This window comes from Triturus cristatus, chromosome 6 (genome assembly GCF_964204655.1).
Source record: "Triturus cristatus chromosome 6, aTriCri1.1, whole genome shotgun sequence".
In the NCBI taxonomy this organism is placed as follows: Eukaryota; Metazoa; Chordata; class Amphibia; order Caudata; family Salamandridae; genus Triturus; species Triturus cristatus.
The window spans coordinates 415,265,657-415,554,014 of NC_140589.1; positions in this window are offsets into that span (position 1 = coordinate 415,265,657).

The window sequence follows — 288,358 nt, forward strand, 5'->3', positions numbered from 1 at the left end:
CATTACTTAAAAAGGTGTCTGCTGTTTAACTTCTGCGGCAGCCCCTAAAGCTGCCAGAAACAAAGTTGAGCTGATCAACTCCTTTTCCTAAATAGACGCACATCCTACCTGATATCAATAGAGTCTGCTCACATTACACCGAAATGCAACTGCATCACCTAATGCACAATGCCTCCAAAGCGCTACAAAAACGATGCATGAAGCGGAATGATGTTGGACAGAACCACGCTTCTACCGGGCCAACTGGAACTCTTGTGCAATGACTGCATCTGACTGACTGCTCTGATTTGTAGGAATAACTGACAGGTTCATTTGGGATGTGACCTCCTTCATAGTCTTCATTTAGGGGTCGTCATTGGTCATAGTTCTGACCCCTGGCTTGTTCCCTGCATCCTCTGGCACCGTCCTTGGGACCCCTGGGCTTAGGCTGCTAGGGGTAGCACCAGTAAAAGAGCAAACACGACATTTTCCTCTAAAAATAAAAGCAGCTTTTGGATTTAAACTGCAGTTGCCCAAGGCTCCTCTTTGGGGACAGGCCACAGCTTAAACAAGCAACTGCTTTAATTCCTCCCATCAGCCAGGGGTGTGGTAAGATGTATTAATACACCAGTAATGGCCCCCTAGGGACAAGACTCCATCAGAAAGGAACACACTTCACCTGGCAGGCTCACTGTTCCTTCGGGCTTGTGTATCCAGTGCTGCCAACAGTATTATAGACAGTCACAATAGTTACTTTCATTTTTTTCCATTTACAATTGCTAGATTTTGAGATTGCTAATGTGCCACATGTCCATGTTTTCCCTCATCCTTTTCTGTAATTTGTGGCAGCATTTTGCTTTCTGGGTCTTGCAGTTTTTCTTTTTATATGAGTTGTTGGATCAGAAACACTGAACTTGCTAGAAATATGACACTTTTAGCATATTTAACAAGGGTACTAACATTTAAGGCAAAATAGTGGTGGTGGGGGTTGTCATCTACGCACAAGCAAATGTAATAAAGCACATTTTAGCACCACGTATAATCAAAGTTTATAGGAGCTTCTCTGAGGGTAAATATGGGGTCAGAGGCACAAAACCTTTTTTGCAGTTGCAAAACCCGCCATTAACAATGTCACAGAGATTTGAGCTGCAAAATGCCTTTTTGTTATGTACTAAATCCATTTTACAATTCAATGGGTTTAGAAATGCATTACAAATTTCTGTTTGGAACTCTCATGGTTCGGGCACTACATCCAAATTATATGCAATTCGGAATGTAACTATCATCTTTTGTGACTGTAATCCTGTTACAAAATATTAAGAAGTTGTCGGCACCCAAGTTGGGGTAATAACTCATCAGCAGAATGGAAGGGAATCTGTGCCCTTTTGTGAATCTAAACAAAATAGTTTATACTGGAGTAGACAGTGGTCCCCGAAATTACTGACTACTCTTAAAAAACTTTTTGAAAAAATGAATTGCTGCCCTATTTTCTTTAAGGAAAATGGACACACTAAGTAATAAATTGAGTAAGTCTCAATTTGCAAATTCCCTCATGAAGAGAATTTATGTAAGTCAGATAGCAACCCACTCTGAATGGATATTTTGCAAACCGTCCTAGAAGTATATTAGGTCAGTAATCACCAGTGGCGGCAATGTAAATTTTGTATTTATTTATTTGTTTACTTAACTCCGTTGCGCCGTATGCTGGAGTTTACTATCCCCCACCCAGCTCCTGCCCCAGCCCACCGCCCCGCAGCACTCCCGCGGCGAGTCGCCACTGGTAACCACATTTAAACAGTACTGGCAAGTGATTGCGATGACAGTTGTAATAATCCTAGTACCGTATGTGCTGTAGAGGGGTTGAATCTGCAGTTTAACACCGTAAAGATACCTTACGTACATGCACAGATATAGATCAGTTAATGCAGTACATATAGAAAAGGACAAGGGGTAACATTACATGTGTTCATTTATTACAGCAGGGACCATTGTTGATAATGGTTGAGACCTCCACAAGGACAAGATATACACAGCTGAGAGAAACATATTTAATTAATTAGATGTATGTGAGGGAAAGTTTTATTAAAATGCGAAAACAATTTAGTTAAAAGTCACATGTGTAACGTTAATGTGCAATTTTAAAATGCAGTATGTAACTATATCTCCTAGCAATAGGCCTCACATTGTTTAAACAAGCTTCATTTTACAAGCAACTTATATGCCTATGAGGTTATAAGATGTTCCTACAATTTATGCTCTTAAGAGCATTGTCAAATTGATTTTTTTGTCCTGAGGAGACCCACTGAAATTACCTTGTGGGTTGAAATGTCGCCACTGCAGTAAGGAACATCTAATATAAAATAGTTTCTATTTCTGGATCAGCATGTATGCTGGACTGAAAATGGTAAATTACCACCATGTATATATTGTTACTCCATTGCACCTTTAAGCACAGCCTGCACTTTATTGATTAATTTCCTAGCACGTTGATGAAAGAATGATAAAATTGTGATTTTTGTAGAAGATCAGCATGCATTTTAACCTCATGGGTAATCTAGATTGAGACCCATTGTACCACTTGTTCTATGTTAGAGTATTTATGCAGCACACAAACAGTTATAAAGTTAAAACAAAACACACAAAAATCCCAAATTAAATTTGAAAAATAGAGTACCTTTTAATAAATAAAATGATATCAGAACAACAAAAATCGAATAATCAAATCAGTAGAACTGTAGATATTACATTTTAAAACATTTAGAGAAATATGTTCTTAAAAGCACAAAGTCACCACTAACATACATCTGGTAGCTTGATTCTCAGGAGGATGATAATATTCTAAGTGGTGATGGCGCTTCTCTTGTGGCGGTCAAAGTATTTTTCAAATTCTATTTGTGTTTGAATGGTTCTTAGGGAAGGAGTAATCATCCACCACCCCACTATGTAGATCCACAAAGGGATCTTATTCTCAGTACTACAACGCCCTAGCACACAAACATGTCCAAAATCCTACTACACATCTACAGTAGTGCATTAACTTAAAAAGTCATTGCGCGAAAGCAAGGCTGCGTACGCGCCTTGCTTACGCGCTGTTACACACAGCGCGCAATGACTTTTTAATACACTGACATAACACCAAAGCTTTGTGTATGTCAGATGAATAATACTAAACACGCGCACTAGGAAGAATTTTCTTATTTATACCTTGCATCCTGACCAGAATCAGGCAGGATTTCTTGAACAGAAAGGAAGAATTTGTTCTTAGCAAAGTGCAGAGATACAGCCCTGAGGAAGTCGCGGGTGTCATACTCATTGCGACGAAACACGTGTTGGCGGGAACCACTGGAATGAACAATAAAAGAACAACATTCATCAATACTGTGTTTTATGAAAGTTAATGCACTACTGTAGATGTGTAGTAGGATTTTGGACATGTTTGTGTGCTAGGGCATAGTAGTATACATCTGGTAGCGTTTGGCTGGGAAAAAGTCACAAATGCATGTGGACCGCAATGGAGAGTGGGTGAGATACAGGGATCAGGTTAGTCCCATGAAAGAGTTACCTTCTCAAGTTCAACGTGAAGTATTTCATTTGCATTGGAGAAGGCCACAAAGAGAGGGCTTTGGGCGCGAAAAGCAAGAACAGCATTGTGGATGGTTGTAGCTGTAGCGTGATCATCCAGTCATCACTGGATATTAACGTTGGTGGTTGGACCTGCTGTCATTGTTGTAGCGCGATGTTCAGGTCTCATGTTACTGGTTGTCAAGGACAGTTGCTGTGTGTGTGAAGAGCAGGTCTCATTGGAGCTTCTCATTGTCGTTCATCATGGGCAACAGTTTTTTCGGTGAAAACAGACCTGTTCGGGGTCGAGAGGAGCTCAAACCTCAGGATTCTCTCCCTTTCATCTTGCAGGAACATCCACTGAGGCCAGCTAAGTTTCCAGGACCTGGAGGATACTTCTTAGGGATAAAGACTCACTCCAGCAGAAGACAGTAGCAGGGCTCAGGCAGGTCCAGTTGAAGGTTTTCAGCTGGGCAGTTGCAGGGAGGTCTCTGAATCTTGTTGTGTACTTGTTGCTCTCACAGGAGGTCAGTCACTTGACCCTTGGAGTCTTTCTGGTTAGCCTACTAACAAGGCAGGCAGGCCCAATCTTCCTTCTTCAGACATCAAGGCAGTCCTACAAGCAGCAAGGCAGTCCTCTGGCAAAAGGGCAGTCCTTTATCTGAATATTCCACAGGTGCAGAAGTGTTCTGAGTTGTGGCTGTCAGGGCCCAATATTTCTACCACTGTGTGGTGATTCCCAGACCTGTCCCCAGTGTTGGATTACGAACATTCTAGCTTTTTCACTGTACAAAGTTTCAAATTGCCTATGGTGACAAAAGGCAGGGCAGGCCTTGTTTCTTTGTGTGTGCTGTAGGGTGTTAGAAATTGGGTTTCTGGTTGGCAGAGGTGTGCAGCCTTTCCAAGCAGGAAGCACAATCTTAGTCATGGTAAGTCACCACACACCCTAAATTAACCTGTGCTCACCCTCTTGCAGCCTGGCACAGCACAGTTAAACATAACTTAAGAGGCAATGTCTAAAGTATTTGTGCAACACTTCAAACAGTAACCAATAAGTATAACCGAAGTAAAGAACTTTTAAAGAATAAACTGAAATTTAGTGCTTGAAAGCATAAAGCACCAACCAGGCGATCTCCTCACGCTAGAACGGGCCAAATCTGAAAGTTCAGGCCAACCATCCGTGTTGGATACAGGGACCAGCTGTGGTCCGCTGAAAAAGTACCTTGGATGTGTTGATGGCAAGGATAATGCAGGAAGCAGGGAAGGCAATGAGTCATCATCACTCCTTACAATGGAAGCAATGCATTGGTCCCGAGCTGCGCAAAGTCAAGAATGCATCGGTAATAGAGGTGATGTGTCGATCAGCCAGCAAAGCGATGTACTCTATCCTAACATCTGCTGCGATGGGTTGTCGATGAAGATGCGTGGGTTCCGATCGGCACAATGGCATAAATGCATTAACTTATTCTGGAGTTCTGGAGTAGCCCTTTTTTACCCACTTCAAGGTCCCAGGGCTGGGTTGGCGCCACTTGGCAGCAAGCAAAGTCCAGGTGCTGGAGCACAGTGAGTTGAAGCCTTTGATGTCCCCGATATTTAGAACAGGGGCCAAGCCAGCATGTCCTTAGAGTCACTTTGGGTACAAGTGATGTGGGTCCAGTCCTTTTGAGTCAGGCCAGATCATAGTAAGCAGCAGGGCAGTATAGCAGAAAAGCAGTTCTTCCAGAGCAGCAGTCCAGCAGAGTGGCAGTCCTTTAGCTAGCAGTGCAGTAGTACATCCACCTGGTAGAGTCTTCACAGGTCCAGTAGTGTACTGAAGTGGTAGGGTCAGAAGTCCAATTCTTATACCCACTTGTACTTTTGAAGTGGGAGTGACTTCAAAGGATTGCATATAGGTTCTTTCTTCCTGCTCTGGTTCCAGACTCAATTCAGGGGGTATGCAGTCCTTTGTGTTGGGGCAAGACACAGCTTATTTGTGTGTTAGTGTCAGCTCCTCCCTCCCATCCTGCCCAAGATGACTCATCAGGATTTAGATGGGCCATCAGACACACTTAAGCTTCCTTTGTGTGTGGCACTCCAGAGGGAATGCACAACGTCCAGCTGTCACCCACCCCAGATATTTCTTGGAGACAGGCTGCAGACACACGGGGCTAAGAGCAGTAAAATGTAATCTTTCTAAAAGTGTAATTTTTAAAAGGGTAAAGTTAAATTTGACTTTACCAGTAAAGCATATTTATCATTACCCCTCCAGTGATCTGAAACATGACAGATCTTCTTCTCAATCAGAAATTACAGATTATAAAGTGTAATAAGGAATTGCCAATGTTAACCTGTGAGAGGGGTGGGCCTCAAAGTAGTGCAAAACGAAAAGGTTAAATGCTTGTGAAACCATACACAGGAAAATCAGCAATATGCTAGAAGATCAGCGCAGATGCTGTAGATTAGGAATATCCTCATACCCTTTTTATCTCCAGATGTCAAGGAAGGCTTATTGCGTATTTACAATAAATGGGGACTGGGCCTAGATCACATAATCATTTTGAGAAGGAGGAGTGATACTGTAGCAATACTACTTTACATATGCATAAATGGCTGTTCACAAAAGTACAGGTGTGATTCTATGCACCAGGAACTCCTCTCTCCCATGTGCCTCACACCATGTGTGCTGAGGTTTGTTCACATATCAACCTGCTATCTAGAAACAAATGTGTGTTTGGTAAAAACGTAGCATGTGTGCTGTAAATTATGAAGAGCAAGGGAAAAATCAAGTAGGGGTACCAGGAGGGTCATGCAAATGCAAAGAAAAAAACTATAAATGTCAGGTGCGGTTCATAAACGTAACACACACTCTTACAGACACATTCACTTAGAATACGGTGCCTTCTGCATGATTGACAGCAAGAGCAAAGACAGACAGCAAACAGTGGACACCAGAGGTCATGAGTCTCCTCATCTGCCCATGTCTAGTCATGGACTACTATGGGCCAAATAGGCTCAAATCCACGCCAGCCAAGCCATAAACCGAATCACATACCACATATGACTATTTACAGGAACTGCAGCAACATTTCACAGATACAAGTGCAGGCAGGAATAACACGATGAGGACCAATAAATAAAATTCACTAATTCTAGGTTGATATGTACATCAAGTAGTTTAAGTATGTGGTGCCCCACCTGCCTACAATAGAGGATGGGGACATTCACCACTCAAAATATAACTGTAAAGTTACCACTAGCAAAGTTATGGGCGCATGCTCGGTGGAACTCCTGATAGGCCTCATTATGACGTATTCCTAAAATTAAGAAAGCCAGCTTGATGAAACTAGGCTAAAAAATGACTTTGAGGAATTATGATAATTACAGTATCACTTTTTCCATGAAATCAAATGATTTTCATGGTAAAATTATACAAGACCTCGGTTGCAAACCCTGACCTGAATTAAAATAAAAAGAAAATGTTTCGAAGTTCCTAATAAATAAAAAAATCATAATAATTTTCAAAAAGAAAACACGGGAATCAGTGAAAAATAGGGCCTTCGTAGTCTCTGTAGCTTGGAACCTGAGAGGCACTGGAACAATGCATCAAAAGAAGAAGAGAAACAAAAATATTTTTAAAAGAGTGAAGGGTTTTTGTGCCATAGGTACAAAAATATATTAGTAGAGGAGAAGAGAAAGTCTTGTTCTCAATTGTGAGGAAGTAATCGTATACGGTAAAGGAAGGGGAATTGTATGGGAAAGGAGGGAGTAGAAAAAGGAAAAGAGAGGTATAGGTTCAATCAATCAACCAATCAGAATTTATAAAGCATGGGTAATCATCTGATGGGGAATCCAGGCGCATGCAGACCCCGGAGGCTTATTCGAACAGCCAGGTCTTGAGGGCCATTCGGATTTCTGGAATTGAGGTGATGGTGCGGAGGTGCATGGGGAACCTGTACCATGTCTTTGCTGCGATGATCTAAAGTTTGCAGCAGAAGAAGGGATTCCCACTTAAAAAAAGGTTTAAGGGGAAGGACAGAGAAAGAAAAGAAATATGTATGGGGGCACTCCTTGTATTGGCCAGGGATAAAAAAGATTGAGGTTGTTAAGAAGGAACACATTGAAAAATGTTAAGACTAGGAAATACCAATCGGAAAGAAATATTTTTTTCTTTAAAAAAAACAACACCCGGTTGGTTTCTTCAGCAAGGAGAAAGTCTTTGTAAGTGGAACATTTGGCAATACAAGTATTCAAAGACAATCATCAGACCTAGTATCTTTAGGTTGTTTTTTCACTAAATATAGATACAAATTTAAATCCACCAATTTTAGATCTGCATAGCATAGGTGGTCATTTCTGCCCATGCCTTTTAGAAATAATAGGCATAGAGGCATTACATGAGGAAATTAATAAACCGTTGACAAACATTAGAAATGTGACCACAAAAATAAAGCACACACCCTGGGCTCTAACTTCATCCCTGATGTTGAAAAATGTGTTGGTGTTTACACCAGCTACAGTTATGTTGTATGTCATGTGTGCGAATATTTGGGAATTGCAATGTGTTATGATGCTTCTTTGAATGTGTGTAGAGTAGTGTTAAAAGTAAGATGAGCCTTGTTTTTATATTACATTAGCAATTTAATTTTTTGTAAATCTTTATGTATGCATCTCTGTTATGTATGCTTTTTATAATGTGGATGATATATGCCTGCAATATAAACAATGAACCATTTCTACATTGCTTTTAATAATTTCATTTTATTTATTTAGTTTGTAAAAGTGTTTACATTTGTACACTCTGTTGTATATAGGTGTGTGCAATGTATAAAGTTATGTGAAATTTTTTATTCCTTTCATTAGAATTTTTCTAGGTAAAGTGCTTTTCTCCTGTCAGTATTATTCCATTCCTCCTCTGACGTCTATGTGCTTTCCTTGCAGAATTTGTGAGTGACCTTATTTTATAAGTGACTTATTTGCGGACATTGCTAGATAGATGTCAGCCTAGTTGCACTACTACTCTAGTACTACTGGAGTAGATGTGGAATTGCAACTGACTTACCCTCTAATAGGTGAATCACTTCCTGAACACGCTTAATTTTCCCATTTCTCCTCCGACTTTATAGTTAATATTTCTCATGTTCCAACAGCTTGCCATTGCTATTCTCTCATTTACCTCTAATCCATAGTACTTTATGTGCAGAGAGCTACACACTCTCAGCAGAGAACTCTGCGCATTAGAGATAGAGTCGGCGTAGGTGTGGATCTATGCATGTTTGTTTATAAATTGCATTTAAGATTATAAGAAGAGTACATGAAATAGTATTGCAGGATTTCTATCATATATTATTTTGTGAATTAGGCCCACATTATTACTCCTAAAATGTCCCAAACACACACACAAACACACACACTTACTACACAAACCGCATGCAGGCAAAACGATGGCACATTCACGCCAAAGAGATTAGTAAGTTTAAAGTCATAGCAGAAAAATTCACAGCCAAATCTATTGTCAATTATCTGCCCACACAACTTCACTCTCCATTTGTTGAGAACAGGTAAATACACCTACCATAAGTACATGTACTCCTACATGTCTTTCAGCCTGAGAACAATCTACTTCTACCCTGCTGCTGAGTTGCATTTTATAGCCCTTTAAATGATTGAGTAGTGAGAGAGCCCCAAACTTAGTAATGGAAAAACCGGAGATGATTGAAGATAGGGTCCTCCAAAAATATCCTCAGCTATTTGGCGCCAGAGCCAGCCAGTGTCCAATACTGAATGCCTGGTAATTTGGCTTGAGGAGTGCACTATAATGACATTCACCATACACAAATCCTGTGAATGCAGCAAGCAGTGAGAGGACCACAAGTGCTTAGTCCAGATAAAGGCCCAGAACATCTTGGTACATCTTAGTAAGTATTCTCGGGCGCAGTTCAAAAACTGCTGCCACAGCTCACTAAAGAGGATTACCATGGAGAAATGCCTGCCTGGACTTCCATGACCAGTTGGAGGACCATTAGTAGCAGCACATAGGTGAGATTTTGTACCATATCTCATTCATTATTGTGTTGTGGCACCAAGAGATAGTTTTGTCATGTGAATGTTGGTGTTAGTCCAGGGTGTAATGTATTACGTGGAAACATACCCAAATAGGTACTAAATGTAATGTGATGCCATATTTGTAAGTTGTTTGCAAGTTTGTGTAATAAACAATGCAATATGTGTATATTTTCAAAGAGGAGACTGTGTACAGCAGTAGAATGTCTTGCAGGAACTGTGTAACCCTTAGGACTGGGTAAAATTTCAATGATAAAAAAAAAAAGCAAAAACCAATGGAAATGATGGACGGAGTGTTGAACATTGCAAGCACTCACCCCCAGTCAAGTGATCTGGGTTTAATTCATCACCGTTCTTTAGCCCACTCTGCCACCCCAGTTCAGACATGGCCATATGCAAATCAGTCTGACCCTGTGCCTCATGGGAACAGTCCAGCCCGGACTGCCAAGCCATGTCTTCCCTGGACCGGAAGCAAGCTTCCTAGGACCGGTTTCTGGCATTTCAGCCGTCTTCAGCCAGGCTTGCTTGAATCCAGTGGCAAAGTGAGCAAGGGACTCACGTCTGAGCATACCCTGCCAACTTATGGCGAACAAAGCAAAAACCAAAGGAAATGATGGAAGGAGTGTTGAACATTGCAAGCACTCACCCCCAGTCAACTGATCTGGGTTTAATCCATCACCGTTCTTTAGCCCACTCTGCCACCCCAGTTCAGGCATGGCCATATGCAAATCAGTCTGACCCTGTGCCTCATGGGAACAGTCCAGCCCGAACTGCCAAGCCATGTCTTCCCTGGACCGGAAACAAGCTTCCTAGGACCGGTTTCTGGCATTTCAGCCGTCTTCAGCCAGGCTTGCTTGAATCCAGTGGCAAAGTGAGCAAGGGACTCCCGTCTGAGCAAACCCTGCCAACTTATGGCGAACAAAGCAAAAACCAAAGGAAATGATGGACGGAGTGTTGAACATTGCAAGCACTCACCCCCAGTCAACTGATCTGGGTTTAATCCATCACCGTTCTTTAGCCCACTCTGCCACCCCAGTTCAGACATGGCCATATGCAAATCAGTCTGACCCTGTGCCTCATGGGAACAGTCCAGCCCGAACTACCAAGCCATGTCTTCCCTGGACCGGAAACAAGCTTCCTAGGACCGGTTTCTGGCATTTCAGCCGTCTTCAGCCAGGCTTGCTTGAATCCAGTGGCAAAGTGAGCAAGGGACTCACGTCTGAGCAAACCCTGCCAACTTATGGCGAACAAAGCAAAAACCAAAGGAAATGATGGACGGAGTGTTGAACATTGCAAGCACTCACCCCCAGCCACCCCCTTTTGTACCGCTTTGTTCGCCATAAGTTGGCAGGGTATGCTCAGACGTGAGTCACTTGCTCACTTTGCCACTGGATTCAAGCAAGCCTGGCTGAAGACGGCTGAAATTCCAGAAACTGGTCCTAGGAAGCTTGTTTCCGGTCCAGGGAAGGCATGGCTTGGAAGTTCGGGCTGGACTGTTCCCTTGAGGCACAGGGTCAGACTGATTTGCATATGGCCATGTCTGAACTGGGGTGGCAGAGTGGGCTAAAGAACGGTGAAGGATCAAACCCACATCTGTTGACTGGGTGTGAGTGTTTGATTGGTTCTGATGCTCCGTCCATCACCACCCCCTTTTGTACCGCTTTGTTCACCATAAGTTGGCAGGGTATGCTCAGACGTGAGTCCCTTGCTTACTTTGCCACTGGATTCAAGGAAGCCTGGCTGAAGACGGCTGAAATGCCAGAAACCGGTCCTAGGAAGCTTGTTTCCGGTCCAGGGAAGGCATGGCTTGGCAGTTTGGGCTGGACTGTTCCCATGAGGCACAGGGATAGACTGATTTGCATATGGCCATGTCTGAACTGGGGTGGCAGAGTGGGCTAAAGAACGGTGATGGATCAAACCCAGATCTGTTGACTGGGTGTGAGTGTTTGATTGGTTCTGATGCTCCGTACATCACCACCCCCTTTTGTACCGCTTTGTTTGCCATAAGTTGGCAGGGTATGCTCAGACGTGAGTCCCTTGCTCACTTTGCCACTGGATTCAAGCAAGCCTGGCTGAAGACGGCTGAAATGCCAGAAACCGGTCCTAGGAAGCTTGTTTCCGGTCCAGGGAAGGCATGGCTTGGCAGTTCGGGCTGGACTGTTCCCATGAGGCACAGGGTCAGACTGATTTGCATATGGCCATGTCTGAACTGGGGTAGCAGAGTGGGCTAAAGAACGGTGATGGATCAAACCCAGATCTGTTGAGCTGGTGTGAGTGTTTGATTGGTTCTGATGCTCCGTCCATCACCACCCCCTTTTGTACCGCTTTGTTCGCCATAAGTTGGCAGGGTATGCTCAAACGTGAGTCCCTTGCTCACTTTGCCACTGGATTCAAGCAAGCCTGGCTGAAGACGGCTGAAATGCCAGAAACCGGTCCTAGGAAGCTTGTTTCCAGTCCAGGGAAGGCATGGCTTGGCAGTTCGGGCTGGACTGTTCCCATGAGGCACAGGGTCAGACTGATTTGCATATGGCCATGTGCCATGTCTGAACTGGGGTGGCAGAGTGGGCTAAAGAACGGTGATGGATCAAACCCAGATCTGTTGACTGGGTGTGAGTGTTTGATGGTTCAGATGCTCCGTCCATCACCACCCCCTTTTGTACCACTTTGTTCACCATAAGTTGGCAGGGTATGCTCAGACGTGAGTCCCTTGCTCACTTTGCCACTGGATTCAAGCAAGCCTGGGTGAAGATGGCTGAAATGCCAGAAACCGGTCTTAGGAAGGTTATTTCCGGTACAGGGAAGGCATGGCTTGGCAGTTCGGGCTGGACTGTTCCCATGAGGCACAAGGTCTGACTGATTTGCATACGGCCATGTCTGAACTGGGGTGGCAGAGTGGGCTAAAGAACGGTGATGGATCAAACCCAGATCTGTTGACTGGGTGTGAGTGTTTGATTGGTTCTGATGCTCCGTCCATCACCACTCCCTTTTGTACCGCTGTGTTCGCCATAAGTTGGCAGGGTATGCTCAGACGTGAGTCCCTTGCTCACTTTGCCACTGGAGTCAAGCAAGCCTGGCTGAAGACAGCTGAAACGCCAGAAACCGGTCCTAGGAAGCTTGTTTCCGGTCCAGGGAAGGCATGGCTTGGCAGTTTGGGCTGGACTGTTCCCATGAGGCACAGGGTCAGACTGATTTGCATATGGCCATGTCTGAACTGGGGTGGCAGAGTGGGCTAAAGAACGGTGAAGGATCAAACCCAAATCTTTGACTGGGTGTGAGTGTTTGATTGGTTACGATGCTCCGTCCATCACCACCCCCTTTTGTACCGCTTTGTTTGCCATAAGTTGGCAGGGTATGCTCAGACGTGAGTCCCTTGCTCACTTTGCCACTGGATTCAAGCAAGCCTGGCTGAAGACGGCTGAAATGCCAGAAACCGGTCCTAGGAAGCTTGTTTCCGGTCCAGGGAAGGCATGGCTTGGCAGTTCGGGCTGGACTGTTCCCATGAGGCACAGGGTCAGACTGATTTGCATATGGCCATGTCTGAACTGGGGTGGCAGAGTGGGCTAAAGAACGGTGATGGATCAAACCCAGATCTTTTGACTGGGTGTGAGTGTTTGATTGGTTCTGATGCTCCGTCCATCACCACCCCCTTTTGTACTGAAATTTCAATGATACCAGTGTAGTTGGTGGCATTTTAAGATGTCTTCTTTATGGTTGTCACATGAAACTTCTGAAATTACACCATTACTCGAAGTCATGTAAATTACATGCCGATAAGAGCAAAATTATGTGATAAACGCTCAGGAATAATGGAAATGTCCAGAATGTGAGGGGCTGTTGCTCATGTCTCTTGTGGTTTTCAGGCTAATGTTTTCAACCATGAAATGTATCTTCTGAGCACAAAAAATGGTGTGCTTTTTTGCAATAAATTATAGCGCAGGATAACATATTTGAATTTTTCATATTTCTACATAATGTTATAAAAATGTCATGAATTTTCACAAAATTACATGAAAATAATTTATGTGAATTCTGCATGCCTCTAGTCACTATGTCAACATTTAATTTCCTCCTTAAAATGATCCTTTGCCATGCAAATAGTTAGGCATACCACCTTCATTTGTTCCATCTTTTGGATCTGAGTTAGGCCTGTATTTAATTTTAGCATCATAATGCTATATCAGTTACATGACATGACTTGACATGGTTTGAGAAAAGGAGCAATATCATTTGTGAGCTCTGTACAACATCTGGGAATTAAGTATCTGGATGTGAGAGCCTTAATGTGCTACAGTACCACTTTGATGACTATAGTGACACCATAGATATTGGTGTATGTACACAAACACACCTTTTCACGAGGAAGGGATTAATTATGGAGTCTTTGGACGCCTACCTTACAGTCTAACACTTATTAATGACACAATTAACATTGATGGACGAGACAAAGAGACCAAAGAGAATCATTCTTTGCAGTGGACATCCATGAAGCAGGTGAGTAGCAACAGTATGCAGGGCAAAGGGCAAGGAGGGCCACAACTGTAGGGCTGGAACCTGAACTGATCATTTGAAGGAGGAAGAGAGTGACACCTCTAGAGAACGGGAGTGTTTGCCCATGCAGAGACACCTACACTTCCCAATAACAAGTCTCCAGGTAGAGGCCTCAGATACAGAGGAGATGGTAAAACTGAACACTTTATCCCAGGAAGAGAGAGTAAATGGCACTTTGGCTAGCTGGGACCAACCTGTGATGACAAGCAGACAGGCCTCTCCAACTTTGGGTCCTATGACCACCTTCAAATCCTTCAACAAGACACTACTAACATGGGGGCTGAGACGGCCTCTTCCATCACTCCTTTTTCAAAAGATATTGCCTACCCATTGGAAAAGCAGTGGCCTAGGGTGAGATTTGCCCAGAGACCTCAAAGTCAACTTGTTTTCCTGCTCCCCAATCCCCTAAGTATGCGTACTTTGAGACATTCCAAGAGAGGAACAAGGGGATGGAGGTATGGCATCAGGCCATCATGCAGGTCCTTCATTGGGGATTTGCAATGACAGAAAAGGAGAACAAGCATCTGTATTATGTCCAGGCTGCCCACCACAAATAGGTGATCTTAGTGTTATCCTCCTGGTCGGCTGCCAAGTCATCCACAATTAACCATTTTTGCCCTATATCTCACCCTTGCTGTTCAATCTCTCGGGGTGTCTGGTCCTCATTACTTTTGAACTTGCCATGTCTATGCAGGCACTCGTGTCACTCACTTTGGACAGTGGGGGAAAAACCACATCTGGAAAGGGGAGAGAAATTTATTTTGCATTGGACTCATTTCACTTTTGCTGTTCATGAGAATTCCACAATGGACCCTTGGACATTGGTTGGACATTTTCTCTAGACATTTGACTTTCTGTTATATTATTCCACATTAATAGTGTAAATAGTTTTTGTCCCCTTCACATTACCATGTACCTGTGATTGCCTTTAATGGAAATCATTTGCACATCCCACCAAGTTTCTTCCTTCCTTGTTGGTTATCCCCTTTAAACCGTCAATTCCATACACCTCTTTCTAATTCCAAGTTTTTCCTGTTAAGCCAATATTTCTGAAACATTTAATTTATACTTGAGTATTTTCCTTGGTTTTTCCCATGTGAGAATACCTGTGATGGATTTGTGAATCGGATATCACATGTCTGGTTCACACATTCCATGACTATTAGTCTATATTTTATATCTGAGTATTTATCATGAGATTAGCAGTTCCACAATAGTAATGGAGAACAGGGATGGTCACAAACATAGTTACATGTTTGAGTGGAGGAAACAAACATATTAAGTTGTGACATGTGATGATGAGTATGCAAGGAAGTCTGTGATCTGGGCATGGGAATGATGAATATTGCCCACATCCATATGGGATGGATAGTCTCTGGCTATACAATACATTGCCTTTGCTGGGGAAATTATGATGTTCTGTACTTTGGGCAGGGGAATGATGGGGCGCCTGAAAGTGCTTGCCACCACATAAAATGTCTGCAATGTAACTGAAAGAGTCCTGGAGAGAATGGTGGACGTGGCCAGGATCTGGTTGTATCTCTACATCACAAGAATTTGACCTTAAAGGAGTCTGTCGCCTGTGTGTCTGCCCAAGCTGCAGCTGCTGAGGAAGTTCAAGACCCTCCACCACCCTCAGGCTACCACCTTCGCCTCATCCCTGGTGGCCAGTGGTAGGCCGTAGGTAGGTTTGTTCTCACTGTATTGCCTGTACTGCCTTTTTCCGTCATTGTTTTGTCTGTAACTGCTGTTCTCTGTCCTCCCCCGCTGCCTGTATTTGCTCTGTGCCCGTTTTTCCCTCTGTTTCCCTCACTGCCCCCGTGTCTCTCTGCCCGGTTTTTCCCTCTGTTCCCCTCGCTGCCCCCGTGTCTCTCTGCCCATTTTGCTTTCTGTTCCATTCGCTGACCCCGTATTTCTGTAACCTTTTTGCCTTCTGTAACACTCGTTGCCCCTCTAATTTTGTGCCTTTCTGCCTTCTGTCACACTTGTTGCCCCTCTAATTTTGTGCCTTTTTACCTTTTGTGCCCTTCATCGCCCCCCTGATAATCCATTTGCTGCCCCCACCTCCCACCTCCCAGCTGCTCCTCCCTCCCATCCCCTCATATATGATGGCTGCTGCGTGGCCACGAAGCGGACGCGCCCAGCGGGTGCACCGCTGGCGAGCTGAAAGTGCGCCTAAGGCAAGCCCATCTGCGCCCGTCCGCGCCTGGTCCGTGCCCAGCGCCAGAACCCCTGGTCCCCGCACCCGCCACAAGGAACGCCGCCACTACTATGCCAGCACTCTGCACGCTCTCAACTCTGGACAGACCCACACCTGCTTCAAGGCTGCCCCGAAACGCACACACGGTCCCTTCACCTGCCAGGACTGCAGCTTCACCAGCCTCAGAGCCGATGAACCTCCCGCCAAAAAAGACCTCAACCACCTCCGATGCATACTACTGAACACCCTCTCTGCACGCAAACATGCCATCGAGCACTGGGACCTGCTCGACACAACATCCCCGGACGTCGGCTTCCTGACAGAGACGTGGATGAACGACTCCTTCGCACCCGACATCGCCATAGCCATCCCAGACGGCTACAAGTTCACCCGCAGAGACCGCACCAACGGAGTCAGAGGAGGAATCGCCATCATCCACAAGAACAGCATCAGGGTCTCGACTAGCACCGCTGACAATCTCAGCACCGTCGAACACATGCATTTCCAGATCCACACAGACCCTAACTCCACCCTCAGAGGCACCCTCGTCAACCGACCCCCCGGACCCTGCCCCCAGTTCAGCGACTCCATCGACAACTTCATCAGCATGCACACTCTGACCTCCACCGACTACATCCTCCTCGGAGACCTGAACTTTCACCTTGAGAACAACAACGACAGCAACACCACAACCCTGATTGATAACCTCGCCAAACTCGGACTGAGGCAACTCGTCACTACGCCCACCCACTCCGCCAGCCACACGCTTCTCCTCAAGCCCGCAAATCTCCTTCAACCACACCACCGAACTCCTCTGGACCGACCACCGCTGCATCCACTTCACCTTCCAGAAACCCACCACACACCACAGCACCAAACAGATCCCCGCCGCTGCTGGAGCAAAATCACCAAAGATCAACTAAATGCAAACCTCGCTCTCAGCCCACCCACCGTACCGTCCAACACCAACGACGCTGCCCACAGCCTCAGACGCTGGATCGAGGCTGCGCCAACACCCTTGCCCTGCTGAAGAAACTCCTCTACAGAGACACCAGCAAGAGGGCCAGCTGGTTCACCCCAGAACTGCTAGCCTCCAAGCAAGCTTGCTGGAAGCTAGTGAAGAAACGGCACAGTGAACAGACCCCAGACAGCCACGCAGCACACAAGGACGCCATCCGCAACCACCTCATCAGGGCTGCCAAGAGGACCTCCTTCAAAGACCACCTTGAAAACAACGCACACGACAGCAAGGAGCTCTTCAACATCGTGAAGGAACTCTCCAACCCCAGCTCCAACACCAACGACTTCCCGCCGTCGCAAGCCCTGAGCGACTCCCTCGCCACCTTCTTCCACCGCAAGATAGCAGACATCCATGACAGCTTCAACACCCAGACAGCCCCAACAGACAGCAACACAACAGACTCTCCTCACATCATCGACCACGACCCCCTGCTAGCCTGGGCCAGCGTGAGCATCAATGACACCATCAAGACTATCAGCATAATCCACCCTGGCTCTCCGTCAGACCCATTCCCGCACCACGTCTTCCACAAAGCAAGCAGCTCCATCGCACCCCACCTGCGCAATGCCATCAACCTCTCCCTCAAGACCGTGACCTTCCCAGAGAGCTGGAGACATGCCTAGATCAACGCCCTACTCAAAAAACCCAAGGCAGACCCAAGAGACCTCAAGAACCTCCGGCCCATCTCTCTGCTCCTGTTCCCGGCCAAGGTCATCGAGAAGATCGTCAACAGACAGCTAACCCGATACCTCGACGAAAACAGAATCCTGGACCCAGCCAAGTCAGGGTTCCGCAGCAACCACAGCACCGAGACCGCCCTCATCACCGCCACCGACGACATCATGACCCTGCTGTACAACGGTGAGACCGCTGCACTCATCCTCCTAGACCTCTCCACCGCCTTCGACACCGTCTGCCACTGCACACTATGCGCACACCTCCACGCCACAGGGATCCGAGACAAGGCTCTGGAATGGACCACATCCTTCCTCTCAGGCAGAACCCAGAGCGTCCGCCTCCCCCATTCTGATCCGAAGCCGCCGAGATCATCTGCGGCGTACCCCGGGGATCCTCCCTCAGCCCGACACTGTTCAACATCTACATGACTCCGCTTGCACATGTTGCCCGACAGCACGACCTCAACATAATCTCCTACGCCGACGACACTCAACTGATCCTCTCATCACCGCCAAAGACAACCTCCACGAAGGAATGAAGGCCGTCGCCAACTGGATGAAGATCAGCTGGAGGGCCTCATCCTCGGCTCCAACCCTTCAGCCTGGGATGACTTCTGGTGGCCAACGGCACTGGTGACAGCCCCGACACCGATTTGGGAAAAAGGGGGTGGTGATGGACAGAGTTTCTGAATGATGCAGAATGCTCTTACCAAGTCAAGAGATCATGGTTTTAATCCATCACCGTTTTTTAGCTCACTGCACCATCCCAGCTCAGAACCAGGCTACATGCAAATTAGTCTGTACCTGTCCCAGTGCATGATGGGAACAGGGCAAACCAAACTACCAAGCCAATTCTTATACTGGGAAGGAAACAAGCTTCCGGGGACCGGTTTCTGGCATCACAGCCTTCGTCGGCCCGGCTTGCCTGAATCCCGATGGTGCAATGAGCAAGGGACTCACGTCTGAGCATACCCTCCCACACTGAGTGTGGATAAAATCGATTTGGGAAAAAGGGGGTGGTGATGGACAGAGTTTCTGAATGATGCAGAATACTCTTACCAAGTCAAGAGATCATGGTTTTAATCCATCACCGTTTTTTAGCTCACTGCACCATCCCAGCTCAGAACCAGGCTACATGCAAATTAGTCTGTACCTGTCCCAGTGCATGATGGGAACAGGGCAAACCAAACTACCAAGCCAATTCTTATACTGGGAAGGAAACAAGCTTCCGGGGACCGGTTTCTGGCATCACAGCCTTCGTCGGCCCGGCTTGCCTGAATCCCGATGGTGCAATGAGCAAGGGACTCACGTCTGAGCATACCCTCCCACACTGAGTGTGGATAAAATCGATTTGGGAAAAAGGGGGTGGTGATGGACAGAGTTTCTGAATGATGCAGAATACTCTTACCAAGTCAAGAGATCATGGTTTTAATCCATCACCGTTTTTTCGCTCACTGCACCATCCCAGCTCAGAACCAGGCTACATGCAAATTAGTCTGTACCTGTCCCAGTGCATGATGGGAACAGGGCAAACCAAACTACCAAGCCAATTCTTATACTGGGAAGGAAACAAGCTTCCGGGGACCGGTTTCTGGCATCACAGCCTTCGTCGGCCCGGCTTGCCTGAATCCCGATGGTGCAATGAGCAAGGGACTCACGTCTGAGCATACCCTCCCACACTGAGTGTGGATAAAATCGATTTGGGAAAAAGGGGGTGGTGATGGACAGAGTTTCTGAATGATGCAGAATACTCTTACCAAGTCAAGAGATCATGGTTTTAATCCATCACCGTTTTTTAGCTCACTGCACCATCCCAGCTCAGAACCAGGCTACATGCAAATTAGTCTGTACCTGTCCCAGTGCATGATGGGAACAGGTCAAACCAAACTACCAAGCCAATTCTTATACTGGGAAGGAAACAAGCTTCCGGGGACCGGTTTCTGGCATCACAGCCTTCGTCGGCCCGGCTTGCCTGAATCCCGATGGTGCAATGAGCAAGGGACTCACGTCTGAGCATACCCTCCCACACTGAGTGTGGATAAAATCGATTTGGGAAAAAGGGGGTGGTGATGGACAGAGTTTCTGAATGATGCAGAATACTCTTACCAAGTCAAGAGATCATGGTTTTAATCCATCACCGTTTTTTAGCTCACTGCACCATCCCAGCTCAGAACCAGGCTACATGCAAATTAGTCTGTACCTGTCCCAGTGCATGATGGGAACAGGGCAAACCAAACTACCAAGCCAATTCTTATACTGGGAAGGAAACAAGCTTCCGGGGACCGGTTTCTGGCATCACAGCCTTCGTCGGCCCGGCTTGCCTGAATCCCGATGGTGCAATGAGCAAGGGACTCACGTCTGAGCATACCCTCCCACACTGAGTGTGGATAAAATCGATTTGGGAAAAAGGGGGTGGTGATGGACAGAGTTTCTGAATGATGCAGAATACTCTTACCAAGTCAAGAGATCATGGTTTTAATCCATCACCGTTTTTTAGCTCACTGCACCATCCCAGCTCAGAACCAGGCTACATGCAAATTAGTCTGTACCTGTCCCAGTGCATGATGGGAACAGGGCAAACCAAACTACCAAGCCAATTCTTATACTGGGAAGGAAACAAGCTTCCGGGGACCGGTTTCTGGCATCACAGCCTTCGTCGGCCCGGCTTGCCTGAATCCCGATGGTGCAATGAGCAAGGGACTCACGTCTGAGCATACCCTCCCACACTGAGTGTGGATAAAATCGATTTGGGAAAAAGGGGGTGGTGATGGACAGAGTTTCTGAATGATGCAGAATACTCTTACCAAGTCAAGAGATCATGGTTTTAATCCATCACCGTTTTTTAGCTCACTGCACCATCCCAGCTCAGAACCAGGCTACATGCAAATTAGTCTGTACCTGTCCCAGTGCATGATGGGAACAGGGCAAACCAAACTACCAGTTCGGGCTGGACTGTTCCCATGAGGCACAGGGTCAAGACTGATTTGCATATGGCCATGTCTAAACTGGGGTGGTGTAGTGGGCAAAAGAACGATGGATTTAACCCAGATCTCTTGACTGGGGGAGAATGTATGCATTGTCAGCATTCCGTCCATCATTTGTTTGTTGTAACGCTTTTCGCCCTAAGTGGGATGGGTATTCCCAGACGTGGGACCCGTGCTCACTACGCCACTGGAGTCAAGCTATCCTGGCTGATGATGGCTGATAGCCAGAAACTGGTCCTAGGATGCTTGATTCCGGTCCAGGAAAGACATGGCTTGGCAGTTCGGGCTGGACTGTTCCCATGAGGCACAGGGTCAAGACTGATTTGCATATGGCCATGTCTAAACTGGGGTGGTGTAGTGGGCAAAAGAACGATGGATTTAGCCCAGATCTCTTGACTGGGGGAGAATGTATGCATTGTCAGCATTCCGTCCATCATTTGTTTGTTGTAACGCTTTTCGCCCTAAGTGGGATGGGTATTCCCAGACGTGGGACCCGTGCTCACTACGCCACTGGAGTCAAGCTATCCTGGCTGATGATGGCTGATAGCCAGAAACCGGTCCTAGGATGCTTGATTCCGGTCCAGGAAAGACATGGCTTGGCAGTTCGGGCTGGACTGTTCCCATGAGGCACAGGGTCAAGACTGATTTGCATATGGCCATGTCTAAACTGGGGTGGTGTAGTGGGCAAAAGAACGATGGATTTAACCCAGATCTCTTGACTGGGGGAGAATGTATGCATTGTCAGCATTCCGTCCATCATTTGTTTGTTGTAACGCTTTTCGCCCTAAGTGGGATGGGTATTCCCAGACGTGGGACCCGTGCTCACTACGCCACTGGAGTCAAGCTATCCTGGCTGATGATGGCTGATAGCCAGAAACCGGTCCTAGGATGCTTGATTCCGGTCCAGGAAAGACATGGCTTGGCAGTTCGGGCTGGACTGTTCCCATGAGGCACAGGGTCAAGACTGATTTGCATATGGCCATGTCTAAACTGGGGTGGTGTAGTGGGCAAAAGAACGATGGATTTAACCCAGATCTCTTGACTGGGGGAGAATGTATGCATTGTCAGCATTCCGTCCATCATTTGTTTGTTGTGACAGCCCCGACACCCACAAACCATGCACGCAACATGGGAATCCTCCTCGACTCAACGCTCTCAATGACTAAGCAAGCCAACGCCGTCTCCTCCTCCTGCTTCAACACCCTCCGCATCTCCTCCTCCTGCTTCAACACCCTCCGCATGCTCCGCAAGGTCTACAAATGGATCCCAACAGATACAACAAAGACAGTCACCCAGGCCCTCATCAGCAGCAGACCACGGAAATGCCCTCTACGCGGGAGCCCCGTTCAAGCTCATCAAACGACTACAACACATCCAAAACGCCTCGGCACGACTGATCCTCGATGTACCATGCCACAGCCACATCACCCCCCACCTGAGAAAGCTGCACTGGCTCCCCGTCAACAAGAGGATATCCTTCAAGCTCCTTATACACGCACACAAGGCACTCCACAAGGCCGGCCCTGCCTACCTCAACAGACGTCTCTCCTTCTACTTCCCCAACCGCCAGCTACGCTCCACCAACCTCTCACTAGCCACCGTCCTGCGCATCCGAAGAACTACCACTGGCGGGAGATCCTTCTCCCACCTCGCCGCCAAAACATGGAACACCCTCCCACTGAGCCTACGACAGACCCAAGACCTGCTGACCTTCAGGAGAACACTCAAGACCTGGCTGTTCAATCAGTAGCCCCCCCAGCGCCTTGAGACCCTCGCGGGTATGTAGTGTGCTTTACAAAGACTGATTGATTGATTGATACCCCCTGGATGGTTATTGAGGAAGCTAATGGACTCCGCCATGTCTTAATTCTAGAGTCCATGTCGCATATAGTCCTGCTGTTTGGAAAGCTTTTCCTTCGAGGAAGCATGCCTTGCCCAAGCCAACCCCCTAATATACCTAGTCATTTCATTTGGCCGCCCATAATACAACTCAGGACTGGCTACTGGGACTTTGTAATATGCACCCTGCAATATGGGAAAGAACAATTGATCACATTGTGAAAGCAGTCATTGTGGTGATGGAGAATATAAAAGATTTGTATCTGGGTTGATTCAACTTGGGTGCCTCCAAGATGTAAACGGGGATCGATGAAGCCTGCGTAGCCACAAGAAACATCTATGGCCTTTGTCCCTGTGTAGGGGGCATGCAAATTAGATAAAGGTGATTGCTAGCCCAATTTGATGTGCCAGTCTTCATGGAGCCAATAGCCTACTCAATCTTCTCGGTGCGATGATGTGAGCCACTGAGGAGGAGACCTTCTGGAGCCTGGGCCTCTCCCTTGAAATTACAAAAATTAATTTGCTGGTGGATGGCATTCTTGTCAGCCAGCTAATGTAAAGGAGGGATGGACTCATGTTAGTATAATGACTTCAGTTAAGTTGATAATGCATACTGATTGTTGCATGGTAAGTACAAAAGACAAATTGGCAGAGACAAGTTATTACTAAGGGGGTAATTACAATGGAAGTAAATCGCCGGTGGTGGATTCACTGGCATCGCAAAGCACTTTTCTGCCCACCAGATAACAATGGTGGGCGGTGTGCATGGCGGACGGAAAGTCCGTCCGTCACCGAGTCTGAAACAGGCAATCGTTACGATTGCCTGGTGGACCCCCCCACCGCATCAACAAAATGGTGGCGGTGCCTAGCAGGCAACGTCTGCCATAATATGATGCGGCATCCCCGACAGCCTGTGTATGGCAGTTCAACTGCCATTCACAGACTGGCGGGGATGGAATTTGAGGGCCCGTTGCGGGCCCCCCTTGTGCCGGGGGACTGTCGTTTTGCACTAGGGGGCCACCTATGGTACCCCCCAACATTTCCAAGCACCAGGTGGCAGGCACTGCATGGTGCCTACCACGTAGTGCAGGGAAATGTAAACATGCATTTCGAACATTGTGGCGGGTGCTGCAGCCAGCAGCACTTGCCGCAATATTAGAGCTACACAATGCGACGGCCACAGTGGTGGTCGCATTGCGATCTCATTTGCAGGACCGCCACCTTACAGGTAGCCAGTCCCAAGCCCTGCATAGATGGCGGATGGACTGAAGTCCGGCCGCCATCGTAATGAGCCCCTAAGTACTGCATTTGAGTGTACAGGGAGCTTAGAATGGGCCGGTGACATGAGCAAGCAAAGTGCCTGTTGTATCCCCTTTCGCATTCTTGTTACCATATGGTCTAAAAGTATTAAAATCATTACAAAAACAACAAACCTCCATATACTCACAGCCTAATCTACAATGTCAAAGAAAGACACTGTTAACAAAGAAAAAGTGTCAACTAGCATCCCATCCTGCTTTGAGACTAAGAAGAGGTATTGTTCAACTTCTTCAGAATAGCATTTGAAATTTCAAACATCGTGATAAATGTTAAATGTTCTCCATATTCAAAGAATAATTAGGAGCTTCTTTACATTTACAAAATCTACTCTCAAAAAATCGAATTTAATAGATTATATATTTATTTCTGGATTTACTCCTGGACAACAGCAGTAAAGGTGGATCATATAGTCATCCTGGGGCAATACAGTGATTGTGTGAGTACGGGATACTGGCCCTCCTCCCTACGTGCTCCGTTTTGACAGTGCACTTATGTGGAGGTGCTTCCCCTCTCAGCTTTGTGCAATGGTCATTGACCTCATGGCTGCAAGATTTTACGGACACTGTGGGCCGAGGGCCATCAAGATTCTGAGACTCATCTTCTGGTGTTTTAATATAACCATGCGGCGGGGAACAGCCCCGGAGGTGTTCGCTGTTCACTGCTGCAAGGATCAATCAATCAATCAATCAGGAACATTTATAGAGTGCGCTACTCACCCACGAGGGTCTCAAGGCGCTGGGAGGGTGGTGCCGCTACTGCTCTAACAGCCAGGTCTTGAGGTGCTTCCTGAAGGAGAGATGGTCCTGGGTCAGTCGTAGGGGGGTGGGGAGTGTGTTCCACATCTTGGCTGCCAGGTAGGAGAAAGATCTTCCTCCGTTTGTGGTTCTGCGAATCCGTGGGACGGTGGCGAGGGTGAGGCTGGCGGAGCGGAGCTAGTGGGTAGGTGTGTAGAACGTGAGGCGGGTATTGAGGTATTCGGGGCCCATGTTGTGGAGAGCCTTGTGTGCATGGGTGAGGAGTCTGAAGGTGATCCTCTTGCTGACGGGGAGCCAGTGCAGGTCTCTCAGGTGTGCAGAGATGTGGCTGTGTCAGGGAATGTCCAGGATGAGTCGTGCAGATGCTTTCTGACTGCGGTTTTCTGTAGTTTGGCGGTGGTCCCAGCATAGAGGGCGTTCCCGTAGTCCAGTCGGCTGGTGACGAGGGCCTGGGTGACTGTCTTCCTGGTTCCAGTGGGGATCCACCGGAAGATCTTTTGGAGCATGCGGAGGGTGTTGAAGCAGGAAGATGTAACGGCATTAACTTGCTTGGTCATCGTGAGGGAGGAGTCGAGGATGAAACCCAGGTTTCGTGCGTGGTCCGAGGGTTTGGGGGCGGTGCCCAGAGCAGGGGGCCACCAGGAGTCATCCCAGGCAGAGGGGGATGGTCCAAGGATGAGGACTTCCGTCTTGTCTGAGTTCAGCTTCAGACGGCTGAGCTTCATCCATTCCGCGACGTCTTTCATTCCTTCCTGGAAGCTTCCTGGGAGAGGATCAGTTTAGTGTCGTCGGCGTAGGAGATGATGTTGAGGTTGTGTTTGCGTGCGATGGCTGCGAGGGGGCTCATGTAGACATTGAAGAGGGCAGGGCAGAGCGAGGATCCTTGGGGTACGCCACAGATGATCTTGGTGGCTGCTGCGCGGAAGGGCGGGAGAAGGACTCTCTGAGTTCTGTCAGAGAGGAAGGAGGTGATCCATTCCAGGGCCTTTCCTTGGATCCCGGCGTGGTGGAGTCGGGTTGTCAGGGTGCGGTGGCAGACAGTGTCGAATGCGGCCGTTGTCAAGCAAGGTCCTGATGTCATCGGTGGCTGCAATGAGGGTGGTCTCGGTGCTGTGGTTCACTCGGAATCCGGACTGCAATGGGTCGAGGGAGCTGTTCGTCTCGAGGAAGGTGGTCAGCTGCTTGTTGACGGTTTTCTCGATGACTTTTGCGGGGCAGGGCAGGAGCGAGATGGGACGGAAGTTCTTGAGGTCTGTGGGGTCCGCGGTGGGGTTCTTCAGGAGGGCTCTGATCTCTGTATGCTTCCAGCTCTCCGGGAATGTGGCGGATGCGAAGGATTTGTTAATGATGTCCCGGAGTTGGGGTGCGATGATGGAGTTGGCTTTGTTGAAGATGTGGTGTGGGCAGGGGTCAGCTGGGGAGCCGGAGTGGATGGAGTTCATCATGTGGGTGGTGTCTTCCGTGCTGATGGGGTTCCAGGTGCATAGGGTGGTGGTGGGGGGCGTTGGTTGGGTGGATGGGTACGTAGTCTGAGCGCTGAAGCTGTCGTGTATACCGGCGATCTTGCGGTGGAAGAACGTGGTGAGTGAGTCGCAGAGGTCTTGCGATGGCGTGATGTCGTTGTTGCTGGCGCCGGGGTTGGAGAGCTCTTTGACGATGCTGAAGAGTTCCTTGCTGTTGTGGGTGTTGTTGTCCAGTCGGTCTCTGAATGATGTCCTTTTGGTGGTGCGGATCAGCTGGTGGTGTTTGCGGATGGCGTTCTTGAGGGCTATCATGTTTTCTGTTGACTGGTCGAGGCGCCAGGCTTTTTGGCAGGATTTCTTGGAGTCTTTGAGATCGTCGGTGAACCATGAGGCTTTCTTGCTGTCGGGATTTCTTGGAGGGTTCTTCAGTGGTGCAAGGGCGTCAGCGCAGTTGGTGATCCACTGTGTGAGGTTGCGGGCTGTTTTGTTGGGGTCCATAGTGTTGGTGGGTTGGTTTTGGCTCAGGGAGATGGTGAGCTGGTCGGTGGTGATCTTGCTCCAGCATCTACGGGGGCCTTTGTTGCCGGTGGAGGTGAGTCGTGGTTTTCCTGAAGTTGAAGTGGATGCAGCTGTGATCGGTCCAGTGAAGTCCGGTGGAGTGGCTGAAGGAGATGTGGTTGCTGGAGGAGAAGATGGGGTCAAGTGTGTGGCCGGCGTATTGGGTGGAGGTGTTGACCAGTTGCTTGAGTTCGAGGTTGGCGAGGTTGTCTAGCAGGGTGGTGGTGTTGTTGTACTTGTTGTTCTCCAGGTGGAAGTTGACGTCCCCTAGGAGGATGTAGTCGGAGGAGGCGAGGGCGAGCGGACTGATGAAGTCTGCGATCGCTTCGCTGAATTGTGTGCGTGGTCCCGGGGGTCTGTAGATGACAGTACCTCTGTGGGTGGTCTTGGGGTCGGTGTGTATCTGGACGTGAAGGAGTTCAGCGGTGGTGAGGGTGTCGTCGGTGTTGGTCGTGATGTGGATGGTGTTTCTGTAGACAATGGCGATGCCACCTCTGGCTTGGTTGACGCGGTCCCTCCGGGTGATCTTATAGCCGTCCGGGATGGCTATGGCGATGTCGGGGGATGAGGAGGCGTTCATCCAGGTTTCCGTGAGGAAGGCGACGTCCGGTGCTGTTGTGTCGAGGAGGTCCCAGAGTTCGACGGCGTGCTTGTGGACGGAGCGGGTGTTGAGCAGGTTGCACTTGAGGTGGTTGTTGTTGGCGCCTGTTCTGGCGGGCTCGGTTCAGGTCAGGAGGCAGGTGAACTTGCAGACATGGCAGGTGAAGACTCCATGGGTGCGTTTCGGGGTGGCTCGGTAGCAGGCTGGCTGTCGGCCGGTGTTGAGTGCGTGGAGAGCGGCGTCGTCGTATCTCCATCGGGTGGGTTAGCTCCGGCGAGGGCCAGGGGTCCTGGCACTGGGCGCGGTCCAGGAGTGGACGGGCGCAGACAGGCCCTAAGACTGTTGGGGCCTCAAGCTTCAGACAGCAAACCTCAGTAGATGTAGGACAGAAAAAGGCAAGCTCTACCGAGACAAGGAGAAAGCATTTATGAGGTACCAGATAAAGTTGGCCCGGGGAGCAGACTCCACCATGACAGTGGCTGATTTTCAAAAAAAGCCAAACTGGGTGCCAGGACCAGCGTCAGCCGTCAAGTACAGAGTCCTGTCAATCATTCAATTGATTGCCAGGATCAATGCACAAGGTATCGACTGTCACTAACCAGAGCATTCCCGGTGTGCATGAAGAAATAGGCAGCGCAGATATTTTGGCAACTGTAGATGTGAGTAACATGGTACAAGCTTTCACGCCTCCTCCTGTGCAACCTCAAACAGAGGTTGAGACTGTCAATTCAACAGGCAATGGGAGGCCAAGCAGTCTCAAATGTATGATGTTACAAGCAGTGAATATATTATTAACTGGGGGGCCCCACCCCGGATGCAATGCAGGGAACGTTGACAGCCTAATGGTGGAAGCACAGAAGGGGCCCTCCAGGGAACAAACTCCTAGTCAGGCACCAGAGCATGAACTTTTTGTAAAGACCAGCGAGCGTAAGAAAAGGGCAAAAAGTAAAAGTAAATGCTCTTTGGTCAATACTGGGGCAGAAACTGACACTGTGGAACACTTCATCTCATTCACTGATCAGTCTGACTAAACTGGGGACAACTTGGATGAGGGGGCTCAGAAGGGGTTCAAGAGGCAGTGCCTCAAGTTGCTACAGTGAGCTTAGTGGAAGAAAGGAGACCCTCTCAGACGACCTGGGTGAAAAGGATCCCTGGGAAACCATTAAGAAAATAAACTCAGAAAAAGGAGACCCCAGGGCAAATGGTGGATGGGAATGGGAATACTTGGAAATGGCCAGATGGGCAGGCAGCTGGTTCAACCTGAGTCTGCAACGTTTGAGGCTATATATCAAGAAATCATGGCCCATCATAGGGAAACCCAAGCAGACATCTGTAGGGAACAAACTTGCTATGCGAAAGGTTGCAAAAGCATGCTCTGAGTTCTCTGACAAAACGTGAGGAACAGGGGGACCATCTTAGAGGTCGACATGCTCATAAACCAAAAAGTGGGGACAGAGTATGAAACACAATTGAGTAAAACACAGTGGAAACTTGAGGAATTTGAAAATAGACTGAGGCTCAATAACCTCTGGGTATTGCTTAAGGAGAATAATTAGTCCATAATCAGATGTTTATAGTTGGTCTATTCAAGAGCATAGTTACAGAGCTGCCAGATTAGAACTGAGATCTAGAGATCCAGCAAGCACATGGCCTCCCTTTTACATAAAACTAGTGCCATGTTCAAGATGGGAGAAACCAAGGGCTATCTGAGTATTTTTGGGAAACTTCCTACTTAGCAGGCCGTTTTCAAAAAAGCCCACCCAGACTCAAAGCAGACTGCTGAAGATTGCAAATTTTTTGGTGAATCTAAACTTCTGTCACACTACAGTTCAAAGGTGATGACGCAAGTTTAAAGTCATTATACATGACATAACACATTTATTTTTCTCAGAGATTAAAACAGAAGAGCTTCTTAAGAACCTGGAGTAGCTCAGAGCCTCCAAGTTTTAGTTTCCTAGATGTGATTCTGATGACTTGCTGGGGTTTGCTCTGCACTTGAGTACAGTCTGTATGGTGTGTAGGAAGCACACTCAAGTGTTTGTGTGCTGATGATGGTTGCTTATTGATATTGCAAAGTCCTTACTTTTTTTCTGTGCTATTCAAATGCTAACAGTCAGCCTTGAATCTCATAGGCGCACACTCCAAAATTCTAAGCCTTAGTTTTTCTCTAGAAACACACATGAGAGGAGGGCATACTTCCATCTACGAACCATGTTTGGTCCAATTCCAGTTTCATGGTGGTGAGGGGTGTCTCACCACCATGAAACTGGGAGTGAGAGTATATTGTGGGTGTAGGTTTATGGCATGGACGATTTTTACAGCAGGAAAAGTGGCAAAGACATGGCATTTCTGTAAGTTTCTTTTTCTGGAAACCTATGCCTTGGTGGAAAAATAGATTTTGAAGGTTATCTGTGGGAAGTTAAGAATGACAATGAAACTATGGTTATGCTGGATATCTGGGAACAGAATCAGATAACTGAATGTCTCAAAATAGTTTACGTATTATTACGCAATAAATGCATGTGGTCTGAACAATAGACTTAAAAGAGGTAGAATAGCACTGGGTCTTAGGGTGATGAAGACTGGCATCATTTGTATACCTCAGACACACATCCCTTGGGGGAGAAGGAAGTTGTTGGGAGGACTGGGGTATTTGCTTCTCTGCTGCAGGACACAGGAAATGGCATCCATGGAGGTAGCCATCATCTCTAAGAAAACTTCCTGCACAGTAATTCAGAGCCTGGCGATAATTTTGGGAGGTGAGTGATCTTGAAGCTTCGTGTGACCTTGGGAAGGCTCACCTTATGCTGGGTATATGTCTCCAACGTGGATAAGGCTGCATTTATTGATTTTATAAACCTGAAGTTCTCAGCCTTATTAGCCCCCCATCATCTTGTGTTAGGACTTTAATCAACATATGCTTGTGTGTGGGAATTCCAGGGGGTGTCATTCATACACTGGTAGGAAGCCACTGGCATTTGGAGCAGTCCAACAGCTAGTTAAAGACCATCGGCTGACCAATGTTTGGGATAAGTTAAAAGATCCAGACCCTGGAAAAAACAGGTGATTCTGGATAATTTTTTGGTGTCTACATCTCTAGGGTGCTATCGGATCACAACCCCCTATAGCCTGAATGTGCAATCACTGGCATAGTGAAGCCTTGGTGGACCTGGAAGTTTGACAGAAAACTCCTATTAGGTACCAAACATATAGATCACATTTGTAGGTGGTTAACAGATTTCCAAGCAATGAAAAGCAGTACTACTGCTAATAATATGGTCTGGGACACTCCTAAAGCAGGGGTCAGGGGTTAAACACTCAGCTATAGTCTTTGTAAGCAGAACAGAGACACAGCCAGACCCATGGGCTATATGGAGATCTTTTACTCCTTGAAGCAACACTGACTAGGTGCCTAATGGACGGGCAGAATTGTAGTGAAATTCAGCAGAATATTGTGGCACTTAAAGGTAGAATTAATCAACATTACTGTAAGGAGGGAGCCACCAAATTACAAAACTCCAAGTCAGAGTGCTATTAATATAGAGAAAACACTGGCAGGCTATTAGCATATCGCACAAGACAAAAATAAACAGAAAGATGGGCTGATGCTATTGTAGATAATCAGGGACATAGACCGAAATCCCTGCAGAAATTGATATCAGGGTTTAAAGAATTCTATGAAGATCTTGATTAGGAGGTTATATCCCCATGGTCAGACAGCTATATACATTTCTTAGTACAGTAAGTGGGAACATATTGAGTGACGAAGAGTGGGATTCTCTTGAATTAGCGATTTCTCCAGATGCAGTAGCTGAAGCTGTTGGCCTTGGGAAAAGCCACAGGACCAGACAGGATTCCTCTGGTATTCTATAGGACCTTTCTCTGGAAACTTGGGAAGTGTGAATAGCATCCTACAACCAGTTTCGGGCTAACAGCCCTCATCAGCCAGGCTAGCTTAAATCCAGTGGCAAAGTGATCAAGGGACCAACGTCTGGGAATAGCCTGCCAACTTAGGGCGAAGAAAGCAAACACGAGGAGATGATGGACGGAGCGCTGAAACTTTTCAGACACTCACCCCAGTAACAGATCTGGGTTGAATCTATCATCGTTCTTTAGCTCACTTAGCCACCCCAGTTCAGACACGGCTGTTTGCAACTCAGTCTTGGCCCTGTGCCTCATGGGAACAGTCCTGATCGAACTGACAAGCCATGTCTACCTTGGACAGGAAACAAGCATCCTGGGACTGGTTTCAGGCTAACAGCCCTCATCAGACAGGCTAGGTATGCCCAGACGTGGGTCCCTTGCTCACTTTGCTACTGGATTCAAGCTAGCCTGGCTGATGAAGGGTGTTAACCAGAAACCGGTCACAGGGCTGGACTGTTCCCATGAGGCACAGGGTCAAGACTGATTTGCAAATAGCTGGGTCTGAACAAAGGTGGCAAAGTGAGCTAAAGAAAGATAATGGATTCAACCCAGATCTGTGACTGGGGGTGAGTGTCTGAAAAGTTTCAGCTCTCCCTCCATCATCTCCTTGTGTTTGCTTTGTTCATCCTCAGTTGACAGGGTATGCCCAGATGTGGGTACCTTACTCACTTTGCCACTGGATTCAAGCTAACCTGGCTGATGAAGGGTGTTACCCATAAAGCAGTCCCAGGATGCTTGTTTCTGGTTCAGGAAAGACCTGGCTTGGCAGTTCAGGCTGGACTGTTACCATGAGGCACAGGATCAAGACTGATTTGCATATAGCTGGGTCTGAATTGAGGTGGCGAAGTGAGCTGAAGAATGATGATGGATTCAACCTAGATCTGTGACTGGGGGTGAGTGTCTGAAAAGTTTCATTGCTCCATCCAGCATCTCCTTGTGTTTGCTTTATAACCTCAATGAGGTCAAGACCAAGGTAGTTTGTACTAAAGGAACTAATCTGGGGGATCAACGGCTGGTGGAGGATGCAACCTATCTAGAAGTGAAGATAGCTTTTACCCTCAATAAGCTGGTGGACCAAATCTAACACTCCTGATCTCTAAGATCAGACAGAAGCTAGTCAGAATTAACAAATGGCATCTGTCATTGTTTGGGAGATGTAATGTCTTAAAAAGGCTTACCCTCCCAAATGTTTTATATATGTTTAGAGCCCAGTCAACTGGAGGGTAATAAGCACTGGCTTACCAAGCTAGCGAGTTTATGCTCCAGCTTTTTCTGGCGGTTTGAAAAGCCAAAAAGGAGATTAAGATTTTTGTTACTTCCTAGAGCAGATAGGCTGTACCCAGCTTTATTTTTTATTAATGGTACTGTATGCTACAGCATACATTGATTTTGCTAATGGGCAATAAGCATAATGTAAACCGTGCTGAGACACAAAATATATATGAGTTTACACTGGGGTCTGGTGCTTAGGGTTGCTTTCTAAGAAACTTGGAAAGAAGTGACCACAAAAAAACTGATTTAAGAAAGTTGAAGGGGTATTTAAGGTGTGGTGGCAATTAAAGAAGAATTGTTATCAGTAGGTTCAATCGCTATTCATGGCTATGGGTACCCCTCGCCTTACCGGCAATATTTCATGATAACATGGGCAGAAGACTTGAACTAAATGGTATCTCAAGACCTGGAGATATTTATGATGGCAACCAGATATGCTTGTTTAGCTAGTTATAAGAACGGTTTGGCTTGACAAAGGAGACATTAAATACTTGCAGATTAGAGATTTCATACATAAGTTGGAAAAGAAACAAGTCTTGTTTACAAAATTCCCCATGATCGATGCCATAGATCGTGGAGTCAGAATTGGTCATATTTGTAGCTTATTGACTCAGGCCCTGCTGGACAATCTAGAGTTCCAGAACTCTAAGTGGGAAGGAAGGTCAGGTCTGGAAGGGCCGCTACTCCAGTGCTCTCTGGATATCAGGGCAATACTTTTAACTGCAGGGCTAAAAAGCCACCACTTTAAACCAGTTTTTAATATATATAATACTCTGGCTAAGATAGGGCAGGAGACTCTAAATGTCATAGGTGCGGAAACAAACAAGCAGAAACTGTGCACATGTTTTATACATGTCCAAGTCTAACTGGTTATATTCAAGAAGTGGGGACTTTTAGTGGGATGATCCTTAAGAAGTAGATTAATATTACTGCCCAAGTGATGCTGCTAGGATTTAGTGAAGAGTGTAGGCTTTCCAAAGGTGAAACGTACCTGATCTTTGGGGCTATGACTGTAGTCAACATGTGGATAGCCTTGGAATGAATAAGTCCTGATCCTCCAACGTTCCCCGAATGGAGGGCATGAATTTTAACAATGTACAATAAGGCAAAAGGTTTATACTAATGTAGGGGTCTGACGGTACAAAAACGGGGAGATCATATCTGGTCCATTAACTGAATGGATTGAGAGTTTTGATTAGGGCATAGCGAACTTATAGCACTAAAGCACTTTATGGTATGCTTTAGGCTGTGAAAAGAACTATGCTGTGCTTTGGGTAGGTGCATTATATAATATATGGCTCTAATTCATTTTCTATATTCTGAGATATTGCACGTACACACTTTAACTTCTTGGATGCCCTATGTCAGCCTTAAGTCTGTAGTGTGTACCCATCCCAGGGATGATAAGAAGAGTCATCATACCTTTGAATCTTTACAGATGGAATTTTATTCCATCACTTTGTACTGTATCCTTTGATCACTCTGTCATTAAAATCAGGGAAATGGAGTAGCTGTATTATTGCAATTTATCAGGTGAAATTTTAGCTTGCCATTTTCTACAGGTTTTTAAGTATCCTGCTGTTATTATCATGTAGAATATGATCCCCTTTTGTATTTATAAAGCTCAACTACAAAGAAATGTGGAACATGAATTAATTACAATGTGTGCAACTAAATTATTTTGAGAATATTAAGAGAAGCATGTTCATAACCTTAAACTTGTAATCCTTATGTAGTAGTACTTTTAAGCACTGCTGCATGACTGAGGAATTATGAGAGTCACTAAGTAGATCAGCTTAACTGTCTTGCATGCATTTAATGTAATCAACAGCACATCCAGTAAGTGATAGAATAATTTTTATGGTGTACTTTAAAGTTCTTATTGAAGAGTTATTTCGCCAGTCTATTTTCAAGGTCAGGTCTCTAGTTGCCATTTATCCATGCCATAGGGCATGCTATCGTGGCAAGTTCAGAGTTGTGCTTTCTCATTACCATATGTACTTTATACATGATTATGGAACAAATTGAGGTTGTTAGTTCATCTTTGTCAAGTTGATGTTAGAAACACATTTGTTAGTCAGCTTAGGTGTTCATGACTGCCATGGAGAAAATGTTGAATGTGTGTGTTCTGTAAAATCCAATTTTAGAAAAAAAGGAGCGTTTAAAAGTCCATCCTTGATTTGTCTTGCCAAAATTCAAAGAATAATAATGTTCATTCCTTAATTATCATCAGTCCATTCATAAATGAATCACTTGGGAGTCTTGTGTTTTTTAATTCATCCAATATTTAGAGATGTGATCATGCATGAATAGGGGGTTATCAATATACAATTAAAATAAAAATAAAAACCTTTTTGATTTGTCACTAAAATGTTCTTGGACAGAATGACCACAGTAGAGTGTATATAAGCAGAGAGTCTTGTGGGGGGATTTTGTGCAATTGGTTGTATTAATGGGAATAATGTTGTATATTTGTAAATATTTAAATTATAAAGCCAACTTCATATGATTGATACATATGTTTTGAATTACAGCCCTGCTGATGTCCGTAGGGACGGAACGCATTGAAAACACAAGACTCCCAAGTGATTATATTTTGAATGTACTAATGATAATTAAGGAATGAACAGTATTATTCTTCACATTTTGACAAGACAAATCAAGGATGGACTTTTACACGCTCATTTTCTTCTAACATTGGATTTTGCATGAACGTGGCTCTGGGGCAGTGTGACCACTTAAAGTTGAGCGTGAGAATATGCTAATGAAATTGTCCTGATATTACACCAGTGCACCCTTGTTCTTTGCCCTCACTGCCAGTTGCAGAATTTTGAATTGTGTGTGTTCAGTGTTGAGCTAGCAAACAATTTATGGGACCGATTCACAGAACTAACTTAAGACAAAATCCTAAACTTACTACCAGTTTGGTATTCACAGAAGGCACTTACTAATTTTGGTATTCACAGAAGGCACTTACTCATTTCGGTATTCACAGAAGTAGGAGTCCTAACTTTAGGACTCCTAAATGCCTTCTGTGAATACCAAAAGTCTTAAAATTAGGATTTTTCTCAGTTTAGGAGTAGTAAAGTTAGGACTCCTATCTTTACTACTCCAAAACTGAGAAAAATCCTAACTTTACGGCTTTAGGTATTCACAGAAGGCATTTAGGAGTCCTAAAGTTAGGGGTCCTAACTTTACTACTACTAAATTGAGAAAAATCATTATTTTAAGACTTTCGGTATTCACAGAAGGCATTTAGGAGTCCTAAAGTTTGGAGTCCTAACTTTTCTACACCTAAACTGAGAAAAATCCTAATTTTAAGACTTTCGGTATTCACAGAAGGCATTTAGGAGTCCTAAAGTTAGGACTCCTAACTTCTGTGAATACCGAAATGAGTAAGTGCCTTCTGTGAATACCAAAATGAGTAAGTGCCTTCTGTGAATACCAAAATGTTAGTAAGTTTAGGATTTTGTCTTAAGTTAGTTCTGTGAATCGGGCCCAATGTGTTTACACAACTATCACAGGACTTGTGTATAATGTTTTTCATTGCCCTCTGTCTGATAAAGTGATAGTTTATTGAAGTTTTCTAAAGAGCATGGCATCATACATTGACATGTACTGGTTGAGAATGAGGGAGACTTACCAGGCTTGGTCATCTGTGCCTGTGAGTGGCCAGACCACATGACTATGCAAAAAGGGTAACAATAGTAGTGGTTGGGCAAGTTTATGTGGGGGCACAATACAAGTTCTACAATGGTGACAGTGACATGATGAGTATTTATGTTACTGTGGATATATCAATGACATATATGCTAGGTATATCTATATTGAATGGGTGGATAAGCTACATTGATATACTGGCAGTGGTTTCTTTGGGCAAATCCAGTTGCAGTTTACCCTGGGGTGTGTTCAGAACATAGATCACTAAAACACATACTTAGTTGGATGACGGGGATATGAAATTGTGCCGTTACTGTGCGTGGTAGCTGCAACTGCCGCTTGCATTAGTGCATACAAATAGGTTTAGAATCGGTGAAAAATAGATTTTATCATATCTAATTATTGCTTTGTTATGCATGTGAATTGCATAGGTATCTGATTTATCTCATGTTTTAAATGTCTGTCATGGACATTATGACATACGTAGTGTGTGTATTAGGTATATGGTGAGATGTGTGGATATCACTGGCCTGACTATAGGTTTACTGGAACAGTCAAGCCATACATCAGGCCAGCATGCTTAGTAAAGCGGATACACTAGGGTGGGGAGAGCCTACACATAAATCTGGGTCCTTTGTCAGGTCCTCTGTCAGACACTGTCTTGCCACCTCTGTCTTGGCATTCACATCCTACAAATGCATCCTCTCATCGTCACTTTTTTCTGATGTCCTTTACCATGCATAGGTCTATTCTCAATGAATTGGCCATTTTGGTGACATCATGCTGCAAGCTGCCATCTCTGTTTCACTGATGGTGTGAAGTGACTGACTGTAGTTCCCTTGTAATGGTCAACTACATATCTAAAGAAATTGTCTATTTTCTCTTTGTGAAGGTAATTTTCCACTTGAGTTGCATCATTAGCTGTGGCTCATGACATCCTGCTGCACAAGACAAAGAAATCAGATCTCAGGAATTGATGTATATATTTATGTGTTGCAAATTCAAATTATTCCCTATCATGTATGATTTTGCCTAGGTTTTGTCTTCTTCCCATATGTTCCAAGGGTAGAGCATGGGTGTTTCCAAGCACCCACCCATGGATTTTGGTGCATTCCCAGATTTACCATGAGTGGTAAACCTAGGAGCGCATCAAAATGCTACGCCTTCCCGGAGGAGGCATAAAGAGGAGAAATGTGTTAATTTCTCTTTGCTGTTTCCTCTTTCTATGTGTGCTGCTGGAAGAGGAATACGCCTCAGAGTATTGTTTTTATGCAGGAAGGTGTCGCTTCCTGCACAAAAACAATCCTGCCTTCAACGTAGGAACCCTTGCACCATGGTGCATGGGTGCCTGCATTGGCGGTAGGCAGCACATAGTGAGCCAGTGCATGTAGAGAACAGGAATGCACCATAGATTGTTAAATATGGTGCATCCCTACCTTCTCCCTGTCATGCAACACAGCGTAACAAGTTGTCTTGCTACGCTGTGTTGCAGGACATTTTGATAAATCTGCCCCTCCTTGTTTGCCATAAGTTCTCTCTACCTTTACAATTGCACCATTCTCCAAAACATTTTCCTCCACAGGGATGCCTTTTCTGCTTTTCTAATGCTTTTTCTGCTAAGGATCTTTATGTTTCTGGGAAGGTGTGTTACTAGCCACAATATTTTGCACTGTATATAGTTTCTTAATTATAGTCTTGAGGGCTGATTCACAGAGGCATTTCATTAGTATGTGAAGTAGTACTATTATAGTACTACTTCACAAACTCTTACATGTATTTTTGAATTAGCCACACAACATCTAAAGCAGGAATAAAATGGAAATATTCAGAGAACCATATTTGTGGAAAAAGGGGGTACCCCTGGAATGAGTTTCAGAGTGACAACATTATTTGAAAATAAACATGTAGGAAACGAATACAAGGTGGATCTATGCTAACAAAAATATGTAACCAGAAACCAATAATTATTCACAAATATATTATTTTATATATTTGTTTTTGGTATAAAAGAGATAATCTTAGAAACATATTTTCACTATCACTTAAAGAATCAGTGAAGTTTACTGAAATGTAATACAATCAACACAGTGCATTAGCCAACTGATGTCTCACTTGGCCAATTAAATTTGCTACATATCAAGAAATGTTAATTGTTGCAACCATCATTTGTACCTATTTATCTAATCATACACAGCTATATACTATATATAGTGTTATATCAGGATTAGATCAAACACAAAAAAAATCATAGGCTAAACAAGGACAGATACATTAAAATAGATCAATACAAGATTAGTAACAGACTACCATGCAATATGGTCATGGCTAACATGGTTTACAATCTACGCGCATTTCGGCGGGACGCCTTCATCAAGAAGCCATATATGTTTAAAAGAGGGGAAAAACACATGTTGCGAGAGCACACACACACACACACACACACACACACACATATATATATATATATATATTCACTGAAAAAACCATAGGTTTCACACATGTTATAGTTAGCTGGACATTTTACTGATAAAAAACCAATGAAATTCCCCCGTTCTAGTTAGTGCAGGCAACTATAACTCACGCGACCGCAATCTTCTGCTGATGCTAATACTGTATTTAGACACTTATTTGCCCATGTCTTCTTCCATTAAATTTTAGCTATACATATATTACAAATATTTTTTTTTCATAAAGACACATATGTCATCAGCAGAGGATTGCGGTCGCGTGAGTTATAGTTGCCTGCACTAACTAGAACGGGGGAATTTCATTGGTTTTTTATCAGTAAAATGTCCAGCTAACTATAACATGTGTGAAACCTATGGTTTTTTCAGTGAATTTGCAAGGTTTTTTAAATGCTATTTCCTAACTATAACGTGTGTGAAACCTATGGTTTTTTCAGTGAATTTGTACGGTTTTTTAAATGCTAAGTTACTTTACGCCGTTCGTGGCGTGCGCGCCCAGTTAACGCAGTTCCTTCCGTGCGTGCACGGTGCGCTTCGCGCACCGTGCGCGCACAGTGAGCACGCGGTGCGCTTCGCGCACCACGCGCCCACTTTATGCAGTTAGTGCCGTGCACGCACGGTGGTCACGCGGTGCGCTGTGCGCACCGCGTGCCCACGTTACGCGGGATGGGCCATGTACGCACGATGCGCTTCGCGCACCGTGCGCACATGGGGGACATATTATGCGCTTCGTTGTGAAAGGTTTTCTTTAGTCATTTCCTAAAAAGTTTTTTTCCATGCACAAATGGTGCCCTTCGGGCACCATTTGCACACGGGGTGGAGAGAGTGTGGATAATTGTTTATTTTTTCAAAAATTTTTACCGTACGCGTAAGGTAAGCGTAATCGGCGATTTTTCGAAAAAAAATAAAATAGTTTTTTTGGCCTTGGGGGTTGTTTGGGGACACCTATATCAATGCTGGGTGGTTAAGAACTGAATATACTGCCCCTTTAGATGTTTTTTGTCTTTGTTTATGCTGCCCCACTCAGAGTGCGAGAGAGAAAATGGCGGCCGCCGCTTCCTGGTTTCGACCGATTCAAATGTTTACTAAGATTTAACAGCCAATCCGAATCGCGCTCGCGCACGTCACCGTACGCGTACGGTAAGCGCAACGTAAGTGCACCGTAAGCTGGCTCAGATATATATATTGATTTAAAGGCTATTTTCTCAGAATCTACTGAACAGATTTACACCAAACCTACAAAAGGCACTTCCTTGACCTGTAGACTACCTCTCTGCCAAATTTCAAGGAACTCTGTTCAGCCGTTCGGGCTGTAGCTGTGTCTAAAGGTCCTATGAAAAAATGCATGGGAAAAACGCGTTATGGGACCCCCCTTTTATCTCAGCCCCCGCTTGACGAATCCCCCCGAGACTTTCAGGGTAGGAGCGGAGCATAGCGCCCCATTAGTTTTGAAAATTTCGCGAGGATTCGTCGACCGGCGCCAAAGTTATTCAAAATAAAATGTTGCGGTTTTCCTATGGAAACGTGGTCCTAACTATAACTACCTACTGGCGACCGCCAGTAGGTAATATATATATATATATATATATATATATATATTCACTGAAAAAACCATAGGTTTCAGGGGTGTTATAGTTAGCTGGATTTTTCACTCGTACAAAACCATTGAAATTCCCCCGTTATAGTTAGTTCAGCTAACTATAACTTGCGCGCCCTCAATGCACTGCTGATGACGTCACATATTACATCACTCATGACATGGTCAGTGACATCACTCATGACATCACTGATGACATCTCAAATGACATCACTGATGACATCACTGATGACATCATCCAGTGAATGTGTGTTTTTCTGAAAATTAAATATGTTTTATATATGTATATCTCAAGGTCGATGGAAGAATAAATGGGTATATAAGTGTCTAAATAGATGATTTGTTTTTGAAAAATTGATTGTGTAACTGACTGATTAAGTGTATCATAGTGAATACATGGCTTAGTGAGTAATGTTTAAATATGTAAATATCTGTATCAGTCTCTCACTTTGTGTATAAGTGGCTGCATGGGTTGGTGAGTAGCTACATGGGTGTCTATATAGGTTATTAGTTGGTTTTTTGAGTATCAGTCTGAGTGTCTGCTTGGTTCGGTGGGGGGTATTACGTAGTGCATAGGTGCATGAATGAGTGACTCACTGTTTGTATGTGTTGAACACAGCATGTGTGCAGGACTGTATGGTTGGATGAGTGTGTTTATGGGTGTGTTAGTGAGTGAATGACTGTCTCAATAGTGTCTTTATGAGTAACTACATATGTTTTAAACTAGTATATGTGACTATTGGTGTATATAAGTGAGTATATGTGAGAGTGAGAGATTGAAAGAGCTCCTGTATGAATAAGTATGTGTTTCTATAAGTGATTGTTTAAAAGACTAAGTATATGTAAGTTTCCGTAGAAGTAAGTGTGGTGGTGTGTGTATAACTGTATATGCAAGTAAATGTATGTTTGATTCTTTATTAGCATGAGTGACTATGTGTGTGAGTAACTCTATGGATGAGTGGCATTGTGTAACAGGATGTATAGGTGTATGAGTACATATGATGAGTGAGTACATGTATGAGTGACTGTATAGGACTGTTGGTGAATGAGTGGATGTGTATGTGGATCTTAGAATTACTGAAGAGGTTGTAACTGGTATTGGTATGTCCATTGTTTTGAAAATTTTAGTCTCTATTTTTGAATGTGTGTATAAAAGGTTATATTAGGGTGAGAGGAGGTCTGCCACTCTATCACAAGGATGATGTCATCAGTGATGTCATTTGAGATGTCATCAGTGAAGTCATGAGTGATGTCACTGACCATGTCATGAGTGATGTAATATGTGATGTCATCAGCAGTGCATTGCGGGCGCGCAAGTTATAGTTAGCTGAACTAACTATAACGGGGTAATTTCAATGGTTTTGTACGAGTGAAAAGTCCAGCTAACTATAACACCCCTGAAACCTATGGTTTTTTCAGTGAATTTCTGAGGTTTTTTAAATGCTAATTCCTAACTATAACGTGCCTGAAACCTATGTTTTTTTCTGTGAATTTCAAAGGTTTTTTAAATGCTAATTTCTAACTATGCCTACAGAGATAGGACATGTGAAGAAAGAAGAAAAAATGCACAGAAAGAAAAAAAAGAAGTGCAGAAAGAAGCAACAGAAGTCCTCAAAGACGAAGAAAAGTGCAGGAAGAAGGATAACGTGCAGAAAGAACAAAAAGAAGAGCAGAAAGAAGCCTTGTTGCAAAATCATCCTGTACCCTCAACTTTTTCAGATGGATACTGGTGGTAACTGAGTCTGACTAACCAGTCCTAGAGCCAGTACTATGTTAAAAGACACTTAGAATACAGTGAAAACACCTACATACACTAGGGATCATTATGCGTTGGGGTCCCCCTGTGATTAGCATGACCTCCTCTGTAAGCCCCTAGTATATAATAGGGCAGGGGGATTAAAACTACCTCTTAAAACAGGCCACAGGGCGTTTTTGCACACGTTAACTCAGGCCCCATCCCCTCCCTTCACCACTGTGTACACACGCCCTGTGTCCGTTTTTAGTTGGGAGATTAAGTTCATTTGAATCCTGAGGGTCCCTAGGGTCCAACTAGCCCACTAGGTACCTCCAGTAAGTGCCACAGAGCTGCGTTGCAGAGAGGTGTAAAAAGTGGCACGGCCTGGACCACCTCTCTGCAATGCAGCTCAGTGGCGCTTACTGGAAGCACTTGGTGGGCTAGTTAGCCCCCAGGGGCCCTCAGTATTGAAGGGAAATTATATCCCCAATTTAAAACGTGCCATAGTGCGTGTTTGCACACGTCACCTCAGGCCCCGTCCCCTCCCTTCACCACTGTGTAAACGCGCCCTGTGGCTGTTCTAAGTTGAGAGATTAAGTCCCCTTGAATCCTAAGGGTCCCTAGGGTCAAACTAGACCACTAGGTACCTCCAGTAAGCGGCACAGAGCTGCGTTGCAGAGAGGTGTAAAAAGGGGCTTGGCCTCAGAACACCTGTCTGCAACGCAGCTCCCTGGCGCATACTGGAGATGCCTGTTGGCCTAGTTGGCCCTCAGGTGCCCTCAGTATTGAAGAGGAATTAATTCCCCAACTTACAACTCGCCAGGGGGCGCGTTTGCAGAGTGCCAGTCTTTTATTTATTTTAATTTTTTAAGAAGGGGGGCCGTGTGGTTCCCCTTCTTATTCTAATTTATTGGCCCTGATGACCCCATCCCCCAGGGCCTGTCTCCTAATTATATTTTTTTGACCCCAATCCCCAGGGCCGGCCACTGTTTTTTATTATTTTTAAAAAATATATATTTATAGACACATCTAGGACATGCTGGACAAACCGTACGTACCTATCACCATGACGATTTGTGTGATATTCATTAAAAGGTGACTATGCATACAATGAATCCACGTGGAATGTATTTACACCACTAGTGAAGCTCTGACATGTCTGATGCCCTACCGTGCCTAATCCCGGTAGACACCCTTGTCGTTTATTTATACAAACATGGGTAGCTATTGACGGGCACATTTAATACACATGCACACCAAGCCATTCAAAGGGGATTCGACAAAAATTCGACCAAAACTTTGCAAGGAAGCCCCCTCACGGTTAATAAAACACACATCCACTGCCAGATGTGTAATACTTTTTATTTTACTCTCTGGAAAGGGGACGAACATCACTTGAGAGTCACAGCGCGCTCCTGCCAGAGCCTAATGCTGTGTTACACCCCCCATTGCCTGCAGAGTGCCACACACCTCTGTGTTGTATTCCACTAGCTAGTGCATATGCTATGACACTCTCTAGCCCATGTGCACTGTAACACCACCCCGTGAATATGTCATGCCACACTTGTCATTGCACGGGTTATATTGCCCCATCTAACGTGCCTTCTTCGATGCCTATGTTATAACGCACAGTGCTATGCCATACATATTACAACCTGGGATCTATATCTTTGTCACTGTGCATATGCAACGTTACACTCCCCAGCATATATTTTATATTACAACTTTAGAGACTAGTTAGGTTACACAACACTGCCCTGTGCATATTACACTCCAAGGCACATATCGCATAGCACGCGCTAGTGCCTGTGCTATTTCGCGCTCTCCAATGAATCTGTCATTGCGCACAATGTATTGCATATTATATTTCACGCCCGGTTCATCTTATATCACACTTTTTGGTGCATAGTTTATACCATACACTATATCTAGTTTTCATTTTCAATCGTGCTCTCAGGACTATGTTCTATATAACACTGTGTTCACCTACCCTTTTCACGGGCATTACATTTTGCGATAGGGGGTGGACGGTCAGGGGGTGTTTCTGCCAAGTGAGCCCGGAGTCACATTCACAAACGTCCTCTTCTTCCTGAATAAAAGTGAGATTATGCTGCATACTTGTTCATATTTTAAGTAGTTCGCACAGACACACGTTTTAAAAACAATAAAGTTCCTAATACCCGCCTTCTCTGAACAGTTAGCTTGCTGCCCCACCCCCCTCCTCCCTATCCTCTGTTGTGTGAATCCATGGACTAGCCTCCTCCCTCCTGCCATGCATGGTCTGATGTGCTGCCACTGCCCTCAATTTAGTATGATGTACCAGTCCACTCCTCCTGCCCTCCATTGCCCAATTCTATGCCCCATCATTGACCTCCTGCTTAAACTCTGTGCTTAGCTTGCTGCCCCTATTCTCCTTCCCCCTGCCCTCCGATGTCTTTGTGCATGCCCCTGCTCCATCCTTTTTGCCCACCATGTTCCATGGACCTGCCACTCCTATCTACTCTGAGTGTTCTGTTGAGCTGCCCCTCCCCTCCCACCTGCTTAGCATTGTCAGATGACTGTCACCTGTCCCTGCCACCTCCACCCTGCCTGTCCACATGCCATGCCCCTATCCTCTTCCTCCTGTCCTACATGGTCCATTGTACTGCCACACCCTTCTGCCCTCCCTGGTCTGTTGTGCTGCAACTGCTCCTCCTGCCTGCCCCGTGCGGTCTGTTGTGAGGCCCCTTCCCCTGAACGTTCTTGTCTGTGCACAGGTCCTGACCCTCCCTTCTATCCTCCATCGTCCTTTGTGCATGCCCTTGCACCCTCCTTCTTGCCCATCATAGCCATTGTGCTGCCACTAACCCTCCCACTTGCCATGCATGGTCTTCTGTGCTGCCATGGCCCCTCCCACCTTCCCTGTGTGGTCAGTTAGCTGCCCCTGACCCCCTCCCACCTTCCCTCCATGGTCTGTGTGTATGCCATCACAGTCTAACTGTTGCTCTTCATGGTGTGTCTTGCTTCTAGTGCCCATCCTGCCTGACCTCCATGGCTATCTTGCTGCTCCTGCCCTGCCCCCTTGCCCCCAGCCCTCTGTTTACATGTGCAGACCCCTACTTCCTCCCTCCTGGCTTGTCTGTTCCATTGTAAGGCCCCTGATCCATCCCTCCTGCCCTTTATGGTCTGTTATGCTGCAGCTTTCTCTCCTGTCTGTCCATTATGGTCAGCTAGCTACCATTGCCTCTTGCCCCTCAGTTCTCTGTTGTCCATGTGCATGGTCCTGTCCCCTCCCTCTTGCTTTCTATGGATTGTTGTGCTGCACTCCCGTCCTGCATGCCCTGTGTGGTGTATTGTGCTGCTGCAAACCCTGATGCCTGCCCTGCAGGGTCAGTTTGGTGCACCTCTCCATGTCCCTCCTGTCCTCTGTTATCCAAGTCCATGTCCCTACCCCATTTCCTTCCATGATCCAATGTACCATACTTGCGAACATTTTGAACTTGGTAAGAGGGAGATTTTGAAAAAAAACTGGGGTATTGATTTTCCCCTTTGAGTTACATTGAAAAAGAGGAGATTGTAGACAGGAGACAGATCAAATAAAGCCCATTTGAGCTTAAAAACATTGGACGTTTCCTGGCTGAATCGGGTCTGTTGGCATGTATGGTTGTACTACCATTGCCTCTTCCTTCTGCCCACAATGGTCTATTACATTGCCACAGCCTCTCTTGCAAGTCCTGTATTGTTTTATTTGTTGCCCCTGCCCCCTTTCCACTGCCCTCCATAGTCTGTTGTGCTTCCACCGCCCTTCCTGCCTGCTCAGTGTGGTTAAATTGTTGCCTTTGCACCATCCTACCTGCCTTCAATTTTCAGAGTCCGTGCCCCTGGCCTCTGCTCTCAACAGTATCCTAATGAACAACTAGATTGCTAACATTCTATATTTATTACAAAAGTGTGGAACGCCTCACGTCATCTTGATGTAATCAAAACTGTAATACCTAGAGCATTTCCTTTAGAAATTACATATATGAGAGGGTCTTATTGGCATCAAAATTATGGTTAGTGCTCTAAAAGACTAAAATAAGGACATATTTTCTGAGTTTTCAAATAGCGACAAAGCACTTTTAAATTATTTGTTATCTTTATGTTTTTTTATCCAGTTGACCACTTGATTAAATGTTGCACTTAGGGGAGAGGATGTGGTGTTACTTCCAGAACTGCAGACTTTGCAACTGGGGACCCAGGTTGGAGTTTCTGCTTCAGCTCGACATTCTGTGATTCTGGTCAAATCACTTAGTCTCCCCATGTCTACAACCAAAATGAATTTGTTCTTGTGTGATGTAACCAATGGTCATGTAAAGCACTCCAATACCTGACAAGTCTGCACTATATAACACTGCAAAAACACAAAATAATAAGTGTTTTGCACACTTTTGTCATTGGGCTATATTTGGGCTACATCTGGGTGATTTTGGCCTCCATTTGGGCTCTTTTGTCTCCGGTGGCCATCTTGGGAGATTTATTTGTTATGAAGTTTCCTAATTTCCTCATGTACTGCAATCTCCTCAGTAGGAAATGCTTTCAGTTTTTTACTTTGATTCCATCATGAAGGTATTCAGATATGTCACACATTTGTCATAAATTCTGAATGTTAGCACTCTAGTTGCTCATTAGATCACTGTAGTAAAACTACTGTTCACCATGGAAGTCTGCTCCTGGTATTAAAAGTGCATGTTTCAGTCTGCATGTCAGAACTTTTTAATGAAATAGAAGAGGATTTGAGAAGTCACTCAAAATGTGCCCTCATTTTCTTTCTTCAGCATTAATCATAATTTCTATGGCAAAATGAACCCCCTCATTGTGTTCCTTTTTAAATTAAATGTTTTAAGTGTTACCAGTTTATGCCAATCAAGATGGCTTCAGGTGTGCCATACTTTTGTCATAATGAAGACAGTAAGCGCTCTAGTTGTTTCTAAGAACACTCTGGGACATTCTGTCATTGGGCTATACTTGGGCTACATCTGGGTGATATTTGGGCTACATTTGGGCTCTTTTGTCTCTGGTGGCCATCTTGGGAGACTTATTTGTTATGAAGTTTCCTAATTTCCTCATTGACTGCAGTCTCCTCAGTAGGAAATACTTTCAGTTTTTTACTTTGATTCCATCAAGAAGGCATTCAGATGTGTCACACATTTGCCATAAATTCAGAATGTTAGCACTCTTTTTGCTCATTAGATCACTGTAGTAAAGCTACTGCTCACCAGGGAAAACTGCTGCTGGTATTGAAAGTGCATGTTTCAGTCTGCATGTCAGAATTGTTGAAATAGAAGAGGATTTGAGAAGTCACTCAAAATGTGCCCTAATTTTTCTTTCTGCAGCACTAATCATACTTTTTATGGAAAAATGAACCCCCTCATTTTGTTCCTTTTTAAATTAAATGTTTTAAGAGTTACCACTTTAATCCAAGCAAGATGGCTTCAGGTGTGCCATACGTTTATCATAAGTAGGACTAGTAGTTCTTTGGAACACTCTGGGAAGCTGCAGTAGAACACAAAGGAATCAACTGACAGTCTCTGCCCTTGTTGGATGTACATGTTTTACTGAGAATGTCAGACTTCTTTCTCACATGACTGAGAAAGATAATGTGAATTTACAGAAAATAAGCTCTCAGTTTAGCTTATAGATCACCTTCCAAACCTCTGTGGGAAAAGCATGAGAAAATATTTTTCTCTCAATCATGATATCCCAGCAGAAGGCTTTTTCCATGGTGAAATCACCTTAGAACATACCACAGTTCCTAAAATGAGTATGTTACCATCAACAAATGATTTATAATGTAACTAAAGTCTTAAAACCTTCTATTAACTGCAATGCTTTTTAATGAGGTGCTATCATGTATATTGGTCCCAAGATGGCTGCCAACACTTCTTGGATGAAGTGCTGACAGCCAATCAGATCTCAGGATGAGATGTGTGGTTAGGCTCCGCCCACATATATATATGATTTTACTTGTGATTTTCTCAGGAATTACTGAACAGATTGACACCAGACCTGCAAAAGGCACTTCCCTGACCTGAGGACTACCTCTTTGCCAAATTTCAAGTAATTCTGTTCAGCCGTTCGGGCTTTACCTTGGACTAAAGGTCCCTATGGAAAATTGCATGGGGAAAACGTGTTTTGGGACCCCCCATTTTTCTCAGCCCCCGCTTGACGAATCCCCCCGAGACTTTCAGGGTAGGAGCGGAGCGCCCCACCTATTTTGAAAATTTCGCGAGGATTCGTCAACCGGCGCCAAAGTTATTCCAAATAGCATGTTGCGGATTTCATATGGAAACACGGTCCTAACTATAACTATCTACTGGCGACCGCACACGGTGAAAAACCTTAAAAAATAAATAAATAAATAAATAATAAATACATAACTTAGCATTTAAAAAACCTTGCAAATTCACTTAAAAAACCATAGGTTTCACACATGTTATAGTTAGCTGGACATTTCCCTCGTAAAAAACCAATGAAATTCCCCCGTTATAGTTAGTAAAGGGAACTATAACTCACGCGACCGCAATCCACTGCTGATGACGTCAGATATTACATCACTGATGACATATGTGTCTTTATGTAAAATAAATATTTATTAAATATGTATAGCTAAAGGTTAAAGGAAAGAAAAATGGGTAAATAAGTGAATAAATACAGTGATGTAATATCTGACGTCATCAGCAGTGGATTGCGGTCGCGTGAGTTATAGTTCCCTTTACTAACTATAACGGGGGAATTTCATTGGTTTTTTATGAGGGAAATGTCCAGCTAACTATAACATGTGTGAAACCTATGGTTTTTTAAGTGAATTTTATATATATAATCTACTGGCGGCCGCCAGTACATAGTTATAGTTAGGACCTATTTTCCATAGGAAATCCGCAATATTCTATTGGGAATTTCATTGGCGCCGATTGACGAATCTTCTCGAAATTCTCCAAACTTTTGGCCAGCTCCGCTCCGCTCCTACCCTGAAAGTTTTGAGGTGATTTGTCAAGCGGGGGCCGAGAAAAAAGGGTGGTCCCAAAACGCGTTTTCCCCATGCAATTTCCCATAGGATCTGTTGTCGTAGCTACAGCCCGAGCCGCTGAACGGAATGACACCAAATTTGGCAAAGAGGTAGTCCTCAGTTCGGACTCGTGCCTTTTGCATATTTGGTGTGAATCTGTTCAGTAGTTCCTAAGTAAATTAGGGTAAAAAAGTTAGTGATATCTATGGCCGTGGAGGATCCGCGGACCCTACCCGCACCGTACGCGAACCCTCCCCGAACGGAGCGCGCACCCTCCCGATTGCGCGCTGAATGCTAATTGGCTGTCGAGCGTCTCTCTACATTCGAAACCAGGAATTGTTGGCGGCCATTTTCTGCCTCGGTAGAAGCGAGGCTGAAGACACAAGGGGAATAAGTGCGTAAAACATATAAAGGGGGCAGAGTGGAAATACTCTGACCCTCTAGAGGTGCTTAGGGGGTCCCAGAAGGACCCCCTGGGGCCCCCCTTTTTAAAAAAAAAAAAGCGGCGAAATGCGCGTGCGCTGTGCGCGCATCCTACCGCGTTGGATGCACGGATTCTCTCGCGGTGGGTGCGCGGATCCACGGCAACGTTTTTTGAAAAACAACAAGAAATCATTGGTTGTATAACAACTTTCTACACTGAAAGGTAGGGTGTATATTTTTGTTTTTTAAAGGTATTATTGTTATTGGTTAACAAAAACAGATTGTAAGGAACATTATAAATGATAAGCTGATATGTTGAAAAGTGAAGCACACTTCCTGTTTTGTGTAGGAACATTGTGTGCTGAACTTGTGACCTGTGAGCTCAGTGCAGTGTTCCATGACCTGTTTCTATGGTAACAGGCAGAAGGCAGATTGGGGGAAGGGTTGAAATGTATTTCAGTTGGAAAGGGTTGAAATGTTTAACCAATAGAAATGTGTGTTTGCTTTTGAGTTTATGTGCGAAGGATTGTGATTTGTGTATATGTGTCGAAAATGAAAGGGAAACTTTTTCATTCTTTGCTTTTGCTGAGAGGTGCACAGTGCAGAGATTCTGTACAAGAAAATATGGTGAGTGATTGATATACTTCTTAATCTACAAAAGAACTTGAAAGATGAGTTATTTAATTGTGAGGGGATGTATGTAGACTATTTTAATCAGACTAATGTATTTTTCCTGCTAAAGTGTAGGGAGTACTTTTTTTCTCTACAATGTGTGTGCATGTAGAAACCATTCTGTGATAGGCATTTGTGTTTTTTATGTGTTTGTAGACAGATAACTGTGCAGTTTTTATATTTTGGTAGAATTAGAAACCAGTCATTGTTTAGGAATTTGTGAAATGAGTTATGTTATATTTCTATACTAAAATGTAGTACTACTTCTAGATGAAGAAATGTATTTTGATATAGTGCAAGGGAAAGTGTTATTTGTCTAGAATCACACAGTGAGTCTGTGTGCATTTGGGAACCACTGTGAGTGAAGCATTTGGTAACATTGTGTATTTGCTGACAGATAACTGTTTTAAAACATGTTATGTTGTCAAGTTTTAGTAGCATTAGAAGACAGTTATGGCTTATGCTTCCATTAAATGAGTCAGGCTTTGACATAAAAGTGCAGTCCTGAAATATGTAGATTTTGTGCAGTTCCCTTACCACTTGCACTGTAGTGGATGAGTTTTGGTAAACTGATAGGGATAGTGGTGCTTGTCTAGAATCACACTGTGAGTTAGTGTGTATTTGGGATCAGTGTGAGAGAATCATTTGGTTAAATCATGTATTTGCTGACAGATACCTGTTTTAAAATCTGTCATGTTGTGAAGTTTTAGTAGCATTAGAATCCAGTCTTTGCTTATATGTTAATTAAATGAGTCATGCCTTGACACTGATGTGCTGTACTTAAATATGTAGATTGTGTGCAGTCCCCTTACCCCTTCCATAGTAGTGAATGATTTTTGGTAAAGTCCTAGGATAGTGTTGATTGTCTAAAATCACACTGTGAGTCTGTGTGCATTTGGGTAAGGATTGTGAGAGAAGCATTTGGTAACATCGTGTATTTACTGACATAGTAATGTGTTTTGGTAAACTCCTAGGGATAGTGTTGTTTGTCTAGAATCACACTGTGAGTCTGTGTGCATTTGGGAACCACTGTGAGAGAAGTGTTTGGTAAGATCGTGTATTTGCTGACAGATAAGGGTTATAAAACATGTCATGTTGTCAAGTTTTAGTAGCATTAGAAGACAGTTATGGCTTAAGCTTTCATTATATGAGTCAGGCATTGACAGTAAATTGCAGTTGTGAAATATGTAGATTGTGTGCAGTTCGCTTACCACTTGCATTGTAGTGAATGAGTTTTGGTAAACTCATAGGGATAGTGGTTCTTGTCTAGAATCACACTGTGAGTTAGTGTGTATTTGGGATCACTGTGAGAGAAGCATTTGGTAACATCATGTATTTGCAGACAGATAACTGTTTTAAAACCTGTCATGTTGTGAAGTTTTAGTAGGATTAGAATCCAGTCTTTGCTTATGCGTTGATTAAATGAGTCATGCTTTGACACTGATGTGGTGTACTTAAATATGTAGATTGTGTGCCGTACCATTAACTCTTCCAGAGAAGTGAATGAGTTTTGGTAAACTCCTAGGATAGTGTTGCTTGTCTAAAATCACACTGTGAGTCTGTGTGCATTTGGGTAAGGATTGTGAGAGAAGCATTTGGTAACATCGTGTATTTGCTGACATAACCTGTTTTAAAACCTGTCATGTTGTGAAGTTTTAGTAGGATTAGAATCCAGTCTTTGCTTATGCGTTGATTATATGAGTCATGCTTTGACACTGATGGGGTGTACTTAAATATGTAGATTGTGTGCAGTACCATTAACTCTTCCAGAGTAGTGAATGAGTTTTGGTAAACTCATAGGGATAGTGGTGCTTGTCTAGAATCACACTGTGAGTTTTTGTGCATTTGGGAATCACTGTGAGAGAATCATTTGGTAACATCATGTATTTGTTGACAGATAACTGTTTTAAAATCTGTCATGTTGTGACGTTTTAGTAGCATTAGAATCCACTCTTTGCTTATATATTGATTAAATGAGTCATGCCTTGACACTGATGTGCTGTACTTAAATATGTAGATTGTTTGCAGTCCCCTTACTCCTTCCACAGTAGTGAATGAGTTTTGGTAAAGTGCTAGGATAGTGTTGCTTGTCTAAAATAACACTGTGAGACTGTGTGCATTTGGGTAAGGATTGTGAGAGAAGCATTTGGTAACATTGTGTATTTGCTGACAGATAACAGTTTTAAAACCTGTATTGTTGTGAAGTTTTAGTAGCATTAGAAGCCAGTCTTTGCTTATGCGTTGATTAAATTAGTCAGGCATTGATATTAAAGTGTAGTCATGAAATATGTAGATTCTATGCAGTTCCTTTACCACCTGCACTGTAGTGAATGAGTTTTGGTAAACTCCTAGGGATAGTGTTGCTTGTCTAGAATCACACTGTGAGTTAGTGTGTATTTGGGATCAGTGTGAGAGAATCATTTGGTTAAATCATGTATTTGCTGACAGATACCTGTTTTAAAATCTGTCATGTTGTGAAGTTTTAGTAGCATTAGAATCCACTCTTTGCTTATATATTGATTAAATGAGTCATGCCTTGACACTGATGTGCTGTACTTAAATATGTAGATTGTTTGCAGTCCCCTTACTCCTTCCACAGTAGTGAATGAGTTTTGGTAAAGTGCTAGGATAGTGTTGCTTGTCTAAAATAACACTGTGAGACTGTGTGCATTTGGGTAAGGATTGTGAGAGAAGCATTTGGTAACATTGTGTATTTGCTGACAGATAACAGTTTTAAAACCTGTATTGTTGTGAAGTTTTAGTAGCATTAGAAGCCAGTCTTTGCTTATGCGTTGATTAAATTAGTCAGGCTTTGACATAAAAGTGCAGTCCTGAAATATGTAGATTTTGTGCAGTTCCCTTACCACTTGCACTGTAGTGGATGAGTTTTGGTAAACTGATAGGGATAGTGGTGCTTGTCTAGAATCACACTGTGAGTTAGTGTGTATTTGGGATCAGTGTGAGAGAATCATTTGGTTAAATCATGTATTTGCTGACAGATACCTGTTTTAAAATCTGTCATGTTGTGAAGTTTTAGTAGCATTAGAATCCAGTCTTTGCTTATATGTTAATTAAATGAGTCATGCCTTGACACTGATGTGCTGTACTTAAATATGTAGATTGTGTGCAGTCCCCTTACCCCTTCCATAGTAGTGAATGATTTTTGGTAAAGTCCTAGGATAGTGTTGATTGTCTAAAATCACACTGTGAGTCTGTGTGCATTTGGGTAAGGATTGTGAGAGAAGCATTTGGTAACATCGTGTATTTACTGACATAGTAATGTGTTTTGGTAAACTCCTAGGGATAGTGTTGTTTGTCTAGAATCACACTGTGAGTCTGTGTGCATTTGGGAACCACTGTGAGAGAAGTGTTTGGTAAGATCGTGTATTTGCTGACAGATAAGGGTTATAAAACATGTCATGTTGTCAAGTTTTAGTAGCATTAGAAGACAGTTATGGCTTAAGCTTTCATTATATGAGTCAGGCATTGACAGTAAATTGCAGTTGTGAAATATGTAGATTGTGTGCAGTTCGCTTACCACTTGCATTGTAGTGAATGAGTTTTGGTAAACTCATAGGGATAGTGGTTCTTGTCTAGAATCACACTGTGAGTTAGTGTGTATTTGGGATCACTGTGAGAGAAGCATTTGGTAACATCATGTATTTGCAGACAGATAACTGTTTTAAAACCTGTCATGTTGTGAAGTTTTAGTAGGATTAGAATCCAGTCTTTGCTTATGCGTTGATTAAATGAGTCATGCTTTGACACTGATGTGGTGTACTTAAATATGTAGATTGTGTGCCGTACCATTAACTCTTCCAGAGAAGTGAATGAGTTTTGGTAAACTCCTAGGATAGTGTTGCTTGTCTAAAATCACACTGTGAGTCTGTGTGCATTTGGGTAAGGATTGTGAGAGAAGCATTTGGTAACATCGTGTATTTGCTGACATAACCTGTTTTAAAACCTGTCATGTTGTGAAGTTTTAGTAGGATTAGAATCCAGTCTTTGCTTATGCGTTGATTATATGAGTCATGCTTTGACACTGATGGGGTGTACTTAAATATGTAGATTGTGTGCAGTACCATTAACTCTTCCAGAGTAGTGAATGAGTTTTGGTAAACTCATAGGGATAGTGGTGCTTGTCTAGAATCACACTGTGAGTTTTTGTGCATTTGGGAATCACTGTGAGAGAATCATTTGGTAACATCATGTATTTGTTGACAGATAACTGTTTTAAAATCTGTCATGTTGTGACGTTTTAGTAGCATTAGAATCCACTCTTTGCTTATATATTGATTAAATGAGTCATGCCTTGACACTGATGTGCTGTACTTAAATATGTAGATTGTTTGCAGTCCCCTTACTCCTTCCACAGTAGTGAATGAGTTTTGGTAAAGTGCTAGGATAGTGTTGCTTGTCTAAAATAACACTGTGAGACTGTGTGCATTTGGGTAAGGATTGTGAGAGAAGCATTTGGTAACATTGTGTATTTGCTGACAGATAACAGTTTTAAAACCTGTATTGTTGTGAAGTTTTAGTAGCATTAGAAGCCAGTCTTTGCTTATGCGTTGATTAAATTAGTCAGGCATTGATATTAAAGTGTAGTCATGAAATATGTAGATTCTATGCAGTTCCTTTACCACCTGCACTGTAGTGAATGAGTTTTGGTAAACTCCTAGGGATAGTGTTGCTTGTCTAGAATCACACTGTGAGTTAGTGTGTATTTGGGATCACTGTGAGAGAAGCATTTGGTAACATCATGTATTTGCTGACAGATAACTGTTTTAAAACCTGTCATGTTGTGAAGTTTTAGTAGGATTAGAATCCAGTCTTTGCTTATGCGTTGATTAAATGAGTCATGCTTTGACACTGATGTGGTGTACTTAAATATGTAGATTGTGTGCAGTACCATTAACTCTTCCAGAGTAGTGAATGAGTTTTGGTAAACTCCTAGGATAGTGTTGCTTGTCTAAAATCACACTGTGAGTCAGTTCATTCCACTGTAATCGATTAATTAAAATCATAAAAGTACACACAACATATACATTCATATACACATACAACATACAATAAATAACACTATTAAATTCATTATAAAACCAATCTTAAAATAATTCATTGCTCAGAAGCTAAAATGCATAAACAGTCATGGTCACATGAGGAATACCGTTCCGTAAATACATGCCATTTTCTAATCAAGCGGCGAGGTCCTACTGACTATCATCCTACCCCTCACTCTAACTGCGGCCACAAGAAAAGACGCTATACAAAAAGTTTCACAATTATTGGATAGCTTTTGTAAATATAATAGGGCGGGTTTGGCCTGAAGAAAACCCTTCTGTCTGAGTAAGGGAACCAAGAACTTCTTTCGGGCCCCCGAATAATGTTAACAAAATAATACAAAATGTAAGGTATCTTGGATGGAGTAGTTATCGCAGGAACATAAACCAGCATCCTCAGGTTTTGACCAAGTCGGGTAGTCCCCCAAAATAAAGTGTATTAAATTAAATTGCAGTCTAATCAGGAGCCAACGATGAAATGGTTTGGTGACTATAAGCAGGTAGGGTTCTATTAACAGAGTAGTTTTTAATAGGGAATGTGCCCTCACCAAAGGTTTTTGTATTTCATTCCCTTCCCTTTCCATGGTCATTAATTTTATAAAATTACTTTTTACCCATTTCAGATCATCCTTCCTGATGTTTTCCGGATGGTCATATAACTCCTGACGTCCCAGTTTGGCGAACATAGTTTTAACGTAGACCAACCAGTTGATCTTACCAGCTCTATCCAAATTAACACAATCCCCAAGTATCTCTTGGTTGAGACTCAAGTCTGAATTAAGCCAAACTCTGAGCCAGCAGAGTAACGGAGCCATGCTCAGGGTGTCAGATAAGTATCCCAAACCTAATTCCTGGTGCAGAGAGAAAATAGGGGCAAATTGTGGTAATGAAAGCAATTTCCGCAGAAAACTATTTTCAGCCACCTGAAGATCTGGTTGGGGTTTGTATCCCCAAATAGCGGAGCCGTAGCCCGCTATGGCCAGACACTTGGAGGAGTATATTTTTAAGATGGCCTCCATAGGTCTTGCCCCCAAACGTTTCGCAAAACCTAGAACATCAGAAGTTGATCTAATTACTGCGTTCTTTTTTAGTTTTTGTTGTGGGGCCCAAGTACTCCTTTCATCAAAAACTACCCCAAGGTAGGTAAAGGAGGGGACATACGACACTAGTCCTCCATTACAAAAGAAAGTTTTTGTTTTTTAGCTCTCCTGCCGATTGTCATGACATGTGATTTACCTATATTTACAATTAGATCCAAGGACGACATAAATTCACCAAAAGCATCTAGTAGGCGCTGTAGGCCTACCGGCGTCCTAGCCAGTAAGACAGCGTCATCCGCGTATAGGAGAACTGGAATTAAAGTGTCTCCTACACGCGGAATATCCAGACACGCTTTAACCAGGGTTTTGTCCAAGGCATTAATATAAAGGGTAAATAACAGAGGTGCCATAATGCACCCCTGTCTAACCCCTTTTCTAGATTTAAAAGGCTTGGAACAACTACCATCCTGAGATAACCTGATCGATGCAGTAAGATCACGATGAAGATCCACTAAAAAGTAGACCAAAGGTGGATCTAAACTCATCTCCAATAGAATTGTCCACAGCTTTGACCTGTTAACCAGGTCAAAAGCTGAGGACAAGTCCATAAAAGCAAGGTTCAACGTGCCCTCCTTAGCCATAGTGTATTTCCCCATTAGCATAAACAAGTTCAAACATTGATCTATAGTGCCACGACCTTTGCGAAAACCATATTGTAAATTAGTTATAATTTTGTTATCTTCTGCCCAAACTGTAATCTTTCCTAGAATCACTTTGTCGAGAATTTTGACAGCCGAATCAATCAGGGAAATGGGTCTGTAGCACCTTGGTTCACTCCGTTGACCCTTTTTGAAAACCGGGATAATTGTCGAATGACACCAAGATGGGGGAGGCCCAATCAAAGCCACAGCGTTAAAGACATTGGCCAAAATCTTTGCCCAGAATCTAGGATTATGTTTGTAAACATCCGCTGGGACATGATCAGGGCCTGGTGCTTTATTACTCGATGTATCCTTTATGGCCTTTTCTATCTCCTCAGTAACAAAAATAAGAGGTGACCGCCCTTGCTGCAAAAAATTATTAGACTCATAGTTATTGGGGTCATTAGAGCCATAGATCCCTTCAAAGTGATTTAACCATTGGGCTTCTGTAACATTAATTTCCTGGCAGCTGTTATCCAAACCTGAAAAAAGGGGGGTATTTACAATTGACCAGAACTTGGCACTATCTTTTAAGACATTTACAGATAGCAAGGCATCCCAAGTATCTGCTTTAATTTCAGATTTTGTCATTTTGGATCGCCAGTTTATATAGTTTCCTACAGGTCGCTATCAAAGACCTATCTTGCGGAGAGGTTTTCAATGCTGAGATTAGAGCACTATGTGCTTGCGAACAACTTTGGTCAAACCATTTTTCATGAAATTGGACACATCCCTTAGATTTAGTGGTCAGATCTGTAGCAATCTGCGAACAAATACCTACAAAAGCTTCCAAAGTAACGTCATCCGAAGTTAAGGGATCGTTACATAATAATATGAGATCCCTGGTGTTCGCACATAAATCAGTAAAGAATAGCGTTGGTATCACTTTAGTCCACTTAAGCCTCCTTTCTTGATCCCGGGTTACCAGGTTTTTAGGGCCAAGTGTTCTCCTACTCAATTCTAAAAACCCGCAATTTGAAGCTAATTCCAGCAGAACAGGGTTATGATCGCTAAAGGAAGATGATACGGCATTATAAAATATAACCTTTTCAAGAAGATTGTGAGTCAGAAAAATATAATCGATAATGGTCTCACCATTCTTAAATGTATGATAGCGATCAGAGGAGTTAGCAAAAGAGGGTTTGAAGAGCTCTGATTCAGACAAAAAACTCTCCAGGGCAGCACCTCGCGGAGAGTGCTCAAAGTGGGGGGTCTCTGAAATAGTGTAAACCAAATTGTCTACTATGTGGCAAGCATGATCACATAAGTGTAGGTTAAAATCCCCTAAAAGCAAAATAAAACAATTAGTGGGATGAACTCTCCTATATTCTAGTAGAAAATCATTCAGTTTTCCCAAATGCTGATTATGATCTATACGTTCGCTTGAATTATAGAAGTTAATCAATAACAAATTAAAATTATTAGGACGGCTTACTTCTAAAGCCAATATATTAGTTGAATCAACCTCTAATCTTAATAATGAACCTTTGAGGTTAAGGGACAAGAGGAACAACAGGCCACCCTTCGCTCTACCAGCCTTAAATGGACATGCCGGTAGGGAGAAAGATCTATATCCATCTAACCAAAAATCGTCCCCCTTATCCCATGTTTCCTGTAGGGCGATTATATCATATTGCGTTATGGTGTTCAGCCATATGGGATCGTGTTTCTTAGAATTAAGGCCAGCAATGTTCCATGTGATAATTTTACAATTTCGAGTGGGGTCTTCCGTGGTCTCAGCCAAATCTTGGACCGTAGGGATCAAATCGTCTCTGGACACCCCTATCCCTGGTGGTCAATCATTTTGATCCAGCTGAGAAAGGGGGAAAAAACTGTTAGAGGACAACAGCCCTTTATCCCTGGGAGTGGGTAATAGAGATGAATGTTGTGCTGATGGTAACACTGCCTTGCTCACTCTATCTTTGGATGGTCTAATGACTCCATCTTGAGAGACAAGCCTATCCACTTGAGAAGGAAAAAAAGGATCATGCAATCTCCTAGGAGGTGGATAGAAAAACCCCAGGGGCACAACTCTAATAACCCAACCGAGATGATCCGTTGCGTTCCATAGCAATCTTCCCGGTGTATTTTGGTTATTGAAATTAACTATGATGCAATCCCCAGTGACACGTTTGGGGCCATAACCCACCCAGCCAACTCGCCTTGCCATAATGATATTAGCAGAAATCCCCGCTGAACCTGAGGAATGACGCTCACACCAGTACTTAGTTTTTCTCAATAGGGCGGCTGTAGATTCAAGATCGCCAGCCGGTAGAGGAGGAACCCCAACTAAAACTACTACCAGAGGAGTAGCTTCTGGAGGTAGATTAATTATAGATGAGTTGGGAGAAAATGACTTCCCCATTTGCTCTACTTTCATGTTACATGCCTCTTTCTGACTACCAGCGACTTGAATCCCGCAATTCTTATCCCCAACCAAATGTAATTCAACACCAGATTTTCGTACATTAGAAGCCAAATGACTCGTTAGTGCCTCAGGATTTAAATTAACCGTAGATAAGGAGCAGTTCCTTTGTTGAGGACTTTCTACCGAATCAGCATTAGAGTGTGTTTTCAGACCTGGATTAGAACGCCCACTATTCAATAAAAGACGATTAGCGTCAGATTTAAATGAGTCAATCATAGCATTTAGTCGGTCACATTTGCACCGTAGGTCCGCCACACACTTCATAGTATCAATAACATCCTTGGCAACATTAGTCAGAATAGCCTCAAACCGTGATGAGAAAATCTCTTCCACCAGATTCCGCAATGCCATTTGTATATTATCGTCCAAACCGGGACTGGGTTTTACTATATTTGGTTTAGGCCCCCTTTGTTTTTTCCCGTTTTTTTTAAGTGAAGCACAAGGTCCCTGTGTCTTGGTAGCCTGATATTTGGACCCATTTGCCAAGTCAGTAGTGGGCACTTCCAAGATCCGGTCCCGCTCCCCCATTTCACTTCCAGCAATCTCCGAGGATGCAATGACTGTTCCAGGACCATTATTTACGATCACCTCGGGTTCCAGTGGTATAGATGGCGTTTTAATATGTAGTAAGTCCTCACCCTCTCTAGCTGTTAGACCCTACTCCCTTTCAACAACCTCAATTTCATTGTTCAACACACCCACCGCTGTAGTCAGGTAGGTAATAATAGAGGAGGATTTACGAGGGACTTTAGCATTTGAACCACCCTGTACCTGAGTTGCAGCCAGCTTCCTCTTGCCCATATTACTGTTGACAGGGACGTGGCCCAGCCCAGTCTCCTTCTGGCTCCGACGGGCGCGGACGGGCCCGCCCTTGGCCCGGGCAGCGCCCGGGCAGCGCCCGGGCACGCCCGCGCGCGTCCCGCGCTGCGGTATGCCCTCGGTGATTTTAAGGGCTCCTGGCAGCAATGACGTGGATGCAGGGCGCGATGGGGCGCCTGGGTAATGGAGTCCTCGTGGAGCCGGTAAGCCGTTAAGCCGTTTGCTTTACGGGTTAGCAGGGGCAAAAAGCAGTCCAGCCTCGGTGTCACCCACTATTAGGATTGTGCGCGCGTCCTGCGCTGCGGTATGCCCTCGGTGATTTTAAGGGCTCCTGGCAGCAATGACGTGGATGCAGGGCGCGATGGGGCGCCTGGGTAATGGAGTCCTCGTGGAGCCGGTAAGCCGTTAAGCCGTTTGCCCTTCGGGTCAGCAGGGGCAAAAAGCATTCCAGCCTCGGTGTCACCCACTATTAGGATTGTGCGCGCGTCCCCTGTGAGTCTGTGTGCATTTGGGTAAGGATTGTGAGAGAAGCATTTGGTAACATTGTGTATTTGCTGACATATACCTGTTTTAAAACTGGTCATGTTGTGAAGTTTTAGTAGAATTAGAAGCCAGTCTTTGCTTATGCTTTGATTATATGAGTCAGGCTTTGACATAAAAGTGCAGTCCTGAAATATGAAGATTGTGTGCAGTTCGCTTACCACTTCCACAGTAGTGAATGATTTTTGGTAAACTTCTAGGTATAGTGGTTGTTGTGTAGAATCACACTGTGAGTCTGTGTGCATATGAGAACCACTGTGAGAGAGGCATTTGGTAACATCGTGTATTTGCTGACAGATAACTAATTTAAAACCTGTTATGTTGTCAAGTTTTAGTAGCATTAGAAGCTAGTCTTTGCTTATGCATTGATAAAATGAGTCAGGGTTTGACACTAAGGTGTAGTACCATGTACTATTCTGTTCACTGTGGCAGAACTGAAAATTTAAAAGTTTTACCTAAGCACTGTCCTAGAAGTAGTCTGATTATTTAGTCAGAATCTAAGTACCAAATAGACTGCTTCAAATGTCTATGCAGTATGCATGTAGTGTTCTAACATACTATACACTTGTCTTTTACACCTTCAATTCCCTAGTCAGTATCCATACACTTCCAGGTAACATCCTGTCGCTTCCTTTGCAGTCCTCTAGAGACCCATTCAACAGCATGTACTAATCCATTCACTGTGCCAAAACCCAAACAATTATAAATTCACCCAGACACTCTCTTTCCAGTACTCTAATGATTCAGTTTTAGTAGGATTAGAATCCAGTCTTTGCTTATGCGGTGATTAAATGAGTCATGCTTTGACACTGATGTGGTGTACTTAAATATGTAGATTGTGTGCTGTACCATTAACTCTTCCAGAGTAGTGAATGAGTTGTGGGAAACTCCTAGGATAGTGTTGCTTGTCTAAAATCACACTGTGAGTGTGTGTGCATTTGGGTAAGGATTGTGAGAGAAGCATTTGGTAACATCGTGTATTTGCTGACATATACCTGTTTTAAAACCAGTCATGTTGTGAAGTTTTAGTAGAATTAGAAGCCAGTCTTTGCTTATGCTTTGATTATATGAGTCAGGCTTTGGCATAAAAGTGCAGTCCTGAAATATGAAGATTGTGTGCAGTTCGCTTACCACTTCCACGGTAGTGAATGATTTTTGGTAAACTTCTAGGTATAGTGGTTGTTGTGTAGAATCACACTGTGAGTCTGTGTGCATATGAGAACCACTGTGAGAGAGGCATTTGGTAACATTGTGTATTTGCTGACAGATAACTAATTTAAAACCTGTTATGTTCTCAAGTTTTAGTAGCATTAGAAGCTAGTCTTTGCTTATGCATTGATAAAATGAGTCAGGGTTTGACACTAAGGTGTAGTACCATGTACTATTCTGTTCACTGTGGCAGAACTAAAAATTTAAAAGTTTTACCTAAGCACTGTCCTAGAAGTAGTCTGATTATTTAGTTAGAATCTAAGTACCAAATAGACTGCTTCAAGTGTCTATGCAGTATGCATGTAGTGTTCTAACATTCTATACACTTGTCTTTTACACCTTCAATTCCCTAGTCAGTATCCATACACTTCCAGGAAACATCCTGTCACTTCCTTTGCAGTCCTCTAGAGACCCATTCAACAGCATGTACTAATCCATTCACTGTGCCAAAACCCAAACACTTATAAATTCACCCAGACACTCTCTTTCCAGTACTCTAATGATTCAGTCACTGCCTAAGTATTCATGCACAGAGCCAGGTCTTTGCATATGGACTTCTTCAAACCCCTATCCACTATGCATGCAGTCCTCTAAGCACCTACACACTTGTCTTTCACTCCTTCAATTCCCCAGTCAGTATCCGTTCACTTCCAGCAAACAACCTGTCACTCCATTTGCACTCCTCTAGTGACCCATTCAGCATAATGTACTAATCCATTCACTGCGCCAAACCCTAATAAATTCACCCAGGCACTCTCCTTGCAGAACTCTAATCATTCAGTCAGTACCCGAGTACTCATTCAGTGACCCAGGCCTTTGTATATGGACTGCTTCAAACCGTTATCCACTATACATGCAGTCCTCTAACCACCTACACAATTGTCTTTCTCACCTTCAATTCCCTAGTCAGTATCCATACACTTTCAGGAAATACCCTGTCACTTCCTTTGCAGTCCTCTACTGACCCATTCAGCATCATGTACTAATCCATTCACTGTGCTAAAACCCAAACACTTATAAATTCACCAAGATACTATCTTTGCAGTACTCTAATCATTCAGTCAGTGCCTAAGTATTCCCTAGTTAGTATTTATACTCTTCTAGCAAACACCCAGTCACTCACCCAGTGTGTCTCCTTATAGTACTGTAATCATTTAGTCAGTTAGCATGTAGTCTTTTAGTGAGGTAGGCTTTAGGGCATGAACTGCTTCAAACTAGTATGCACTATGCATGTAGTGTTTTAACGATCGTCACACTTGTGGTCCAGGGCTATAGTTTCTTAGTCAGTTTTTATATAAAATGTGTTTGTACAGTAATGGAATAGTATAAATTTGAAAGTTATTAATATACATTTATTTGTGATTCTTTTTTACAGATACAGAATAGGAGTGTTTCTCATCCGTTTGCACTCTTCTCGTGCAAGATTGTTTGGATGAAGGGTCCTTCGGTGTTTCATCATACTTGCCGTGCCGTACGAGTATTTCTTGTTAGGATCCCTTTGCAACAGAACTCTTTTGCAAATCTTGCACGTGACCAAGGTGGCATTGATGTTTGTTTGCCCCTTGGGAAAAGTAAAAAATTTCCACACCACTGAAGGAAAACGTTGTGTGCGTGGTGCCTTCTGCAAAAAAAATTCCTCAGATTCTGTAAATATTTTAAAGCGGCAACAATTACAGTTTTTGTAAGTTAAACTTATAAAATTGTGTTAGCTGTATACATTTTATATATCTGTGATTTGTTTCTTGTGGTATTTTGTTGAGAATACCATGTTGTTTTTTTTTTAAACATCTTTTTGATTTTGCAGGTTTGTCATCGACATCCGTGGTTCCCACAGGAGTGTTCCGCTTTGTTGTTTTGTATTATGGTTGTTACATTTTGTTTATTAGTTTATTGTTTATATTTCTGTTAATAAAAATATAAAGTTTGAAAATAGTTTAACGTTTATATATTTATTCTTATAAAAAATAAAGTTTGAAAAAAAATGTAATAATGTTTTTGGTTGTTTTCTTAAGTGCTGTGTGACTCTTTCTTGTTCTTATTACTGTTATTTGATGGAGTCCACCATGGTGTTAAACTTTGGGGCACTTATCGCTGGAATACTAGTGATATCTGCAGTTTGCACCAACATCTGAATAGTGTGTTAGATTTTTCTGAACTTTACTTCCATTAAAGTGCTGATAATGAAATAGAGAGTAGCCGTTCCCGTGCAAAAAGACAAGTGGTGCACGTTTGCGATTTATTCTAAATACTAAAATCCTGTATTGTATTGCACTGAGGTATTGGCTGCACTTACAGTGTATACACGAAATCTATTAAGAAATCTCATTGTATTTATATTGATTGGGAATAGTGCGTCAGGTGCTGGATCTTGACGAGATACACTGCTCAGTTCATATATTGTTCTGCACACGAAAAAAATCACATCACAACTTTCACAGCAATTGCAATGCGAAACAAATTCCGGCGATAAGACACGTTAGCACCAGGGATTTTACACCTGCTTTCTGCTGGTGTTAAGCAGGACAACTACCTGCACCATGAAAGGGAACACAGCCAAGAGCCACATCAGAACACCCACAGGTGCCATAGAGTCAATGAGCATGATTCAGGGATACCCATGAGGGCCAGAAGACTCATCGCAAGAACTCCAGGACATCCAATGCCCCCCAAACCCATATCTTAGTAAGTGTGTCCCTGTGGTCGTTGTCTTAGCATGATAGGCACGAGCCCTGCAACATCACAGTGTGCTGTCACCTTAGCGTTGGCAGTGAGCCTGGATGTGTCGCTACGTATGCATCCTCCTGCATGCACAACTGGTGTGTGCTGGTCTGGGGTTCACAGGTCAGTGCAGGGGTGTGCCTATCCGGCAAGGGGAACGGGGTGTCTCGGACATGTCCGTGTACAGGAAGTGCGGTAAGTGTGTCTCTGTGTTCTGGTGTGGCCTGTTGCAAGAGCTGCAGCAGTCGATGTTGTAAAGTGGCATGCACCACCTCCAAACGGCACTGTGATGTTGTAGATGGAATGTAGCAGGACCTGCGCAAATAGGCATTACAATGGCGTGCTGTACGAGTGCACGAGATACAACAGCTCACCGTACAAAAGTGTGGGGGCTCGTGGGAGGGAGGAGCAGCCATTTGGCAACATAACACACAGTGAACTCGACCATGTGCCACATGCTGGGCATCTCATCCATGATGACCACGGTCGCAGACATCCCACAACAGCAACGACTGGCCTTTGTACTCATCCTGTATAAATGCAGCGTGGTTTTCACTTCTCTGCTCGTTCAGTGGTGTGATGTTGGCGGGTTGTGTGACTTGTGCTCCTTGTTGGTGTGTTTCATTTTGGACATTGTTAGTCTATATGTGTGTTGTACTTAATTGTGCATGTGTGCCATTCTGCCCATCTCCCCCCTCCCCCCACTCCCTGCTTCTTCCTCTTCCTAGTGCTGTTGTGCCTATAATTTTGTTGCTGCACACATAAATACATGTAAACAATAAATTAGAATAGTTCCTTGATTCTTTTAGGTTTGAAAACTTCTCTATTGGTTTCTTTTTAATTTTCCATATGAACCGTTTTTTAAATATTCAACAACACATAGAAGTCAGAAGTGCAACGTATTCTATCAACACACTTTCTAGAACATTCTACAACACGTGCAGGTTAAAAGTTCATCAATTTTTTAAAACTTAACGATATTTTTTTGTAACATTTTCTTGAATATTTAACGACACGTGCAGGTTAAAAGTTGATGATTGTTTTAAGTTCCAACAGTGCCTTCCAAATGCAAGTAGCAGGTGTGGTTGATCTGAGCAAATCTTATCCTATGATATGTACTCCACGTTGAAACTGCTTTTTCTTAACCAATCACAAAGGTGCTTTTCCACAAAACTAATGTGCACCCTACTTTTAAAAAAGAATGCTTTTCATGATATCTTTAGAAATAAGTTATAGATAGGAAATAGCATTTTAAAAACCTTTGAAATTCACTGAAAAAACCATAGATTTCAGGGGCGTTATAGTTAGGAATTGGCATTTAAAAAGCCTTTGAAATTCACTGAAAAAACCATAGGTTTCAGGGGCGTTATAGTTAGGCATTGGCATTTAAAAAACCTTCGAAATTCACTGAAAAAACCATAGGTTTCAGGGGCATTATAGTTAGCTGGACATTTCCCTCGTACAAAACCCTAGAAATTCCCCTGTTATAGTTAGTTCAGCTAACTATAACTCGCGCCCCCGCAATGCACTGCTGATGACGTCACATATTACATCACTCATGACATGGTCAGTGACATCACTGATGACATCACTGATAACATCTCAAATGACATCACTGATGACATCACTCTCCTGTCCAAATAAAGAAAACATCATCTATATATCTAGACCATAGATTGACTGACTCACTGAAAGGGGCAATTTTGTTGTCAATGTATTTGAATTAAAAAAAGGACCATGTAGATGTTCGCTACTGTGGGGGCACAAGATGCCCCCATACTAACCCCCTTGGTTTGTTGGTAAAGGGACCCATTGAATTCAAAAGTATTTTCTTGATGTACCAGGGTGAGACATTCAAGGAAAAAGGCTCTGGGGCACACAATATCAACCATTTTACAGCATCGATGGCACCCACTTGCGGTATATTGCTGTATAGTGCTTCAATATCCATGGTAAAAATGGTATGGGCTGAAGCATTAAACTGAAGATGTTCTACTTTGGTTATGATATCTCCGGTGTCTTTCACATGGGACGGTATTTTGGAAACATGGGGTCTCAGCAGAGTGTCCACATATTTCGAAAGGGGCTCGGTTACTGAGAAAATTGTGTGGACAATAGGCCTGTAGGGAGGATCTTTACTATTCTTATAGATTTTTGGGACACCATAAATGGCTGCCATCTTGGGTTTGTCTATGCTTAAATACTCCCATTCTTTGTCACAAATGAAATTGTGTCTTAGTGCTCACGTGGTAATGTTGAGCACTAACGTTTGAACTCGTTTTGTGGGGTCAATTGTTATAGGAATGTAATGCTGTGTATCATGAAGCATTTCTTCCATTTTATTGATGTATTGTTGGGTGTCAATGAGGACTATACCTCCACCTTTATCACAACTTTTTACTATGTGGTAAGGAGTATTATTTGGAGCAGAGTAGATTACTGCAATGCCTAACTCCTAGGAGCTCCAGCTTCTTTGATAAAAAAAAACTGCAAAGGATACAGAGTATTGAAGCTAAGCTTGCGTTAAACAGACAACGCAGAGCTTCAGCCTCGCTTGCCCTAAAAGACCTTCATTGGCTGCCCATTGCACAAAGAGTCCAGTTTGAGGCACTCTGTATCGTTTATAGGGAAGCACATAAAATAGGGCCTAAGCTTTTACAGAGTAAATCTTTATGGTATTCTCCAGCTCGAAGCCTGCGTTCCTCCTCAGCCAGCCTGATATGCAGCCCCCATGTCAACAAAGTCCGACTGGGTGGCAAATCATTTAGTTTTGCAGCTTCCAGACTCTGGAATACACTACCAATTGAGCTTAGACAAATGAACACTCTGTCACGTTTCAGGAAGGAATTGAAAACTAGACTCTTTCTTAGAGATTAATCTGCAGCCCTGTTTTTTTCAGTTACTCACAGTGTTCTTGGTAATCGCAGCGCCAGGATACCTGTTGGGTGGCAGCCGCGCTATAGAAGTGTCCCTTACATTACATTACATTACTGTCAGGTTTTTATTCTGAACAAGCTTCCTAAGGGCACAATTCTCCTCCATAGTGATGTTAAGAGATGCTGCTGGAATGTATTTCATTCCTGTAGTTAGTTTTTTGTAAACTACGTGTTAAAAAATTGCAATTTCTTGGGCAACCTGTTCTAAGGAAGGTAGAAAGGTGGATATGGGTGCTAACCCAGATGTGTTAGGGTTGGGTGATGTATTAGTCTCCTGACTCTCAAAGAAGGAGTGAAGTCTAATTTTCTGAAAAAAAGTCATGAGATCCCGAAGGATTTCAAATTTATTAGCTTTAGTGTGCGGTACATAAAACAAACCTTTTGTAAGGAGCGATTCAGTGGGAAAATCCAAAATGTGTCCACTTAAGTTGAAAACTGGGATGTCGTTTAGTCTCGCCAATATTGGCTGTGTCTCGTCGCCAGATATTGATTTTTGTCCTGGTGAGAATATTGAGTCACTCCTGGTTGATTATGACTTGGAGGTACAGGGTATTGCTGATTCTGAGGTGGTGCATATTGCTGATTCTGTGGTGGTGGGTATTGTTGATTCTGAACTGGTGGTTGATTTCCCCTGAATCTCGGCTGATATCTTGTCCACCAGCGGATATGTTGATTCCCTCATCTGGCTAAAAAAGGACGTTCTCCTCTTGCTCTTCCTGACATGTTTCTGCCAGAACCGTGTTCTGGGTGGTAATGATAGCCCTCTCCATCTGAATCAGATGTGTTCTGAGAAGGTGGTTGTCTTTCTGGGGGGCCTATTGTAGGAGTTTTGATATTGTTCTTCGGTAGTTGCTTCCTGCTGATAGAAGTTCTCCGCAAGACAAGGATACACATTCTCTTGACTAAAAAATCTGATATCCTTCTTTGGTTTGTCAGTTTTTCTTTTCAATGTGTAGTAGTCATTTTAAGAACTCATGTCCTTCTCTACCTCTTCAAGTAATTTTGTGGCATCTTCTAGGGCCTGACTATTTTTGATCTTTGCCTCTAAGTTTTGGGCCTCCGCAAGTAATATTCAGAAAACGCTCATATACAATTAGTACAACTAGAGAGAATTGTCCCCTCTTTGCACTTTGACTAACAGTAATATGGAAATTTGGGGACGACTCCTAGAAGGAATGTATCACTACTTCTAGTAGTTCACCTGTGGTACTCCATCACTTCCTCATAAACACCTTTCTTAATTGGCCTCTGTGTGTGAATATTAGCCACATTTTGCTGCAGCCTGGCGCGTGAATTATTTTGGCAAGAGTTGATTGAACTTGGGAGGAAGCATCTGGTAAGGCCACTTGCAGGCTTTCTTTTTCATACAATTGAGAATATGGCAATCTAGAAATATTCAATGGGACTTCCAAGCAATGGATATATTGGATTACAAGCAGTAGCTGATCACTGACCGCTCGCGCTGTGTTTTCTAGATATTGATGATACTAAACATTTACCAACAGCATATGGTTCTTAAATAACAGGCATATCTGAGCTTGATTGTAATATTATTAAAACAATTCAGATCAGCTGCTTCAAATAGTTGTGATTTAAATAAACCTACGGATACTTTTGTTAGCAATAGATTACACCATTGGGCCCCATTTATGAAAAGTGGAGCATCTCTGCGCTGGCGCAGATATGCATCACAATTTCTTACGATGAGATGCTTCATTTTTTTGCAGTATGGATGAGTCAGATTTATGGTTTGGCACATCATGTCACAAGTGACGAATAAAGTTAAAAAAGAAATTATGTTGATGTGGCCGTCTTGACGTAACAAAACCTGTCACAACTGCTGAAAAAGTGTTGTAAGTGAGAATCGCGTATTGTGGCGCAAGACAAACTTGCCGTGCACCAGTTTTTTGTTGCGTCACGATTTGGAAACAGGCAAAAAACACGCAACCACCTCAAAAATCAATTTTGGAGGTAAATAAAGGATCCATGGAGCATGAAGAAGACAACAGCAGTTAAGAGAACCTCCCACACACTAGCCAGGATGTCCAGTCTGAAACCCAGGGTAAGAGGAAGAGGAAAGTAAATTTCAGTGTGGAGGAGAATGAAATACTAATCAATGAGGTGACAGACCACCAACACCAGCTGTTTGTCAACTCTAAGATGCCGTTATCCCAAAAAGATGCCATCTGGCAGTCCATATTTGCTAAGGTCAAATGTGTGGCTCACGCGAAGAGGAAAGTGCCCGATTTGAAGAAACGCTGACATGACATTAAGCACAGGACCAAAGAGAAAATGGCACAAAACCTGAATAGTAGCTGGATGCCCTGGAGGAGCGTGTAGCAGCAGTCATCCCAGAGGAGTTGGTGGCAGGACTTCCAGGACAGGACAGTGCAGAGCATGAGGAACTTCAAACCCACAGGGTAAGTTGTAACAAGGGGCAATGTGGCTAACAGGCTAATGTTGTGCAGTGCATTGTCTAAGGTACCAGTCCTCATTAGCAACATGTGTTGTGCAAAGGGAAGTCATGTATGTCAATAACAGTGAAGTGTCACATAAAAGCCATGTACCCTGCACCGTCAGATATTGCCCAGTTCATTTTAGATCCATCATGTAAATCACAATATATATTTCAGAAGTGCAGTACCAGGCCATTACCACCCCTGTGAATTGCCACGTGTAGGTGTATACACTACAGAAACCATTTGAACTACAAATCCAACAACACACTGCAACAGACATAAGAGGCCTCATTTATGAGGCAGTACTGGCACTATTGCCCTGCTGGGATGCCACTTTATTGACACTTTAGTGGCGAAAGTGACACTGGCATATTCATAAGGGCACGTAAAGCCACGTTATGTGGATTTTCATGGCCTTATAACTATGTGCATCTTTCACCCAGGAATCCAAGTCTTTTTGACACTGCCCCAGGTATACGAAAAATCGTAACTCTGAGGCAGCAACAAAAAATGTATGCCTCACCACGGAAGGTGTAAAGGAGGCAAAATGAGGAGTAATATCTTCATTTCACCATGCTGTTCCTCTTTTTTGGCATTCTGCAGCACACATAGAAAGATCAAAAAGTCCCTTGTGATTGTTTTTGTGCTGGTAGGTTTGCCTTCCTGCACAAAAATAATCATCTCCTGCAATGCAGGCACCCTTGCACCATGGGGCAAAGGTGCCTGCATTGGCGCATGTCAGCCCATTGTGTGCTGGTGCAGGTGAAAAGGACAATAATGCTCCTTATCTAATATATACAGTGCATCCCTGCTCTTTTGTCTTGCCGTATGGCATGGTAGAAGCAAGGCCTGTTGAGCTGCCCTATGGGAAAAATCCCATAAATGGTCTCACAGATTATCCCGTTGTAACACTGGAGTATCACATTTCATACATTTTAAAATTGGAACTCCAGAGGTGCAAGGTGCAGGTGAAAAAGCTTAATAGGGTGATATGAAGAAAAACACATCACCACGTGTGCGTCCCAGTCGTACTGGTGGCACAATGGTTCTGCACCCATTTTCAAGGTCATGCATAGTCAACCTGCATGTCTTCCTGAGTCCTTGTCATAATAGTTCCCTTTTAGCCAGTACAATGTGGGACTGTGTTGTATCATGGGTGTTGATGTTTGTGTTTCAACAAAACATCCAGGGTGTACTTTACACTTCAATCAATATTAAAACGTTATTTGGGACTGGGCACTGCTGCAATGAGTCGTGCAGCACTGCCCTGTGTCAAAATAAAAGCTGTGAAATGTGTTCAATCCTCAAGTTACACTGCATTCCCAACCTTGGGCCCTACATGGTACACATCGGTCTCCCATGTGCCAATGTATGCATTCTTGCACTGTTGCAAGGGTGGCTGTGAAGTGGGGCTGATTTAGTAAGTGCCAGAATGGAAGCCTACCTGCACCTAATCATTTGTAAATTGAAAATTACCTGACAGATGTGTACTGCAGAATGCAGCACACATGTAACATGGTAAAAAGACACAGCAAGAAACTAATTTGACTCCATAATGCCAATGCAGATATGTGGATAGTTTTGTTCCCCTTGCAAATATGTTGATGGTTCACCTTGTGGTAACATCAACAATGTTCTTTGATGCATTTAGGGATCATCAAAAACACCTTAGAGGGGCATTGCCGAAAAGTCAGTGCTGCATGTACCTCACTTCTTAACATATCAAAAAGTGATGCACCAGTGATGCAAGTTCCCATACTAGTCTTTAATGTCACCTACAATTGCACATGTAGGTCAACTTCCAAGCACCAAAGTAATCTGCTCCGCAAGGCAAACTTATTTGCAACATAGTGCAAGGGTGAATACTTTGCCACATGCCAAACCAATTTGTGCTGTTGTAGTGTAAAAGGACCATAATGTATTGTTCAACAAACATAATTGCACATTCATCAGCTTTTGTTTTGATGCTGGCAAGTACTGGAAGTTTTCTTGTGTTGCTTCCCGTGGCTAACACCTCATGAATGAGGCACACACTGTGTGCCCCAATACCTTTAGTATTTGTCAGGAATGTAGCTCTATTTTCACAACTTCAATCACTCCTGCAACTGAGTCAAACTTGCTACATGGCATATGGGTGCCTCCACTGGCATAAGGCTGCAGCCTGTTACATGCCTCTGGCTCAATAGTGCGGAATGTCCCATATCTTCACAGATGTCACATCCTTCTATGACACAAAGGCAGTGCAGTGTTATGGTTTGCTGTACTGCTGTGCATTACATGCATGGATCTGACGGGCCCAGTAAAACTCATAGCATAGACATAAGCTGTGTGAAACATACATCGCATCATATTTGTGTTATCAATGTTTATCAAAACGGCATGTGTAGCAATGCAAGTCAACCCTGTTTAGTTTCTCATGGCTAACTACTATTGTCCATAATACAAGCCTCTCATTGTCTCAAAGATGTGGTCTGTGTGTATTGCGTAGTGTGTCCCAAACATGAGCCATTGAGTCAGACGAAAAACAAGGGGGTTATGTACAAGGCACTTGCGCAGCATGTGTATCACCATCAAAATGGGAAGAAGTGATGTACCAGTGGTGCAAGGGGCTTGTAAATAAGCCCCCAAGTGCCTCTAGTTGTTGCTACATTTGCTGTGTGTAGTATTCCAAAGCTGACTATAGAAACACTCATAGTAAGGCTAAAGCTCCCCATCCTCAGAGAGTCCCTGGATTACATGTGTTGAAAAATGGAAACATGACAGATACTGAAGTATATTTAATTCTCAGAATCATTGTTTGAGAAAGATGGTGTCATCCTGGAATCCATAAACCTTTCCCCAACAACTAAAACAACATCACTCCAAGGTTCATGGATGCCTGCTCATGTCCATGGAATCCCTTTGTGATGCCAGTACAGGTGCAAACTGCTAAAATTGGAGCCCTCACCTACAATATGCATCATCATGAGGCTACATTTAAACAGAGGGCTGTACAGCTGGATCACCAGTGGAGCATGCCTGTGTCCAATACACATTGCTGAGTATGGATCTTCTCTTTAACATCTGTGTACTTGATGGGCAGGCATAGCACACACAACAGGCAGTGTGTGTGTATTTGTGGAGTTTTGCCTGTGGAGGGATTGATGAGGCATAACTTTCCAGCAAAGTTCACAATAATCGACATATCTACTGTTGTGTCTGACATTGTCTGCCCTGTGTGGAACATGGTAACCAATTACACATCCGATTACATTTGGTAATATATCATATATGTGATGTATTCCAGCCATAAAATGGAACATGTGTTAATAGGGAGCCTGTAGCCTCACTTCTACATTAACCATATGGCACAGTTGCACCTCAAGAAGCAAGGTTAAGGAAGGTACAGGACATCATATTGTGTCACCACTAATCCATTCTGGAAGGGATGATATGTAGCGTTAATATACTTGCTCATGATGTATATGTATATGCAGGCTAGGATAATTTTGACATTCTCACATCCCTCGCAAATAGGGGAGCTACTTTAACCACAGCCAACTAACATTGGTTGCCATGTAAGTCTCTGGTTATGTCCATTCATAATCTTGTTGTACCATCGAACATGTCAAGCTATAAAGGATATGGTTGTCAACAGTGTCTGTAGAGAAGTCCTGTACCTGGTCACATTTGTTAATTGACAGTTCACACAAGTTCATGTGAAAATGAGGGAGACATAGTAAATGAAAGTGGCTTCATCACAAAGCCCTTGTGCGGCTGATATGTCACTAATGTCCATGTCAACAGTGAAGTATCACTGGCACAAGGGCCAGACATGTAATGGTTCTCTGTCTTTTCAACACCCTGTGTCTCCACTGTCCTGCTGTAATGTCAAATCTGATGTATTCCAGTGTTGCATGTATTTCAATGGCATATTAACAAGTCTACGTACAGAGATATTGTGTACCTTTACATGTGCTTGTAAACATATGACATTTTCAATTACAAAATAGTATGATTAGCTTCTTCCATTGGTGTTGCTGTGTGTGACCACACAACAAAATCTTTGGTGGCCTTCTTCACAACCCCCTTGTGCCACCAGTGCATCAATAACAATATGTGTAAACGGGTTGTATTTGCGGCGCAAGGGGCTTGTAAATATGCACCTGAATATGTAGCATTACTACATTTCAAAAAGATCATGTAAACATGGGAATGGGTCACATCCTAACCCCACACCGGGGATAGCTTTGAGAGGTACTATGATACTGAAAGTTAACATTTCCTCATGTGCTGCTTTATGTTACACACATAGAAAGTGCATATTGCCAATTGGGCTTGCTACAGTGCTGGAAGGTGCCCTTACCTACCCATTAAAATTCATCCCATCAAGGCTTGCTCCCTTGCACCATGGTGCAAGGGTAAATGCGCTGCTCCAGGGCTGGCCTGTCTGGGCATGTGCTATGGTAGAGTAAACACATTTCCAAATCTACTTTCATATATTGCTATCATTAGTTGAAATTTACATTTGATGCTTTGCTGGATGAGCTTCTCTCTGTTGACCTACATCATAGTTACAAAGTGATGACAAAAACTTAAAAAATTGACTCTTGAGAACAGATAGCAAATATAAGCATCAACCTAAATTGTGTTCCATATCAGAGCATGCAACACCTCCTCCTGAGCAGCAACCTATCTTGGAAGAAGATCATGTGGAGGGTGACTGTGAGCCAAGCCTGGACCAAGACCTCACCCAGGAACTGTTCCAATCTATTCAAACAAGTCTCTCTGGTTCGCAAGAAGGTTAAGCTGCATTACCGGGTCTCCACATGACCTGTCAGGAACCCATAATACACCACCTCCCACAACATCTGAACCTCCACACTCACAGGGCATTCTAAATGTCTTTGAACAACGTGTCATTGAAGTGCAGAGTCAGTTGCTACAGAGGTGCAAAAAAGGATGGAGAGCATGGCAGCCACACTAGAGGGAGTCCTTCATTGTCTAAGCTCACATTGTGGCAGTTCCAGGCCCTGGATGACATATCTGTTGTCATGCGGCAGAGGCACGAGCAAATGCTCAGCACAAGTTGCACCATTGAGGTTACCAACAGGCTGGGGGCCATGCAGAAAATTCTTGAATCCATGGAGTGGCAACAGGATACATACCACACCACCTTGACTGCCTACCAACGTGATGTAGCAGCAGTGCTGCCTCACCAGCAAGTCCTGCTCAGTGCATTGCTGCCTTACCTGTTGGCACAGTGAAATGCTGCCTGAAATCTTCCTTCCATATCTTCAGCCCCTGATGTGTGTATGCCTCCTTTGTCTACGGGACCATTGAAAACACCATCAGCTGAGCAAACACATACATCAGAGGAAGAAGATGTGATGTTACTCTAGTAGTTAGGAAAAGTTCCTGTCAGCATTAACTGTTGCCACATGGCCCAAAATCTACAATGTCCTGCCCTTATTGTCATGCCAGTGTACCTCAAAACTGTAACTGTCCTTCTCATTATCACTGATTTATCTCACACATATCTGTGTCATCCTCGACTCAACGCTCTCCATGACCAAGCAAATCAACGGTGTCTCCTCCTCCTGCTTCAACACCCTCTGCATGCTCTGCAAGATCTACAGGTGGATCCCGAGAGACACAAGAAAAACAGTCACCCAGGCCCTCATCAGCAGCAGATTCAACTATGGAAACGCCCTCTACGCGGGAGCCCCGACCAAGCTCATCAAACGTCTGCAGCGCATCCAAAATGCCTCTGCACGATCCTCGATGTACCACGCCACAGCCACATCACTCCCCACCTGAGAAACCTGCACTGGCTCCCCGACAACAAGAGGATATCCTTCAAGCTCCTCATCCACGCACACAAGACCGGCCCAGCCAACCTCAACAGATGACTTTCCTTCTACATCCCCAACCGCCAGCTCCGCTCTGCTCACCTCACACTCGCCACCGTCCCTCCCATCCTGAGAACGACCATCAGCGGAAGATCCTTCTCCCACATCGCCGCCAAGACCTGCTGACTTTCAGAAGGCTACTCAAGAACTGGCTGTTTGACCAGTAGCGGCCCCCCGCCCCCACCTCACAGTGCCTTGAGACCCTCGCGGGTATGTAGTGAGCTCCACAAATGATTGAATGATTGATTGTGGACAGTCGCTGTGATGTAAATGTATGATGGCAATTGTCCATTCTTCCACACTAAAATCTTACTCTCACCTATATGTCCCAAGACATTTATTTAGCCTGGTGTATGCCTGGACATCCTCATCGTCACAATAAGTGCCTCTTGCTTTTTGACCTGCCATCATACCTTGCTTCTTGGTTACATGCCTCAATAAAATAACTTTTCATATTTAGCATGTATGGTGCTACTATCTCCATTAATTTAGTGACTAGTACAGTGTGGAAGGCGGAAATTGCAATACCAAAGATATCACATGCTGCCTCATGTTGGTGTGTCAACCAGTTTCAAAATTGATAAGAGTGTGTAAATGGTGCAAGCAAATCTGATTGCAATCTTCAACGTCCGGGTGGCATTCCTATGTGACTCTCTGCTAAGCTACAATCGTAGACATCCTAGTTGTATGTACATCAATGTTCCCTCTAATTCTTTTCCTTTATGTGCGGCAATAAAGGTGCTTTGTGCACTACAGTCAAGGCTCTGCACACTGAAGACAAGCAACAACTTAATATTCAAGTATGCACCACATGCAAGCTACCACAATCAGTGGCATAGCAAGGGTACCATAGTCCCTAATCTAATCCAGAAAAAAATTACCTCAGCTGAATTTTGGGTTGGTATTAAAAGATACCCATTACAGGGGGGCAGTGGGCTCCATGCACCTCACTGTCATCATGAATCTCTTATCTCCTTCTCACACCTTTTCTTTTCCCTGTCCACTTCCACTCTCTCTCTCTCTCTCTCTCTCCCCCTCTCTCTCTCTCTCTCTCTCTCTCTCACTTGTCCTTATCTTGTTCCTCCCTTTTTAACAGTTTTTGTCTTGTTTCCTTGTGTCTCTTTATCTTCTGCACGTTTCTTTCTCCCTTTACAGTCTCCTCGTTCCTCATCCTGCCTCCTCTCGTCACTCTACATTCTACCATTCTCTTTTCCCCAAACTCTCTCTAACATCCCTGTCCTCTCTCTCTCTCTCTCTCAGTCTACAGTTTCTCTATCAAACCTATATCTTGACTTTGCTTCTCTCCTACTCATCTCTTTTATTATCTCCACTGTGAGTCATGACGCACTGAGCTCGACACGAGCACAGCGGCGCCGCGGCCCCCCCCCCCGCACCGCAGGGAAGGGGTTAACTACTGTACTAATGAATTTTGTTCCCTAGATTAACCCAATGAGCTAGTGTGTCTGTTGTTGCCCTGACAGTATTCTAATTCTTCCTTTGAATCTTGTTCCCTCCCTCTTGCTACATATCACCTTTTGTTTGTTCTTATCGTCCTTCCTCCCTTTTTTCTTTCCTCTCTATGTTTCATACCACTTTCTTTCCTTGTTTTCCTTTCCATTTCTTGTTTATTTATGGCTTCCTTTTTACTGTCTCACTCCCTTAGTTCATCCTCTCCATTCATGCCCCCTTTTCTCTCTACACTCAAATCTCTCCTTTCCTTCGCCCTCTCCCCCAAATCTTCTCTCTCCATCTTCCTATTATTGCTGTCCTTCCTATTATTCATTGTTCTATCCCTCACCTTCTCTTTCTTTCCAGTCCCCGTTCTTATCCTTTCTCCTTTTCTCTACTCTCCCATCTTTACTTTCGTTCTGTCTTTCCTACATCCTTTGTCCATTTTCTAATGCTGTTACTCACCTGCCTTTATTCTCTCTACTTCATATCCCATTCTTACCTATGCTTCTATGTCCCTCCTTTATTTCCCTTCTCTATATCACTCCTCTATAGTTGCACACTCCTCCTCCCAACCTCTTTCTATCCAGATCTATTGCGTTCCAAACTTTTGATTTTCTTGATTTCCATTGCCTTTTCACCTCATCTATCAACTTCCACACTGTCTTCTTGTCCTCTTTTCTTTTTTACCTCATGACAAGATACTACACAAACCCAGTGAGTGAGTGTTTCTGATGACCTCCCCCAGTCTGAGAAGCCACTCTTACTTTGCATGGCCCAGACTCTTGCACCTCCTGACCCCAGGTTGCCTGCTTCCAACTATTATAGGTATATGGGGCCTAGGTTGCAAGTCGGCTCCTGTTGGCCACAATGCATCTGCGGGCGCCCTCAGCATGTGCCAGGCCTCGGAAGGTACCTCTACCTGAGTAAGCTTCACCTTCGGCATATGCATACCCTGCATTTCAAGAGATGGAATATGTGAAAGGCAGTGTGTAGAAAGGCAAATCAGCCTTCAGGGACCATGTGCTGAGTTTCACCTTTTCACAGAGGTGTAACTCTAACTGTGCTAATGTTCCTTCACTGAGCCCTCCAGAGCCCAGTGCTGATGTCCCCATTCACTCTGAGTTCTCCACAGTACTGACATGTTTCTTCTCTGCGATCCCTGCAACCCAATATATAAGTCCCTAATACCCCTGTCCCTGGGCTGACATGCCCCTCACTGAGCCTCACCTTCCAAACTCTACCTCAAGTGCTGACACCCGCCCGCTAGTGAGAGCAGACTAATTCTCGGAAGTCTATTTCACATGGGTATGCCTAGCTATTCAGACTCATGACATTAACAAAAGCTTATAGCTAAAAGTTGCACCTTGAGGAACTGTTACCAATTCATTTATGCTCAGTCTATCAACCTCAGAAGGATGAAAGGCTTGCCATACATCCCAAGCCCATAATTCTCCTTAATCCAGCTCACTATTCCAAGAATAGTGCTCTCCCCAACCTGCCCTCTCCGGGTCCGATGCGTCCACAAGGATCTGACACTCTTCCCAAGACCAGACACATGTGTCCTCTCCCTACCCCCTCTTTGATGCCCTTGAGTATGACGGACTCCAAGGAGTGGAAGGAAGGTAGTGCATGAGCAAGATGCTGCTGGCAGTGGGAGGAAGGGATAACAGAGTGAGGTGGGGGGCTGAGCCGAGGGCACCCTCAGGAGAGAGGCTGGGACCGCAGCCTCTGCAGTGGATCCCACATATTAGGGGTGCTCTAAGCTGGGCCTGCCTTATCAGACCTACTTAACTATTGCCTTGTGGCCTTAAATACTGCACAGCTCTCTTTATTCGCTCTTCAGTGATATCAGCTAAAAGCAGGACTAGCGCAGGTAACTGGAGTTCTTGACTAATATGGACTAGACTCCTGTTCCTCTGGCCGACTGCTTTGGGAAACATGATTTAGTTTCCAGACAAAACACACATTTTTCAACATTGACTGATCGCACCTCCTGGTCCCTTCCAAACAGAGGACACAGCACAAACAGTTATTGAAGCTGGGCTTTTCCAACCCTAGCTGCGGCTTCCGACAGAATTGCAGGGTATGACCTGGAACAATGCCAAGTACAGTGATAAATTTACATTAAGATAAAAACTATTATAACATTTTAAATACAAAAAAATATATATTTTGTTTGAAAAAAATCATATATTCAAAGAATTCACATATAAATTAAGGGGGCACTATTAAACCCTTTGCAAAGTGTTTAAGTACATTTTGTTCAAAACAAAATCCAACTGACTTAATTGGAATGAAACTAGGCAAATATTTAAAAAGCAGCACTATCAAACATTGAGCTCATGATATATATGGTATGTCTCTACAATGAGCAACACACTACTTTCATAGCGCCTGTGGTGGCACACATGCAACAATGTGTTTTAGCAAATCCCCAATGACCTCCTTCTCCATGGAATCCCACTACCACCCTCCAACAGTGTACTTCATCTCTCAAGTGCCCCTCTCTCACACACCATTAATTTGTTGTGTAGCACTACTCATACCAGTGTTGGGTGTCAGAGCACTTTACATCATATATGTACATTAAACAGAGACAACAAATCATATGTGTGTAAATCAGTCTATAGAAAATGTTACATAAGACATTGAGGATTAAAGGATATAGGAATCACATGCCAGGCAGTACATTTTAAGAGTGTTTAGTCTGGAGAAGCATAAACTCAGGATTTAAAATGTACCCCAGTGGTTGGAATTGGTCCCAGTGGTTAGGGTTAGCATTACTAATAAGACTCTATTTCCAGCCAAACACTTTTAGCAACATTAGGATATTGAAAGCCCGGGAAAAAAGCATAAAGTTCTACTCTATACCATGCAGTTTGCATGCAGCTCTTTGATAACAATTCATAGGTCACTGTGCTATATTAGGATTGTGACTTATGAATTGCAAGTAACAAAAGGATCTCTGTAACAAAAGCAGTAACCACTTGAGCTATCCACATAAATACAGTCCTGTGATTTGCATGGTACACGTTCTTTGCAGCAGGCGTATTAACCCTCTACATTACTTTATGAAAAGTAAAAACTGCCACTAGACAAAGATCCATCTCTCTCCAACAGGAGCATTAATAACCAGAGTCATTTTGACATTTTACTGTTTCCTGAAAACTGGTGAGCACACAGCACAACCCTAAAACCAGACTTGATCAACAGGCATCCTGATGTCATATATTTGAAGGAGCTCTCCTATGCAATAATGAATTAATTCACACTGCCCCGGGTTGGCCTCCTGAAATGTTCCATTCTTAGTGGAAGTCGGAGCCCCTTTGTTTTCAGTGCGTGTCCTGGGCCTCCTGCAGCTTAGCCTTCTGCACAAGAAGGAGTTTTCATGCCTGCCCAAAAGGGACAATAAAAGGACATTTCCTCAACTCAATGCAGCAGGTGGGAAATCACTTGCCGTGTGGCGATGGCAAAATGTCCTTCTATTGTCCCTCTTGCTCTTGGAAGTGGCCAGGGCGCTCCCAGAGACAGTCTGGGCACAGGAAGAGGAAATGCTGCATGCGCACTCAGGCGCGCTGCCTAAAGGGAACATAAATGGACATATGTGAATGATGTCCAGGTGGCTGACATCAAAGGCACATCATAATGTGAACTATATGGTTGTCATAGCAACTTGCTCATTTGTAAAGTGTATACGTGCTTCCCACCAGTGTGCCTGCAACCACATCCCACATTGCTCAAAAGGAGCCTCATGTATGAGTCCCTACCTGTACTTTTGTCACACTGGAATGTCACTTTCCCACATATTGAAAAAGATGGTGCAGCAGCACAATGGGATTATAATGGCCCACTTAGACATATCGGGCCCGATTCACAGAACTAACTTAAGACAAAATCCTAAATTTACTATCATTTTCATATTCACATTCGAATGCATGGACAAACTCTACGAGATGATCCTGAAGAGGAGGAAGTCGCTGAAACAGAAGAAGAAGCGGTAGCGACATGGGTGCTTAAAAGACCGGAGAGAACTGTGACATGAACAAACCCACCAGCCAACTCAATTTTGGGTCCTTCTTCCATATCCTTCTTTCTGTTGGACCTGCAGAAGTGGTGATTTGAGCATGGCAGGACTGAATGCATGCCTGGGGGTTTTACTGTAGACCTGTTATATTCCCTATATGAGTACTGTTACTGAAACCACACGTCAATGGAAGCTTCTCTCCATTGGACCATCCCCCATGGCCACTGAGAGAAAACAGTCTGTCCCCCAAATTGATGCTGTTTGTTCCCATTTAGTACTCTCTTTCTTTGTCTACTTCATTTGCTCCCATCCCCTCTCCCCTAAATCTCTCCCCTTGCATGTTACACCGCCTAGCCTCATGCCCTTTTGTGCCCTGTGACTAAGCACTCCTTCTCCCCTTGTTGGGGAAAGATCCAATATTTATACTCTGGAGTCTCAGCGAACCCGCTGAGAGAGTCCACAGCGCCAAGGGAGCCACTCACAGTTGAGGTATGGTATGGCACCCCTTGCCAAAGCACTCCCTCTCCCCTTTTTGGGGAAGGATCCAGTATGTAGGCCTTGGAGTCTCAGAGACCCCTCTGAGAGAGTCCACTGCGTATAGGGAACCTCTCGCAACAGAGATAGGGAAATTATATCACATCCCCTGGGATCACAGTTTAACGGACTTTGGACGCAGCTTTGACTCGTCTACCGGTTTGTGTCCCGTCACCCTCCCCTCCTCTTTCCATGCTGTGTCTCTCACCCTCCCCTTTCCCTCCTCCTTTCTCTGTCTACTTCCCCTGCTCCTACCCCCTCCCCTGAATCTCTCCCCTTGCCTGCTTTTTCCCTTACGTATATGTCCTTCTTATTTGTCTCGACCTTACATGTAACTATGTTACCATGCTCTAATAACTGTGTAACCCTTTGTAACGGTGTAACCTGCAACTATGGTCTGATACTCATGTAAAGCGCTCTGATACCTCCGGGTCTAGCCAGCGCTATATAAAACCTTTAAAAATAAATAAATAAAAATTCACAGAAGGCACTTACTCATTTTGGTATTCACCGAAGACACTTACTCATTTCGGTATTCACAGCAGTTAGTAGTTCTAACTTTAGGACTCCTAAATGCCTTCTGTGAATACCGAAAGTCTTCAAATTAGGATTTTTCTCAGTTTAGGAGTCCTAAACAAAAACAAGGCCTCACCAGGGTAAGACAATGTGGAGGCACTACATTGATAAATATCTCCTTTTCTCTACGTTTTGCTTTTTCCCACCTGTGCTACATTTGTCAGCACACATAGACAATAGTAATGTTTGTAGACATACATATCTTCCTCTTTGTGACACCCTTACCCCTCTCCTGGGGATGCACAAGTGTTTTGGGCCTGCCTCAGAGTTCAAATGTGTTGTGACTCAGGGGCAGTAACCAAAAGCTCTGTATGTTGCAGGTATTGCCACCAGAAACACCCTTTGCCCATTCCTGATTGGCTGAAATAGGCAATGACGTAAACAATATTGACAAGGCAGGACTTACACAACCAAAATTCCATAGTGATCAGTGTGAAATCTTGAGCTTGTTCCTGCGCAAATGGAATGTATCGTAAAATGAGACATCTGCAGCGCAAGTAGATAATGAATGAGCCCCCATGTAGTCTGTGGGTATCACCAGATTAATATCCAGTTGACCATGTCACAAGAGATCTGACTGTGCAGATCTGCATCCATCAGACACAGATGCACACACAGCTGTCAATTGCCAACGCAGGCCTGATTGTACAATGCTACAAGTGTGCATGTGTTCGTACATAGCAAAACCAAATGGGATGATGGACGGAGTGTTGATCAATGCAAGCACTCACCCCCAGTCAACTGATCTGGGTATCATCCATCATCCTTCTTTAGATCACTCCACCACCCCAGTTCAGACATGGCCATATGCAAACCAGTCTGACCCTGTGCTTCATGTGTCACAGTACAGCCCGAACTGCCAAGCGATGTCTTCGCTGGACAGGAAACAAGCATCCTGGGACTGGTTTCTGGCTAATCAGACGTCATCAGCCAGGCTAGCTTGAATCCAGTGGCAAAGTCAGTAATGGACCCACGTCTGGGCATACCCTGCCAACTTAGGGCGAACAAAGCAAAACCAAAGGGGATGATGGACGGAGTGTTGAACAATGCAAGCACTCACCCCCAGTCAACTCATCTGGGTTTAATCCATCATCATTCTTTAGCTCACTCTGCCACCCCAGTTCAGACATGGCCATATGCAAATCAGTCTGACCCTGTGCCTCATGGGAACAGTCCAGCCCGAACTGCCAAGCCATGTCTTCCCTGGACCAGAAACAAGCATCCTGGGACCGGTTTCTGGCTAATCAGCCGTCATCAGCCAGGCTAGCTTGAATCCAGTGGCAAAGTGAGCAAGGGACCCACGTCTAGGCAAACCCTGCCAACTTAGGGTGAACAAAGCAAAACCAAAGGGGATGATGGACAGAGTGTTGAACAATGCAAGCACTCACCGCCAGTCAACTGATCTGTGTTTAATCCTTCATCATTCTTTAGCTCACTCCGCCACCCCAGTTCAGACATGGCCATATGCAAATCAGTCTGACCCTGTGCCTCATTGGAACAGTCCAGCCCGAACTGCCAAGCCATGTCCTCCCTGGACTGGAAACAAGCATCCTGGGACCGGTTACTGGCTACTCAGCCGTCATCAGCCAGGCTAGCTTGAATCCAGTGGCAAAGTGAGCAAGGGACCCAAGTCTGGGCATACCCTGCCAACTTAGGGCGAACAAAGCAAAACCAAAGGGGAGGATGGACGAAGTGTTAAACAATGCAAGCACTCACCCCCAGTCAACTGATCAGGGTTTAATCCATCATCATTCTTTAGCTCACTCCGCCAACCCAGTTCAGACATGGCCATATGCGAATCAGTCTGACCCTGTGCCTCTTGGGAACATCCAGCCCGAACTGCCAAGCCATATCTTCCCGGGACCAGAAACAATCATCCTGGGACCGGTTTCTGGCTAATCAGCCGTCATCAGCCAGGCTAGCTTGAATCCAGTGGCAAAGTGAGCATGGGACCCACGTCTGGGCATTCCCTGCCAGCTTAGGGCCGAACAAAGCAAAACCAAAGGGGATGATGGAAGGAGTGTTGAACAATGCAAGCACTCACCCCAGTCAACTGATCGTGGTATAATCCATCATCATTCTTTAACTCACTCCGCCACCCCAGTTCAGACATGGCCATATGCAAATCAGTCTGACGCTGTGCCTCATGGGGAACAGTTCAGCCCGAACTGCCAAACCATGTCTTCCCTGGACCGGAAACAAGTTTCCTGGGACCGGTTTCTGGCTAAACAGCCGTCATCAGCCCGGTTAGCTTGAATCCGTGGCAAAGTGAGGAAAGGACCCCCGTCTGGGCATACCCTGCCAACTTAGGGCGAACAAAGCAAAACCAAAGGGATGATGGACAGAGTGTTGAACAATGCAAGCACTCACCCCCAGTCAACTGATCTGGGTTTAATCCATCATCATTCTTTAGATGACTCTGCCACCCTGATTCAGACATGGCCATATGCAAATCTGACTGACCCTGCGCCTCACAGGGAACAGTCTAGCCCGAACTGCCAAGCCATGTCTTCCCTGGACCGGAAACAAGCATCCTGGGACCGGTTTCTGGCTAATCAGCCGTCATCAGCCAGGCTAGCTTATATCCAGTGGCAAAGTGAGCAATGGACCTACGTCTGGGCATACCCTTCCAACTTAGGGCGATAAAAGCAAAACCAAAGGGATGATGGACGGAGTGTTGAACAAATGCAAGCACTCACCCCCAGTCAACTGATCTGGGTTTAATCCATCATCATTCTTTAGCTCACTCAGCCACCCCAGTTCAGACATAGCCATATGCAAATCAGTCGGTCCCTGTGCCTCATGGGTACAGTCCGGCCAGAACTGCCAAGCCATGTCTTCCCTGGACTGGAAACAAGCATCCTGGGACCAGTTTCTGGCTAATCAGCCATCATCAGCCAAGCTTGCTTGAAATCAGTGGCAAAGTGAGCAAGGGACCCACGTCTAGGCATCACCTGCCAAATTAGGGGTGAACAAAGCAAAACCAATGCGGAAAATGGACGGAGTGTTGAACAATGCAAGCACTCACCGCCAGTCAACTGATCTGTGTTTAATACTTCATCATTCTTTAGCTCACTCCGCCACCCCAGTTCAGACATGGCCATATGCAAATCAGTCTGACCCTGTGCCTCATTGGAACAGTCCAGCCCGAACTGCCAAGCCATGTCTTCCCTGGACTGGAAAGAAGCATCCTGGGACCGGTTTCTGGCTAATCAGCCGTCATGAGCCAGGCTAGGTTGAATCCAGTGGCAAAGTGAGCAAGGGACCCAAGTCTGGGCATACCCTGCCAACTTAGGGCGAACAAAGCAAAACCAAAGGGGAGGATGGACAAAGTGTTAAACAATGCAACCACTCACCCCCAGTCAACTGATCAGGGTTTAATCCATCATCATTCTTTAGCTCACTCCGTCAACCCAGTTCAGACATGGCCATATGCAAATCAGTCTGACCCTGTGCCTCTTGGGAACATCCAGCCCGAACTGCCAAGCCATGTCTTCCCGGGACCAGCAACAATCATCCTGGGACCGGTTTCTGGCTAATCAGCCGTCATCAGCCAGGCTACCTTGAATCCCGTGGCAAAGTGAGCATGGGGCCCACGTCTGGGCATTTCCTGCCAGCTTAGGGCCGAACAAAGCAAAACCAAAGGGGATGATGGAAAGAGTGTTGAACAATGCAAGCACTCACCCCCAGTCAACTGATCTGGGTTTAATCCATCATCATTCTTTAGCTCACTCCACCACCCCAGTTCAGACATAGCCATATGCAAATCAGTCTGTCCCTGTGCCTCATGGGTACAGTCCCGCCAGAACTGCCAAGCCATGTCTTCCCTGGACTGGAAACAAGCATCCTGGGACCAGTTTCTGGCTAATCAGCCATCATCAGCCAAGCTTGCTTGAACCCAGTGGCAAAGTGAGCAAGGGACAAATGTCTAGGCATCACCTGCCAAATTAGGGCGAACAAAGCAAAACCAAAGGGGATGATGGACGGACTGTTGAACAATGCAAGCACTCATCCCAGTCAACTGATCTGGGTTTAATCCATCATCATTCTTTAACTCACTCCGCCACCCCAGTTCAGACATGGCCATATGCAAATCAGTCTGACCCTGTGCCTCATGGGGAACAGTCCAGCCTGAACTGCCAAGCAATGTCTTCCCTGGACCGGAAACAAGCATCCTGGGACCGGTTTCTGTCTATTCAGCTGTCATCAGCCAGGCTAGCTTGAATCCAGTGGCAAAGTGAGCAAGGGACCAACGTCTGCGTATACCCTACCAACTTAGGGCGAACAAAGCAAAACCAAAGGGGATGATGGACGGAGTGTTGAACAATGCAAGCACTCACCCCCAGTCAACTCATCTGGGTTTAATCCATCATCATTCTTTAGCTCACTCTGCCACCCCAGTTCAGACATGGCCATATGCAAATCAGTCTGACCCTGTGCCTCATGGGAACAGTCCAGCCCGAACTGCCAAGCCATGTCTTCCCTGGACCAGAAACAAGCATCCTGGGACCGGTTTCTGGCTAATCAGTCGTCATCAGCCAGGCTAGCTTGAATCCAGTGGCAAAGTGAGCAAGGGACCCACGTCTAGGCAAACCCTGCCAACTTAGGGTGAACAAAGCAAAACCAAAGGGGATGATGGACGGAGTGTTGAACAATGCAAGCACTCACCGCCAGTCAACTGATCTTTGTTTAATCCATCATCAATCTTTAGCTCACTCTGCCACCCCAGTTCAGACATGGCCATATGCAAATCAGTCTGACGTCCCCAGACTCCGCAAGCGTGTGTATCCGAGTACGGAACACTCCCTAAGTTGACAGCGTATGCCCAGACATGGGTCCCTTCCTCACTTTGCCACTGGATTCAAGCTAGCCTGGCTGATGACAGCTGAATAGACAGAAACCGGTCCCAGGATGCTTGTTTCCGGTCCAGGGAAGACATGGCTTGGCAGTTCGGGCTGGACTGTTCCCCATGAGGCACAGGGTCAGACTGATTTGCATATGGCCATGTCTGAACTGGGGTAGCGGAGTGAGTTAAAGAATGATAATGGATTAAACCCAGATCAGTTGACTGGGGGTGAGTGTTGGCAGTGTTCAACACTCCGTCCATCATCCCGTTTGGTTTTGCTTTGTTTGCCCTTAGTTGGCAGGTTATGCCCAGACATGGGTCCCTTGCTCTCTTTGCCACTTGATTCAAGCTAGCCTGGCTGATGATGGCTGCTTAGCCAGAAACTGGTCCCAGGATGCTTGGTTCCGGTCCAGGGATGACCTGGCTTGGCAGTTCAGGCTGCATTGTTCCCATGAGACACAGGGTTAGACTGATTTGCATATGGCCATGTCTGAACTGGGGTGGCGAAGTGAGCTGAAGAATGATGATGGATTAAACCCATATCAGTTGACTGGGGGTGAGTGTTTGCAATGTTCAACACTCCGTCCATCATCCCCTTTGGTTTTGTTTTGTTCACCCTAAGTTGGCAGGTTATGCCCAGATGTGGGTCCCTTGCTTACTTTGCCACTGGATTCAAGCTAGCCTGGCTGATGATGGCTGCTTAGCCAGAAACCGGTCCCAGGATGCCCGTTTCCGGTCCAGGGAAGACATGGCTTGGCAGTTCGGGCTGGATTGTTTCCATGAGGCACAGGGTTAGACTGATTTACATATGGCCATGTCTGAACTGGGGTGGCAGAGTGAGCTAAAGAATGATGATGGATTTAACCCAGCTCATTTGACTGGGGGTGAGTGATTGCAATAGTCAACACTCAAAGTAAAAAAAAATACTTTATTCGGTTCATAACAAAAACCATAAACGTATAGTACATAGTACATCGAAGTCAAGACTGCTATTAAAATATAACAGAACAATTGTACGAATTTTTACAAACCATACAATACAATTACATATATATATAAAAGACATACATTATAAATATCATTAAAAGGAACGATACAAACACATTAAAAAAGAAGCAAAGCACTCGGTCATAATTCATAAATTTCCCACTATGTACACTATAGCCAATTAATCTTTTTCCTCAGTCTCATTGCTATTGCCAAACAATTTGCTATATTAAAGATCTCCCAGGTATTACACAACAGCTGGAGGTACACAAGAGCAGGTTTAACTTGTCTAAAGCCCTTATCTTTAATAAGAGGAAAAATGAACTTTGTTCGAATGGGGCACAAATGTTTACAAAAGAAAATAAAGTGCACAGTGTCTTTAATAGAGAATCTATCACAAGAACAAATCTCCAAATCCATCTCCTTCGTCCACCCTGGGCATTCAGTAAGCAGAAGGTGGAATTTTTTTAATCTAAACTTAGTCAATAAGTAACGATGATTCACATTGTTGACGATTCCCAAGTGGGGTTCTATGCCACTGGAGGTAATTAACAACTGGTGAGCCCTTACTGTTGGTTTACATAATTCCTTTTCTTCTCTTGCTAGATATACCAACTGCTTGTATGTATCTTTCACCCATTTCACATCCCCCTTTAGTAAATTATTTGGGTGATCAATCAATTCTGGACGACCCATTTCTATTGTTAGTTTTTTAACATAGTTCAACCAGGGGATGGTATTACCATACTCAAGGGCTAAACAATCCCTGAGAATCTCATGATTCAGCTCTAATTAAGGGTTTAACCATATTGAGATCCATTTCAATAGCGGGGCTAAGGCTATGCGGTCTACTAGATATTCTACCCCGCACTCTTGGTGAACAAGGTATCCAGGTGTTGACTGGGGAATGGATAAGATAGATTTCAAGAATTTTATCCTCTGCCACCTGCAATGCCTTTACATTTTTGAACCCCCACAGATCAGCTCCGTACATAGCTATTGAGGTGCATTTGGCGTCATACGTTTTCAACACAGCCTGTAAAGGCTTCACCCCTAATTTACGGGTGAAGTCCAGGACAGCCAGGATAGACCTAGCAAAGGCATTACGTTTGGCAACTAGTTGGGGCAACCAGGTGGACTTATCGTCAAAAATAACCCCCAGATATGGAAATCTTGTAACCCTAGATAAAACATTCCCTTCACAGTGCATAGTCTTAAATCTTTTGAGCTTGCTGCCCACGATCATTACATGAGATTTTGAAAAGTTCACACTTAAATCCAGTGCTTTCATAAAATTGACAAATAGGTTTAAAAGACATTGCAGCCCCACTGCTGTGAGTGCTATTAAAGCGGCATCGTCCGCATATAGTAATGCCGGAATGGAATACTTGCCAGCCCTTGGAATATCTTTGCACGCCTCAGTTAAAACAGCACCCAGGTCATTAATATAGAGGGTAAAAAGTAGGGGGGCTAAAATACACCCCTGCCTAACCCCGTTAGTGATCCCAATCTTGCCCGTACAGTTACCTAAGCGGTCATATCTAACTGTGGCTGTAAGGTCCTTATGTAAATCACTGAGAAAATACACAATGTTTTTATCAATGCCAAGCTTAAGGAGCAATCCCCAAAGTTTGGACCTATTCACTCGGTCGAAGGCCGAGGAAAGGTCCATAAAGGCTAAATATAGCGTACCCCTTTTGGCAATGGTGTATTTTCCAATTAATAGCTTAAGGTTGAGGCTTTGATCTATAGTGCCTCGTCCCTTCCTAAACCCATATTGCAGGCATGAAAGGGTATCTGTATCCTCCAACCAAGCTGTTATTTTGCCTAGGACCACTCGCCCTAGCACCTTCACCGCAGAATCAATGAGAGAGATAGGGCGATAACAACTGGGATCCCCTCTGTTGCCTTTCTTAAAAATGGGTACGATAACAGATTCAGACCAAGTGTCCGGAATACCTGCAGTACATACCCTGTTAAAAACATTTGTTAAAACTGTGGACCAGGTCTTGACATCTGATTTAAAGAGGTCTGCTGAAACGCCATCGGGACCCGGAGACTTATTGCTCATCATCTTCCTGATAGCGTCTGCCACCTCAATCTTAGTGACTGTTAAAGTATAGGGATCAAAAATAGGGGTAGGCATGTTCACCTCCCCACAGTTTTCCCCTTCAGTGACTGATTTAAAATGGGAGCACCTCAACTGTTCCTGAATACCACAATCTAATTGGTCATTACAAGGGTCATGGAAAAAGGGTTTGTTTACGACAGCCCAGAATTTGGCGCCGTTCCTGAGCACATCCACGGAGGTTAATTCTTCCCAGGCATCCTCCCGAATCTCCCGTCTTCTGGTTTCCAGAGCTTTATTATAATTCCTTAATAAGGCCACAGTAGCCCTATTCACTGGCTTACAATTCAGGGCGGCCTTCAGCTTTTTATTGGCTGACGAACAATTTCGGTCAAACCACCCCATCTCAGCAGGATCCTTAGCTTTCCCTGTACGTCTAAGGTCTGCTGAGACCTGGGTACAAATTATTGAATAAGCCTCTAAAACCTCCTCATTCCCTGCTTCCAAATTCAAACACGTGTCCAGCTCAGATCCTACCTTCCTTATTAAGTTGGTATGAAAGTCTCCCGGTATGACTCTACTCCATCTAATCCTACAGGCCTGATCGATTGGACGAATATCAGATTTGTCCGTTCTATTTTGAGCTATCACAGGCTTTATGATCAGGTCCGAAACACTGAGGGCCAATGGGTTATGGTCGCTGAAATGTGACCAAACCGGCGAATTTCCATGAATTCTATCCCCCAGTGCTAAGCTAATAAAGAATAATTGGCACATGCATCAAGCAAAAATCCAGTCGGTAAAATACTGAATCGCTAAAATCAGCCGTTTGCGAGTGGCAAAAACAGAATCCCAATGCATCAACACAAATCGGGATAAAATAAAGTATCGCTAAATAAATAACCGCAAAAATAAAGAATCGCTAAAAACCAACCCGGAAAAATAAAGAATCGCTAAAACCGAAATCGCAATCACCAAAATCACTAATAGCTCCCGGCAAGTGCCAATCGCTAATCACGAATCGCTACTCAATGCATCAATAATCGCAAATACCGAAAATCCCCAAAATCGCTATTTTGCATGAGCAGATTAAGGGGAATCAGAACCTGGAGGTAAAGTTACATTCACAAAAAAAAATTCACCAAAAAAAAGAGACATGTGCCACAGATGGTACCAATCAGTAAGCCATTCAAATTGACCCAGGAGACCCTGTTGGCTTGCACAAAATGGCAGCCCTCTATGTGCTTGCAAGGAGGATGCGAATCAATGCAGCAGGACAGCGCAGGAGAAGGGTCCAGGAGAGAGTCTTCAGAGTGCGCATCACATTGCTAGGACAGAATGAGGATGAGGTGTACGACAAGTATCGTCTGAATCGTGCCATGATCATGCACCTAATTGAAGACCTCGAACCACTACTGCAGCACCAGACACATCGGACCAATGCAATTCCTGCGCACGTCCAGGTCCTATGCAGCCTGCACCTACTGGCCTCTGGAAGTTTCCAGGGGGTCATCGCCGTAGCAGGAGGCGTATCTCAAAGCGCACTCTCACGCTTCTTCCACAAATTCATTGATGCCATGCTGACAATGATACACACCCACATCAGCTTCCCCACAACCCCACTGCAATTGGACCGCACCAAACAGGCATTCTACCAGGTGGCCCAATTCCCCCATGTCATAGGATGCATCGACTGCACGCATGTCCCCATCTGTCCGCCCTCAGCCAATGAGTACATTTTCCGTAACCGGAAGTCCTACCACTCTATAAACGTGCAGGTCGTGTGCGATGCCAAGCACATCATCACAGACCTAGTGGCACAATTTCCGGGGAGCACACACGACTCCTACATATTCAGACACAGTGGCATCCACAGGCGCCTACTCAACGGCGAATTTGGAGAGGGACTCCTGCTTGGTAAGTACACATTCCTCTTCCAAACATGAGCACCACACATGTATATTCATCACCGTTGCTAAGCCTTTGCTTCCATCTTGTAGGAGACAGTGCGTACGCCCTGCGGGAATATATACTCACCCCCTACATCAATCCAGCAACACCACAGGAGCAACGATACAACGCGGGGCACATAAGCACCAGAAATGTAATTGAGAGGACCTTTGGGATTCTGAAGAGTCGCTTTAGAATCTTACATAAGACTGGTGGTGCCTTGCAATACAAACCAGACACCTGCTGCAGGATTGTAGCTGTATGTGCCATGCTGCACAACATCGCAACCAGAAGGGGGATACCCATAGAGGTGGACAGGAATGACGACTACCGGGATGACCAACCGCCCGCACAACACCGACAGGCACACATCCCTACCACAGCTGAGGGCCATAGGAGGCGGACATACATCATGCAACATCATTTCTGATCCAGGTAAGAATGAACCATTACGATTTCAGTTGTGGTGCTACTGTTTAATGCACAGGAGCACTGATGTATGTGCGGGCACACATGAATGAAAATAAGAGCTCCCCAAAACAAGAGTAACTAAACATGCCCTTTGTAGTCACGGGTGTGCAAGTGTCAAATAGGAGAGGACCCTGGTTACCCCACCATGGTCATGGATGGCTTACAGTATGTCTAGTGGTGCTTGCCACGAACGCCCAGCCTCCTTTCACTTGTCTCCTCCACCTCACCACGGCCTGCCCCTGTGGCTGTGGAGCAGCACGAACTGCGCCTCCTGGTGCTGGCCTCCGCCACGGATACACTGCTGACACTTGAGGCAGCCTCACTGTCGTTCTTCCCTCCCAAGGCGCAGCCACTGAAAGTTCCGCTCTGTAAGTGTTCCACTGCAGTGGTCACCTGGCCTAGGGCCTTGGCAACGTCACCACAATAATGGCCCAGGTCCACCTGCAGTAACACCGAGCGGCGTGACAGAACAGCAGTGCTGTTGCACAGCCTAGTGATGGCCTTGGTTGAAGCAGCGGAACGGAGCAAGTTCTGCCTGTGCCTCTGTCTCTCGCTGTGATGCCCTGCTCTCATGGCACGGGTGAGTTCTTGGATGTCCTCGCTCAGTTTCCTGTTACCCTCTGCCACCACAGTGGTCATGTCCCACACTGCCGCAGTCAGGGTACACATTTCCTTTGCTAGGCGCGCCATGTGAACGCTGATGGTACCCATGTGTCTCCCCTACAGGCGCTGGACACACAGCATCTGTGCCTCGATGCCACATATGGGGAGCTTGCATGGTCGCCTACATCCGATGTACAGCACAAGGACCTGCGCCGCTGTGGGACTCGGACACGTGCTGGTGGTGCTGCAGGCGGTGGGACGAGTGTTGTACTTCGGGGCGATGGTGTTGCAGGACTCGGACAGGCATCCATCACCTGCATGGGGGGACTTGTGCCCTGCGTCTCCGCTGTTTTGTTGCAGTAGGCGCTGCAGCAGGTGATGGTGGTGGTGGTATGGTCGCTGGTGGAGGTGGTGATTGACCCTCCGCCGGAGTGTCGCCCTCAGAATCTGCTGGTGTCTCTGAGATGATTAGCCGGCCGCTGTCATCTGAATCGCCAGGAGATGCATCTGTGTGTGAAACAGTGCATGGTTAGTGGGATTGTTGCTATTACAGTTTGTAATATTTCATACATGTCCTTCTATAAATCACTGTATTTGAGTCTATGTCTCGCTTCTACTGCTGTTGAGAAAAATGTGTGCTTTTCTTACTGTACATGCACACCGGTCTGACATGACTACAACTCCCATGATGCACTACTGTTCTGAGTGAAGATGTGTGGTGCACTTCTGCCTGCACACTGTGATCGAGCTGGGGGGATGGGAATGGCTTTACGCAATGCAGAGTATGGGCACAGCCATGCATCTTACCTTGGGCAGTTGTGGCTGCGCCGGAGGTGTCCATCTGTGTGACTCCCACGACCGCCTCTGGCTCGATGGTCCCTTCTACTAGCTCCTCCAGGGCAGTGTTTGCAAGCACTGTTGATGGTCCCCCTCCTGTGCCAGCTGCCTCCCGGACCCTTTCAGCGATCCTCTCCTTGGCCCGCTTCCTGAGGTCGTACCACCTCTTTTTTAAATCGTCTATGCTGCGGGGCGTCACTCCCACCGCTTTGACCCTCTCTCTGATGCGCAGCCATATGCGTTGCTTTTCATTCTCTGGCACCTTGAGGGACAGCTTCCCGAACAGCCGATCATGTTTGCTGCTCACCCCCTCGATCAGGTGCTCAAGCTCCCGGTCGGAGAACTTGCGCTTTCACTTCCTAGCAGATTCTGCGCTGGCTGGTGCATCTTTGTCCATCCTGGTGAGGGTAGGGTGGAAGTCCTGTCAATGGTTAATCAGTGGGCTCAGGCTGTCTCCTGTTCCTCCTCCTGTGAGCTCCTCTGGCGAGTGAATGAGGGTGGGGCTGCTGTACTTCCTGGTAGTGGTCATAAGACCGTGCCCAGTGCGACCCGTTTTTAGCGGAATCGCAATTACCGAATTCGCTATTACCGATTTCGGTATTTGCGAAGTCGCTGATACCGATTTCGCTAATACCGTAATCTGTAATTGCTAATCGGTGTTTTCTCCACTCGCTAATGTGGATTCGGTAAATATTAGTGATTTTTAAGGAATCGCTCATATTTACCGAATCTGTTGATGCATTCCGATATGCGATTCCTTAATAACGATTCCTTATTTATCACTATTAAGGAATCGCTTTTCACAATGTTGATGCATGTGCACCATAGTCAATAACTGAGTGACTACCATTCCCTATTAAAGGTAGGTATCTCCTCATCCAGCGTGGATGGAAGCATCAGACCATTATCCGCCAAAATTCTTTCAAGAAGATCTCCATGTGCAGAATGTCCAAAATGAGTCTCCCCTTGCTCTGCTGGACCTAATAGATCTAATGACAAACATTTATCCGGACAGCCATGGATATTGAAGTCTACCATAACTATAATAAAAAATTGATTTTTATTGACCTCCTTGTAATCTGCCCAAAAAAGATTTAACATGGCCAGGTGATCAGTCGTGGTGACTCTGTCGTATGAATTATAAAAATTAATAATTAGGACATCTCCCACCCTACTCAGAGAAATTTGTACTGCTAGGCAGTTTCGTGATCCCGTATCTAGTTGGATATGGGTACCGGGAATGGTAGCTGCAATTAGAGTAACCAGGCCACCCTTCGCCCTCCCCATATTAGATGGAACCGCCGTAATAGAATAACTCGAGTAACCATACAAACTCAGGATATTCCCTGTATCCCAGGTTTCTTGTAGTCCTATAATATCACCCACACCAATAATATCTCTCCATACTGGGTCATCTATTTTATTTTTGAGACCAGCAACATTCCAAGTTACCAGCTTTATGGATGTACCCCTAGACCCTTGATCACGCCCATCTACAAGGGGGGCGTTTCTTACCAGTGTAGCTGCACTGGGAACTCTAACCGGGGTGACAGGGATAATAGTATCTTCTTGGATCCCTAGTCACTCGTTTTCTCCCAGATTAGAAAAGGTATCAAATCTATTGAAGACTGGAACAGTAAATTCAGAAGGACCTCTCCCTTTAAATAGATCACTACACACTGGCCTGATGTTATGTGGGGGATAAAAGAACCCCAAAGGGAGTATGTTTACATACTCATTTTGAATTCTGACTGACCCAGCCTGCCTCAATATGTCAACAACCAGCCTGGGGGATCTAAAGCTTATGACGACACAGTCGCCTTCTAAGCTTTTCTTGATCTTACCCACCCACGGCACCCTTCTAATCATCATGAAATTGTTATCCAAATGTTGTCCCAAAACTGTTTTGTTGGACAGGTAGTGGAGGGCCTTATTTTTTAGTGAGGTCCAATGTTCATTTTGGCCGCCCTCAATTTTGGGAACATTAGCAAGGATTATTGTATAAGGACATACCTCTACTGGTAGATGTAATGACAATTCTCTCTTGGGGGGGCTGTGTCGGGGGACTTAGTCTCCCCACTGGGCCCCAAGGACCCTGTTTCTCTCCCTGAGTGGCTCCAGTGACTTTTGGCACTAAAGATGGAATACTTAGCCCTAGGCCCTGGGAAGTCACTAGGGGTACCGGTTGTTGGAGTGGGGTGATTATAGAGTCCAACAAGTTATTAACTGAGGCTGTAACTACACTTAGTGAGTGAGCTGCCGATGTACTTGGCCCCGTCTTTGAACCCTTAGTGTTCAGATGCTTTTCAATTACATTAAGTCGGTCCTCTATTCGTTCCAACTTAGCCATTAAGGGCGAAGTAAATGACCTAAGACGTGCATCCAAAATCTTAACAAAATCTTACATAATTCCCCCACTGCTGTTCTCAGTATCTAAATCAATACAATCATTTCTTCCCTCCCCCCTGTCCTCATTGTCTAGGTTTCCATTTTGATCCAACCCAGATGCGGAGTTGCTATTTCTCAGCTGTTTTGCCTGTTGCCGACTACCATATGGGGTATTCTTAGCCTTCCTTTTCCTGGGACGGTTTTACTACGATTGGTTATCATGTCTGGTCTAGCCCTCAACTGCCTGGTGCATATAGCCACGGGGAAAGGGGCTACACTAGTTACAGGTAGGGGGGCGGGAGAAATCGTAAGACTATCTGCTGCTACTGACCCATTTGAAATCATGAAGGGGTGTGAGCAGTCCAATGGAGCATCAATGGGGGCAGGTTCCACTACAGGTAAGGATGGAGAAACTGTTAGCCTAATTGGATCCAAGGACAATCTGCGCTCAACTAATTCGATTTCCTTTGCAACTGCCGTTTCTACCTGTTTCAGATAACCATCAAGAGTCCACATACCCACCGCCCTCATACCTGTTTTGGTGTTCACTTTAGCCATACTAATGGGTTGATTGTTACTAGTTACACCTTCCCCCTCAGGGACAAAATCAGGTTTTGAATCACAAAATAAAATGTCCCTAACCACACTTACAGTTTGAGTGGCCGATATATATCCACAAGTTGGAAAGGGATTGTCCCAGCCCAGCCTCCTCAGGCCTCTGAGGGCCAAAGAGGGCCCGACCTTTGACCGGGCTTAGCCCGGCGCCGCTTGCGCGCGTCCCGCGACGTGGAGGAAGCCTGATTGTATTTAGTGCCTCCGGGCGCAGATGTGGCTGTGTGTGGGAGCGGGAAACAAGCCGGGGATTCTGGGTGTTGTAGTCCTGTTCCCCACACTCGATGACCGCTAGATGTTCTGACAGCGGTGGCGGGGGGAGCAGCAGCCCAGGCAACAAGCGCTCACAGCGCAGGTCCAAGCGGCAGCCTGACGGTCCCAAAACGAGTCCCAGGTAAGGGCAAGGCAGCTTCGAATTGACAGAAGACTCCTACACTCCTTCGATCATCACCTTTGGTTTTGTTGTGTTGGTACATGACAGACCATTGTCTGATGGTGTCTGTGGAAATGACAGTAATCCACTCAATGGTATGTTGCATTCATGCTCTTTTGTTATGACACAGGCAGAAACAGTACTTCTATTTGTGTAAATGCCAAGCTGCAAAGACAAACGACATAGCCAGTGCAGCAGATAACTCTGAGGGGAAATAGTTGGGCTATGTGAAGCATGAAATTTTGCACAAATGTCTTTTGTCATTTCAACTCTGGTGACACCAATTTACAATACCCAAAGTGAAGATCTTGCCAATGATATGGGGATTCCGAACTGAGACAAATAATCAGCAGACAATTAAAAGTGTTTTTCACAGAAAATTGCATTAGATGGTCACAATGCTAATGTCAGATGACAAGTGTAATGTCAACCATGCAACACTACTGCTATTGATGTGGCATCTATACACGGATATGTATTCTCACACAAGAGGGTCAAAGGAAGAACTATGCTACTAGATAGATACTTCTATCCTATATACCTTCCACAATATGATACTCACACTTAATATAGGGTAGCACTCATGTAAAAGCTATTTAAAAAGCAATGGGAACGGGCATAACAGCGTTATGGACGAAAACCCTCACTCACCCGAGGGTGACATGCTTCATCATTGGGTTCCTCCAGCAAACGGGGACCGCAAGGTCTCCCGTGTGGGCTACGACTTCACCAAGAGGGAAGGAGCGGGCGTGCAAAGCACAGGTTGGATCTACCAACTCTATATGGTGAGGAGGGGCAGAGTGCAAAACAAAATGTGTGAATTAAAAGACTCTCTGTATAGGGGCAACAACTTTATTCTTCTTGCCTATATAGTAGTCGATTAAAATGCAAGTGATTATAGGGTCAAAGAGTACCCTAACTTAGGATCAACATGTTTCTGCCCTCGTGACAAGATAGTTCGGGGCATTCATCAGGATCATAAGGAAGTCACTCTGCTATAAAGGAGCATAAATCATAATAAAATACTTAGGCCACCATATCTAGGCAGGAAGAATAAAGTTGTTGCCCCTATACAGAGAGTCTTTTAATTCACACATTTTGTTTTGCACTCTGCCCCTCCTCTCCATATAGAGTTGGTAGATCCAACCTGTGCTTTGCACTCCCGCTCCTTCCCTCTTGGTGAAGTCGTAGCCCACACGGGAGACCTTGCGGTCCCCGTTTGCTGGAGGAACCCAATGATGAAGCATGTCACCCTCGGGTGAGTGAGGGTTTTCGTCCATAACGCTGTTATGCCCGTTCCCATTGCTTTTTAAATAGCTTCTACATGAGTGCTACCCTATATTAAGTGTGAGTATCATCTATACACAAATGCCACTGACTATTGTGAGCATGAAGATGCACACATGCTAAGTGTAGTCAATTGTTGACCACATTTTGAAAAAGGTTTGGAGTACATAATTATGTCAGGATTGACATACAATAATTTGTGTGAATGACTTGAATGTGGGACATGCTGATAGTCTTTCAAGAAGATCCAAAGGGTAATAGGGTTCAAGCAAGGTATAATACTTCTTGGGGTTGAGATGTTGTATGTACTCAACGTGACAACACAGATCTCTCTGAGAGCTCTCAAGACCTGTCTTCGTCAGATAGGCAAATGCATGTCTATGGATAGATATCAGTCAAGTGTGACATGTCACAAAAGACGTGTTCATAACAATACATGTGTTTTGGACCACATTTGGTGTTCAGTAGGTAACTGCCTACATTATGTATTTGTGCTTCCACTATTTTCATGTCTCACTTTGACATTTATTATCCACAATATCTGTCACAGACAAGGTCTGCTCCATTTATGAGGTTCTGTGTGCTCCATTTATGAGGTTCTGAGGCTCAACAAGGAATCTTTCTGCACTGCCCTGCGGTAAGACATCATAAATGAGGTCCAGATTATGGTAGTCATGCATGTGCACATAGTACTGAGAACTCCTTTCGTCTTCCATGCACATGTGATGTGCAACCGTGCGCATTAGATGCTGATGCTTCTGGCATGTCTTAGAACAAAGTATGTATGTGGAGATATTGTAACCAAACAGACAAGAATAGAAATTAAATTACACTCACCAGTGGCATTGGGATCCCGAAAACTCGCCACCTCTTCCCGTGTGTACCACCTAAGAGACAAAAATTATGTCAAATATATTAGTGAATGATGTACAGTTCCATACTGGACATGTTGGGCATGAAAATTAGTGGCGTCTTCACATTGTAATTACAGTGACTCCCATATATGTCCCAGAAAATTACACTGTGGCCTGCCTAATTGCTTTACATATGAAGCACCCTCTTTCATGAAAGTTGTAACACACATGTGACCACATTTGCAGTGGTGATCCATTGAGATGGCAGACACAAAGACATGCACCCTTGCACCATGTTACAAGTGTGTCTGCATTGTCGTGATGATTGTGCAGGTAGGGACAGCCTTCTGACAATAATCAAATTAATCATCCAAAACCATCCAGGTATGCATGCTACAGAATGCAGCACACAAAGAGAAATTATGAAGTGAATGAAATTGAACACTTCTCGTAGTTGGACCTCTCTAACGCCACCCATGGTGTTGCATTTGATTTCTGAACCTTTCCAGATACACATGTCCTCTTAGATCTGGGAGTGTGTCTGCTTCAATGGTTGTTGCGTTGAGACAACAACCACAACACCCATGGAATGCCGCTATTACACAGTGTTCTGAGTGAAAGGTGCACATGTAGACAAGGCCAAGCAAAGTAACATGAAATGACTTTACATGGCCTTGTAATTGTGTGCCATTTTCACACGTGACACTGCGTGACAGGGGCATAACATGTGTGTTGCTGTGGGTGTTCCAACACAACAGCCATGGGAACTGACACACTGCCAGCTGTATGAGAAATCAGATATCTGGGTATGCATCCAACCCTAATGTTGCTCCCAGTGGGGCGTTATGGATACACAATGAGGTGAAATTGTCTTAAGTTTAGCATTCAGGAAGCCAATGTGTTCTGCATGCCACTGCACACATAATAAGTGAACAAAAGGTAATTTCAAAGTAATTTCATGAAAACGTGATCCTTCCTGCACACAATCAATCTTTACCTCAACGTAGACACCCTTTCTTTAAGCATGGATAAAGGGTGCGTGCATTGGCGAAAGGCATACCCATGTGCATTTGCGCTGGGTACAAGTGCCAGATACCACAATATGTACTGTAAATGAGCCCTTCCAACACTTTTGTTATGTTGTTGGGCAGCACTGCAGCGCTGCCCGATGTCAGGTTCTCAAGTATGATGTCTCTGGAAATGACTACTACAAATACAGGATGTCCAAGTGTTACAATGAGAGCAAAAGAAAAGTTTTCGCAACTCTGTCTGAAAATGTCATGCAACACTTTTCATGAATGAGGCCCTAAATTCCTCCTGTGCACATGGCCTCATGTATGATATATGTGCCACAACTGCACTGCATGACATTGTTAGTTTCTTTTTTTTTCTTTTTTTTTCTTTACCATACAATAAGAGCCAAATTTCTTTAAAACAAATATAATGATAAAAATTGTTAATATAATTCTTGATAAGTTAAAACCACACGATTATTATCAGTCCTATAACATCAGTTATCAGAATGAGAGCAGGGAAACAACTCTGTTGGCAACAATCAGGAAGACCCCAATTTAGATTATCGTTGTTTGTATATTCCCGGCCCTAATAATCCACATCCACCCGAGAAATTTAGCAACCGCTATAACCAGGGATTCCTGAGTGTTAGTTCTCAGAATGCTCAGTGCTGGAGAACCTACTTGTGTGCCTAAATTTCGGCAAATACATATCAGCCACTTGTTACTTGGGGCAATGTAGGCTGGACATAAAAAGAATATATAGGCAATAGATTCTTTTTGGCCCATGCACCATTTACAGACATCATCCTGCAGGCCGTTCCAAGATTTGGTGAAGGTTTTAATGGGAAGGCTACCAACCCTAAATTGGTGATACAATTTACGATCACAAGACCTAGTGATAATGTCCCAACAGTCCTCCATAAGGGGGACGATCTTGTGTTCGAAAAATAATCCAGTCAGGGTAGTAGCCTCAGTCTTCATTATATATTTGTGACACACTAGTGCCCAATATGTTTCTTTAAAGTCCTTTTTTGTGGGAAACTGGCTATTTACAGGATCTAACCACAGGTTACTCATCCCCATATCCACCAAAAGCGTTCTAACTTCCTTAAACCATGGGATGTTTCCTGAACCTACTACTGATCTAACATCCAGGATTGCCCTGGCAAATAGATCAAGTTCTGGGGTGATCCATATCCACCGCCAAAGAGCCAGCGGCCTGTAACGTGCCACATCCTCAATGGAATAACATCCCAAATCCATTAAGAGGGGCTTTAATGGAGTAGAACCAGGAAGACCTATCAAATTCCTCAGAAATTCGTTTTGAACCTTAACCAACATGGATAGGTCAGAGAAGCCCCATAGCTCTGCTCCATACAGGATCGCAGAGCTAATCCTAGAGTTGTAAATTTTAAGGGCAGGACTTATCCATTGTTAGTTTACATCATGTTTCTCTTGTGGCCTTGTATTGTGAAGTATACTCTTCATTGTGTTTGGATTTCTTCATGCTACATTCAAATGTTACACAACATGACACTTACTAATGATTAATGTTAACATCTAAGGGGCATACTTACAAAGCCCTTGTGCTTCTGTTGCATCATGTTGCATGACACACCAGTGGCGCAACATACTGCGTGATAATTGCAAGCACACATAAAGCTACCCTGCATGGCTTAATGCGTGCTTGTAAATATCCCCCCTTTTCACGCAACACTTTTCATGTTAGTGATGGGACATGGGCATTGATGTGGATGTTCCCACGCAACACCCATGTCCACTTATGCATTTCTAAGTTTAGAAGCAATGGTAAACCTGGAAATGCATCAGAATGCTCTGCCAGCCCAGGGATGGGTAGCTAGGTGCCACAAGGAGAAATGATTTCCTTTCTCCTCATTGTTTTACTCGTTCAATGTGTGCTGCATTCTTCAGCACGTATTGGACGAGTTAATCACCTCAATTGATTGTTTTTGTGCATGAAGGTGCCCCTTGCTGCACAAAACACAATATCTCCACAACGGTGCAGGGTAGTAGTTTGTGCGCCAGTGCAGGGAAAATTACAAAGATGCATCATTTAATTGTAAATATGTTGCATCCCTGTGCTTTGAAAGTAACGTTACATGGAGCAGAAAAATGACTTGACCACCATGCTTTGTTAGTTTCTCCTAAATGGGGCTCTAAGTTTGACAACATGAATAAATCAAAAGCATCATTGTGTCAGTCAACCTACCTACTATTCTGGAATCTTCCAGGCCCAGATGTTCCAGGAGAGCCTGCTCACGGTTGACAATGTCAGCCTACCGATATTTTTATTGGCGCAGGTTCCGATCCACACCAAAAAGGCGCTGACTTTGGAAATGCACCTTCTTCCCTCGTGGCTTTCTCCCCTGGGTTGGCTACCATCGGAGTACCCTGCCTCCGCTACCAGTCATATTGGGGAGATGGTTGACAATGAGCCACAGTAGGTCACCAAACTCCTGTTCAGTCACGTTCCTGGACCTGCCTGACATCTTTGCGACACAGCACAAGACACACTAACAACTGAAACAACTAACTCTAAGATATAACAACCCTTCCCCCTATAACTATAAACCAATACCCCTATAGAAAAACACCCCTTAAGAATCAACACAAATTTACAAAATACACAACTACACAACAGTTCTAACACAATATGGACACAATAGACAAGGAACACACAGACAAACAACTTTCAAACTAGACCAAACTCAGCAGCAATTCAAAAGACCCTCCTACACCAATCACAGACAAAAACACAGTGAAAGAGAAAGTGAAAGGAACTTGGAACTTCCTGGTTTGCAGCATGGCAGGCTCATGGCATCATATCCTGTTTGGATGCGACAAGTTTTTACCCGATGCATCGTTTTTCATGCTGTGCGTCACTTTTTTGTGACGCATCGATTATCTCAGATGTTTATGTTAAATTACACAAACTAAGAAGCAGTGTTTTGCACGCAGGACGCCAGATGCATGTTTTCTGGCTGACATAAAAGTGTCTCAACAGGAACATTCATTAGTCATCCGTAAATTTATGATGTGAATGATTGCAGGTGAGTCTGATTTTGGCAATCGGTTGGATGAAATCAATTTTTTCTTTCACATCGGTGTCCCCCTTGATGGTTTATCTTGGAGCACAATATTTGACGTTTCAGCTGTCAATGTCAATTTTGGCGGTTGAGTGGGTAATACATAGGTCTGTTTCTGACGTTAGATGCTCTAACGTCATTTTTGGGTGTGAGTCATATTTTGAGGTAGGCCAAATCTGACGTTACGGGCTGACACCACCAAATTCATTCCATGACATCATTTTGCAGTCCACTGCTGTCCCTGTGGACCATGCTACATACTTGTCACTTGAGCTCTTAAAATTATGTTTCATCTGGCAACGTCAATTTTGAGGGTTGAGTGGATAATGCATAGGTCTGATTCTGACGTTAAATGCTCTAACGTCATTTTTGGATGTGAGTCATATTTTGATGTAGGCCAAAACTGACGTTAGTTGCTGACACCACCAAATTCATTCCATGACATCATTTTACAGTCCACTACTGTCCAAGTGGATGTTTTTTAATGTTTATACTTGTTATAAACTTTGGATACATCCAATTTGACAACATGTTTTACCTATTTCTATTGTTCAAACTGTTGTGTGAAATTTCATTCAATGGTGTCAACTTCACATGTGTACTTTTTTCTTCTTCTATACAAAATAATTTTATGTGCACATTGGATTAATAACACTGGGGAATAGGCAGTACCAAGGGATTAATTTAATGGGTTTGGGATGTATGAAACCACTGCAAGGAATCTTTGTGCGCTGTCGTACATCAAGACAAAAGCTTGGCAATGCGCAGTATCTCTGTGAAACAATGCATTCATGCGCTTTTCACCTGTGCTTGCGCACTATGGTTTGCCATGCAACATCAGAGACACCTTTGCCCCATGGTGCAAGTGTGCCTGCGTTGCAGGCTGATTGATTTTGTGCATGAAGGTACACCATCATGAATTTATGCTATCAACTCTTTCTATGGGTATGTTGCTTGCACAGACATTGTAAATGGTAAGTACATTGAGATTTCTCAAGCTTTTCACTTTTTGCGTCTCCCAAACACAACCCCTATTGTTGCGGATGAGTTTTGACACATTTCAGCTATTTCGATATCTTTGAAATATAGAATTCTTACAAAATACACGTATGATGCATGGGGACACCCACAGCAACGCCCATGATATGCTCCTTTCACATGGTGTTTTGCACGACAGGCACACATATTGCCAATGACATTTAGAAACACATGATTTGCCTTTATGTGGCCATGTTTATATGCCTTTGTTTGATGGATATTTGATGTCTGGCATCAGACATGAGAGTTCATTTCTGCGGGATACTCCAAGTATAAGGTTTGCCTGCAAATTACAATGTTGATTTGACATGTGATACACACACAGACAAGTAGTAGTTTTAGACTTTTATTGTGTTTCTGTAAACGCAAATAAGGGTGCATGAGGATTAATAACACATTACTATTATGTGAAGAAATTTCAGACAATGTGGGCACGTCTGCGTATGCCTGCTGCTGTGTTTGTATTTGCTGGAGCCTGGCTATACTCCTCGTCATCCTCCTCCATATGCTCACTGCTTTCAAGCTTATCATCCCAGGGGACATTTGCCAGCACACAGATGTTGTGCAGTATTGCACACGCCAAAATCATTTTGCATATCGTTTGTGGTGAGTGCAGCAAATGACCACCAGAAATATCCAAGCATCTGTACCTGGCCTTATTGTCCTGCACAGAGCCTGGTTGTAGGTGATTTCCTGGGGTGACTGTGGGTTTCCATAAGGTGTCATGACCCACGGCTGTATCCCATATAAAGGTCAGGTGAAAAAAATGAAAAAAATACTATCACGTCTTTGACATAGTTCAGAGTACCAGCCAGGTCATATGGCTTGTGTGTTGTTCCCTTTTCTGACAGTGCAGTGACCAAAAAACATGAATGTTGGTGAGAACACCCCCAGCAACACCCATGCAACACCCCTTTCATGCAGATTTCTGCATGAAACAGGACACATATTTGTGAGAGCATGGAAAGTCACATTACGTGGCTTTACGTGGCCTTATATATATGCCAGTGACACATTGTGCCACCAGAACTTCACAAACAGAACATTCCAGCAGTGCAATAGTGCCAGTATGGCATCATGAACGATACATTAGGTGTTACTGTTTAGCTTACCTACAAGTAGGCCATTGCCATACTGGCCATTCCTGAAGCGGTCATTTATGATGCTGTGCTGGAATATGAATGCAAAAGGAACAAGTGGACGGAATTCTGAACAATGCAAACATTCACCCCCAGTCACAAAGATCTGAGTTAAATCCACTGTACTTTTGCTCACCACGCCACCCCACTTTGGACCCAGCCATATGCAAATATGTCTTCACCCTGTTCCTCATGGGAACAGTCCAGTCCAAACTGCCAAGCCAAGTCCTCCCTGGACCGAAAAGAATCATCTTTCGACTGGTTTCAGGGCATCAGCCCTCATCAGCTAGGCTAGCTTGAATCCAGTGGTGCAGTGAGCACAGGACCCACGTCTGTGCATACCCTTCCCATGTAGGCCGAAAAATGCAGCAGGAACAAATGACGGATGGAATGCTGAATAATGCAAACATTCACCCCCTGTCACAAAGATCTGAGTTTAATCCATTGTTGTTTTTCCCACCACGCCACCTCAGTTTAGACTCAGCCATCATCTGTGTTTTTTGCTTTCGCATGCCGGAATATGAAGGCATCATGTACACTGCCAGGGTATTTAGCCACCACGTTCGTGAAAAGTCCACAATGATCCACAACGGCCTGTACATTGATGGACTGGGTGTGTTTCTGGTTCCTATACAGATGTGAGCTTGCTGCATGAGGTACAAATTGCACATGTGTGTAATCCATGGCACCCAGCACATGTGGGAACCTTGCAATGTCATAGAATCCTTGCTTGATCTCCATCTGCTGTTCCGGGGTTTTGGGGAAATGGTGGTAGCAGGGTGTCAGCTGGATGATTGCGTCCAGGACAGTGGGAAGAAATGATGAGAAGGATGGCTGAGACATTTCTTCCAGTTTGGCAACTGCTGTTTCGAAGTAGCCCGACACTCGGAGATGTAACATGGTCAAGGGTTTTGCATGTGGAGGTATGTTTCTAGGCCTGTTGGTTGTGACTAGCCTTGGAGCAATTAGGTGTAGTAGGTGTACTATAGTCTGCTTCTTGAAGAAATGAAGAGTTGAGACCTCCTCCTCCCTGAGGTGACTCAGACTGCTCCTTTAGTGAAATAAGTGCTACTTTCTGCAACGTTGCCTTGGGGGGTGATGGAGAGTATTGGGAGGGTGGTTGTGGTGGGATGGATGGTGGTGGTCATCTCCATCTGGCTCCTAGTTGCAAAATTACTACCTCCATGATGTGGTTCCAGTTGCAGCACTATCCACTCCAGCTTCTACTAAATATATATGTATGGATGCCTCATTTCCTACACGTGTCTTTTGCAGGTGCAGCAATTTTAACGTAGTGCAAGGCTTCGCCACTTAAACGGCGATACATCACTTTTGTAAAAAGTCATAAATATCAATGTATTGCAGATGTATTTACGAAGGAACGCCTACCTTGCATAATTTAATCCTTACATGATGCAGTCCATTGAGACGCAGTCCCTTCTTCTCACAGTGGTGGGGAAAGTGACCCATCTTCGAAGATGTGTCACCCTATAAATATGGAGTAGGAATTGTGCCGCCAATGCATCAAAAATTTCCGAGTTCAGTGTCAGCCTTATAAATACATTTCCCTTAGCGTTGCTCACATACCATACTTAGAGCCTGACAACTACCTTTGACTTTTGAACATCTATTTCTGATAATGAGCTTTAGTAAATGATTGCATTAATGATGTACAAAATCTTTCCTTGATGGCCTCAACCTCTGTTTATTTACATGGCTGCCTGTACAATCTTTAAACATACTCTGATTTACATCTGCTGCAGCGCAGTATGATCAATGAGGCATTACATGATTTGAATTCTTGGAAATGGAGACTGATCTGGAGCATTAAGGTCATTGCACAGCCTGTCATTTATAAAATGATAATCTTCATATTTGAGCATTTAAGGTCATGCTTAAAAAACAGACCGGCTTATAAGAAGGATGTTTCTCCTGAAAGAGTTATAAGTATTGAAATATTTACTTATTACAAACTGTAAATACCAGAAAATAAATTCATGATCATCTACTCTTGTCAAAATATTTAGAGTTATAGAAAATGTTCAGTGACAATCATACATCATGTTATATTGGTAACAATCATTGTTGTTGCATTCTAGGTCATTCTTCACATATGTGCCTGTGAAGGCCATCAAGGAAACTGGAGTCACCATCTTTTGAGTCAAGTTTTAAAGTGATTTATGTTAGTTAGTTTGAAAGTAAAATTGGTTTGATTGATTGGCATTAATCAGCCTGCACAGAGAAGGCTCTGCCAACAACCTGGATAAGTTTGGATTTCTGCTGAATCATAAGGTTAGATTCCGATGAATGGAGATGGAGAGACGGAAGATAGCACTGAAGCACAGCTTGCAGGTACACTAGTCCAGTGTCATGGAAGTCATAATATAGATGATGCATATGGGTTTTAAAACACCCCTTTTTCATAAAGATAGTAAATGCAATTTGGCTAACGCTGTCGTGGCCAATGAGCAGCAAAGGAGTGAGATTGCCCGCCAAGCAGCATCTGTCTGTTTTGTATACAGATGTTTGATCAGGGAATCTGGGGTTCCTAAAAAATAGAGAGTTCCCCAGCTGGCTCAGGATGGTTACTTAAACACATCAGAGGTCACAGATGAGTGGAAAAGAGCAGAAGAAGTGTTCTTAAGATAGAAGAAGAAGCTAGCTCGTTAACATCCAATGAAGGAGGCTACAAATCACTGGGAATGGAGCAAGGATTCATTGTGTGGGAGCAGCAGAGAAGCTCAGTGTTTCCCCCATTGAACTATAATGCATTCTGAGACCACCAGACAGTAATCTTTCCCATTTACAGATGAAACTGATGAAAAGGGACAGGCAGTGAGTGATCTACAGCAATGATGAACTGAGTAGCATCTGCATAATTCATAAAGACGATCCCATATTCATGAATTAACTGTGTAAGGGGGTGGAGACACACAATAAAGAGGGTAGGACTTGAAGAGTTGCCCTTTGGCACTTCCTGATTAGGAGGCCAGAGCTTAAATTAAAATGGGGTAAGAGGAACAGCTTGTGCTAAGGGAAGACAAACACCATTTGAGCACTAGAAAACTTAAGCGATTTTCTCTAGTCTAGACATCAAGATCTTATGTGCGATGGTATCGAAGGCAGCCAACAAATAGAATAGTACAAGGGCAAAAAAAATTCCCATTGAGAAATGTATTTAGCCACTGCACTTTTGCCAAATAAACACATTAATGGTAAATAGGTCTAAGTAAGAAAGAGCTCCAAACATCTGGTCATCTCTAAGCATCAAACAAAAAGGTCTGAGAGCTTAAGAAGAAGATATTAATATAAATTGATGTGTTTGAAAGAGAAGAAATTTGAATTGAAGGATGAGACAGTGATTAAAAATTCACAAAATACATCTTATCCTTGGTGTGCCCTCTGAATATCAAACCATAATACCAATGGGTCACAATTTCGAGGACAGACTATCGAAAATAAAATATCGACAGGTAAGTAAATCTAGATTTTATATACCTAACTCCACATGTATGTGCTTATGCTGTACATACATCTTGAGGGAACGTAGATGTGTATTTAGGAATGGCAAATATACCCTTCCCGATATGAGCTTACCATTTTTTATTTTGTCTCTCGATATCTTGGCCTCCATATTCTTGTACCACAATATTGTTGGTGTCCATATTCTTTAGCACAATCTCTAGTCTTAGAAGCTGGAAAGAGAAGAAGGGGTTGTTTGAATGATACGCATAAAAATGAAGGAGAGGCATAACCTAATTATGATAGGGAATAGTGTGTGCGCTTATAATTATATTGTAGATACATTTTTATATGCTAGGTAATGTGTATATTATGTTTAGAGGAATTTATTACATAAGTAATAAAACTGCCTATTTTCTCATCTATAGTTTAATTTGTTTTCTTAATGGGCTTGACTGAGTGTTAAAGTTCAAGACTCTTCCTTCCTGCCCATTGCCCACCCTCAACTAAATAGATGATGGGGCATTGACATTTCATAACTTTGTTTCACACAAGATATCCGGGCCAAATTTGTGCTTTTTACCACAGATGTTGGGAACTCTAAAGATATTCAGTGTTTGTGGATTTTCCTGGATGCATCTTGGAAAATAGCATAATGTTTTTTTCTACTCTAAAAATGGCATCAACAAAAAGTTGGCTGTATTATGATAACCCATGTGCAGCTTCCAGGAACAGGTTTAAAAATAATCATTTTTCACCTTGGTGTTTGAGGTTTTACAATGCTAACAGACTCACATGGAGTGATAGCATTGCTTTAAAAGTCCCCTCGATAAATAAATAAAAATACTAATCAATATTACTTATTTTTTATGTTTCTATCCAGTTGAAGGTTGTGGTGGAAACAGGTCCGAAACTCTTGGGCAAAACCAGAACCCTGTTTATCCTGAAAAAGAGATAAAATCCTGTATTCTTCAAGGGGGCATTTGAGTAGACTGCTTATGTTTATTTTTCAAAGAAACTAATTGTTGAAATAAAGAATTAATTAAGTGAATAGAAAAAATTGAAATATGTGACAATTATTTCATCGTCTGATGTACATAAATAATACAACATTGCCCTCTGTTCGACTCTTTCAGTTCCAGCGATAGATAGTGTTTGTTCATTGTCCAAACACATGTGATACCGATAGCCATTAAATGAACTGCAGTTTATAATGATTGCCAAGTCAAAGTTTATTGATTTAGACCTCAAACGAGATCAACAATTATGAAAAATGTAAACCTTTCTATCAAAGACACACAATTTGAGGCAGATTCTAGAAGAAATTTTGAAAAAAACAAAAAACAACTTTAATACATACAAAAACATTCCCCAGGAACATTAGAAGCTTACTTAGTTCATCTGCACTCTATTTGTAAAATTAATACATTTTTTACTTCATATTTAAAGCTTTAAATGCAGTTTCAAGAAAGATTTAAAAAACTTGAAAGCTGTGCAACGGACAAGTTAATTTTGCAGAAATGTTAATAAATTTATCAGTTCATCAACTATTTATATATTAAATTTAGGATATAAACAAGTAGAATTAAATACAAGCAGGCTGTAAAAGTGGCCAAGCAGAATTGGGAATACGATAAATGGGAGGACATTAAAAGAGCTCTTATCAAAAAGGACATGAGAGAATTTTGGGCAATTGTTAGATCAGAATCTAAGGAAGGCCTTATAGCCGATGATCCTAATATCGCATAGAATCAATGGGTTGACCACTTTCAGAGTTTATATGCCCCCTTGGCCCCCACTACTGAGGCCTCATCCCTCCCTGATGCGAATAACGAAGCCACTGATAATATATCTCTCAGGGAGGTAGAAAAGGCTGTAAACAGACTGTTATGTTGTTATGTTATGTTATGCACTTTTGTATTGCGCACAGCTGCCCCAGCTAAGGGGCGTCCTGGCGCATGGCAGGCAATGTGCAACAGATAGCAGAAACACAACACAGATAAAAGATCTATTTAAAAAAGAAACGTTTTCAGAGCTTTGCGAAAGGCCAAGAGGTCAGTCAGTAGCCGCAAGTCCACTGGGAGGGAATTCCAGAGTTCAGCCGCCCTCACCCGAAAAGAGCGACCACCAGCCCGACACAACCTGTATCGGGGGACCACCGCGAGCGCCTGGCTACCCGATCTCAAAGCGCGGGAAGGAACATACCACGACAGGAGGTCAGCAAGAATTGGCGGACCTACTCCCCTCAAGATCTTAAACGCCAAGCACAACACCTTGAACTGGATGCGTGATTTAATGGGAAGCCAATGCAAGGATCTCGAGACACCTGAGACAGAGCTCCTTCGGGGTAAGCCTACAATGGCTCTAGCCGCGGCATTCTGCACTCGTTGAAGGCGGGTAGTCTCCGCCACGTTGGTCCCTACCAAAAGCGAGCTGGCATAGTCCAGGCGAGATAATACCGTGGCCTGGACTATCAGCTGCCTGCTACCACGGTCAAAGAACTTAAGAATGGGCCTCAGCGACCGCAAGATGCCAAAACAGCCGGCCGCGATTTTCTTCGAGTGGCCCTCGTAACTGAGAGCGGGATCCATCCACACTCCCAGATTCCTAAGTTCAGTGACCGGGAGAGGGACCGGCCCCAGTTCAATGGGCCACCACTTGTCCCCCCACAGTTCCGCCTTCCTGCCAACGATCATGATCTCGGTTTTCTTCGCGTTGAGCTGGAGACAGTTGTTCTTCATCCAGCTTGCCACCGCCCTAAGTCCACTCTGAAACCTGGGGGCATCCTGATCCGCATCCCCGCTGATAGTCACCGCTAGCTGAGTATCGTCAGCATACGAGACCATAGTCATGTCCCATTGCTTGACGATCTCAGCCAGCGGTCTCACATACAGATTGAAAAGCGTGGGACTCAGCGAGGAGCCTTGCGGGACCCCCTGTCTCAGAGGAAGGAATTGGGACTGGTACGGTGGCAGCGCAACGCTAAAGAAACGATCGTTCAGGAAAGAGCGAAACCACTGGAGGGCAGAGCCACCCAGCCCGACCTCCTCCAGGCGATGCAACAGGATAGGATGGGACACGGTGTCGAACGCGGCGCTCAAATCTAATAAAACGAGCGCCGCTGTCTGCCCCGCATCCATAGACTACCAGTAGGAAAGGCACCAGGCCTTGATAAAATCCCAGGGGACCTATACAAGCATAAACCCGAGGTGTGGACCCCTTATCTTTGCTTACTTTACAATGCCATTCTCCATGGTGCTCCCATTCCGAATACTTGGGCAGGTGCAGAGATAGTTCCGGTTTTCAAGAAGGGCTCCCCTCTCTTGCCCAGTAATTACCGTCCGATAAGCCTAATCGACGTCAGCCAGAAGCTCTTTGCACGGATCATTCTAGATCGAGTGCAAGCCTGGATGGACGAAAAACTAATACTAACTCCTTACCAGGCTGGCTTTAGAGAGAAGACATCCACGGTGGACCAACTTTTCCGATTACAACTCCTTTATTGGAAAACCGTGAGGGTAGAGGGTGGCAGCCTCTACCTTATCTTCGTCGATCTCAAAGCAGCTTTTGACCTAGTCCCCCGGCAAACCTTGTGGGCGGTCCTAGGTGAGATGGGGATGCCTGCCTGTCTACTGGGGATTATAAAACGGCTCCATACCGACAATTTTGCCCAAGTTAGGTGCGGCAAGTGGGGCAATTTGACCCCAAAGTTCCCCGTTAACCGTGGAGTTAGACAGGGATGTGTCCTGGCCCCAACCTTATTTTCCCTTTATACTAATGCACTAGTGTCCCACCTGAGGGGAGTTAAGGGCATCGACGCCCCCAAACTTAACAACGAGCAGGTGGTCGCACTAATGTTTGCTGACGACACCCTTCTGGTGTCAAAATCCCCCATGGGGATCCAGCGTGCCCTCGATAGTTTTTTCGAATTTTGTTCCCAGAGAGGGCTTGAGGTTAATTCCTCAAAAACAAAATTTATGATATGCAACCCGCCTAAAAAAAATGGCCCTAACCCTACTCTAAACGGTGCTACTCTGGATAGGGTTACAGTGTTTGAATATCTCGGTGTCACACTTTCGGATAGGATGGAATGGAGTCCCCAACTAGCAAAAGCTAAATTACGACTCACGCAGACTTGCGGTGGGATCCTTAAAATACATAGAGCATCCATCTCAAAACCGATAGCACCCACCATTGAGATATATAAAGCACAAGCACGGGCTGCAACTCTCTATGGGGTTGAACTATGGGGGCACTGTCCAACCGGAGACATCGGCAGATCTGAGAATCTGTTCCTAAGGTCGTTATTGTCCCTACCACCCAGCACCCCCCTTATACCACTCAGAATGGACCTGGGAGTTAGGTCCATCCAAGACGAGATTGCTCTAAGGCCATTATTGTATTGGCGCTGGCTGTGGGCAACACCAGAGTTAGTGAATTACCAAAACGATTTAAAATCATTACTGACCCCCTGTGGTATAGATAATATACCGTGGCTTCTTTACATTAAAAGGGAGGTTATTAGATTAGGGTTTCCTGCTCTATGGCATCATCCTGAAATAAACGCCCTTAAATTTTCTAGAGCTGAATTGGCAAATGCATTTTGGTTAAATAACAAAAATATGATGCTAACCAATAACAAAACAGGCTCATTGTCCATGGACTTTTTTAATATTAAAACGGACTTCAAAATAGAGCCAGTTTTAGACCTGATGGAGCCTAATGCCTCTAGAAAATTATATATGCAATTCAGGTATGGAACATTGCCCCTGAGAGCTTTCACAGGAAAGTGGTCGATAAATAATTCTTCCGACTGCCCAACCTGTGGAGCCACTAGTGAAACTGATTTACACGTTCTCTTCTTTTGCCCCACATATAAACCTATCAGAAAACGGTGGCTCCTTCAACTCTGTAGGAATTTGGGGACCACACATTGTAAAGTTGCCTACAGAATCTTGAAGACAGACACAGCATTACCTATAGTCTTCTCGGTATCACGTTTCTGGCATGCTGTGTTGCGAAGGAGATATTCCCTTTTATTGTCTAATTCCTTGACTTAATTTAACAGCTACTGATTTTATGTATCACTGTTTTTATAATATTTTAATCTTTTATTCTTTTATCTACTGTTTTAATGAATTAACTGGGAATTAATGTAATCTTTATTGTACATACTTTTTATGAACTGCAATATCTTTTTTTTGTACAAATGTATGTCTTTGTGGATTGATTATCTTTTATGGTCTACGACCGAAATAAAGATTACTTTGATTGATTGATATAAAATCAAACTAAAACAGTTAGGTGCTGGTGCTACAGCTGTACATTACATAGCATATGTCTGAAATCTTGTTTTCCACAGGGGCAGAGATTACAGTTACCAGCGTAACTTTTAGAAATGGACCAGTGACTTGTGTTTGTGTTTAAAGAAAGAGGACCCACCTTAAGTAGAATGATGTTAGACCTGGCACCATTGGTGTTTCTTTACCCTGTATTTTTGCCTTTGCCTTCTGTGTTTTTGCTGTGGGTTGGACCTCGTTTTTGCTGGTCTAGATGCTTTGGGCATTTTGCTACTGCTGTTTAGTGCCAAAGGGCAAGTGCTCCTTTAATAAAGTATTTTTATGGATTAGTGATTCCCTGTTTGGCATATTTGATTTACTAGTCAGTCCCTAGTACAGTGCACTGTGCGTGCCCAAGGTCTGTAAATCAAATCATGTTGGTGGGCCTGCAGCACTGATTGTGTCACCCACATAAGCAGCCTGTAAATGTTACTCAGGCCCGCCATTGTAGAGCCTGTGTGCAGTCTAGTACTGCCATGTCGACTTGCCAAGTGCACCCACTTGCCAGGCCCTAACCTTCCCTGTTCTTACATGTTAGTCACCCCTAAGGTAGGCCCAAGGTACTACTTGTGGGCAGGGTGCAGTGTATGTGAAAGGTAGGACATGCCCTGGTGTATGTGGCATGTCCTGATAGTAAAATACTGCCAATTCCGTTTTTCACTATTGCAAGGCTACCTGTTGTCATAGGATAGAATGGAGAGTTTGCTTATACCATCTAATAAACATAACTACCCTAGAAACAAGGTAGGAAAAGAAAGTTTAGAATGCCTGCATTCAAGAATGTTAAAATGCATCTTTTAGTGAAGATGATTTTTACATTCTTTGTTTGAAAATGCCACTTTTCGAAAGTAGGTATTTTCTTGCTTAGCCATCCAGTGTGCCTCTGCTAGGATGTGTATTCACTGTCTGGCTTTGGAGTGACAGGGGCAGTGGCGCCAGAGTGTCTGGATGAGTCAGGGTTGGGCTGAATAGACCTGGGCTGCATTTAGAGTAGGGGGAAGAGATTTACTTTCACCTGAATGGGCCTGGTCTGCCTGACACAATGCTGTCCCCACCTCCTACCAGGAAGCTATACCAGAGAAGACAGAACTGGTTTTGTCTGAGCCCATGGCTTCTCTGCCACCAGAGAACAAAGGGTTTGCTGTATAAAAAGAGGGGCCCAGACCTTAGACTTTTAGATCACTTCTGGGAAATCAAGAGGAACGTTTGCAAAGGAGAAGAGCTGGAGAAACTGGACAAGGAGTACTGACCCTTTGCTGTGTGCTGTCTGGGATTGGCATGCAGTGGCAGTTTCTTCCAAGGAAAGGAGAAGGACTTTGCTGTGTGATGTGTCCCCTGCTTGAGGAAGATCTCCAAGGGCTTGAAGTGGAGCTTGCCCCCCCGTTCATGAGGTCTCAGGAAGAGCAGAGACCTCACCATGCTTCTGGGCACCGCCTCTGCAACCGCTGGTTTCAGTTGCCACAGAAGAAAAGGGTAAATGACTCTGTCACGAGTCTGTCGCAGGATTCCGTGTCCTGAAGGCACCGTAGAGAGCACCGCCTCATTTCACAACGCAACTCTGGTCTCACCGACTCCGTCAACTAGCCGCTGTTTGCACCACACACTATGGGCATCGCACTCTGCAACGCTTTGCTACACGCTGCACTGATGTCATCGACTAAGTCACTGCCCAACTTGAACATCAACCGATTCCTCGCCTCACCGTGACCTGCCAGCACCGCATCGAGCACCATCTCACCCTGCAAAGCAAGTCTTTGTCTCACTGACTCCGTCAATGAGCCGCTGCCTGCACCGGGCTGTGAGGACACCGCACGGTGCAACGCTTCCATCTCACATTGCAACCGCGACGGTTGCCCCTGACTGGCTCGTACTTTCATGTCTCTGAGTCTGTAGCTGCTTTTGCTAACCCGTACCAATGCAGTTGGCTGGAATTGTTAGACTCTGTCGTGTTCAGGATCGTGGTAGCCCCCAAAACAGCTAGTGAGCCAGAGGATTTTTGTTTTCAAGTTATTTCTGAAATTTAAAGGTTATTTTGCACAGTAACTATTTTTACATTATTGAATGTTAGATTTGTGTTCTTTTTGGTCTTGTGTGGATTAGAGAAGGCTTTGCTTATTGTTCTAAACTGGTGTGGTGTCCATATGTTGTGTTCACTGTATTACTATGGATGCACAAATGGTTCACAAACTGCCACTGAGATAAACCTGTCTGCTCATGCCAAGCTGCCAAGGGGGTGAGCAGGGTTCATTTTAGAAGTATATCCCCCTTACCCTGACTAGGAAGAAGGGTCCCTACTTGGACAAAGGTAACTACCTTTGCCAACTAGAGATCTCCATTTCAAAAAAATGATCACTTTCCTAATGTTAGGGATAAGTACTTTTTGTGGTTGCTTATACTCTGTAATGTCCAGGAGAGATTTATATAATTTTAAAGTCCTACGATTGGAGTTGTTGTGAGAGAAGCTTAATCTAGGGACTGAGTTGTGCAGGGGTCCATGCTAGCAGACGTTGAGTCTTACACTCAAATACTCCTAGGGCAATTTTTAGGTTACTCATGAATATGTATATTCATTGACCAGCATTTCCTTTTTCAAGAGATCCCTGAGAGTGGCTTTTGTTGCATTAAGCAAGCTATAGGCCCAAAGAACTAAGGGCCTGATTTAGATCTTCGTGGATGGGTTACTCAATCACAACAGTGATGGATATCCCATCCTACGAAATATTAATCCTATTATATTCTATTTATATGTATATTTTGTCTGACAGGATATCCTTTCATCGTTGCGATGAAGTAACCCATTTGCCAAGATCTAATTCAGGCCCTATGTTTTCAATTGTAATAATATGGAACTGAGAGTGCAAATTCAAGCCTTAGTGCCTGCACAGGAATTGCTTCTTAAGATCTTCCATTTGTGTAGGTCATGGAATCCCCATTTGCAAGCAGGTGTGGGTTCAGTAAAATATATACGAATTGAAGGGATCTTTAGTCTATATTTTTGTAAGAGGTGTTTAAAGTGTCTCCTTTCTGAATATTTCTAAAATCTGTTTAAATAATTTGCATGGGCCAAAGCATGGTTCCTGAAGTGTGAGAAATGTTCATTTTTAGCAAGGCACTGGGAGAAAAAGCTTCTTAAATATGTGTAAGATTGTAGAGCTTCATGTGTTTTGCCACCTAGGATCCAGCAAATGGAACAAGAATGTTTTCTTCCCTTAAAGAGCAAACTTTTTGTTTTAGAGATGTTGATTTTTTTAAATATTTCTCTGCATAATCATGTGAAGCCTTTAATTGCATTGGAGGTCAACTGGAGTAAGGTCAAATATTACCACTTCACCTGCATACAATAATACATGCAAATAAAAAGAAGCCAATTCTTGACATTTGAAAGTTGGGCAAGTAGATCATATAAGAAAGGGGAAAAAAGTATTTGATTTAACAGACACCCCTGGTTTAAGCCATTCAAGGTGAAAATTATTAGTTTGTGCTGGTCTTCCTGCTGCTTGGGTAGAAATTCTACCCAAGCTGCAGCTCGTGCTCGCAAACTTACAGTTCGCAATCGCGAGAGGGGAAAAATTCTGCTGCACTACGCGAAGCAGAGTTTTCTGCACTCTGCGAGCTCTGCAGAGCACGGCGTGCAGAAAGCGCAGCAAACAAAGCAGAGTTCACCACCCAGGCCTAGTGTAGGGCCCTTATTTTCTCCTATCAGGACCATACACCATGAGGAGTAATGTAATACGATGATAAGATCAAGAAGTGTTGTGGGATTGCCCAACGTCTGCAATTTCTCCATAGGGTTGGTCTGTCCACCTTATCAAATGTTGTTAAGAAGTCTGTAAAAACAGTGAACAGAGTTTGCGATCTCATAATTACATTATTATTGATCAGGATCTGAACAATTGTGATATTATCTGTCACAGCATTTTGGGGTCTAAAACAAGTTTTTTCACAGGGGATTATTCCTTTTAAAAAGTCCAGCCCTGCAATTGCTTCAGGATACTAGAGGTAAAGGGCCTCAATAATGAAATGTGTCACATCACTGGGTGAAACCAGCGATGTGACACTTTTCAGTGCCCCCTCCGTGCAACACCTTGGATGTGCTGTATTTACTGTACCGCGCTCCATGTTGCAAGGAGTCAACAAATACATCAGTATTCCTGACGTATCTGTTGGCAGAGAAATGGTGCATTGCTAGAATGTGTCGCAAAACAGATGCAACTCCTGCAATGTGTTCTTTCACATGGGAAAGCCCCCTGTGAAAGGGCCTGCATCAGTCTTATGCCTGCAGTGAGGCAGGTGTAAGGATTCAATGCAATGGTGTCCTAGAAGAGGCATAGTGACATCTGAATGCTCTCCCTGCTTACATTATACCTGACGTAGGTGTAAAGTAGCACGCCTTTGCTTAAATGACTCATTTTGTAAATATGTGTAAATAGTGCATCATCACATTCCCCCAAAAACTCCTCCCAAGAATGGTGAGACAGCTTCCTACTGCCCCTGAATTTCAACCTATACTCCTCTTCTTGGGAAGCAGGTACCAGACTGGGTGAACTGGGAATGGGACTCTCTGTACTGCACTCTATATCGCTGCCACCACTGGACCTCACCCTCACTGGGGAATCCAGAAAACTACCACTGTGCTCAGGGGACAGGGAAAGGGATGAGGCGCTATCTCCTACGCTGGACCCAGCAAGGGACTCCCTACCTACGGGGTCCTCACTCTCTACTGGCGTCCAGGTACTGTCATCTTCTTCTGAATCTTCAGGGCTCCCCACAGACCAACCACCCTCCAGGTGTGAGGCCCAGGCCCTTTCTTCCTCACTGCGCTCACGTTCCCATTCACCTGCTTGCCATCCAATCATGTGGTTCCTCAGTTCGTACACAGTGTCTGACTCTCTCACCCCTATGTTTCTCTCTCTACAGAACCTTTCCAACTCCTGAATACTGTAATAAACTAGATCACTGGGATCAAAAGCAGGCTCCATTCTGGCAGACGTTCTAGAGAAAAGATCACACAGGGAACCTAGGGGTCTGAGTTTAACACAGGAGTACACAATTCACAAAGGATTCAGCAAGCTCTCTATCCCAGAGAACTCACACTCACTTGCCTAGTGCCACACACCATTCATCCACACACAACCCTCCCCTCGGACTGGTAAGGCAGTTTCTACCACCCCTGATTCCTCAACCTGACCACCACGTGACACAGGTACCATCTCTGGGCGCAGGGCGGGGGACAAATGTACTGGACACTATTATGCTGCCACCACTGGATCCCACCCTCTGGTGAATCCAGAAAACACAATGCACTTAGGGGGATGATCTACCCTCCTGAGCTATGGACACCTAACTCACAGTGCACAAAAACACATTTCCAAAGAAATGACAATTAAAAACAAACTTAGAACAATAATCCCTATACCATGTGATTTATCTAAATGCAGAGTTTTGTAGTGCAGCCAGTTGCTGCTGCGGTACAGCGCAAACGCAGGTCCAAATTCCACCGCTAATCACCAATGTTAGAAATGGGATTTCTGGTTGGCTAGGGCTTGCGCCAAAGCCAGGCAGAAACCACCACTCTAGCCAGGGCTGGGGAGTTACACGCCAAAGATAACCCCTGCTCACCCCCTTGGTAGCTTGGCACGAGCAGTCAGGCTTATCCCGGAGGCGATGTGTAAAGCGTTTGCGCGCGCACCCAGCAACAACACCCAAGGCCCACCACAAAAGAAACTCCACACAAGGTATTATATAAAAATAACCTTTGTATTATACCAAACACATTAGATAAAAACACACACTTTACAATGTGCCAACAGGCATGGGCAGAATTTACAAGGGATTATATATACAGGGGACAGGGCCACATGGACCACTGTCAGGAATTAGCACTTTGTAGAAATAGCACTTAGAACGTAGGAATAATACTTTAGAACATAGCACACACAATCACTGTAGCACTAAATAGAAAATGTAGCACACAACCAGTAACTACTGGTCACAGGTAAGTACCACCTACGCAACCCTAACCACCTTAGGAAAATGTCATGCAGGGAAACATGAACACACTAGCATAACCACTACTAGTAAAACAATCTTCAATGCATAAACACAGTTTAGGAAGACAAATATCATGAAGACATTGCGCAGGCGCAAAAGTACATATCTGAAAATCACCAGGTACCCTAGGGGAGGGCACAACACAGCAGAACTGTCCCCAGGCCAACTGGCCTCTCAGGGGTGCAGAAATGGCCAATATCCAACTGTCAGGGCGCGAATGCGCAGGCTGCGTAAGCCAGGCGCACAATGCACCTGGGCACAACCTAAACGATGCAGCTGCCCACTAAGTGCTGGGCAGCTGGAGAAAATGAACGTGGGCACCACTGTGCCTTTGGAGCCCTCTAGGGTCACGACAATGGGGGCGCCTCGTGGGCTCAAAACAACAAATGAACTGCCCCCTAGAGCCTTTCAGGGCTCTATTAAAATATGGCCCCCGACGTTGGAGCGCACCAGTGCTCTAAAATACACAAGGCCCACCAGCGTGGGAGCCTTCCTGGGCTTTTTAGAAAACAATGTGGGCCTCGTGGGAGCCTCTCGGGACTCGGTAACACCCCCTTCGGTGGAGTCCCACTCGGGGGACTCTTTAACAACACGGATGGCCCCCTGAGCCTTGCAGGCTCGGAAACAGCTGTGGGGCGCGTTAGAGCCTCGCGGGCTCTTAGAATAGGGTGGACCCGTAGTTGGAGCGGCCCGCTGCCTTCCGGGGCCGCTCTCAATGTGACAGAGATGCCCCCGTATGTTGGAGCCTCACCGGGCCCGTGAAACAATGCCCCCTTGGACGTTGGAGTCCAGCTCGGGACTCAGCAGGATAAACGAAGGCCCCTGAGCCTTGCTGGCTCTAAAACAACTGGGGGGGGGGGCGCGTTGCAGGCTCGTCACTGAGTGTGAGCCCCGTTGGAGCGCACCAGCGCTCAGATACAAGTAGGCTGTCCCGTGCACCCTCCCGCACTCACCGGGTAGACGAGGCTGGCTCCGGTCGCGGTGGGAGGCTCTCTGTTCCCCTTCGGCGGCGCTGCTCCCTTCCGCTTCTCTTTTAGTACGAGGGCAAGGGCACCGGCGCACAGGGTCGGCTTCTGCCCGCTCCAGGGCCCACAAGCAGACGCGAGTCTCTGGAAGGAGGCGGGGTAGGCTCCCGCCCTCCTAGTTCCGATTCCGGTTGTCCCGGAGGCCCGCCCCCGGCTCGCCTGACTTCCTGGTCGGGAGCCGGAGGGCGAGGAGTTTTTTAAAGCTCGGTGATAAGAGGGGTAGGCTCCCTCGAAATGCAATATACGGCGGGGTGGGCACCCGCCGTGTAATTAAGACAAATAAGCGGGGTGGGCACCCGCCAACGACCACGGCAATGTCCCTGGCAGGGTGGGCACCTGCCAGGGGACTTCAGGACCAGTCCTAGAACGGGGCAAATGCCGGGTGGGCACCGGCTTCCAGAAATAAAGCGCTCCTAGCGCTAGGGACAAAAAGTGAAAGCGCTCTCAGCGCCAAAGGCCAACAAAAGCTCCCAGGCGCTTTAGGGACACAAACAAAGCGCTCCCAGCGCTTAGAGGAGAACAAGTACAAAGTCCAGCAAAGTCTCTAGGAAGGTAGGCAGGGGGCAAGGCTGGGCCAGGGGCCAGCTCACTGGGCCCTCCAGGGCAGGAAGGCAGTCCCAAGTGGCGGTTCCTCCTGGCCTCCAGCAGCAGCAGCAGCCCCCCTCAGCTAGGATCCTGGAAGAGAACAGTTTCTGTGGGGACACAGCCCCATTTTTATACAGTAAAACCCTTTGTTCTTGGTTCAGGGTGAGGGGGAAAACCAGTCGCAGCTGGTTGGGGAGCACCCTTGATGTGCTCAGCCCCTCACTCTATTCACTGGCAGGGCTAGGGTCGTCAGTCGCACCACAGGGGGCGGAGCCGCATTGTGTGGGGAAAGCCCTGCCCTATTCAGGTCCAAGGTGCACTCCTCCCTAGCCATCAGCATGCTAATCTCACACTCACCACTGGGGCAGACCCAACCAGACTCCTGGAGCCAGGCTCACCAGCCAGCTCCAGCCAATCATACGCCAGACACACTGCACACAGAAGTGCCCACTTCTAGAAGTGGCACTTCCACACTAGGTACATGCACGCCGCACACATCATCGCACAGCATTCAATCACACGAGTCCGCACATACCAAACTCGAGCCTGCACACCCAACGCATCAGGAACTACCAGGGATACATACATTCCCCATGCATTCCTATGGGAGGGCAGGCCTATCTCACCACATGCACTCAGAGTGCGCACGCACTTTACCCTGGGACACAGGGAAAGTGCGCAGAAACCAAAAACCACTATCACCAAGTCACCAATAAAAGCAAAAAAAGTTCAGGGGTGAACCTGCCAGAAGGGCCAAGTCCAACAGCCCCTAAGATTGTTTGCAAAGCATTGAGGAGTGTGATCTGTCGATAGTTGATCATAAAGGAATGAGAACTTTTTTTATGAAGGGGGATTATAATACTCTCTTTCCTAGAACCTAGAATTCTGACGGTTTGAAAGCAATAATCGAAGAGAGGGATTAACAATTGTCCCAATGCGGTTGGATTAGTCAGTCAGTCAGTCAGTAAAAATTCCTTCATTTCGCAACATTTCTATCACATATAAGTGCATAGAATGTAAACAACTTCCACTCACGTAAATTACATTATAAAAAAAGGTCAAGCTTCCATCTTAAAATACATTTGAATGACACACCAATTAATTAAAAATGACTATGCACGATAAAATAGTAAAAAAGTTAAGTTTGACTACAATCAATAGGACCGGTATTAAATTAGATTCTCCTAGTCCTCAAAGCTGACCACAGAAATAAGGCCAGGAAATAACACATACACGAATCATCAAGCAGTTGGATAAAATACAGAGCTACCCGGCATTGCCCGATATTATATTTCCTTACAAGAGGAAATCTCTTTCTTGGCTCGTTATTAAATATACAGAAGAAAATGATGGGTAAATTTGATTGTGAAGATAAACCTTCACACGGGCATAGGGATAGATCTGGTGAGAGCTATTACTTGGATAGTCCAGCATCTGTGGAATATAGTTTAGGTGAAATCACACTAGAATAAAGCAGTGCTGTGGATTCGAGAGATTGGCTAAGTATGAATGGAAATCCTGCTGTATAAAAGGGGAAAATGGATAGGGCTTAACTGAGGATTTCATGAGATTTCCGTCCCTTCTCTCTCTTGCAGCTTTTAGAAGGAAGGTTTCCATCAATTTGGCTGTAGAAATCAAACTGCATCGAGATGGATTCTCATAAGGTTTTGACAAACCCATCGCTCTTAGTGTAACCATCTAATTTTATCAGCATGATCCAATATTAAGCAATCACTCAGAATAATCCAATTTATTTTACAGTGTCCCATCTCCGAATAGAATGGCATAGCATGAGTGGTGCTAGGCGAACTGTATCCAACATAAAAGGGGCCCCAATTCCATTGTGACAATTATAATTTGTGCAAGTTAGAGGGAGGGAAGGCAAGCTTTTATAAAAACCATCCTTGATTCGCTGCAAGGTGTCTATAGTTCCCCAGACCCCTGCCCCGTAAGTAGCAACTGATATTGCTTTGGCATTATAAACCTTCTTGGTCTCTGGCATTGGTTTGGACCTGTTTTTTTTTTTAATGAAGCTGAAGATGGGCATTATATTTTTTCAAAGAGCAACCCTCTATTTGCTACCATATTATTCGACATAAGCTTTTCATCAAAAAAGAATCCCCTGATAGGAGAATGTGTGTGCCACCTCCAGCCTACGTGTTTCCTTATGGAATGTAGGTAATTTCCTCTGCAGATCCACTGCGACGACAATGTATGCTTTTGCCACATTAACTCTAAGATCCATTTTTTCATAAACTGAACATCATCCTCGATTAAGGTCTGCAGAGCCTTCTCAGTTCTGGTGATTAACTTTGCATTGTCTGCGTATGATAGAATTGGGAGGGGGGTCATATTAATATTGGGGATATCTTAGGTCGATCCTATCAATGCGGCCTTCACTCCGTTGTTGTAAAGGGAGAATAAAAAGGGGCGAAGATGCACCCCTGTCTAACGCCCCTCTGGATCTTAAACTGCCTCATGCATTCACACTCCCTGCCATACCAAACACATGCAGATGCATGCAAGTGCATCTGGCGAAAGCAGCTGAAAGGTCCATGAAGGCATATAGATATGTCCTTCTTAGCCACTGTGTTTTTAGCCATTATAAAACTTAGATTTAGGCAATGATCAATGGTTTCTCTCCCTCTTTTAAAACTGCACTGTACTGGAATCAGAAGGTTATGGCCCTCCACTAAGTCCTTTTGCCTATTTAACAGTAGGATCAATTTTAGAAGTCCCATCTAACAATGAGATTGGTCTGTAATTAAAGAGCGATGCCTTGTCACCCTTTTTATACATAGCTATGAGTATGTTCTCTCTCCAAGATTCTGAGGGTCCCAATTTACCTATAATATTGAAGGCAGTTGTTAAAAACGGTGCTCACAGATCTTGGTGCCCTGAAAATAGATCTATTGGCACCAAGTCCGACCCTGAGGCTTTTGCTGAGGTGCACTGCGCCAGCCCAAGCCTGATCTCTTCCATGTCAAAAAACAATGACTCCCTAGTTTGTGCCTGATGGACATGGCCAGGCAGGGTTGCTCCTTCTTCTGGTAATTCAAATATTTTACTAAAGTGAGCCACCCAAGCTTCCTCTCCTACGTAAAGGACTAGGGTACGCTCGTTTCCATTTATGAGACAGGGAGCATTTATCTCTTTCCAGAAATCCTGACTATCATTCATCATTGCTACTCGGAGGACCTCCCAGGCTACCTCTCTGAGGGGCCCATGCATCAATGTAGTCTTTTGTGATTCCTTAATTGCGATTATTAAGGAATCGCAATTAAGGAATTGCAAAAGCCTATGCATGTGGGAATCGCTATAAAATTAGCGATTACCAAACATTCCTTAATTGCGACTCGCAAATTGCGGAATGCCTTCCCATTCATTCCTATGGGCGTACAGGCCCAAAGGAATGAATTGGAGATTGCATGCGCAATTTGCGAGTACCAATAGGTACTCGCAAATGTGCATACAATTTCAAGGGTGCAAGGGAGTCAGAAGGACACCCTGTTGCACCCCTGAAATTGAACTGTGCACACATATTGCGTACACACATGCCCCAAGGGATGTGTGTGTGCAACATACAACTTTGAAAAATGCACTTTAGTGCATTATGAAAGTTGTTGCAAATTACCATCAAGTTCAAATTGATAGTAATTTGCTCCCCCTATTAGCAAAATCGCTATTTGCGATTTCATCATGCATTTCATTTAAGGAATTGTAATTTGCGATTCCTTAAATGCAATCGCAATTTAAGAAATCGCAATAAATTGTAATTTCTTAGATTGTGAGAGCCTTTCAGTTTCATGCATCGCAGAGGCCTTGTTTGTGGGTGCAAACGGCAGTTTTTTGTGAATCGCACTGTTTGCGCTCTCAAAAAAGGTAGATGCATGTGCCTGTTAGTCTTACTAGTCTGGCACTAAATTCCTCCTTATAATGTTTATGCAAGATCTGTAGTAAGCTTGTATTTCTTGGGGACATCCTAAGGACAGCTTGTAGGTTTTTTTAAGGATCAAATACAGGCAGTATAGAACCAGCGTGAAGCTTTTACCTGATTGGAGCACACAGGGCACATCATTTTTGGTTTCATGAAGTCCAATAAGCCCTCAAAAGCCCTCATCAGTCGAATTGCGTCAGGATCATGGTCTAGACTGATAAGTACTTCAATTTACATCTTGGCTAAAACCAAGGGAAAGAGTTTCTCTCTATTAATCTTCTCCCACTTAAAGGTATAGCCATTCCTCTTTGTTAGTACTGGTTTAGGTGCCTTTACCCTTGGGTGGTTAGGCGCCTCATCCAATTTAAGGATGCATGTAAGGGTGGCATGGTCACTCAAGTTTAGCTGATTGGCTTCTATTTACGTATTCTGATCACAAAATCTCTCTGAAGTCAATATGTAATCTAGAGTCAAGATATTTTCTTGATTCCCAAAAGTCTTTTACAATTGGTTTGTATAGGGGTCCTTCTTATTTAATTTTACTAGGTTCCTGATTATTAATAGTCTATTGAGCTAATTTCTATGTTCCATATGAGAAAAATGGGTAAGTTCTTCCCCCTCCGATCATCTATACCGCACACCACCCTATACATTTAATGGCAGGAGTGGGCACTTAGATCACCTACCCATAAAATGTACAGTCATCAAAACCCTTACACAGCAATATATGATAATAATTAGAAGTGTATTAGTAACCAGAGTTAGAATGGCTCCACTTGCTCTTACTGCCTTAGAGGGCCTGGTCGGAGTTTGGAAAAATCGGTAACCATTTAAGAAAATAAAGACTGTTGACCAAGTTTTCCTGGAGGCAGATTGTCTTTTGGTTATCCTGTAGGTCCAACCAGTCTGTGTTCCCCAACAGTTGCCTGAATCCCGCATTGTTCCATAAAATGAGCTTAAATATGGAGGTATCAGATGTTTTTGACCCTATCAGCCTCTGTCTCTTTGGATCAGTTTATTTCTGTACCCTCACATCAGGCAATTTGCCACCCAGTCAGTCACACTCTTCCAGACCTTCCAAAGGGGCAAATCAGTATTGCGATCTTGGGTGGTTTTGATATAGCCCAAGGGGATCAAGGTAGCGTTTGCCATTCGGTTGAACGGTGGCTAAGCGACCCCGCCCCGTCTCCAAGGCCATAAATCTTCTAGGTCTATAGCAAAAGCCAAGGGAGATTGCAATGATCTGTCTGTTGGGATATGCTGTGTTGGGGAGCCTTCTCAGTAGATCCCCTGCTATTATGTTGTTCACTCTCCTTGCCATAAGAATGTGGTTGCTAAGATTGTAGCATGTCCTCCCGTGTTTGTTGGCCCAGTGTAGTACCTTAGCCATGAGCTGCTCTGTGGTCCTAATTTGGGCCCCACCCAATTCAGGTACATTTGCCAGGATTATGACATATGGGCATGTTGCTGGAGATAGATCTAATTTCTTCCTCCACTTACCCACCAGGGGCTGTTGGGCACTAATGATCTCCCTTGGACCCTGCTCTATCAAGCCTACATTTCTGCCAGGAGGCAGATTAAAGTGTCACTATCTCCCCAGCTTCTGAAGTACACTGGGACGGGGGGAGTTAGGTCATAGGTGTGGCCTTACTAAACCCATTTGGGTAGTAGAGTCTTGATATTGTTATGTGTTAACCCCAACCCTCATCTCCTTATTTGGCAGTGCTGTTGGCCTTGGCTGCTACTCTAAAGATGGTTCTGCTGGCCCCCAATTTCACCCACAGACCTTGCGGTGCCACTTACTATTGTTGGATTAGCCACAGTATGGGCAATGTTACATTGCCTATTACCTTTAATCAGAGATTTTAAGCATTCTTCTATTTTAGATAATCTGCATAATATCATCTGTAGCGTGAGTGTAAGGATATCTTCCAATCTTTGGCACAGGTCATCATTGATGTTAGGTGTATTATTAATTGCCTCATCCCTTATTCGTGTCTCTGTACTGTTGACTTTATTTTCCATATGAACTTTCTTATTCTTTTCCGCCCTCAGTTTCTTCTTCACTGGGGATTTTGTTGGGAAAGTTTGATCAGCATCATGATGGAGAGTGTACTGATTGTTTTGACTGGCATATGTTCTAATTATAGAGCCCTCCCCTCCTGATGACCCCACAGTGTCCATACTATTCGCTACCTGGGAGGTCAAGATCTCATCAGAGCATTTTCTTACCTCTTCTAATGAGTGGTGGTGTTCTGTCAGTTCAATGTCTTTCAGCAGGACACTGCGGCCCCAGTCATGAAGGAATCTAGGGTATTAATTGTGTTGCCACCACTATCAAGTTGCTTACCCTTCCTTTTTACCATTATCTTTCCGGACTTTTCCAGGTACAGAAACCCAGAAGGTGGAGAAGGAGCCCAGCCAAATCTTACGGGTGCTGATGGGTGACTGGACGGACCCGGGTGCACCCACGTATTCATCCTGCACAGCAGGTCAGTGTCACACATATGAGCATGTGAGGTTGTCCCAGAGGGTGATGTGGATTTCAGTCCTTCCCCCAGCAGTGCGTTCAAAACATGCTGGCACGGCTTTCATTGTCAGCGAAATGCGGTTGTGGCGGCTACACTGCCATGGGTTGGCGTTGCGCTTATGAGCACGTTCGGTTGTCCCAGGGGGAGATGGGGATTGAAGTTCTTCCCTCAGCGGTGTGGTCAAATCAGGCTGGCACGGCTTCCCCATTGGAGAAATGCATGCTTTTAGATCTTTTTTTAGTACTGTGATAGGTATCCGGTCAAGATCCACTATTGCAGATGATCCTGCAGTTTTCATGTCCGTTTTAATTTGGCTACAAGAAGGAGATGGAATTTCCTCAGAAGTATATATATTTTTTTAACTTATTTTTATTGGCATTTTGTATGTATCTTTACAATCCACAAACATCAAACACATATTTGCAACAATAGTTAGTATAACATTATGAGTTGTTACACAAGTACATTTTGGGCTATAATCAGCCGTCAACAACTGTATCACCATATTGCAAACCGGAAATTGCTTTAATGTAGCAGACCAATTCACTACGTTCTATTATACATTTTGTTACATATTCTACTGTTTACTTGGATTTTCCGTTTCCTTTTTTGTTTATTTTTATATATGTGCGGCTATCAGCCTCACTGTAGGGAGTAACAGTGTTGTCCAGAATTAAAGGGTTTACTTTTTATAAACAACAAAACCTCAAACATAAGCTTAAACTGGTGCAGAGGAGTGGTAATATAGTATTGTATAGCTGTTCGTTTCTGATGTAGTAATACCTAGAGGGTCGCACAGGGGTGTGGACAGAGAGGGGGAGAAATTCTCCCCTCTCAACAGTCTCCTTCATTAGACTAGTCTTGACTGACTTTCCTCAGAAGTATTTTCACAAGACCCAAGTGCTGATGAAGGCCATATTTTCAAGCCTAACTCTGCATTTTACCCATATAAATTTTAGATATATTTAATCCCTGGCGTTCCAGGTTTTGATACGATGGAAGTAGCTTTTCTCATTCCACTATGTACAGGGATTAGATTCCAAAATAACCTTGACTTCTTATTTTGTGTAGCCTACTGAAAGGCATTCCAGTTCTGGTATGCTCCCTCTTTCTTGAAAGATAAGTGGATCTTTTGCCTTATTTGTGGAGTGTTTATTACTGAGAAGAAACAAAACAATGAATTGGAAGGAAGTGAGCCTGTTTATTTCCGGCGAGATGGTGTTATCTAGAACATTTTTTGTGAGCTCATCTTGTTTTTAGTTGACATACTGTTTTTTTGGGGTTCATTGGTACGTTTTGTTATAACATCCTTGAAAAGAGTGATGGAGTTGCCCTCCTTGTTTTCCTTGACATTAAAAAGATTTAGCATGTATTTATTGGTGTCTTCCAAATGATTGGCTTTCCAATATCTCTTTCCCGGTTTCGACTCAATCAGTGCTTAGCCATTACCAGCTTCCAGACACCACTTTTCATTTTGCAGGGCCTATAAATCACGTACATTATCTTGAACAACCTTTCAGTGAAATTCAAGGAGCAGCTTTCCTCTAATACTCGCTTTGTGACTTAATGGAAAAGTAGAGGCAGGGATGATCCATGTGTCTTCCAGTTCTTTATTGCTATTTGTACTTAACGTAGCATTTAACAGTTTGTTATTCAGATCCCCCTTCAGGAAAATATCAAAATGATTCCTGCTCTCTGAATTGATTTCAATATATTTAAATATCTCATTTAATAACTGACTGGTTTGCTGGCCTGTGGGAACATGTGCTTTAAAGAGTAAATAGAGAGTAATTTGTTGGAGTTCCGTTTTGTGTATTTGAATTTGATAACCCTGGATAGTGCTGTGGAAAGAAGGAAGGATATTATAGTCCCAATGAAGATAAGTTTACAACAGAATCGCAACGCCTCTTATCATTGTATGGCCTCGAATGGATGGTTGTGTAGGACAGTCAATCACAAAAACATTATCTGTTATGATTTTACAAACTGGTCAAGATTCCTGTAGGCAAATAATTGCAGGCTTCCAATAAGACAAAGAGGCATATTTCTGCTCTTTGAAACCTACCAGATTCCAGGAGACAAATTATCAAGTTGTTGCTAAAAAGGAAGTCTGGCAACTTTAATAAATTTATTTATGCTAGTTAATCCAGCAAACCAAGACCAAGAACCTGCCTTAACTGATGACAAGAAGATTAGATGTTCTTGATTTTTAACATGTTTACCAGTTGAATTGACCAAGATGGTTACTGAGTCAAAATGGGCATTATTATGCGTACGACCAGTGGGATTTGTTTGAAAACTACTGCCAAAGCAAACTGAATTTGTTTTAACATGACATTTATTTTTTAGTGAATACGACTGGGAATGATGCAAACTACATAGCCATTCTAATGCTGGATGTTGCATTCTTTTATTATGATCGTTGGAATAATTTTCAACCTAGGTACGACCCTTGCTCTAGACAAGAATTGCTTTATTGGAAAAAAGCGTTTTTGTCTCTGCAGAGGAGAGTGAAGAAAGCTGGGGATACGTGGGTTAGGAGCCCTAGAATTCTTTGCCTATTTAATGGATTATTATCTTTCAAAAAAGATCTGAGAGCTCAATAACTGTTGAGTAACGTACATGAGTTCTCCTCTCGTCTGCTTGTTGTTTCAGGATTTAGGGTGGGCGAGATGGCTTCTAATCTGAGACAATAATCTCCTGATGATGTAATAGTCGATTCAAATTCATAAGCCACAGGGTTAAGTTCCCTTTGGGCAACTCCAGGAGACATAAGGGAAGGTACTGATGGTGACTTTGAGTGTGACACGGTCAATGACTCTAAGGTGTTAGAAACCTTAGTCTTAATTTTTAGCATAGAATTTCTTTTTTAAATCAAATCTTAAGTGTTTGGGGTGCTTTTTGGTGATACTTTGCTTATATTTTTTCTTTAATTATTTTTTATGTGGGTTCTGAGGCACTGTTACTTTCTCTGTGCAACTTGACTCGGTTATGACCATCTCATTTAAGACGTGTCCTTCCATTTTATCCCTCTTTGCTTTTTGTTTTATAAATACTAGGAAAATTGGAAGGGGCAGAGGAGAAGGTGACAGTTGAGAGTCTTGTATTTCTTCAGGGAATACATTACGGAGAGAGAAAATGGTCTCCTTGTACAGTTTTTTTTTTGTTTAATAAAAGCTTTATTAAAGTGTAATACAAATGTACAGACTTATCTTTTGTTTAGAATAGAAATCCAGGTTATGAAAGAGTAATTGCAAACAAAAAAGAAAAAGTACTTATAAGAAATACTATTTAAAATAAAGATGAATTGAATTGTACAATAAACTTATTTAGATAATATTGTAATTTTAATTTTGTACTTGAGAAAGTGCATTTTTGTATTTTGTAAAAAAAGAAAAGGAAAAGAAAAATGGAAGAAGATAGAAGAGATAAGAAAAGGGGAGAAAAGAAGGAAGAAAAGGAAAAATAAGAAAATATGTAGTACATAGCTGTATACGTATCACATAATAAACTTTATGTCATATAATGGCTTATTCCATATAACAACTTCATGTCATATACCAACTTATCTCATATAAAGGCAATGATAAATCACTATGTATGATAAAAAATAGGAAAGGGAAAACCAATCATGGGGGCTGGAAATCATAATAGAATCCTTGGAGGATTTATGCTTCTTGTTTGAGTAACCAATGAGCGGAGACTAAAAGAGGTCTTAATTGATCATCTGTAATGTAGATGAATCCGATGCTGGATCAAGTCTATGGTGAGAACAAAGAAGATTCCACCAACTAGTAACATTACCATTTGTAGCATTCTTACAGTTGGATGTAATAAGTTGAAAGGTAATGGCAAGTGACGGGTCGTGAAATGTACCCAATATGGAGTGAGCTGGCCAAAAGCGCGGGTAACTTCCCAAAAGGCTGCATTGAATATCAAAAGAGAAATTCATTGAACAAATTGTAGAAATAGGTCTGCATACCTGCAGCCAAAAGGCTGTAATCGGCAGACAGTGAAAAACATATGTAGATATAGGCCAGGGAGGGTGTTACAAGACCAACACATAGTTGAAAGAGTTGGGATGTGTTTATGCAAAGAAAGAAGGCTAATATATAACCTATTATAAAAAAAAAATAACGAGTTTGTGTACTACTGGCATTACATGAGGTATGGTGTATCTTCTTCCAAATTAAGCCACCTACCTTTAATGAAAAGGAATTCTGAAGATCAGTCTCCCACATTAGTTCAGTTTTAGATTTCGGAAGGGAAGGGGTAATGTAATGTAAATATTTATATATATATGATGCTTTAAGTGATGACAAAAGCATGATTGGGTCAGGAGGTGAAAGACGAATAGGAGATTGTGATTGATTGAGCATGGAAATAGTATGCAAAAGAGCACATTTGAGAGACTAATATCTGATGGCATAAGCAGAAGAAAGATCAAATTTAGTTTGAATTTCCCAAAAAGAAAGAGGAGTCATATCACACAATAATTGTTTGACTTGAATCATGCCTTTAAGCATTGCTTCCAAAAATAGTATGATTCGAAATTTCGATGGATTTATTATACCATATTGAGGATTCCAGAAATTCTTTTATGGGAGACATGGGTTGTGTAAGAATACGGGAGGATACTATAATAGAGTATTTAATAGACGGAGCAGAAAAAACTCGAGGAGGTTTCGAAAAATGTGCTAAAGAATAAAAAGGAAAAGGTGACACAAGTGAATCTTCTAGTTTAAGCCAAATATTATTAGGTGAAGAATCAGCATCTCTAAAACAGGGTAAGACTTGCTTTAGAACAAAAGCAGTATGATATTAATGAAAATTTGGAAACCCAATTCTTTGCTATTACAGAGAGATGCTAATGAAATATGTGTTTTTTTTACCATTCCATAAAAATATCGCAAGCAATTTATTTAATAATGTAAAGAATTTTAAGGGACGTTTAATGGGCAACATGGACAGGTAAAAATTAATGACAGGTAGGAACATCATCTTTATAGTGGCAAACCTTCCCCACCAAGACAGATGCAGAGCGGATCACTTCTCCATCATTTGAAAAACTTTGTGTTGGACATCATCTAAGTTTATCTAGACTGTCTTTGCCATGGAAATAGAATATTTATTTCCCAAACACTTGATAGTGTGTGGAGACCCTTTAAGCCCAGTGCCCTCAAACATACCCTTCAGACAATACTTATTTAGGGGAAGTATCTCAGATTTTGAAAAGTTCAATTTATATCCAGATAACTTAGAATAGGTTAATAAGAGTATTAGTATTAGTATTAATATCAGTAAAAACTGATATTGATGATTCTGGTTCAGAAACAAAGAGGATCACATCATCAGCATGTGCTTTAAATTTAATCTCAGTGGAGGAAACTGTGAAATGATGGGGAATTTTGTAACATATGCAGAAAAGGTTCCAGGGAAAAAATAAAAAGCAAAGGAGATAAAGGACATCACTGTCTGGTAACCCATAGAAAAAGAAATCATGAAGACTGAATGCCAGCTAAAAAATCAGATGTCACCGGAGAAGAATATAATATAATTACCAACTTGAGAAAAGGTGGACTAAAAACATGCCATTTAAGAGCCTGCATCATAAATTTCCAATTAACATGGTCAAAAGCCTTTTCGACATCCAAAGTTACAGCAGCCATAGGCATATTGTCGGTTGAGGCCATATGTAAAATGTCAAAAAACACCCTTGAGTTATCAGTCATGTGTCTTCCTTTAACAAACCCAGTTTGTTCAAATCCAACCACATCCAAAATAGGAGGAGAAATCCTAATATATAAAATGTTGTCAAAACGTTTGCTATCTAAATTGATAAGAGCGATAGGTCTATAATTAGCACATGAGGACATGCCTTCAATTTTTTTAGGAATGAAACAGATCATAGCTTCCAAAAAAAGTAAGTAAAGTGAGATGTGAAAAACAGTAATAAAATTCAATGGGAAAACCATTCAGACCCGGTGCTTTATCTTTGGGTAGTGTATTAAGAGCAGACTTTAATTCAGAAATCAAACTAGGCTCATCTAGACAAGAAAGATCCTGTATCTGCTGTTGTCTTTGTGGGAGAGAATGAAAGTAGGCATCTAGGGGCACATGCATCAAGCATTTTTGCCTTTGCAAATGGTCTGATTCACAGAATCGGCCTATTTGCGAATGCAAAAAATACTTTTCAGATGCAGCAAACCCCAAATTGTGATTCGGTAACCTGTTACTGAATAGAAAAATGGGTTTGCGATTCGGTATTTGGAAGGGGCATGTTTAGGGCGCACCTTCCAAATACCGAATCCTAGCCGTATGAATGAATGTTTTGTGACCTACTTCGAGTAGATGGTAACCCATTTGCAAATGGGAAGGAGCCCCAAGGGAAACCTTTCCCTGTGTGAATGATTGTAAAAGCATTTTTGAGAGCAGGCCTGGTCTTAAAAAATTAAAGGAAAACTTCTTTATTTAACTTTTTGTAAGGCATCTCATTTTCCTTTAAGGAAAATGGGATGCTTTACAAAAAAGAAATTGCTTTATTTAAAATCAATCACTGACATGATGGTCTGACCTCAGCAGGCCACCATCCCTGTGATTTCTGCGATTCCTAGGAAGTCGCAAATTGAGGTAGAGCGATTTGCGACCCCCTAAAAATCGCAATCTGAAACTCTGAGTTTCATGCTTTGTAAATTGGTATCACCTAATTGCGATTCTCAGGAATTCGCAATTAGGTATTTGCAATTTACAGTTTTGATGCATGTCCCCCCAATGCCTCATCTGTGGGAAAGTGACCTGGTGTGTAAAGGTTTGTATAATAATCAGAAAAACACTTCAAAATGTCTATTTTTTTAAATGAGAAGTCCCCGCTTTCATCTATAATCTTTACTAATTTGAACTTTTGAGACTTAACTTTCAGATGAATAGCAAGTAATTTGCCAACCTTATTTCGTGCTCTGTAAAATTGGGAATTATTTTTTTACAATGCTCCGGTGGCTTCCTCCATTGTTCTCTTATTGAATTCAAATTTGGCATTCATTAAATGTTGTAACACATTATTGTTCTTGGTTATGAAAAAATAATCTTCTAATTGTTTAATAGATTAAAGCAGTAGTGAGGATTTTTTAGTAGCTTTGTTCTTTTTGGCCAGACATAATTAATTATATGTCCTCGGGCAAAAGCCTTAAAGGCATCCCGAACTATATAAAACGGAATATCAGGTGTGTTATTATGTAGAAGCATAATATTATGTTAAAGCGCTATATACTTGGTTTAGAGGTCTCAGCTAATACATCCAAATCAACTATAACAGGAGTAAGATCTGAAATAAATATTGGCCCAATTTCAGCATGTGGCATCTTGGGGGGGAGGGGGAGAAATATATAATCAATTCTGGATTGGGATTTATGAGTAGGTGAATTTACAATAAAAGGTGTATTCCAGAGTGTCCAGAGAATATAACCTCTAGACATCAACTAGACCTCTGGACTGAATAAATCATGTACATCTTTTCTGCATTTTGTTAGGAACATATTTAACTGTAGAGTTTCTATCTAAAAAAGGGTCTACAATCTGTTTAAAATCACTGCCTACTACTTGATTTGCATTTGGACAGGAGCGTAACATAACTAAAATGTGTTCCCAATATTTGAAATCAATACCAGTAGGACCATAAATATTGAGGATGGAGATAGGTGTGTGATGAATAATGGCATGTATTAGCACCCATGGACCCTCCGCATCTCTTTCCTTTTTCTCTATTACCAAGGATAGGGATTTGTGAACCAATATAATAACCCTATTTTTCTGGTCAAGGACTGAAGAACAAAAAACTTGGCAAAATCAATTTTTACACATTGAGTTTAAATCTTTTTCAAGTAAATGTGTTTCCTGTAGCAGGGCAATATTGCATTTAAGACGTGCTTGGTGTGTAAGAACTTGCTGTTTCTCAATAGGATTACGCAAGCCCTTGACATTCTAAGAATAACCTTAAGAGTATTCACCATTGCAGAAAACTAACATACATATTAAACTACAGTAACCATAAAAAGGTATCAAAACAACTAACCATCTGAATATAAATAATTCAAAAACTCACTAAATATTTGTGTTCAATGAAGATCCGTAATGTATAATGAGAAAAGGGGAAAGGAAAGGAAAAAAGAAATGAGAAAGAAATGAAAAAGGAAAAATAAATGAAAATAAAGGAAGGCAGGATAGAGATCAAGAAGATGACAGAGAGCCAAAGGGCTTCAGTCAGGAAGAGAGTGGGACAAATCCAGTGTGAAGAAAATATGATAGAGGAGTAGAGAACCGCAAAAATGGAAGACGGACATGAGCTCAAGGTCAAACAAAATTGGACAACAATAAGCACAGAGACAATCATTATAGTATAAAAAGAGATAGGGAAGATAAAGAAAGAGACACCAGTTATACATATGAATAAAGCAGAGAAGAAAAAATGATACAAATAAATCAACAGATAGAAATGAAAAGCAGAAAAATGACCAATAAATACCACTTACCAAGACATTAGGATAATATGTAAACAGTAGGTCTAGGAAGGGAGGTACTTGGGAGACAACACACCAGAAAAGGGGATCCAGATTAGACAACAAACAGCTGCAAAGGGGAGCAAATAAACAGCAAAGTAAATAAATAGACAAATGAACTAAAAATATCAACAGCATCATGCGCACCATTAACAATGTACAAGTTACCATTAATAATGTTAAAGCTAACTCCCTGAAATAATACGTATAGTCAATTTAAAGAAAAGGGTCCAAAGTACAAGCACATGACAGGTTCAGAGACACTAAAGAAAAAGTTCAAGCTTTTCCAAAATCCATTGCTTCACCTTTGTGTGGAAGAATACATTTCCTCAGGTCTTCTGGACAGTCAAACGAAAAAGTTTGTTCTTTATAAGTGACTTTAAAGAAACATGGGTGCACATGACCATATCTCGCATTCATGGATCTTAGAGTAGGGCAGAAGGATGAGAACTGCTTCCGACGAGTGGCAGTTGCATGTGCTACATCTTAGGAGATAAGGACCTTCTGACCAGACCATAGCATTTGTTTCCTTTGTTTTGCCACCAATAAGACCATGAGCAACTCATTATATTCCAAAAAACGGAACAATTATTGCTCTAGGACTGCCAGAACTTGAGGTACCGGTAAACACAATGGGGTAACCCAGTGTCCCTCAGAGCCTGGGTAACTATATATAATACACTACAGTGGCTCTTTCGGGGAGCAATAATTACTTTTTTGGAAAGAACAAATCTTTAAACATATGGAAACTTACTCTTACTTAAAGAGTCCAATAGCAATGTAAGTATACAAAAGCAGTGCGCACAATAAAGTGACAACAAGTGTCAGAACCCCAAGGAGAACTAGAAACTCAAAAATAATTGCAAAAGAGTTATTATTTTTCTTATTGAATTAACATGAATATACAAATGTTCAGGCTGTGCGAATAATAATACAAAAGTGACAAATATTTCAAAGTGACATAAGTGCTCAGTGCAAGTGACGAGGTGCGTATATACAATTGTGAACCTATGTACAAATATACACAATTTGAGAATGGTCAGAACAATGATTCTAGAGATGAGTCTGGTACAGGGCCAAATTGCTCAACAATAGGACCCAGAGACGTCTAGGACTGGACCAAGGTTAAATGTCGTCGATGTTTCAACCCTAGCAACACATAACTGATGTGTCGTGACAGGGCTTTTTCAAGTTAGGAGGACATCCCCAACCACAAGGAAGGTGTCCTGCGTAGTGTGGACTGCCAAAATTATCTGCTGAAGTCAGGAAAGACGCAATGAGGCACAATCACGGACGAGGAGACGGGGAGAGATCTCCCTTTCCAGAAGAAAGCCAATGCCGTGTGGTTGCTTAAAAGGGATGGCTTACTAATGTGAACCCCAAGAAAGGCAAGCATGTCTGACCCCCCCGCTCCTTCCAGGATACCATAAATTCGGAGATTGTTGTACCTATTCTGATTTTCTAAGTCTTCTGCTTGCTGCTTCAAGAGTGATATCTCCTTAGTCATGTCATCAATTTTGGTGGCCACATCCTACACTTCACAAATCCGTTGTTCAATACTTGACACTCTGGACTCCAGAATAGACCACTTTTCTTCAATACGTTGAAGTATGACATTAGTCTCCACAACAAAAGGTTTCAGATGTTTAATCTCCTTCATAAGGTCCTCCAAAGGTAAAGGAGACTTTGTTGGGGATCCAGGATCTTTTTTTTGTCGCTCGATAGGAGCATTCAAATCTTTATGTCCAGAGGGCATGATTGTGGATGAGGTGACAGCCTTCTGACTAGACGGTGGAGAGGATTCCATAAGCAAAAGACACCATAGATAAGTCTCAATGTCACACTCTAAAACCCAGCACCTGGGCTCTACCTGTTGTGATTCTTTCACCCCCAAGTGGTGCTATTCCAGTCCTTGACCCTTGGAAGTGGGAATGAAGGTGCTCAGCCAGCCAAGCTGTGGTCCTTTAAGGAAAGCCACCGCAGCACAATGCATCTCCGTGCGGCTGCATAGGATCCACCAAAGCACAATTCATCTCAGATGTCGGACTTTGCATTGCAAACCCCTCTTAAGTGGCCTTTTCAATGATGACATAGACTTCACATAATAAACTCTCAGCTCCTTGGAGCCACCATTGCATGAAACATCCTCGATGTGGGATCTTGCAACGCTCCACAAGCTTGGATCTAAGGTACTTTGTCCAGCTGGCCTAACTTGGTTCATGTATCTGCCCTGTGCTCCATTGTAGTTAACCTGAACTTGTGACAATGTACTGGTCTACTGTGGCCTGATAACCACAGTTGACACTTTGTGATTCTCCTTTTAACCTAAACCTTAACAAATTTCACTTTTTTTTTTAAGAACATGGCGGCCGTGTAGCACACAGGTCACTGAGCCCCAGGAGGCACTCACCAGTAACATTGTTTAACCCTTTAACCCCCCTTTTGCACCGATCGTGAGCCACTGCTGACTGTGTGTGCAAGGAGGATGCCGAGACCGGTCTGAACTCTATGCCGGCAGTGGGGGGGGCTTTCCAATTCTGTTTTTCTCCAGTGAGCTACGGGCCAATGGTCTCCAGGGAACTAAGCACTGAGAGCGGCCAAGGACGAGGCAAAACACCCCTACTGCCACCTCTCGCCGCCTTAACCCCCAGCGGCCGGCTGCAGCGTGGTCATCGTGTGGAGCACTGCAGACACCACAGAGATCAGATTTTGTTGAAGGCAGACATGGAACAGAAAGAGAGAAGCAATTTTCACAGGCTGCCGGTAGCTGGAGGCGGAGGCAGAGCTCTGTGCTGTGCTGAGCCTGTGCTGTACTGTGCAAGTGGAGCAAGTTCGGCCTCTGAGAGCCAAAGAGCCGAGGAGTTGCAGAAGTTGCGGTATCTGGAAGCCCCACTGAACAAGCCAATCGCGACAGAGCAGCGGAGAGGCAGGAGCAGCTGCAGTTGCGTTGCATCAAGGTAGAGGCGGAGGAAAAAGCGGGAGTATGGGAGAGCGAGAGAGCATGGCTGCCGTTAGGGCTGACCCGAAGTGGTGTGCCCAGGCGTGCTGCAGAGGCGGCCCATTTAGGTTGGATGCAGCCTGCGGAGACCAGTGTGCCCTGCTCTACCATTCTGCACTGCACTTGCACTGCGTTTTTGCACTGCATTGCGCTACCTCCTCTCTGCCTTGCTGAACCTGCCCCACTTCCGTCCCAACCCCTCCCACTTCCCGCCTCTGTGCTACTGAGCCCTCTGGGCCTTATGTAGGTTCCCATGCAGCACTCAGTCGAGTATAAATAAGGGCACAGTCGGTCACAGCATCTGAAAGCCTCTGAAGCCATTTTCATCTGCACAGCATGTGTGCAAGGAAGCAACAGGAGCCGTTTTGTCTCTCCTTGCACCACATGTAGGTAGAAAAGTGGCAGGAGCCATCTGTCTGTACTTATTCACTGCATGTGGGGTGAAAAACGGCTGTAGGGTAAAAGCGGAGGAAGATCACCGTCCATCTAAAGTTCAGCACATTAACACTGTTTGCACTGAAACAAGAGTACGCTGTAGATACGCAAAGGCGAAGGGTGCAATAAGTACTAGTTAGATCCCGACTACCTACAAGGTGACTCCTTCACTTTTCCTCAGTAATCTACAAATATGGCCTATAAGAAGCTTAGATCTCATACAGTACACATGAAAAAAATTGGCACTACACACAATCCATGAGAAAGAGTACACATAAAGCACCCCACATTGGAGCCATCTCAGAAACAGTAGACATTACAAAATACTTTAAAAAAATTAAACTAAAGGTATTACAAACAATGGTGAGGATATGGTACCACATTAGACGACTCTCAAAACTGGACTACTGCTCCCATTATGCCCCAATCTGGGATTCGCAAGGGACCCCAGAGTACCTCAATGATAAATTAGCAGTACCTGTATAAAATGCAAATGTAAAGATCTGGGGAGATCTAACACGAGATGGGAGTCTTATACCATGGCAAGATCTAAATGGGTTGATGAAGAGCAGTCTGTCAATATTTAAATACATGCAATTGAAAAGTTGGGAACAAAGTCGAAAATCGTCGTTGGGAGTGGGAAATATTGTGGAGGAACAACTGGTCATCAAACCATGTATTGGAAAATACACGACACCATGGACGGAGATTTTATGGTGGCAGAGGAGTTGTGGGGAAGACACTTGGTTAGGGTACAGTGTAGGAGAGTAGGATCTGCTTCACATGTTTTCGCCCACTTTTTGCTGGTGTTTCACTGTTTTTCGACTTTAGTCTGGCTGGGACCCTGCTATTCAGGGCCCCAGCCTAGCTGCTTCCTCTCTAAAATGATTCCATGTACTTTAGGTACAGTTCAGATTGGATCTGAGGTGCCCTTATAAGTCCCTAGTAAATGGTATACTATGTACCCATGGCATAGGTACCCCAGAGGCCTACCAGGGGCTGAAGCATGTATTATGACACCCCTGGAAAGCCACCCAAAATGACACCACAGGTCTGCTACTGCAGCCTGGGTAAGGTGGTGCATGCACCCCTTACTGTGATATACTTACCTGTATCACTATATAAATACACACATATAAACCTAAGTCACTCCTATGGCAGGCCTTATCAATCCTGAAGGCAGAGTGCTTGGTTCTTATGTGAGAGGGTGCCCCTGCATGAGCAGAGCCCCTCTGCAGCATTCGGAGACCCTTCTCTGGTGCTTTTTGTAGTGCAGCCTGACCATATACTCTTAAGTCCATTATAACCAAACGTTAAATGCTAACTTTGGACTAGCTGCACGGAAACATGTCGTGTTTGGTGTCAACCACCTTGAAATCATACCCCCACAACTGGTGTGGGAGTATGATCCCACCCTTCTACAGGGCGAGACATGTCAGTACTGGCATGCCCGGTAGAAACTTAATAGAGCCTTGGCATCACAAAATGGATGCTGCAGCCACAGACACGGGACTGGCCTCCTGCTGCTGACCAAAACTCCGGCAGGGGAGGCCTGGACAATAGGTTTCCTGTCACACATGGAGGTGTAACCACCTCCCAGACAGGCTTATGTGTATTGGGGCTGGGTGGGGGCACTCTCTGAGTGCTTTGAAGTCCTGCACTGATGGGCACATTTGGTGTCCCTGTGCATAGTCCAGTTCAAACTGGTTCAGGGGCTTCCAGCCCCTGCTCAGGCGTGAAACTGGACAAAGGTAATGGGTGTAGCCACCCCTCTTTCCAAACCCTCCCATAGGTGGGTCCCCAGAGTATGTCCAACCCCTTACCTTAGTATAAGTATGGGACCCCAGTCCTTAGGACTTTAGATTACCCTGGACGAAACTCTGATGCTGAATCCTGGACCTTCGACGCTCTGCTCAAGACCAGAGGACTGAAGAAATCTCCCTTAAGGTCAAGGAGTGACTCCCCTGGTTGGCAGGCACCAATGAAACAATTAGCCAGTCTGCATTATCAAAGCTACCGCTGGACTCCGAAGTATTTGCAGCCCAGGAAGAGGATTTCCACACATCTCAGAGGCCAACCCGAGTTTCCAGGAAAGCTGAGACCCGCAGCCCTCGTGAGTAGCGTGAAACTGGAACACCTGGTCACCGTGCATTTCTGCAAGTGCATTGACTTCACAACGTCTCTTGAAGTCGTGCTTGGGCTGACTTGTAGCTCCTACCTGGAGCACTGAATCCACTGAAGATTGTCAGCCTGGTCATTCTGAGTGACCCGTGGGCCACCATTTTGTGTTTCGTCTTGAGGTCCCTTTGCGATCCCTGGTCCATTGACTGGTGGGTCCCTGAGGTGGTAACTTTGTATTTCCTTGGGCTTTCCTGGTTGCTCCAGACGTGCCCTGACTCTCAACCAAGTGGTGAGTCCTCCAGACCTTGCTGGTCTGCACCAAAGCATCTTTCTTGTTTCTGCATGGGTTGCTGTTGCCAAGGCTTGAATGACTTTTTACTGTTTGATTGAAGTTTGAAACACCCACAACATTGGCCACAAGATATACTTTTCATCATGACAAATGATGACCTGGGACATTGATCATTAAACATGCTTTTGGATTGTTGTTAACCAAGACTCATTGCACCCCATTAGAGTAACATGCATTTTTTTTAAAATTTTTGGCATTTCATATCAGAAATTTCATTTTTCTATTGTTCATCTTCATTGTTTATTTTATTGAATTTGTTCACTCTGTAACTTGCATCTTTGTTTATCAGCACGAGTTTCCATTCAGTTTCCACAAACCAGTCACCACCCCAAAATGGCGCCCACATGTATTCCATAGTAAATAGTTTGTTTCACCTAAGTCCGTCGTTGTTGTTTAGACATGCCATCCCCGCTCTAACACAGGTTATTTAAAATCACTGGGCATTTGTTCCAATTAAACCGCTCATCAAGGATTACCTTGGGAAACCAAGTACCATGTTTCACATCGGCAAGAGACGCTTTGTTGCATGCTGAGGGCCCGATTCACAGAACAAACTTAAGACTAAATCCTAAACTTAGTACCAATCTGGTATTCACAGAATGCACCTAGTACTTCTGGTATTCACAGAACGAACTTACTACTTTTGCTATTCACAAAATGAACTTAGGACTTTTGCTATTCACAGAATCCATTTACGACCACTAAACTTACGTCCGCACTCGGGCTGGAATTTCCGCACCCGGAGCGGAATTTCCGGGCCCGGAGCGGAAAGTCCGCTTACGGGCTAGAAAGTCCGCTTACGGGCCGGAAAGTCCGCTTACGGGCCAGAAAGTCCGGCTACGGGCGGAAAGTCCGGCTCCGGGCCGGAAGTTCCGATTACGGACCGAAAAATCCGGTTTGGTGGCCATTGATCATGTGAGCCAAGGGTGAACCTGTCCAAGTCCCTACCATCCCCCACCATGCATCAGCTGACACACTCCAGCCAATCCTAGCGCGGCAGCACGTATAACTGCAGAGCAGACACACACAAACCCTTTCAACATGTCACTGAATGTGTTTGTTGCACTGCCCCTTGCCATGCGGCAAAACCACTTGAGGAGGAGGAGGAGGAGGAGGAGAGCCAGAGCAGAGAGGATCTTCAGACAGAGGATCAACTGTTTGGAATGTCCAGTCAAGATATAAGGGCCAGGTACCGTTTCCCTCCAGAAATCATCTTGGATATGGTATGTGAGTGGGAGCAGGAACTTGACTCCGTGACCTGCTGCTCACATGCAATACCAGCATACCTAAAGATCTTATCAGCGCTCCATTTCTTCGCCACTGGCTCATTCCAAAGGGTCTCCAGTGACCATGTGGGCATATCCCAGGCGAGCCAGTCGCGGTGCCTGCATCAGGTACTGCGATGCATCACTGCAAGATCCCACCACCACATACATATGCCACCAACACTGGCCCTGAGACAAAGGGCAGCACGAGATTTCTTTCGCTTTGCACAATTTCCACGTGTGCTGGGTGCAATTGACTGTACCCATGTGGCCCTTCAGCCACCCCGCCACATTGCACACATCTTCTGCAACAGACACCGATGGCATTCCATCAACGTGCAAGCTGTCTGTGATGCCAGAGGGAGGTTCATTGATGTGCATGCGGTGTTCCCCGGCAGTACCCATGACAGCTTCATATTCCGCATGTCACCTCTTGCCCGACGGATGGCTGCGGAAGAATTTGGCAACATGTGGCTACTGGGTAAGTACCAAGCGGGAATATGTGTTTTTGAAATGTCTGAATGCCCCCCAACATTAACCATTGTACTATAAGTATCATAAAGCTAGATACAGGGCCCACCTGACAATGCATGTAATACAGTATAGATCATGTCCTGTGCAAGTCAAAGAGGGAAATCTAACCAACTGCCCTTTCCCCTCTACTCAGGTGACGCTGGGTATGCACTCACCCCACATCTCCTCACCCCTTACAGGCGTGCAGACACTGTACCACAGCGTAGGTACAATAGGGCACACATACGGACTCGAGCCATCATAGAGCGCACTTTTGGTCTGTTGAAGTCGCGATTCAGATGTCTCGACCGTACAGGGGGGGTGCTGCAGTACTCCCCAGAAGTAGTGTGCAAGATCATTTTAGCCTGTTGTGTCTTGCACAACATTGCCTTAACGCATGGCTTACAGATACCGCTGGAACCTCGGCTACCTATGAATCTGGGAAACCGGGCCATGGCACATAACCGAGGTCAGGGCATGCAAGTCCGTGAGCAGCTTGTTGCCACGTTTTTCACATGAGCAACCTGTAGTGGAATGGACTACATGTGGATTGCTGTCTGTTGCCAATGATGAAACTTGGATATACACGACTGTGTCAATAAATTCCTTCCTGAGGCAACTTTGCAAGCCACACTAACTGCATGTTAATCACAGCTCTTGACAGTAGTCAAAAGGTTGAGCCTGCATCAGCACATGTGCCCATGTCAGTGATCAGTGTAGTGGATGTCCCTAAAGAATCTATAGCCGCAGATGGAAGATGATACATGTACTGAGAGACACAGCCGGACCTCATGAGGATGGGTCTCTTTATCAGAAAAGGCCATAACCATAGCATTGTCGGCCCTGTGCCATCAACAGATGTGACTCCCCCACAAATGATGCGCCCACGACGTGAGTGATGCAATGGGTCAATCAGACACCATGGGGCAGATTAATGTGAGACTTGCGGCCCTTTCACGCTGCCGTTGCGTCACTTTTGTGACGCAGCGGCGGTGCATAGCCAGCGCCATGCTGCGGGGTATGTACTATATGACGCATCTGGGAGATGCGTCACGTTGTAAAGGCCTGCGCCACATGTAGGCGTTCTGGCGCAGGGGGGGGCCTTCCGGCGCAGGAACACCTCATAAAAGTGGCTGGCTGAAATCTACAATATTTCACTCAGTCACTTTTAAGGCCATGCTGCGTCAAAACCCTGCGCCTGCTTGAAGCAGGCGTAAGGATTGACGCAGCATCATAGGGATAGGGCACCCCTGAGCTGCGTTGTGCACAACTCCAGCAATGCGCCGCCTTTCCAACGGGGGATGCGTCACGCATCTGCACATCCGAGCACCACGGTGCACCGAATTGTCAATGCGGTGCATCTGTGTTGGCGCACGGGTGGGCAGATGTATCGCAACTCTTCTGACGCATCTCTGCTGATTAGCAGAGATGCGCCAGAAGCCGTAAATCTGCCCCCATGTGTCTGTGATATATCCACACTTCTCAAACACAATGTTCCGTAACACATCACACAACTCTGCAATTGAGCACCTAATATGGACTACATGTACCATAATGCAAAGCATGAGAAACTGAAACAGAAACTGCAGAAATGTCTTGAAATGGTCTCTTCACCCTCTTGTCACATTTAAATAATTCTCACATGCACTGTCTTTTCTTTTTTATCCACAACTGAACAGCAGGATGGCAGTAGATTTGATTCCAGATTGTGGATGGATCTGGATGAATACAAAATGGCTGAAAACTATTTCCTGTGATGTATTTCCTGCCTCCCACTCCCTGTCAAACATTTCCTGTATGGAATTATATGTTCCGGGTCATTTTCGGAGTTTGCGGCCAAAAAGCGGAAGCTCCGATTACGGAGCGTACGGCCCGTGTGCGGACGCTCCGATTACGGAGCGTACAGCCCGTGTGCGGACCCCCCGCTCCGGAACCGGAAACTGCGCTCACGGGCCGTAAACTCCGAAAATGACCCGGAACACATAATTTCATTCAGGAAATGTTTTACAGGAAGTGGGAGGCAGGAAATACATCACAGGAAATAGTTGGCAGCCATTTTGTGTTCATTCTGAGTCATCCTCTATCACAGACAGATTCTCTGACATCCTGCTGCTCTCATCCTTCTTATTATCCCCATAATGGCTGAGGGTTACGAAGAGAAGGCACCCCCTTTCACTGAAAGTGAGTTGGACATCTTGGCTGAGGGGGTGCTGGCCAAATTTTCTCAGCTATATGGGGACCCTGAACACCAGCTGAGCAATGCAGCCCGGGCCAGGCTGTGGGCCAACATCGCCGAGCGCTGCAGTGCAGTGGGAGTCCACACCAGGAGTGCGAGGGCATGCCGCAAGCGCTGGGAGGACCTAAAACGGTGGGCCCGGCACAAGGCTGAGGAGCTGGTGGGCCAGTCTTCCCAGCACCATGTGCATCATCCTCGCCTATCCCCACTGTACAGGAGGGTCCTGCGATCAGCTTGGCCGACCCTCCATGCTCAGCTGGAGGAGCATGAGCAGCAGGGACATGGTAAGTGCATCATATGCTAAATGTGTCTGGGAGTATGATGTGAGTGAAACAGTGCTGTACCATATTGTGTCCGATGCCTCCATTCACAGATTCTGTGTCCATGCAGCAGTCACCAAGCTCAAAAAGGCACACTGTGGCATATGGACTGTACAGGGCAGAGTGCATTTTGGGAGTTGGAGTCTCGTCATGACAACTGGCTAAATGAGCCATAATTGTGCATTTGTACTGAAATCAGCTCTTCCCGCACCACTACAATTGGCACTAGGAAATCATGTGTGCATTGGATGAGCAATGGTACAGACACTGTCCAGTGTGCGCATGGCAGGCCAAAGGGTATTGGATGCTATGACTTGCATTGCATTTTTAGAGTTTGGGTTCCAATTGTGACAAAACATCATGTGCCATGGAGTCAAGACAGACTTTGATATCCTTGCATCACCCTTAAGTGCTTCTAAATTTGCAAGGGTGTCCACTGACAGACGTCTCAGCCTCAGTGGCCTGTTTCACATTTCACATGTACAGGTGGTTATATGACGTTACAACGCATGCTATTACAACGCCTACCTTTACAACGCATTTTTTACAACGCAAACACTACTACAACGCTATACTTTACAACGAAGACTTTTACAACGCCAAACTTATTAAAATACTTAAAAGTTCTGTTACAACGAAAACCATTACAACGCATACCATTACAACGCGAAAAAAATAATTTTTTAATAAAAAGTTCAATAAAATCTTTCACGGGATGCAGGGAAATTAGGGGTTTTAGGGTGGGGAAGTGTATTAAAATGTGTAGAAAAACTGTACGTAAATTAACTGAAATGCATTACAAAATTAATGCTCGAGTATTAAAATTAATACTCGAGTATTACAATTAATACTCCCATTTCCCAAAAAAAATACGTTTTCACACATTTCAAAGTATAACACAAATAACGAACAATTTAACAACGGTTCATACACATTTAAATCATGAATATATCTGAAAATAAGTAAACAGAGTAAAACAGAAAACACATACACATAGTCGCCATTTTATCCATCTCAGTTCTAAAACTTGTCCTACAACACTTTCTATGAAAACAATAGTAAAAGACATGTTCCAAAATGGATGCCAAAACGGAGCAAATAAATGAAAACAATACATCTTTTAATGCTTTTTTAAATTATCATTTTCCACAGCAAAATAAAGTATACTAAAAAACACAACGAACGCTGTTTTTAAAAAAATTAATAGTGACACTGACTAAAACTTATAAATACCAGGAAGACACCATTTTGCAATCAGTTGATTATCAACTACCAGAGAGACCAGACGGAAAAACCTGACCCTCTGACACCTAGACTGTGACCTCCACTGAGAGAGCACTGCAATCGTTTGGAAAAGCATTGTTACTTTGCAACTACTAGTAAGTCACTAATATATTTTAACACCTTGTTTTGTCCTTAATCATGTTTTATTTCCATACAAAATATGTTTTAAAAATATTTATATTAATTTATAAAATGTACTTTTTCTAATTTTTTATCACTAATGAAACTTTAATATATACCAACTTAAAACATCTACTTGTTTTTCCTAAAACAGAAAGTTGTTTTTCTATCAAAAGCAAGATATCGTTTCCCTAATTTTCCTTCACCTCAACGTAATCGACTCACCTTTGCTATTGTGAAGGTAAATGATTTTTTTTTTGTTTGTAATTCTTTTAATTTAAAAATATATTTTTAGCATTAGCAAAAGTGTTGTATGGTAAAGGGGTTAATATTATTTTTTTTGAACATTCACACTGCATCATAAATGAAATTATGCGATGGTGCAGGGGTAACAATTACTAATATGACTGCAGTTAGGTACAGCATTTGAGAAAGCGTTTCATGGTACTGGGGTAACTATTACTATTCTAAGTCCCAGAATGTGCAGCAGTAGGGAAATTGAGTGATGGTGTAGGGGTATCCATTACTACTCTAAGTTCATAATGTATTGAAAGTGTAGTATGTTTTGCTGTACCAATTATTATTCATACTCAAGTGTGATGCAGCACCATGGAAAATATGATATGTGATGTAGTTACAGTGAAATAAAATATCAGACTTTCAATCAATTGGTCTCATTTTTTTTTTTAACCAACGTTGTCAAAGTTGCTTTAACTATTAATTTTTTTTTTTCATTTTCACAGACAATCGGTTGCAACTTTGTGGATTAAATCACTAAAACAAATAACTTAAACCTGCAGCCAGCAGTACCAAGAAACCAAGAAAACAATCAGCTAAAGGAAAAGGTATTTTAAATTTACACTGTTATAAATTCCACAATATAATAGTCATACCTTTTACTATTCTAACTCCAGGAAGGTGCAGCAGTAGGGTAAGTGTTGGATAGTGTAGGGGTACAATTTACTATTCTAACTCCAGGAAGGTGCAGCAGTAGGGAAAGTGTTGGATGGTGTAGGGGTAAAATTTACTATTCTAACTCTAGGAAGGTGCAGCAGTAGGGAAAGTGTTGGATGGTGTAGGGGTACAATTTACTATTCTAACTCCAGGAAGGTGCAGCAGTAGGGAAAGTGTTGGATGGTGTAGGGGTACAATTTACTATTCTAACTCCAGGAAGGTGTAGCAGTAGGGAAAGTGTTGGATGGTGTAGGGGTATAATTTACTATTCTAACTCCAGGAAGGTGCAGCAGTAGGGAAAGTGTTGGATGGTGTAGGGGTGAAATTCACTATTCTAACTCCAGGATGGTGCAGCAGTAGGGAAAGTGTTGGATGGTGTAGGGGTACAATTTACTATTCTAACTCCAGGAAGGTGTAGCAGTAGGGAAAGTGTTGGATGTTGTAGGGGTATAATTTACTATTCTAACTCCTGGAAGGTGCAGCAGTAGGGAAAATGTTGGATGGTGTATGGGTACAATTTACTATTCTAACTCCTGGAAGGTGCAGCAGTAGGGAAAGTGTTATGTGGTAATAGTTAAATACAATGTCATAATTTCAAAAATTTAATCAAAATTTGCATTTGTCACCAACGTTCAGTTTTTTCTTTTTTTTTTTCATTTTTCCAGACAATTGTTTTCAACTTTGTTGTAAAATTCAGTCCAACACATAACTGAAAACTCCAGCCAGCAGGCCAATACCACAGCAGAAGCCTCACCAAGGAAAGGAATCCCAAAAAAACAAGGTATTTTTAAACAACATTGTTTTAAAACCATCAATATGTTAGCCAAACCATTTACTTATTAATTTTAATAAAATCCCAAAATGCATAAAATAAGGGTTGAAGTTGGAAGAACTTACTATTCTAACTCCAGGAAGGTGCAGCAGTAGGGAAAGTGTTGGATGGTGTAAGGGTGCAATTTACTATTCTAACTCCAGGTAGGTGCAGCAGTAGGGAAAGTGTTGGATGGTGTAGGGGTGAAATTTACTATTCTAACTCCAGGAAGGTGCAGCAGTAGGGAAAGTGTTGGATGGTGTAGGGGTACAATTTACTATTCTAACTCCAGGAAGGTGTAGCAGTAGGGAAAGTGTTGGATGGTGTAGGGGTATAATTTACTATTCTAACTCCAGGAAGGTGCAGCAGTAGGGAAAGTGTTGGATGTTGTAGGGGTGAAATTTACTATTCTAACTCCAGGATGGTGCAGCAGTAGGGAAAGTGTTGGATGCTGTAGGGGTACAGTTTACTATTCTAACTCCAGGAAGGTGCAGCAGTAGGGAAATTGTTGGATGGTATAGGGGTGAAATTTACTATTCTAACTCCAGGAAGGTGCAGCAGTAGGGAAAGTGTTGGATGGTGTAAGGGTGCAATTTACTATTCTAACTCCAGGAAGGTGCAGCAGTAGGGAAATTGTTGGATGGCATAGGGGTGAAATTTTCTATTCTAACTCCAGGATGGTGCAGCAGTAGGGAAAGTGTTGGATGCTGTAGGGGTATAATTTACTATTCTAACTCCAGGAAGGTGTAGCAGTAGGGAAAGTGTTGGATGGTGTAGGGGTATAATTTACTATTCTAACTCCAGGAAGGTGCAGCAGTAGGGAAAGTGTTGGATGTTGTAGGGGTGCAATTTACTATTCTAACTCCAGGTAGGTGCAGCAGTAGGGAAAGTGTTGGATGGTGTAGGGGTGAAATTTACTATTCTAACTCCAGGAAGGTGCAGCAGTAGGGAAAGTGTTGGATGGTGTAGGGGTACAATTTACTATTCTAACTCCAGGAAGGTGTAGCAGTAGGGAAAGTGTTGGATGGTGTAGGGGTATAATTTAGTATTCTAACTCCAGGAAGGTGCAGCAGTAGAAAAAGTGTTGGATGGTGTAAGGGTGCAATTTACTATTCTAACTCCAGGAAGGTGCAGCAGTAGGGAAATTGTTGGATGGTATAGGGGTATAATTTACTATTCTAACTCCAGGTAGGTGCAGCAGTAGGGAAAGTGTTGGATGGTGTAGGGGTACAATTTACTATTCTAACTCCAGGAAGGTGCAGCAGTAGGGAAAGTGTTGGATGGTGTAGGGGTACAATTTACTATTCTAACTCTAGGAAGGTGCAGTAGTAGGTAAAGGGTTAGATGGTGTAGGGGTAACATTAGAGGTTTAGTATTTACTTTTACATCCTAATTTGTTTTTCTTCTCTTCTCTTTTCAGATAATGTCTAGTCTTGAAGCAGCAAAATACATTAAATCCAGGAAAGGAAAAAATTTATTAAACCATGGAGGATACATATATAGTAAGGAAAGAATAAGTTTTCCTAGAAATCATTGGAGGTGTGTGCAATACTACACTACCCATTGCAGTGGCAGAGCGGTTACACTTGATAATTTAGTTGTGAAAACAACAGAACATAACCACTCTGCCTCTGCAATGGAGGTAGAAATAAGAGAAACTGTTAATGAAATGAAAGCTATTGCAAGCACCTCCAATGATTCTACAGGATCCATTTTAAGAGAGGTTGCACAGCATGTCCCCAGTCATGTTGCTAGTAACATGCCTATAATTCCTAATTTGAGACGAATTATTCAAAGACAAAAGCAGGCAAGTAACATCCAATTATCTACACCACATTCTTTTTCTGACATTAGAATTCCACATGATCTTTCTATTTCTTTTTCTGATGAACCTTTCCTTTTGCATGACAACCAAAACCCTCAGAAACGAATTCTCATTTTTAGTACCCCACGTAACCTTGCAAAGTTAGAAAATAGTGAAATTTGGATGATGGATGGGACGTTTAAAAGTACACCCCATCCTTTCACTCAAATTTACACTATACATGCAAAAATTAACAATAATGTAATTCCCTTAGTATATAGTTTGCTACCTGATAAGACTTCTGCAACATACTCTGAACTTTTATCAGTTATTAAAAGTAAAACATCTCAAAGTCCTAGGAAAATAATAATTGATTTTGAATTGAGCATGATCAATGTGATCAATAAAACGTACACGGATACCCAAATTCAGGGATGTTTTTTCCATTTTTCCCAGGCTTTTTGGCGTAAATTACAAAAAACATCCCTAGTTGCAGAATATTGTCGTGATAGCAAACTACAGTTTGAACTAAAAAAATTAACAGCACTTTGTTTTGTTCCTCCCGATAGTGTGGACGAGTACTACACTGCTATTATAGAATCTGTTTATTATACAAGTAATGAAGAGAAATTGGCACCCATCCTAAATTATTTCGAGGACACATGGATTGGGCACCTAAGCAGATCGGGTCACAGGAGGAAGCCACGATTCCATGTGGAGTGGTGGAACTGCTACACGAGCTGTTTAGAGGGAGAAGCAAAAACAAACAATGCCATTGAGGGATGGCATAACTCCTTCAACCATACAATTGGCAAACCTCATCCAAACTTCTACTCTTTCTTGGAAACTTTGAAGAAGGAGCAAAGTTTTCAAGAAATGAGACTAGCCCAAACACTTGCAGGTAGTCTAAACCCACGAGTAACTGTCAAAACTAAGGAAATGTCTGAGAGACTATTGGCTATATTACAACAATTTTCGTTGTGTGTGGCTATAGACTACCTGGAAAATCTTTCTAACATTCTTTCTTTCTAAAACTAGTTTTGTACTTACTTTCTTGCTTTGCTTCAAATTTAAATATCCTTTAATTACAATTGGTATACAATGTTTTTCCAAAATTTTTTTCAAATTTAAAAGTCGGGTCTCCTAATTATTTTATTTTTTTTCCTATCTTCATTTTTTGCTAAACAACCAATGTTACCAAATCTACTTTTCCATAATATTCGACCAATTTTTCAAAAACCAAACGCCAGTAAATAATTATCAGAAAACTTCATAAGTAACTACCACCCTTAAAATCCACAAAAAATCCAACTACTCAAAATTTCAGAAGTCAATCCATTTTCCAAAATGCACATTGCTGCATAAACACCAAATTAATATCAATCTTTTTTATCAAAAATTACGAATACGCCATTTTTTTTTTCTTAAAAATGAAGATATAAATCATTAGTATTGGTTCCGAAGTTATGTAATAAACTTTCTTAGCAGTAACTTAAATTAATTTTACAGTTACTTACATTTTTTAATGAACCAATACATTTTCGCGACCCGACATAGGCATACATTAATGACATAAATGTGGACATGTTTTAAAACATTTTCAACATCAATTAGTTATTCCGCAACCTCTCCCTATTCTTTTCTTACTATATATGTATCTTTATTAAAGGTTTTATCTATAAATAAAAGTGAAAATGTTTCCTACCTGGACGTAGATCAGCTTCCTGCTGCTTCCTCCTCTGATGCTCTTCAAAATGGCGCCTTTCGTCTACGTTCACGTCATGACGTCATCGCGCGCATCAGTGTTAAAAAAGGACTATTTTATTTACTTTTTCTGTAAATAAATGTTTATACATGTAAATAAATTATGTATATGTTTTCTAATAAATGTTCATTATGTAAAAAAAATCAATAAAACTTTAAAGTTTTTTCTATGTTTGTTCTAATAAAGAAATACTTAATAAACCTTATTTGTTTACTGTATTTATTTGTTAAAATTATTATTTAAGCATGTAAAATGTTAATTTTTTTTTGTAAATTTACTAAATGTGTTCCTTACCTCGACTCTATTTTCTTTTTCCTTTCAAACTTGCTCTTTCTTCTCTTTCTGCTCCTTCTTTTCTTGTTCCGCGGGTTGTATCTTCTTAAGCTGCCAAAATAAATGAAGGACAAATAATCACATTGACTTCAATACAAAAGCGTGGGAATTTTTTTAAAGTAAGTTCTATTTTCTTAGTTCTATATTCTTTTGGTATAATTTCATGTTAAAAACATTTTTTATAACTCTATTAATATTTTAATTTTTTTTTTTTTAATTTTTATTTAACAATATTCATATTTAATATTTTAATACTCCAAAAGTATTCTTTCTTTTTTAAAATATTTTATTTCATTAATTACATTTTAAATAAGAAGGTTAAAAATACTCAAGTATTAATCATTCATAATACTACTTTTTTATTTTATTTTTTTTATTTATTTTTTTATACATAAAAATACTCTTTCATATTTAAAAACATACTCAAGTATTAATCTTTTATAATACTACTCATATATTTTAATTTTACATAATTTATACACAATAATTACTCTTTCATATTTTAAAAATATAGTTTTTAATATAAATGATAAAATATTAATTAATTATTTTTTATATACTCCAAAATTACTTTCTTTTTTGAATTCTTTTATATTATTAATTACTTTTTTATAAGAAATAAAAAAAATACTCAAGTATTAATCTCTCATAATACTACTCATTTATTATACTTTTTTTATTTATTTAATTAAACTTAAAAAATACTCTTTCATATTTTATAAATACTCAAGTATTAATCTTTTATTATACTACTCATATTTTTCATTTTTTATTAATTATTAAATAATTTATACTCAATAATTACTCTTTCATATTTTTCAAATATAGTATTTAATATAAATATTAAAATATTAATTAATTATTTTTCAAACATCATTTTTCAAATAAATAAAAAAAATTAAAAAATGCGTTGTAATGGTATATGCGTTGTAAAAGTACTTACCATATAAAAGCATGCGTTGTAAATGCATGCGTTGTAAAATCTTTTCCGTTGTAAAAAATGCGTTGTAATAGCATTGCGTTGTAAAAGTTGCGTTGTAAAGGTTGTTTCCCGTACAGGTAGCTGTCACTAAATTCCCCCAGTATTCAGCGGTGTACTGCATTACCATATCAGTCACCAAAGCCAATATGTGCCACTGGATTGTCAGTACATGTGTGGGGACAGCCAAAGGCTAGACTCACAATTTAGCTACAGAAATAGGCCAGAGCCTCAGTGCATGTGTGACCCACATTCGCCACTTGTCGTGTCCCATACAATGCTACAAAGCAGATGACACTTGTCCAGACCTTCAATAGCTGCGACTCCCTATGAATGGCCATAATCTGAGATTCGGGACTTCATGTTCTCCATTGTTGGACTGCTTTTGGAACCTGCACATGTAGCTGTGGCAGGACACACAGATCACCAGAATGCCAGGTTGAGGGTTGGCCAATACAGTTGTGTAAGCCACACACATCCACGTGAGATGGCCATGTCAGACTCAATCCAGTAAATGACGGTGAACATACACGTAATGTCAGCTCATAGACACTGACAACTATTGAGTGTGATCAGAGGAAAATAAGTCTGACCTTGGCTCCTATGAATGTGTCTCGTCCTGCATGACACAAACATAACATTCGGATTTTGCTTACATTTCAGCAGGCACAGCTGGCGAAACAGAAGGGCAGCAGGACCAGGTCCGGAGCAAGAGGCCACCAGTGCGGTGGCGGCTACACCCTCTTTCCACCAGCGAGGAAGAGGAGGATGAGGAGGGACCCTCAACATCAAGAGGCAAGGGGATTGCGCCCACCCAGACTGACAAGGGACACCCTGATGCTGGTGCCACATCCCGGGTGGAGGCTGCAGACATTGAATCGGGGGGGGGGGGGTGAACACGACACCTCGGACCATGAGGTGTTGGAGAGCTACTCTCCTCAGGACTCTTCACCTGTGGTCCCTGAAAAGGTGTCCTCGGGGCAGGCCAACAAACAATCTGGGCCTGCCATCAGCCCCTCCCTACCTCTAGAGTTCCCCATTCCATCGGGGGACCCAGCTGCATCCCCTGCAACCAGTCCCCCTCATCGTAGCTGCCAGCTCCCCAACATCATTGGCTCCGGACCTCAGGCATCACATCCCTCCTTTTCCCCCCAGGCCCCTCCCGGTGTTGTTCCTCCTGTGGCTGTGCCAGTGGACTTGATGTGGATGTATGAGGGTCAGCCAGACATGTCCACTCGCATCCAGCTACAAGTGTGTATGGAGGTACACATGATGCGAGAGGACATGCTCCGAACAATGGCCACCCTCACCACCAGCATCAATTCACTGACCACAGCCATCTCGTCTGTTGTCTCCCCAATCCCTTCCCATACCACTGTCAATGTCTCCCCCTGTCTGTTGGCCCACACTGTTTCCCCCCGTACTCCTCGTGTGGCACGAACCCAAGTGGTGCCTGTTCCTGCACCCGCCAGACGTGTGCCTGCATCGGACTCTGAGGATCTGGACATTTTGGTCCTAGAGGATGACCAGAAGGACACTTGACTTTTGACGTGAACAATTATTTCATTTTCCCCTTGTAAATAGACTGTTTTCCCTGACGCTCCCTGACGTGTTATATTTTTGTTGCCCCACCCCAATCCAGGTTCCCATCTCCCTCTGCATTAAGATCATCATTTGTTTTCCTTTCTCCCTTCCAAACGGACGGTTGTTCTTTTGTACCTTCTTAAAATACAATTCGGAATACTAATAACTTCCACTTGTTTTACTTCATTCTGAATGTCTGGTTCTGAATATGGACACATATTTGGTGAGTCATCTGCTATGCACATAATGGCTGGTTGCAATGATGGGTTACACTTGTAACTGTCTCACACACACACATACCTTCTCACATCTCGAGGCCACCTACAACGTTACACAGGACATGATACACAACAGATTTTTATTTTTGGTAGGTGTCTATTTGGTGCACACACAATCACGTGATCACATTGTCCTGGGTTCCTGTCACTGGTGAGTGCGACGCCGCAATTTGGGGGGGGATGACCGCTCGGAGTGCTCAGGTCTGGCTCGCCGCCTACGTGGAGGTGGGTACTGTCCAAGGGACTGTCCAGGGTCATCCACATGTGCTGGGGCAGATGGTGTATGCACACTTGATGGTTGTGCCTGGACAAGGGCAGGTTGTGCATGTGGTGGGAGTGCCTGTACAGGTGGTGGTGGTGGTTGTGCAGTTGGTGGGAGTGACTGTACAGGTGGTGGGGGTTGTGCAGGCGGCGGGAGTGACTGTACAGGTGGTGGTGGTTGTGCAGGTGGCGGGAGTGACTGTACAGGTGGTGGTGGTTGTGCAGGTGGCGGGAGTGACTGTACAGGTGGTGGTGGTTGTGCAGGTGGCGGGAGTGACTGTACAGGTGGTGGTGGTTGTGCAGGTGGTGGGAGTGCCTGTACAGGTGTTGATGGTGGTTGTGCAGGTGGCGGGAGTGCCTGGACAGGGGTTGGTGGTGGTTGTGCAGGTGGCGGGGGTGTCTGAACAAGGGTTGGTGTTGGGAGTGCCAGTTCAGGTCGCTGGTGTGGATGTCTCCCTTTGCTGTGTTGGTGTGCAGTTAGTACAGGTGTGGGGATGTGCTGTCCTGTGGCCAGATATGATGGGTCCCCTCCCTGCGTTGACCGTGAAGGGAAAGGTTGGCTCACTCTCAATATGCCCTCCATCATCTTCATGGCCAAGGCATGGTGTCTTGCACTCTCTTCCCTCTGGATGGATAGCATGTCTCACATATTTCTGGACATGTCCTGCCAAGTCCTATCCATCCTATCCAACACTTGGCTCAGCCTCTCCACCGTCTGAGGGAAGTGGACCATGTCCTGCAGGGAGTCCGACATGTCGGACAGGGTTGCCCCTATGGCACTAATGTCCTGCCTCACATCGCTCTGCTGTTGGTAGAAGTCCTGCTCCCACTGGTCATCACAGCCAGGTGCAGGCCCTCTCTGCAGCTGTCTGCCATGGATGGTACGAGCAGGTCCTACAGCAGGGGGGGGGTGGCAGGTGGGAGCCTGTGGGCAGGTGAATGGTGCCCAGGGGATTCCGGCAGCACAACAGGGCTGGTGCCACCCCCAGATGGTGGAGAGGATGGCAGGGATACACTGTCTAGGGAAGAGTGGGTAGGGGAACCACCATGTTGGTCCTGGACGTGAGGACTGTGAGGGAGTGATGTCTGTGTTGTGATGCGTGGGTGCTGTGGCTGGTTTGCTCAAGTCTGGGGACAGGCCATGGTATGCCTGGGAGGAGGATGACGGACGTTGCTTGGCAGAGGAGTTGATGCCCTGACCGATTTAGCCAATCTGGCACGATAGCGTGCATTGGCATCTTCATCGTCATCAGACATGTAGTCCTCATTATCCACCAAGTAGACGTCCTCAGGAAAATCATCCTCCTCCTCCTGAGCAGTGCTTGCAGCCGACATCACAGCATGGAGGATCAGGGGATTCTCCCCTCTGATTCCCCGTCGGCCCGCACTGGTCATAGGCCTGTCATCCTCGTCATCAGCATCCCCTGGAACAGAGGTTGCAACCGTATTAGGGATTGACCTGGTATAACATGTGGTGCAACACAAGGGTTTGTATTAACTGTACTTTGCATCAACAGATGAGGATCATGTGACCTGTGTAGGGTACCACCACAAATGACAGCTCACACCATAGCACTGAGGTGTAACACAGATACAGGCAAACTCACCAGCTCCAGCCACAACTCTCTGTCCCTTGGTGTTCCCCCCTAGTGTCACCTGCTGGACCTGTCTCCTCACGGCTTTCGTAGGCCTAGCTGTCCCTGAACCAGCAGCTGTAGAGGGAAGTGACAACATTCTCTATTATCTGCATCACCAATTGTCAGACAGGCACATGACACTCCTGATTTGTATTTCACTTAGTACACAACGACTGCTGATTACATGCAGAGGGGAATCAGGATCTCTGTCATGGCTTTGGAGTCGAAGCCAGTGACACACCTCATGCCAGAATTACCTGAAGGACGGGTGCGCGAGGGTTGAACAGCTGCAGCCAGGATGTCATTCAGTCCCCGGGATGGTGCACGCTGCTGGGGGGTAATCCGGTCAGCAGCTGTGATAAGACATACAGGTCTATATTTTGCAACAACAGATGGTAGCTCTGAGCCAACATGTCATTCTCAATGACCATTTGTGTGTAATCCAGAACTATGTGCAGCATGTTTAGCTCCTGAACTTTACATTTGGGCACCTGCTCACATGCAGCAGTTGCCAGCTGTTCCCTCCACACAGCAGTGACATCAATCAGATGACACATCAACAGACACCTCATGCTAGAATTACCTGAAGGACGGCTGCGCGAGGGTTGAACAGCTGCAGCCAGGATGCCATTCAGTGCCCGGGATGGTGCACGCTGCTGGGGTGTAATCCAGTCAGCAGCTGTGATAAGACATACAGGTCTATATTTTGCAACAACAGATGGTAGCTCTGAGCCAACATGTCATTCTCATTGACCATTTGTGGGTAATCCAGAACTATGTGCAGCATGTTTAGCTCCTGAACTTTACATTTGGGCACCTGCTCACATGCAGCAGTTGCCAGCCGTTCCCTCCACACAGCAGTGACATCAATCAGATGACACATCAACAGACACCTCATGCTAGAATTACCTGAAGGACGGCTGCACGAGGGTTGAACAGCTGCAGTCAGGATGTCATTCAGTGCCCGGGATGGTGCACGCTGCTGGGGTGTAATCCGGTCAGCAGCTGTGATAAGACATACAGGTCTATATTTTGCAAGAACAGATGGTAGCTCTGAGCCAATATGTCATTCTCAATGACCACTTGTGGGTAATCCAGAACTATGTGCAGCATGTTTAGCTCCTGAACTTTACATTTGGGCACCTGCTCACATGCAGCAGTTGCCAGCCGTTCCCTCCACACAGCAGTGACATCAATCAGATGACACATCAACAGACACACATGTATGAGAAGATTACTGATAGGAAGGGATAAATGACCCGGATTCCTCCCCATAACACTGCTATCACCTTTGCCATTCAGACTTACATATTTCCAGAGTCTCATGTTGTTTGTTGTCAAGTCAGAAAGGGTTTCATGTGTGAGATTTGCAATAGTCAGAGACATGATGTTGCTCATTTGTGCTTCCCCACGCATGAAGTCACACATATTTGTATGAGAGAACACAGATGTCTTATGTCCATCCTTTGAGTGTCCTCTCTTTGCGTACTCTATTTCCCAGATCATGGTACTACTTAGCTGACGACGATTGGTGTCTTGTACAGCAGACATCCAAACCTCTTTTGTCAACAGCTCACCTATACATGTGAATACAGTAGGAGAGGAGGCAAGCAGAATGTAACATTTGGTTTATACTCACACATTGCGGATAGGCTGAGAGGCTTTGATGCCTTCTGCCTGCACTGGATTAGCGTGTTGCACTTCTGCCTAGTCATTTAGCAGGTGTAACTGCATGAAGATTCACCTTAGCAGCCCCTACATTCATCTCAAAGGTACACTACTGGCATCAGTGTTGGCCTCAGCCATGCTATTTTCATCATGGTGTTTCCTATCATTGAATTGCAAGCCGGTTGTGTTTTGGTCACTTCATATGACTCATGGTACTATTGAATGTCCATTCTGCACTCACTTGGCATACATTTTGTGTCATCCTTTCATTAGCCACCAGGGTCTGATCTTGCATGGGTTCAAATGCCATATGTGAGCATATTGTGATGCAGAACAACAGTGTTGTAATACACATGCAACATACGGCGGACGTGAAAGGCACATTTCATGAGCAGTCAGCCTGATATATTCTTGGGTTCCCCTCCCTTGGCCTAGCACGGGAACAGTGTGTGGGCCCTGAACAGATGTCACAGCCAACCTTGTAGCAGAAGTCAGTGTGTGTCTTGGATTCTGGGAGGACCTCGTTGTACCTACAATGATAAGTGTGTTTTGCTACTTAACATTCCGGCAGCCACATGTGATGCACTAGATTTCTGGCACAAAGGATGAGCACAAGCAGTTGTGGGCACCAGCGTTGCATTAGAGTGTTATACGTAATATCATGATTGCTCCCACATAACTTCGAATGGTCCACTACCTGGATGCAACCTCTATCACAATGACATGTCTACGGATCCTGATGTGAGGTCCACTATCGTGTTTTGTTGATGGGCAACACAAAAGCCAGACAATGTAAGTGGTACATGACCAGCTGTGTGGAATGGGAATTTGATCTATATTGCAAACATTCAAAGTTGGACAGTGTATGAATTGTCAATACTAATGACCCTGGGATCTCACTTGTTCATCATTGCCATATTTCAGTCAATTACTTTGATTGATTACGTCTACAGACACCATTACAACATAGTGGGGGCACCCTTTTGAGTAGTTGTGGCACTCGATAACAGGATTGGATTCCCAGGTCTGGGCCTGTTGCTGTAAAACATGTCATGTTCCGCAATTACGAAGGTTTGATGAGCCAAGACATGTAATATATTGTCTTCAGCTGTTCACAATTATAATTAGCTAAAGGTGGATGTCCATTGACTACTCCAATAGTAATGCAGCTATTTGTACATCTCTGGTTGACTTTCATATGTGGGCACTACATGTCCCTCGGTCACTCCTGGCAATGTATGCATTTTGACCATCTCCTGGCCACTTTGACTTACCAGTCGGTGAGGGTGTACGGTGGCGATGCCTCCCAGTCGATGCAGGGACCTCTGCTGCGGCAGTTGTCTGTGCTCTGGCTGAATGTGTCAATGGGTGAGAAGAGAGAAAACTAAACATCTGGAATATGTGCTTGTGGAACATTTCTGTGATTTCCCCATTTCTTCTGCATGCTAACAGTGTTATGCAGTACTGCTGCTGACTGGGCAGGTAGGAGCAGTGGTGCATTGGGGTCGTAATGGCGTGGCAGGGTGGGAAATGTACAACAGAATAGGTGTCTGACTTTTGGACCAGATGGTTCTCTCACCTTCTGCTTTGTGCTTTAAGCTTGCATGGGGTGATTTACTTCTTTGAGATTTAGTGGCATGTTTCCACGCCCCTTGTAATACATTGACACCGCAGTTGCGTCACTTCTGTGACACAGCGGTGGGGTAATACAGGTGACACATTTAGACTTATTCACAATGTTTTGCATCTATGGGGATGCCTCACGGTGTGTGGTCGTGCGCAACATTAAACATGCATCAGCTGTGATGTAGGCAGGGTGTGTGTTTATTTGGTTATGCCTCGTACAAGTGATGCATTGTAATCGACGGCATTTCACGTAGTCACTTTTCATAGGGTGTTGCCATGCAAACTTAAACCAGCTTGAGGCACCTGTAATGAGTTGCCCTGAACGTTAGGTGTAGGCGGTCCATGGACATAGTTGGAGTTGCGTCACACTTGCAACACTACTCCAGCAGAGCATCCCCCTAATGCCATCAGTTGCGACACCCATCTGTCTATCCCAGCGCCACAGTGCACCGCATTGTAAATGTGACGCATCTGCGGTTGCACAAGAGTTGGATTGGGTGTGGCATTGTTACTGGAGCATCTCTGCTGTTATTTGTCAATTGCTACTTAGCGGGCTGGTGTATTAATGCAACTGGACAGTGGCCATGTTTTCTGAAGTGGGGGAGGGATTTGCCATTTCCATCGCTAAGGATTGTGGGACTTGTAGTGCTACATACAGAGGGTGACACAGAAGTCTCTGACTGACGGATTAATTTATACACTTTGGACTACTTCCTTATTCACACTGACAGTGCAACACAGACATTCTATTCATGCACTTTATCTTTTCATCCCACTTACCTGGTACCACGTAGCGGACGTCACTGACAGGCAGCCCATGGACCAAGTGGGGGTGTATGGTTGTCAGGATATCCTCCTCCTGTGTGGTGAGGCGGATGCGTGGTCCAGAGTGTGCGGCTGGGAGGATCCGTTGTAATTCAATCCTGGAGTATTTCTCCTTTACCCTCAGCCGCTCATCCTGCCATTTTTTTTAAGGTCCTGGACAGTGCGCCTCTCCTCCCCCAATGCTGTGACAGCAGTGGCTAATTGCTGCCACAGGGCTGCCTTCTGTGTCCCACTGGTGCAGTAGGTTGGGAGTCCATAGAGGCGTTTGTGGTGCCTGACAATGAACTCCACAAGCATGGTGGTCTCCTCTGCTGTATAGTTCCTCTTTCTCTTCAGGAGCTCCATTTTTCTTAGCCGGTGTCTGCTTGCAAATACAAACTGTGTGTGGCCATACCTGTTCCTTCACTGTGTGCTGCTTTTAAATGTTTTTTGCTGCTGGTCAATCTGTGTTAATTGGCTTCAGCTGGATCATGGTGGGGGATGGTAGGCACTAGCAACATGATGGCTAACTGGAGCTGTTGGCTGGGATTGGCTGGAGTGCGTCAGCTGATGCATGGTGGGGGATGGTAGGGACTTGAACAGGTGTTTCCCCTTGGCTCAAATGATCAATGGCAACAGTTAATGTAGTCTGCTCCCAATTCTGATTTTCCGGCCCGGGAGCGGGATTCCCGGCCCGAGGCCGGAGTTTCCGGCCCGGGAGCGGAAATTCCGCGTCCAGAGCGGACTTTCCGGCCCGCGTGCGGACTTTCCGCTCCGGGCCCGGAAGTTCCGCTCCGGGTGCGGAAAATCCGGCCCGAGTGCGGACGTAAGTTTAGTGGTCGTAAATGGATTCTGTGAATAGCAAAAGTCCTAAGTTCATTTTGTGAATAGCAAAAGTAGTAAGTTCATTCTGTGAATACCAGAAGTACTAGGTGCATTCTGTGAATACCAGATTGGTACTAAGTTTAGGATTTAGTCTTAAGTTTGTTCTGTGAATCGGGCCCTACAGCATTAAAAACCACGAGCACGGGTCCATGATTTATATTTCTTTGCACGAAGGGGAAAGGACTATCACGTTGCGTATTTCACCGATATATGAGCACCACTCGGCTAATATTACATGAAAAAAGGAATCGCCATGCCACATTCCCCATTAACACTCACACATTAGCACCATTTTTCCCCTATCCTGAACATATTCTACTGCTCACACCATGAAAGCATGAACAACAACGGTTCGTATAATGCTCCACCGTAATTCAATTCACTGTAATTCAAACCACCATAATTCATTTCACTCGCACTTCAAGATGTTTCTGTTCATTTAACAATGACACTGTCCACTCTTTATTATGATATTAAACCATAGTTGGGCTTCCCCAACATGGCAAGCATTCTCGTATGGCATATATTTATTGACACGCTTCTTTAGTTTGTTTTCATTACCGTATTCACCATGACTGTGAAGGGGGATTGAGCATGCACCAGTCATTCCAGTAAGAACTTTGGTCATCCTTTTCACACGCGTATCGAGGATTCTAAAGGGTTACTTTTGGTAAAGGATCCCTTAGTTGTCATTATGTTTGCAAAACTGTTATTAAAATGAGACATAGATCACATTCAGACTCATGTTCCAAACCAGCTTCTTTTCTGCTTCTTTCATCCAGGTGCTTAATTTTTCCCTTATGAAGGGCCCTTACGAGCCCGAAATGCATTGGGACCAATAAATAGAAATTCAATGTTTGCCATCAATTGACATATATGTTTTTTGGAACCACATGAAATTTTATTTACCACAAAGAATTTACCATAAAGATTTTATGAAGAAGAATTCATTAAATTATTGCAACTTGATCGAATGATTTGAATTGTATTACACCTTTCTTTGGATATACAGCAGTGCACTGAGGGGACGTCACCCCTGGGGTGGCCCTTACAATATATTTCATTAACGCTCGTGGATCTATGAGCGATCTGCATGCATCACACTGTCGAGCTTGAAAAGCATCAGAATCTTATTGTCCTTATAACAGGTGTGCATTTGCCACCATCCTATATAATAAAGGTGCTCTGCCAGCCAGGCTGTGGTCCTTTAAGCAAAGCCATCGCAGCATAATGTATCTCCATGCAGCTGCATGGGAACCGCCGCAGCACAATTCATCTCAGATGCCGAACTTGGACCCACCACTGCGTACAACATCCTCGATGGGGGATCTTGCAATGCTCCACAAACTTGGATCTAAGGTACTTTATCCAGCTGGCCTAACATAGTTCAAGTATCTGCCCTGTGCCCCATTGTGGTTGAACTGAACTTGCGACTTTGTACTGGTCCAGTGTGGCCAGATAACCACAGCTGGCACTTTGTGATTCTCATTTTCACTTAAATCTTAAAAAATTGCATGTCTCTGGTTCAAGTGACTGGATTTTTGTTGTTTTAGTCTCAAATTATTTATTACATTTCACGCTGTTTTTCTAAATAGGTGTGGGATTTTTTTCTGTTGTGTTTTCACTTTATTACTGTTTGAAGTGATGCATAAAACTTTACACATTACCTCTAAGTGAAGCCTGACTGCTAATGTGTCATTCTACCAGAGGGTTGAGCACTGGTTCATTTGGGGCTTGCTAGTGTTTCACCCTGAATAAATAATGTTTGCTGCTTGAGTAGGGTTTCAATCCCCTCAACCAGTAACCCCATTTCCTTTAATTGGCATAGCACTGTTTACTACTCAACACCAAGTTGCGTTTGTGTCAGGTTTAGATGCAAGCTGGTGCAATTGGGTTCCGCTCATTCAGTATGCCTGGATTTTTTGCTTTTTTGATCACCCAGTTTTTTACTTTTTACAGTGGGTAAGTTTCACTATGTGTCTTACCCATAGTAATCACATGGCAAATGGACTGTACAAGTTTACCGCCAGTGTCTGCCTTTTAAGATAAGGCCACTGTGAAACAGCTAGGGTAAGGGGCACTTGGATGGTGTCACGCATGTAAACATGTGTAAGGGATGTGCTTGTCAGGCTACTGTCATGCGCAGCTTGGTAACTGCGTATAGGTAGCCTGGCACGAGGCAACTCTAAAGGATTACATTTTAACCCAGGGTAGGCCATGTTTGTGTACACTAATAGGGAAAGTCAGCATGATTTACTGTTTTCTCTGTACACATATGTGTAAAACTGCCTTAGTGTGCAGTTTTGCTTCTCCTTGGCCTACATAGCCTAGTGCCAGCAGCAGGAAGAAAGGTTGCCCCACAAAAAGGAGCAATTAACTGTGCTACCCTCAGCTCCTGAACAGGATAGTGTCTGGATAAAAAAAAGCTGCATTAGTTAATTGCGTGTCACTGCACCAGTGCTTGGGGCAGCCCAGAACCACTGACCAAAGGAGGATGTACAGACACAGGAGCCAACACAGGGGGATTCTCTTTAACTTTTGGTGGGAAAGGCCCTGGTGGTGATATTAGAAAGGGGTGGAGCTGAGACCCCAGGAGCTTATGTGAACTGGATGATGCCATCTTGAACTGTCCCAGCATGCTGTGCAGGAGAATTGGGGCATGGCTGGAGAGTGACTTGGCACCCTAGGATTGGCCATGGGTGTCTGGCTTCTAGAACCTTCCACCCCCGCTTTAAAAACTCTTGCACAAGAGGGAGATTCTCTTTTGGTTGTTGTTTTTGTGCTCTTTGCTGCTGGAGCCCAGGGCTCTGACAACCATAAAAAACTGGAAGGAGGAACCCCCTGATACACAAAAAAGGACTAATGACTTTGCCCCAGTTGACCCAAGAACCAGTGGATCACCCAAGGGCCAGTAAGGCTGGCCCCCTTACACCTCCTAAGGACCAGTTGAGAGAAGGCACTGAATTTCTGCGCCCAGTAACAAAGATAAGGAAAAAGGCTGGTGAAGGGAGCCAGGAGAACCGATTCCCTGTAGATTAAACCTCTTCAAAGGTGAGGAGGTCTGCTCCTGGTTGCTAGAGCTCTCCACCATGAGTAAAATGAGCCCAAGATCCTTCAAATCGGTCCAATGTTGCCAGCGTTATGGAATTTTTAAGATTGGCACCCCTGTGGTGGACCAGAGCCAAGGGGTCAGGGCAGGATGTATTTTTTTTATTATTCTAGGGAGGTGGTAGCGTGGTGCCCTCTCCCATTTCCACTTTTGCCCCCGGCAGCCCCCTTCTCCCCAAAAGCAGATGTAAAAAAAGGAAGAGTACTGCTATGCTCCGCTAAATGTGGAGGGCCCATTCCTCGCTCACCATGCCTGTGTGTGGTGGGGAGCGGGGCAGCCACCAAGGGCTGCTGCGGCAGTAGGAAGAGATACTGCCATGTGGGAGCCAGTGGGACAGACAGGGGTGGGATTCCTGGGCAGCCTCCAATTTTGGAAGCACGTAGGGCACCAGTTAGGACCTGGAACTCCCACAAAAAGAAAAAACAGCTATTAGGCTGCGAGCCAGGAAAGCAAACAGTGGCTCTCTCCGGCACAGCTAGAGAGCCACTTATTCAATATTCACTGCTCCTGGCCAGAGCACCCCATAATGCCCTGTGGGTTTAGCAATTTGCATATTTTCCCTGCCATGCGGTGGCCCCAAGTGAACAGGGAAGGGCACCCCCAATGGAAATAGGAAGTGTTGCAGTAAGATATAAGAGTGACAATAGCCCCAAGAATACATTTTGCACAACTGACCTTATGGGGCATATTTATGATATTGTCATGCAGTGCTGCGCATCACCTTGCTACGCTGTACTGCGTAACAGGAAAAGGGCATGAATGGTCCATACTTAATGGAATGTGGCACATTCCTGCATTTTCCCCTGCACTGGTGCCATTTTGTCTGCCTAGCGTCAACTCAGGCACCATTGTGCAAGGGCAACTGTGTTGCATGCAGGATTGGAAAGGGGTGATTACCTGCACAAAAACAATCCTGAGATACATATTCCTCATTCTATGTGTGCTGCAGAATGCAGCACAACTAGAAAGAGGAAGTAACAAGGAGAAATAAAGATATTTTTCCTCATAACGCCTCTCCTGAGAAGGCTTATATTTTTGGCACAGTCCCACGTTCAACAGTCCTCCCTAGCGCAGGACAAGGCAATGCAGAAATTTGTGCTGCGTTGCTTTACTCAAGATCTAGGAAGCCACTCAGGGCCATGCAAAGTGGCCGTGTGTGACTTCATATATCTCATTTCTCAGTTGTGTTGAACATGTACTACATTGCATGGTGCAAGTGCAGCTCCACTGGAGGTATACATATGGCCCTATGTCTGCACGGTCAAGTAAACCATGATCCTCGGTGATTTGTCATATGGTTTTTGAAGCTTTTCTACAGCTGGAGCTTCTGCTCTACAGTGCGGGGTGCAGTGTCCTCTAAGGTCTGGTTTTATGGCTGCATTTAATGTGGCCTGAAAGTGAATGAGGACGGTACATAGTGTGAAGCGTCCTCTAAGGGCTGAATCTATGGGTGCATTTGTGATTAGAAAGTGATGTCCTCTGCAGGCTGTTTTTAGGATTGTATTTTCAAGACTTGAAAGTATATTAAAAGCACAAAAACACGTTATGTTGTTTTTTTAAATGTGTTATTGACATAATAATGTTCAAAGTGATTATTGAACAAGGTGGCTATCCATTATTACCATTATTAAGGACATTTACACATGGTTATTATGGATTATTGCATTTATGCATGAAATGATGGTGTTTTTAACATGAGGTTTGTTGATTTTGAACCTTTGCACAGGCCAATAGACATCTTATATGTTTGCATGACCTTTTAGGGGGGGAAAGGTGATTATTCTATGACATCTTTGGTAATGTTGTGTGTGAATAAAATTTACTTTTCCATTTATAAAGAAAAAGCACTGACTGTACAATCATTTATTCAGTGTTATTATTGTGCACCAGTACATAGTGATTACTAGCCCACACAACCTTCCCTGAGTAAGCCTTGGACCTCTCTGCTTCGCTACAGTGAGAGAGTCAAGTGTGTAGTGTTGTGTGAGTTTGTAGTGATGGAACCCTTGTGGCTCCTAATGGACCCCATAGAACTGTGACATAAGCATTAGAATGTAGTAAAGTGAATGCAGATTTAGAATGTTCAGTTTGCGGTTACAAAGAGAAGAATAAAGACGTGTTATACTAAGCTCCGAATGTGGTGTAGTCATTGGCGAGTACCCATGCAGGAACTTGTTACAAATGGGGGTCTCTAGTTGGCAGAGGTAGGTACCTTTGACCAAGTAGGGGCCTTTGCTTATACTTAGGGTAAGGGGGCTACACTCCTAAAATAACCCCTGCTCACCCCCTTGGTAGCTTGGTACAAGCAGGCAGGCTTATCTCAGAGGCAGTGTGTAAAGCATTTGTGAACATATACAGTGATACAGTGAAAACACTACAAATGGACACCACGCCAGTTTAGAAAAATAAGTAATCTTTATCTAGACTTAATACAAGACCAAACAACAAAAATCCACAATACAGTAATAAAAATATGACTTTCAGATGGTAGAAATAGCTTAGTTCCATGTAGATGGTAAAAGCGACACTTTACTCCCAAAGTACGTTGGATGCTTCACGCAATACAAACAAAAGGGTCTCAGGAAAGGTGATGCATTGGTTCCTTGCTTTGGAGGAGTTTATGCGTCGGTTCCTTATTGCAACGCAGGGGAGGTGATGCATTGGTTCCTTACCAGAGAGGAGGTGATGTATCGGTTTGTTACTGCGTTCCGGTTACGATGCGACAAGATGGCACCTCGATGCGATGCGACGATGTGGATGCGATGCATGTACGCCCGACAGCCATGCGGCGAAATCGATAAACTTTGGAGCCGCGACAGGCCCTGCAACAGGCTTCTTCAGTGATGCAACGGCAACTGCTGCAGTGGCGACATGCTTCTTCCTCGTTGCATTGCGCTTCCAGCTCCCAGTGACGCGCAGTCTCCAGAGGGCCCAAAACAACAGTAGGCACCTCACTGCAGGTAAAATACCCAGCAGGGAAATTCAGGGGGAGCTGGTTGTGAAGTCTTTGTGTCCCAGAGACTTCAGAACAGAAGGCAAGCTCAGCTTCAAGCCCTTTGAGATCTTCCTCAAGATAGTAAAAGTTCACACAAAGTACCTTTTCTCCTTTCCTTGGAAATAAAGTAACCACTGCAGACCAACCCCAAACAGCAAACAGCTCAGGGGAAGAAATCTTCCTTCAGCTTCTCCGGTTCTTCTCCTTGACAAAGGGTTTGTCTTGATTACCAGAAGTGATCTAAAGTTCTGGGGTCTGGACCCCAATATTTATACTGCAAAATCCTTTGTTCTATGAAGGTAGAGAGTGTATGTGCCCAGCCAAAACCAGTTCTGTCCTCCCTGGTGCAGCTCCCTGGCCGGAGGTGGAAACAGCATTGTTGAAAGCAGACCTGGCCCAGGTAGCTGAAAGGAAATCTCCTCCCCCTACTCTCTATTCTATGAAGGCTCAGGCAAGTGAAATGAAAACTCCTTCCCCTACTCGCTATTCAATGCAGGTCCCTTTCAGCCCAGCCCTGACCCATCAGACTGCTGGAGCGAAAGCCCTCTCCAGCCCCCTGTCACTCACAAACCAGACATGGAATACACAAACCTAGCAGAGGCATGCTGGATGGTTAGGCAAGAAACTACCTACTTTCTAAAAGTGGTATTTTCAAACACAGAATGTAAGAATTACCCACACTAAAAGATGTATTTTAACATTCTGAGTTCAGGCATACTAAACTTTATTTTCCTATCTTGTTCCTAGGGTCAGATGTGATTATAAGATGTTATAATCAAACTGCCTATTCTATTCTATGGGAACAGATAGCCTTGCAACAGTAAAAAACTAAATTGGCTGTAATTCACTATTTGGACATGCCACACACATCAGGGCATGTCCTACCTTTAACATACAATGCACCCTGCCCTTGGGCCTACCTCAGGGGTGACTAACATGTAGAAAAGGGAAGGTTTAAGGACTGGCAAGTGTGTGCACTTGTCAAGTTAGCATGGCAGTCCCAGACTGCACACAGGCTCTGCAATGGCAGGCCTGAGCCACACTTTACAGGCTGCTTCTGTGGGTGGCACAATCAGTGCTGCAAGCCCACCAGCAGCATTTGATTTACAGGCCCTGGGCACACATGGTGCACTGTACTAGGGTCTGAAAAGTAAATTAAATAAGCCAATCATGGAGTCACTAATATATTACAACAATTTACAATAGGGAGCACTTGCACTTTGGCACTGAACAGCAGTGGCAAAGTTCCCAAAGCTTCTAGATCTGCAAATATATTGTGTGGGGCATAGTCATTGGCGAGTACCCAGGCTGGGAATCATGCTACAACTGATGACAAGATAGGTGATAAGTAAACAGAAAATCAGCAGTGCTCTCCCAGGGAGTTTGCTGTGATCCAGCAAACAGCTTATACGTATCACGTGTGCCCCTGTCGAAGTGCGGGATCAACGTTTGATGGATGTGGAGTTAAAGCACAGCCCCAGGTGTGTGAAGCATTTGAAGATAACAAAAGCATCACTAAGATGTTTATGTATTGTTGGCTGACAAACTGATGGGAAGGCTGCAAAGAGAGATACTACGCAACCTAAGCCAGACATCATATGGAGTGATAATGAGATGAACAGAAGCACCATGAAGCAAAGATCAACTAGGTGTTAGGCAGTAAAAAGAGACGTTTACAAGCAACAGAATTCAAATACAAGAAACAGTCATCTGCTTACTAGAACTGAGTGAAGAGAGTCATTGTGCCACAGCACTAGGAAATGTAACCCCATAGGGATTGTGCTTGTGGAGCTGTTCATAACCAAAGCAACAAAACATCAAAACGTCCTGGTCGTGGCTCAGAACAACTCCCAAGTTCTCTTGAAAGCAAAGACTCCATGGAGACCAAGAGGGAGGTCAAGATTCCATGGACTGCCCAAGATGATCCAGAGGCCAGCACAGCGCAGGGCCTTAGAGATGGCATAGATGAAGCAGATCCCAGCAGACAGAGTCAGAAAGAGCTCCACCCTCAGTGTCGGCCAATCTCGTAAATGGTTACCATGCCTTCACAAAACCACCACCACCATTCAAGACTACTTATACGCAGAATGTAGGCGACCGGTGGACTGCCTGAATAGAGACATTCGATGATTTCATTTTATGCATTAAAGAAGCAGATAACAAGAAGATTATCAATTAACTTAAGAATCTTGCTGGCTAAGGTGTGAAAGAAGGCATGAAGAAAATTCCATGAGCTGAGAAAAATTAATTCAGTCAAATGAAAACAGCCATGAATCTCAAGTTCAATCCAATGCCAAATGTAGATTATGAAAGGTACAGCTTCAGTGAAGAAAGGCAGATAGCTAGTGAGACCATCAAACAAATTTGTTGACAGACTGGATACACTCATCAAGCACTGTAATTTCAATGAATTTAATGATGAGGTAGCTATAAGCCTCAGAGTAATTGATGGATGTTTGTCAAATTTGTTCAGACGACGAATGCCAGGAGAAACTCTTACTCTGGAGTGAGTTCTCATGGCTGCCAGACATGGAGAGCATGCTGATCAACAAGCTGCTGACATGGAGGCCAGAGGTGCCCAGAGTGAATCAGTCATTAATGTGAAAAGTAACCCAAGGCAGAGGGATGCAGAGTGAATTTTCCACAGAAAAAGAAGAAGTGCTTAGATTGTGGATATTCATGAAGGTAAATGTCCCGCCATTGGGTAAATCTGCAAAGGCCAGGGAAAGAAGAACCCTTTTGTAATGGCTTGTGAGGTGAAGGAAAAGGTACATGTGTCATGGTATGAAGACCAAAATGGACACTCGAATGTTCCAGAAGCGACGTTCAACACAAGCTCCTAAGGCCAAGCGGCAACATCCGGATTAGGCAACTCAACCCTAAACTAAGTCGACTAACATCGAAATCTTTGGCAAACAGTTCTTCTGTATCAACATCAAGTGAACGTGTAGAAGATGGTTGTGCCATGTACATATGCGCCTCAGAGAAACGTGTGTATGTTGAACTGGTTGCATGTGAGGAACAATATGGCCCAAATGAAGTCGACATAACAAATGACAAATGTCATTCATCCATTTTCCAAAAATCACACTACAAGTCAATGGTTGTTCGATAACTTTCATTATCAATAGTGGTGCATCAATAAATATTATGCCTGAGGAGAAATATTATGAACTATCTCCCTTGCCCCGATTTACATCCCACAAAATCTAAAGTGTGTATGTGAGATGCATTGATGCCACTAAAAAGGAGCTGTACGCATCTGGCTGGATAAGCATCAAGTGAACAAGGCAATTGAAAGAGAACAACATCCAGGTCCACACACTGGCAACATGAAAACACAATTGAATTGTGCAAAAGGAATTCTCTCGCCTTGATCTGAATAAAGGATATCATCAGTTGGAACTCAAGGAGCATTGCAGGTATATTACAACCTTTTCTACACATGTTGCTCTGTTCCATTACAAAGGACTACATTTTGGTGTGTCATCAGCTGTAGAGCTATTCCAAAATGTCATGTGACGTATCATACAGTCTGTAATGAATGCTTTCAATCAAGGTAATGACATGTTGGTTTTTGGAGCTACAGAGAAGGAGCATGACAAAGCTCCCTAATCCCCACATCCACGAATTTGCATATGAATAAAAAAAGAGCCCACATATGGCACACCTCCGAGGGTACCACAGCTCCTCAAAACACTTCTCTAACATAGCAGCAAGGAGCTTGCTTAAAAGCACTGTAAACACTTGCGAAAAACAATTATGACCTACAGAAGACTAGTAAATGAGGCTTCAAACCATAATATAATAAATCTGCCCAAAAACAAGGAAAAGGAGAAAATATATCAACATTTCCCCAACACCCCGAAATGCCGATTTCCCTAATTCTCGGTTTCTTTACCCCATAGATGGGTCTGACCTGAATTTTCTTCTCTAGTCCAGACTCTAAACCTTGCAGCAAAAGCCAAACAACATTTAATAAAATAGACAAAGAGGAAAAAGATTGGGAACTGCATCTCCATCACAAAGAATTATTTTGCAAAGAAGTAAACTGATCATACTTGATATTCTCAAAAGGGTGAATGAAGTAGCATAGATTGCAAACAAAAATGAGTGGTGCTTATCCTTAAGTATGTAAGCCCAGAATGACCAAGGAGCCAACAAAGAATAGGGAGGAGTCTTCAGGAAATCTGACCAAAGAATAAGGGGTCATTTCAGGGGGGGATTAAGAGTTACTAATGTATGTAAAATAGCCTCACTCTCTATGCCACTTCCTCTGTATATAATGTATTTCTTAATAAAACAATGTTTAACTGTGTTCCTTGAGTCAATAAATTAAGATGAAGTATGTTTCACTCAAAGATAAACGCCTATGGACAGAAAATAACACACACACCCATCCAGTCCATCTGCTCACCCCCTAAGGTTTGCTAGCACTGGCCCGGAGATATTTCTTATTTTTGAATGAACTCTTACATTACTCAACAGGTTATTTTGAGTATATATGTCACTAAGTAGCACACCTTTCCCTAAATAAATCAATGTTTGCTGTTTAGGCAGCACTAAAAACACATGCTAGTTAGGAAGACACAATATATGCAAATGTGATTTTATAAGAACCAAACCTAATGTATGCTGCCTGAAGGCCTTACAGGAAATAAATCAGCTCTATTGAGCTCTTATTTCCTGAAAGTGATTGGGTGTGAAATACCATACCTTCCCAAAGACAGTAGACCTTGCTCAGCTAGCAGGAACTGGAGTAATCCCTGACTGACTGGGCAAGAACAGAGGCTCTATCATGAAGAATTAAGCTGGGGAAATATTTAAACTATTCAGGGATTCATGTAAGAAAAGCTTGCAAACTGGGATCTGTTCCTGCCATCAAAAGTCTACTCAAACTTGGAGGATACTTGTCTACAAAACCTGTTAAGCAAGATTTGTCAAAACGTCTGGGACAGTGGTTAAATTGTCCTGGCATTCTGGATGACCTTAAAGCAGGGTACCCTGGGAAAGTCCACAAAAATGCAAAAGGAACTATGAAAAGCATGTGCAGACGTGCCTGTCTACACAATTTGGGTAGTGATTAGAAGTTGTCACTGGTCAAAAACTCATGAATATTGTAACATTAGCTCCTCCCTTCCACCTTTCAAAACATAACGTGACTTGGTAAAGAAACAGAAGAAGTACGTTCTGTCTGCATCTTTGCTGTGAAGAGGACTGGTTTGTGTACTGCTCTGTACTTGTACCCAAGGACCATAAGTACTCTACTAGGGTCAGACTGGCTGGCCTTCCATTGTGTTAGGGGAAGAAAAGTCAGAGGTCACTCTTGTAGAAAAAATAGATCTTGTGGAAAAACAGATGACTCATTGGGTGACAACTTGAATGGGATATCTACTGGAGCACTTGCTGCATTGAGGCCTGAGCATTAGGACTCATTGAGAGTCCGGTAATTTCAGAAGTTATGCAGAAGAGCTTTTCCAGTACCATTTGTTTGAGACACAGTCATTTTTTGACCTCTGGAGGATTGAGACAAGGTGTTGGACCTATTAAGGAACGGTGTATTCTTCACAAGGAAGATGTCTAAGTTCATCCCGCTGTATGTTCTTTGCTATGAAGAAAAAGTCTTAGAGGCTTATTTACAAGCCCGTTGTGCTGCCATTATGCCACTTTTTCCCTTATTAAAAGTGACGCACAAGCAGAGCAAGGGGCTTGTAAATAAGCCCCCTAGTGAGAACTTGATGTGTAGGTACTGATGCAGCGGAATTTTCTGGGGATTTTTGTCAGCTCACTTATCCACACCAACCATAATAATCGGAAACATAACTCTAATGATGGGCCCATAAGTTCTTATCACACAGTTAGGAATATCAAAGGTCCTCCGATGAATCTTTGGTAGAGCTAAAATCGACTAAATAATGAAAGACAGAATTCTATTTCCCCACAAGTACCTACAATGAAGAAATACGCGAAACATTTGTCATTATAAACATGTCCAAATAATTTGATAACTCAGTAATGAAGACAAACACTTTTCTTTTCTATTAGTTTTTCTTGTTATCTCATAATATGAATGGGCAAGCACAAATAAAAAATTACAATGTCATTATTTGGTTCATAAAAATACAGAATAGATTGACAATAATCATAACAATTCATTCATGAAACATCAGAACATCAGGGATCGAGGAGTGAGAGAGAGAAACATCAGGCAAACACATTTCACTTACGAAAATGAAATACTAATGCACAGCGTGCAATTAGTCCGAAAAGCCTAACCCCACGACTGTTATGATATAGCAAGAGCAGCATCAACAAAAGATGATGTGCAAAGTCTCTTGGAAAGTCTCTTAAAATGTACAGGATTCGCCAGAGAATTCAGGAATTAGCACAGCATTCAGCATACCACGAATGCAGGGACAGGTCACCAATCTTGTGAACGAGCCGAGGAACACTTTCCCACATGAATCTTTATAGTACACTTCTTCCTTTCATCCGTTAATATGTTGCATTCTTTCTCTTCAGCGAGCCTCTCTATTGGTTATTCACAATGGTGTGACAGTCTACTGACAAGTGAATTTACTACTATTTTCTAAACACTCTTGTCCAAATATTGTATAATTTCGAAGAGAGGAAAGGAAACTGGCTACAAATGTATTTAAACATTAAAATAGTTACATTCATGTCATCTACAACCCTCGCCTAGACAGGAAAGAACTCTAAAAGACTTATTCAGAAACAGGCTAAATATCTTTACTGTAAGGAAGCATCTTTAACATTTGAACGACAGGAGCACGGAAAAGAACATCCTATAACAATTCTAAGGCCTACATTATTTAGCAAAACAGAGAATCATTTCATTTCATAAGGCTTTATTCGAACATTAAGCAAGTTCATAAAAGCACACAATACAACACAATTTGTTTCAAATACAGAGGTAGAAAAATTCATCATAATAAAACATTTAAAAAAGCATACTTTTCCTAGCATTAATAGATTTAAGAAGAAAAGTAGCCGTATAAAAACATACTACCGGATGATGTAAATTAAAAAGTAAACACATACAGTCACGTATTGTTCTGACTTCAAATTTTAAAAACAGGGGTTTCAGATAAGCTATCCGGAGATGTTTATACAATTGACAAAGCAGAAGAAAGTGCACAGTGCTTTGAGAAGTAGAGTTGTCACATGGACATGGACCAACAGGATGTAAATTCAGAGAGGGGAAGGCAACAAGGTTGTGGACAACTCCCATTCTGAATCTAGTCAACACAAACCGATGTGCCTTCCAAGTTACTTGAGACAGATAAGATTGAAAGCCCACAACTTCATTTAAATCATGATAAAAGGTATAAGATGAAAGATTGGAGCTATTCTGGTGTCTCTCAATAGCAGCCTGTTGTAAAAAACACTGCTTAAGATCAGATTTAGGCAACATATCTGCCCCGTGATGATCCACTAGGATGTCGATGTTAAAGATCACCCGAAAGTTATCAATAACGTACTTCAACCATGGGATCCTTGTAAAGTGGTCCATAGTAAGGCAGTCAGAAATGATAGCTCTACACAAAGAAGTCTCTTCTTTAATCCAAATGGAGCGCCATAGGAGCAAGGGTCTAAGGAGAATCAAATCGGAGAGATGGTAAATACCCAATTCATTATGCACTAAGGTATTGGAGACAGAGCTTGGCAGGCACAGAAGTTTTTTCAAAAATACGTTCTCCTCAACCTGAACAGAACCTGCCGGGGCGTAGCCCCATATACCAGCTCCATACAGAGCAATTGAGACACACCGTGACTGATAAATTTTCAGCATGTCGTTTATCCGCCTGTCTCCCAATTTGGTAGCCATAGTAAAGATACCAAAGGCACTCCTGGCCATTTTAGACCGTACATTCTTGAGTTCATTTGCCCAGGTGTTTTTATTTGAAAAAGTAACCCCCAAATATGAAAAGTTATCAACAACCTGAACCTTTTGACCCTCTATAAAAAAAGAGGGCTGTTTCTTTCCAATCCTACGGCCACATTCCATAACATAGGTTTTGGATTTATTTAAAACTAGCTTTCTGCTTTTAATAAATTGCATAAAACCATCCAGCAGCTGTTGAAGACCGTATGGTGTACGTGAGATTAAAACCGCGTCATCCGCGTAAAGTAACATGGGGACATATTCATTATTGATTTTGGGAGCGTCCACAGCCAAAGATTTAAGAAAGGATTCAATCTCATTGATGAAAAGTATAAAAAGCAATGGGGCTAGCACACAACCCTGACGTATTCCACGCCCAATCTTAAACATGGGTGTACATTCACCTTGTGGACCAAAACGTACACAAGCTCTTAATTTAGTGTATAGGCGGGCTAAAAAGAAGACGATGCCCTCTGGGGCCCCCATTTCTAACAACTTTTCCCAGAGAATGCCGTGGTCCACCAGATCAAAGGCACTACTTAGATCCGCAAAGCAGAGGTAAATAGTGCCAGTCTTTGCCAAAGTATATTTACCAACGAGCAATTCTAAATTTAAACATTGCTCTATCGTTCCACGACCCTTCCTAAAGCCAAACTGGCTCTCGGCTAAGATACCATTTTCTTCAGCCCATTCCTCCAATCTCACCAAGAGCACTCGATTCATAACTTTGACAGAAGAGTCCAACAGGGAGATTGGTCGATAATTCTTGGCTTCCCCACGATTGCCTTTCTTGAATATTGGAATTAAAATGGATTCTTCCCATGTCGGGGGCATCTCATTTCTGACAGCTGCATTAAAAATATTAGTAAGCAGGGGCCCCCAAATTTCTGGGACCAATTTGTACACATCAATTGGGACCCCATCTGGGCCTTGTGCTTTCCCCCCTTTACTGTCCCGTATACTGTCTAAAACCTCTTGTACCGTAAAATTTAATGGGATGTGTGGCCATTGATTCCCTGAAACTTGAGGTCCACCATCTGACTGAAAAATTTTAGAAAAATGTGTGATCCATTCTGCCTGCAAGACATAGGAAGTTAGTTCTGGAATGTTGTCATCTTTAAGAAATGGGGAGTTGACAGTTTTCCAGAACAAGGAACAATTATTCAATTCAGCTGCCTTGGTCAAATTGTCCCAGGCCTCTTGCCGAAGTTCCTTTTTCCTATTTTTAAGGGTTACGTGTTATCTGGCTCTTAGATCTATAACCAGTCCCTTATCTCTGGGTTTAACTGATAGAGCAGATTTCAGCTCCCTCAGGGCCGAGGTGCAAGCTGAGTTGAACCAACCCCGCGGTTGATCCTCTTTATGTTTGCAGGTACCTGTGAGTTTTAGGTTAATGGCCGCATTAATACTAATAAAATGTTCAATAGAGCAAGAAGTACCTAAATTATCTTCAAGGATCGCGGTAATATTTACCAGGGAACTAGTTATGATAGAATCAGACGTGATGTCTGCCTTATCCCCCTTCCATCTGAGTCTGGTACCGTTGGGGCGCTCAGCCTCTATACTATTAATAGTATGGCCCGGGATACTAACATCGTCCTTTTCCCACAACTTAGCCTTTACTACCAGGCAGTTATGGTCACTTAGTTGAATATCTATTACTTTTGGAGCCGTAAGCAAGACCTCAAGGCCCGGGGAAATGCAAATAAAATCTATTACAGAATTCGTTCCCCGGCCTATAAAGGTAGGACAGGTATCCCCATTGGCGTTTTTCTCATTATCCATGATATACATATTATATGAGGCGAGGAAATGATTTAGGGCATCTCCATAATAATTGTGTTGGAAATGGAGAATCCCGTCCTCGTGAGCGTCCACCAATCCGCAAACGTTGGCCTCAGAGAAAGGGCAAGTGGTAATATTAAAATCCCCTGCGAAGATCATATCAAAGACTTCGTTAGAGTCCTTGAAAAACTCTTCCAGTGCTTTAGAAAGATCTTTAACCGGCTGGTCCCTGAAGTCGATAAAACGATTATTATAAAAAATAATTAAAAGAATGTTCCTACCTCCTCTTATATGCAGCCATAAAATCTGGGAGTGAGCCCCAACTTGTACATATTTGATAACTGATAAAGGGGCTTTACCTGAGATCAGAACAAGTAAACCCCCCTTGGCTCTACCTGATACGGAGCCAATAGCGGGAAGCTGGTATGAGTTAAAACCACTGTAGCCCTTAAAATCAGTGCACCAAGTTTCCTGTAAACAAATAATATCAAAAAGATCCAAGAATTCCAACCACCCCAGACTATCTGTTTTTGATCGAATCCCAGCAATATTCCAACTTACAATGTAACAATCAAATGAGGCATGGGTACCTGTCCCCAAATTTATACCATTGCTACCCTGTTGAGAAGGGACAACATTTAAAGTCTCCTCATCTAACACAGGGTTACCCGATATATCTCCCACCTCAGCTAGGGGCAGACAGACTGCAGGGATTTCCGCCTCCAACCCTGGTACGCAGATATTAGGGCCTCTTGACAACAAGTCTTGGTTCCCCAAGGGTTCCGTACTGACGGCGGGGGAGCCCGTACTATCCATTGATATGGGATCTTTTGTTGGACCTAAGACGGCACCCATCTCCTGTCAATCATTTTGGTCCAACCCACTCAGGCATTGATAACGGTTAACAGTAGCTATCTCGGTGTTTGTCAAACTAAGCCCCTCATCTCCCCGCATTCTCCCTCCCCCCTGGTGCACTGGAAAGTGCTCAATATGTTGCCTATAGAAAAAGCCAAGGGGACGGAGTACGATACCCTGGTCAGTGCTGGGACGGGACGTAGCACGAATCAGAGCTGTCGTTGCTAGGTGGGGGTTACTAAAATTAATAATAACACAATCACCGGAAATGTTTTTAGGGGACATTCCGATCCAATTGGTTCTGGTGGTAGCCAGAATCTGGTCCGCCATAGCCACACGAAAGCCGCATTCACGGTTAAGCCATGCCACGGTTTTGTTTTTGAGGGAATCATGTGATTCCACAAAACGATTGGGCCCGTCCTCTCTAATAGCTGCCACGTTGGTCAAAACTGCCACATAAGGTGCGCAATCAGGTGGCATATTAGGTTGGGGGAGGCGACAATTATTAAACTTCCCTCTTCTTGGAGTCCTATTCATGTTCCCCGTATCATGAATACCTATATTAGGAGGGGTACCATTAGCTGGAGTAGCACTAGATATATCCCCAAGAGCGCGTTGTATTAAGTTACCAGCGAACCCCCACCGGTCGTTAGTAGGATTGATCCTTCTGGTTGGCTGAGAGGGAGAAATAGAGCCCACGCTTGTTTGTGCAGTAATTAATAAGTCTTTGGGTTGTAGCACATGTTGGCCCGATAAATCCCCAGTCTCCCCCACCACAGCAATCGGTAGGGAGCTATTATGGGATTTAAGTCCAGATTGCACCAGTTCACCCAGTCTGTTCACTTCCCTGGATACAGCCTCAAGTTTATCTAAGAGCGGTATGATAATTTTATCTAACTTACTATCAATCATACCGATTAACATATCAAGCTGATCTGGTGCTAATATCGTATGGGTAGGGTTATCTCCATTGTTTAAGCAGGTATGCTCAGGGGGACCAGCATTAGAGGCCGTATTCTTTTTACTTTTGCGGCCCCCCTTTTTGGGTGGAACAAATCTGTTAGGGTGTAACCCTGATCTTAGCACTCTATGGTGCCGATTACGAACCGTTAAAAACCGCGTACGAACCGTCGGTCGGAGCGAATTCCCCACCCGACTCGTACCCGGTTGTAAAACTTTACAAACATGGAATTACGATTCGCACGGAAACACCATTTCCGTACGAATCGTAAAAAACACCGACCGACGAAAATATACATACGAATGTGATCCGGGAATGCTGCGACGTGACGTCGGGACGCTTTCAGGCAGCGTTTCACGAACCAGGAATTACGATTCGAACCGACAGCAGTCCGGACGGCAATATTTTCACGGCACCCAAAAAGTGCCGCAAAAGCGAAGTACGGCGCGAATCGACCAGAGTAGGTGGCCCGGTACGCGCCGACCCCCCCCCAGCCCCCGTAGGTACGCGCCGACCCCCCCCAGCCCCCGTAGGTACGCGCCGACCCCCCCCAGCCCCCGTAGGTACGCGCCGACCCCCCCCCAGCCCCCGTAGGTACGCGCCGACCCCCCCTGTGTGTACACCCGTGTACGGTGCGTACCCCCCGTGTACGCTCGAGTCGAACCCCCCCGTGTATGCTCGAGTCGAACCCCCCCGTGTACGCTCGAGTCGAACCCCCCGTGTACGCTCGAGTCGGACCCCCACCCGTGTATGTACGGTGCGTACCCCCCCGTGTACGCTCGAGTCGAACCCCCCCGTGTACGCTCGAGTCGGACCCCCCCGTGTACGCTCGAGTCGAACCCCCCGTGTACGCTCGAGTCGAACCCCCCCGTGTACGCTCGAGTCGGACCCCCACCCGTGTATGTACGGTGCGTACCCCCCCGTGTACGCTCGAGTGGGGTCCGACTCGAGCGTACACGGGGGGGGTTCGACTCGAGCGTACACGGGGGGGTACGCACCGTACATATACGGGTGGGGGTCCGACTCGAGCGTACACGGGGGGGTTCGACTCGAGCGTACACGGGGGGTTCGACTCGAGCGTACACGGGGGGGTCCGACTCGAGCGTACACGGGGGGGTTCGACTCGAGCCGACTCGAGCGTACACGGGGGGTTCGACTCGAGCGTACACGGGGGGGTCCGACTCGAGCGTACACGGGGGGGGTTCGACTCGAGCGTACACGGGGGGTACGCACCGTACATACACGGGTGGGGGTACGACTCGAGCGTACACGGGGGGGTTCGACTCGAGCGTACACGGGGGGGTTCGACTCGAGCGTACACGGGGGGGTCCGACTCGAGCGTACACGGGGGGGTTCGACTCGAGCGTACACGGGGGGGTACACACCGTACATACACGGGTGGGGGTCCGACTCGAGCGTACACGGGGGGGTTCGACTCGAGCGTACACGGGGGGTCCGACTCGAGCGTACACGGGGGGGTCCGACTCGAGCGTACACGGGGGGGTTCGACTCGAGCGTACACGGGGGGGTTCGACTCGAGCGTACACGGGGGGGTTCGACTCGAGCGTACACGGGGGGGTCCGACTCGAGCGTACACGGGGGGGTCCGACTCGAGCGTACACGGGGGGGTTCGACTCGAGCGTACACGGGGGGGTTCGACTCGAGCGTACACGGGGGGGTTCGACTCGAGCGTACACGGGGGGGTCCGACTCGAGCGTACACGGGGGGTACGCACCGTACACGGGTGTACACACAGGGGGGGTCGGCGCGTACCTACGGGGGCGGGGGGGGGGGTCGGCGCGTACCTACGGGGGCTGGGGGGGGTCGGCCCGTACCTACGGGGGCTGGGGGGGGTCGGCCCGTACCTACGGGGGCTGGGGGGGGTACGGCACGTACCGGGCACCTGTTTGGACGTCTCCATGGTTGTTATGGGAGTTCGGTGCGGACGGTCTTTTCACCATACGGTTGTACATTCGGACGCCCGGGATGGATCGTGATTCCCCGGTCGGAGTTCACCTTTCACGTTTGTACGGTGAATCGTACGAGGACGTGTCGGACACATTTTCCGACCCGAGGACGTGTGGGGAAATATTCCCAGTGCGGTTCGTATGGACTTTTTACCATGCGAATCGTGATTGCCAGTTCGTACGGCACTTGTACGATTCGTACGGTAAAAAGACCCGATACGAGTCGTACGGGGACATTTTTTACCGGATCGTGATCGGCACCTCTGTGTTTTGGGGAGTACAGGGGTCGAAACTACAGTAACATTGGGAGACTTGCTAATATCAGAATCCATAAGCAAATCAGAATCGGGCAGGGGAATCGGAGTGGACTCAGTTACACAAACACCCACCCTCGCTGGGGAAACTATAGAAGCCGATGCTTGGCTATCATCAGATGAATGGATCTCCCCGGAAACTAATTGGCTTGTAATCTCAGGGCCACAGTTGCTAGTCAGACCCAGGGATAGTCTGCGTTCCTTGTTGATTTTGTCTACAACTTTAACTAAATAATTATCAAGTGTAGACACAGTTGAACGAGGGGTCCCAGTAGTTTTAGACATGCTGCCCTGAGATAAAAATCAAAGTGATAAAATAAACTTTATAAAACAGTAACTACCGTTTAAAATAGCACTTACTATGAAATGATACCACCAATATAAACATTGGATACAAATTAAAAATGGTTATATACCATAGTAAAAACACCTTAGATTTAAATGCTTATTTAGCAAATACTGTATTCCTAAGACCTTTATGTGCAGGGTACGAATGCCAACTACACACCACAGGAACACGTATATAACATACGCGGGCACAGACCTGATTGGCGTAGAACAACACCTCAAAATCCACAGCATACAGCAGGGTGTCATTAAACCACGAAAAATAAAAGTCACCCTGATTACATCGGTGTCTTTAGCGATATCCGGAAATTGTCAACTTAGGGGGGTAGCCCTGCCCGGCCTCCTTCGGCCTCTGACGGCCACAGACGGCCCGCCCTCTGCCCGGGCTCAGCCCGGCGTCGCCCGCGCGCGTCCCGCGACGCGGAGGGAGCCTCGAATTAAATAGCGCCTCCGGGCGCGCTGGTGTCCGGCGGAAGTCCGGTGAGCTACAGGGAATGGCGGGAGTTGTAGTTCCCCTCAGCTGCGGCCAGTAGTGGTAGATGGCGGCGAGGGGGGCAAACAACGTCAGGGACCCGCAAGCTGCCTGGTTCTGCCTGCTGCTGTGTCCGCTATTCCGGCCAGGTGAGAAGCCCCCCGCTCTGCCGAGGGAGCCTCGAATTAAATAGCGCCTCCGGGCGCGCTGGTGTCCGGCGGAAGTCCGGTGAGCTACAGGGAATGGCGGGAGTTGTAGTTCCCCTCAGCTGCGGCCAGTAGTGGTAGATGGCGGCGAGGGGGGCAAACAACGTCAGGGACCCGCAAGCTGCCTGGTTCTGCCAGCTGCTGTGTCCGCTATTCCGGCCAGGTGAGAAGCCCCCCGCTCTGCCGAGGGAGCCTCGAATTAAATAGCGCCTCCGGGCGCGCTGGTGTCCGGCGGAAGTCCGGTGAGCTACAGGGAATGGCGGGAGTTGTAGTTCCCCTCAGCTGCGGCCAGTAGTGGTAGATGGCGGCGAGGGGGGCAAACAACGTCAGGGACCCGCAAGCTGCCTGGTTCTGCCTGCTGCTGTGTCCGCTATTCCGGCCAGGTGAGAAGCCCCCAGAGAATCATTTCTAAAAGCCTTTAGTACTTTCATGAAGAATAAAGCTTTTTCTTTTGTTGTTTATTTTTCTGCAGATAGGGACACAGAATAACATGCAGTTAGCATTATTCTCATTACTTTGCCTAAGAAAATCAAACTGTCATGCCTTTTGCACATTTACGGGTTTTACACTTTCATATTATATGTTAGTACTTCTATTCATTTTATTAAATGAATTACATCGAGAAGATTTTATTTACAAAAACCGTGCTCCATCAATCCCCCATCTGGTGGTAACCCAAACCATCACAATAACCCTTATCTGATTACTATCTGACAACATAATTTTAGAATGCAGAGTCCATTGTTCGCATCTGTTTTAGCCTAAAACCCTCTAAATCTTTCATGAGACAATAATAAACACCCTTTCGATCCTCCAATTATATTTCTTCTCTCTTCCTCTTTCTCACTCTTTGCTTTGCATCTTTTGTTTTATTCTGCAGCATTTATAAAGCAAAAATACCATTAGTACGCCAGTAGCAACAGCAACTATTGGTATTAGTATCTTCCCTAATAAGCTGTTAGCAAATGTTGAAAATCAATTACCTATAGAAGAGAAACCCTTACCAAGTTTCTCCTAAGCAATTTCAACCTTCAGTTTTGCTAAATCATCATGTAAATGAGTAATGTTGCTGATATATCCCTCTAGATCTCTACTTTTATCTGGAATATATGTGCAACATTGTTGAATTTTCAGCATACTACAGACTCTGCACTCTTTTGCAAATAATACATCTAGGGCAAGTCTATTTTGTTAAACCATGGTTCTCATAGCAACCATTTCCATATCAATCATTAAAAATTCACAAGCAGTATCCGTTGATAAATGATCAACCACTGTAGACAATTTTCTAATCTTTTGTGAATTTCAAATCACCCCAACTGAAGGTATCAATGCTCCAAAAATGTCTCCCACTATTTCAGATTTCAGCCGTACTCAAACCCCTTTTACTCAGTGTTAGTCTTTTTTCATTGGCTCCATGTTTATCACCAACATGGTAAATCTTTGGAAATACTATACCCACATAGCAACATGCATACCAAAGTGGTGGCAACCTATAGTAGGCATGTTTGCCACACACATAAAACACTCCAGGGAATACAGGATCAGTACCACCTCTTTATTCCCAACCCCTTGTTCTAATTAAAGTGTGTTCACATTCACTAGAACCAACAAAATGATTATTAGAGTCAGTATTCTGCCTTAGAAAGCAAAGCTATCCCATATGAGGCCAATCCAGAGTCATTGCAGCATAAGTCTCACCCTGTTTGTAATTACCTTCTTTATGTGCCCATGGTGGTTCTCTACTTCTCTGCCCCGCATTTCTTTGTTTAAAATTCCTACGTCTATCTTCTACTGTATTAATGAATTCTATCTCTACATTATGCATCTTACAAGTCAGATTATTTCTATGTGCATATACTGCGTCTATTGTTTAAGTAGAATGGGAAAAATCTCCCATGTGCTCGGCATTCCTAGCACTCTACACTATAGTCATATTCTTTCTAAGAGGAACTTCTGAAAATACTAAGTCGTAATTTGTGTAGAAATATTGAAACATCTCCTTGCCATAAAAGAAACTTGTTAGTACACTATATAAAATACCATATGTTAGGGTAAGGTGATGGTAAGTCACCCCCTCAGACACAGTCATAGGTAACTGCATGCACACATAAGAATCTCTTGCATCCATTGTATCCACATGCTCATACAGATGTTTAGTAAAGAGATTTAGTGAAAAATCATTATTTGATTTGTCTAAATGTATAACATTACCAGTTAATTCTTTAATATTAGTCTCTGGATCTTCTTTCAAATCTCTTTTAGCATTAATTGTTATGTGCTCATTATTACTAAGAGATCTTTGCCTAAATATGCCCTGATTCTGTTTACCAGTCTCAGTTCTAGTTCTATCCATTCTAAAAAATCAAAAAATACTCAAAAATATTAAACATTTAATTAAAAATTGCTAAACTAAATTTTCTTTGTTCTTCTCCTTCAGCTTTTGCTTCTAGAACTTTTCAGAATTCATTTATTTTCATAAATCTCCTCTCTTTTTTCTGCACCCTTTTCAGAAAAACAGGCCACTTAGAGTGGCTATTATGAGCAACTGTTATTTGAGAAAAATTCAAGAAACTTTTTTCCCAATCATTTGTTGAAGTAGTCACCACTTGTGTCCATTCAGGTGCTGTGTATTTCTTATTTGATACTTTAATTATTTTTGTTCTTCGCACTTGCTCTTCTTCTTCCACCTCACTCTGTTCAGATTGGCTAGATATCTCAATTACTGTTTCTGGAACCTTTTAGTTAGAGTGTATTTGACTCTTTTTACTCCATTTGACCACTTGTCTCCTTTCTTTTTTTTTTCAATTTTTATTGTCAATGTCATTTGGAATTCATTCAGTCTTTTCTTTTGATGAATCCCTTTTCTCTTTTTCTTTGTTGTTCCTTATAGGGATCACTTAGTTCTCAGCACTGACAACATCATTTTAATCAGTCCCAGTAACTTGTGCCCACTCTACTTGATTCTCAACTTGCCCCGGAATATTTATTTGTTCTCGTCGTTCTTCTTCAGCAAGTTCTAGATTTTCAAGTAGACTTGGGACTCTTCTGGTGTGGCTTGCGTGTATCCAATTCGGCAAGCCTCCACACTTAACAGCAGTTGTCGTCACCAGTATTACTTGACCATGCCATCATGGTTCTAGGCAAGACTTCCTCACATGCTTTTTCACAAGCACCCAGTGCCCTGGGCATAGGCCATGTCCCTGTTCTTGCAGTGCTGTTGTTGCAACTTCTCCAACCTGGTGGGACGTAGAATGAACCACGTCAGCCAATCCTTTGTAATAATCCAGTACCAAATCATCAGTAATATTCATTAATTGATTTACTAGGACTGTCGGCTGTCTTATAGCCCTGCCCATCACAATTTTTGTGGGGACAGTCCTGTTCTTTTGTCTGTTACACTTCGCAAGATCATTAATACCAATGGCAGTGCATCAGCCCATTTTAGTGCTGTGGATGCACAAACCTGAGCCAATCAAGATCGTACTGGGCTGTTCATCTGTTCAACCACACCTGACACCTCAGGTCGGTAGGCACAGCGCAACTCCTGCTCAATTTGTAATGCTGCACAAATCATCCACATTATTTCATTGTGGAAGCGTGTTCACCTATCAGATTCCAAAGAGACTAGGAAACCGAATCTAGGTATTATTCCTCTAAGAAGCAATTTAGCGACTGTTAGACTATCATTGCATCTTTTTGGATATGCCTCAACTCAACAAGAAAACAGACAACCACAAGAATATATTTTAGTCCCTGGCAAGGAGGCATTTCAATAAAATAAAGTTGCATCCTCGTAAATGGACCTGCAGCTTTGCCAACCCGTCCCATACTAACCACTGTCTTCCTCCCTGCATTTTGTTGCTGACAAACAATACATCTTTGACAGATACTTTCTGCAATAACCCTGAATTTAGGGTTACACCATGCTTGACGAAACAATCTTATCATTGCATCTCTACCTATGTGACCATGGTAGAACATGGTAGAACCTTGCCATCTGTGAGAGCAGACTGTCTGGCATTACTGGTCTTTCATCTGGGTAGGTCCACACTTCATCATTCGATCTGCGTATATAACCTGATTTGATTCATACATTTTTCTCTGAATCACTTGCTTCTTCCTGCAGTTCTCTCACCTCATCCCAAGTTTCAACAGATGACAACAGCAACCTGCATTCCGTTTGGCTAATTTGTTCATTTTGTTGTTCCAGTTTAATTGAATATGAATTCAAAGCACAACATTGTGCAATTTCATCAGCATATCGATTACCCAGTGTGATATACTCACAACCGGACCTATGTGCTGAACATTTCACCACCCCAATTTGTGCCGGAAATTGTAGTGCCATCAGTAGATCATTTGCACACTCTCCATTTAGTATTGGTGAACCTGAAGTGGTCAAATATCCACGTTGAGACCACAACTTCCCAAAGTCGTGGGCAACCCCAAAGCCATACTGGCTATCAGTGTATATGGTTACTCTCCATTTGTCTTGCTAAGCAACATGCTCTAGTCCAGAACTCACTTTTTTAACCATGAGGCTTCAATCACATGTTCTACTGTGCAAATTGCATAAGCAGCTCTCAAACATCCTTCTGAATCTCTTAGACAATTCACAAACGAAACAACATCAGTCTCAGTCAATGGAGTATCTTTGATATCAGGCCTTGGTTTAGTACATAACTCAGTCACATCCAGGCAACCATGATCAACTTCATTTAAAACCACTTCACAACCTGGTGTTGGTAACAATGTAGCTGGATTCAAAGTTGTACAAATTGCTATTGTCACAGACTAAATAAATTACGGTCTATGTAACATGAGAAACCCCCTTTTTTAAAAAATGTTCACTCTACACGAGCACTATTCACAATTTTTTGATTTCTGATCACTACTGTAATATCCAGTGGTTCCCTCCGGTTGGAGGAAGCTTGAAAGAAACCCTATGATGATGCTGTCACGTACTTGAACTAAGGCGGAGAATCAAGATATACCGCCCTTTGACCTGCTTTACGTGAATGAGGGTTTTTTAACCAAATGACGGAAAGAACCACATGAACCCTGGTAACAGGTACAAGTGATCCATTCTCCTTGATTATAGATATCTGTATGTTAATATTGATTAGTCCTCCCTGGAATGGTTAAGGCATGTACTCAAGTAAGTCTTTACCCAACATTATACACTAGAGCTACTGGATCGATTGTCACTGGAACTGACAAAACATCTGGGGTAATTAACGATTTCATTCTCACTACTTCTTCTCTATTTACACTCTGAATCTGACTCACAACTTCAGGTGATCTGTTTACTGGTTCTTCAATTTTTAATTAAAGGACCATTTGGTGAAACACTTCAAATGCTTGTGTTTGTATTTGTATTCATCTGTTCTTCTTGATATGGCGGAGGTATATTCATCAGTAATTCATTCAGGAAATCTTCATCAAATTCATCTATACTATTATTTATATTAATATCCTTCTCTTGTGATTCAATATTTTTCTTTTTCTCTTTAATTTTCCCTTCTTCAGTCGACTCAATCTCTCTAACTGGAAACATCCTAGTTCCTTCAACAGTGTCTCTTCTCCACAATTTTTTCCGAGCATCCCATTTTGCTTCAAAATACCTACTCACTGTATTTGTGTATCTATTTTATTGTCTGTCACTTTTTCTTTTATACGCTTTGTAATCCCACTTTTTAAGAACTTCGTACTGCATAGGTCTTGGATTTGGACTCAAATTATTCATTCGCCTTCTTAAATTTTCTAAAATCTTAGTAATAAAAGTAACTAATTGCCAAATTACCATCCTGTTTTGTATATTTCATCCAATTTCTAACCAGGTACAAGTATGGTATCTATAACAAAACATAAGGATCCACCTCTAAGGAGGGTTCTCTTGATTGAGTTTCTCAATGTGTAAAAAAGTGTGCTTCCTACCTTGGTTGGACGCACACAGTGTTTGCTTAAATACCTCTCACACACCAAAAGGCCCCTTGGTGTCATGCTTCATCATAGGGGTCTTCCTGCCCCGCTGCAGGACGGGGCGAGCTACGATCTGCGACTACGCAGGAGCACTGATCTTTCAGTACTATGTGTGGTGTAGGGGTAGTGAGAGGGAGGGTCAAGAGTGAATCCCAAAAGTGTATTAAAAGGACCTGGCCCATGGACTTAAAAAACTTTAATAGGTCATTGAGGCTGGTACTGTTAAAAACGGTAGTTCGGAGATGTCCTGCGTGTAATGTGCAGATACTGTATTTTAAACTTAGTCCAACACTTAACCCCATCCCTTCCCTCCCCATTACTCTATAATACATTTAATTAATACTCAAAAAAAATTCGTGCAAAGGTTTTCTAAAAAAAAAAGCCTTTTAAAGGTTTTCCAATTCGTGACACAGTTGCTTTTCCTTTCAACATTTCACAGTGGAGAGGAGTGGTGCAGCGGCCAGGGCAGCTGACTTCGGAACACATCGGAACACAGGTACCAGCTTCGATCCCAGGGCTCCGGTGGCAGCGCAGCTCAGTACCATGTGACTCTGGGCAATAGCTCACTTAGGGGCTTATTTACAAGCCCCTTGCTTCACTTTTCTCATGTTAAAAATGACGTCAAAGGGGCTCAAGGGCCTTGTAAATCTGCCCCTTAATTTCCACACAGCGTCTTGAGACCCCTAAGGGTGATTAGTTCACTCTTTACAAATACGGATTTACTGCAAACCCTCAGAAACACAGAACAGCAGGTGTCTATGAGCTTTGCTGTTTGCAGATGTTATTGCCCCTCATGTACTGAGTTGGTACATGTTCTCTAATCATCGCGAGCTTTATACAAATAAATGTGCGCAGGCACAGAACATGTTCATAATTGACATCACGCTTTTGATGTGATGACAGTACTACTACATACCTTTGATAGCCATATTTCTGCAAATTGCGTGCTTTATTAGCACAGCATGACGTCATTAGTACTAAAAGGGATGTGCTTCGTTTCCTATCGTTTTGACATATGCGTGCGTCTTTAAAATATTATTTGTGTAAAAAAAGGTGTTCCATTTTGATTGTTTGAAAAATTATTTCAGTAGACGTGTCTTTCACATCTATACTAATGTTGGAATCTATTCATATCTGTGCCCTCTGCCTCTTGTCCATGGGAAATTATGATGGGTTCTGCCTCTTAATACCAAACATGTACGATCCTCTAATACTGCGCTTTGCATTCATTGAAAACATCGATCATATTTTCCTGGCAATACAAATCTCTTCTTAAATGTTAGCATATTATACAGCAAGAAATGTAACCTTCGTATGTATCTGGCATTTAATGTATTATTGGTGCTTAACCTTTTGGGAACAAATCTCACTGAAGGCTCTGAAATGTTATTTACTGAGAATAATAATTTCCTTATGAAATTAAACATTTTTCTTCCTCTTGGCACTAGCATCGTTGAAAAAAACCTTTTTTTCTAATTTCAATTTATAGAAAATAAATTAGTTTCATAACCGTAAGAATGTGATCAAGAGACACTGGGAGTATCGATAAAGTCCAGTGAATAGTTTATTCCCTTAAATGTTGTATGCACGTCAGGCCTACAAACAAATCAAATCAATGCTACTAACCTTGATTGGTAAAGTTAGTTGCAATTTCAATGTCTCTAAAATTTAGCCTTTGCTGCTGTATGACAACATTTCTGCACTGATGCAGCAAAGAAACAAGGAAAGTAAACATGTGCAAAAGCAACATGTCATTGTAAGAAACCTTGTTATTGAGGGGGGTGTAACCCCACTCGGGTAACAGCCACATTCCTTGCCCCAGAAAGTTGAAAAATTAACCTGCGCTCATCCCTCTTGCATCATGGCACTAAGCAGTCAGGCTCAACTTAAAGGCAAAGTATTTATGCAGCTCACAAACAGTAATGAAGTGACAACACAACACAAGAAAAATCCCATACTAATAAAGGGGCATATTATCAAGAAACAGCGTTAAAATTATCGCCGCTTTAGCGGCAGAAAACTGCCGCTTAAGCGGCGATTATGGGCTTGATAATATGCCGCAGAGAATTCCAATAGAAGCCCATGTTCTGGTGTCAACATGGGCTTCTATGGGAATTCTCTGCGTCATATTATCAAGCCCATTATCGCTGCTTTAGCGCCAGTTTTCTGCTGCTAATGCAGCGATAATTTTAACGCCGTGCTTGATAATATGCCCCATAAAAACATAGAGTAAGTTTTGGTAAACAAAATAATACCAAAATGACAAATATCCAATCAGTAGAACCAGAGATATGCAATTTCAAAGTTTTGAGGTGGTGTAGTACCTAAAAGCACAGGACACCACTCGCAGTCATCTGGTGGTGCTAACCGGGAGAAACTCACAAGTTTAGGCCAACTGCGATAGAGCACAGGCCAGATACAGGCAGCAGATTAGTCCTCTTAAAAAAAGTACCTTCGCAAAGTTCAACTCAAAGAGTTCCATTCGCGATGGAGAAGGCCGTGAGGAGCAGGTAGAGTGTCAGAGATGATCATGGCTGTAACACGAACATCAGTTCAGGTTTCGTTAGCGGTCTTTGTAAGTGTATGTAAGGGTGGCAAATGTATCTTGGCATTCAGGTATGGGACTTTCATTAAAAACCCTGAATTCTCAAATAAATATGTATGGACAGAATATGGAGTGCCATTGTATTAATTATCAATTTATGTTCACATCTACTTTTCAAGACTCTGGTTCACTTTACCAGGCCCCTAACGACTCTTTTCACTTTTCTGTTAGCCGTACATTTTTCAGGTACTTTATCAACAGTGGAGATTTATTTTACTGCATGAGACATGCAACTGGGAGTCTTGCACTTTCTATGGCTGGGCCATTTCCTTTGGCTTGTGAATTGTCTACATTTTAATTCAGTAATTTTGACACTATCATGTTTCCTCTCCTTCTTTACCTCTTATAATTAGAATTTGTTTATATAGGCTCTCATTATATTGGAGCTTCTCACTCAGGACACCAGTTTGGTGATTTCAACACTATACCTTGTGCTGATTATGTTTTATCAACTGTAGCCATGGCCCTTTATTTTACTGCTCCTGTTTTGTGACACAATGTCTCCCACAACATAACTATCGTAGCATGAAACTATGTGGGTGGCACCTCTCTGATATACTGATATATGTGTTTTTAGAACTTAGAGCTTTGAAAAAGTCATCTAAGTTGAAACACGTGTCACCTGTATTCCAAAGTACAAAATGCAAGCAATACTGAATCATTAAACTCTTACCAATAATAACAGACCAGCTTTCATTAGTAGACCTTCAAAAGACTTTGTAGTGCTCAGAGTTTACTTATAGAAGGTCTCCCATATTGAAAACTATTATGGTGGCGTGGTGTTGCCAGCTCATTGAGCACACTTGACATCAATTTGTTCTTACATACCCTGTGTATCTTTTTGGAGCTTCATGTTCGCAGTCGTCATTGGGGGCAGTCTTGTGGTTGCGGCTTCACTGATAGAATATCAACACCCAAAATATCTGTATGTAACAAGGACCCCCTGAGAAAATTGATAAAACAATTCCTAGGACAGGGTAAATCTATAATGGAGAATAAATCCCTAGGCAACTGAACAGATAAATAACACCCGATGGTCTTAGGCTCAGTGAAACAGAACCAAAAAATGTGCAATCTTGTCGCAAATCATTAAATCTTCACATATACAAATTCATCATAATCCTTTTTATAAAGGATTATGAACTTTAGTAGTTATAAAAGTGCAGCTTCTATATCACGTCTATATCATGCTACGGCGTCTGGCCAGTATCAATCCCGGTATACCGGGATTGATACTGACCAGACGCCAGAGACTTACTAGCACGGCACCCCACAGCACACTAGCATCGTGATATAGAAGCTGCACTTTTATAACTACAAAAGTTCGCCATCGATACAAACTAACTAAAACAACTCCCTGTATACCTATCTTTATCAGTAATCTTCTAAACTACAGAAGCAATATGTCCTATATGGCGTGTCTTTTTTCATGCATGTGGTTTTATTCGAATACCACTTTTGGCTGTAATTTCTATCAGAATTAGGGGCCGATTCCAATCCTGGAAAAAGGCTGTACGAATCGTTGTACGGAGCATTTTCTCCGTACGACTCGTACCCAGTCAAACTTTCCTTACAACCTAGGAAGTACGATTCGTACAGAAAGCCTCTTTCTGTACGAATCGTACAAAAGACCGTACGGTAAAAAAAAAAACACGACTCTGATCCGAAACAGCCTGTACGCGACGTCCGCGGTACAAAAGGGGGTGGTGATGGATGGAGCATCAGAACCAATCAAACACTCACACCCAGTCAACAGAGCTGGGTTTGATCCATCACCGTTCTTTAGCCCACTCTGCCACGAGACACAGGGTCAGACTAATTTACATATGGCCATGTCTGAACTGGGGTGGCAGAGTGGGCTAAAGAACGGTGATGGATCAAACCCAGATCTGTTGACTGGGTGTGAGTGTTTGATTGGTTCTGAAGCTCCGTCCATCACCACACCCTTTTGTATCGCTTTGTTCGCCATAAGTTGGCAGGGTATGCTGAGACGTTGAGTCCCTTGCTCACTTTGCCACTGGATTCAAGCAAGCCTGGCTGAAGACGGCTGAAATGGCAGAAACCGGTCCTAGGAAGCTTGTTTCCGGTCCAGGGAAGGCATGGCTTGGCAGTTCAGGCTGGACTGTTCCCATGAGTCACAGGGTCAGACGGATTTGCATATGGCCATGTCTGAACTGGGGTGGCAGAGAGGGCTAAAGAACGGTGATGGATCAAACCCAGATCTATTGACTGGGTGTGAGTGTTTGATTGGTTCTGATGCTCCGTCCATCACCACCCCCTTTTGTATCGCTTTGTTTGCCATAATTTGGCAGGGTATGCTCAGACATTGAGTCCCTTGCTCACTTTGCCACTGGATTCAAGCAAGCCTGGCTGAAGACAGCTGAAATGCCAGAAACCGGTCCTAGGAAGCTTGTTTCCGCTCCAGGGAAGGCATGGCTTGGCAGTTCGGGCTGGACTGTTCCCATGAGGCACAGGGTCAGACTGATTTGCATATGGCCATGTCTGAACTGGGGTGGCAGAGTGGGCTAAAGAACGGTGATGGATCACACCCAGATCTGTTGACTGGGTGTGAGTGTTTGATTGGTTCTGATGCTCCGTCCATCACCACCCCCTTTTGTATCGCTTTGTACGCGACATCCGGACGTATTTAAGCAGCGGTTTCCGGCCCAGCAAGTACGATTCGTCCCTACGGCACTCCGTACGCCTCTTTTCTTATGGGAGCCTAAAACAGCCGTAAAAGCAGAGTCCTACAAACAGAGCCCCGGTACGCGACGTTCTCCGCGGTACGAGTCGTACTCAGACCCGTTCCCAGGGGTGCGAATCTTACAGGGGTACGAGTAGTACAGGGGTATGAGTCGTACAGGGGTGCGAATCATACAGGGTTACAAGTAGTACAGGGGTACGAGTAGTACAGGGGTACGGGTACAAGTAGTACAGGGGTACGAGTCATACAGGGGTACGAGTAGTACAGGGGTATGAGTCGTACAGGGGTACGAGTAGTACAGGGGTACGGGTACGAGTCGTACAGGGGTACGAGTCGTACAGGGGTACGGGTACGAGTAGTACAGGGCTATGAGTCATACAGGGGTACGAGTCATACAGGGGTACGGGTACGAGTAGTACAGGGGTACAAGTCATACAGAGGTATGAGTAGTACAGGGGTACGAGTCATACAGGCATACACCCCCATGCCTTGTGTATGTATGGTGCGTACCCCAACATTGCGTAGGTATGGTGCGTACATACGCGATGTTGTTGTAAGGTGCGTACATATGCATGGGGGGCCTGTACGACTCGTACCCCTGTGTGACTCGTACCCCTGTACTACTCATACCCCTGTACGACTCGTACCCCTGTACTACTCGTACCCATGCCCCTGTACTACTCGTACTCCTGTACTACTCGTACCCCTGTACTACTCGTACCCGTACCCCTGTACGACTCGTACCCCTGTACTACTCGTACCCGTACCCCTGTACTACTCATACCTCTGTTCTACTCATACACGTACCCCTGTACTACTCGTACCCCTGTACGACTCGCACCACAGAAACAACTTTTCCCGGGGTACGAGTCGTACAAAGTTCACTTCGTAGCAGGTAAATTCATACTGTGTACGGGACGTTTTCCGTACGAATTGTAAATCGGAAAGCCGGTCCGGATCGTACTTGTACGGTCGTACTGTATTTTTAGGATTCGTATGGAATGTGTCCGGGTCCGTCTCGTACAACTTTTCCCGGATCCGATTCGTACGCATCGGGCCGATCCGTATGTATTTTTCCCGTACGAATCGTACTTGACTGGTCGGACGGGACTTGTACGATTCGTACGGAAATAATTACAGATACGAGTAGTATGGGAAAAAAATATACAGGATCGGAATCAACCCCTAAATGTGCTAGGCCCATTTCTGAGACCAGGTAAGAGAGGAAAATAGAAGCACACATATCAGATTGTAACATATTGGGAGGTAATTAGAAATGTGATGAACATCCAGAATTAAAAGGAAAAGTGACTGAACCCTTCAAAGTCTGGATAGCGGTCCACTACCTCAATAAAATAATTTCTGTGCCAATTCCTGCCACGCACATGATGTTTTATGTATATTTTTTATGTATTTTTATGAGATGATATGATATTTTGAATGTATTCAACACTGTTATAGTTTTTAACAATAAAAAGGATTATGATGAATTTGTATATGTGAAGATTTAATGATTTGAGACAAGATTGCTAATTTTTTGGTTTTGTTTCACTGAGCCTAATACAATAGGGTGGTATTTATCTGTTCAATTGCCTAGGAATTTATTCTCCATTATAAACACCCAATATTGCCCCATACACAAATATGGAGTCATAAATATCGATGTCAAAAATATCAACATCCTATATTTATAATGGTAAGTATAAAAGTATCCCCCAAAAATATCGATGTAAAAAAATATCGATTTTTTTATATATGTAAAAAATGATGTTACATATATTAAATAATAAAATTAACATAATTTGTTTTAGATTTAATACACATTTTAACAAATATAAGAAATACATTTAATTTAAAAACATGTAAACATAAATAAATAAAATGTAATCTATAAATATATATATGTATATATATAGTTTAAAACAAATATTTAAGCTATTAATTTTAATTTATTTTTAAATGTGATAAATATATAAAAATGTACAAATAAATATATATACCTACACCTATAATATAAAATCTAATAGAAGAAACATTATATTATATATTAAAACATTAAAATATTTAATAGTCTTTAAACTTACATTTTGCACTCTATTGAGTGCAACAGTAGGGAAAGTGTTGGATAGCAGATGGGTAAAAATAACAATTCCCACTCCAGTGAGTGCAACAGTAGGGAAAATGTTGGATAGCAGAGGGGTAAAAATTACTATTCCCACTCCAGTGAGTGCAACAGTAGGGAAAGTGTTGGATAGCGGAAGGGTAAATTGTACTATTCTCTATGAGTTACTGAAGAGTTACTCCCTAACCTTTTACCTTTTTGTTTTTTATACCAGGCCATCTAGTACATGGCAATGTCCCCATTTTGGTCTATATGTGTTGTGTGATATTTATTACTGCCCATTTTGATTCCTTTCTTACTATCTTCACCAAAACTCACCTGAAAGCTATTTATAACAGTATGCTTATCCTCATTGTTTGACCTCACTATCCCACCCTTTTCTTCCTAATTGTCTTTGATGCTTGTGCCTTTCCGTGAAAAGTGCTAATTGTCATTTACTGCTACTCAGGCACCCATAATGGTCTACCTAATTTTATCTTTTATTTTTTGGTACTAATCATTGCATTTCCTTCTCATGTACTATTAATGGTCTACCTCAAATTATCTGCTGAAACTGCCATGTGTAACTTTTAAATCTGCACTCATAATATATCTTCCTCACTTTATCTTTTTGGTTGTAATGTGTAATGTGTATATTTTTAATTTTTCTGATATATTCTCGTTTCCTATCGCCTCATTGATCTGCGTAATTTTTAAATCTGCAATCATAATTTATCTTACTCACTTTATCCTTTTGGTTGTAATGTGAAACTTGTATATTTTTTTTTCTGATTTGTTCTCGTTTCCTCTTGCCTCACTGATCTCTCGATCAGTACTATTGCCACTCCTCACGACTAGTTTCTCTCCTTGTTGATCCCATCTCCCACTCTCCCCTCTCTCTCATACCTGCGACCTTGCCTACGGCCCCTTTCCTTAGGAATCTCCACTTTTCCCACACCACCACCTTACTGCCCACCACTCTAATCTTCCCTTCTGCGTGACCTTTCACGCTTGATTGCAAATTCTACCTCTCTCAGACATCCTCCCTGATCCATTCCCGTGCTCCTACTCCCCTTCCACATGGCACGCAACCCCAATTTACCCCCACACTTCTTCCTCCCACCCTCCATTCTATCTCAGCTGACACATCATGCCTCCCCTCATACATACTCCATTGGTGCTAGAATCACCCATCTCTAGACACAGCCCTAACTCGTGGTCCATCCTTTGCCCTTCAAACCTTTCTAAAAACGGTAAGAACATTTTTAAGCACAAACTTCTTATACTCCACCAAGAAACACTATGTGTAGACAAGTACATCTTCTTTACCAAACACCCATCTAAATGGATAAGCATCTTTCTCCGACACCTCCCTATCACAAATTCCCGCAAAATTTCCTATGGTCTGAAACTCTCCACCACTCCCTCCTCTTCATTTCCTGGTGAAATTGACATCTCTATATTCAAATCAGGAAATATACTTATTCAAGCATCTGAAAAACACCTCAACATTTTTGAACACCACTTCAGTTCACTATCTCTAAACCTTATACCTACACTTAACACTAACATCCCAGCCTCCCAATTGCAAGATACCTTCCTGTACCCACATGCCACGACCCCTCTCATCCACTCCCTGACTCATTACCCTTAATTGAAAATCCTGATTCCCATATCCACTCCCACTCGACCTCGCCAGATCTTAATTCTATAACCATTAATGAAAGCCTCACTCCCCAATTTCAACTCCCGACTACCTCGCCAGCATCCCCCCTCTATTGATTCTCCCTCAACTCCCTCTGCCTCCCATACCCACCCTCCTCTAGCTACTCCTCCCCTCGATCCGCGATCTACTCCATTCCCCTTCCCTCCCTGTAACCTTACAAAAACACCCTCAGTCACACAAAACCTACACCCTCCCCCTTTAACTCCTCCCTGTATTCCCCTAACGGCTCCTCCAATCTCCCCAATTCCTTCTCCTGTAACCCCCCTCCCCATTATCAAACCAACGCTCCCAAGTTAAACTCCTAGGCCATCCTTACTTCCCCCGACCCCCACTTTAACTCTGGGAACCCAACCTCTCACCCCTCTACTCCGACTCTACCTTCTCACCTAAACTCCCCTCTCCACCCCCCTCCTGGCTACCCTCCTCTTCCACATACCAGACCTCCTTCCCCGACCAACATCGACTCTTCACACCTCCTTCCTGAACTCCGAGCCCCCCTCCCTATCACTCTTCTTACACAATCCCTCCTCAACATTGAACTGCACCTGTCGACCCTCGTATTAGAACTCTCCTCCCTCAGAAATGACGTCTCCTTCCTCACCACTAATAACCCTCTCAATCACACCTACTCCTCACAAAATTACCATGCACCTTATGACAAAGGAATTATTTTCCCCATCGTCAACTCTCCTGCTAGAATTACTGACTGTTATAGTGCACTCAGCCCACCCCTACGCACAAGCCATCTTCCCCACATGACCTCTATGACCACAATAAAGTTTACCCCATCCCCACCTCGATTTTGAACTCCCCCCACCTCATGCATCTATCCCAGTGATCTTGGGAATTAATAGGATCCAGTCCTCTCCTGTTTCTCCTTCTATACTGACTGATAGTATTAGCTCATTCAGCCCTCCCCCTCCCTAGCTATCTTCCCCATGACCTCACTGACCTCAATAAAACCTACCCTCTCTCCACCTCGTCTGTGAACTCCCCCCACCTCACTCCTCTATTCCAGAGATCATGGGAATTAGTAGGACCCCTTCTTCCCCAGTTTCCCCCAGACTCCCTCAACAACTCACTTCTATCCACTCCTGTTCCTCCTCAAAATCTAATTACCCTAAAACCCTCATCTGCATGCTGCTTAACTGCCGGTTGGCCTCTTGTCATGCAACGGAAATCGCTGAAACCATCCTCAGCGAAAGCATTGACATCGCCTTTTTGACTGAAACCTGGCTCAACTCCCACTCATCATCAATCCTTGACATGCTTTCTCTACCGGGGTACTCCAGCCTCAGAAAAGACAGAATTGATAAAATTGGAGGGGGTCTCGCTATAATTTATAAAGATGAACTTAAACTTTCTCCTGTCCATCACCAGGACCTATCAACCTTTGAATACCTTGGTGCTGAACTTACTACTCAGGGTTCCCCTCCTATCTGCCTGCATATTATCTACCATCCCCCTGGCAATCCTCTCTCCTTTGCTGAGGAGTTGTCCAATCTCGTTATTCAAACATCGCTCTCCAAATCTAGAAACCTCTTCCTAGGGAATTTTAATCTACACTGGAACAAAACCGATGACCCCGCAGTTAACCTCATCAATGACTCTCTTGACATCAGTGACCTGATGCAACTCTGCAAATCTCCAACTCACTCCAAAGGTGCCACCATTGATACTATTATCACTAGCAAGGAACAGGCTTCTCTTTCCCACATCATCCCCATTGACTGGCCAGATCACCACCTCATCCTCTTCACCATTAACAGCTCTATGCTACCTCCTCCCTCTTTCTCCAGCAAACAAAAGAAGCTAACCCGAAATCTTGACCTTATTCCTCCAGGCGAGTTGGAATCTACAATAAAAGCTCGACTACAGCTCTCCCCTCTCTCCCAAAGTGCCACTGGTCTTACTGAACATTACAATAATTCTATCCTCGAAGTCCTTGACCAAATTTCCCCTGCCAAATTAAAACTTCCAAAAACTATTCCGTCCAAAACTTGGTTCAATTCTGACCTAAATAAAGAGAGACGAGCTCTCAGGCAGACTGAACACATTCGGAGGAATCAACCTTCCACCTCGAATCTTGTCCTCCTCAGAGCTGCTAGGGCCAACTACAAAAAACACATCTTTAACGAAAAAGCTTCCTTCCTCCGTTCTCAACTTGATTTGTCTAGAAATCATCCTAGGGAACTTTTAATATTGTCAAAAACCAAACTACCTCAGTCCCCCCAAAATTAGTAGCTACGGTTGAGAGGTGTGAAGAAATTGCTAGCTTCTTTTCTGATAAAGTCACGAATATTGATCTATCCTTCGCCTAACTCCCCCATCACATAGTCAACACCCCCTCCTTAACATTCCCCCTATGCCTTCTTCTACTCCCTTCCCCCCCATGATCCCTCTCAACTCGCCCTCTCTATCACCCACTATGAACCTTACCCTACCGACCCCCAGCTAAAAAACAACGCTTCATGGAATGATTTTTGTCCAGTATTAGAAAGTGATGTTCTCAACATCATCACCAAGCTTAAACCATCCCCACATACCCGAGATCCTCTTCCTGCTCCTTTGGTACAAGAACTAAAACACATCATCGCCCCACTATAGACCAATATCATCAACTCGTCCTTTGCCACTAGCATTGTTCCTGCTTCCCTCCAACTAGGCCAAAGTATCCCCATCATCAAAAATACAGCGGCTGATCCCAACGACTTAAACAAACTGCGCCCTATCTCCAACCTTCCCTTCCTATCCAAAGCCCTCGAAAAATGCGTCCTGATACATTCGGACAAACACATCGACTCATTCGACCTCTTAGACGTTTTCCAATCAGGTTTTAGAAAGGGATGCAGCACGGAAACAGCAATGCTCAACATTACTGATGACATACATCATTCCCTGGACAAAGGTGAATCCTCCCTCCTCATTCTTCTTGACCTCTCTGCTGCCTTTGATACCGTTAACCATGTCAGCTTACTCAATATTCTCAAAGACCATTTCGGCTTTGACGGTGATGTTCTCAAGTGGTTCACCTCTTATTTCCAAAATAGAACTTAACAAATTAAAGTCAGTGGTTGCCTTTCTAAACCTCAACCTGTTACCTTGGGTGTTCCGCAGGGCTCTATTCTTTCTCCCACTCTTTTCAACCTCTTCATGGAACCCCTTACCCTTATTCTTAAACAAGCAAAAATCAGTTATCACCTCCATGCCGATGACACACAACTATACTACAAAATCAAATCCCACGACGACACGATGCCTTGACCAAGATTCAATGGTGGTTACATCAAAACCACCTCAAATTAAACCCCCAAAAATCTGAAATCATCCTATTCTCTCCCAAGAACAATTTGCTCCCTATTCAACACTGGATCACGGACATTAAAGCTCTCAACTGCTCTCTCGCCATCTCCAACTCGGTCAAATCCCTCGGCATTAGCGTCGATCAGAACCTTAATCTTACACCCCATATAAAAAACTCAGCAAAAGGTGCTCTCTTTACACTACATCACCTTAAAAAAATTAAACCCTTCATTCCAGAAGATGACTTTAAATCAGTTGTACAATCACTGGTTCTGTATAGAATTGATTACGGCAACACCACGCTTGCTGGCACCCCTAAAGTCCACCTAGCCCCTATCAAATCCATCCTTAACCTCGCTGCCAGGCTTATTTCTGACTGTAAGCGATACGATCACATCTCCCCAGTTCTCAAAAACCTCAAATGACTTCCTATCGAAGGCAGATCCACCTACAAGATTGCCTGCATCACACACCAAGCCCTTCACCAAAATACCCCTTCTTACTCTCTGACAAACTCCAAAAAGCTGGTTGTACTAGAACATTGAGGAGCACTAACGCTCTTGTCCTAGTCCCTCCTCTGCTAAAAAAGAAAGCAACTCAATCTTGCTCATTCTCTGGTAACGCCCCCACTATCTGGAATACTCTTCCCAAAGATCTACGTTGTAACCCATCCTACCCCTGCTTCAAAAAAAACCTCAAGCTGCTCCTTCTCAACAAATATTGGGGCTCTTAATTATACTTACTGTCTCTGGCCATGAACTCCTCCACTATTCACTGTTTATACTGGCCCCCCTCTACCTATAATTCTCCTCATCCCTCCCTTCCACTAATGTACCTCAATCTCTCGCATTTTTGATCTACTGACATACTATATAATTTTTCTCTGTCTTGCTGATCTACTGTCTCCAATTTGCTACATGATTTTGAACTTCTGAACTTAAATCATTCTTAAAGTTCATATGCCTTACCTTATTATATCAATTGTACTTAGTTTGATCTGTCTTTATGTTTAACCAAATCCTGTAAAGCGCTCTTATACTCTTGGGTCCAGCTTGCGCTATATAAAACCTTTAAAATAAATAAAATAAAATACCACCACACAATTTACAACACGCATATACATTTAAAAAAGTATGTACCTCCATAATTAACATATTTAATTATCAATTAAAGAAGTATAATTAATTAAAAAACAAATTAAAGCAGATAAAAATTAATTTACTCCTCAAACATTACCCCTATAAAACTGAAATCCATATACAAAATAAAATTAAACAATTACCTTACATATTTATGATTTGATGAATTATTATTAATGATACACTACTGAATAATTAATTGAACATAAATACCTTCCCACCATCTACCCCAATAAACACCACGACCCACACCTAAAAATCATTACAACATTTCCATAACTAATTTAACATTAATAAATTAATATAAATTAGCAACTTATTAATCAATTTAAAAGATATTACTTTCCACACTTTACCACTATAAACCCAACAATTCACATCTAAAATGAATTACAAAAATGGCATATTTAATTTTTAATTAATTAATTAGCATTAATTGACAAATAATTATTAATTTAATATAAATACATTTCTTCCCACCCTACTCCCCTATAAACACCACGACCTGCTCCTAAAAAACATAACACAATCAACATAATTATTTACCAATTAATTAATTATTGATAATAACAAGCAATTAATAAATATTTAATAGTAAATTAAGTCCCACAAATCAATCAATTAATCAGGGGAATTGTAAATGAGCTATTCACCTGTGAGGGTCACAAGGTGCTTGGGGGGGTATTTATATTAACACTATAAAATATAATTAAATAGATGTTAATAAATAAACAATATTATAATAAATAAATTACTTCCCACCCTATTCCCCTATAAACCCACAACCCGCTCCTAAATAAAATTACATATTTATCATAATTACCAATTAATTAAGTAATAATAATTAACAACCAATTAATAAATAATTAATAATAAATTAATTCCCACAATTAACACTATCATATGTAAATTAAATAAATATTAATAAATAAACAATATTAATAAATGTATTATAATTACATTACTTTCTGCCCTATTCCCCTATGAACCCACAACCCGCTCCTAATAAATTCACACAATTAACATAATTACCAATTAATGAATTAATATTAATTAACAACCAATTAATAATTAATTAATAATAAATGCATTCCCACAATTGTCACTATAAAATCTAAATGTAATAAATACTAATAAATAAAAACTTATAATTGATTCATTATAATTAAATTACTTCCCACCCTATTCCCCATAAAACCACAACCCGCTACAGAACTAAAAAACACAAAATTTAATTACAATAATAATAATTACTACTGAAAATTTAACACATATATTAAAAAACAAAAGCAATACTGTAACAAAAAAATAGTTCACATACTTTTAAAATACATACTAAAATACATAACACTAATTAAAACATCGATATTTTAAAAACTATATTTTTACAAACGATATTTCTGACTTTGATATTTTCAAAAACAATATTTCTTCCTTCCAAGTCGATATTCTTCACAACGATATTCTTGCTGTCGATATTTCTGTTTCACAATATTTCCAACTCGATATTTGTGTATGTTGACATTTAAAACTCTATATTCTGTCTGTGCACTGTGGTTGCAAAGAGTCCAAAACTTTAGGATTTCACCTTTTTGATGCAGAGGAGTGTATTCTGATACCAGACAAGGGTCGAGGACCTGGGGATGCACCGCTTGAAAATCAGGGACTCACTTTGGCAGAGGCCAGCAGTGTTTAGGCAGGTTCAGTTGAAGATCCAGGCAGGTCCAGTTGCATCAACTGCGCAATTGTAGGTAGTCCTCAGGAGCTTGTTTTTGTCCCTTTAGTCCAGATAGGGGATCAGCCAACTGGCGCTTGGAGATACTCAGTAGCCAGGAATGAAGGGATCAGTCCAGTCTTCCTTCTAGAGAGCAGGGCATCCTCAAACATCACAGCCTCTGTGGGTCATGGCAGTCTTCCAGCAGCAGGGCAGTCCTCTGGTAGCAGCTGGGCAGGCCTCTGGGGAACAAGTCAGGCCTCAAGCAGCAGGGCAATCATCTGAGAGTCTCAAGAGGTCCAGTATTAATACCTGTGCAAGCATTTCTACCAACTGTACTTCCACATCTGGTTCTGCAAAGTGCTTCCCTTCCCCTGTCAATGCTCCAAGCCAGGCTATTTTGAATCCAGTGCCAAAGTGAGCAAGGGACCCAAGTCTGGGCATACCCTGCCAACTTAGGGAGAACAAACCAAACACAAAGAGATGATAGACTGAGCGCTGACACTTTTCAGACACTCAACCTCAGTCACAGATCTGGATTGAATCCATCATCGTTCTTTAGCTCACTTTGCCATCCCAGTTCAGACACAGCCATATGCAAATCAGTATTGACCCTGTTCCTCATGGGAATAGTCCAGCCCAAGCTGCCAATAAAGGCCTTCCCTGCACTGGAAACAAGCATCCTGGGACCGGTTTTGGGGTATTTCTCCTCATCGGCCAAGCAAGCTTGAATCCAGTAGCAAAGTCAGCAAGGGGCCCACGTCTGGGCATACACTGCCAATTTAGGGAGAACAAAGCAAACACAATGAGATAATGGACGGAGCGCTGAAACTTTTCAGACATTCACCCTCAGTCACAGATCTAGGTTGAATCCATCATCTTTCTTTAGCTCACTTTGCCACCTCACATCGTTCTTTAGCTCCCACCCCATAATCATGCCTTTGAGGGTCTTGTTGAACCTCTAAACAATCCCATTGGTCTAGCGATGATAGGGTGCGGAGAAATTGTAAGTTACTCCACACTCATCCTACATGGATTTCATGTATGCTGGTATGAAGTTGGCAGCCCAGCGAAATACTACCTCTTTGGGGCCACTAGCCTGGTAGGTTTGACAAGATCTGCAGAATGCATCTGAGGTCACTCTCATCTGAGGCCAATAAAAGTGGATGACAAGACTGACAAAGGTCTTGTCTTGCCCTAATGGCCGCCAGAGGTACATCATGAATCAGACCCCGTCGGATGGCACTATAGCACAGAGGGACCGCCAAGGTATGGGTTGCACCAGGCTCAGGAACCTTAGGCCCACAATACAGATAATTCTCCCAGATAGTCAGGTGATCATCAAAAGTACCACCAGATATATGGTCCTTGCTATGGAGCCATAGGCCCTTAAGAACAGGGCATTCTTTCTGGGTTTTGCATAATTCCTCCGCCAAGGGTCAGGAAGCTTATGAATTCTGTTAACACAGAGTACAAGACAATCAGGTAGGTAAGGTCCTCTCTCATGGCATGTTGGAAGAGGGCGGCTAGCGTGGATTTACTTTTTTGTCTGGCTAGGCTACAAATAACTGTGAGAACAGAACTTTCTCAACTAGAAAGGACAGTGAGAGGAAGAGGGATAAAAGGGTAATGCACTGTTCAGTCTTGATGTGACGTGTTAAAAGTGCATGAAAAAAAGATCTTGGCTAATATTACTAAGTGGCTCAATGCCAAAAGGACACAGTATTCCATTCCTGGAGATTCACTTGACAATGAAATCCACTCCGAGCATTCTATTGTTAGTTCACTTCAGTTGATCCATTTGAACTAATACACTTGACATGGGCTGCCTGAAAGTAAAGATTTGTGAACAAAAAGCCAGGTACTGGAGAATTGCATACTTGGTGACATGAAGTCATCTGTTAAGCTAAATTTCACTTCAGATAGGGAAAGGGAGTTAATATCACCAGAGTATTTTTCATGTTCTGTCCTTTCAAGTGCTCCTGGCCAGTAATATCAAGATTAAATTACATTTAATTCAACAAAATTGTTATTTTAGCCCACGCTTGCTGACACACTTGTGTGGATTTGAAGCAGTAACCTGCCATCTTGGGCCTGTGAGGCCCCCAGCGAAACAGAAATGAGGCCAGCGCTCATGTGAATATCTATCCAGTGGAAGGGAAGGCTTGGCAAGAGTAACTGCCAGCTGGCACCATGGGAGATCCTTCATTCGAAAAGCAGGTCAACTAGGCTGAAGTGAGAGGCCCTTAGGGCTGCAAATGGAGAGTTACACAGGTTGGGAGTGGACCGCCAATCATCACAATGGGCAGCTGACCTCAGGTGCAAAAGCAGTTGAAGACATTAAGGGGCCGATTCCGATGTCGGACGGACTCAGGTCCGTCCGACATCGGTCAGAAGCCGTAACTGACTGACCTGCTGTCATCGGTTACAGACCTGCTAGTACGATGCGACCAAACAGGGTTCGGTCACTCTCGTATACAACACAATGCAAGCATGCATTATGAGTGGAATGCATGCCTGCATCGTGGAAAGCAGGGGTGCAGTTCATCCCTGCACCCTGTGGGCGGCACCCCAAGGTGCCTGTCACCGGGTGCAGGGATCCACAGAGGGGCACCATAAGTGCCCCCAGGCCGCCATACGGCAGCCTCGCACCCATGGGGGCCCTACTGGGGACCCCAAAGACAGTTTCTGACTGCCTTTTCGTGCCGGAAAAAACGGCATGAAAAGGCAGTGAAAAACAGTCATCGTACTCCCTCGGTCGCAAAGAGGCAGCCAGGGGAGTACTGAGGGATTTCAGGATGACAGACAGGCACTCCGAGCCTGTCGTCCACAATCCGGAAATCCATGTTGAATTCCTTTCCGACTGAGCCCATCAGAATGGCTCGGTCGGAAAGGAATACGGCCGAAACGATCCGATTCGGTCGGAAGGGCTTTTCCGACCGAAATCGGAATCAGCCCCTTAGTTGCCATACGTATTTACAATGTGCATGAAGCAGAGATGGGGACCCACATAATCGAGGTCTGCAGCAAACTCTTCAGCTACATACTCAAGCATACAACTGAGGAAATACCAATTGTCCAAACCCATGGAGTGGGAGCCTTTAGACCATCACCAGGAGCGTGCCAGAGAGATATTATTGTGAAGCTGGGTTCCACACATTTGAAAGATAGAATAATATAGGAAACAAGGAAACTGGACGAATTCTCATACCAAGATAAGAGCACTGGTCTCTTTCAAGACATCTCCTAAACTACTACGGGTGGGCGGAGTATGCAAAGCTGCACTATGTGGAATTCTGTGGAGTTACATAAAAAACTCTGTGGAATTCTGCGAAGTTCTGCTCTTCCCTAGATGCTGCTTGATGAATGATCAGACCACAAGAGCCGGGAGCCATGGCGGATAGAAGTCACCCACCACGAGTCCGTATCTAAAACTGGCAGAATTCAGAGACACGTAAAGCATGGGAAGCGCTTACCTGCAAAGGGCTGTCTCCTCACCACCACCTCTTTCTGCTGAGCCATTGCCGCATGGCCATGATCTCCCGACAAAAGCTCCTAAGGTAATAGGTGCTTGTGTGCACACAGCACGTTTGCTGGAGAGGTGACTCACGTATATTGTGTGAATGCATGCCGACGCATGTCCTCGTTTTGGCTAGATCACAATCACAAACAGGTCGCCAATGGAGCACGCCTGCACAGTAAAGAAAATACTAACAAAATAGTGTGTGCATGCACTGTAGTGCCTTGGCAACAGTCATTTTACAGCTTGGGGTCTGTGGTTATTTTCTTAAGTGATGCAGTTCAGCTGGAGCTTGCACTGTTAGGGGCCGATTACAATGTTGTTCGGAAAGGCTCCGAATGGGATTCAATATCTCAGAATCTGATTCGGCAGCCTTGTTTCTGAACGAATCGTACACATTTCCCAACACCTAATACGATGACCAGAAACCGTATGGGCTGTCAAAATCAGTTCTGAAAGACATTCAGACAGTCCAGAGTCTTTCAGAGACGAATCGTACAGCTCAATAGGCACGGTTTTGAGTAAGCGATTATGATGACCTATTCGGAAAGCCATTCTGAATCGGTCTGCTTGGCATGAAATGGCTTTCAGAATCTGTGTTTTGGAACCCGTTGCTGGCCCCACTTCACCCAGAGGCATTTGGTTGGGGCCCAACCATGCACAATGTGGTAGGCACCATGGGGTGCGTGCCACAGAGTGCAAGGATTTCTCCAACCACCCCTTTTTCCAATGGGAGACTGTGTTCTCGTTCAGAACACAGGCTTCCATTGAAGTCAATGCGAGTCTGACCGAACAATGTTTTAGTAAGAGTACAGCTTAGAAAACAATGTTGAGCCAACCCACTCACACTAGGGGGTCGATTCAGATCCTATATTATTTTTTTCCGTACGACTCGTATCCGTAATTTTTCCCATACGAATCGTACAAATCCTGTCCCACCCGTGAAGTACGATTCGTACGTGAAAAATACATACGGATCGGCCCGATCCGTACGAATTCGATCGGGAGAAGTTGTACGAGACGGACCCGGACACTTTTCCGTACGAATCCTAAAAATACAGTCCGACCGTACAAGTACGATCGGGACCGGCTTTCCGATTTAGGATTCGTACGGAAAACGTCCCGTACATGGGGAATGACTTTACCCGCTACAAAGCAAACTTTGTACGACTCGTATCCCGGGAAAAGTAGTTCCCGGGGTGCGTATGTACGGTGCGTACCCCAACATCGCGTATGTGCGCACCTCACAACAACATCATCGCATATGTACGGTGCGTACCTCAACATCGCGTATGTACGCACCTCACAACAACATCGTGTATGTACACACCTTACAACAATATCATCACATATGTACGGTGCGTACCTCAACATCGCGTATGTACGCACCTCACAACAACATCGCGTATGTACGCACCGTACATAGGCAATGTAAAACAGCACAAGGAGGGTCTATTCGACTCGCACAACACCACAAAACACGTCTACAGTGCACAAAACATGGAAATGACTGACCTGGCCACATCCAAACAGGCAAACAGCGGGCCAAACTCACAACCACCACTTATAACACACCCACCAAAAATTCAAACTGAGGCCCACCCACAAATGGACCAATAAAAAGGGACCACACACAAAAACCATGAGCCTTTGCAACAGACTCACTGCAGCTAGAGAGCACACACCAACAACTGCACCCATCCACCTTAATATATACTCCTTCACACAACCTCCTTCACACATACCCCCTCTTCACATTCAGACCCACAACTTCACATTCAGACCCACACACCCACAACCATCCACACCCTCACCCCACACCATGCCCATAGACAAGAACCCAAAGTTCACAAGAGAGGAGCTGGAGATCCTTGTCAATGAAGTCATCAGAGTCGAGCCACAGCTGTTTGGAACATTGGTCAGACAGACCAGCATAGCCGAAAAATCACACCTGTGGCAGAGGATCGTCGATAGGGTGAATGCTGTTGCACCCATCAGAAGGACCAGGACTGAATGCTAAGCCAGGTGGTACGATCTGCGGAGGGCAGTCAAGCGAAAAATGAATGATGACTATGCCCAGAGCAACATCACTGGAGGTGGTGGGCCCCGCAGACCAGTACATTTCCATCCCTGGGAGGAGAAGGTGATGGCCCTGCTTTCGCCGGTGGGAGTACATGGACTTCAAGGAGTTCCAGAGCCTGGTGAGTACACATACAACTTATGTAACATGGGGGTAATGGCATGCACACCCCAACTACTCAAAATGCACGCAACTACCTCCAAACACTCACTGACCAGAACCATAGTCAAAAACAACGCTAATGCCACTAACATGTGTATGCCCCATTGAGAAAGCAAGGCCATGCTATGTCCCATGCTACACGAAGCACTGAGCCAAGAATGGATGTCCGATACGCTGGGAGGGTGGGTGTCACAAAACGCATTGTTGAACTCCAAATCAGACACAATTGCCCTCATCCCATATGGCCCAGGTACATACCCATGCATCATGCTCAATGCACAGGGACTGTGAAAGTACTGACAAGATAGCTGACACTGGGCCCTGGTGTAGGCAGCAAAAGGCCCTACTGTGACCAGTGCAAACACAAACACCAAGACAACAAGGTCAGATATCTAGGACAGCAACTCACACTCACTGTCATGGCAGCATGCTCCATGGGGGGACAGCTACATCACCTGGGAGCCCCAGTGCCAAATCACACTACACCCACCAGCAGGCCCTGTCACACACACCCCTTACACAAGCAGACACTCCCGGGACAGGCAATGGATTTACCCACTGTCACAATGGACATGTAACACAACAAGACCAATACATAGCCGAAGAAGCATCCAAGCCAAAAATCACCAAGTTAAAGACTCAGGAACACATATCAATCTGTCCCCCGCAACATACCCATCCACAAGTGAATATTGAGGAGAATGCTAGGCACATACAACTACCTGGAGGAACAGTGCCAACTAGAATGTGTATGAAACATGGATGTTGCATGAAACAGCCTTAACATTGTCTGTCTCTCACACTCAGGGCAACGTGAGGAATCTCCCCCCAACAATGGGGGTGAAGAATCACAGTCCCAGGCTCGGGAGGAACCTGATCCCACCGGCAGCGATGCCTCTCAACACTCCGCGGATGACCCCGACTGACCTGGACCCTCTGGTGTCCAAGCCCCTGCAGCACCTGGTTCAGGAACATCTGTGCCAACCACCACCCCCATTCCTGCCACACCCCAGGAGACACCGAGGAGCCCTTCCCGCAGTGAACAACTGAGGCAGTCTGACCAGGAGGGACAAGGTTCGCCGGGCAACCAGGAGGAGGCAGACAACACCACCACTGCCATCCCTCAGGGGTCCCGTAGATCCGATGTGCCCACAACGGCAGGCCAGGCTTGTGTGGGCAGGGGTGGTGGGAGTGGAGGCAGGTGGAGGCGAGAACCTGACCAGCCAGCTGAAGAGACCGGTATGTCACACATACACAACATCATAGAGGCATACCGGTGTGACACCAGGGAGATCAGCCAGGTAGTTGGGAAACTCACAGAGATAAAGGGGACCATCACAGAGATGAAGAACCAGCAGGCCGAGCAACATGCCAGTCAACAAGAACACCAAGGACGGATGGAGGCAAGACTGGCTGAGCTCCTGGCGGTGCAAAGGGACATAAGCCATTCACTCTGTCGGATCGCAGACAACATGGGCAACCCTCCCTGTGCCACCAGGCGAAGACCACCAAAAGCCACAGTGAGGGAGGAGGAGGAGGAGGATTTGTCCGACAGAGCATCCAAAGCATCGTCAAGGCCTGCATCTGAGGGTCCCCTGAGGAAGGTGGGTCGTCCACGGAAAAGACCGTGAGAGGCAGCGGCCCATCCACATCTCCTAGGTCACCTGGCCTGGCACCTGGCCTTCATGTGCAACAGAATCACCTCATTGACTGACATTCTCTGCCACATGCACTTGCTGGTCACAGTCTGACCAATGATGCCAAACACTGTGGTCTGGACTCTGTTGCTTTCAAATGCCAAGGATCCCACCTCCCCCTGGGAACTTTGGATTCTATGGTCCCTGTATTGCACCTTTTTCTTGCACAAATCACGCCCCAGACCTATAATAAAAAAACATTTAAATTTGATGTTGCACTCAATTTGCATGAGTCCACAACATAAGTGTGGGGATATGTCAAAGTATGCCTGAGTGTGGAACTAACTCCAGCCATTCATACACTTGGATCTGAGTCCGGTCGAGGACACAGATGGGTCACAATGTATCATCAAATACAGACATGGAGCCCAATACTCACCCGTGATGGCCTCAAGCTGCTGAGGGGGGGCTTGCAATACTGCTTGGACAGACCAATTTGGAAAAGTATCATGAAGGAGTAGAGGTCATGGGTCATGTAGAGGTGCCCGGGGAGGGAGTTCCAGGTCTGTTTGGTGAGGTGGGAGAACTATCTCCTGCATGCAGTTGTTCTGTGGATATGATGAATGGTGGCCAGGGCAAGGTTGTCTGCACGGAGTTGGGCCAACGGGGTGTTGGATGACAGACGTCCAAGGTCGGTTTTGGGTCTGGGGTTGTGGACTGCCTCCTGAGTGTGGGTGAGGAGTCTGAAGGTGATCCCACAGCAGACAGTGAGCCATTGTAGCTATCTCAGGTGGACGGGGATGTGGCTGGGCAGGGGATGTTGAAGATGAGGTGTGCGGATGCACCCTGGATGTGGACAAGTTCTCCTGCAGTTTTGCTGTTGTCCCTCTGTACAGGGCATTGCTGTAATTGTCCCGGCTGGTGTTGTGGACCTGGGGGACGGTCTGTCTTGCCTTGGAGTGGATCTATCTGTGGATCCTTTGCAGCATGCGGAGGGTGTGGCAGCATGAGGTACAGATGGTGTTGAGTTGCATGGTAATTGTGAGCGATGAGTCCATGATGAACACCAGCTTGCGTGCGTGGCCACTGGGTGCTGGTGCGGTGCCCAGGCCGGTGGGACACAAGGAGTTGACCCAGCTGTAAGGGGACAATCCTCAGATGATGACCTCAGTCCTGTCCAAGTCCAGCCTCAGGTGGCTGATGTTCAGCCATTTGTCAACGGATCTCATGCCTTCTTGAAGGTTGGATCTGGCAATTGCTGGGTCTTTGGTGAGGGTGAGGAGCAGCTGGGTGTCAATGGCATACGAGATGATGATGAGGACGTGTGCGCATGTGATGGTGGAGAGGAGGTCATGGAGACATTGAAGATCATCACGCTGAGAGATGAGCCCTGGGGCATGGGCCAGATGACCACAGTGTACCACATGCGGAAGGGTGGAGGCCGACTCCCTGGGCCTTGCTGGTGAGCTACTTGTTGATTTAATCCTGGGCCCTCCTCTGGATACCAGTGTTGTAGATGTGTGAGCTGACAGTGTGGTAGCGCATGGTGTAGAGTGCCGTTGAGAGGTCAAGGGGGGTGGTCTCACCATTGTTGAGCAGGGCAAAGTTGTCGTTGGTGGTGGCAATTATGACGGTTGCAGTGGTGTGATTACTGTGGAAGATGGTCTGGTGCCGGTTGCCTGGAGCTGTTTGCATGGAGTAAGTTTGTCAGTTGCTCGTTGAGTGTCTTCCTGATGACATTTGCTGGGTAGGGAAGTAGGGTGATGTTCCAGGAGTTCCTGCGGTACTGCCGTCCGTTGTTTAAGAAGGGCCCGGGTCTCTGCATGCCTCCAGCTCCCATGAAATGTGGCAAACTCAAAGGAGACATTCATGACGTGCTGGACGTGGGCTTCAAGGATGGGGAATGATGTGGTTGAGATGTTGTGTGGGAAGGGGCCTGTTGGAGAGCCAGAGTGGATGGTGCACATGAGCCAGGGTTGTGTATTTGCTGCTGACGGGAGTCCGGAACCTGAAGGGAGTTTATCCAGCGGATAATAGTGCTGTCTGCCTCTGTGTGCCATGGCTGTCGTGTATGTCCATGAGCTTGCAGTGCTAGAGTTGCAAGGGATTTGATCTGCCTTGGAAGGGTGGGGTGTCTTTTGGATGGAGAGCTGCTGTCAGTTCACTCAAAATGCTGATGAGCTCCTTTATGTCGTGTGTTTTTGTGCCTCAGCCCTATCTGAAGGATCTCCACTAGTCCTTGCTGATGATATGGTGATGGCTGTGTGTGGCGTTTTCCAGGGCTGTAAGGTAACTGATGGTTCTTTGTGTTGCAAGGTTTGCACAAGAGTCCGGCTAGATCTTGTGGTACTTTGAAATTTGGGACCGCGTGGGAGGCAGGGCCCTACCCCTGTCTATCCCGGTATTAGCGAACCGCGAATGGTCAATGCGGTATGTACAAGTGCTTCATATAACGTTTCATTGATAAATGCACTATGTATACGTTATTATACATTGACTTCGTGGGTTCCATCTTAGAGCGGTGGCCATCTTATGGTTGCCCTCACATAGGCTACATATCATGAAGCAAATACGGGCCTTTAGAGCACATGTGCCTTCCTTTGACTTCTCTGTGACCTGGGCAGCTTGGCTCCGCTGCCCCAGCTCAGTCCGGTCTCACGAGCTCCCCGTCCTGCGGCCACCTGTGATTAGCATCAGGGTTTGACACACCATAAAGTCTTTTCATCCCACACAAGCCTCCAGCTAATCTCTTTCACACCTGACTCTTCCTGCTTTATGGCTTGTTTTCCAAACAGGAGATGCTCGTGTTTATTGGGGCCTGTTGATATCTGATGTGGGATCTGAGCCTTGCTGGGTAAATAATTGTGGGCTGGCTTAACTGGAATGTGGGATGGTCATCATGACTCTGCCTTTTTCGTTTGTAATAGATACATGTAGATGACCGTATCGTAAAACAAGGAATGTGTGCCTGAAGCATGATATTTTGTATTTAAGGAGAAGCCCGTTTCTGTAACTTGAAGCAGTCTCCTGAGAACATACAGGCTGTTGTACTTCTAGGATACCTGTAATTGGTCTGCAGCCAATAAACTGATCTTTGACTTCACCCAGAAGACTTTGTGTTTCTGTAGGTCTGAAACAGGAAGAACCCGAAGTCTTAGGGTGTGTTCCCCTGCACCGCTGGGCTTAAAATTCCCAGTACTTCAGTTGGCGCCCAACTCGGGACGATTTCAGCGGTACCGGTCCAAGCCAGAGGTTCGTGCGGAGCTTCGTGTGGAAATTCTGGAGCAAGGCCGCCACTTCATCGACCCCTGCATGTCGACGTGGTCCGAAAGTCTTTTTTGCGAGGTTCTCCGCGTCCCGATGGCTACGAAGGACTGCTGCCCTGATTAATCGCCCTGTTTTGGACCCTTGACGATTTTGGTAGAGCGAAACAATCGAGAGAGTCTTCTGGTGATGCCATTGATCATCGATATTCAGTTAAGTATAAGTGGAGCGTCTCCCAGTTTGTTTGGTATCCTTCGGGATTTTTGGTATCCTTCGGGATCATTTCGATTTGGAGCTTGCAAGCGCCAAAGCCAGAGGACTCGTGTATTCACGAGACTATCGTAATTGATAATCCTTTGAAGTTTGAAACTAGACTAGTGAGCGAAGATGCCTGGTTCTAGTGTATTTGGAAGATTGTTTTGTTTGGGTGGTGGGTCCTTCAGCACGACAACGACTAGCTAATGTAGTTACTAGTTTAATGTCGCTTCTCTTTGGGTCATCCAGTGCGACTCCTGGTTTACAGTGTAAGCAATTGCGTAGTCAGCTGCCTGGTCCTGACGAGAAAGAGGTGTTAGATCATCTGGCGCGTAGGTGGATTGGTTTCCCTTCTCTCTATGATGTGGAATCAGTTGTTAACGTTTTTCACCAATGGAATGCCCTAACACAGAGGTATGTCTTTGACAAAATGTGTGAATTCCTCTGTGAGGAATTGGAAGATAATGGTTCAAACCCAAACCCCCAGGAATTGTATTGAGTGCGATTTGACTTTGGGACAGGTACAATTGTGGGTCCCAATGTAGATAAAGCAGTTGCGACTTTACTGTCCTTCAGAAATGGCGATTGTCAGCAATCATTGTTCGAACTGGAACTCCCTGTGGGGAAAAAGGTAAAAGCGCACCAATATCCGATGGGTGAGGTTCCCCCAGTTTGGAGACCTGCTGAGCCAAATGCTGTTCCACCTGTCTTAGCACATTTTCAGCGTGTTTGGGTGCATGTCCCTTGGAAACGTTCTGAGGTGTTAGCGCTTAAGCAGACATTGCCTGACCCCCGTAAAAACCCTACAGGATATTATAAGGAGTTATCACAAACTGCAGAATCGTGTGTAATGAATCTGGCTGACATAGATATGCTGTTTGGGAATGTGGTTCCACAGCCTTTATTGGGATCCATTCGTAATGTAGATCACGCTGCAGAATTGGGTAACACATGGGCTAATATCATTGCTGCAGACGCTGGACAAGTTGGCGGCGCGAAGCCTGATCCTTTGGTAGCAGAACTCCCTGGTAGAATTATTACCTACATGAAAACTATAATGCCTGCGATGCATGTAAATTGGGATAAACTATCCGCATGTAAGCAGAAGAAAGATGAGACAGTGTCCGATTTCTTCACCAGGTTTGAAGAAACGTTTATCGACCACAGTGGTCAAGACATGAGTACTGACGGTGGCCAACGGTTATTCGTTGATAAATTTGTACAGAATCTACTTACCGAGTTGTGTAAGAAATTAAAAGATTCCGAAAGTTCTTGGGCTGTTTCCTCTTCAGCGCAAATACTGGCTACTGCACAGTATTATGAAAATAGAGATATAGACGAGAAAGATAGAACAGATAAGAAAACGAAAGAACTGAAAATAAAGGTCCTCTTGCAGCAGGCTTATCCGCCACGTGGAGGACAGAATAATTATAGGCAAACCCAAGGTATCTATCAGCAGCCCCAACAGTTTCAGAATAACCAGCAAATGAATGGGTATTATCAACCACGTATCCCTGTAGGTCCCAATCAATGTTCATATTGCAGAGAGGAAGGTCATTTCAAGTATAGTTGTCCTAAATTAATGCAGCGTACTAGTAATGTGTATGGCGCAAGAGGTAGAGGTGGTCAACAAGCTCCTAGAGGTAGGGGGCATGGAAGTGTTCCCCAGAACGCGCGTCCTCTTCCGCCTCAAAATACGATAAATAGCTTTGATCAGCAAGCCAATGCAACTGGTAATACAGCTCAGTACTACAATAATGACTATTATGCAGAAGACGACAATGTGGAAGGTAATGATTACTAGGACAGCCGTAGACAGAGAGAGGGAGTTGTTTCAGTGCCAGTGGATCAGAGCGGACCATATGTTAAAGTGACTACAGCGGGTGTAACAGAGCCCTTTCTGCTAGACACTGGTGCTGCAAAGAGTTCAATCATGCATTCAAAACTCCCTGGCGCGCCTTTGAATGGCGAAATGAATGTTTCAGTAGGTTTTTCTGCCGCCCCAGTTAGGAACCCGATTTCTAGTCCTATGTCACTTTCTGTTGGACCTTGCGAGTTAAAAGCACCCCTCATCCTAACAACAGGTTGTGGTGAAAATCTGCTAGGATTAGATTTGCTAAAAAGATTGCATGCAACGCTATATTTTGTTCTCCCTCAGGAGTACAACTTACATTAGGTAAGAAAGTGATTTCCCCGATGTATTTGTCTAAGAATGCAATGCCACCCGAATTGTCATCCCTCCCGGATGTCCTTTGGGCTACTGGTCCCAATGATGTGGGTCTCGTGGAAATACCGCCATATGTGGTCACTTTAAAAGCCAATGTCAGATTGCCACGTATTCCCCAGTATAAGATCTCCAATGAAGGTCAGAAAGCATTGTTGGCAATTATCAGCGATTTGATTAAAAAGGGTGTAATTGAAGAGACAAGAGGCAACGTTTGCAATAGTCCTGTTTTACCTGTCTTAAAACGAACGGACCCTTCACAGCCACCTGTTTACAGATTTGTGATTGATCTTAGAGAGGTTAATAAGATTGTTGTGCCACAGTTTCCAGTTGTCCCTGATATAACTGCATTGTTAACCATGATTCCAGCCTCCGCTGCATGGTTCTCAGTGATCGATTTAAAGAATGCTTTCTTTAGCATCCCAATTGCAGAGGAGAGTAGAGACATTTTTGGCTTCAGCTTAGGAGGTCGCAGCTTCCGCTTTAAACGCGCTCCACAGGGCTACTGTGAAAGCCCATCAATATACAGTCAGGCTTTGAAAGCACAGCTTGATGCACTGGTTTTACCTAGTGGCGCTATCCTCATTCAGTACGTTGACGATTTGCCTACGCCTGAAAAGATTTGTAAAGACGCTACATTGTCATTGTTGCGTCATTTGTCTGCCTTCCATCACAAAGTGTCTCTCTCAAAATTGCAATATTGTCGACAAGAAGTGACCTACTTAGGTCATCTCTTATCGAAGGAGGGAAGGAAACTGACCCCAGAAAGAATTCAATCCATTGCACAATTGAGCGTGCCTAGAACACAGAGAGAAGTGCGTGCTTTCTTGGGCATTACTTCATACTGTAGGCACTGGATACCAAATTTCTCTTTGCTGGCAAAACCTTTGTTAGCATTAACATGCAAAGACACACCGAATCCTATCCCATGGTCTGAAGAGTGTCAGAAAAGTTTTTGGGAATTGCGTAATGCATTATGTTCAGCTCCTGTGTTGGGTACCCCTGACTACAGTAAGCCTTTTACATTGTATGTTCATGAAAAAGATGGTTGCGCATTATCAGTGTTAACACAGCCTTTTGGCGACAGACCACGTCCATGCGCATATTTTTCGTCAACCTTGGACCCGGTAGCGAGGGCATTGCCAAGTTGTTTGAGAACTACAGCCGCCGCAGCTATGTCTATTCGGCAGTCTGCTGGACTAGTAATGGATAATACATTGATTGTTATGGTTTCACATGCTGTGGACACATTATTAAACAGGACCAAGACACAGCACTTAACTAGTGCGCGATTATCCGGATATGAGTTGACACTGTTAGCAAATCATATACACATAAAGAGATGCAACACGTTGAATCCAGCTACATTATTGCCGATTCCAGCAGACCTAGATGAGATTGAGCAATATGATTTTCTGTTCAGAACAGAAGAAGAGACAAAAGGGAGAATAGATCTTAAAGATACTCCCCTGACCGAGTGTGATGGTACCTTATGGGTGGATGGTTCGTGTTTCAAGCTTCCAAATGGTGATATGACTGCTGCATATGCTATCACGACTTTGCACACGATTGTGGAAACTGCACGTGTGCCACATAATTCGGCCCAAGCAGCAGAATTAATTGCCCTTACAAGAGCATGCATGTTGTCTGAAGGAATGAAAGTGAACATATATACGGATAGCCAGTACGCCTTTGACGTGGCTCATAGTTTTGGGCGATTGTGGAAAGAACGTGGGTTCCTGACTTCGCATGGAGCTAAGATTCAGAATGGCAAGTTGGTGAATGATCTCCTTGAGTCGCTGACCCTACTGTTACAAGTTGCGATCATGAAATGCAGTGCGCACAAGAAAGTCACTGATGATGTTGGTCGTGGTAATGCGTTTGCTGATGAAACCGCGAAAGAAACAGCAAAAGATGTGAAGACTCGAATGTATGTTGCAGGCCCTGCCAGATGGGTTGGTGATGTTGGAATGCGTGAAAACACAATAGAGAGTGTGAAGTCCCTTCAAGCTGAAGCCACAGAGAAAGAGTTGAGCAAGTGGAGAGAAAGTACGGGTAAATTGGATGAGAATGGTTGTTGGATTGATCTGTCAGAACATAGGCGATGGTTGTTACCTGATGCATATGTGCTTCCAGTGGTTACTATGGCACATAGAATGGCACATATCAGTATGAAAGGAATCTGTAAGTTGTTGGCTCCAGTATGGCCGAATGCTGGAATTTCCAAGTGTGCAAAGAATGTGGTCAAGAATTGTATGGTATGTTTGAAATACAACCCTGGTAGGGGAACCCCAACTCCAGCTGGTCATTTTGCGCCTCCATCATATCCATTTGAAGTTTTGCAGCTAGATTTTATCCACATGGAAAGGTGCAACAACTTGAAGTATGTATTGGTTGTTGTTTGCGCTTTTTCAAAATGGATAGAAGCATATCCCCTAAAGGACAACACTGCTTTATCCACAGCCAAAGCCCTTGTGAAGGAATTTTTTCCTAGGTTTGGAATGCCGAGAATGGTGTGGAGTGATAATGGGAGTGAATTTGTGGGTCGAGTGATGAAGAATGTGTGTGAGGGATTAGGGATTAAGCAAAAGTTCCACGCTGCAAATCACCCCCAATCAGCTGGATTAGTAGAGCGCTACAATGGCGCTCTAAAACTCAAGCTGGCCAAAATCCAGGCGAGCTCCGGTCTTAAATGGCCTGACGCTCTGCCTCTAGCACTCCTATCCACCAGAATGACTGTGCATTCACGAGTGGGACTCAGTCCATACGAGGTGGTTTTTGGCCGCCCGGCCAATGTATGGGGTGTGCCAAGACCGGCGAAATTCAGCGACATGGAACATCCAGTACTGCTTGATTACTTGTATGAATTGACGGCTAAATTGCGTGTTTTACACCAACAGGTGCATGATACTCTCCCCCAGGCCTCTGAGGCTACAGGACACCCTATCGACCCTGGCACGTGGGTGCTCATCAAGAATTTCCAGCGGAAGAGCAACGATGAGCCCCGTTGGATTGGCCCTCACCTCGTACTTCTGTCTACAAGATCAGCTGTTCGAGTAAAGGGGAAAAAGAATTGGATCCACGGCGCCCACATCAAGAGGATACCTTTGCCTCTACCGTATGACCAGTGGGTCCAGGAGGGTATCGCCGATTCTGAAACAGACACTGTACCTCGTTTTGTACCATTCAGTGATGCACGTGTAAGAGGCACAGCTTCAGCACAAGAAAGTGACGATATTTTGCAAGAAGCTGTGCCACCGTCAATTCGATTGGACACCACAGAGCCTGAACTCTTGTTTCAAGATCAGACAGTACTTGGCCGTTTCCACTATAACCTGAGACCAAGGCCTATGGACAAATAAATATTCTTTTTCCTTACCTTTTTGTTTTTGATACCATAGCTCTCCCATCTGAAGGACTTTCTTGATTTTTGTTTTTCGAACCACCATCCGGGTTCAGCCGCAGGGTCGCGGTGCCAAGACTTTGGGGTACAGGCCGAAGACGTTAGCTCAACGGTTCTGGTTGGTCTAGGGCGTTCCCTGGACCGATAGGCGTACTCCTTAGCAGAAGATACTCATCCGCCGCGAGCGGCACGATTAGAGGATGGAGTTTTTCAAGATGGAGAGACTCGCTGAAGAAATGAACTTGAAAACGAGAATGTGTAAAATAATGAAGAGCAAACGTTTTGTATTATTATGTCTGTTTATATTATTTAGTATGATAGTGTTTACCGTAGGATTTGTATTCTTCTCCTCTCAAGAGCCCATTGCACCCACTGTACAGCCTATACCTCCTCCTACTGTCTCCTCACACTCTTTTCACCCTCTGCCCGAACACGAACAAGCTAGACGATCAGAGTTTGTAAACAACTCGTTTATTCAGCTCCTGCACCAGCACCAACTAGTCATGAATACAACCAATTGCTGGGTGTGTGGTTTAATGCCACATACCATTAATAAGGGTATTCCTTATCTAGTGCTGCCGTTTAGTTACAATGGATCGTCATGGGCATTCCAGGCCATGTTTCTCTTTGCACTAGATGCCTACTCCCCGCGACAACCGCGTTCCATCAGACCTGGCACCAATAATAAAGCCTTAATGAAAGGAGTTGCCGATATGAGCAGAGATATCGACGCATACTCATCTATTCCCAAGGAGGAATTGAGAGCTTATGTAGGGTGGAACGCGACGGGGTATAGTATTAGTCTGGGTGAAAGACAGTGAAAAATTTCATCCCCAATTTGGGTCGTACCCCACATAGGTCGGTTCTGTTTACAAGGTAATGGTCAGAATCCAAGAGCTCAACTGGGGAGAAGTGACTGTACTGAAACGTACACTTTCCCATCACAGTTTTCCCCTGCATTTTTGGCTGCCAAGGGTACATATTTTGTCTGCAATGACCGAGCATATACATGGTTGCCCCCTGATTTCTCGGGCACATGTTATATTGCAAATCTGCTACCGCCGACATTTACTGCTGCCTCTGACTATCACAAGACCAGAGTTGGGAGAGGCGTGATTAGTAAGGAGGATACTGCCGGTCAGGAAGCGGGAGACTACTTTTTGGGTTTCCTGCCGTTTTGGGGACCTATGGTTAATAGTAGGAACCTGAGACAACTGACTCGTGTGGTTGAATCCACTGTCAATGTTACGGCTGGTGCCCTTGGTAATTTGACAGCTGAGCTCCAAGCGGATCGCCTCATGACTTTGCAGAACCGCATGGTTCTAGACGTTATACTTGCAGACCGCGGTGGGGTATGTAAGGTTATCCAATCTAGCTGTTGCATTTTCATACCAGATAACGCTCCAACAGTTTATCAAGCCATCTCCAAACTGCATAAAATATCTGAATCCATACACGTGGATAAAGGAGATTGGTCACTGGTGGGGTGGTTCTGGGAACTGATATCTGCCTGGGGTTGGAAAGTTCTGATGGTCATTGGAATGATCTTAGCCATCCTTTTCCTGTTCTGTCTGTGCAGGTAATGGTCAGAATCCAAGAGCTCAACTGGGGAGAAGTGACTGTACTGAAACGTACACTTTCCCATCACAGTTTTCCCCTGCGTTTTTGGCTGCCAAGGGTACATATTTTGTCTGCAATGACCGAGCATATACATGGTTGCCCCCTGATTTCTCGGGCACATGTTATATTGCAAATCTGCTACCGCCGACATTTACTGCTGCCTCTGACTATCACAAGACCAGAGTTGGGAGAGGCGTGATTAGTAAGGAGGATACTGCCGGTCAGGAAGCGGGAGACTTCTTTTTGGGTTTCCTGCCGTTTTGGGGACCTATGGTTAATAGTAGGAACCTGAGACAACTGACTCATGTGGTTGAATCCACTGTCAATGTTACGGCTGGTGCCCTTGGTAATTTGACAGCTGAGCTCCAAGCGGATCGCCTCATGACTTTGCAGAACCGCATGGTTCTAGACGTTATACTTGCAGACCGCGGTGGGGTATGTAAGGTTATCCAATCTAGCTGTTGCATTTTCATACCAGATAACGCTCCAACAGTTTATCAAGCCATCTCCAAACTTCATAAAATATCTGAATCCATACACGTGGATAAAGGAGATTGGTCACTGGTGGGGTGGTTCTGGGAACTGATATCTGCCTGGGGTTGGAAAGTTCTGATGGTCATTGGAATGATCTTAGCCATCCTTTTCCTGTTCTGTCGGTGCATACAGTGTGCTCCTGCGATATGTGGCCTCTGTGCTACATTATGTGTAAGGAAACCTGTATCGAGGGACGAGCTAAGTAATAGGATGATGCTACAGCAACATCTCCATGACTTTGTGAATATTGACCTAGACTCGGATTGATGTGAGCATAGTTGTTGCCTATGTAAGGGCAAAAGGAGGGTCTGTGGTACTTTGAAATTTGGGACCGCGTGGGAGGCAGGGCCCTACCCCTGTCTATCCCGGTATTAGCGAACCGCGAATGGTCAATGCGGTATGTACAAGTGCTTTATATAACGTTTCATTGATGAATGCACTATGTATACGTTATTATACATTGACTTCATGGGTTCCATCTTAGAGCGGTGGCCATCTTATGGTTGCCCTCACATAGGCTACATATCATGAAGCAAATACGGGCCTTTAGAGCACATGTGCCTTCCTTTGACTTCTCTGTGACCTGGGCAGCTTGGCTCCGCTGCCCAAGGTCAGTCCGGTCTCACGAGCTCCCCGTCCTGCGGCCACCTGTGATTAGCATCAGGGTTTGACACACCATAAAGTCTCTTCATCCCACACAAGCCTCCAGCTAATCTCTTTCACACCTGACTCTTCCTGCTTTATGGCTTGTTTTCCAAACAGGAGATGCTCGTGTTTATTGGGGCCTGTTGATATCTGATGTGGGATCTGAGCCTTGCTGGGTAAATAATTGTGGGCTGGCTTAACTGGGATGTGGGATGGTCATCATGACTCTGCCTTTTTCATTTGTAATAGATACATGTAGATGACCGTATCGTAAAACAAGGAATGTGTGCCTGAAGCATGATATTTTGTATTTAAGGAGAAGCCCGTTTCTGTAACTTGAAGCAGTCTCCTGAGAACATACACGCTGTTGTACTTCTAGGATACCTGTAATTGGTCTGCAGCCAATAAACTGATCTTTGACTTCACCCAGAAGACTCTGTGTTTCTGTAGGTCTGAAACAGGAAGAACCCGAAGTCTTAGGGTGTGTTCCCCTGCACCGCTGGGCTTAAAATTCCCAGTACTTCAATCTGTATGAGTCCAGTAGGTCTGCCTTGTCCCAGGTGGCTTAACTGTTGTTGTGCTTCACAGGAAAGTCTGTCAATGCGGCAAGATTGTTGGATCAGTTGCTGATCCACTGTGTGAGGTTGCAGGGTGTGGCAGGGGTGTTGGTTCGAGCTTGTCTGTGGTGACTTACATCAAGCATCTTTGGGGGATCGGTAGTGGGGTGTGGGGCAGTGTGTTGCTTGTCGGAGACGTGGATGCAAATGTTGATGGACCAATGATGGATGGTGGTGTGGTTCTCCTCCAGCAAGTAGTTACTGGCCCCCAGCCACATGTAGCCTGTGGAGGTGATGGCGTGCGTGCAGATGTACGTGTTGATGGCTTTGCGGATTTGTGGATGTAGGCCTGGAGATCTGTAGATGAGTGTTACTCTGAGTGTTGCCAGGGGGTTGGTGCAAAACCGGATTTGTGACTCTGAGGGTGTACTTGTGAATAAATTCCAAGTCATCCGCTGGGAATGTTGGTGCCGTCCCTGCGGGTGATCTTGTATCCGTCAGAGATGGCAATGAAGAAGTTGTGTGCTGAGGATGCTTTTATCCAGGTAACTGTCATGAAGGTGATGTGTGGGGCTGTTGTGTTGAGGAGGTAACAGAGTCCAATGGCGTGCTGGTGGATGGAGCGGGTGTGAAGTAGGACATGACCTGGTTGTTCAGACAGGGTCTGGTAGGTGGGGCAGCGCTGTGTAGGCAGTTGGAGTTGCACACTCAGCATGCAAAGGTATCGTGTGTGCGCTTAGGGGTTGCCTGATAGCAGGCGGTTGCTTGTCTGGTGGACATTGCTTGGAGGGTGGCTGCAGCATGAGCCTGTTGTGTGACGTGGGTCATGCAAGGACCAGAGGGTCGTGCACTGTGCACGTTGCAGGTGCAGGTGGTCCTGCCTTTGGCACGGCGTTGGCGCAACAGTGGCACAGACAAGCTGCTGGCTGCATTAAGAATGGGTGGAGGGGGGAAGGGAGGAGCATTTTGGAGGCGTGTGGGTTGCAGAATCAGGGCACTCGGTGGGGCGATGCCGCAGGTGAGGCTGTAGCAGGTGGAAGGGGTGAGAAACTAGGCAAAAAGTAGCACACAAAGACAAGGAGGTCAGAAAGGCACAGTGCAACAGGTGTATGTAAAGGAAGGAGTGTCAGGTTACTCATGTGTCACTCCGAGAAAATGTATGAAGAATCAACAAAAATGACGGCCACACGATCAGGGAACAAAATGCGGAGCTGCGCACAGGAGACACACCGTCAGCAGGCGTTGACGTCCCGTTGTGGGGAGCAACCTGCACAACATACACAACCAGGTACTTCATGCACAATAGAGATTATTAGCCAGAAAGAACTGCATTCTTGTTGCCGAAGTACACATACACTCATATGCTCAATCTTTGACAATTATGCCATAGATGACACATGCAAACTGGCAAGAGATCTGCAGTGACAGAGATGAGGCACTTTGGATTGTGCTGAACACCTTTATTGCACAAACCCACACAAATGGAAATGCATCCTTACGAACAGACTCACAGGTCAATTGACAGAACATGTGGGACATATGCTGGACCCCCCCTTCACAACACGGATGTTGTAAATCCCAATGAACTGTCACACAAGTTAAGGGGATGAGCCAAACACATCCTGCTGCACACAGAGAGGCTGCAGTTCACCATAGAGCCTGTTGTTGTGATGTCCCACACTATGTCCACCAGTAGCATCCGCAATATTTCAGAGGCAAGGTTTACACACATTGATGCCTTCATCAGACTCCACACTCCACTACAGATGACTGTCAAGAAGGGTGACTATCATGTCATGGGAGTGATGCTACATGTTATATGCTCCATGGTGAGAAGACATGTATGCATGGTACCACAACATGCACAGAAGCAGTCCCCACACATTCCCAACCCTTACCACCAACAAAAAGCCTTGCTGCAATCCTTACCCAAACTGACAATTCCACATGTCCGTGCATGGAACGCTGATTCAGCACACGTTGCAATCCTCATGAGGAATAGCAGGAGGATAACGATGACACGAGCAGACAATAGGCGCAAAAACCTGGGAATGACAGACACACAAGAAGTCACCTAAAAGAAATCTCGCCGCACACATGGTCAGTTACGAAACATGAACAATGTTGGACACTTGCAAATTTCAAAGAAAGTCTCTCCGCAAAACTGTGTGACATGACATCTTCACTCGAGTGACACATCAGTACACACATCAAAGTCACTTTGCATTCAGTCAGCTGGACACACACATTGCAACACATGCCACTCAATGCTACAAGCTTGCACGCTCATACCCAGTGACTCACCATTATGAGAAGAAGTTGCGTATGAGCTGACTCCGGATATCATCCTCCTCTTCACTTGCCTCGTGGCCAAGCCCTGGATCCTCCACGGGTGGATGTTGCTGCTCATCAGGATCAAGGATGAGTGGCACTGCCTTCTCAACGGCCATGTTGTGCAGCATGCAGCACACAATGAAGATTTTGCAGACCTTCTCCGGTGCATATGGGAGGGACCGGCCTGTCTTGTCAGGGCACCGGAATCGGCTCTTCAGGAGGCCAAACATCCTCTCAATCACACGCCTGGTCTGCCCGTGTGCATTGTTGTACCGGTGATCTGCAGCTGTTCTTGGGTTGCGGAGAGGTGTCATTAGCCATGGCAAGTTGGGACATCCAGAGCCCCCTACATGGAAACATCATGTAAAAAAGTGGGTCAGGAGATGCCGAAAGAGCCAAAGATACCGCAACTCACAGGACCAACAGAGTATACCCACCAACAAGACATGCTCGTTCGTTGTGCAGCCGCAGCATCATTTGTGACACCCTGCTATGCCTCATGATGTAGGCATCATGTGCTGATCCTGAAAAACGTGCACAGACATGGGAAATCAGCATGATAGCAAGACACACCACAAGGGCATTTATTGAGTGTTAATGTTTACGGTTGCGATAGGCTTGCTCCTGTGCCTGTTGTGGTACCAAAGCCACATGTGTCCCATCAATGGACCCAATGACATGGGGCATCCCTCCCAGGGCATAGAAATCACCCTTCACATCTGTCAACTCCTGAGAAATCCTAGGAGAGAAAGACAAGATAGGTTACAAGTTATGTGCATCAGTACAACTTGATGCATCATAGTGTGCACGTCAATTTAAGATCCACACATGCACCTCCTCTCTAGAATGACTGATATACCGGAAATCTTGGCCGCCCCGGCAACATTCACCTGCACAATTTGGTCCGTGCCTCACCTTTAGAATTCCATCTTCGGCAGGGGCATGGACGGGGAAGGCGCTGCGGAACCGGCACCCGGTGTTTACGTGTAAGTGAGGGTGGTGAATGGGTTAAGTGAATAGGGGCTGCCTGAGACTTTAATATCCTCGGGCACGTGTTTGTCTATTAACGCATGACTATCCCCCATGTTGTCTCCTCTTGCAGCCCGACGACGCACGGGAGCCCACTGACACTAATCACGGGAAATGTATTTTTTCCTGAGAGTGACGGGTAAGGATGCCATATCCCTGTTTTTTTTAGGGTCTATCCCGTCACCATATTACGAGGGGCTTTGGTAGTTACATTTGGCATTTCGTGTGTTGTAATATGTTGGGGTGACGGAGGATTTTGCACCCTCCCGACATGCGATTCTTTCACTGGATATGTAAGGGGCTTCTACATCTGCCAATTTTGTTTAACCATTTGTAGGGTTTGAATTGGGTGTCTTTACACTTTGGCATGTTTCCTAATGGGGTTATTTCTGCAGGTCCTTGGTGATGCCATATATTTGACACCCAGTAACTCTGGTGCTGTTCATTCCTGGAACGCCTTTGGACACCACCGGTATGCCCCGTGGGCTCTGTGCTTTGTGCTGTGTGTTTTTGTCTCATGTATTCTTTATGTGTGATTTGATGTGCACACGGTTGTGGCACACTATGATGCATCAAGTTGTACTGATGCACATAACTTGTAACCTATCTTGTCTTTCTCTCCTAGGTTTTCTCAGGAGTGGCTTCTACCATTTACCACACTGTAGGATATACAGTAGTTGGGCCCACCCTGACCAACGCTGAGGGTATCTGTTTTAATACTTATTTTAATCGTGCACTTCACTCACCTTTCTATTTTAGTCCTGATGAAGCGCCAATGGCCCTTGTGGCAGGCTAGGTGCGAAACATGTCGACTTATTACATCCAGGCACAGTGTGCCGGCTGGGGTAATACTTTACCCATGGGGGTTGATTTGAATTTACCTTCTTACAAAGAACCTCTGGACATTTTTTATTCACGTTGCACACATCATTTTACTCTCATGAACAGGACCCACAAACCCGCAGGCACCATCCGGCATTTGATAAAAAGAACTCCGACAAAGTGACCCTTCAGGGGACCCGCAGGGGATTGCAGCGCCGGCCCTGCGAGGAGCAAATGCCCGATGATGAAGCATGACATCCTTCGGGATGTGTGAGTGCAACAGGAGGCAAGACTTGTTCTTTTCCCCCCTATTGATGGGTCCTCTTTAACCTAGGTGTTTTCTCTTTCTTTCCTTTTCTTTTTTCTTTTTTTGGCGTTTGGGTAATATTTGGACGCCGCCTGAGGAACAGTGTCCCTTTCTTCCCTTGTTGTTTGATGTATTGATAGCACGGCGGCTCAGCCGAGGGACCGGATTACTTTTCTATCCCTGCTTGTTTCTTTTCTGTTTCTTTTTCTTACATGAGACAAGCCCACACATTTGACCCAGATTTCCCCCCTTTCCCCTTTTCAATATTTTCCCTTTTAATTGTGCCTTTTGGAACATTGAGGATAGTTTCATGGCTTCGCTCTTTGGATTGTGTTCGACCCCTTTAAGTTACATATTTTTATTATTTGTGGCATTGCCATTCGTAACATTATTATCAAGGGGATTCTATTTCCACAGCCATTAGCAAAGCGTTCTTCTTCCCATCACCCCTGTTTCCTGCACTACTAGCATTTATGTGCGACTCGTAGCCCTCCATTCCTGGCATGTGTACGCCTCGTTTCACTATTGTATTGGTGCCGTTGGGGTTTGTGTGTAATGCACCATACCCCCGCATTCATTGCGTGTGTACGGTCCGTATCACTATTCTCCTGGTGCCGTACAGGTACGTGTGAAACGCACTGTACCCACGCATTCATTGCGGGTGTACGGTCCGTATCACTATTCTACTGGTGCCCTACGGGTACGTGTGAAATGCATCGTACCCACGCATTCATTGTGTGTGTATGGTCCATATCACTATTCTACTGGTGCCCTACGGGTACGTGTGAAACGCACCGTACCCCCGCATTCATTGCATGTGTACGGTCCGTATCACTATTCTACTGGTGCCCTACGGGTACGTGTGAAATGCACCGTACCCCCGCATTCATTGCGTGTGTACGGTCCATATCACTGCTCTCCTGGTGCTGTACGATACGTGTGAAATGCACCGTACATGTGTTTGGATTTCAAAATTACTTAGGGGACACATAGAGGACAAGTATTAAGCCCAAAATGCAAGCTGGTTGTCATGGATACAGAGTTTTCATTTGAAATGTGTCCATCAGGTGTCCTGGAACAGTCAGTTGGCCAAAAAATACAATGTTGCAAAGTGGTTGTTGACTTGACATGATGCTCAAAATGTTAACGATGCGAATGCGTGTCATTGGTGTATGTTTAAAGGGATTGGAGTAAACGTATGATGCGAATGAGTCTGACCAATTACTATGTACTCCTATAAATGAATGCCCCTCAGCAAGACAGATATAAGGCAGCCAGAAACCATGAGAGGGTACTTGCCTGCACAACTTTCCAATTGACCACACTGCTGCTATCTCTGCTTCCTCTGGACCATGTTGCGTACAGTGGAGAGGGCCCAGCCATTCACCCTAGAGGAGAATGAGGCGTTGCTGGACTGCCTCCTCCCACAGTACCCCAAGCTGTATGGGAGACCAGGGGAGCAGGTGAGTGCTGACTCCACTACCTTTGCCTATGCACCTGTTGTGTGACTGTCACTTCTGGCATTGTGTCCAGGTGTGACAGACATGCAATGTTGTTTAGAGTGGGTCCCGGGGGGGACATGCTTATGTCTCTCATGCATAGCATGAGGTAGTTCCTGTGTGCACTCCTCACTTGCATTGTGCTTAATGTGACATTCACTGCATAGTGCATGACACATTCAGCCTGGCAAATCCTTGGTGGCTTTTTTTCCTATTGTCCTGAGGTGATTCAGTGGTCCCCCCGGTGTGACAGGTGACTGTACCCACAGATGTGTGTGAGTTGAGTGGACCTGTGGTGAGAGTGTCCAAATGATGTGTACGACCTCATGGACATTGATGTGTGTGAATGTTCCTTGTCATGTGGGTGAGTGTCTATGTGAAGTGTTGGACCACAGCTGCATGGAGGAGGCAACAGCTCTACTCATCTGATGTGACAAGTAAGCCGTGCTGTGTGTCTGACTTGCAGAGCTAGCACGACACCTGTGACACCCCACAGGCAAGTGGCACATGTGAAGAGTGAGAGTTGTATCCGCTGTTGTCACTGACAGGCAAGTGATCTGTGCCTGGGTGTGTCTGTCTAGTCTGCTGAGGGTGCGTAATTGGAGTGGGACATGTGACTGCTTGGCACATGCTGTCCATCAGCCTGCTGTTGCATGTGCTGCACAGTATGTGCCATGATCAGTGAGTGTGTGGCACCCCTTATGCCACCTGTTGACCTTCAATGCCATGTAGTGCATTTGGGCTTGCACACAGGCCAATTTCTCATTGAGAATGATGCAATTCCTGTCATCATCCTATGCCCTGTTCAACATATCAAAGATGTTCAAATGTGTGTCTCTGGGACATGGAGCAGGTGTAGTGATGTTGTCTCACTTTGTCATCCTGACAGGTAACTGCCTACGAGAAGATTGTGATCTGGCAGGACATCGTCAGGGCCGTGAGATTGGCGGGGGATCGGAGTCGGCGCCTACCATAGGTCCGAAAACGGTGGCAGGACATCCGGTGCTGGACCCGGCAGATCGCCCGGGACCAGCTGGGGCTCGACCCTCCTCGCCCCCAACAGCGGGCATCGACGCCTGACCTCCCACATGACCCGTGTCCTGGCGGTGGTCTTCCCTGACCTCGATAGGCAGTTACAGGAGAGACTGCAGCAAGGAGGGGGTAGGTACATGGCTGTTTGTTGTGTTATGTATCACCAGCTTGTGGAAGTGCTCTGTAGCCTGGATACACTCCCAGATTTTTTATATGTGCAGTGCATTTTCTGGTCCCCAATGTCACCTGGTGCTCTTTTTCATCCCTTCCCCTCCTTGACATGTGTCCCCTGGTCTGTGTGTAATCACATTTGCACATGGTCATCTAGGGTGCCAGGAAATCAAAGTGCACATTGCTTTCCGCATCATGTGGGAGGGTGGTCTGTGACATGTGTTGGTACCTTGCCTGTGCCATGACCTGTTCACTATGTTGGGGGTCCATATTTGTTGGCACTGATGATGAGTCTCAACATAGGAGTGTGAGGTTTCAACTGAACACACTTGCACCATGCTTGACCAATGTTGTGGCCTCAGACATGTTGTGCATGAGTGGTAGATGTGCATAGTGCAATTACGGTTGCTCATGGTACAGTCAGTTCATTCCAGGAACACGGAGCAGTGTGCCCACTACAGTCCCCTGAGACACCCTGGCCTCCTAATCATGTGTGTCATCCAACACTGTGCACTTTCTCTGTGTGTTCTGCATAGGTCTGCCTCTGTGGCATTGTTCCCTGGCCTAGTTTGTATTTTTCCAATGTGTGCTACATGTGTCCACTGGACAGGGATACACCATTTGGCGTGTGCATACTCACACTGGGCAGTGCCTGTGTGGCTATTCACAACAATCTGTTGATGGTTGTTTGTCACAAATATGTGCTGCCAGCCCCACGAGGTGATGTGTCAATTTAGCAATTGTTGCTGCACAGTTTTTGAAACCCTGATTAAGAGGTGTCACTTCTTGATCTGTATCAATCACATTGACTCAGGTATGGGGGGGTTGTGCGGGAGAGGCCTACATGGGCACCCCTGATTTCTCCTTGCCAGGTCTGACCTGTGTGTGAGAATTGGCTGTACAAAGAATCACCGTGCAGTGCCCCTGTGATGGTGGCCAGTGCTTAATGTTCGTGTTTTGCAGCCTGTGTCATTTTTTTAAAAACATGATTATTGCTCATACATTTTTGGCACATGTGTGTGGTTCACATTCAACGCAGTTTGGTTTTTGTGTTCTGACATCTGTGTGGACATTCTGGCTTGCCATGAGGGTGTCTCCACAGTGCAGCTATGTTTTTATACAACACAATTGCAGGCCCATTAGCTTATGCATTGTCCTGGGTTTGGACATGTGTGCCACTCTACATGACAGGCAGTGGGTGATATGTGTAGCCAACTGTGTCATCAGGTAACGGATGGCCATGTGACAACTGACATAATTCAAGTTGTTAGTCAAAAATGTTTGTACCTTGGCACTCACAGCACTTGACAGTTCTTCATGTTTTACATGTGGTATTTTGATGATTTGTGTCAAGAACACTAATGTGCCTGCATGAAAGATGTCTCCCAAGGAAGTGCACACCACACGACATTTCCACTTTCATGGAACACGCTGGCACCTTTTCAAAGAAGCCACTGTTAGAATTAAATGGTGTTGCAGATTCTCCGTATACATGTTCCCACAGTAGTCTTGATTTTGTGAAACTCCTTTGTTGTTGGTGATACAAACTAATGTGTGTCAAGACATCAAGACCTCCGTGGGCCCATGTATATGTACTTTCTGTAACACCATTTATTTCTAACAGTGGCTTGTTTGAAAAAGGTGCCAGCTTCTTCAATGACAGTGTAAATATAGTTTTGTGTGCACTTCCTTGGGAGACATCTTTCATGCAGGCACATGAGTGTTCTTTTCACGAAATGGCGAATTGCCACATTCAATACATGTTGATTGTGTAAAGTATTGTGAGTCCCAAGGTACCAACATTTTTTCGTTTTGTGTTCCAAAGTACTTACAGGTCTCTGAGTGTGGTGACACCTTGAGTAGTGAGGTGTGTTAGTTTACCATGGGTGCACCACTACTGTTTACAAGAGGTGGCATGACTTCATTGTATTGCTGTGCTCACCTGTTCACTGACACTAGCTTCTCAGTGTATTTCTCATTCAAGTTGTGGCCTGGTGTGTTCTTTTTTTCCTTGTGTCCAAGTGGCATAGTGGGTCTACAAACTGGGCAGTACAGGGCTTACATATGTGCGGAGTAATCTAGCTGTTACTCATGATGCATTGCTTGATATGCACTGTGACCCATTGTTTTTGTGCTCATGTGTCAGATGCATACAGGTGACTGATTCATTTCTGTTTCTTCTCCTTGCCAACAGCATCATCATCCGCAACAGAAGGAGACACCTGCATGGACCTGGAGGAGGGACCCAGCGACAGTGCGACCATTGCTGGCGAGTCCGAGGGAGCCAGTGGCACGGAGGGTGAGGGGAGTCAGTCCGAGGACCTATCTGGAGGCGATACCACCTACGACACCAACGGGTCCAATGCTGACTTCCTGGAGGAGCTGGAGGCTGCTACACCACCTGGCAGCATCCCCACATCTGTCCCCGCCTCCTCCGTTACCATCTCCGCCCTCCCAGTTGCTCCCCTCCCTACTGTCCGTGCAGAGGCCCACCATGTCTCCTTCGGCCCTGGCACCGCACGCCCTGCCCCTGTCACCCCTGCTGCCCTCAGTGAAGAGTCTGTGGACATACTGCAGCAGTTGCAGGTTGGTCAGGCATCGGTGCTGAATGTCCTCCATGGCCACACTAAACTGCTCACACAGATGGTGTCGTTCATGGAGGGCATGTCAGCAACGATGTGTGACCAACGCAAGATTTTGCGGTCCATGGACTCTTCCCTGATGGCAGCAGTTAGTCTCCTGCAGCGCTCCGTCCGCCCCTACCCCAGACCCATCCACACTTACCTCTCCCATACTTGTCCAATGCACACCCAGACAGTCACGATCGCGCACCCCACCAGACACAGGCAGCACACCCCCAAGTAAGGCAAAGCGCACACCACCTGGCATGCACGCTCAGGGGGATGTAGGCATACCCACAGGGTCTGGGGACAGACGAAATACACGCAGCCACAGTCGCAGTCAGCAGTCCTCATAACCCTGTCCCTCCAAAACCACTCCCCTTGGCTCCCCTGACAAATGCTCACCCAAGGAGCTCTTTCTGGGTGGGCTGGAGCTATCCCCTGCTGAGCCACCACCCCACAAGCGGGCGAGGAAGTCCCCGGGCACGGGAGTTAAGTCCCCCACCACATCATCCCCTCCCCCAGGAGTGCTGCACCCCATCCCTCGCCCACCACACCCTCCCTTGACCCTGGCGAATCCTCAGGTGCAGGGGTTCGGATGGAGGTACTGGCAACGGTGTGCTGTGCCGAGCTCACCTCCACCTTCGGTGCTGCCCCACCCCCTGTGGTGGTGATGTCCACCCCTGCACCCACCACACCTACCCTTCCCCCTCCTGTCCCTGCGGTGCCTGGTACTGCCACAGATGATGCCCCACCCCGTCCGACGAACCTGGAGGTTCATTTGTGCAGGCAAGCTAGGGGTAGATGCGGTCCCCTACGTCCCCCCTTGGACTTTAAGTATGGACTGGCCATTGGCCTCTGTAAATAGTCTATTTGTTGATATTTTTTTTGTGCTGAATAAAGCCTTTATTTTTACTTTCAACACTATTGCATTTCAGGTACTTGATGTTGGTGATGAGGCTCATGGAGTTGGTGTTCTGGAAATGTGTTAGGGTTCTGAGAAATGTTTTTGTATGATTGTCATGAGGTGGACCATGGTATCTGTGTGCCATCAAAATGTCTCTGCAAAGAATCATTGGTAGTGTGTGTTCATTTTGTTTTGAGACATTGTCCCAAGAGTGTTCCTTCCTCTGTGGCACCTGACAACTTCCCTGCAAACAGTTGCACAATTGTTGTGCTGAGCTGTGTCAACATTTCCTTTGTTGGTGACGGATCCCTTCAACAATGGCCATCCCTGCTCACTGATGTCTCCTGCTGAATCATCTGTGCCATCCTTGCTAGTCACTGTACTTGTGTTTTGAGTATGTCAAAATGCCTTCCGGGACAAATTCACCCTTTTCAGCACTATGCATGTGTGTAATCACAGCCTACCACACAAATGATACTTGTTATGCAGGGTATTTGGGCACCTGACTGACAATTGTGGGCATTGTATCTAGTGGAATTCCACCCTATTCCTTCCATGAGAGACAACATCTTGGTGGCTGCACCAGCACCTGGACATTCCTATCAGTCCTGGGATGTGCGTGACAGTGTGTGTTCCCTTTGGCTATCTTAGTTTTGTAGGCAGTTACATGACTATACAGTCTTGTGGCATGATATCAGGGTGTGTATTGTGCTGCATCCGACATGGGTGGGTATGCATGTGTTATTTGTCCTCACACCCACATGTGGTGTGTCATGCAGTGGGTGAAAGACATCCATCCTCCTTGGAGTCGGACACTGCTGTCAGTGGTGTGTTGTTATAGCACTGTCATCATAGTCCAAAGTTAGGGATGCGTCCATACCACCATGTAGGTGTGGTCATCTGATAATGATGTACATCCCCCCATGATTCTGTCCACTGCTGGGAGTCCTCTGCACCCACCCCTCATATTGCAGGCCACTGCTGGTAGTCATATGCACCCACCCCCATGTCTCTGTCCACTGCTGGGAGTCCTCTGCACCCCCATGTCTCTATCCACTGCTGGGAGTCCTCTGCACCCACCCTCATGTCTCTGTCCACTGCTGGGAGTCCTCTGCACCCACCCCCATGTCTCTGTCCACTGCTGGGAGTCCTCTACACCCACCCCTCATATTGCAGGCCATTGCTGGTAGTCATATGCACCCACCCCATGTCTCTGTCCACTGCTGGGAGTCCTCTGCACCCACCCCCCATGCCTCTGTCCACTGCTGGGGGTCCTCTGCACCCCCCCATGTCTCTGTCCACTGCTGGGAGTCCTCTGCACTCACCTCCATGTCTCTGTCCACTGCTGGGAGTCCTCTGCACCCACCCCCATGTCTCTGTCCACTGCTGGGAGTCCTCTGCACCCACCCCCATGTCTCTATCCACTGCTGGGAGTCCTCTGCACCCACCCTCATGTCTCTGTCCACTGCTGGGAGTCCTCTGCACCCACCCCATTTCTCTGTCCACTTCTGGGAGTCCTCTGCACCCACCCCATATGTCTGGACACTGCTGGTAGTCATATGCACCCACCTCCATGTCTCTGTCCACTGCTGGGAGTCCTCTGCACCCACCCCCATGTCTCTGTCCACTGCTGGGAGTCCTCTGCACTCACCTCCATGTCTCTGTCCACTGCTGGGAGTCCTCTGCACCCACCCCCATGTCTCTGTCCACTGCTGGGAGTCCTCTGTACCCACCCCCATATGTCTGGACACTACTGGTATTCATGTGCACCCACCCCTATATGTTTGTCCACTGCTGGTATCCATCTGCAGCCACCCAATATGGCTGGACACTGCAGGTATTCATCTACAGCCACCGCTATATGGCAGGCCACTGCTGGGAGTCCTCTACAGCCACCCCTACATGTCTGGACACTGCTGGTATTGATCTGCAGCCACCCCCATATGCCTGGCCACTGCTGGAATCCTCTGCATACCCACCCACCCCCTTGGAGCAGTACACTGCTGGCCTGGACCTACACACACACCAATATGAAGGTAACATGCAGGGCCAGACCATAACCACACATTCGTGGCGTGTGTACGCCTCGTATCCCAAATGTACTGGTGCCGTAGGGGTACGGGTGAAACGCACAGTACCCACGCATTCATTGCGTGTGTACGCATGTATCACTATTGTACTGGTGTCCGTAGGGGTACGTGTGAAACGCACCATACCCATGCATTCATTGTGTGTGTACGGTCTGTATCACTGTTCTCCTGGTGCCGTTGGGGTACGTGTGAAACGCACCATACACACGCATTCATTGCGTGTGTACGATCCATATCACTGTTCTCCTGGTGCCGTAGGGGTACGTGTGAAACGCACCAAACCCATGCCTTCATTGCGTGTGTACAGTCCGTATCACTATTCTACTGGTGCCATAGGGGTACGTGTGAAACGCACTGTACCCACGCATTCATTGCGTGTGTACGGTCTGTATCACTGTCCTCCTGGTGCCGTAGGTGCTACATGTGAAACGCACAGTACCCACGCATTCATTGCGTGTGTAAGCATCGTATCACTATTGTTCCGTTGTTGTGTTACGCAGGGGTTGCTGGCCACACCCCCCCAAGTGACCACACCCTGGTGGTAATGCATGGGCTCCATATTATAGGTTTGGATTTGGGTATGCGGTATGTTTCCTGCCACTCACCCCCACCCTGGCCCCTGGGTGTTGTTCTCACCTTCTGCGGCGTGTGCGTCGGGTCCGGTGCACCAGGTCATAGGCTAGGAGGACTGGGATGACACGTATGATGGGGTTCATGGCGTGTACGTCGCGTACCGCGGCTCCGTTGCGTAGCAGTTCGCGTAAGACTCTGCTTTTCCGGCTGTGTTTGACTCCCATAAAAAAAGAGCCGTACAGAGTGACGTAGGGATGAATCGTACTTGCTGGGCCGGAAACCGCTGCTTGAATACGTCCAGACATCACGTACAAGTTGTTCCAGATCAGAATCATTGGTTTTTTTTACCCGTATGGTCTTTTGTACGAAACTTACGGAATTAGGCTTTCTGTACGAATCATACTTCCTAGGTTGTACGGAAAGTTTACTGGGTACGAGTCGTACGGTGAAAACGCTCCGTACAACGATTCGTACAGCCTTTTTCCAGGATTGGATTCGGCCCCTAGTGTAGTGGGTGAGGATCCGATGATGAAGCATGCCACTGGTGATACTAGTGGGTGAGGTTTCTACTAATATATCCATTTAATATAATGGTCGCCCCATTCACCTGGCTGCAGCACTATTGACCTCTTAAAACGTTAGGAGTTCATCAGTTGTGAGGCTTTTCCTCTTTTGTGTACTGAGGGTTGCACGAATTTAGCTTCTCACTCCTCCTTGTTTACCTACATATTTAGCAGCGCACAGCTGTTGGACGGTTCACTGGCAGAATATCGGTCACAAAAATGTATCAAGGGAAAAATATTGAATTAAAAAATATAGACTCTCTATACTTTACCCGTATGGTCTTTTGTACGAAACTTACGGAAATAGGCTTTCTGTACGAATCATACTTCCTAGGTTGTACGGAAAGTTTACCGGGTACGAGTCATATGGTGAAAACGCTCCATACAACGATTCGTACAGCCTTTTTCCAGGATTGGAATCGGCCCCTAGGTGTAGTGGGTGAGGATCCGATGATGAAGCATGCCACTGGTGGTACTAGTGGGTGAGGTTTCTACTAATATATCCATTTAATATAATGGTCGCCCCATTCACCTGGCTGCAGCACTATTGACCTCTTAAAACGTTAGGAGTTCATCAGTTGTGAGGCTTTTCCTCTTTTGTGTACTGAGGGTTGCACGAATTTAGCTTCTCGCTCCTCCTTGTTTACCTACATATTTAGCAGCGCACAGCTGTGGGACGGTTCACTGGCAGAATATCGGTCACAAAAATTTATCAAGGGAAAAATATTGAATTAAAAAATATAGACTCTCTATACTTAAAAGGTAAGTACAAAGAGATCTTTAAAAAATATATTTTACAATAATATAGTTGTATCAAATATCGATTTAAATATATATACATTAAGATACTAAAATAAGCATAAACTAAATACTAACCTTAATTCATTTAAAAAAATATTAAATCTATATTTGAACAAATGCAACAAATAAACTTCTGTTTAAAATTGTAAAAACACACACATTTATATATATATATACATATATATATATATAAATAAATATATAAATATATAATATAAATATATATGTACATATATATAAAAATATAAATAAACTAAAATGTTAATTAATAATATAAATTAAAAAATCTTAAATAGCAAAATATTATCAAAAATATATGTAAACATATTTATATATACCAAAAACAGAAAATAATGAAAAGGGAATCTATGTATTTAAAATAACAATTAAACAACACAAATATTTTACAATTTAATTAAAAATAAGTTACAAACAAAAAAGATTGTAAATTATAATGTTACTATTATAATAAATCAAACACATAATTATATAAATTACAACGTAAAATAAATTACAATTTAAATAAATACATATACGTTTTCCACCACATTAAAAAGATTTTTTTTTAATACTAAATAAATATAAAAATGTTACTCCCTCATAACACAACACAACAGTAACTAAATATTTAACATCACACAAAAATAAGATTTACTATTCCAACTACAATAAATATAAAATAACATAAAATATAGCTGTTAGAAATGGGGATTTCCGGTAGGGTAGGGCATGCGCCAAAGCCAGGCAGAAACCCCCATTTCTAGTCAGGGCAAGGGAGTTACACGCTGAAGATAACCCCTGCTCACCCCCTTTGTAGCTTGGCATGAGCAGTCAGGCTTATCCCAGAGGCAATGTATAAAGCGTTTGCGCAACACACACACAGAGCGGCGACGCACTAGACACACCACAATAGAGACTCCACACAAGGTTATATAAAAATAGCCCTTGTATTATGTGAAACACAATAGAGTACAATCACATATATATATATACACTGTGCCAACTGGCATCAGGTCACAATTTACAGGGGACTATGTACAAGGCAAGGCCAATCGAGTCGCTGCCAGAATCAGCACAAACACAACCAATAATTGCAGAACAACCAGTACCTACTGGCAAGATCATGAACTTAGCATCATATTAAAATGAGGCAGAAAGCTCATTAGATGAGGCATGAACCTAAAACCCCATAGCATGATATTAGGCATGCACATTAGCATTAGGCATACATCACATCACATTAGGCATAAATCATGAACATCATAATAAGGGTAGCTAGTTAGTATTATTAGGGCTGCCCCTGGCACTATACACTATGCTTAAACCTTATTAGTAGTGCACATTAGAAACCACTAGCAGTGTGCACACGGTACAGGAGAATCACTGCCAGAAAAGGATCACCACGTATTATGCAAAACAAAACATAATCAATAACCATGACCCATAGCACATTACATTTCCTCCGCAGAGGCCTCGTAGTAGGGTTCACCCTGAGCATAACCCACACTACCGGGGGGGAACTCTTGTGCCCACAGAGTTCCTGGAACAATCCCAGGCGTAGCACCTACAGCTCACCAGAGGCCCTCATCCCCTCCTGAGGCCGTAACCCTCCACTTGGGGTGGACTACTGAAGTCTCAGTTCCGACCTAATCCTGAGGAAATTACCCAGGTGCCCTGTACACCAAATCCGGGGTAGGGGCAAAAATACACTTTGTTTCTGTCCACGGCGAGTGCCCCCAAGAATCTGGTCAGGGTGCAGCTGCTAACATCCTGAGTATCTCACCACCGTGGGCCGGGTCAGACACAACAAGGAAAAAGAGGCTCAGCCCCACTCAACACTCCTTGGGGGGCTGAGCGAACAAAGGCGCTGCCGTCCGCATCCAACAGCGGTCAGGAGATCTTCCGGTACTGCAGCCTCGCGTCCTCTCTTCGGCTACACGAGGAGCCCAGGAGGCTCCGTCTCTGTTGCATGTCGCTCCACTCACAGTCAGGCTCTCCAGATGCCTGCCTTCCGGTTCTGTGGTTTCCCAGAGCGGCGTCTCCGTTGTTTCTGCCACTTTCTCTGTGCCAACCAGGTTTCCCTCTTCCTTTGTGAGCTAGGGCTGGGTCAGCAGACACTCCACAGGGAGGCAGATTCAGCATTGTGCAGGGCAGGCACAGATCCATTCAGGGACACAGGACTTCTCCTCTCACTACTCCAAATGCAGATCTTCAATTCAGCCTAGTGCTGACTCACCCTGTCCTCCCTGGAACCACCCACACCTCACCAGCCCCGGTCACTTCTAGAGCCAGACATGCAATACACAACTGGCAGGTAGGCACATAGCACACAGAAATGCCAACTTCTAAAAGTGGCATTCCTAAAATAATGAAAATAAATCTGTGCACACCATTGCACAGCATTTAATATTTCCATTTCAAACATACAAAACATGACATACATATTTTGTTCCATTTAGGAGTTATCCCATAAAGGTGGGGGGGTTCCCAATGTTAGCCTATGGAGGGCAGAGAGCACACGCACTCTGCACTGCTAAACAGTGCTAAAGTGCCCAGAGTCCTAAAACCACCAACACCATGTCAGGAAAAAGGCTAGGAGGAAGGCAAAAAAGTTTGGGGACGACACTGCAAAAAGGGCCAAGTCCAACAATAACATTACAGTTAACTACAATTTACTATTCACACTACACTTAGCACAACAATAAAATTTGTAATTAACAAAAAAAAATGTATATTCCCGGTCTAGTCAGTGCCACAGTAGGGAAAGTGTGTGTATTGCGGAGGGTAAAAATGTAATATTCCTACTCCAGTCAGTGCATCTGTAGGGATAAAATAAATCCTACTCTTCCTCCCTCTTGTTGGTCTTGTAAAATGTCCCAAGCAGACTTAAAACCCATTTTATTTGTGCGCCCTCATATTCATAACTTCTGGAAACAAGTCTGGAGACAAATCAATAAACATTTTCATACACAAATCCCCTCTACTTTCTTTAATATATTTCTAGGTAGTGTATTTGATGACTGGGTTTCACAATTAAATCATTTTTATATTATAGATTTACTCCTTGCAGTTGCTTTCCAACAGATTACCAAGGATTGGAAAGATGCCACAACAATCTCTTATTGTGCTTGGTTGTATGGGGTTTGTTATCATCACAGACTAGACAGAGCATATGTCCATCCCCTTTCCCTTGCAATGAAAAGAGATTACCTGTGGTCACCCATTACTCATTTCCTAGATTTATCTGCAAATGCAACACAAGTTCATAATCCCCAAATTGAGGAGGTACCTAAACCCCCGTGATTTTATTTTATTTTATTTATAATTGTTCTCATATCGATCTTATTTATTTTTCGTATAGAATGTCTTTCTCGATGCTATTGGTTAGAGATTAGTAAATATATAATGTGGTTATGTTACAAATAGATATAGATGAATATCATTTATTCCCCTCCCCCTTTTTCCTTTTCCCTTTCCCTCTCTTCAATTTTGAAGACTGCATATTGTAAGGTTGTGCTGGGTGATTGACTAGCATCTGCCTAAATCGGTAGCAATACAGAGATCTTCCTAAGATTCAAGGAAGACTTGCAATTTGAGACTTTTCTAGATAATATCCACCCTCCCAAAAGGGGTTTGAAATTAGGTATGGTATTCTCCAGTTGACTACTTTTACTTCCAAATGGCTAATCAGCAAGTCATGTTCTACTATGTGCCTGGCTTGTAATTGTTCATAAGAGAGTGAAGTACACTTTTTATTTTCTGTGAGGCCTACAGAAAATCAAGATATATGGATTATTCCCCTCTTGGGAATCTCACAGTGGAGCATGTCCTAGATAGTTTCTAAAACTGACTCCAATATTTATATCGTATTTGCTGTTTTGATGTTTTTACAGTCATCTTAGTATAAAAGAAGGACATTTGTTCAGTCTTGAAGGTAGTAGCTTCTTTTTAAAATTTGTATTTATTTTATATTGAATACTTTGTGTTGGTCATATTTTATTGTTGTTGAATTATTGTGTTGGTGAGCCTTTGCACCCCAGATAACAAGTAAATAATAACAAAATAATCTCAGACTGTGAAGGAAGTACTTCTCTTGCAGCTCAAAATGTGTCTAAAAATAGAAAATATTTTTGGTGTAATCATAAAAAGTATTTTTGAACCCTTGGTTCAAGGACAAGGCATTCACTTCCTCAGCACCAAGGAGGTAATGCAGAGGACATGAATGTCTTGGCTCCCACACAAAGGGGTGGGATTTAAAACATCAGCGTGCAGGAGCATTCTTAAATAATCAGATTGGTATCCTAGTTTCTGGCATCACTGATATACTGGATAACTCATTGAGACACTGCTTTATTTGAAAAGCTTTCTTTTTTATTTGTCCTGATGTCACCAAAACTGTTGCAAATCCAGGCTGTACTGTATTCAGGGGGTAGCCATCAGCCTGCTGCACTTGCATTGGGCCCAGCACCATTGTATTGAATTTGCCTATGCCCATGTGCTTAGGTGCATTCATAGGACACTCAACTTCCAGTAACCGATATGCCACTCCATCTTGTATACTCAGCCCATACTATATCCACCCTAGCTGGGGTACTTCCTATATCCAATCTACAATTCAATCTACAAATCCAGCTCTCCGGTTAGAGAGGGCTTGGGTCCAGCTAATCTATACAGATCTCCCTTCTGGCTAGAAATACTAGGTAGAACAACAGGGACCGCTGGGATCTGCTGAGAAGATGTCCTGTTGTGGTATCAACCCCTAACAGAACTAGCATAGGGTTCATCTTGATGTTTGCCCCAGCATTTGCAATATGATTTTACTCACAGTCTCCCAAAATCTTTTGAGCATTAGGCACGTCACAAATACATGTTCAATGTTTGCTTCAAGATGTCCATATATTCCATATTTAGGAGTCATGTCCTTCACAAATCTGGCTACTCTTTGAGGTGTCCAATATAATCTATTAAGGGTAAAAAAATAATTTCTCTTTAAATTAGCAGGTTTAACCATAGAGTATAGAAATTTTAGGGATCTATACCACAAATACCACAGCTCAGGCCCTGAAATAATTCCCTTACATATCTTCTGCAGTGCGGCCAACCTCCTATCTTCGCCATCTAATATTTTCCAATACCACATAGTGACTTCTTTGCACTTTGGAATCGAATCCTGCATAGATTATTTGTGATCCAAAGTATTATTCTCCCCTCTATTGGCTCTTGCATACCTAGCAGAGAGCTGAATATATTTGAATCTTGATAGGGTATCCCCTGCCCTAACTTTATGTACTTCCCAAGGTATTAACCACTGTTCTGTAAGTATTTCTTCCCAGGTAGCTATCCCTGACCTCCTCAAAGGGAGACTTAATCCGTCCAAAATACATTTTGAGGATCCAGGGGTGTCCCAAATTGGTAAAATCTAAAATCTGAATAATAATCTATACACAATATTTTCCTGACTCAAACCCAAAGAGTAAGTGAAGAACTTAAGGCTTTAATCGAACTTTACAAAAAAAAATTCAGAGCACCAAACTTATACAGGAACCGAGCGACTCCCTATTCTGCAGTCATTACTGCCAACATCCTCCCCCATGAAGAGCTGTCAGGAGTTCCGAGAAGCATTCTGCAATTTTCAAAATGAAAATATATACAATACAAGTTCAGATCTGGAATTGCTAGGTCCCCTTTCCTTAACCTTTGCCTCAATTTCTTCCAAGAAAGCCTGCCCCCGCTAGCCCCAAATAAAACTTGTGCTCTTTTTCTGTAATTTAACTAAAGCCGCTCTAGGAAACATGAGCGGAATACAGTTGAAGAGATATGTCATCTTAGGGAGTTTTGACATTTTAATAAAATGTAGTCCCTCATAAATTGTTAATGGCAAGTTCCTCCATCTAGAGAGCAGTAACTCATCCTCCTTTGCCACCCTCCCTAAATTGGATGCCAGCAAAGCCTCCAGCGGCTCTACTATGGAAATACTTAAGTATTTAATCTCTGACTTAACCTCTCCATCCCAATTAATGATTTTCCAACACATAATCTCTGACATTAATTCATTCACAGAGTATCCTGATAAATCCCCAAACTCCTTCGCTAAAATCTCTACTCCTAGGATGGTCTGGGCGGTGCCCAAAGTATACAGAATAACTTTGTCAGCATACAACACTATCTTTCTTTATATTGCTGCCAGGAGAATGGAATTACTTGTCGATCCCTTCTAAGCAATTGAGCAAATGGCTCAATGTATATATCAAAAAGTAGGGGACAGGGATGTCCTCATCTCGTGCCTCTCCCAATTTCAAAGTTCTTTGTCAATGCACCATTAAATAAAATTTGGGCGGATGCATTTGTGTATAATATACGGAGACTGGAGATTAAACAAGGGCTAAAACCAGATATCGCCAGTGCCTCCCAGACATAAGCCCAAAACTCTCTATCTAATGCCCTAACAGTGTTGATTGTAGCAACTGCCAAAGGAATAGAGTGTGCCATGGCTATGTCTATTGACACTATTAATTGTTGAGTAAGCTCATGAATCTGATGTTTTGGAATAAAGCTCTTTTGATCTGGATGGATTAACAGCGGGGCTACTTTGCCCATTCTATCACCCAATATACTTGAAAAGACTTTATAATCAGCATTTAATATTGAGATTGGCGGATATAAATCTGTCTTTCTAGGGTCCTTGGCTGGTTTTAAAATCGATACCAATGTTGCATCACCCCATGAATCTGGACACTTTCTTAATAGATGCAATTGAACAATTTCCCCCAAATAGGCACAATGTCTTCCCTCAAAAGCCGATACTGCTCTACTGGAATGGCATCTGGTCTTGCTGCCTTCCTGACCTTGATATGGTTTAAATGGTCAAGAGTTTCTGTCTCTGTAATGTGTGTCTCTAGGCCCTCCATTCCTACCTCTGATAAACCAGACAGATCCATTTCTTTCAACCAATCCCTAAGGCTATAAAGATCTGGATGAGCCTCCTCTATGTACAATGCTGAAATGAGGGAGTCCAAATTCTCCTCCATTTCTCCTGACTTTTTAGATATATCCCTTCTGGGATTAATAATCAGCTCCTTGGTGTTATTCCTAGTCCTTTCTGTCCTCGCCTTCCATGCCAAAAGTGATCCTGATCATTTACCATATACAAAGACATTCTGGGACCTAACATGTCATCTTTTCCTGTACTTTGTCTCAAGATGCGTCTCTTCCAGGCTTTTCAATATTTGATCTTTATCCTGATCTACCACTGTCTGTAAATTAGCTTCCAAAACATAACTCTCTATCCACTCACACTCAGAAAAAAGGACTCTACTCTCAGTTGCTATCAAATGAGTTTCCTGTAAGATCATAACAGTTGCATTACTCTCCTCTAGATACATAAGCACTAATCCATGCCTCTCCCTTGTCCTGAGGCCATTGACATTCCAGATCAAAGACCTTATCTCTTTGCCTCCCGCCATATATTCTTTAACCAAGCACATCTCAACATCCCTTTGCCAAAGTTAATATCTAGAGTTGTAATTACCACATTTTGGCACATTTGATGACTTTCTTTTTCTTTTTATCCCACTGCTCCCCATCCATTGCTCCATCCCAACCTCCACCCTGTAGAACCCTGCCATTGCTGATTGGCAGTTTACATGCCCTAGAGCAACCCTAGGAGAAAAAAAATAAAAGTAAAAAATAAATGGGAGAAGACTGCAAAGAAAATTTACACTTAACTGCGGTTGCCCCCCGCTTTGCCACCTCACCATTTCTGTACCCTGAACAAAAATATTACTTCAGCATTGGAGGTCCTTTTGATAGAGTCTATCAATGTACCCACATCCTCCCCCGATCTGTAATTTCACATCTGATTATGCCAAATAATGCATAGCATTGCCCGGAATCTTTGTTGTGCCTTAGCCCCCAATTTATGAAGCACATCCTTTCTCCTACTGAGCACCTACTGCTGCTGATCCGTTGTCAAATACTCATCAGACCTTATGATGAAAGAGAAATCTTTGGCGGAGACGGGACTGTTCATTAAGACAATACCCAAGATAGCCTCCTTCGCTATATAGGATAGCAAATTTACCAGAATGTTACTAGGTTTTTCACGTTGTAGTTTTTTTAAAAAGGATCCATATCTACTCTGTATTTCATGGTTCAAATTGATATCAGGTCTATTCTTGAGAACTGTATCTCGGAGTAGTGCTACTGATGGAGCGCAAAAACCCCAGTAATGGGGAAAAGCAAAACCCGCACTGGTATCCTCCCCGGCGTCACAGACCCGACTTTATACTAACTCATTCACACATGCAGTCATTGGTGGGGCCCATAACACCAACATTCACACTAACCATTCACCAGTCTGCACACAGTTGGAGGGATGAGCGGTTCAAGCGCTCGACATGTGAGGGAAACGCCTTATTACCTTTAGGGAAAGAAAAGTTATTTTACAACAATGTACATCAATACCCCTTCCACCTACAGATCTCAATCCTAAACATCAAGGCACTCCTCCCACAATGATCGATGAATCATTTCGTTGGATTAGTTGATGGTGATTTAGAACCAGCTAAAACTCATTCAAGATTCAGATCTTACCTTTCTCAATAAACCACAAACTCATTTCTTGTTAATCAATATCTGTTTATCTAAATTTCTTGAAGAGTTAGATTTGCATTTGGAAAGTTATATCAAATTTCAAATATAGCACAGAACATCATATTTACCTAATCTGGCTATTTGGAGTCCTCTAAATCATTGGGTCTGCATACTTAAATCTGTCGTCATTCCTCTGAGCAGATCAAAGCTCAAAGTTCTTTGCTCAGCACGCTACAGTCTCAAAGATCGTCAAAAGACCAGAGATGTGCAAGCATCTATCAGTGCCCATAGAACTAGGAACAGTTCACCATCATCAGATAATTGGGCAGCATCCGGACCATCTAGGATTCAGGAAAACGCAGCAGTCAACCTAAGTAATAGAGTTCGCGTAGCGTCACCGTCGTCGTCGTTGTCATCGAAAAGAACGATTGAGAGCCTCTCCATTCTACCGTGTATTTTTATTATAAAATCAAAGCAAGAAGATACATTTTGTTATTTCAATATGGTCGTGATTGGTTGGTTGAGATCGTCTAATAGAATCTTTTTGGGATTTTGGTACAGTTCAAGGGGTGATGTCACAAGCTCATTTAAAGTCAGTCCGTTCTGGTTTACTGTGAAAGTCTATTGTCTTTCGTCTTGGTCGTCATCCCACAGTGTCCTTGCTTTGGTACATGGAGATCATGGTTCACAACAAGGTCTGGAAGACTTTGTCACTTCTGCGCACTTCACACCATGCCTCGTGGGACAGTGGCTACTTCGTCGTTGGATTTTAGGCCCAAACGCCAACTTAAGCTAAACAAACACAAAAGAGTAATTAATGCATAGAAATAATAAATCTAATGTTAACCCCTTACTAATCCCTCTATGTGCTTGTATTTATCTAGCGTACAGCAACATTTAAAGAATTTATATTCACCCTTTTGGTCCTCCTCTCGAGCAACATTACAAACACGTTACAAAAGCAACATATATCATGCAGTATTCTGTTTACTACATATACTACTGTTAGTATGCATACGGATTTTAGTCATAAAGGTTATTTAGCCATGCAATATGCAATCCCACGTGTAGTTTGGTTATTAGTATTGTTGGTTTAATATACATGCAAACTCATTTAATAATATTATAATTAATTGATTATTCAATTAGTATATTCATGCAGAATGGGGGAGGTATACAAAATTTTGTACAACCCGCTCCATCACTACCACAAAGGATTCCATGTCTCCTCCTTCCGCTACCTCCTGGACATTCAGGATCCTCAGATTGTTCCTCCAATAGTGGTTTTCAATCCTCTTGAAGTCCTCTTTCAGCCCTTGATTTTGTTCATTAAGCAGCCCTAATCCAGTTGCATTCTTCTGTACATCTTTTCAGACCGATACCGCCTCTTCCTCTAATACCATTGTTCTCGCGGCTACCTCGTCCAACTTCTGAGGTAAGGCTAAACAAGAGGCTTGGATCCCAGTTTTGATTGATCTAAGATACCTCAAATCTGCTATTAATTACTTCCTTAAGGCCTGGGAGGATAGCAGTGAGTGACTCCTCAGTCCGTATCCCTGTCATCCCATCATCGTTCAACTGACCAAGTACTGCTAATTGGCGGTAACCCCTCTGTTCATCTCCTTCATCTATTTGCTCCTGCTGTTCTAGGCTAGTGAGGGCTTCATATCTGTTTTTAGTGTTAATTTGTGGGGGATACTGAATTAGACCCCCAATAATTGGCCCGACTTCTACAGCAGGCGTTCCCTTACTAGCTATGGTAAGTGAGCCAGTTTCCCCTCTATGGCCCCCTGTAGAACACATGGTGGAGAAAGGGGGCATAGAAACCATTCGAAGATCCTTACTCGGGGTCTGGGCATGTGCCTGTTCTATCTCCCCCCCTTCTATAGTCCCTTCAATGCTTAAGTGTAGTGTTGGGGTTGCCGCTACTTTAATGTAGGAGTTAAGGAACGGTGTTATCTTAATCGAGGGGACAGGAGCTTTCTTAGCCCTTCTTTTGCTGACTTATTAGACAATTTTAGTGTCTTAGTAGGCTTACCAATCTTGTAATATAATTCTCCAGGGAGGCCCACCCATCTTGTGTTTTTGTGTCTTTGTGCTGCCTGCATGGACTACTAAAGAAAAATCCAATTTGGGACTTACCCTGGCACTGGCAGCGACGTGAGTACGGAGCGTATACCTTGTTGTTTTACTTGCGCCCCTCTCTTCCATAGAGGCAGGATACCTATTCCTCTGTGCTACAACCTGTTTCCTCTGCCCCTGCTAGTTCACATCTTCCTCTTGTATCTGTGTTCTTCCTCGCAAACTCTTCCCCGATGCTTAGCTCTTCTTCCTAGCCCTGCCATCGGGGCTTGTGCCGATGTTGCATCTAGGAACCCTGGTGAAGGTTGTCCTTCCCCGCCGGAGCTCCTGTGCAGCCACCATCCAACGCTGTTACTCTACTCAGGTTATTACATAGGAAGACAGCTCATTTGGCATCTAGACCCGTTTTCTCTGCCTTCAACGAGCACTAGCTGGTGAAGCGGTTAGAGGACTTAAACAATCCTTCAGCATCATGGAAGGTTCAGCATTCTGGGAGCTCGCTGGCATCTAGGGTGCGGCCACCTTGTTCCTCCCTCCCTCGTTTCCGCAAAAAGCTTTCAAACTCAAGAAGAGAATCTAGAGATCCTTTAGTTACCCATTACTAATCCCCCCAACCCACTTCACAGCAGAAGAAAAGCAGATGATGCTACTAAACAACTCTACAGGAAGGTTGCAGCACATAACATCCTTTACACCTAACAATCACTGTTCAGATACATCAGTGGCACAGAAAACACCCTAGCAGATTTTAGGAAGGACATTTTGTCTTTGCTGGACAGAAAACAAACTGAAGTACTCATTCTCATTGATCTCTTACCATATTATTACAACTACTGGACAAATTGACTGACATTACTGATTACATTTTGGTGGCTCCTATACTTCTCGACACATTATAGTCAACAAGTCTGAATTAGTGTTGTTATATAAAAATATCAAGCTCATGAAAAGTGGAGGACCTTAAGGCTCTCCCCTTTCACCGCACTGACAGCGGAGATATCCCAGCATCAACTATATCTACATTTCTTTTTTTATTTCAAAAGAATTTTATTATTTTAAAAGCGCAAATATGACACATAAGATATAAACCAAAGTGATACAATTGATATCAGACAATAAGATAATAAATACATTAATATAAAATTAAATGGTAGGAGAGCAATTCATTGTCATTCATTAATCTGCAGACATCAGATAAATAAATAGATAAGGAGGGAAGACCCAAAATGATGTCTGGCAAAGATATATATCAAAAGTATCACCTACAGATGGCAAATTAGGGAGAAGAGGAAAGAGAAGAAAGGAAGAAAGAAAAGACGGAAAGAATAGGAAAGAGAAGAGGAAAGAAAAGGAGAGACAGAGAGAAGGAAAGGAAGAAGAGAGGATTTCCAGAGGAATCACCCAACACACAAGACAACACTAACCAGACAAATCAAAGGGATATTGTTCCACCACCCCTTCAGAGGCCAACTTCATGTATGAATCTAGGGCTTCCCATACACCAGAGGAAATAGAAGGAGAAAGATGAGCATGATCCACTGACGTATGAGCACTTCGTAGAAAGGAAACCCAGGCCCACCAAGTATGGTAAGAGACAGACGAAAAGGATTTCCACTCCATGAGAATTATCTTGACTGCAATAGTTAACAAGAGGTCCAGCAACTGGAGCTCCATGGGATCTAAAGGCGGAGGGACTGGGGCCGCCAACGGACCTAAGAGAATTAATGGAAGAGACAGTTGGAATTTGATGTTAAAGATGAGCATAAGGTGTTTGTGAACTAAATCCCAAAAGGGTTGGAGAAGGGAACAATCAAGGAACATATGTTGAAAATCGCCTGGTAGAAGCCCACCACTCCAGCATAAATTGTCATCTTTGAGATTAAGTGAATACAGACGACTGGGAGTCCAATGAAGAAGATTAATAGAGAAAAACTTAGACTGTGTTAGAGAGGGGGCAATTTTGTTACGAAGAGAAAATTTACCAATATCTTGCCAGGTATCAGAAGAGATATGGGCAGTAACAGTATGGTCAAAATGATGTAACCATTTTTGCTGTGTGACAGTATGGGAAGGGAGTGTAGAGGACGATAAAAATTTATAAATCCGAGACGCAACATGACCAGTCCTGATCCAAAGCTGAAAGAGCGTAATCAGCGGGGAAGAAGGATGAAGGTGTACTTTAGCAAGTGCAACCTTAATCTTAAGAAAAGTATAAAAATCTAAATTAGATAAAGAAAAATGTTGAGCAAGGGATGAGAAAGGGGAAGGATCATTGTTGGAATCATAGAGATGTTTAACAAGTGAGACACCTTTCCCAGCCCAGTAAGACATCAACTCAAGGTCAATATTAATTTTGATTTTAGAATTGCGCCAAATAGACGACCATCTAGTTTTATGTATTGGAACTGCTACCCTCTTATCAACCTTACGAACCGCAGCAATAGTGTCTAAAATAATAGAGCGAGAGAATGGAATAGAAAGGGTGTTTGTGGTCAAAAAAGATGCAGTCGGAAGAGGGGAGGCCAGTTCCTGTTCTATTGTCAACCAAGCTGGAGCATGAATAGATGGGGAAGAAAACCAAAGGGCACCCTGGGACGCCAGAAAAGCAGTTTGATATTTCCCCCAATCAGGAAAATTACAGCCCCCCATATCATAAGATTTCCGTAAAAATTTATAAGCAATCCTAGCCCTTCTATCATTCCATAAAAATTTAGAAGTGAGCAGATCAAGTTCATGGAAGAAGGAATCAGAAAACCTTACTGGAAGCATAGAGGAAACAAAATTAATAATAGGAGTGATCATCATTTTTAGAGTCTGCATACGGCCCCACCAAGAAATATGCTTCGGAGACCAATTGTCTAAAAGACGTCTCACCTTAAGAATAGTTTGGGATTCATTATAAGAAGCCGTAGCATATAGGGTGGAACAAAAATAGATACCCAGATACTTTAAGTGTTGGGATTGCCATTTAAAGCCCGCCGAGCCCATATGAGAGGAGAAGCAGTAAGCATTTAAAGGAAACATCTCTGTCTTATCTTTGTTCAGAGTGTATCCTGAAACTTTTGAAAAAAGAGCAATCGTGGCCGAAATAGCAGGGATGGCCAGAGCAATATCATCAGAAAAAATGAGAACATCATCTGCATATGCCGCAGTTTTTATCTGATGAGACCCAAAAGAGAACCCTTTAATATCTGGATGCGAGTCAATCATTCTGAGGAGAGGATCAATGGACAACAAAAATAAGAGAGGGGACAAAGGACAACCTTGTCTAGTGCCCTGACACAGGTTAAAAAAGGAAGACGTAGCACCGTTCACCCGTATATTAGCTCTAGGTCGGGAGTAAAGAGACATAACCATACGAATAAAGGAATCACCAAGATTATGTGCACATAGAACCGCTCGTAGAAAAGGCCAAGAGACCTTATCAAAGGCCTTTTCAGCGTCAAGGGCCAAGGCTGCCGCCGGAAGATTAGATCGTTTAGCGGCGCCAAGAATATGACAAAAAGTACGTATATTATCCCGTGCAAGACGTCCCTTTACGAAACCTGTTTGGGAGGGATGAACCAAGTGAGGAATAAAGGACTCTAATCGTTTAGCTAAAATTTTAGCAAAGATCTTGGCTTCCGTGTTAAGGAGGGATATGGGACGAAAATTTTTGGGATCTGCGTGATCCTTCCCTTCTTTGGGGATAACTACAATAGTAGCATCCGCCGCAGAACCAGACACAGAGCCATCCTTAATAAACGCATCAAAAACGGCTTGGAGTTTCGGAACAATCACGGGAATAAAGGTTTTATAAAACGCAATAGGATATCCATCAGGACCAGGAGCTTTACCAGACCGAGTAGCTTTAATCGCGGAAATGATTTCATCAGCAGTAATCGGGCAATTTAATGATTGATTATCTTCCTCCGAAACAACTTTCAAAGGAACCGACTTCAAGAACTCCTGACATTGTTCAAAAGAAGCTTGAGCCGACGGGGTATATAAATTGTTATAAAAATCGCGGAACACCTCAAGGATTTCTGTAGTTTGAAATTTTTTCCTACCAAGCTGGTCAGTAATAGAAGGAATTTGGAAAGTGTTACAAGAAGATTCCTGGAACTTTAAAGTGGCAGCAAGAATCTTGCCCGCACGATTTTTTAACAGCAGTCTCTTAGATTTCTGAGCCTGCAGGCCAATATGAGCTCTCTTAGTGACTATAGTATTGTATGAATATTTTAGATTTTTAATAGATTGGAGGCAGGTCTTGTTCTGAGATTGGCGGAAAAGGGATTCCTGACGTTTGATCTCATCTGCTAAGTCCGTGAGTTCCTTTTTAATGGCTGCGTTTCTCTTTGACATACATTTAATGACCTGACCACGAAAAGTACATTTAAAAGAGTCCCAGAGAACAACAGGGGAGCTGACTGACCCAACATTCTCAGTAAAAAAAGTCTCAATGTCATTGGAAAATTCTCGCACCAAGGACTCATCATGTAAAATTTCTGTGTTGAGTCTCCACGAGCGAGCTCGTGCCCTAGGGACAAAGGAGGTAAGAGTGAATGTGACTGCGGCGTGGTCAGAAACTAAAATAGGGTGAATAAGCGGAGAAGAAGAAAATTGAACCAGAGAAGAATGAACCAAAAGATAGTCAATGCGTGAAAAGGACGAATGAGGGGAAGAAAAAAAGGAAAAGTCACTACCAGTGGGATTATGAAGACGCCATACATCCTGAAGATGGGTAAGAGAGCACATATTAATCATTTGTTTGTGTGCTTTAGGGGGACGAAAGTTAAAGGCAGAATTCCTATCCAAGATAGGATCCATTGGCAAGTTAAAGTCACCACCTACAATAAGATTACCAGAGTGAGGAGTATCCACGAGCTTTTTGGTAATCGCATTCCAAAAGGCCGGGTCATCCTTATTGGGGGCATAAATATTCATGACAAATAAGTCAGCATTACCATCGGACAACTTAGATAGTAACCAACGCCCCTCCGTATCCTGTTCAGAGGAAACGATAGATAAGCCAGAGTGTCTAGAGACTAAGGTAATTACTCCATTCCTTTTACCACAAGCATCTGAACAAGCAAGATCAAAGACCCACTCTTTCTTCAGAAACAACGCCTCCTTGGCAGAGAGCTTTGTCTCCTGAAAAAGGACGAGATCCGAAGAAAGAGATTTACAGTAATCCAAAATCTTTGACCTTTTGACTGGATGATTTAACCCTTTAACATTAAGGGAAAGTATATTTAGTCCAGACATAGAACCATTATCAGGAAAAAAAGATATTCCATATGTGGCAAATGAAGCGCAACAACCAGGAGGGCTAACCAGCAGACATCAACAGCCAGCACAACACAGGGTGAGACCAAAGAGGAAATCCGAAGAGAAGAAAGGAAAGAAGAGGAAAAAGAAAGCAGGAGAGTACAGAGAAAGAGAGCGAGAAGAGCCAATCCGGCAGGTCTGAAATAGACCAAATTCATACAAGGGGGGACATGGAAGAAAGAGAGAGGGGCCAACAGGAGAAATAACAACAACAGCATAAAAAGCCCCAGAGCAGTGCATAACCGGTTATACATTTAAAAGGAGAGCACTATCTAAAAGCTAAGAACCGGAGATAACTATCACATATTAGAAGACAAAGCGAAATGAGAAACTGTAAAGGCAACACATTTGACCAAATTAATGTATATATAACAACTAAAATAAATCATAGAGAACGGTAGGAGCAGAAAAGAGAGAAAAAGAAAGCACGATCAGGCATTAAGAGCTGGTGGAAAGAGAACTAAGAGAGAACAATAATATTAGGTAGAACCAGACCAAAGCGGACTCCAACAAAAGAAAAAGGACCATAATGAAGAGAAAAGAAGAAATACACTCTAAAGCATACTGTATGATATAATATGGGAAAAATACGTGAAATATAATAAAAAACGGTAAATAGCATCTTATCAATATAGCAATCAGTGAATCCCTCTGGCAATTAAATAAGAGGCCTAATACTATATATAAATATGTAAAGTCTATATACACACTCATAGATGACATGAATAAATAAGGCCATATACACGCAAACTGGTATAATAAATATGCTTGGCTAAGTAAGTAAACATGTAGATAAGAGAGGCATAAATCTATCAAGAACAAAGCATCTCTAAAACAAACTAACCTACTCGAAAAAAACAATTAATGACACAATGTAATCAAATCACGCAATGAGAAAGTCAATAAAGGAGGTATCTATATGAAACAATATGGGAAAAAACAAGTGAAACATAATAAGAAACGGTAGGGAGCATCTTATCATATAACAGTCAGAGAAACCCTTATGGCAGCTAGATAAGAGACCTAATACTATATATAAATATGTAAAATCTATATACAAACTTAAAGATAACTGGCCAAGAATAAATAAAGCCATATACACACAAACTGGCAAGATAAATATGCATGCCTAAGAAAATGAACATGTAGGTAAGAGGGGCATATGACTGCCAAGTACAAAGCATCTATAAAAAACTAACCTACTCGAAAGAAAAACAAATAGTAACACAATGTAAACAAATCACTCAATGAAAAAAACAATAAAGTAGGTATAACTAGCAACTATATGAACGACCTATATTGACTCTAAGTATAGCCATAAATAAACACTTAATAAACATATATGAATAAAACACCTGGACAAACCAAGCAACAACACGATGAGAAAGCAAAGGAACAAGCAATGACCTACTCCATAAAGTACGAAATAACAAAAAACAAACATGAAGCAAAAGGAACGACCACAACAAAATACGATAAACCAAATTTCACCACAAAAATCGACGCACATACCGAAGACACACCCCTGGAAGGAAAAGGACCGTGACCTAATACGTCGAAAGACAAACTGGGGAGGCAATGAATAACAGGACGCTACGCGGACAAAAGTGAAGTCACGCCAACAAGAGAAGTTACCACAAAAAATTGAAAAGTTTATACACTAAAACTAACAACACTAAAGACCAAAACGCCATAACGATACTAAGGGAGCACCAAGAGACGACAAAAATACGTCAAGACCAATGGACATAAAGACCACTACGCAAATCTAAAAGCAGCTAGACCTAATAGGTCTGACAGAGACTAAAGACAATGCATTATGTATAGCCGCCTCAGGTGCCAGAAGAACCAGGAGCATGTGAAGCCCCCGTTTGAAGATCCATCTGTAGCTCCATTTGATTATCCAGAAACGAGGCCAAATCCGCAGGTTCGTCAAAAATTCTGACACGACCCTTGAAAGTAATGCGGAATTTTGAGGGACCAGCAAAGGAGAAGGGGATATTCATTTCAGACAAACGCTTCCGGAGATTAAGAAAGCCTTTCCTCCTCATCACCGTGTCTCTGGCAAAGTCTTGAGAAATTGAAATACGATGGCCATTCCAAGAGACAGCTCTAACCTTCCGCATATGCGCCAAAATCTGCTCTGTATGTTGGTGACGCAGCGGCTTAAAGATTATCGCTCTTGGTTGCGTAGCAGACTTGGGGCGAAAGGAGGGGACACGGTGTGCCCGTTCCAGTTCAAACTCTTTGTGGAAAGAAATTTGTAGTGTTGAAGGAATCCATTGATAAAGAAACTCAATCATGGAAGATGCATCTTTCTCAACATCTTCAGGAAGACCAAAAATACGCAGATTGGATCTACGATTACGATCCTCTTGTTCCGTGAGGTCTTTCCTCAATGCTGCCATAGAACGCTCTATCTGCGTGAGAGATCTAGAGTGCTTTTGCATGGTATCCTCTGCGCCACTAATCCGTGCTTCTGTACCTGAGACACGAAGGGAAAGGGCCTTGAAATCATTCCTGATGGCTAACACCTCCACTTGCAGTAAATCTGTATTAGTCTTAGTAGACTGCGCAATCTCATAAACCTCATTAAGGCGCGTCAGAATGGACTCAAGAGTCGAATTAGTGTCTTTAGGAGCAGACTCAGGTGTTGGGGATACCTGTTTGGACCTCTTAAGAGATGTTTTAGATTCCTTAACGTCTTTGGCATTCGGTGAAGGGGCCATATTTTCAGCCATAGGGCAGACCACCTCAGCAGCAACAAAATACACCTCCTCAGAAAGAGTGAGAACAAGGAATGCCAGGGGTTGTAAAACCCACAATGTGTGAGAGGAAAAATGGGCAGGAAGGAATCATGCACTTGCATCAGAAAGAGCCGGGCAGAAAATATCCCAGACGATCCCAGACAGAAAAAACACCTCACGAAAAGAAGCATGTGCTACAGGCGCCAGTAGTCAAGCACCAACTACGAAAACCACCAGGATCAAGCCAAGAACAAAAAAGCCTCACATAAGGAGGTGGCAGTGCGTTTGACGACGAGAAAAAAAAACCAGAAACCTCAAAAAGTTCACACAGTGGGTCTCTCAGCAATAGGCGATAGAAAAAAAGAACAAAATAAGCTCAAGAAAAATGAAAAAACGTCACCAGCTCCTGAATGCCTCCATTCCTGACAGGATAGACCAGTAGCGTCGTCTTGTAGAAGCGAGAGAAAAACTCCCTCACAGAAGAGAAACAAAATGGCGGCCGCTCGTGAAAGCCTGAAGCGTCACTTAAAAATGCCGATAAATGAACTCTGGCTGCTCCTCACCACCAGAGACCTCCCTCGTAGCGTGCACGGCAGTTTCCCATGAAAGATAACATCTTCTGCGCAGAGCGGGGCAATATTGAGCGTCAGCAATGCCTCCGTCGGCCCTCTCTCTTAACGGAGCTCAAGCGCGATCCGCCATCTCGCAGCGGCGCGCAAGCCACGCCCCCACTATATCTACATTTCTATGCTGACAGCATTCTAAACCTCACCCAAAGAGGAAACAACAAAATGACCCAGTTCCTAAATAGTCTCAAAATGGTCTCAATCACATGTTCTTCTGGATTTCCAAAATGACTTTGCTTGATCTCCTTCAAAAATGAGATTATGATTACAGGCAGGTAATTGTACAATTGATTCACAGTATGAGTTGAATGCAGCTCCTGCAGCAGTGCAAACAGTAAGAAAAGAACAGAGTAGTTTGGCTTATTACAAGCTCTCTTTCAGTCAATGAATTACATCAGCTGAGAAGATTCCCAATTTTCAGGGCATACTGCTCAAATGAGTCTTCTTTTTTTTGCACCACAAATAGTGGCGGCATCTCCGAATGACCGAGGAGCGTCGCCCCCCCCCCCGTCTGCTGCTAGATAAATAAAGGGGCCGATTCTAATCCTGGAAATAGGCTGTACGAATCGTCGTACGGAGCGTTTTCTCTGTACGACTCGTACCCGGTAAACTGTCCGTACAACCTAGGAAGTACGATTCGTACAGAAAGCCTATTTCCGTACGAATCATACAAAAGACCGTATGGGTCAAAAAAACCTACGATTCTGATCCGGAACAGCCTGTACGCGACGTCTGTATGTATTTAGGCAGCGTTTTATGGCCCAGCAAGTACGATTCATCCCTACGTCACTCCGTATGGCTCTTTTTTTACGGGAGCCAATAACAGCCGTAAAAGCTGAGTCCCCAGGGGTACGAGTCGTACAGGCATACACCCCCGTGCGTTGTGTATGTACGCACAGAACCCCCATGCCGTATGTACGCAAGGTACCCCCAGCGCGTATGTACGCACCATAACCCCAGCACGTATGTATGCACCGTACCCCCAGCATGTATGCATGGTGCGTACATACGCGCTGGGGGTACAGTGCGTATCTACGTGCTGGGGGTATGGTGCGTACATACGTGCTGGGGGTATGGTGCATACATACGCGCTGGGGGTATGCACTGTACATACGCGCTGGGGGTGCGCACCGTACATACGCGATGGTGTTGTAAGTTGCGTACATATGCATGGGGGGCCTGTACGACTCGCGCCCCGGGAACAACTTTTCCCGGGATACGAGTCGTACAAAGTTCGCTTCGTAGCGGGTAGAGTCATTCCCCGTGTACGGGGACGTTTTCCATACGAATCGTAAATCGGAAAGCCGGTCCGGATCGTACTTGTACGCTCGGACTTTATTTTTACGATTCGTACGGGAAAGTGTCCTGGTCCGTCTCGTACAAATTTTCCTGATACAATTCGTACAGATCGGGCCGATCCATATGTATTTTTCCCGTACGAATCGTACTTCACGGGTCGGACGTGACTTTTACGATTCATACGGAAAAAAATACGGATACGAGTCATATGGAAAAAAAAATACAGGATCGGAATCGACCCCAAAATGTTAATAAAAATTATTGTATTACCATTTTACTTTTCCAGCTTTCTGCTGAACATATTGTGGGGGTGGGGTCAGTGCGTCATTGTTGCCAAGTGATTGGCATCAATGAGGAGTGGCCTTTCACTGTGAATTGCACATGTAGGTTTGGTTGAGGCAGCCTGCTCCAGGAAATCCAGACACTGCTTAGCAGCGTCTGGTAAGGTGGATTGGGTAAGGTGCAGTTTGCCTTCCTACGCCCTACGTCATCTTGTCTTGGGAGGAGTCAGAGCCACAGACTGGAGAGCGTGAGGACGTGCTGCAAGATAAGTGAAACTTTTATGTAGTCTGCCTCCCTGACTCGCTGTGTGATTGATCGTGCGTGTTTGTGTCGGTGTGTTTAAGATTGTAACTGTATGTGTGAGTGTGTTTGTGAGCTTGTCTGTGTACCCCACCATTTTTTAATGTCACCAAGTGCTGCTGACCACAAACGTAAACATGCATATTGGAAAGTGTCTTATTAGTAGTGGTAAATATGCATCTACCACTGGCAGCAAGGCCACTAACACAGTCTCAGTCGAGATTTTACCTTCGGACTTAAAAACTTTTCTGGATCTTTTTCTGACAAAGTCCCCCGATGCAGTTAACCAGTACGGGTTTGGTGAGGTTTCACCAGCTCTCTTTCCAGATAGCCCCTGGTCAAACTCTGGAAGTCGGATCTCAGGAGCTTTTCAGAGGGTCGAACCAGCAGGGCAGGCTGGCTCGCTGTTGAAAGTCGCCGGCTTGGTTCTCAGGATTGAGTCAGTCCCCCTCTGGATCATTTTCCCAAAGCTGCTCCAAAGTTCTCCAATCTCCTGCAACTTCTTCCTAAAGCTCCTTTAATGGCCTAGAGTGTCCAAAACACAATCCAAGGGTCTGGAATATCCAAGATGGTCCTTGAAAATTTGGGACTTCTGCTCCCACAATCCACTTAGACAAAACCCTTGCAAATCCACCAGACTCTACTCCAGGCTGGGGATTCTTATTGGTGATGGTCCAGACGAGCTCTGTTAATCTGTAGCTTGCAGGGAGTCCACTCTTATTCCTCTTGAAGATACATCCAAAAGGCAGTAGTTCCATATATTGCAGTAGGCGCAGTCAGTCAGAACGCAGGGCCTGATGGTGCAAATCATGTTTCCAGCTTTTCAAGCCTTCTTCTTCTCTTAGTTTCAAACAGCAGATCTGAGATGCTCTGCACCTCTCACATATTTATTTAGTGGTCTCTGGGGTGAAGCAGGAAACCACTTCTGTCCAATGAAGTGCAGCAACACCCCAGAGCATGACCAATTCCTCCAAAGGGTGGCATATTCTTCTCCCAGAAAGCACTATTTTTCCAAAAAATCAATATGGCTGAATTGGCAGCAGATGGAAAAGAACTAGTTAAATCGTCTTCCAGTATGGCTCAATTCCATAGATCTCCTCACCTTACCATCTGCAAATGTCTGCCTTAAGCGTGCCATCTGGATGGTTCAGAGGGCTGGGGGTAGATGAACCTGGTATTCTTCTCTACATGTTGTATACCCCTCTGAAGCTCCGTGGTTTACAAGCCCTCTCCCTGCTCTGGCATTTCTGCTTAGCAGTGTTCTCTCTAAGAGATAAACTCTCACTGAGTGAGTCACTTATCACTTCATCAAAGCAGCATGGCTAATCCTCTTAACTTTGACCCATTGGAGAAACCACAGTAAGGCTGAATTTTGGCTAACAGACAAGAAAGTCTTATAACTTTTTCTGTATACTGTTGGATTTAACAATATAATTCGCCTACAATGAGGAAAATATAATTTCTTCAATACCAGAGCATATGTAGCATCTTTTATAAGGACCCTGCTTATAAATACATGACCCCCCACCACCCATGGGACACATAGTGGAGTCTTTAGGGGTTCTGAATCTGCAAAAATAATGTAGATCCTTCCTCCACAGTGCTAGCAGCACAAACGCCAATTTTGAGAAGCACTTTACTACATTGGGGAAGTGCAAAGGGCAATTTCTCTATCCCCAGGGCATACAAAATTAATTTTATAAGGGTCCTCTTCATAAGTACCTGATCCTCAACCCCTGGGACACCTAGGGGAGACCCCGGGGGTACCAAATATGCCAATATATTATAGTGTATCACTTACTTTTTAAGTGCCCCTACCACCTCAATTGAGTTTGGGCACACTTTACATTACCTTAGGCTCTCAGCAGTGCACAAATGCAAGTGCAGAAAGGTCTGCTGGCCTCCTATCACCCATGTCCTGTTATATACTAGGAACTTAAAGGCTGTTTTAATCTCCCTGCCCTGTTATGTACTAGGGACTTATAAGGTAGGTCATGCCAATTAAAAGTGTAACCCAATATATAGTGTACCCTCATGTAAGTGTTACCCTGTGTGTTCAACATAGCACAGGAGAGCCCTGGGCACTCTCATAATCAGAAAACCAGCATCTAGGGGTCTCAAATGGGTAAAAAGTGGTGAGACAGTGCAAACAGGTCCCGATTTCTAACAATGATACATTTTATCCTGCCAGTCATAGTCTACAGCAATATAGTGTACAGAATGCCAATGAAGGGAATTCTGAAACTTTAGGGATAGTAACCCATGTGCCTAGACTCTACATATATATGAGTACAAGTGGACTGATACTCTTGCCTTGAAAATGTACCTGGCTCCTGAGATAAACTTTGATAATTCTCTATAACTTCTACCAGTATATTCAAGGAGAAGAAGCCAACTACCTCCCTAAAATGCCTCTGACAGTACATCTGGTAGAGTAGAAATATGCAGGAGAAAATATCCTACCCTGGCATCATTCAAAAAGCACTGTAAATAAATCTGACTTTACACCCAACATCTTTTAGGTAACTGTCCTCTCGGCCATGACCAATGTCTGATGCAATTGTCCAGTGTACTGTATTTATTCTATCAGTAGTTATATTGAATGGTGACATGTGTGCTGCAATATAAAAAAAATCAATACATATATATTCTTCAGCTCAATTTTCTATGTGAGTCAAAATTGAACCAAGAGTATCATGGTTAAGGACCATATTTTGTATTTTGCTAGTAAATGAAAAAACACTGGTATTTGGAGGATGTGTTAAATATATTTTGTCAAGATGTATTGTGCATGCTACACCAATGATGGAGAGATTTCTGAATGTGCATTCACCTTTGGATTTAGAACTTCCAACAGAAACCAGACAATTTTCAATTACCACTCAGTTGATTTATTTTGGTGTTTCAGTGTGGGCAGACTGACTGCTGAAATCTAATGTGGATGCAAGGTATTGATGTCAGGCCATAAAAGAGCAGATTCTCACTGGATTCCAAAATGTGTCTTGCCTCGTTGGAACTTTATAAGCACCACACACACAAGAAGGTAACAAGTTTCATATACCTTGACAACTCTATCAAATGTATTCAAGGGAAGCTAATGAGTGATGGAGAAAACATGTTTCTGCAAGGATTCTATTTCACCACCTCGACTTAGCTATCATAGGAAAAAATGATGTGAAGGAAACGTTCACACTGCTTTGCCAAGCAACTTCAGCACATTGAGCAATAGAGGAGCAACCAAAGTGGATCTGCCAAAAAGATGCCCTTTGTTCTGAGTGAGCAATGTTTTCTGCTTGAAGGCGAGACATGGCATTATGACAATGGGATTCTACCAGATTACTATTAAGTGTGGCAGAGCCATCCTGAGTAACTTCTTTCTCATTCTCTTAACAGCTATCTGACAGTTATCACACAATCATTTGGAGAACTTCAATAGAAAACATTCCATTGTGCAGCAGCCTATGTTCTAGATACCTAGAACGATTATAGGGATATGAGATTTATGGATTTGTCCTTTACTAACTATCTCTGAGGTCTAATTTTGGGGCTCCTTATACAAATACATTGACAGGAAATCCTGGAATGTTAGCATTATCTTAAAGACTGCCATCTAAATGATATTACATTACAAATAATCAGCCAGGAAAATCTCCTTACAAGTAGACCCATAATTCCAATGGGACCATCTAGAGTGCATACATTAACTAAGAAAAATGCATCACTATGAACTGAGGGCAGCACTGATTTGAAACTCAGAGTTGTGGGAGTCATTATGAGTCAACTAATATCTACAATGTGGCTAGTAATGACAGATACAAGCTTTATCCGAAATATGAGATAATTAGAAACTGCGAAGATCTGTTTGTTGTGGTTCATGGGAAAATAAGGACCTATCAGGGGAATTGGACCCAAAATGAACCATTTTTCTAACCAGTGGAACCCTCTTTTGGAAAAGCCAAAAGAGAATGATCCTCAAGCAGTGATCCACCCTCTAGACACCCTGGATTTATGGCAAGGGAAGCAGCTTCTTGGGAATTGGCTTGTGCTCGCCCAAATGCCTCAAGTATTTAAGTCTTTCTGCTCCCTAGCTACAGGGCAGAAAGCCCACTAAACACCAGAAATATATATTAAAACAAATAGGAGTGGGTAATGCTCACCACTACCACCCCCAGTGATTGGAGGTTTACCCTAATCTGCCTCTGCCAGGGGGGAGTAGGCGGTTAGGAGAAAGCCCATCAGAGATGAATAAACCAAAATCAGTGGGAAGGGTGGGGCCGACCAGGGGCAGGGTCATGACCCTTCCCTAAAAAGGGTGCAACAATCTTTTTGCTCCCTCAGCCCCCTGGAAGTGGAGTGTTCATTTTAAGTTCCTGATGTGATCTGTAATTCAAATGACTTGCAACTTCCTTACTGTAAAATAGCTATTGAAAATTGTCTTTAAAAAACGGTGCGCTAGCTCAAGCCATAACCCCCGAAGAGAGATATATTGCAGCATACATGGCAAAAACATAATGCTACATATGCACCTTCTATTTCAACCCCTGAATGAAATACGTCTATTGGTATAGAGCGTGTTGGCTATCCCTGATTAATGGGAATCCCCTGTTATCAAATAGACAAAAAAGGTGGGTACACGTTTCAAAGTTAGAACCAACATTTGCATCTCTACCTCATCTGTCTCTGCAGCCATTCCTTGCAAAGACCATAAATTACTGCTACTGATCTGGGTAGTCATTGTAACTAAAATAGCTTTATTTAGAGTTCAGAGGATAGGATACTCTGTCACAAATGCTGTGGCTGTCCCATCCATGCTATTGCAAGTACATCATAGCCTAGGGAGCTTATATTAAGACAGACAAGATATTCATTGCATTTTGTTGGAGTATCCTGTCGGCCAAACTCTAAAGCCTCAAGGGCAGGCTTCAGTTGTACAAGGGAACTATTTTCTTATGTCAGAGAAGGATCAGGACATCCCACCTGACTTAATTTCTTTTGTGGGTACAAATATGTATTGGTGTACTGGGCCGTAGAGGTCATCAGGGGACTTGCCCCACTTGGGCCCCATGTTGTGTACCCCAAAATTATTAGGGTCACACCTGATGGATTTCGTAAGCCCCAAGTGAAAATGCAAGTTTTTCAGAGAAAAGTAAAACTGGAAGGTATCTCTCATACTTCCTGCCAAGTTAAGCTCTTCTAGGTAAGGATATTAGCCATCAGACCAACCTATCAGAGGATCTCTCATCTAGACATGATATTGGAGAATCCTGCTCTGAACCCAAAAATCAGTGTGCAGAGGAGCATGGGTGTTTTACAACAATTTTTATTAATGCTAATCTTCTATAAATAATATAACAATTGTCAACCAGTGAACAAAATGGATAAAATCTGAATGCTAGATAGATACATTCCAGTCATATTTCATCACTTATCCCTAACCATTTAAGCCACATTTTTGCTAGAATTAGCTGACATACAAATGTAAAATATTTTATGCAAGTCATGTACAACCCAATATACCTTTAGTCCTGAAGTTATAATATTGCTTTGCTCCAGTTCATCTGATATGGCTCCATGCTAGGCAATTTACAACTGCAAAACCAGTCCCCAGAAACCATGTAAATTAAAAAGAGTGGAAAATCTCTAACAGAAAAGTATATGACAATTGAGAACATATAGTTTGTAAGTTTGCTGCAGCTGTAACGCCCAGGTTATTAATAATGAAGCTTGTCTTCTCAACCCTGAGGAGCCTAATACGATCTCGGTCGTAAAGCCTCTGACCTTAGATCAGTTTCGATTCCAACCGGCTGATTACAATATGGGCAGTGGGAATTGAAACAGGCCGATGGACTCCAGGTATCCATCGGCCATTCAGAGACCGGCCCGTAATCCCAAGTTTTTTTGCCTTCGGGATTACGATGCTCCTTTTCCCACTGGCTTTCCATGCCTAGAGACCATTCTAGAGACCAAACTTGAAACAGATATTTCTTTCTATTTGGAAATTACACTTAGATCTTAATGTTATTCTATGGGAGATTTAGGCTTTACAGTGATGAAAAACCGATTTAAGAGATTTCACTACCAGGAAATGTAATCCTAAATGTATATGCCTTGCTTTTTAAAAACATTGCACCCTGCTCTCTGGGCTCTCCTGTCCTATTTTAGGGGTGACATATGTAATAAAAAGGCTGGTTTGGGCTGGACAAAAGGTATATTCTGCCAGGTTGGAAATGTTAGCTTAAAACTGCACCCACAGGCTCTGAAATGGCAAGCCTGAGACATGTTTAAAGGGCTACTTAAATGGGTGGCACAATCAGTGCTGCAGGCCCTCTAGGAACATTTAACTTACAGGCCCAGGGCACATGTAGTGCATTTTATAAGGAACTTATAAGTAAATTAATTATGCCAATTGGGTATGAGGCAACATTACCACATTTTGACGAGTAAGAACATGCACATTAGCACTGGTTATTACTGATAAAATGATTAGAATCCTATGGCCAACAACAACAATTCAAGCAAAAGCTGAAAGGTAAAGGCAATAAAATTTGGGGTGACCGGGCAAAAAAATCGCAAAATGTTCTAGTATTCTGTGTTACCACTCTTCTCCTGATGAAAACAGTAATCCAATTGTGTGGCGGGTCTATTGCCCATGGAAAGAAATGCCCCAAAATGCAATAAGGAAAGATTAAGATTTTTCCTTTTAAGTTAATCCAGTCTAGCAATGAGGGTAGTTGTGGATTTCGAGCAACGGGTTGGCCGTCACCAAAGGAAAACTGCCAACTGCAGACATTTCTGTAAACTAGATGCCCAGGGTAGTCAAGGGTAGCAGGATGTGTGGGATCCAACTATGTATGCATCCCTAGCATGTCCTGCAAACATCAAACTTTGGCTTAAGTCACAGATACTCGACATTTCTGTGAGGGAAAGTTGAATAGCCCAAGGGGATCCACAACATTTGTTCCCACACTTTTTCTTGACAGCCTGCTTAAGCTGAGGAGGCTTCATATTTCTATATTCTTTTGTGCACTCACTGCATGAAGTCTAACTCCTTCCATTTAGTGTTAGCCGGTTGGGGGTGTCCAAGTAGATGTTTTTAACCCACACCTGAGATAGTATAAGCATATTTATGTTTTTTAAGAAAGAATATCCAGAAAAATAAGGACCAAAGTGTTCTGTGGAGAGGTTACTCCATCAAAATGAGGCAGATGACTATACTTAGAAAGTCAACATTTGTACTCATATGAGTAGTGATCTGTGTTTGCCTTCTTCCTTGACATTCTGCTTTCCATCCACACAAGATCCCCATGAAAATAAGCATAGGCTAAGCTTGACTAACTCTTCCAGTTTCTGTTTCACTGTTTGCGCTGCCTAATAATTTGCAGGTGTCAGGTGAATCTTTAATAACACCTTCTCATGACAACCTGCTTAGGATCAGGAGGCTTGTCTTCCCTGTGTCTCTTCTGTACTTACTGTACTAAAACTAATTCCTTCTACTCTATGATAGCAAATTTGGAGGTGGCTGATGACACCTCAGACAGTGTGAGCATATCTCATCTGAAAAATGTGGTAAAAATCCAGAAAGCCTAAGGGTCTTCAGCTTTGGCATACAGGTCCTCAACCAAAACATAAAAGATATCCCATGCACCAGAAAGATTTTCCAAATTAGATGGAACAATTTGAAAGACTGAGCGATAGGCGAAGAAAGATATGTAATCATATAGTGTCATTTAAATTCACAATCTAACTCTTAGGGGTCCATTAGGATGTAGGGCGGTGGGACCACCGCCGCGCTGGTGGTGCGGAAAAATGCCTTTTTCCGCCCGCTAGCAGCAGACATCACGCCCACCATATTAGTATGGTAAAACATAGGCCAATTCTCGACTGCCACGGTGCGACGCGCACCGCCATCAAAGTGCGCCTGCCACCGTGGCAGTGGGAGCCAATGGAGACCCTCTGCCGTGTGGAATGACGACTGCCCCGGTCCACATATTAGGATGGCTCAAGCAAGCAGACGCACTGCAGCGGAGACACCGCCCAACCAGAGACGGCAGAAACTCGTCAGCGGAGCGCGAAACCAGAGTCCCGTTCCACACCACCCGGACACGACTGCAATGGACCCAGCTTTACACTTATTTCCGGTTCTGTACTTGCTACATCACCAGGAACTCATGGACCACTGCGGATGCCGCCGCAGGTACGCAATAACACAACAAACAACACACAACCCACGGCCTGACACAGGGTCCAAATCCACATCAGATGCTCTAGGGGGATAGGGACACATCCCCAAGGGTACCCACATATCACCCACCTGCCACAAATAAACCCCGCTGCATCCTGGACACACATCTGCCGCCACCATGCAGCAATGTCCTGGTCATGTCACCGCAGGGGCGAACACAAGCAAATGCATGCACAATGCAGAAGGCCGGGCCAGTGCCAGGCATGGGCAGGGCACAAAGACCACAGGGCCAAATCCACACACTAGCACACCCCATGAAGGCACATGCCATGTGCCCCCCCTGTGCACCCCATGCACAACAACAAGCCAGGGCAATGCATACCCTGCACCACACAACCAACAATCATGGAGACACACAATGCAGTGGTTGCACAGGAACACACAACACACAGCACAGTAGCACAGGGCCAGGGAAACACACACTACACCACACTCAGGGAAAAAGCAATGAGGACAAGCAACAAATGAACACATGCAAGGAAGCAACATCCAAATGGACACACAGCCTGCACAGTCACACATACATATCACAGACTGACACACACCCACACATACACACCCCACATGCCAACAGCAATGGAGCACAACAAATAGGGAAACCAAAGTGGGCTGCACACAAATGGAAGGCCATGGAAACACACAACAAGCATGTGTACATCACACGAAAACAAGGAACAGAGCACAACACCCTCACACCATCAAGGCAGACATGGATGGCACAGTCAGTGAAATCAAACCACAGACAGCTCAGTGCAACCACACAGAGAGACAGCAAGGCACACCATGTATAGGCACAAGGATGAAAGGATGAAAAGAAGTCCCTGATCTCAAACTGGGACCAGCCACACATACATACAACTACTTCACAGGAGTACACAAGCAGCACTACACACAGGGACCATCTACACACCTCAGGACTGACAAACACCGGTAAGAATCTACACACATACCCCCCTCACACCAGCAGCACACAACACCAGTGCCAAACACGCTGAAGGCTGCCAATACTTGACAGGCAATACACACACACCCTGGGCTCAGCCACAAACAGCACACACACACAGGGATGCCACCACAAATGTGGAAACAAATACAAGAGACAAACACATAACCCAACTGAAACACACACAGAGCCACAACAACAACAACATACATGCCCTGTGCAGCTAAACTGGGGAAAGGCAATGGGAGCACAGACCCAACCGGAGTGCACAACCTCATCACTCAGGAACAATGCACAGACAACATTCCACAACACACACAAGAAGTGCACCATCACAGAACAACACAGCCACAGCAAACAAACAACAGATGCACAGGCAGAACAATCACATAGCAAACATATCATGACATCAGGGGATGCACAACAGGCAATCACAAGGCAACATACACAAAGCACAAGCTGTGCGTGCACACCAAGCATACCAGACACACACAGACATCAGTAACAGAACAGCAACCCACACAACACCATACAGCACAGCACAAATACAACAGCACAACCAGGAAGTGAAGCAATAACACAAACAACACACATACATCCAACACAACACCCAATAGATGCACAAGTCTGAGACACAAAGGTGGAAACAACTTGACCACAGGACTGGGCAGCACACACAGTTGAACTGCATAGCAGCAACCATGACTGACAAACAGCACCAGTACATCACATATGACCCATTGGGGAAATGCACTGAGTCACACATTGACCCTGGACAAAGAACTGCACCACAAAGCACAGTGGCACAAATGAAGTCATGGGGAGGCACACACACATACAAACCAAGGGGACAGCTCACACCAAAGTGAAGTGTACTGCATGTCAGTAGGGGACATGGCAGGTGTGTACCATACACAAAGAGAGAGAGTGCAGACCTACAATGGGTAGGCACCTGAAGCACAGATAGCGGATGGCATGACAACAAAAACAACATGCCACACTGGAGGCAAGAAGGCACCATGGGACAGCAAGGCATGAGAAAACACAACCACAATGGCACTGTGGAGCAGCAGGTCTGCACAGACACCACCAACAGCCACCAGACACAGGGATGGGCAACAAAACACAACACTGAATTGCCAGCAACACCCTCTGCATACTCACAAGTGACAAAAACAACAAGTAGGAGTCAGACAGAACTGCAAGGGCACACCAACACACCACACAGTGCACAACATACAACTCACACATGGGCATACAACCACATCCACAGGGATGAACAATCAAAACAACAGGCACGCAACTCCTGGGTAACACATGTGTGTAGTTGATATTGCAGAGGCATGCACACATCAACACTACCCACAAACTCACCCCTTCACACTGCACAATACCTGGCCATCCAAGAGCACACATGGAAAGTAAGCCATGAGACTAGGATGAATGGCCATCACAAGATAACCACACACATACACCACTGGGCACACATATAGGAAGAACACACACATGATGACCCTGGACAGCCTGCCTGAAATACTGTGTGCAGAAACCCACCCTGTGCTGGCAGTGTCCCCCAACCTGACATGTGTACAATAGAGCCAACATGAACTAATCAAGTAAATGACTACTGCTAAACAATCAAAATTGACACCATAGCCACCACAAGTATCTGGGCCAAGAAGAACTGAAGCCCCTGTCACCCCTGAAAAAAGGAGAGCAAGTGAGCCCAAACATTGACCATGTTGAAGTGCCACACAAACCATGAGGCACAGTAAACCATTTACACATAGCAAAATAACTTTATTCAGTAAGGACACTGACAAAATAGACAACTGGAGCAACTGATTTTATTCACAAATTGCACAGATAGGCACCATGAGAAGAGAAGAGTAAGGCACAAAATGCAGAGCATGTCCATGAGAAGCTGCACAGGCAAGGGCAAAACAGCAGTTAACAACAAGGCCAGTGGGCAGGGCAGAGTGCAGAGCATGTCCATGAGAAGCTGCACAGGCAAGGGCAAAACAACAGTGAACAACAAGGCCAGTGGCCAGGGCAGGGTGAAGAGTATGCCCATGAGAAGCTGCACAGGCAAGGGTCCAACACAGCAGTGAACAACAAGGCCAGTGGCCAGGGCAGGGTGAAGAGTATGCCCATGAGAAGCTGCACAGGCAAGGGTCCAACACAGCAGTGAACAACAAGGCCAGTGGCCAGGGCAGAGTGCAGAGCATGTCCATGAGAAGCTGCAAAGGGAATGTGTGTGACTGTACCTTTCCATGGCCAGCAACACAGTCAGGGGGCAACAATGTGCAGTACAGGCCCTCCTGTGTGAGACACAGGTGTGTGAGGGTGACGACCACTCAGACTTGGCTGTCAGGCAGACTGGGAGCTGGCTGTGCCTTGGGGACTGTCAGGGCACTTAAAGGGGGAGAGAGCGGAACAACTGAGGTAGAGCAATCAGTGTCTTGGCAGGCTGGTGGGCTGCTTGGACCAGGTGGCGCAGTGGCACGTGGAGGTGGAGTCATGCAGACGGGACTCAAGGTGTGGCTGGGAGATTGTGGAGGGATGCCCTTCCACTTCTTGGGGATCCTAAATGGCTTGACTGACTGTGGATCAATGGGAAGTGGTGTGGGCACAACAGACACACTCACCACCCCTGCTGCAGCAGGTGCAGGTGCAGGTGCTGGCAGCCCCTCTGGTGATGTGCTGGACCCAGCAGAACGCTTTGCCTTACTTCGCCTCTGCCCCCCAGTCCCCTGTTTACTAGGTGTCACCCCTACAGTCCCCTCCGGTCCCTGCTTCACTGGGCTTGGAATGGGAGTCAAGGTGGTTGGTGATACTGCCTTTGAGCCCTTCCCAGGTATACCCTTGGCATGCACCACCTCCTTGGTGGGCACTGACACTGTATGATTATCTTTGTGCGATGCCTTAGAGGCAGGAGAGTGCTTGGATGGGGATGCCACTGAGGCATGTGTGCCTGAGGTCTTCTGCTTTGCATATTGTCCCCTGGTGTCGCCTGACGGACATTTCTCCCTGCGCTTTGGGGTGCCTTTGGTTTTCTTTGGGGATGGTGTCTGCGCACGGGACCGCTTGGGTTGTTGCTGCTGTGTGCTCCGTGTGCTGTATCGTAACTTTGATGTATGTGGACCGTGGTCATTATCGTCAGACCTGGCCACTGCCAGGGGGGTGGACAAAGGGACCGGAGCTGGACTGTGAGAATGTGCCTGTTACAAGGCAGACTTCACTGTTGATGACAAAGCCTGGACTGTCCAGTGCAGCCCACCCACGTGGGAATGTATGCCCTCCATGAAGGCAACCACCAGGGCCAATTTCTTGCCGTGGCCAATGAAGGCATTTAGGAGAGCTGTCTGGCCTACACACTGCTGGTGCAAAAGTCCACATACTCAGCACTGATGGCAGCAGGAGGCACAGGGGCATGGGCAGCAGTGCCAGGGGTGAAGGACACTCTTCCCCTTTTACTGAGCCGGACACGGGCAGCACCAGAGGAAGTGGCTGGGAGGGTGGGCAATGGCTGCTGTGTGGTGGAAGTCGATGCAGAGTCCCCGTTCCCTGTGCCCTCCAACATGGATGCATCCCCGCTGGCATCGGATAATGTGGTGCTTTGCATCTCAGGCTGGGACTCCTCCAGCAGACTCCTGTCCACCTCTGATGCGCTGGTGACATCTGTGTCACTGGGCTCCTGGGCAGCTGTGGTGCTAGTTTCACCCCCACTGGTGTCCGTCTCCTGTCCCTCCGTAACCACAGGTGATGCTGCATGGGGAGAGAGATGTAGGGTCAGGTCAGTGTCGAAAACTGAACAAACATATGCAAGCAATGCATGACAAAAGTTTAGCAAATCTACATGTTGCACACCACCCTGTGCAATCACATCGTGCCAACTCACTACATAGATTCAAGCAGTGCATGGAAACTGGAAACTCAGGCATGAGTGAGCCATGTGATGACCTTACAGTGCAACACCCTGCTTGTGGCTCTGCACAAACAGACACTCTACTTGTTCTGAGCACACCTAGGGACATGATAGGGGCACAAAACTTGTTGCCAATGACAGGACTGGATGTAACAGGAGGGAACAACACAGACCCAGACTACAACATGACAGTCCACAATGGACATTAGCCCATGCCACCCACCATGTCGTACCTTGGGGACAATAGAATGCTGCACATTGCTGTAAGATATCTAGCCTTCCCCAATATGGGGCATGCAATGGACGCATTGATGTACGCACAGTCAGAATGGGCACACTGCTGTTCCCTCCCATGGGCTTCCCAAGACTACACCAATGCAGAAGAAACCTGAAGAGCACAACTCAGAATGTAATGTGAAGGCACAGCTTCCAAATCAACTTTGTAAATACAGGTAGGGCAAATACATGCCACAGGCACCCAGGCCAGCAGCCACTTACATGCCACAGCATCACACTACCAACATGACAGAGGCCAGCGCTGACACAGGCTCTGTACACATGCAGCCACTCCCATCCAAAGTCAGACTCCCCAAATGCTCACCCCTGGCTTGCTGCTGATGCTCCTTCAAACATGCATCCAGCTCAGCCTGTGTCACCGCCAAGATGCGCCTCATTAGGGAAGTCATGCTGCGCCGTGCCAGACGCCCAGTGCGAGGAAGCAGCCCCAGGGTCATCTTTGCCACATTCTTTGCCAGCCAGCTGATGTCATCCCATCTCTTGTGGCATTGGGTGTGCCGTCGGTTTGAGAACCCCAGGGCTCGCACCTTCGCTGCAATGGCCCTCCACACGGCCTTATACTGGTGTACCTTGAGCTGCAGGCATGGGAGACAAGAGGGAGAAATGATCAGGTATACAGTGCCATGTAAGGACATCTAACAGTATAGCAGCAAGATACAACCAAATCACATATCCAACGATAGATTCATCAGAGACTATAGTACAGCCCACATGTGACCCCTGCATAGGAAAAGCTGATGTTGAAGCATGCAGGTGTGAGGGGGTACACAGTCCCTGCACATCTCACACACATGCAGGAGGCCAGCACTGAAACCTGCCTGCCCACATCTCCAGTCAATTGTTGGGTTGAGCAACACATACATCACATATCAACCTGTGTTGGGGGGGTGACCCACTGTGTCCAAGACTGCACAGCCCTCAATGTCCCTGCCCTGTGAATAGATAACTGTGTCATGGATGTCACATTGAGGGACATGATCTCACAAATACAAAATGCCCTTCACAAGGGCGGTTGTGTGCAATCTACAGTGCTGAGATGGTCCACAGCTGGAGTGCAATGTGAAAAGACTGATGTCATACTCTGTAAGTGAAGTGATGTGTCCTTGTTTTAGTAGATGGGGACTGTGCAGGCCAGCTGGGCTCACACTGAGATGGACTACAGGGGCACACACAGCCATCCAGCCAAGAAATAACCGTCCTGACTAAAGCATGAACAACCTTCTGTGTCTCTGTATGGCTGACAACACAACACAGGTCACTCATACATACATGTGCAGGGAGGGAAAGCTGTGGCATTGGGTACACACACCCTCCCACTGAAGACACCATGTTAGGCAGTGCATTTCACTACCCCACACTCCCAGGCACATACTGCATCAGTCCACTACATGTGTGCCCCCCCTGCCCTACCACAACACTGTTTAAGACTCACCATGACATTTGGGGCACCATATAGCCTTGGGTACTGTGTGAGCACCTCGTCCACCAGGACCTCTAACTCCTCGCTCGTGAAGGGACTGGCACGGATCTTCTCTGTCCTTGCCATCACTGTGGACGTGAGACAACAGCAGGGGATTTTGGTGGTGAGGGTCCCCAGGCAGCAGTCCCTGGAGGCAGCAGCAGGTGAGGGGTCTCAGGCAGCAGTCCCTGGAGGCAGCAGGTGAGGGGTGTCAGGCAGCAGTCCCTGGAGGCAGCAGCAGGTGATGGGTCTCATGCAGCAGTGGTAATGTGAGGCTCACTCCCACATATATAGCCCCCTGGGGTCGTTTCAAAGGTGCCAAGCTGCAGCAATTGGTGGTCCATGTCTGTCTCTTTCAAATGCATCCAAAGAACGCCTCCGCGGTGGCGGAGCATAACTACTGCGATCTTCAAAATTGCATCATGCCACCGCTAGCAAGCTTCCCATTGGCTCGAGGGCAAGCTCCATGGTGGTGTAACAGCGCTGGGGACGGGGGTGCGCTACCGCGATGGTGCATCTTTCAAATGCAGCCAATGACCGCCTCCACGGTGGCAGAGCACGCCTACTGCGATCTTCAAAATTGCATCATGCCCCCGCTATCGAGCTTCCCATTGGCTCTAGGGCGAGCTCCATGGCGGTGTAACACCGCTGGGGCCCGGGGTGCGCTACCGCGATGGTGCATCTTTCAAATGCATCCAATGACCGCCTACGTGGTGGCTGAGCACGCCTACCGTGATCTTCAAAATTGCATCATGCCACCGCTATCGAGCTTCCCATTGGCTTTAGGGCGAGCTCCATAGCGGTGTAACAGCGCTGGGGCCTGGGGTTAGCTACCACGATTTTAGTGGCGGAGCATGCCAACCGCCATTTCCACATGTCTCCATGCCTATGAGTACTGCACTGGTGTGAATGGGGGTGCTGGTGACATATCGCCGGTGCCAGGCGGTAGCCACCGTGATATGGGTGAAATGCATTGACACGAGGCACCGCCATTCTGGCAGCGTAGCATGCCAACTGCCATTTCCACGTGTCTCCATGCCTATGAGTACTGCACTGGTGTGAATGGGGGTGCTGGTGACACACCACCGGTGCCAGGCGGTAGCTACCGTGATATGGGTCCCATGCATTGACACAAGGCACCACCATTCTGGCGGCGGAGCATGCCAACCACCATTTCCACATGGCTCCATGCCTATGAGTACTGCACTGGTGTGAATGGGGGTGCTGGTGACACACCGCCGTTGCCAGGCGGTAGCTACCATGATATGGGTGCCATGCATTGTCACAAGGCACTGCCATTCTGGTGGCGGAGCATGCCAACCGCCATTTCCACGTGTCTCCATACCTATGAGTACTGCACTGGTGTGAATGGGGGTGCTGGTGACACACCGCCAGTGCCAGGCGGTAGTTACTGCGGTATAGGTGCCATGCATTGACACGAGGCACCACCATTCTGGTGGCGGAGCATGCCAACTGCCATTTCTACATGTCTCCATGCCTATGAGTACTGCACTGGTGTGAATGGGGCTGCTGGTGACACCACCGCTGCCAGGCGGTAGCTACCGTGATATGGGTGCCATGCATTGACACGAGGCACCACCATTCTGGCAGCATAGCATGCCAACCGCCATTTCCACATGTCTCCATGCCTATGAATACTGCACTGGTGTGAATGGGGGTGCTGGTGACACACCGCCGGTGCCAGGCGGTAGCTACCGCGACGTGGGTGCCGTACAATGGTGATGTCCATCCATCACACATCAACAGTGCATAGTGCCAACATGTTCAATGGCACATCATTGTGCACACGATGCCAATGTTCAATTTACTCCACTGATGGCTACACATGCCATGTTTCTGTGTGTGTAACGTACATTTGTCTGTACCCACTCACATGTCGCTTGAGGATTTGATGTTGGTGTAGGCAAGACAGTGTAGTCCTGGACTGTACAATGTGTACACATGTCAATGTGTTGAGGTCCAGTGACAATCACAGCAATGCTCGTTTCGATGAATTTTGATCTAATTAGCATTGCCTCTCATGTCTGCTCATGAACACATTCATCATTCCAGCGCTGACTGTGGTCATTGTGTGGTGGATTTGTGCCAGGTTGTAATGGCGCATCAAGGTGTGACCGGAACAGCAGCTAGGTAGGAGACAGTGGTTTTGATTAGTTACACATATGCTGGATGCTAGACTCCCAGGCATGCACATGTGTACTGTGGCCATATTCCTATGTGCATTCACATAGCCAAAGGTGGTGTTTGAGGTACTTGTCTTGTGTAAGTTGACACGTGTGCCCTTTGTGTAGCTGAAGGTGTCCCTCCATGTAAGCTGGTCTGTTAGTCACTCTAGATGTCAGTCATTGTTGTCGTTGTGTCATCCTGAACGTGATATGCTGTGCACATCTCTTGGTATATTGTATTGACATGTGTCCACTATCAACTCCAATAGGAGGAGGCCACATTGGATTCGTCACTTGACGGTGCTGGAGGACATGGAGGATGTTGCGAACATATGCAAATGCCGCCTGGACAGAGCCAACCTGAAAACCCTTTGTGATCTGTTGGAGCCCCACCGGCAGCCATGCAGGACATATCCAACAGCTTTCACCCCTACTTATAAGGTGATGGCAGCCCTGCATGTTTTTGCAACAGGATCGTTCCAGGAGACTGTGGCCAGCACTGGTGGGATGTCACAACTGATGTTCAGCATGGTGCTGCATGATGTACTGTCCGCCATGATGCTATACAAGGACAGATACATCCATTTCCCCAGGGGTGCTGAATTGCCAGCAGTGAAGGGAGACTTCTATGCCCTTGGACACATCCCCAATGTTGTTGGGGCCATTGATTGCACCCATGTCGCTCTTGTGCCACCACAGGCAAGTGAGCACATTTACCGCAATCGCAAGCATTACCACTCCATCAATGTGCAGGTGGTGTGCCTAGCAGATATGACCATCTCGCAGGTGTGTGCCAAATTCCCAAGCTTGGCCCACGACTCATACATCCTGAGGAACAGCATAGTGCCCCAGCTGATGGCTAATCTTCTTCCAGAGCGTGCATGGATTGTTGGTGAGTATGCCTAGTCGTGTGGCGTGCTGTGTGTGTGACCTGCTCCCCTGAGACTCTGCGACATTGTAATGTATATTTGTGTTTGTCATACCTCGGTGACTCTGCATATCCCAACCACCCCTGGTTGCTGAGCCCACTGCGGAATACCAGGTCCCCGACTGAAGTCCGCTACAATGAGGCCCATGGGAGGACACATCGTGTGGTGGAGTGCACTTTTGGCCTGCTCAAGTCACGTTTCCGGTGCCTGGACAAGACCGGAGGTGCACTGGCATACTCGCCCGGGAAGGTGTGTCAGATTGTTGTTGCATGCTGCATGCTCCACAACCTAGCCATTCGCTGGGAGATTCCCCTGCTCCTGGATGATGGTGAGGACCCAAGGCCCCAGCCTGCAAACCAAGCCGTGTCCGAGGACAGTGGAGAGGAGGAAGGTGTTGACCTGCGTGAACAGCTCATCACCCGCTACTTCACTTGACGGTGGGTGGCAATATGCAACATACCCATTGTCTGATGTGATTGCTGTTGTCATGAAGGGGCATGTGAGAATTGTAGCATCAGCCAGTTGTAGACTCAGTGGTGGTTGGAAATGTTTCTAGGACATGTCATTTGGGAACATCATCGGGATGTGTATGTTGACTCTTGGGGGCCATTGTGACATGTGCATGTTGGGTTATCCTGGTGTTAGGGCTTGTGTGATGTCTGTGATGCCACACCCAGACCAGTGACAGTTGTTCTGTTGTGTTTCCCTAGGTGCCTTCAACTTCTCCTTGCCTACATACAGCCCATGGCCCGGGTACATTGTGATCATGTTGAAGACTGTACACCCTCCAATAAAGACAGAGTAGACACAACATATGTGTGAGGGTATTGTATTTACTATGGTGAGATGCAAGGGGGTGTACATTTCCATTGGGGGAGTGAGTTGACAGTCCTGGTAGATGAGAGGGTCGAGTAGTCACCACATTGCTATGGTGACCCAGTCCAACAGGCAGATGCCATTCACAAGGCAGTGTGGGGTAGGACAGTCCAAAAAGTCAATGCAGTGGTGGAAAGGGTTGCCATCATGGCTGGCTCCGTGACTTGCGTCTGGCAGGTGCTTTGCCTCCAGATACTCCCAGGGTCTTCTTGGGACGGCCCCTTTGTCATTTGGCAGGGGGGGGCCCTGCTGCAGGGCCAGTGGGGTCTGAGGACTCACCCCTCTCTGTGGGCGCAGGGGAGGATGGTGAACTGTCAGTGTGCAGCTCACCAGAGGGAGGGGGAGGTGTTGTCTGGGGTGCATGCCTGTCCCTCAGTACCGCCACTTGCTGCCCAAGAGGTCCACGATTTGTCCCATGCGTCTGTTGATGGACCTCATCAGCAGGATGAGCTCGTGCAACAGATCGTCCAACCGGCCCATTCATCCCTGGGCCTGTTAGTATGAGCCCAGGACTCTGATGATGTGTTCCAGGGAGTGGGTCCCTGCCTCTCCCACCTGCCCTGCTGCCACGGTCCTGTTGCCTCACCACTGTGGGCACCCGCATCCTCTCCCTGCCCTCCTCCATGGGTGGTGTGTGCGGGGCATCCTCTGGGACAGGGAGGGTGTTGCCGGCAGCACTGGTGGTGGTGGTGGTGGTGGTGGCTGTGGCTGCACAGGCCATGACAGCAGGGGTCTGCTGTGGAGTTGTTGTTGCCGCAGATGTGGTGGGGGGACGCTGGGGTCCTGGGACCTGTTGCTCTCTGGCACACCAGATGGGCCGGCCTCAAGCTCATCGTCCACGGGATCCTGGGAGTCAACATCCGAGAGTCCTTGTACCGGGGTGGAGATTGGCTCTGCAGGTTGCTGGCGTTGTCCTCTGCAGTGAGTACTTGGTCACCTGTGGGTCAGATGAGAAACGGTCATTGCAGTGCACCCGGCAAGCTTTGGGTTAGCTGTGTGTCATTCACATTTTGTACACTGCACAATTGACATATCATCACATTGTTAACTGTGTGCAGTACTGTGCTCCCTGACATGATACAGTGGTACAAGCATTACTTGTCCATGGTGCGAGGTGTCAGGGCATACTGTGCGAACCATGTCCAATTGAGGTTTACTGGGACTTGTTGCCATCTAGGGCCTGGCACAACATGTGTTTAATTGTGGACTCATGGTTTAGTTGTCTGACCTAGCAGATGTCACATCTGGCCATGGACTGGCCATTGTCATCTCCTGCATCCCTATGTCCTGTCATGTGCATATCTTGATTTGTGCCACCACACATGCTTTCATATTTTGAGAATGGTCCTTGTTGCACTTGCCCCATGGTGATGCTATAAGGGTGGGCGTAGTTCACGTAGCCGCGCTTCGCGAAGCTTCGCGAAGATGTCATTGCACTACGCGACCTTCGCGAAGGTTCGCGAGCTTGCGTAGTTGCTTGTGGCAACCTGTTCGCGATGGCTTTTTCTTGTTCGCGAGCGCAGTAAGCATGTTCGGGGAGCTGTTTGCATGCTCGGGGGATATATCTCGTGATCTTACCCATGCGGTCGCCAATGGGCGCGGCCATCTTGTTTTTCTATTGTCCCGCCTGCTCGCGATGCCTTATTTCCTCTTCCGGGTCGCGGATAGCGTGTTCGCGATGTGCATTGACGTGTTCGGGAGCGCATTTTACTTGTTCGCGATGAATAGTACATGTTCGCAAGAAATATCGCGCAAACTTACCCACGCGGTCGCGAATGGGCGCGGCCATCTTGTTTTTCACTCTATGCTATGGTTCTGGGCCTACTTTTGTATCCTCCCTTTATCTTTGCCATCCTTTGTCTTTAAAACATTTTTTCTGACTTTTTTTAATTATTATCTATCTCTCTCTTTGCCTAAGTTTATATTTTCCATTTTATTTCTACATTTACTGTGTTTTTGTTACTTTTATAAAGTTCTTTCTATCTTCTTCCCCCTAACTTTTTTTTCCCCTTCTAACTTTTCTTTTCCGCCTCCCACCCACCCCAGAGCCATGGCCAAGGGCACAGCAAGTCCCAGTGGCAAGGGCAAGGGACCTGCAGGAGCACAGAAGGCCCGCCTGCCTTGCGGCAGAATGCGTCCTGCAGGGGTGCAGGCCTGGCAACTATTTGGGGAGGAGGAGGTGGCCGCCCTTGTTTTTTTTATCCAGCGCCACCTCCCCTTGACCTTGGCAGCAAGCGGCAGGCCCTGCTCCGGCTACGCTACCCAGGAGCGGCACCGTTGGTGGGCGAAGGTACGCCGGGCCGTGTTCCGGTGCTCTGGGGTCCGGCGCACCCACAACCAACTAGCCCACCGGTGGTCCGACATCCTGGACCGGGAGCAGGACCTGTTGGACCTGCTAGGTGTCGAGGTCGTCGGGCTTGGTGAGTAACTTATTGTGTATATTAAATTTGATGAACAACAAGATTACTGCTGCGTGCCAGGCGTTGCGGGTAAATTACGTTCCAAAAAGCAAAATGTTCTTTGATTTAAGGACCCAGGTGCTCGGTGGTACTCTCTTACTTGTTTGCAACTTAGTTTGCGCTAGCTTGTGCTGATGCTGATTATATAAGATTTTATTTTACAGAACTGAAGTTAGGTAATGCGATTTGTTAGAGAGACTAGTCCTTCCATTGTCCTACTGTGACATAGTGGTGGATGGATATTGGATACTAGGTTTAGTTTGTTAGTATTAGTTAATAATTGTTTTATGCGGTCTGCGTGATGCCTCCTCTGTAACTGAGTGCTGCTTACCCCAGTCCTCCGAACGTTTTGTACTTTGTTTAGTGAGTGGTAGGCTTAGCATGGTCAGTCAGTAGCAGAACTAGATCAGAATCATGCAACCAACCCACAATTTGTTGTATCTTCTATGTATGCACTAATGTATGCATGTGTCCTCCATCTCATCTATGCATTTGATGGCTGAAAAAAAATGGAAATGCAGACTTAGTGAACAATTGGCCCGTCTGGAATAGGTGGTGTAGGTCAGGTGGTACTTACTAGGCTTCGTCAGTATATGTAATCAGAATGATTATGGAACACTGGAGTGTTCATAAATAAGTAGATGATCCGTGAATGCAGGAAGACGCCAGTAGTTGATCCATCTGATTAGATAGTTCAATTTTATTGCAATAGTTGTTTCCTAAAATCTTGTTTGACTTATTTTTCCAAATGATTTATTATTATTTCTTTCACAGCTCTCCTTAATGTTTGTCTCTTTCTTTATTATATTTTACATGATCATCAGCACCACCCAGGGGCAAGAAGACGGGGTCGGAGTCGGCGGGGGACCCACAGGAGGACCGCTCCTCTACCGAGGCTCCTGCTGCTGGCCCCAGTAAGTTCTTCAGTGGTTATATTGACATTTATATTTCCCTAACTTTTACTGCATCTTTTTTTTCGGAACTATAAATTATGGTTCCACTTTCTAATTCTATTTTTACAAAAGCTTACTTCTTTGACCTTGACTATCTGTTTCCAAATTCTGTTTATCCCTGCCTCTAACTAAGTTGCTTCTAACTGCCTCTGCTATGACTCTCTGTACTACTACTACTACTATTACTATTATATTACTCTGTCTGTAGTGAAGCTTGCACAGCTGCCCACTCTTTATAGAAGGTTTTCTTTGGAATAATAAAACTCTGATTGACCAATAGCTCTAGCCACTGTGTCCTCCTGTCCTTTGGGTTGTCCTCTTCAAGTCTTCTCAATGTTGAGGTTTTGACAATTACCACAAACAAAATGGCCAACCAGATATTTGACTAGTATTTTTGATCGGATAGTACATGATACTAATATTGTCTAGTGATTCTGCAGAACCACATACAGAACTATGCACAACAAAATAGGATGTTGCTGATGGGAGGTTGGACCTTACTGATCACACCTCAAGTCCGAAGAACCCAGGATCCCCTGACCGACTAGCTATAGTGTCTCACATTAGGGTCCCACTCCCGAACCCCCCCCACGAAGAAGATACAAAATGTTGATGATGACTGAGACAGACAACCCAGAACATAATAATACCATTTTGCACACTCACTTGTGTAAGTCCACCCCACCACACCAAATACCACAGAGTCTATGTGTAAGTTCAAAAGGTTTATTTGAAACAAGTATCAAACTCTGTACATCGTTAAGATGAAATTTATTTTACTACAGCCACGGTCAATAAGCCAGCAAAAAGCCTAACATTAAAACAGTAAACATTTACAAGTGCATGACAACAAGAACAAGAGCTAAGAACTTTAGAATTCTGGAAGACCCCTCACCGTAGAACGTAGAAATACTGGTTACAAAATCTTGCATCATAATATGTTCTGTAAATCTCTGGTTTGTAGAAGGGGATCATCTGCCTATTATATGAGAAAAATGCTGCGAGTTAGCCGTTAGATAGGATACTGGTGAATGGAAGCATTTTGCAGTCATGGCAAAAATTGTAACATGTATGTGATGGCTAAGTAATATGAACTAAACAAACTCAATAAGTGTGTTTTTTTCCGACCTCGTCACTTGTACGCAACAGTCAAGTGGCCTCAAAGGCATCTACTCTACTGCACATCTCACTATGCTTGCAGGTATAATTAAATATGCGCCAAAAGAGTAGTAGTGGACATGATGAATCTAAAAGGGTTACACATGGCTCAGGCTAACTTTCAAAAGAGTAGAGTAGGACTAGATGACCCTAGGAAGTGGAACCATATCACCACTAGTGTCTGTCTACTGACTGTACATACTGTCTAGTGTCTAGTGCTGATGTATGTTGTATTAACTTTTTTTTCAATGTTCCAAGTGAACAACACTTAAAATAGGGGGAGGTTTCCAGGCATCTAAAAATTTGTGATGTTTTTTTATAGGCACACTACCATCCACCAGTGCCGTCGGGGCCAGCGATGCGGCCATTCCGGAGGGGGCAGGCGAAGTGGCGGCACCTGGAGACGAGACAGGGGGGGATGCAGCAGCAGTGGCCGGCGGCGGTAAGTTATATTCATTAATTCTTGACATTACTACTAGATGGAAGTGTGTTCACTATTTCACTGTACTGTGCGACTTATTATTATACAACGGTTGAAGAAGACACTCTTTACTTAGCATTAGCAGCGTGATTAGAGTAACCAATGGCCTCTTCGATTTGACTCCAAAATCAGCTGTGTGAAGGTTTTATGGAGAAGACAAACTCAGATCAGATGACCTTGATGGATGTGTTGAACAAAGAGGGAAAGAACTAAGGGTGGAAGGACGGGCGAGATAAATAATATGACTGACTGGCAGAGAAGGATATGTTGTTGGAAGCATGCATAGGTGGCTGATAGTAATCAGATCAGATGCAAGGGTTGTTGAAGGATGGGTGGAAGGTGAAAGAATGCCTGCCTGGGTGGGCGACAAAGTATGGGTGGATAGTGCTAATAGCAAAAATCAGCGTTGTTTGGTTCAAATTCAAACTCAAAGCCAAGGCAAACAAGGAAGGAGCGGAAGCATGGGTGGTTGTTGGTGAAACCAACTAAGTATGAGAGATATAAAAAAGAAGGATAAACGTTTACTTGAATGGATGTATTCCTGGATGTACTATAGACAGTATAGGATTAGAAAGTGTCACTGGAGATTCTTACTTTGAAGAAAATGTAAAAGAAACTGCGCGACAGTAGCAAAGCCTAGGGGAATATAGGTAGTATTATCAGAATACAGTACACTTGCAGTAGTTTGCAAGCACGTCATATATATTTATATATATATACATTATCAAGCGGAAGCCCCTTCCTCCCACTCTGGGGACCACTCCCTACCTATTATTATTAATATATTTTCGAATTGTGGCAGCCAGCCTGCAAAGGGTGGCCTATCTGTTGTTTATGGTTATTGGTTACACAATCAATGAAAGCAAAGTACCCTCTGCAGTAGCGGTTGGTGGTGGGAGTGTTTGCGGGCGGCGACATGGGGAGGGGACGGGTGGGTGGCACTGGCGAGTAAACTGTATTACGGCCAAATACAGGTAATCAATATAAAAATAAATAACATTATTTGCAATGTGCGCGCTGCACCGCCGAATGCGATGCAGTGCGTGCAACAATTTTTTTACTGTATTGTTTAATTACCTGTGATTGTCCTTAATCCATAGTTTACTATCCCCACCCTGCACCTTCCCACGTCACCGACTCACCGCCCGGCAGCACTCCCACCACTGACCGCTACTGGCCTGATGTCGTATCGTATTAGCATCTATAATATGAATTTAAGCAATGATCATTGGATCAGATAAATAATCAGCCTTTTTGTAGTACCCATGGCAGGGTGTAAGTAAAATTGTGTATGCCATTTGCCCCCATGTAACAGAGTATGGCCAGTGCCAACGGCCGTAAGGCGTCATACAAAATTATGAGCTTCCCCACCTGCAGACAGTAGTAGTAAATAAAACTAACGTGAGTCTGCATCATGTGGCTCATATCTGTTTCTCTTGGGTGCAAGCTTAGCTGACTGAGCTGGCATGCCGGCTACAACAAGGTTATGCAATTGGGCTAAACTAC